Raw genomic sequence first — 288,358 nt, 5'->3', positions numbered from 1 at the left:
TTCTTCCCAGGCATGCAACACTTACCACACATTAGGCCTCAAATTACTCATATACCGTATCCCAAAGTGCTTAACTCAAGGCACTTTATTTCTGTGTGACACTTCTTCTTGGCACTGGGTAATGGTCTCCAATGGAGGCCTGATTCTGAGAGTGACAGAATCCTGCTTAAGCGATATATCAGCAAAAAAAACAAACTGTCAACCTGCGATAAAGCACAAATTTGCCAGAGGCTACATTCACTGCTTTTGGCAGCGTTGTGTTGATTCAGTGAATAAAGAAATAAATTAGGGGCAGTCAACATGACCCTGATATGACCTTGGTGCTATCTTTGTCTTATGTTGGTCACATAACCAGAGTGCAGACTGTACTCTGCTGCTTGTTAAATTGGTTCTGTAATCTGCAAGTTTGCCTCCAAATCATATGCCAGCCTGTGTTGCCATTTCTTACCTGTTGCTGGTTCAAAATCCTGGAATGCCCCCTCTAGCAGCACTGTGTGTATCAACACCACACGGACTGTAGCAATTCAAGAAGTCGACTCACCACCTCCTAAATAAATGCAGACCTTGTCAGCAGGCCCACATCCCATGAATGTTTATCTGACATTAGGATTGGAGGAGCAGAAATTTTCTCCAATTAAACATTGGGAAGGTTGAAACCATTGTTTTTAGTCCTCGCTCCAAACCCTGTTCCCTAGCATCCAACTCTATCCCTCTCTCTAGCATCAATCTGAGATTAGGTCAGTCTGTTCACAACCTTGGTGCCACATTTTATCACAGAATCACAGAATGTTACAGTGCAGAAGAAGGCCATTTGGCCCATCATGTCTGCATTGGCTCTCCGAATGAGCATTATGACTTAGCGCCACTCTCCTGCCTTTTCCCCATATTCTTGCACAATGCCCTCTTAAATGCCTCAATTGAACCTACCTCCATCACACTTCCAGGCACTACATTCCAGACTCGAATCACTTGTTTGAAAATGTTTTTTCTCACATCACATTTGCTTCTTTCGCAAATCACTTTAAATCTGTGCCCTCTTACTCCTTCTATGAGCAGGAACAGTTTCTCCCTATCTACTCTATCCAGCTCCCTCATGATTTTGAACACCTCTGTAAATCTCCTTTTAGCCTTCTCCTCTCCAAGGAGAACAGTCCCGACCTCTCCAATCTATCTTCATGACTGAAGTTTCTCATCCTCGGAATCATTCTTGTAAACATCTTCTGCACGGTCTCCAATGTGTTCACATCTTTCTAATAGTGAGGCACCCAGAACTGTACACAATACTCCAGCTGAGTTCTAACTATTGCCTTATATAAGCTTAGCATGATCTCCCTGCTCTTGTACTTTATGCCCCTATTACTAAAGCCCAGGATACTATCTGCTCTTTCCACCTTCAGTGATCTATGCACATATACACCCAGGTCCCTTTGCTCTTGCACCCCCTTAAGAATTATACCCCTTATTTCTTATTGTCTCTCCATGTTCTTCTTACCAAAATTCATCACCTCACACTTCTCCGCATTGAACTTCATCCGCCACCTATCTGCCCACTCCACAAACTTGTCTACATCCTTTTGAAGTTCTACACGGTCTTCCTCACAATTTACAATGCTTCTAAGTTTTGCATCATCTGCAAACTTTGAAATTGTCCCCTGCACACCAAGATCTAGATCATTAATAAATATCAGAAAAAGCAAGGGCCCCAATACTGACCCCTGGGGACCTCCACTACAAACCTTCCTCCAGCCTGAAAAATATCCATTGACCATTACCCCCTGTTTCCTATTACTCAGCCAATTTTGTATCCACGTTTCCACTGTTCCTTTTATTACATGAGCAACAACTTTTCTCACAAGTCTGTTGTGTGGCACTGTATCAAATGCCTTTTGAAAATCCATGTACACCACATCAAACAGCATTACCCTCATCAATCCTCTTACCACTTCAAAAAACTCCACCAAATTAGTTAAACACGATTTCCCCTTTAGAAATCCATGCTGGCTCTTCTAAAAAAATCCACATTTTTTCATGTGACCATTAATTCTATCCCAAATGATTGTTTCAAGAACATACCCCACCACTGAAGTTAAACTGACTGGTCTGTTCCTGAGATGAGCTGATCCCATTTGTGCCAACACCAAGACCCCTATTTTTACCTCTAACGTCATTTGGCTGTGCCCGTCTCAGCTCATCTGCTGCAGAACCCCTCATTCATGCTGTCTTTCCCTCTAGACATGACTATTTCAATGCAATCCTGGAAGGTCTCCTACATCCTATCCTCTGTAAACTTGAGATAATCTAAAACACTGCTGGCCTGTGACTTAACTCGCTCACCAACATCCCTGTGCTTGCTGACCTACGTTGGTTCCCGGTCAAGCAATGTCGTGATTTTAAAATTCTCATCCTGGTTTTCAAATGCCGCCATGGCCTAATCCCTCCCCATCTCTGTAATCTCCTCCGACCCCATATCATTATATCGGCATGCCTCTAATTCTAGCTTTGGAATTCCCTCCCTCCACCTCTCCACTTTTATCCTTTAAGACACTCCTTGAAACCTGCCTCTTTCACCAAGATTTTGGTCATCTTACCTAATAAGAGGGGAGATTCACTCAATTGATACCTGGGATGGGGTGGGCAGGGGTTACCTAACAAGAAAAGGTTGGGTCTGTATCCATTGGAGTTTAAAAGAACGAGAGGTGATCTTTTTGAAAATTATAAGATCTTGGGGAAATTTGACAGGGTGGGTGCTGAAAGGATATTCCCCTGGTGGGAGAGACTAGAACTAGGGGACACAGTTTAAAAATAAAGGTCTCCCATTTAAGACGGAGATGAGAAAGAATTTTTTCTCTCAAGAGGGTCATGAATGTTTGGAACCCTTCCCAAAGACTGATGGAGTCAAGGCCAATGAATATTTTTAAGGCAGAGGTAGACAGATTCTTGACTAACAAGGGAGTCAAAGGTTATTGGGGGTAGACAATAATCTGGAATTGAGGCCACAATCAGATCAGCCACGATCTTATTGAATGGCGGAGCAATCTCCCAAAACTCAAAATCCTTCCCGTTAATTCTGGAAGGGGTCAACGATGGAGGTGGTGATTTCCAAGAGGGAGATGAGGGCATGGTTGAGAATCTATAAAGTGACATGGTGTTTCTCCAAGGGAAGTGTGGCTGAGGGAAGAGAGCACAGGGAACAAGTGGCAGAGACCTTGGAGCAGATGGTCTAGAGCTTTGAAACATGAGCTTCTCTCATTTGGTGTTGTAAGAAATGGCTGTCTAGTAACCTTATAAAGTCTTTTTTAAGAATTGAATATTGTGAAAACAGCTCTTCCTCAATTAAGAAAAATCCTACAACAGATGGCCAGGCTGACAAACACAGGACAGCATAGGCCTGTCACCTCTGCCAAAAACATGACTCTAGCACAGGCTCTGATAAGAAATTTCTAAAGCCTGGTAAGGTGGGATCTCTTGACTCATATGTAAACCAATTGTTTGAGTAAAGGTTAAACAAGATCTCCCAGCAAGTGATAAGCCACATGGTGACTTTTTTAAAAATTCATTCACAGGATGTGGGTGTTGCTGGCTAGGCCAGCATTTATTGCCCATCCCTAATTGCCCTTGAGAAGGTGGTGATAAGCTGCCTTCTTGAACTGCTGCAGTCCATGTGGTGTAGGTACACCCACAGTGCTGTTAAGAAGGGAGTTCCAGGATTTTGACCCAGTGACAGTGAAGGAACAGTGATATATTTCCAAGTCAGGATGGTAAGTGACTTGGAGGGGAACTTCCAGGTGATGCTTTCCCATGTGTCTGCTGCCCTTGTCTTTCTAGATGGCAGGGGTTGTGGGTTTTGAAGGTGCTGTCGAAGGAGGCTTAGTGAGTTCCTGACGTGCATCTTGTAGATGGTACACACTGCTGTCAATGTGCATCGGCAGTGGAGAGAGTGAATGTTTGTGGATGTGGTGCCAATCAAGCAGGCTGCTTTGTCAGTGGATGGTGTCAGGCTTCTTGAGTGTTAATGGAGCTGCTCTCATCCAGACAAGTGGCGAGAACTCCATCAAACTCCTGACTTGTGCCTTGTAGATGGTGAGACAAGCCTTGGGGAGTCAGCTGATGAGTTACTCATCGCAGGCTTCCTGGCCTGTTGTATGCAAAGTATTTATATGGCGAGTCCAGTTCAGTTTCTGGTCAATGGTAATTCCCAGGATGTTGATAGTAGGAGATTCAGCGATGGTAATGCCATTGAATCGTCAAGGGGCGATGGTTAGATTCTCTCTTTTGGAGATGGTCATTGCCTGGCACTTGTGTGGGGCAAATATTACTTGTCAGCCCAAGACTGGATGTTGTCCAGCTCTTGCAGCATTTGGGCTCTTTCTTGTGCTTCGGACTGCAGGTAGGAGATTGTCGAGGTGGATCCCAGCCTAACACCTTGGCTAGCTCAAGACGACCGAGAGCAGAAGTGACAGCTGTTGTGATATTGCTTTGTAGTATAGTTTGTAATAATGTAATTTAACATACTGATTAACATATTGCTGAATATGGAAATGTTTTTGTATACATTATCACAGGAAGTGATGCAAAATTGTATCTGCTATAGTAGTTGGAGCAATATTGATCAGCAGATAACAAGTATGAAGAACTCTCCTTTCTTTAGATTCAATCATTGTTATTGTGTTTGGTTGTGTTAAGAGCCAATAGCCCAACAACTGACACTTCAAGCTATGAAATCAGCTTCCGTTTGTCTTACCTGGAACCAGTTAAACCATTCTGAGAAATGCCAACCAGCCATGGAGATTTGTAACCTTCACCACCCGTTTGACCAATCCAGGACTGGCAAATCATTCTCATCTTTTACGGGTTGCATGTATTTTCTGTCAAATAACTTATGTATTATATCTAAGCTGGTGCTTCTTAATAAGCTGCTTTAAAACCACCTCTGACTTCGATCAAATTTTTAGGTAATCTGTGACTCACGAATCAAATCAAGGTGAAGGTGGGATATCAGTGGAACAGAAACTGCCTCAGCACTAATTTTTGGACAAGGGTTGTATTGGACAAAGTTTGACACCAAGCCGCAGAGAGAGATATTAAGATGGAGCATTACTAGAGAAGAGAGGGGTAGAAAGGCAGAGAGGTTTAGGAAGGGAGTTCCAGAGCTTAGGGCCCAGGCAGCAGTAGGCATGGCTGCTAGTGGTGGAGGGATGGAAATCAGGGACGTAAGACACCATAATTGGAATTGAGGTTTGGGAGGGTTGCGTGGCTGAAGGAGGTTACAGAGATAGGGGAGGGTTGATACCAAGGAACAATTTGAAAATTGAGATATTGCTGGAATGGGGCCCAATGTAGGTCAATAACGGAGGTATTGGCCTGAATTTTTTGCTCATCAGGCATCCGGGAACGGACAGAAAACGGGTCCCTGACCATGATCGGCCCCAGACCGCAATTTCACTCTGGTTGGCCAATTAACGGCCAGCCAGCGTGAAACGCGCACTGAGAAAGGCTCAGCACTGCCGGTGGGGGCTGATGCCGATGTCACCGCCAGTGCTGGGTGAGCGCATCCATTGAGCTCCCTGAAGGCAGACAGCTGTCTCAGGGAGCTGCAGACCTCCACAGAATAAACAAAACAAAGAAAATGCCGCAAAATATGTCCAAGCAGTACAATCAAGCAGCTGAAAGCACACCTCAAAAAAGTCCCCAGAGATCTCTATTTTATTTCCCCAATGGAGACTTCATCCTGCCCTGGATTGATGTTTCAGCAAAAAATGTAAAAGCTGCCTGGCCCATCCGCCAACCTTGAAAGTGGATAGGCCACAAAAAAAAAAATCACTTTCAATTGCCTCCTTAATGAGCTTAATTGTCGTCGGGTGCACTTCCTATTGCCGCGCGCGCCTGACATCATCTCACGCTATTTCGCAGCCAGACGGGTAAAATTCTGGCCATCGAGTACAAAAGCAGGGAGGTAATTCTGAATAAAGCTCTGGCAAGGCCACAATTAGAGCATTGCATCCAGTTCTGGTCACCACACTTTAGGGACGATGTGAGGATCCTTGAGAAGGTACAGAGGAGAATTACCAGAATGGTTCCAGGGATGAGCAATTTTAGCTACTAAGTTAGCTTGGAGAAGCTGGGGTTTTTCTCCTTGGAGCAAAGGCGATTGAGGGGAGGTTTGATAGAGATGTACAAGGTTATCAAAGGTTTAGATAGAGTGAACAGAGAAAAGGTGTTCCCATTAGTTGATGGTGCAAGGACTAGGGGGCACGGATTTAAGGATTTGGGCAAGAGATGAAGGGGGGATGGAAGGAAGAACTTTTTTAAGCAGCGAGCAGTAATGAACTGGAACTTGCAACCTTACAAGGGTGGTGAATGAGGAGATGATCAACATTTTTAGAACAGAGGAGGAGAAATTACTTCACTCAAAGGGTTGTGGATCTTTGGAATTCTCTGCCCCAGAGGGTTGTGGAGACTCCATTGTTGAAAACATTTAAAACTGGGATAGATAGATTTTTGGTCTCTCAAGGAATCTAGGGATATGGGGAACAGGCAGAAAAGTGGAGTTGAAGCCCAAGATCGGCCATAATCATACCAAATGGTGGGTCAGGCCCGCCAGGCCTTATGGTCTGGCCCTGCTCCTACATCTTGTGTTTTCAGAAAGAAATTGGATGGGCACTTGAGGGAAACAAACTTGCAGGGTTAACCAGAACAGAGTAGGGGGATAGGACTGACTGGATTGCTCAACGGAGAGCCAGCATGGACTCTATGAGCCAAATGGCCTCCCTCTGTGCCTCAACGATGCTATGACAAGCACAGGGTTGATGGGTGATTAGGACTTAGTGCAAACTGGGATAAGAACAGCAGAGTTTTGGGATGAGTTTACAGAGGGTGGTGGGAAGCTGCCCAGAAAAGCATTGGAGTTGTCGAGTCTGGAAGTGACAAAGACATGGGCGAGATAAAATATCTGCCTCAAGAGGCAGTTTTATGATTAACATGCATACGAATGTACGAATTCGGAGCGGGGTAGGCCACTTGGCCCTTCAAGCCTTCTCCGCCATTCAATGAGATCATGGGTGATCTGATTTTAACCTCAACTTCACATTCCCGCCTATCCCCGATAACCTTTTAACCCTTGCTTATATTTATATGGATGTTTGACATATAAGGAAACAATGCTTCACTGTCCACGATGTTTCAGCTCTGTTTGAGGTCCTTTCAACTTATGCTGTCGTTGAGACTTGTCGAATAGATACATGGTAGGAGTCTCCAACCAGAAGCACATTAAAAGGAGGCTCACAGAAAATGAAGTAAGTTACCATAGTGAATGCATGCACTGTTAGCTGCACTCTGCACAGTAAATAATGGGTAGCCATTCCTTTTTGTGGTCAGCCAATACATTAAAAATGTTGAGTTGCTAATGCTATAAATATAGCATATCTGGCATTTCTTAAAGGAAAAAAAAACATAGGTGAATGACACTTATGTCAATTTATACCACTTAAAATGGATTTTCCTGTTATGACTTATTGAGCACTTTCAGTATGTGGCCTTCATGAAACATTACAATCCTTATGGTGATGGGGTTTCATGATGGTAATGATGATGTTGATAACAATGTTGATGGTGTTCCCATGATCATAGAAAGATATAGAACAGAAGTTAGCCATTTGGTCCATCGAAAGAGATATCTAATAGTTCCACCTCTTTCCCCATAACTCTGCAAATGCTTTCACTTCAAGTATTTATTCAATTCCCATTTAAAAGTTCAGCTTTAATGACTGATACTATCCTAATAAGTCACTACCTACTTTTTTTCCTCGGCACCTGTTTCTTTTGCTGATTCCTTTAAACCTGTGTCCTTTGCCTACCAACCCTTCTGCCAGTAGAAACAGTTTATCCTTATTTACTCCATACAAACCCTTCATAAAAAGTTATCACAACTTCCCTTAACCTTCTGTGCTCTAAGGAGAATAATCCCATCTTCCCTAATCTCTCCACTTGACTAAAGACCCAGGACCCCTGGTACCACTCTAGTAAGCCTCTTCTGCACCCTCTCGATATCATTCCTAAATGCGCTGGCAGAATTGGAGACAATTCTCCAACTGGGTGTAACCAGTGTATGATGATGGTGATGTCGACAATGTCTATTGACGTTGAAGGTGCTGCAATGATGGTGATGGCACTCATACAAAAGCTTGATTTGTGTGGCTTTAAGGTTTGAGTTACCATTATTGTACTGCTGATGGTAACTCCTTCAAAATACATTGGGGGATGAATTACCACTAGCCAGAAAGTAATGGTGATGGGAAAACCTAGCCCATAAATCATGTCACTATTGATCAGGACATAACAGATATAATATATTTTCATAACTCACTCCCGTGTCACTAAATTTAATTTTGATTCACTGAAAGTCCTGTAAGGTCCCTCTGACCTCAATTTTCTGTGCTCCCGGGCTAGAGAAACTTGCCAGTTAATTCACCAATTATCCCAATCCTTTAAGCTTTTCTAGTTTGTTTCTTTAGGGTTTCTGTGGCATTTTGTTATGCTCACTATTTGGATACTTGGGTGATATAAGTGGTCTCTTTACTGATGAATGTTGTGACAGCAATGTCATCCGAAATGTAGTACTTGCTAAGCCGTCATGTTAGACACTGTCTTACTGCGGACTGCAAGTGGGCTGCACAGTGCTGCTGAGAAATGTAAATTAAGAGTCATCAGGGCTGTGCCAGGATGCAAATATAAAGCCCTGCTTTCAATCCCCGATTATATTTTGCAAATATGTTAAATAGGCAGCATAGAGGGCTGAGTGCGATGGAGTTGAGTGGTATTGATAATAGTCCATTGGGAAAATTGTCAATCAGCTTCTGGAGGATGTCATAATAAGCTAACACATTTTCTCTTGTAAATGTATCCTATCTAGGAGTAAAGCAGTTTCTAGTTACTAGCTCCTGTGAATAGTTCTTCACACTTGATTCAGTTGCTTTTGCTAATACAATCAAAGTGACAGATCGCCATAATCTCAACAAATATGCTGCTTCATATAATTGTCTAGGTTGTTCGTATTTTAACTCGTGGTCCGTCAGCCCATCATTTTTTTATGGCTCGAGTCATCCATAAAAACCCAACTTCAAATGTTCAAACGATACAGGAAAATGAAATTGGATGGTGCAGCACATTCTAGCACCAGGACTCTGGGTAGAGTGCTCAGATGCTGCTTCATACTTACAATTCCCTTTTGACCACTTTCAAAGCTTCGGTGTCCAAGAAGTCATGTCATTCCCTCTTGGCAATTCCTCTCCGGTGAGGGAAGGGTTACTCTGGCAACTCTAATCCACATCCAAGCAGACAGTTTCCCCCAAAACATTGGTTCAGGTCTGGCAGATGTTCACCTGCCACATTCTCATGTCCTGAATAACATTGTGAGGTGTGGGAGAACATGAAGGAAGCAAGGAAAGTACATGCAGTTATATAGCAGCTTCACACTTTCAGGATGTCCTGGAGTTTTTACAGATGAGTACATACCTTGGAAGTAAAGTCTAGTCACTGTTAAAATGTAGATTGCATTAGCACTTGTGAAGAAGGGCAGGAGAGTTCACCCGATGTCCTGGCCAACAGTTATTCTGCAACTAATGCATGAAGCGGATTACCTGGTTATTATCTCACTGCTGTTAGTGGGAGCTTGCTGTGAAAATTGGTTGCTGCCTTTCTTACATTACAAGAGGTTTTACAATTCAAAACTACTTCATTAGCTGTGAAGTAGTTTGGGGACGTCCTGAGGTCTTTTCCTCTGGTGCTAGTGGTTAATGGTCACATTTTGTTAAGAACACTGGGAGATCTCCGCTGCTCTTCTTCAAATGGTGCTATGGGAGCTTTTATATCCTGCAATGAGGCTGAAGCCATAACCTGCTAACTTTGAGGCAAGAGTGCCAAGATGACACTAAAAGGATGCTGGGCTATTTAATTGCCCAGTACTCACTTAATTAGTTTTTCGTTTCCAACAGCTATATTTATCTATCAAAACAGAATCATGTGAAGGTTATGGGAAAGAAAGAAAGACTTACATTTATGTAGCGCTTTTCGCGACCACCGGACATCTCAAAGCACTTTTTGGAAATGTAGTGACTGCTGTAATGCAGGAAATGCAGCAAGCAATTTGCAGTCAGCAAACTCCCACAAACAGCAATGTGATAATGACCAGATACTTTGTCACGTTGATGAGGGATTTCTATCAGCCACAGCACCAGGGATAAGTCCCCTGGTCTTCTCCAAAATAGTGCCATGGGATCTTTTATATCCACCCGAGTAGGCATGGGGCCTTAGTTTCACACCTGAGCTGAAAGGTGGCACCTCCGGTATTGTGGTGCTCCCTCAGTATTGCACTGGAGTGTCAGCCTGGATTTTTGTGCTCAAGCCCTGGAGTGAATATAATAGCGATTTCTCCCTTTTTGCTGGTGTAACGTCATTGGAAACAAGGTCTACACATGTCGCCAGGATTTTTGCTAACATGCTGACAAATTTAGGATAGCAGAGCGGGATCCCTGAAGATGTTTATCCCCCTTGTCTCTTGGTACAACTGCTGAGTGATGGCAGATAAACATCTGCAGTGCGCGGGCCGGTGGGAGGGAGTGGGTAAAGTTTCCACTATGAATGCAATCGGTGATTACAAAGAAAATTTCGTTAGGTTTGAAAAGTGATCCCTCCCCTGTCTCCTGATGGAAACTATTTTGAATATTGCCAAATGCAAAATCACCCTTCAACCAGTGTCATTAGCCCAAAATGTTAAAATAAAAGCAAAATACTGAGATGCTGGAAATCTGAAATAAAAACAGAAAATCCTGGAAAACTCAGTAGGCCTGGCAGCATCTGCGAAGAGTGAAATAGAGTTAATATTTTGACTCCAAAATGACTTCTTCAGAAGCGAAGAGATGGCCTGAAACATTAAGTCTTTTCCTCTCTTCACAGGTGCTGACTGACCTGATGGGTATTTCCAGCATTTTCTATTTTGATCACTTTGAAATTCAATGGAAATGATGTCCTCCAGACTTGTGCTGCCCATCATTTCTGGGCGGATTGAGGGACATTGGATGACAAAATTTACACAAAATTGCACAAGAATCACCAAAAATGAAGGCTGACACTCTCTAATACTAAGGAGCATTTCTCTGTCAGATGTACCGTCTTTCGGATGTGACGTCAAGCCAAGGCCCCATCTGCCCTTGTCCAGGTGGATATAAAAGATCCCATGGCAGTATTTCGAAGAAGAGCAAAGGTGTTATCCCTGGCATCCTGGCCAGTATTTATCCCTCAAATTGACGTTACTAAAAACGGGATTATCTGGTCATTATCACAATCCTGTTTGCGGAAGTTTGCAAGTGCAAATTAGATCTCTCATTTCCTCACATTACCACAGTGGCTACACTTCAAAAAGTGCTACATTGGCTGTAAAGCACTGGAGACATCTGGTGGTTATGGAAAGCACTATGTGAAAGCATTTTTTTCCAAGCTTTTTCTGAGCTCTAAAACTCGTGGAGGACCCTTATTTATTTAGGTTCCCACTTGTCCCGAAATCTAGACACACTCGAAATTTCATGTCGAGCGGGCCAAAATTTGTCAAAAAATCTTTTATTTAAGATTTAAGCTCTGTTCACACTGAAAATAGGGCGATCAAAGATTGGTCCCAATTTGTCATTAAGTATTCACCGTAAAAGCTATGGACAAATTCCAGATTGAATTAATTTGGCTATAACATTTCTATTTCCTATAAAGGTCAAGATAAGAAAAAACTGTGGAACTCAAAGTATCAACTGCCTACTTAGAATCTTAAAATTATAGAATGATCACAGCACAGAAAGAGGCCATTCAACCCACCAAGCCCTTGCCGGCCCTATGCAAAAGCAATTTATCTAGACCCAATGCCCTGCCCATTTCTCATAACCCTGTAATTTTTTTTCCCTCAGTCACTTATCCAGTTCCCTTTTGAAAGCCGTGGATTAAATCTTCATCCACCACCCTTTCTGGCAGCGCATTATGGATGGTAACCACTGGCCAGGCAAAAAAAAATGTTCTCACGTCACTTACTTTTGCCAAGCACTTTAAACCTGCCTCCTCTGATTCTGGACACTTCCTCCAATGGGAACACACTCTCAATTTACTCTTATCTAGACTCCTCATGCTTTTGAAAACCTCTATCAAATCCCCTTTCAACCTCTTTCCTGAGGAGAGCACCCCCCCAGCTTCTCCAATCTATTCACGTAACTAATGTCTCTCATTCCTGGCACCATTCCCAAATCTTTTCTGCACCCCCTCTAAAGCCTTCACATCCTTCCTAAAGTGTGGTGCCCTGAACTGGGGACAATACTCCACTTGAAGCCAAACCAGTGTTTTATAACGGTTCATCATAACTTAATTGCTTTTTCACCTATGCACCTATTTATGAAGCCCAGGATCCTTACATGCCTTTTAAGCAACTTTCTCAACCTACCTGCCACCTTCAACAACTTATGCATATCTACACCTCTAGGTACGGTACATCAATGAGAGGAATTGCACCCACCAACCTTCGCCAAAATTTCTGGGGTTCAAGTTGACATTTTAGCTCTATTAGGAAAGAAAAAGAATGAGAAAGAGATTGCATTTATTTAATGTCTGTTATACTCCTACATATTTACAACTAATGGTTTAACTTTGAATTTCAATCCCCGTTGTTAGGTAGGTAGTTGCAGCAGCCAATTTGTGCAGAGCACAATTCCACAAAAGCAGTAATCGAAATGACTAAACAGTTGAATTAGGAACATAGGAACAGGAGAAGTCCATTCAGCCCGTCGAGCCTGTTCCACCATTCAATACGATCATGGCTGATGGAACACTTAAATGCCTTTTACCCACACAACCCCCATAACCCTTTACATTATTGTTAATCATAAATCTATTGATCTCTACCTTAAACATACTCAATGACTGAGCTTCCACAGCCTCTGGGGTAGAGAATTCCAAAGGTTTACAACCCTCTGAGTAAAGAAATTTCCCCTCATCTCAGTCCTAAGTGGCTTCCCCCTTATTTTGAAGTTGTGTTCCCTGGTTCTAGACTCCCCAACCAGGGGAAACATCTTACCTGCATCTACTTTGTCTGTTCCTTTAAGTATCTTGTAGGTTTCAATGAGATCACCTCATTCTTCGAACTCTAGAGAATAAAGGCCCAGTTTGCCCAATCTCTCTTCATAAGACAGTCCTGCCATCCCCAGATCCCCAGAACAAGTCTAGTGAACCTTCATTGCACTCCCTCTATGACAATAATATCCTTTCTGAGGTAAGGGGACCAAAACTGTACCAAGCTTCTTTACAATTGAAGCAATATTTCACTACTCCTGTACTCAAATCCTCTTGCAATAAAGGCTAACATTCCATTAGCCTTTGTAATTGCCTGCTGCACCTGCATGTTAGCTTTTAGTGACTTAAGTACAAGGACATCCAGGTTCCTTTGTACATCCACATTTTCTAATCTCTTATCATTTAGGAAATACTCTGCACATCAGTTCCTTCTGCCAAAGTGGGTAACCTCACATTTTTCCACATTATATTCCATCTGCCACGTTCTTGCCCGCTCACCAAGTCTCCCCAAATCCTCCAGCAGCCGCTTTACATCTTCCTCACAACATATATTCCCACCTAGCTTTATATTATCTACAGACTTGGGAAATGTTACATTTGGTCCCCACATCCAAATCATTGATATATATTGTGAACAGCAGGGGCCCAAGTGCTGATCCTTGCAGTACTCCACTAGTCACAGCCTGCCAACATGAGAATGACCCATTTATTCCCACTCTGTTTTCTGCCTGCTAGCCAATCCTTAATCTTTGCCAGTATATTGCCTCCTACCTCGTGTGCTTTTGTTTTGCTAACCAACCTCCTGTGGTGGACTTTATCAAAAGCATTCTGAAAATCTAAGTATATTAATGTCCATTGACTCTCCTTTGTCAATTTTGTTAGTAACATCCTCAGATAGTCCAACAAGTTCATCAAACATGATTTTCCCATTCGCAAATCCATGCTGACTGTGCCCAAACAGATCATGATTATCCAATTATCCATTTATCACATCCTTCATAATAGATTCTAGCATTTCCCTACTCCTGATGTAAGGCTAACAGGTCTGTAGTTCCCCGTTTTCTCTCTCCCTCCCTTCTTAAATAGTGGGGTGACATTTGCTACCTTCTAATCTTCAGGAGCCATCCCAGAATCGATAGATCTTTGGAAAATGATCATCAATGCATCCACTATCTCTATAGCGACCTCTTTCAACACTCTGGAATGCAGAATATCAGGTCCCAGGGATTTACCAAATTTCAGTTCCATTAATTTCTTCAATACAACATTCTTACTCACACTAATTTCCTTCAACTCTTCATTCTCCCTAGTCCCTTGGATCTCTAAATCTGGGAGATGGTGTGATTCAGAGACAATGGGCCATAACCTCCGACTAGCGTCAGAAAGTGCTGGCCGCAGAAATTAGAAGAAATAAATACCTACTTACCTGGTCTCGAAAATAACGTTGAGACCTGCATTGAAGGAATCCAAGGTCGGCAGTCCTTTTCTTCCTTTCGCTTCCAGTTGTGCAGACAGGCTGAGCCTAACATAATTCTCTTGATGCTGTCGGCAAAGATTACATGCTTCAATCAATAAATTTCCAACTATCTGAGGCAGAGAAAATACCTATCAATTGAGCAAAGCTGACAATGTATGAGGCTGCACCCAATCAACTGGAAAGGGTGGTACTTCCAATCCTTTATAATCAAGTAAAATCCAAGGATTAAAAACCAATTGTACTAACATCAGAAAAGTGAAGATTCATTTTATGGGACATCATCAGTAATCACCTAAAAAGTTTAGACTTTACAAAAGGTATTTATCATAGTTTTGGAAGCAATAAGTCTCAGCTCACAAAATTCCTCTGTTCGGGCTGTTGAATTACTCAGTAAATTTAATACACTCACAGCCTTTGATAAGGTTCTGCATCTGAGACTTTTAAAGAAGGTAAAGTATATTGAATTAATAGCAAATTAGTTAGCTAAATTGAAAATCCACTTGACAATAGCAACCACAAGGTGATGATAAATGGGAAAGGCAATGAGTGAGCACAGTGATTAGTGGAGTTCAGTAGTAGTCAGGCCAGCATTGGGGAGATTGATCACATTCAAAGGAATCTGGACACATTAAGTAGATGGGCTAAGAAAGGGAAGATGAAATTTAATCTGGAAAATGTAAAGTAATACACCTAGTTATTTCACTTGAACTGTGATTGCAGGACTGGAGGACGTAAGCATGAAATTAGTAGTCCTCAAACAAGACTGGAATAGATTGCCATTAAAAATCATTAATGCAGTGTCCATGAATTCCTTTTAAAATGATCATTATTAAAGGGGATAAAGGTCATAGGAATAAATATAACTGTTGGTAATTAAATGCTTAATAGAACATTTGGATTCTGCTCACATTGGGCCAATGGGGATTTCAGATGTGAAATGCAAATGCTAGTCTTGAACAGTGTAGATTGAAGATTTTCATTCACTTAGCTTTGGGCGGGGGGTCAAGGATGAATTTCATAGAATTTCATCTGCTTCAAAGTTTTACTTCTGGTTACTCATGTCTAAATAGCACAAGTTATACAGAGTCTATGATGCTGTAAATTGATATAGCTGTTAGAAGGAGTGGGCCTGAGGTGCCAAATGATGTTTTTTATATTCTATACTTCATGGTAACTTATGCTTCATTATTTCCATATCTTGGACTAAGAAAATATTGCTCTTTTTTACTACAGCTGAATTATACAAAGCCCTATTGTGAATAAAGCCAACACCTTAATGAGGTTAAAAAAAAATAGCAAAATAGGGCAGATGCTAGAAATCTGAAATAAAAATGGAAAATACTGGAAATAGTTAACAGGCCTGGCAGCATTTGGAGAGAGAAATAACGTGCATGAGTGCATGAGCTGATACTTCAAATATGGGTAGGGGGGCAGGAACGAGTGCAGGCGGGAGTTGCAAATTGTGTTGGCGGGGGGGGGGTGGCGCTGAATCCCGTTGCCTCCAGGGAAGTTTGCGATTCTCAAAGGGCCGGTGGGGAAGATGGAAGGGGAGACCCGCTCGCTACTAATTAACGACCCATTAAACTCATTTCGAAGCTTGTTATGGGGGCCTATCTGAAATAGAATGGAATTTTCAAATGCCTCTCCCTGAGAGTCTGAACCATCTTGTACACCTTTGTAGACAGCTGGCGGCTTTGCTGCGGGGACCTGGTAAATTACTTTGCCACACTTCGTAAGTTTAGCCTGTGGGTCCAACTCGTTCCAGCACGAGCCCCGCACCAAAATTTGTTGTCTCATGGCCGCTGTTGACACCCTGACCTTCTGAGGAGCTGCCTGCTCTAATCCGCACGGGTAGCTTCTACCTCTTGGGGGCACTAGGCACCAAGGTTGCCTTCTGTCCACGTAGCCCATTTAACTTTAAAAGTAACATTTCGAGAGTCTGATGCAGCTCGGACGTGGGGTCAGGAACCCAAATTCATCCAGGTGTCGGGTTCCCAACCCCTTTTTGAAAATCCCACCCAATGTTTCAGGTCTGTGACCTTTAAGAGAACTGTCCTGACGGAAGGTTACAGACCTGAAACATTAACTTTGTTTCTCTCTCCACAGATGCTGCCAGAACTGCCGAGTACTTTTTGTTTTTATTGCTGTATTTCCAAACCTATGACCACTGCCATCTAGAAGGACAAGGGCAGCAAATAGATGGGAAAGCCACCTGGAAGTTCCCCTCCAAGTCACTCACCATCCTGACTTGGAAATATATCGCCGTTTCTTCACTGTCGCTGGGTCAAAATCCTGGAACTCTCTTCCTAACAGCACTGTGGATGTACTTACACCAAATGGACTGTTTGTGAAGGCAGCTCACCACCACCTTCTCAAGGGTAACTAGGGGTGGGCAATAAATGTTGGCCCAGCCAGCGAAGCCCACATCCCACGAATGAGTAAAAAAAAGGTAAGGGTTAACATACATAGACAGTCACATTCCCAATCAAGTATGGAAGGCCAGTCAGGATTAATGGCTAACAGCATTAAATTGTTTAATCGCATTCGGTTCAATTTAGTAACTTTTAAGATCTCGAAGAGAAATTCATTTAATGTTCAATGTTTTTGCCAAAGCTAGTTTATTTGGTGAGTGCAATTGATTGCAGCAAAGATCATTGAGCAATGCATTTTTAAAAGTCAAAATAAATGAAAGGACACCATTGTAAAATATTTCTATTTGTATTTCTTAGTGGTGTTAAATTTCCCATTGATTTCCAGAAGATATATGGCTGAAAGAATGAGATGATGACATAGATCAATGTGGCATAGTTTGGCTGTTTATTATTTGTCTATAGGCCAAATGTTATTTTGTTCAAAAGTGTCTTTAAATAAAATGAAAGGAATTCAGCCCATTTCCTTGAGAATGAGTTGACAGCATGATACTGTCTATAATTTGGTGAAAACTGGCACTTTTATTCAGGAAGACTACAAAGATAGCCTAAATGAAAGAGGAGATACCATGTTGGTGCAATGGATAGTTATCTTCTAGGGAAGGTTAAGGAATACTTTTGAGGAAAATTAGATGCAAACGTAAGAACATTGTCACGACTGGGGGTAGTGCGCTGTAATATCAAGCCCCACTATTCCCTGAGCCACGAAAAATGTGAAAAAGTTTGATCAAACCATCAGATTGCCCCAATTCTACCCTACTGTTTAATTTAGGCTAACAGAATACAAGCACCAGGCTTGTAAACTTAATAGGTAAATAGCTTTCATTCAACAAATTGTCTTTAACTAGTGGTAAGAGAAAGAAATATGAACTGCTAATTTCTAACACTATAACTTAAACTCTACCCCTTTCTTAAATCCCTTTATACACACACACACACACACACACACGGCACATAAGATACACAAAACATGGATTTTAAGGGTGGGATAAAACCGTTCAATAGCACCAACCTGGAGTAAAGGATTCGATAGGTTGATTTTGATCAATGTCTTCCACATTCCTTGCAGTTCTTGTTGATGACACAAGGTGGTCTTCCAGCACTTTCAGTATTTAGTTCACTGGTTGAGAATTTGCTTTTCAATGTCTCTAACAGTGATTTTCCCCTTTGCCTCTTGACATGGGTTTTCAGAGAGAGAGCAGGTATAGAGATATGAGGGGAAAAGCCAGCTAGCTATTATTGTGGAATTACTGGAACCTTTCACACATAGGAGAAAAACGTTTTGGGTCTTGTTCCTTTCAGGCTATGAGCTATTTGGCTACACTGCTCTTCACACAAAACCCTGGTCACCTGGTCAGGAGCCAATTAAAATGGTTGTGTCAGACAGCTCCCTTGGTCCAGGACCCCTTTCTGGTACCATCCTGACTTTCATGGCACACTCTGTTCCAGGACTGCAACATTTTATATATCCCTCATCCTGTCCAAGTGGACATGTCTCTCAAACTGCAGCCATTGCAATCCTAATCCACAATCCAACAGAAAATAAAACGATATGTTATTTACAACAGTCTAATAGAAATAAAACTATATCTTCCAAACAACAAGGATTAGGAACAGGAGTAGGCCATTCAGCCCTTTGAGCTTGTTCCACCATTCAATATGATTATGGCAGTTCTTCGAGCTCAATTCCATCTTTACTCACTGTAAATGGTTAACTCGAATAAGAGCATACTGAGCATGTGCAAAAAAAGCAATGGCACAGTGATATCACTCACTGAATGAGGATGGTGAGTAGCATTTCTGAGGGCAGCTTTGGCTATATGTTAGTCGTATTAATTTGGTAGCCACAGAACTTCAGTATTGCTGAAAAAAGAGACATGTTTAAGCGTTTCATCTTACACTCATCCGGACACCTCACAAGAATACCAATGTAAGGGGAGAACGACAATATATATTGTATGAGGAGAGGGTGCTGTTTGGTTGGCAAGTAGATTCTGATTGGTAGAGGCATTGCCATGAAGAATGCACCAATTTATGGTGACTGGCAGTTAACCACCAAGAATCGTTTGAAATTTAGCCAGGCAGCTTGACTCTGATTGGTCAAGGCATTGCCCTGACAAATGAGTCAGCAAATGGCTGTCACTTATTTTGTTTAGCTGAAACAGGCGCAATGTCTGTACATGTTCTTTCTGTCTGCAAAGAACAGGGCCCTGTGTATTATTATATGTAGCTTCCAGTACATGCAAATGCGCCACACTGCGAACCCAACTGACAATCTTAAATTGGTTGTCAGCGTAATTTTTAGCACACTGAGTATTATTTAGCAAATGTTGTTCAATCATGGAATCACATTTAATGTTGGACATGGTGTTTTGAGTTTTGCAGTGACGGCCTGGCTGGGTATGGTCTGTACCCTGTCCATTGCAAACAGCAGCTGGGACATGCTGTTGGATATGATCCATGAGTCTTTGGGATGTATGGCCTACATACCTAGCATCACACCGGCACTGAAATTCATACATCACATTACTCATTTGTGTGATAGGCAGAACATCGTTCTGGCTTGATGGCAGCATCCTGTTAGTGGTGAATACCACTCGTGTTGCTACTGCATGGTAACAGCGTGAAACAGTTAACTTCACCTGTTGCTCAACTTTTTGAGATACCTTGTCCTTCCAGGGTAATCTGAGATAGACTGGGCACTTTTCAGGGCTGAAAATGATGGTCTTAGGCCCGTTCATGAGTTTGCGTGATGTACAGTGCAAAATGATCTGATCAGGGTAGCCCTTATCCTGCAGGATGCCTTTGATGCCCCTATTTTAGCATCAAGCTTGCATGTTGAGCAAATGGCTCGGACCCTATTTTTAAAGTTGCCGATAAGACCAATCTTGTAGCGTGTGGTCTGTAAGAATCCCAGCTCATATATTGACATGTGAAGGTAGGCTTGCGGTAGAGGGTGGTAGAGAACCACCCTGGAAGATTTCCCAACTAGTACATCAAGGAAGGGAAGTTAATTTCACTGCTCAATTTCAAAGGTGAATTTGAGCACCGGATGGAGCCCATTAAAATATGTAAAGAAATTATTACATGCAGCTGCGGATATAAATATAGCGAATGTTTCATCCGCATATTGGAAATATGCAAGGGGTAGGAGGTTAAATGTCATTCCATCAAAGACATATTTCTCATAGAATCCAACAAAGATGTTAGTGAGAGCTGGGCCTAGAGGGGATCCCATGGCAACACCATCTATTTGGGCATACATGGTGTCATTAAAATTGAATCCAACTACGCGAGTTGTCAAGTTCATAAGTTCAATGCATACTGATTCACACAATGGTGGCAGGTCTTCTCATGCAGTACAAATTGTTGTTTTCCTCTTATATTGATACTCTTATGAAGTGTCCTGATGAGTGCAAGACAAAAATCTTCGACATGTCTCGTTTTTCAGCAATATATGTTAGTTCTGTTTAAACCTTTGTAAATAGTTAGCATATTAATTAATGTTTTTTGTACTAAGACTTTTGTAGTGTAAGGATCTGGTGCATAAAAGATTAATGTGGGATTGAGTACACTACTGACAACACAGGAATGTAAGAGAACACATGACCTGCACCTAGGGGTTAGTGTAGTGTTGGACAGAGCTTGTGTGAAGCCTGGAGACAGCTCCTAGCTTGAATCTTTACTGTACCTATATTTATTGTTTCTAGTAGTTAATAAATACTTACTGCTGAACTACCAAAGACTACACATTCCTGAATAAGACCTACTGAACTATGCCCGACACCATACAACATGGTGGCAGCGAATGAAACAACTCAAAACCTTGCAGAGACCGCAGAAGAAAATTAAAATCCTGGAAAACCAAAGGAAAAATCAAAAAAGAATTCTGACCTGAAGAAAAGCTCAAGAAGCAAAGCCACAGAAGGAAATTGGCAGATAAAACCTCCAAGAAAGGTTTGGAAGCTGAAGGCAGAAGTTAAATTCCTCACTGCAGCAGAAGACTCTTTTGAACCCCATAGAAGTTCTGCTTTAATACCCAGGATGTGCAAGGTCAGCAGACCTAGCAGTGGTGAGCTAAAAATTTGGAATTCCTGGACAACACAAGCCCTGAAAAAAAGTTAAATGTTGCAGTGATCAGAAATTGCCGTCTAAATCACAGTCCGAGGAACCTGATTCCCGAGCTGGCGCCTGAGCACATGGCAGCTAAACTTACCCTGAGCAAAGAGAGAAAAAAACAATAATTAATTGAACATTAATCGCGACTGAGTTGGCAGCTTTAAAAACTCAGAAAATCTGGGATTCGATGCTTCCAAGACCTGCAGTCAAGCAGGGAAGACTCTAACCAGCCAATCCAGGCAGCCATTGTTGAAAGAATGTTAAATGTTGAGATTGCAAATGCTATTACTGCAGGAGCCTGCCAAAACTGGTAAGCGCTGGAAACCCTTTGTGCAGAAATGTAGAGTGGCACCAGCTTTGATTTTTGGAAACCTCTTAAAGCTGAACATTCCATTTAAGCAGTTTAACCATGGATCAGAAATCCATTCTTCCAGATCAGTTTGGTTTCATCCAAGGGCCAATCCTGACCCAAAATTGGGCCTCCTGAAGTAGAAAATTATTAATTTACCAGAGTACATCAGGTCTAAGTAGGAAATCAGAAGTCCAGATTAATACATTTTTATACTGATTCGGTGAATTGGCTGACAAAGTAATCTTAATGCAATGTATTGATGAAACCTCAGCCAGCTTCAATGAAATATTAAAAGCCTTTGACAAATACTTTAACCTTCAAGTTGTGGAGCACACAGAGCTTAAAAAGAGAGATAGCAAACCTCCCGTAAAACCAGAAAAGGGAAAAAGACACAACCCAAGCAAACAACCACACAAGGGCACCAGAGAGACAGGGAAACTTTCAGAAGTCTTAAAGATAAATCTTTTTGAAAATGCCAACAAATTTTCTCAGCTGCAACAGCAGGTGGCAGTGCTGAACCAGCTGACTATGGTGAGGGGAAAGCTGTGGACCGGAATGGTGGACGTGGAATACGCTATGAGCAGATAATAGAGACACGTGCAACACCATTACAGAACTAGAGCAAATGAAGACTTCACTGGAGGCCGACCTGGCTGACACCGAAACCAAAGTGAACGACAAGGATAAAGCTCTGTGGCAGGCGGAGAAAGAAAAGGCAGGATTAAGGTCATGAGTTCTGAAGAAGAGTCATATGGACGCGAAACATTAACTCTGTCTTTCTCTCCACAGATGCTGTCAGACCTGCTGAGTTTTTCCAGCAATTTTTGTTTTTAAGATCATAAAATGTTCGTATCAAAGCTGAACTTGAAAATTTGAAGTACAAGATTCATGCTGACTATGTACCTTTGGAAACGTAAGATAAACTATGGTCTTCAGTGAACCAAACTGTTCAAGATCTGAACAAACAAATTTCTGAGGCGTCACAAAGACACAAGGAGGCTTTGGAAGAAGCAGAAAGGTTGAAGATTGTGAAAGAATTGCTGATGCATCAGAACAGTTGCTTGAAAGCAAAATTAACAATCAAAACTGATGAAATTCTTGAAGTTCAATCAAATCAGAACAAGGTGCAGGGTGAGATACGCAATATGGAAGAGCAAATTCAGACTTTAAAAGCAGACAAGGAAAATTCTTAAGAAACAGATTGAAGATCTAACAAATGAATTGAAACAGTCTGAGGAGCAGACTGTTTCAGTGATCATTGAAGAAAGATTCCAAAAGGAACTGAATGCCCAGGAGAGGTTGTTAAACTTATATAAGAGATCCACAGATAACCCTGAAACAGAAACCAATCACCTTTAACAGGGTAGTTGCAGAACTGAATGGAAAGACTCGTAAGCTCGAGAAACAACTAGAAAATAAGATAGTAATCAAAGATTTGGGTACAATCGTGAAACAGATGGGAATGAAGGTTCCGTTTTTGAAAGGTCAATCCCAACATGCATCGCACCGAGCCTCATGAAGGAAGAAAAAGAAAACACACTATATAGCCGAGCTGAGAGATCATTCTCCCCATAAAGAATGGGATAAGCCAACGGCCATCCGTAACAAAAAATGGGGAATCGACCAAAGAGCGATTCAATGCCAAGGAATGGAAAAAGATGAAAAGACACCCAGATGTTACAACAACGTCCGATTGAACAAAGTTTACCTGCAGTGACAGAGCCTTCCACTCCTCCGACAGTAGTGAGGACAAGATATGGAAGGGCTATAAGGCCTGAAGACCGCCTGAACCCATGAACTCAGACTTGAGGGGGGAAGATTGGGTGGTAGTAATGATGTAAATGCGCAGAGTAAACTGGGATAACTTGTAAATACGTTGGAGGGAGGCGTATTGTAAAGGTCTAGCACATAAAGGGTTAACATGGGACTGAATATAGTACCTCCCACACAGTGATGTAAGAGAACAGAAGACCCATACCTTGTGGTCAATGTAGTGTTGGACAGAGCTTGTGTAGAAGCAAACATGGAGACAGCTCCTAGCTTGGACCTTTAATGTACCTATGTATATAGTTTCTAGCCACGAATAAATACTGTTGAACTACCTAAGACTACAAATACCTTTTGATAGGACCTACTGCCCAACACCTCACAACAATCTTTCCCTCCAGCATGACCTCTTATAGAATAAGAAGCTAATGGATGTTGGGATAAAACCCAGGATTACAGACCCACCATCCCATATCCTTTGATTTTGTTCGCATCCAAAAAAAAAATATGGATCTCTGTTTTGAATATACTGAATAACTACAGCCTCTGGGGTAGAGAATTCAAATGTTTCACAATCCTTTGAGTGAAGAAATTTTTCACCGGTGAAATTTAATGCCTTCCCCTTAAGGTTAATTCAGACATGGGGAGGGGTTGTGTGATCAGGTGGGAGGTTGTGGGATAGAAATCTCACTACCTCCGTCCAATTAAGTCTGCAGCTGAAAAGTTGGCTGGTGGTTTTAGCTCCTGGAGGCCAATTGAAGCCCTTAAGTGGCCACTTAAGGGCCTCATCCCCTGCCTGTACTATTCAACCGGTGGTGGGTAGATTTGCCTCTGGCCTTACGGTGGGAGGGCCTGTTCATCTCAGGCACTCTGTACCCCACTGAGGGATCTGGCATCGGGAATCAGGGAGACTGCAGGAATCTAGACTCCTGCCTGTGATGTCGCCCCCTCCTCTCAGCCAGTGACCCCCTCCCTGCCACCCCATCCTCTCCCACTTACCTGTCTTCAGAGGATCCATTGCCGATCCCCTGGGTAGGCCCCAGTGCAATACCAGCAATGGCCACTACTCCCAGTGGTGCTGCTGGTACAGCAGAGCTTCTGGACTCTGGCTGGTCAGCAGCTCTCAGGGGCAGGATGTCAAGACACGTCAATGCAGCACTTAAATGATCTCAGGGGAGTCAAGGGCCCCGGAGGCAGGGTTCTCGCTGCCAATCCGGAACTTTGCTTCATTGGGGCTCCAGGAGATTGGGTTGGCGGGGGTCACCAGGTTTCTTAGTGGATAACATGCCCCCTGTTGCCCACATTAAATTCCATCCGTCTCAGTCCTAAATGGCTGACCTATATTCTGAGACTGTGACCCCTAGTTCTAGACTCTCCAGACAGGGAAAACATCCTTCCAGCATATACCCTAAGAATTTTATATATTCTAATGAAATCACCCCTCATTCTTCCAAATTCCAGACTCAACAGAAGAGTCATACAGACTCGAAACATTAACTGTGTTCCTCTCCGCAGATGCTGCCAGACGTGCTGAGTTTTTCCAGGTATTTTTATTTTTGTTTTGGATTTCCAGCATCCGCAGTTTTTTGCTTTTATATTACATATCAGGAATTGAGCATTGCTTCCATGAAAAAACTTAAGGCCAGGGAGAAATCTAATGTAATATTGGGTTTTATGGCAAGGATTATAAAACATTAAATTTGAGACGTAATAGTGAATCAATATAAAATCTTAGTAAGACCACACTTGGAATATTGTGTGCAGATTAGGCTCCATCACCATAGGAAGGAAGGATGTTAATGCAAATAAAGATCGAAAGGGTATAAGAAAGGGTATAGTGCAGATTCATTACAACAACAGCTTGCATTTACATAGCATATTTAACAAAGTAAACCATCAAAAGGCACTTCAAACGAGTGTTATCAAACAAAGTTTGGCACCAAGCCACATAAGAAGGCAGGTGATCAAAAGCTCAGTCTCCTGTGAAGCATATTGGGACTATGTGTTACCATGTTATAGGTGCTAGATAAGTGCAAGTTGTTGTTATTCCTGTGCTGTAGTTTTCATGTAACTTTTTTGAAGAAGCTTGTTGGGATCGACATGGCCAAATTTCTCAAGTGCACTCCTGATACAAAAAGCCAGGAGCGCTAAAAGATAAAAACGTACTTGATAATAAAAAGGATCTGTATTAAAAAGGCCACTCCTGTGCAGATGATTTAATTAGGGACCTGACAATATGGAATATTGAGGTACATTTTCCAACTGGTGTGCTGATCCTTTGCAAACACTTTTAATGCGTGTTAACACCATGTTAAAATGCACACAGATGGATTTGGTACAAGTGCACATGTGTAGCACAAGGTTGGCAAATATACTGCTTACTTTGTTTTTATTTAGCCACATGATTTGTGAAATATTACGCTGTGGCTCTCCACTTTTATTTTTCCATATAACAAAAGATGAACGGACCATGAGTCCATGTAACAGCGCTAGTATAATTAAGAGACTGATAGACAGGCACCTGGGGAACATTAAGCACCATTACAGCTAATAGTGTCAAATAGCTGCAATATAAGTCAAACACATGCTTTGCTAATTGATCAACTAAATGCAATGAGTTCCAGTCAATTTTTTAGGCTATGTAGTTTTTGTGAAGCTTTGTGCAGATACAAAGAGATATTGAGCAATAGCGTGTCCACTGTGTGCTGTGAGTTATTAGGGTTCATATATGGTTGCATTTTTGTTTGAGGACATTAGTAAAACTATAATTTAAAGCAGACATTTGCAGTCTTCTAGAGTAAGGCCTGCTGCCAAGTGGATTAACAGTGGCTCTCAAAGTTACCACCATCCTCAGCCTCTTTGCCCCTGGATCCTTCCAGGTATCTGCCAGAGACATTTGCATGATGTTGGAGTCGGTGGTTCACCAATGCATGAGACCGGTGGCTGATGGCTTGTTTTCCAGGACAGGTCATTATTCCTATTTTGTCAGTCAAAGTGAGCGGGCACTCAGGTTTGTGGCTCTGGCTGGCTTCCTACAGGCAGAGTACATCATTAACTGCATGCATGTGGCGAATAAGGCACCCCAGGAGTTTTCGTCAACTGCAAGGTCTTCCGTTCCATCAATGTGTAGCTGTTGTGCCACCACATTAGGATTTCTATGCAAGATTCCTGGCAGCTCTCAGTCCACACTCCCTAATCTCTTCACACCTCAAAGCAGACTTACTAGCTTACAGTTCGCCATCAAGAACGAACATATTTGATGACACCTGTGAGGAACACAACCAGCGAGACCTGGAGGGAGATGCAATGAGCGTCACCTTGCAAACAGATGTGTCATTCAGAAAACCATCAACATGCTGAAGATGCACTTCAGGTGCCTGGACAAATTTGGAGGCCCCTTCTTAATATACCAGCCAGAGGGTCCGGAATGGTTGCTTTTTGCTGCGCTCTACTCAACATCGCCTAGTAGTGAGGCTTGGACCTGCAGGAGGATCAAGGCGTAGAGTATAGATCCTCTTCAGACAATTTCAAGAAGGAAGGAGGAGGAACGTGATGTGGTTAAGACATTGGCAGCAGTGCACGTTGCATGCAATGTCCAGGATGCCCTCGTTATTGCAAGGTTCCACCAGTTGTTCCAGCTGTAAGGCACCACAGTCCTGCTGCTCACCTCCTGAGCAATCTCTAACCATATCTTCTTTGTTTCACTGGCAGGCTACTTTTCTCCCATCAGTATTTCCCTGTGGACACTTACAACCCCCAACATCACATCCAGGAAGGTGTCACTATAGCAAGACACAGCTTTTCCTGGATTCCATTCTGTCAATTCATTCTGTTCTGCTCCCAAGTCCAGGATCCATTGAATTAAATGTTTAGAATATCCCTTTAAATACTGGAGTTGAAATTGATACATGTCGGTCATCATCACTCCTGCTCAAGCTAATTGTTCAGGAAGCCCGGAAATAATGCAGTAGTGCGGTGTGAGTTGAAAAGCCACTGGCGTTATACGCTGCAACTACTTCTGGATTTCCTGCACACAACTGGACCTTCCCTCCAGCTCCTAGTGCATCGTAAACATAAAAAGCAGGCCTATATGTGCAGCAGCACATATAAAACCCAAAAACATGACTAAAATGGGGATCTTTCCTATTAATACCCTTACACTTGTATTAATTCATATGGCGATAAAATATGTTAAAGAGAATAATACTCTTAGAAATACAGAGAACTTTTAATGAGAGTAAATATAATCCTGCTTTAGGATATAGAAAAGTTGAAAGCATCAATGGGACCACATCAAAGTGCAAATGCGTTAAAGGAGCAAATTGAATTCAAACCTTTCTCTGATCCTTAACTTTAAATTTAGACACAGCTGGAGATAAGGGGATTAATATGGAAAGGTTAGTATATTCCATACAGCCTTTGTTGCCTTTGAGATTTTTTTCACAGGGCTCAGATATATCTCACCTCCATGAAGAATGATAAAGCCTTAATTACATTGAAAAAATGGATTTACATTGTAAGAACAGGCTTTACACATCAATCAGACCAACAAACATTCAGTGATAACAATAAGCTGTTGCTAATACTTTTGAGGTAACTAATTCCTTTTCTCAAGCAGTTTTTCACTCCAACTAAAATAGGGCATAATTTGTAGAATCGATCAATCTTCTTGACCTACCTTGCACACTGGAGTTCTGGGGACAATCACACTTTAAAAGAAATATGCCATATATTTTTGACTGAATCTTTCTTTCCTGAAGTGTTTACATTACACACAGCAAACTGAAAGCAATGCAGGTGTTTCCTTGTTTCCGTGCAGGACAACCCCAAGGTTGAAAGTAGCAAAGAAAATGATAAACAAATCAGGAAACACCCATTGATTGTTGCCAATCGAGAGTTTATTTATAATTCTGCACTGGTGGAAGGTGAGATACCTCTCTGCTGATGTGCACCTGAGTAATGTTGTTCAATCGGTTAAAGAGGAGAACGATGCAATACTCTCCACTTGGCTGGATGAGTGCAGCTCCAACAACACTCAAAAAGCTCAAAACCATCCAGGACGAAGCAGCCGGGGAAGTAGCGGATGGCATGGTGGTATTGTTGCTGGACCTGGGTTCGAATCCCGCCATGGCAGATGGTGGAATTGAATTCAAAGGAATTAGAAGTCTAATGGTGACCATGGGACCATGGTTGATTGCTCTAAAAACCCATCTGGAACTCTGCCGTCCTTACCTGGTCTGGCCTACACATGACTCCAGGCCCACAGCTATGTGGTTGGCTTTTAAATGCCATCTAGCAAGCCACTCAGCAGTTACAAACTGCTACAAAGTCAAAAAAAAGGAATGAAACCAGACACACCACCTGGCAATGACCTAGGCGCTAGAAACGACAATGGCAATCTCAGCCCTGTCGACTCTGCAAAGTCCTCCTTACTAACATCGGGAGGCTAGTGCCAAAATTGGGAGAGCTGTTTCACAGACTAGTCAAGCAACAACCTGATATAGTCATCCTCATGGAATCATACCTTACAGATAATGTCCCAGACACCACCATCACCATTCCTGGGTATGTCCTGTCCCACCAGCAAGACAGGCCCAGCAGAGGTGGTGGCGGAGTGGTATACAGTCAGGAGGGATTTGTCCTGGGGGTCTTCAACATTGACTGCAGACCCCATGACATCTCATGGCATTAGGTCAAACATGGGCAAGGAAACCTCCTGCTGAATACCACGTACTGCCCTCCATCAGCTGATGAATCAGTGCTGCTCCATGTTGAACACCACTTGGAGGAAGCACTGAGGGTGGCAAAGGTGCAGAATGTACTCTGGGTGGATGTCCATCACCAAGAGTGGCTCGGTAGCACCACTACTGACCGAGCTGGCCGAGTCCTAAATGACATAGCTGCTAGACTGGGTCTGAAGCAGGTGGTGAGGAAACCAACGAGAGGGAAAACATACTTGACCTCATCCTCACCAACCTGCCTGCCACAGATGCATCTTTCCATGACAACATTGGTAGGAATGACAACCACACAGCCGTTGTGGAGATGAAGTCCCAACTTCACATTGAGGATGCCCTCCATCGTGTTGTGTGGCACTACCACCATGCTAAATGGGATAGATTTCAGACAGACCTAGCAACCCAAGGCTGGGCATCCATGAGGCACTGTGGGGCATCAGCAGCAGCAGAATTGTACTCCAACACAATCTGTAACCTCATGGCCTGGCATATCCCCCTTACTCTACCATTACCATCAAGCCAGGGGGTCAATACTGGTTCAATGAAGAGTGCAGGAGGGCATGCCAGGAGCAGCACCAGGCATACCTAAAAATGAGGTGTCAAGCTGGTAAAGCAAAAACACAGGACTACTTGTGTGCCAAACAGCATAAGCAGCAAGTCATAGACAGAGCTAAGTGATTCCACAACCAACAGATCAGGTATAAGCTCTGCAACGCTGCCACATCCAATCATGAATGGTGGTGGACTATTAAACAACTCACTGGAGGAAGAGGCTCCACAAATATCCCCATCATCAATGATGGAGGAGCCCAGCACATCAGTGCAAAAGGTAAGGCTGAAGCATTTGCTACAATCTTCAGCCAGAAGTGCCGAGTGGATTATCCATCTCGGCCTCCTCTGGAGGTCCCCAGCATTACAGATGCCAGTTTTCAGCCAATTCGATTCTCTCCATGTGATATCAAGAAATGGCTGAAGGCTCTGGATACTGCAAAGGCTATGGGCCCTGACAATATTCCGGCAATAGTTCTGAAGACTTGTGCTCCAGAACTTGATGCGCCCCTAGCCAATTTGTTCCAGTACAGCTACAATACTGGCATTTACCTGGCTATATGGAAAATTGCCCAGGTATGAAAAAGCAGGACAAATCCAACCCGGTCAATTACCGCCCCATCAGTCCACTCTCCATCATCAGTAATGGAAGGGGTCATCAACAATGCTATCAAGTGGCATTTGCTTAGCAATAACCTGCTCACTGACGCCCATTTTGGGTTCCACTAGAGACACTCAGCTCCTGACTTCATTACAGCCTTGGTTCAAACATGGACAAAAGAGCTGAACTCCCGGGTTGAGGTGAGAGTGACTGCCCTTGACATCAAGGCAGCATTTGACTGAGTGTGGCATCGAGGAGCCCTAGCAAAACTGGAGTCAATGGGAATCAGAGGGAAAACTCTCCGCTGGATGGAGTCATATCTAGCACAAAGGAAGGTGGTTATGGTTGTTGGAGGTCAGTCATCTCAGCTCCAGGACATCACTGCAGGAGTTCCTCAGGGTAATGTTCTCGGTCCAACCACCTTCAGCTGCTTCATCAATGACTTTCCTTCCATCATAAAGTCGGGAGTGGGGATGTTCGCTGATGATTGCACAATGTTCAGCACCATTCGTGACTCCTCAGATACTGAAGTAGTCCATGTTCAAATGCAGCAAGACCTGGACAATATCCAGGCTTGGGCTGACAAATGGCAAGTAACAGTCGTGCCACACAAGTGACAGGCAATGACCATCTCCAACAAGAGAGAATCTAACCATCGTCCCTTGATGTTCAATGGCATTACCACCACTGAATCCCCCACTATCAACATCCTGGAGGTTACCATTGACCAGAAACTGAACTGGACTAGCCATATAAACACTGTGGCTATAAGACCAGGTCAGAGACTAGGAATCGTGCGATGAGTAACTCACCTCCTAACTCCCCAAAGCCTGTCCACCATCTACAAGGCACAGTCAGGAGTGTGATGGAATACTCCCCACTTGCCTGAATGAGTGCAGCTCCTACAACACTCAAGAAGCTTGACACCGTCCAGGACAAAGCAGCCTACTTGATTGGCACCACATCCACAAACGGTCACTCCCTCCACCACCAACACACAGTAGCAGTAGTATGTACCATATACAAGATGCACTGCAAGAATTCACCAAGGCTCCTTCAACAGCACCTTCCAAACCCATGATCATTACCACCTAGAAGGACAAGGGCAGCAGATAGATGGGAACACCACCACCTGGAAGTTCCCCGCCAAATCACTCACCATCCTGACCTGGAAATATATCGCCGTTCCTTCACTGGCTCTGGGTCAAAATCCTGGAACTCCCTTCCTAACAGTACTGTGAGTGAACCTACAGCACAAGGACTGCAGCGGTTCAAGAAGGCAGCTCACCACCACCTTCTCAAGGGCAACTAGGGATGGGCAATAAATGCTGGCCCAGCCAGCGAAGCCCACATCCCATGAATGAATAAAAAAAAGCCTGCTTAATTGGTTCCCATTCACCAGCTTACACATTCACTCCCTCTATCACTGGCATTCTGGAGTTGCAGTGCGTAGCATTGACACCCCATTTACCACCTTATGCATTGCTGCAACTGACCAAGGCATCTTTGACAGCACCATAGGAGGACAAGGACAGCAGACACATGGGAACACCGCCACCTCCAAGTTCCTCTTAAAGTCACACATCATCCTGACTTGGAGGTACAATACTGCTCCTTCAGTGTCATCAGGTCAAAATTCTGGGATGACTTACATTACAGCACAGTGGAAATACCATCATCACGCAGACAACAGTAGTTCAAAAAGGCAGACCACCACCACCTTCTGAAGGGCAATTAGCGATGGACAATAAACAGTTGCATCCTGTGAATGAATAAATAAATAATAATGTCATGGGGAAGCCCACTAATAAACAGAAAGTAAATAATAACAAAACAAAAACAGAATTACCTGGAAAAACTCAGCAGGTCTGGCAGCATCGGCGGAGAAGAAAAGAGTTGACGTTTCGAGTCCTCATGACCCTTCAACAGAACTGAGTAATATTAGGAGAGGGGTGAAATATAAGCTGGTTTAAGGTGGGGGGGTGGGGGTGGGGGGGGGGCGGTGGAGAGAGAAGTTGGGGGGAGGCGGTGTGGTTGTAGGGACAAGCAAGCAGTGATAGGAGCAGATAATCAAAAGATGTCGAAGACAAAAGAACAAAGAGGTGTTGAAGGTGGTGATATTATCTAAACAAATGTGCTAATTAAGAATAGATGGCAGGACACTCAAGGTACAGCTCTAATGGGTGGGGCGGGGGTGGAAAGACTAACAGGGCATAAAAGGTATAGATTTAAAAATAATGGAAATAGGTGGGAAAAGAAAAATCTATATAAATTATTGGAAAAAACAAAAGGAAGGGGGAAGAAACGGAAAGGGGGTGGGGATGGAGGAGGGAGTTCAAGATCTAAAGTTGTTGAATTCAATATTCAGTCCAGAAGGCTATAAAGTGCCTAGTCTGAAGATGAGGTGCTGTTCCTCCAGTTTGCGTTGGGCTTCACTGGAACAATGCAGCAAGCCAAGGACAGACATGTGGGCAAGAGAGCAGGGTGGAGTGTTAAAATGGCAAGCGACAGGGAGGTTTGGGTCTTTCTTGCGGACAGACCGCAGGTGTTCTGCAAAGCGGTCGCCCAGTAAACAAAGTAAATAATCATCACTTTGAATGCATGCTGATGCATCTGAAGAAGTTGGAGGCATCCCTGCAAGAAAAGATGTAAAACCTAAAGAAAAGTGATCAAACTGGGAGGCTGTGAAGACTGTGAAATGTATTCTGTGAATACTCTTACATAATATGGCAGCCTTCAATATTGGTATCAGCCATTGCTCAGCAAGTAACAAGTTTCCAAGTTCAAATCCCACTCCAGGGCTTGAGCACAAAAATTAAGGCTTAATCTCCACTGGAGTACTGAGGAAGCTCTGCACTGTCAGAGGCGCTGTCTTACAGCAGAGTCATTAAACAGAAATCCAATCTCCCTGTTTGGAAAAGATCACATGGTACTATTTTTCAAAGAAGAGAAGAGTAGTTATCCTTGTGTCCTGGCCAATATTTATCCCTCAACCCACATCACAAAAACAGGTTATTATTATTAGCACATTGCTGTTTGTGGGATCATGTTGTGGGCAACTTGGCTACTGTGTTTCCTACATTACAACAGTGACTACACATCAAAATTATTTCATTGGTTGTAAAGCACTTTGAGGTGTCTGGTGGTAGTGAAAAGCACTATATAAATGCAAGTCATGCCTTCATATGCATCGGACCGATCAGCAAATTCAAATTTACCACACCTCCCTGGAGTTTGGGAAATTTGAAGCCACTGATACTGTGGGGAATATGGACAAGCCATGAAATAACTCAGATGATCATCTTTGCGGCTGCCTTAGTTGTCTAATAGCCTAGGTCTTATTGAGTAGTGCTTTTTATTGCCTAACTCAAACACACTGCTACACTGTCAAGAATCCAGACTAAACTAAAACCCTCACGACTTTGTGAAAGGCATATTTCTTTTGTAAATCCCATGATTCCTCAAATTAGCTACCATTTTCATATTGTACTACAACACAATTGCATGTCAAATATTCTGTTTTACCTGTGATTTTCTATGCAAATGAAACCATATGATATTTGATTACAAGTCAAAGCCCCAAAGTATAACATTTTAAGGGATTCTAAACTCATTATATTAGCAATTTGCATTAAATCTATAATTCCTGGGGACTAAAATTTAGCCAGTACATTTTAGAATTAATTTTTGAATGCTAGAAGGATAGCATGAGCGGAGTGATTACTTGCTTTACATATGGGAATCACAAAGCAGTATTAAAAGAATCATGCCACTCATCCAATAAAAATCTCAAACTAACATTAATCCTTTAACCTATGCCATCTAAACAAATTATCAGGTCAATTTATCTCATTACTGTTTGTGGGACCTTACTGTATGCTAATTGGTTACATTACATTTGTTACATAACATCAGTAACTGCACTTCATAATGAATTCACTGGCAGGTTGGGATGTCCTGAGCACATGAAAGGTATTATGTAAATACAAGTTATTTTGTTTTGTTCAACTGAAATCTTTAATTCAACTATTCCAAGTGGAGGATTCATGTATGGAGTAATGAAACGTTCAATGAAACATTTCCAATCGGAAACATTAGTTAATAATTAATAACACTCGAAATAAAAGTGGAAAATGTTATCACATGCACCTTCCTTCAGGCTTAGGTAAGCCAAGAGCCATGTTCCTTAAGTGAGAAGGTGAGTTTGTTTCTACTTGGCAATGTCCACATGCCATCACCATACATACCCCTATCAATGCAGGCATTCATCCTCTTGATTGAAGACACAAGGTACTCCCTATGTTAATACTAGGGCAAGCATGTCTCCCCTTAAGTTGTCTCCAATTGTTGAGTAGTCTACTTGACCTTATTGTCCCGCCTCATATATGAAGAATGATCATGGAAGGGATACAGCATCCAAAATGTAGTCCTGCATAATTTAGCACCCACATGAATGTGAAACGTCATGAGATTTCAAATACATGCTCAATACAAGAATTTAAATGATATAGATTATTGAACATGCAATTTCCCAGCCTGTCATACCATGTAACTAGATACATTGGGAGGGCAGTACTGTGGTGCACCTGTTGTCCCTGCTTGAAGTCAGGGACCAGCATATGACACCCAAGCTGAAAGCATCCATCTTGTGGTCAACCTCTTGGGTTGATACTTTTTCAAACCCACCAATTGAAATCACAACGTAAGGCCAATGTTACTGAAACTTGCTTTTTGTTGGCTCTTTTGAGCTTCATAATTTACCATGTGCTGATTGTAAGTTGCATTGAGAGCAGCTGGGCTGCATTTTCTGCCTATTTAGAGTGAATGACAGAAAATCTAGCTGTAAAGTTCAGTGTAGGAGAATGCTTTTAGTAATATTGTCCTATCATCAAAATAAGCAGACCACCGTATCAGTTCTTACGATGATATGTAAACAGGACAGTTTGTATGAATAAAAACAAATATTCAATTCATAGCAACCCAAGTATAATACTTTTAGTTTACTTGTTTCCAATCAGACAATATTCGGTCTCTGCATCAAAGTACAGCAGTGCTACAACAGGCTATCAAGTTTCTGTATTTTGAAATCCCAGCACTTGAATGTTTCTTCCATTATCAATAATTCATGTTTGCATTTGTCTCTATATTACTGTGGCTGTACAATATTACAATAAAATCCTTAAGCTCCTGCTTTCTTGTTCAAGAAGCAAGTATCAATCCAGATGTTGGAGCTATGTTCTGCCATGTTACTGTATATTAAAAATAATTTGCAATTTTAAGTGATGCACCACAGATTATACAAGGGAATTCAAAGGTCACATTTTTTAAAAGCACGTTAATTGAATCCATTTAGTTGAGTGGCTGCGTCCTCACTATTTTACCCTATCGTAAAGCCTTCAACCTGCATTTTCAGTGTGCTTAATACCAATGTTTTCTACGACGGACTGCTACCCAGGCCAAGCTTATCTATTATCGTGATGAATTGTAGAGCATTTCTTTAACCTACTCTCAAAGTCGTGAGCATTTCAACCAATCCATAATGTTATGTCTCACAGTTCCCATGTGGGGGCGGGGTAGTGGTGGTGGAAATGGCAGATTGGCCACTGAGCTCCTTTTGGATTGTTATGCCATCTATCTTATGCTGAAAATCAATTCTCAGAGTGCTTGAAAGAGCCTCCTGAAAAAAGGGAGGATCATACAAGGAGTGTCACTTTTGATGATACAGGAATCTCATTTTTATCCTCTCACATTTTCAAATCATCATTCAGCTCTGATACTAATAACGTGATAAATTTAATGAAAACAGGCCATTTTGTTCATGAATCTCTTTAAGTACCAAGATATGTGTATACCCTGACTCCAGGCTAAGTGAAATAGTTAATAAGAATATATTTCCATCTCAGTAGAAAATTGAGTACGAGTCCTATGAATGGTAAAACTTGGCGATATTCATAGTGGGAGAGGATGGATATCAGTAAGACATCAGTTATTCATGTGCACCTAATGAGGTCTTAAGAAAAAAAAATGGCCTTGCTATTTTAGTACTTCCTCTGGCAGCTTGATACCACTCGTACAGGAGGTGCAAAACAGCAGGATGAATGGGCTGCAGTTTGCCAGCTTTCTTAGGATTTATTTTGGCACACGGCCTAAAACTGCTGGTGTTATGATTATCATCCCACTGGAATCTTAGCCAAGTGAATCACCAAGTGACCAGAGCGGCTAATAATATTCACCATATCGGCAAAAATTGAAGGACGCTCGATCTTCTTTCCACTCTGTATTGGGTAACAAGAGGACACTACGATGCAGTAGGCTTCTATTTTGGAAGTTTCTTGCGGAGCCTGAATTAGCAATAATTCTAAGCCCCGAGTATCTTGGATAAAGGAGGTATTGATGAAGTAGAGGACACATATATATGTCTAGCTCTTGTCCCTAACTAATCAGTTCAATGCGGAATTAGTACTACCAGGTACCTTCATATGAAAATAGTTTAGACATGATGGTGTTAACTTTACAAGGGTTTCTTTCAAGAGCCCGCTGTAACCTCAGCAGAAGATCCATAGAAACCCTGAGGAAATGGTACAATCACTGTTTATGCCTTCTGTCTGCAGTAACTGTTGATCTTCAGCCAAAGTTATGGTAAATCATTAGGAGAATTCACCCCCACCCTTTCCCCAGAAACTCTATCCTAATGATTCCGTGCAACCCCATCCAGAAATATAACAAAATAGAGTTGCTTTGGGAGCAGCTTTAAACGTGTTCTGATGATGTTTGTTGTAATATGCCTTTAAGGGATAGCAGCATGGCAACACTTTAAGGGAAGTGTGTCATGTGGTCCAGTCTCAGTTTCACTTCGGCCTGGAACAGAATGCAGACACTGCAGATCTGATGCCCTCCAACTTTATATCCATGTATGTACGTTCACATGTGCCTAGAATCAATAAATGAAACCGAAACACATTTGCACAATCCTTTAAGAGTGATTGGTGCCTTTATATCATCATCCACATCCACAAACATGCACTCTCTCTACCACCAATGCACAAAGCAGTAGTATGTACCAACTACAAGGTGCATTGCAGGAATTCACCAAGGCTCCTTCGACAACACTTCCAAACCCATAACCACTACCACCAAGATGGACAAGGGCAGCAGATAGATGGGAACACCACCACCTGGAAGTTCCCCTCCAAGTCACTCACAATCCTGGCTTGGAAATATATCGCCGTTCCTTCACTGTCGATGGGTCAAAATCCTGGAACTCCCTTCCTAACAGCACTGTTGGTGTACCTACACCACATGGACTGCAGTGGTTCAAGAAGGCAGCTCACCACCACCTTCTCAAGGGCAACTAGGGATGGGCAATAAATGCTAGCCCAGCCAGCGAAGCCTACATTTTTTTAAAAAGCATCACAACACAGATGACAGTTCATAGCCACTGTCTTTATTTCCCTGATAAGACAGCAAGTGTTAAAAAGTAAACCACAAAGTGCAGACTAAAATTACTTGAGGGCCAGATCAGGCAAAAGTGTTGGTTCACTTCACTGAAACCTTTTCTTGCCAATTTTCTCTTACAGAGTTATGCTATAAACAACCAGGTTTATTAGCATAACTCCTACACTATCATATCCACAGAGGCAATAGATGAACATGATGTACACATTTCTTACAGAAGTTTGCATTTCCTTTAATATTATACATTGGCCAAGAGAATTTTCTCTTTATATTGCCTCTCCCAGGAGATTACATGGAGTTTGAGGTGGTGGGACAGGATGGAGGGGGGGGCGGGGTGTTTGTAGGTGTATGGGGAGTGAGAGTGGGGAGGGTTAGATATGGAAGTTTCTAGTTATGATGCTTTAGTCATCATGGTGTGGGGTGGGCATGGTGGACCAGTTGGTATTCTCCTGCTTGTTAAATTTGCAAGTTTGTTTGTATATTTTCTGGGATGTATCTCTAATAGAATGTGATAAATGGCAGAAAATATGCCAGTGTTTTTCTTTAGATATGAATAAGTGTGAAGTTATCCACTTTAATAGAAAAAAAACAGAAAAGGCAGAGTATTTCTTAAATGGTGGGAGGTTGGGAAGTGTTGATGTCCAAAGGGACCTGGGTGTCCTTGATCATGAGTCACTAAAAGCTAGCATGCAGGTCCAGCAAGTAAGTAGGAGGGCAGATGGTGTGTTGGCCTTCATTGCAAGGAAGTTTAAGTACAAGAGTAAAGATGTCTTGCTGCAGTTGTATAGAGCCTGGTGAGACCACACCTGGAATATTATGCACAGTTTTGGTCTCCTTATCTAAGGAGGGATTTACTTGTCATAGAAGGAGTGCAATGGAGATTCGCCAGACTAACCCCTGGGACGGTGGGATTGTTTCACGAGGAGAGATTGAGGAAATTGGGCCTGTATTCTCTAGAGTTTTGAAGATTGTGAGGCGATCTCATTGAAACTTACAAAATTCCTACAGGGCTTGACAGGGTAGATGTAGATAGGATGTTTCACCTGGCTGGTGAGTCTAGAGCCAGAGGACACAGTCTCAGAACAAGGGGAAGGCCATTTAGGACTGTGATGAGGAGGAATTTCTTCACTCAGAGGTTGGTGAATCTTTGGAATTCTCTACCCCAGAGGGCCATGGAAACTCAATCATTGAGCATGTTCAAGAGAGAAATCGACTGATTTCTGGATACTAATGACATCAAGGGATACGGGGATAGCGCAGGAAAGTGGTCTTGAGGAAGATGATTAGCCGTGATCTAATTGAATGGCAAAGCAGGCTCTACTCCTGCTCCTATGTTCCTACATGCAGTGAAAGACTAATTGATTCCATTCAAAATTTTCAACAAAATGTATTTCACAACTGTTGGACTTGTAGAAAGTAATGGCGTGTAGCTTTCTTTCTACCCATGAGCACATAATATAGACTGACAGTCAGCACTGTACCGAAGGTGCACCATCAGAGGTGCTGTGTTCCAGAAGAGATATGAAACCAAAAATCCATTTGCTTGTTCAGATGATCTTAAGAGATTCATAGCATTTTCGCAAAGAGGCAGCAGGACAGTTTCCTTGTTGTCCTTCCTTCCTTCTCTCTCCTTGTGCTGGAGCGGGACTTGAACCCATAACCTCCTGATTCAGAGGCAAATGCAATGGCACAGGGCAAAGGCTATCCCTGAGTCTTCTTGAACAGAACTGCTGAATAGCGCAATATAAGCCTCAGCATGCTCGATGGAGTCAAATGAATACAGTTTGTAGAAGAAATGGACTTGATCAGTTGAATAACGATTTCTCATTCCATCCTTTCTTATATTCTTAATTTCCTTCCAATTATAGATTGAGGCCAACAACATTGAGATGGCTGATACTTCCATTCACTGAAGAAGGAGCCACAGTGACCCCCATGGAATTATTTTAATATTAACATTTTGTCCAGAAGTCACACACACAATCTTATGTGGGGCCATCACTTTCACTCATTTCAGTATCTATGCACGGGAGGCTTGTTTCTTGACACTAGCTTGGTCTCCACCCATGTAGCCATACTGCTCGATGCCAGGACTTCATTACTTTTAGAAATAACATTTTGTTATCCAGCACTTTAATATCGGTGGTTGGCTGAAAAAAGGTTGTATGTTTTGTTTCTGATAATGGAAAATAGGACATTGCCTCCAACTGAGTGGCCTGATGCCTTAAGTTGAATTGTGGAACAACATTGATTGATTGTTGTATCCCTTTTATCTTCTATTTTGTACAGATGCCTATAAATTCTAGTTTAGTTTAAATTATGACAAAACGCATCCAAACATTCAGCAAGGTTTACACCATTAAAGATGCAATTGGTCTGGAAACAGATTTTGGACTTGATAGATGTTGAAATTATATACGTGTTTCTGGTCATATGGGGCAGAAAGTGAGATGAACGAGGAAAACAGCAAGTCCTTAAATCTGTCTGCTCCCTGTTGATTTTGAGCAGCAGGAAAATTACTGAGCTGGTTACCTGAAGCTTTTCATTGTGTAAGAGTTTGCAAGCGGTGGTGAGAATGACACAGAGCACTGTGAGGTGCTTACTTGCTTGGAGCCATTGGCTGTGCAGGCAGCTGGCTCTTGCAGGCTTACAATTAGAGAAGAGGAACTTTTGTGAGGATGCCGGATCCAAACAGAGCTTGCTTTGCAATGTTGCTGCGTTCTGAGATTGTGTGTTTGCTCTTCTGTCAGTGAGTGAATAAGGGACAAGACGCATCAACAGCAGGATGTCACTACCTCTGGGGTAAGCATCTGCTTCATCTTTCCCTAGATTCAAAGTACCTCAGGCAAAAAATAACCAAGACACATTCTCCACTCAAGTCAACAGTTTGTTATTTCTAGATCCTCTTCCACTTTGAGACTAATTTTTTTTATTAGCACGTCCCATAATGTCTTCCAAGAAGAGAAGTGCATATATAGAAACAAATGAGAAACAGGAGTAGGCCATTCAGGTCTTGAGATTTTGTGGGCCCAGAATTCTTGGCCCTGGGAGGATGCTGCAGAAACATAGGGTGGAGCCATCCCAGATTTGCACTAAGTGCAGCATTGCCAGTGGTGGGGGAATTGATGATTTACCCGCCGGCCACAATGGCGGCTTCTCACGCCATCTCGTCCAAACCCGCTGCATTAATTATGCCTTCCCGGAAACATGTCGTTTCCATGGCGGGCGGCCTCTCATTCGCCCGTCACGCCATCACCTAGCTGCTTCATCACACCCGGCACCATATTTAAAGTGTAGCCTCATGCACACCTCTCAGTCTTCCACATCAGGGTTGCTGCATGGAAGACATGGCCCCAAAAGGCAAAAAGACTGCAGCCCCCAGGTTTAATGGCACGGCTCTCGAGCGCAGTTTGGACACTGGAGGCCAGGCGTGATGTACTCTACCCCCACTCTGGCCGCAGCATGGGCAGCAACATCACCAATCAGCTTGGGAGGCGGTGGCAATGGTGGTCAGCGCCAACACACTGCAAAAATGGAAAGCCACCCAGGGCCGCAAGAGGATGAGTGACCTCCTCTGTTCTGTCAGATAAGTCACTCTTCTCATCACTCTCAACTCACACACTCTCAAACTCATCGCACGTCCACAGGGCCCTCACTCACTGCCGGTTCAAGGGACATCACCATTCACTCTCTCACACACACCTTCATTGTCCTCACCCGTCCATGGGACCACTCACCACCCACACATGCCCAGTATATTCATCATCTGGCCTGGCAGGGGTCCTGCTTATACTCTCTCCATCCCTATTTATGCAGGACAAGCTGGCACACAACAAGCGGGATAGGTCGCAGACTGGTGGACGAATGCCTGAAATAAAGGTCCTCATAGAGCCATCCAGCTGGCGAGGATCTGGACCATTCCTGTGCTGACAGTGAAGTCAACAGTGATCTCCCTAGTGATGATCCATCAGACAACCATGCAGTGAGTGATGTGTCCTGTTTCACAGGTCACTGCCATGCACTAATTATCTCTCCCTGCTTTCGCAGGCACATCTGGGAAACAGCCGATGGACTCCACAACCCAGGGCCTCTAAAGCTAGGTTCCACTGAGGTGTGTGTCTCTGCGGTAGTGGAGGGTGAGGGAGAGCGCTGTGACGGCCCTTCAGGGGGAGAGCCTTCAGATTCCTCTTCAGTGGTTTCTTTGGGACTTGGTTAGAGTAGCCCCGGGATCGCAATCTGGTGAGCACATCACACTGTCTGATCCACAGCAGGCAGAGGCAGGGACTTCCCAGGTTTCTGGCACTCGGAGGACTGCTGGAGGCCAGAGGTTTGCTGAGCCCGTGTCAGATGATGAGCCTCTGGACTCGGTCACGTCACAGCTGCTGGAGCTGCAAAGCAAGCTCAGGAACCTCAGGAAGGGATCCCCACTGCACTCCTCTGATTGCAAGGTGTGATGGAGGAGTCCGTCCGCCTTCATGGTGAGGTGATACTGCCGGCATGCCAACGTACCGAGGTTGACATTGTTAGGGTGGTGGCCGCCATGGAGACCTTGGTCCAGGACGTCACTCCTGTACTGCTGTGTGGGCTTAACCCCATCGCTGATGCCATAGTTGGCCTCCAACAATGTGTATACGAGAGGGGTGTGGGCAGCTCAACCTCACTCCAGCTTCCATTCTCCTCAAGGAGTCAGCCAGCGGGTATTGGGCATCCTTAGGGAGGAGGATCAGCAGGTGTACACCCTGGGGCGATCTACTCAGCTGACTCTGGGAGTGTCCAACCCATCGGATTCTCCTTTTCCTGTGACCCCAGCAGTTCCAGCTCCACAGGCCAAGGAGGGTGCCACTGCCACACAGCAGGACCCTGATAGCAGGCCGGGGCCCTCCATGTCTCAGCCCTCCAAAGGATGCCTGTCAAGGTAATCGCAGTCAGCAGGCTGCCTTCACCTCCGCTGTGGATGTCCGGGGAGCACCAAGATGTAGCGGCAGGGTTAGGAGGGTTAAGAAGATGTAGTTGCACAGCTCTTGGGTACTGGTGTTAACCGCTTGTACATAATGTTCACTACTGAAAATAAACTTTCAACAATGCCTTCCCTGCCTATGGCTCCTTGTTCTGATCAACAGTGTCCATGTCGCTCAGATGTGAAACCTTTTTGCACAAGATAAAGGCAGGTGTCTCAGTCCAGGGCCTTTTCCCTGTGCTTTGTGCAGCCTTCAGACCCAAGTGAAGGTTCGGCCTCACACTCCCTGGACGTATTACTAATGCCTGCACCTCGATGGTGCTCATCATTGCTGCCAGAATGTTGTGGGCAGGCATCACCGAGTTTGGTCATTCTCTCTGTGTGCTCCCAGCACCTTTGAGGTAGGGCTGACTCCCATCTCATCAGCACCTGTGACACTGTGATCCTGAAGGGGCCAGTTGCTGAAGGCTGACAATATGTCAGGTGTTTCTAAAGTTTCACTGCTGCATCTCTATGGTATGACCTTGATCACAGAATGCAAGTGACCTGCCCTTGGACAGGCAGGGGTCAGACATTCTCAGAGGCTATGTGAAGATCTATGGAGTGTCGTCACTGCATATCGTCATCATCCTCCTGCAATCGAGTGACTATTAGGGCTTCCACTGCATCTCCATGACAGGAGCATTCTCACAGAGGGTATGTACGCTGCCATAAGCCAGGCTGGAGTTAAACGTTCATATTTGCATTGTGAGGATCTATGGTGGTCTTCACTGCATGTCACCACCATCCTACACAAATCCAGCAGCTATGAGGGCCTCCTGAGTGCACCTGCCTCATCTGGCCAGTGCAAAGGCCTCATTGCTGTTATCGTTGTTGCCGAGGACTTCCTCACCCTCATCACCATCGATGCCCTCCTCGTCGGAGAAGACCTTCAGCTCCTCCATCACTTGCTCAGCCAGATCCTCTCCCCATTGCAGCGCCAGGTTGTATTGGGCGCAGCAGGCAACGATGATGTGTCACACCCTCTGTGGACTATATTGCAGGGCTCCACCAGACCGGTCCAGGCACTGGAACCTCATTTTCGACATTCCAATGGTTTGCTTCACCAAGGTGCGAGTTGCAGCATGAGCCTCATTATACCTTCGCTCTGCTACAGTCTGAGGCTGCTACACATGTGTCATCAGCCACATCCTCTGCGGGTAGCCCTTGTCCCCAAAGAGCCAACCCTGCAGCTTTTGTGGACCCTGAAAGACGTCAGGGACCTGTGACTGACTGAAAATGTAGGAATCTTGGGCACTCCGTGGAAACCGTGTGCAGACCTGCAGGATGTGTTTGTGGTGGTCGCACACCAGCTGCACATTCAGCCAATGGAAGCCCTTGAGGTTGATATAGTTGACCGCTTGTTGCGACGGAGATCTGAGCGTGATGTGAGTGCAGTCGATCACACCCTGCACCTGTGGGAAACCAGAGATCTGGGCAAATCCAATCGCTCTTACATCCTGGCTTTTCTGGTCCTGGGCAAAATGCACAAAAGTTGTGTGTCCTCGCGAAGATGACATCCGTGACCTCTTGGGTGCATTTGTGGGTGGAGGCTGATGGTATCCCACAGAGGTCACCTGTGGAGCTCTGAAAGGAGCCACTGGTATAAAATTTGAGGGCCGCAGTCACTTTCACGGCCACTGGCAGTGAATGCCCTCCATGTCCACTTGGTGCCAAATCCTGCAGTAACTTACAGAAATGACCAACTAGGTCCCTGAGCAGTCTTCAGCGATACTGGTTCTTGGTCATCTGCAGGAATGAAAGGCAGCACTTATAGACCCTGGGTCTAACAAGGCACCAACCAGCAATGGCACACTGTGGTTCTTCAGTGGCACGTGCAGGAGCCACAGCTGCCCCTTCTTTCTGAGGATGCTGCCCCTCCCTCTGCCTAGCCAAGTGCCTCCACCCCTCTCTTCTCTGTCGTCTTCGCTCTCTAGATGCCATGATGCATACAGCTAGGTTGCCAGGCTCCATGCTCCTAACGTGCCCCTTCTGCAGGGTGAAAGACAGAGATGCATGGATTAGCTTGGGTGTTCTAAGAACCTCTCTTAGTTAAGTCTGAAGGCCCCTTAACGCATCCCAGCAAGTGCTGGCCACCACTTGGATAGCCAGAGTTTAGCGTGCTGTATGGATGCCCGAAATCTCACCACTTCCACCCCAGTCCACCCGACCGATTGGCAGCATCTTTGCCCATTGGGCTGCAGTACTCTCAGCTCAGGCAGGGGCTGTTAGGAAATAAAGACAATTTACGTAAGTTATATTTGTATTTGTGGGTGTTAGGAATGAGCTTTAGCTTTAAAGTTTAACTTTGATTTGTATTTCTGTATCTGTGTGTTAAGAGAGGTCAAATTGAGTTTTAGTTTTTCTTTAAAAAGGTGCCTGCATTCCCAGTGAGAGTTTACGACTTAAGAAGTTAAGCAAACACAAGGGTAGAATAATTGGGCTGTTGCCTAGCAACCGGGACCCAGAGAGACAGGTCCCTCCCACAGACACAAACAGAAAAACTAAAGAAACGACAGTTTTAAGTTCAGTTTGAAGCCAGGACCCCAGAGACACTCGACACTAGGAGAAAGAGCTGCAGATTTCACCAAAGAACCAAAGACACCAAGACCAAAGGAGTGAGACAGAAACAGGGGAAAGTCTAAAGCAGACCTTCTAGTCAAAGGAAGGACAGGAACCTGGAAAAGGTCCTGTTGAGTGAAGTTAAGAATGAGGGGCAGAGAGAAAGCCTCCAAGTTTCAAATTTAAAGAGGCACAAGCTACAGAAAGCAGATTTAAATCTAGAACAGCTTGCAAGAGGCCAGAAGGTCCAAAGAGACAACTGAAGGTCTGTAACTCTTGCTATGGGCATGTGAAACAGTGGTGTACTGTAAACACTGAGTCAGTGAGAGACAGTGCGTGGTAGACAGCTTGAATGCATGTGGTGACCCAAGGAAGAAGAACACTGGAAGGAGAGTTTGAAACCCTGGAGGTGAACCCTTGTAGAAGTCACCTGAGAGAAAGCATCGGTTTGGGAGAAGATTCCAAGGCGAACTCTTGGAGAATGGAGATTGGAAACCCTTATGTGAAAGATGGAGTTCAGTGAGACCGGTTGGCTCATGATGTGACAAGTGCCTGGGGGGAGTTGAGGAGAGATCCTAGCATCTGGTTGAGGTGGCATCTGTCACTTGGTTTCAGAGTGTGGGGTGTCTGACCACAGGGTGCCATAGGTTTACATGGACTGTGTACTTACTGTGAGCATTAGAGTATAAGAAAGCTTTTGTAACTTGCGTTATCCTTACAAATCTGTATATATCCGTAAAGGTATAGTTGTGGAGTATTGTAATATAGTTCATTTCTTGTTTCATATATGTTTTGTTTTGTTAAAAGTTCATCAGCTGACTCCTGTAACTGTTCAGTAGCTACTCTCCACGTATCTAAATAAACAAATTAAAAGTTAGGATCTATCAAGCTGAGTTCCACTCTGGAATCAGACTTATCCAGGGGTAACCTCTCATCTGGGGATCATAACAAGGCATTCTCCTAACCCATGCTGTATGGCTGCACTGTTAGCTTGAACCATGGGGGAGACTGGTCCAAACCGGGATGATGACATTCCAAGGGGCTGTGAATACCTCCACCAGTGACTGCTCCACAGCCAGGTTTAGCAAGGAGATTGTACAACTTGCCCAGCCATCCAACTGTTCCGCAGTCCACTAAAATGCTCATTAGTTTTCAGTCTGTACCTGATGGGTGAAAAGCTCTGGAGCACTTGGTGGCACTTTCATGCCACTGCATTGCTTGAGTGGGCAGATATGTTAGACACCTGGCTCCACATATGTCAATGTGGCTGCATCTGAACTGTCTCAGCTGCAGGGGAATGATCACTTTATACAAGGTTTGCCTAATATGTGGCCGCTTCCTTCCTCTCAACCCGCATGTGCTTGTACACCACCTTCAACCACAGGGCAGCCCTTTCACACTGCCTCCCCCCACAATGTGCCTCAATCACAAGGCAGTCCTTGCCCCCGCCCCACCAATGCGCCTCAGCCTTGAAGTCTAACAGGCAACACACAGGAGCTGCACAATGTTACTGTGCACCCACCTCCGAGTTCCCCGCAAAGTGCAGCCCGCCAAGTGCACGCCTTATACATGCTGTTGTGAAACACATCGGCATGCGATCACGCCAACGTGAACTGACAATCCAGTGTGGGGGGTGGGGGGTGATTCTGGTGGGCTGGCTGTATAATAATATGCAGATGAATTACAGATCAGGTTCCCGATGTCCAATGGTGGGAAACACGGCCTGCCATTGGCTGGCTGAGCGGAGGATCACAAATTGGTTTTAGGACGTCGCGAAACTGATTTCTGGCCTTCTCACCATACTGTCCACTCACGCCGCCGAGCACGCCCAACTCCAGAGGGCACGACCAATTCCACTCATAAGTCCAGCAGGGGGCATAAATTTAGAGCATGGCTATGTCATTCCAACATAAATGCCACTTTATTTGATAATGTCAGGGCAAACTGGCATCGTTGAAAGAGGCGGGATTGGTGGGGTGATGCCAGTTGTCCTAAACCCCACCAGTTCTGCCCTGGTTGCTCCCAGAACACTATTCGATTGGTAGAAATGGAGCCCAGCAACTTTTGAAATGTTGGTTTTTTCATGGTGAATACAAATTCTGACCTTTCAGCCATTTTACATCAGCCAGCTCTGTCTGGTAAGCTGCAGCAGGACGCCACAGTGAAGTTCCTCCCCCAGGTTGGGATGAGGACTTTATTTTAAGTAGAATGACACAATCATCCACTAGGCATGATAGACTTGAGCCTGGGTTTTTGGAGCGAATCAGGGATGTAGGTAGTACAGAGACAGGAGTTTCACTCCTCTCTACAGCCATGCCCTCAAAACTTCCCCAGAAACATCTAACCCTGCAGAGGTTGAAAAGGACTCACCTTGGCCAATCTGCAGCATTGAACGTGTATCACGTGGCTCAGGTATACTTGTTGTGCAGGAGAACTTGTCATGTGAAAGTCCTCTAAGTTTTAAAAAAAAGTCAGAAACAACAACTTGCGTTTATATAGTGCCCTTTAATGTAATATAATGCCTCTCGGTGCTTCACAGGAGCATGATCAAACAAAACTTGACATTCAAGCCACATAAGGAAACATTAGGGCAAGTGACCAAAAGTTTGATTAAAGAGGTAGGTTTCAAGTAGTGTCTTAAAGGAGGAGAGAGATGTCGAGCAGTGGAGAGGTTTAGGGATGAAATTGTAGGACTTAGGACCAAAGAAGTTGAAAGTACACCCATTAATGACAGAGCAACAAAAATCAAGGTTGTGCAAATGGCCAGAATTGGAGGAGCGCAGAGATCTTGGAGGATTGTAGAGGGTTGTTGGACCAACAGAAAGTGCTGAAATGTTACAGAGACTTGGTTGAAGGATGGACAGGATTGGCAGAAACGTTCCAGGATTTAGATGTTTCAGGCAGGATAGAGAGGGATGTAGAAGAGGTGGGGGAGTTGCACTGCTGGTTAAGGGGAATATCACAGCTGTACGACAGGAGGACACCTCGGTGGGCTCATGCAGCGAGGCAATATGGGTAGAGCTCCAGAATAGGAAGGGTGCAGCCACAGTGTTGGGAGTTTACTATAGGCCTCCCAATTGCCGGCGGGAAATTGAGGAACAGTTATGTAGGCAGATTTTGGAAAGATGTAAAAGCAATAGGGTTGTTGTGGTGGGTGATTTTAACTTGCCCTATATTGACTGGGAATCACTTAGTGCTAGGGGTTTGGATGGTGCAGAATTTGTAAGGTGCATCCAGGAGGGCTTCCTGAGACAATATGTAGATAGTCCAACTAGGGAAGGGGCAATACTGGATCTGGTATTAGGGAATGAACCCGGCCAGGTGGTCGAAGTTTCAGTATGGGAGCATTTCGGGAAAAGTGACCATAATTCAGTAAGTTTCAAGGTACTGGTGGATAAGGATAACAGGAGTCCTCAGGTTAAGGTGCTTAATTGGGGGAAGGCTAATTATAACAATATTAGGCAGGAACTGAGGAATATAGACTGGAGGTGGATATTTGAGGGCAAATCAACAACTGACATGTGGGAGGCTTTCAAACGTCAGTTGATAAGAATTCAGGACCGGCATGTTCCTGCTAGGATGAAGGATAAGTATGGCAAGTTTCAGGAACCTTGGATAACGAAGGATATTGTGAGATTAGTCAAAAAGAAAAGGGAAGCATTCGTAAGGGCTAGAAGGCTGGGAACAAATGAAGCCCATGGAGAATATAAAGGAAGTAGGAAGAAACTTAAGCAAGGAGTCAGGAGGGCTAAAAGGGGTCATGAATAGTCACTGGCAACCAGGATTAAGGAAAATCCCAAGGCCTTTTATACATATGTAAAAAGCAAGAGGGTAGCCAGGGAAAGGGTAGGCCCACTCAGGGACAGAGGTGGGAATCTGTGTGTGGAGCCAGAAGAAATGGGAGAGATACTAAATGAATACTTCTCATCAGTATTCAACAAAGAGAAGGACTTAGCGGTCGATTTGTCTAGGGAAGAGTGTGTAGATAGCCTGGATCATGTTGAGATCAAAAAAGAAGAGGTGTTAGGCATCTTGAAGAATATTAAGGTGGATAAGTCCCCAGGGCCAGATGGGATCTACCCCAGAGTACTGAGGGAGGCAAGGGAGGAGATTGCTGGGGCCTTGACAGAAATCTTTGTATCCTCACTGGCTATGGGTGAGGTCCCAGAGGACTGGAGAATGGCCAATGTTGTTCCATTGTTTAAGAAGGGTAGCAGGGATAATCCAGGAAATTACAGGCCGGTGAGCCTTACGTCAGTGGTAGGGAAATTATTGGAAAGATTCTTCGTGACATGATTTACTACCATTTGGAAGCAAATGGGCGTATTAGTGAAAGGTAACATGGTTTTGTGAAGGGGTGGTCATGTCTCACTAACTTGATCGAGTTTTTCGAGGAAGTGACAAAGATGATCGATGATGGAAGGGCAGTGGATGTTATATATATGGATTTCAATAAGGCCTTTGACAAGGTCCCTCATGGCAGACTGGTACAGAAGGTAAAGTCGCACGGGATCAGAGGTGAGCTGGCATATGGATACAGAATTGGCTTGGTCATAGAAGACAGAGGGTAGCAGTGGAAGGGTGTTTTTCTGAATGGAGAGCTGTGACTAGTGGAGTTCCGCAGGGATCAGTGCTAGGACCTTTGCTGTTTGTGGTATACATAAATGATTTGGAGGAAAATGTAACTGGGCTAATTAGTAAGTTTGCAGATGACACTAAGGTTGGAGGAGTTGCAGATAGTGAAGAGGATTGTCAAAGGTTACAACGAGATATAGATCGGTTGGAGACTTGGGCGGAGAAATGGCAGATGGAGTTTAATCCGGACAAATGCGAGGTAATGCATTTTGGAAGGTCCAATACAGGCAGGAATTATACAGTAAATGGCAGAACCCTTAAGTGCATTGACGGGCAGAGGGATCTGGGTGTACAGGTCCACAGGTCACTGAAAGTGGCAACGCAGGTGGATAAGGTAGTCAGGAAGGCATATGGCATGCTTGCCTTCATTGGCAGGGGTATTGAGTATAAAAGCTGGGAAGTCATGCTACAGCTGTATAGAACCTTGTTTAGGCCACACAGAATATTGCGTGCAATTCTGGTCACCACATTACCAGAAGGATATGGAGGCATTGGAGAGGGTGTAGAGGAGGTTTACCAGGGTGCTGCCTGGTCTGGAGGTTATTAGCTATGAGGAGAGGTTAGAGAAACTCGGATTGTTCTCACTAGAGTGACAGAGATTGAGGGGCGACTTGATAGAAGTTTACAAAATTATGAGTGGCATGGACAGAGTAGATAGTCAGAAGCTTTTTCCCAGGGTGGAAGAGTCAATTACTAGGGGACATAGATTTAAGGTGAGAGGAGAAAACTATAGAGGAGATGTGCGGGGCAAGTTTTTTACGCAGAGGGTAGTGAGTGACGGGAATTCGCTGCCAGAGGAGGTGGTGGAAGCAGGTACGATAGTGGTGTTTAAGAGGCAGCTTGACAAATACATGAATAGGATGGGAATAGAGGGATACGGACCCCGGAAGTGCAAAATGTTTTAGTTGACAGGCAATATGATCGGCACAGGCTTGGAGGGCCGAAGGGCCTATTCCTGTGCTGTACTTTTCTTTTCTTTGTTATCCTTTATGCATTGGTCCATTTTGCTGAGCATATTCTGATGTCTTGCTATATAAAATAAATGAATGTGTGAGCCTTCTGTTATGTAAATAGGAAATATGGAGCTGGGATGACCCAATACTCGGGATCCCCAACACAGAAAGTGCCTCTGGCCCAATTTTCTAAAGGAATGGGAAAGGCTTTCCCAGAGACTTTTTTTTAACCTGTCATATAAATGACTGGGATTTAGAAAATCCAATGAAGCAGCAGCTGTTACAGCGTTGCGGCAGATGCCCGTTAAGTTGCAGTGGAAAGAGAAAAGTGCAGCAAGGTGGCACAGAAGTCCTGTGGGGAACTCTGCTCACTTTCTAGCTGAAGAGTTGGAAGTCCTGCTTCAAGGGTGCGAATGGTGAGTAGCCCAATGAAGACCACAGCAGTAAAAGCACAATGCTTGAGCTTCATTTGAGGAAGTCCCTGCTGTCATTGAGGTCCCTTGCAGCAAATAAGGAGAAGGTTTGTGGGTATCAGAAGCAAGGTACTGGGAAGCATGCTGCTCATTGTTACAGTTGTTTTGAGGCTTTATCAAAATGCCACATACTTGAAATGTGAGCTTCTATATCTCCAAAGAGGTACCATTTCAAACATGTTTACACTTTGTTACAGTCTCTTTCATTATCCTAAAGCGTATGGCACACTTCTTTTGCTAGTAGTGGTGGTGGATTTGGGACAGCAGCTAGGTTGCTAAGGTTTTAAGCCCACGGTCCTCCTCCATTGTTAGGACTTTTCTTAGTGCGATCATCAGCCATGGACATGTAGATTAATTATAGAGACTTAGTCATAGGGTCCTCATGGCACAGAATGAGACCATTCAACCCATCAAGTCTCTGGTGTCCTAAGGTATGTTTCTTTGCCAATGGGCCTTCCGCATCCAAACAGACAGTCACAATAGATAACATCATGGCCTTTTTCTGAATGGTAGTCATTGATATACATATTGATATTTCTGCAGCTATATACCACCTGATTAATAACAGAAATCTACAAAATACTTAAAGGGATAGACAGGGTAGATGCAGATAAGATGTTTCCCATGGCTGGAGAGTCTAGAACCAGGGGACACAATTTCAAAATAAGGGGGAAGCCCACTTAGGACCAAGATGAGGAGAATTTTTTTTTACTCAGAGGGTTGTGAATCTTTGGAATTCTCTACCCTAGAGGGCCGTGGAAGCTCAGTCATTGAGTATGGCTAAAGTAGAGATTGTCAGATTTCTAAATGCCAATATATGGGGATAGCGTGGGGAAAAAGGCATTGAAGCGGATGATCAGCTATGATCATATTGAATGCTGGAGCAGGTTTGATGGGCTGAATGGCCTACTCCTGCGCCTATGTTCCTACGGAATACAAATCCTTTCTTTGCGTGTAGACCTTAGGGTTGACAAGAGGATTTACCATCTACCGAACTTTGCACACAAATGAGTCATACCAGTTTGTGAATTTTAGTTGATGCTTCCTTTGTACAGAAGGAGCAAAGAAGGTTTCGCCCTGTCATTTGCTTGATGCAGACATAAACTGTCAATTGCCTGATACAGCAACATAGGCAAGCCCAGGTTACTCAATGTGCCTATAAGCAAGTGGCATCTAGTGGTCTATCCCTCAGTTGCGGTTGGGAATTAAGATGAAGGATATAACTTAAATAAATATCTCATTTTAAATGAGGCATTACTAGCTCACCTTCACTTAACCTTATAATTGCCTAACAGAAAGTAACACATGGCTGATTATCCACGAATTCCTGAGAGGCTCTGAACCTCTGTCCCTATAATGTTTCCCTGCCTTTTTCAGAAGGAAAGGCTATTTTAGAGGCACCACGAGCTACTTCTCAGTAATTGGGCAATTCCTGGAAGATTCATCTTCATATGTCTTTATATTTTTCATCTTAAACTTGTCTGAGAATACCAGTTTTAATTTACATGGGAATATGTCCTGCAGTTCCACTGCTACTTTTAAACACTAAAGTAAGAAGGAAACATTGTGCTTATCAGCAAGTAGGCTGCCCACTTCATTTGCCAGTCTTACGTCTGACTGCAAAGACAGATCACACTGTTAACTGGATTTGGTCCAATTTGGAAGCATTTCCCTCTGGATATTCTTACTCACATTGAAATATGAGCAGATCACCTCGGCCCCTTATAACACAGATATATTTGGAAATTTCAAAAAGATCACGAGTATGGAGAATATTTAGTGAAGGGAAGAAAGTGTCCAGATGCCGAGTGACCTTTTTTCATTGCACACTGGTTCTACTAAGAAGATTAAATAAGCATTTGCAGTTTATAAACATTGACTTGCTGGAGTAAGTAGAAAGCAGGGTGAAGCTATCAACACATGAAGTCCAGAAATAGCACAAGCTCATGTTGTTTGATCTTTGGACGACGCTTCACTTAAGGAGAGAACCATATAGAAGCCCTTTAAACCGTTTAACATTTTATTAACCTTTGAAAATGTATTCATTGTGGTGATATTTTTGCATCAAAGATGGAGCTAATGAGAATAATTGACTTCTTCTGCTCGTTAGTACTTCAATTGATAATTGCTTCAGCTGCTATGACACAATTGGATGGTAATAATGTGAAACTCTGGTGTCATTTCCAATGATCTTTCCTGGCGTTCTTGTAACAAGAATGGGACTTGCAGCCAAGTAGGATGGTTGGAACCCTGCCTGCCTTTCACAGTGACCACTGTCGAAGATAGCCAAGTGAGGTTTTCCTCCATGCCTCACTTCCACTTGGAAAATGTCTTTTTCTGGAGCATTACATGCAGATAGCCCGAGAAATGGAAAAAGCTCACTGTGACCATTCTAGGATATGAAACGCTAACATACTGCCCGATTCATGCCAGAATTCTGCTATAACCAGAGTCACTGAAAATCACAGAGAGGTACATATTTTATGTTGTTTTTAGTCACACTTGATTTAATTGTGCCCACCTTTTATCTTTGCAAACTTCAAGCGCAGTTTCTGATGCTAAAATTGCATTCTCTATTCTTCATAGCCTCACAGAGAGCCATGATTAGTCCTTACGATGTGGTTGGCATCAGCAAATATTATCCGCATGTCATTTTGAAATGCTGCCAATGCAGTGCAGAGCAGTTTTCATTTGCTGAGTGGAAGTAGATCACTCAAGTATTCAAACAAGGGAAAAGGTACGTGAACTTTCAATTTGTTCCTTTTTTGCAAATAGATAACCAAGATTGTTTTCATGATAAAAACAGAAACAGAAATACCTGGAAAAACTCAGCAGGTCTGGCAGCATCGGCGGAGAAGAGCACAGTTGACGTTTCGAGTCCTCATGACCCTTCAACAGAACTAAGTAAAAATAGAAAAGGAGTGAAATATAAGTTGGTTTAAGGGGGGAGGCGTTGTTGGGACAAGCAGGCAGTAATAGGTGGAGATAACCAAAAGATGTCACAGACAAAAGGCCAAAGAGGTGTTGAAGGTGGTGATATTATCTAAAGGAATGTGCTAATTAAGAGTAGAAAGCAGGACAGACAAGGTACAGATAGCTCTAGTGGGGGTGGGGTGAAGGAATACTAAAAGGGCTAAAAGGTAGAGATAAACAATGGGTGGAAATACATTTAAAAATAATGGAAATAGGTGGGGAAGGAAAAATCTATATAAATTATTGGAAAAAACAAAAAGGAGGGGAAGAAACGGAAAGGGGGTGGGGGTGGAGGAGAGAGTTCAAGATCTAAAATTGTTGAACTTAATATTCAGCCCGGAAGGCTGTAAAGTGCCAAGTCGGAAGATGAGGCGCTGTTCCTCCAGTTTGTATTGAGCTTCACTGGAACAATGCAGCAAGCCAAGGACAGATATGTGGGCATGAGAGCAGGGTGGAGTGTTGAAATGGCAAGCGACAGGGAGGTCTGGGTAATGCTTGCAGACAAACCGAAGGTGTTCTGCAAAGCGATCATCCAGTCTGCGTTTGGTTTCTCCAATGTAGAGGAAACCTCATTGGGAGCAACGAATGCAGTAGACTAAGTTGAGGGAAGTGCAAGTGAAATGCTGCTTCACTTGAAAGGAGTGTTTGGGCCCTTGGACGGTGAGGAGAGGGGAAGTGAAGGGGCAGGTGTTGCATCTTCTGCGGTTGCATGGGAAGGTGCCGTGGGAGGGGGTTGAGGAGTAGGGGGTGATGGAGGAGTGGACCAGGGTGTCACGGAGGGAACGATCCCTATGGAATGCCGCCAGTGGGGGTGAAGGGAAGATGTGTTTGGTGGTGGCATCATGCTGGAGTTGGCGGAAATGGCGGAGGATGATCCTTTGAATGTGGAGGCTGGTGGGGTGATAAGTGAGGACAAGGGGGACCCTATCATGTTTCTGGGAGGGAGGAGAAGGCGTGAGGGCGGATGCGCGGGAGATGGGCCGGACACGGTTGAGGGCCCTGTCAACCACCGTGGGTGGAAAACCTCAGTTAAGGAAGAAGGAGGATATGTCAAAGGAATTGTTTTTAAAAGTGGCATCATCAGAACAGATGCGACAGAGGCGAAGGAACTGAGAGAATGGGATGGAGTCCATACAGGTAGCGGGGTGTGAGAAGCTGTAGTCGAGGTAGCTGTGGGAGTCGGTAGGCTTGTAATGGATATTGGTGGACAGTCTATCACCAGAAATTGAGACAGAGAGGTCAAGGAAGGGAAGGGAAGTGTCAGAGATGGACCATGTGAAAATGGAGGGGTGGAAATTGGAAGCAAAATTAATAAATTTTTCCAGATCCCGACGAGAGCATGAAGCAGCACCGAATTAATCATCATCTGGCAGCATTCCGTAGGGATTGTTCCCTCCATGGCACCCTGGTCCACTCCTCCATCACCCTCTACTCCTCAACCCCCTCCCACGGCACCTTCCCATGCAACCGCAGAAGATGCAACACCTGCCCTTTCACTTCCTCTCTCTTCACTGTCCAAGGGCCCAAACACTCCGTTCAAGTGAAGCAGCATTTCACTTGCACTTCCCTCAACTTAGTCTACTGCATTCGTTGCTCCCAATGCGGTTTCCTCTACATTGGAGAGACCAAACGCAGACTGGGTGACCGCTTTGCAGAACACCTTCGGTCTGTCTGCAAGCATTACCCAGACCTCCCTGTCGCTTGCCATTTCAACACTCCACCCTGCTCTCATGCCCACATATCTGTCCTTGGCTTGCTGCATTGTTTCAGTGAAGCTCAACGCAAACTGGAGGAACAGCACCTCATCTTCCACCTAGGTACTTTACAGCCTTCCGGACTGAATATTAAAGTTCAACAATTTTAGATCTTGAACTCTCTCCTCCATCCACCCCCTTTCCGTTTCTTCCCCCTCCTTTTTGTTTTTTTCCAATAATTTATATAGATTTTTCTTTTCCCACCTATTTCCATTATTTTTAAATGTATTTCCACCCATTGTTTATCTCTACCTTTTAGCCCTTTTAGTATTCCTTCACCCCACTCTCACTAGAGCTATCTGTACCTTGTCTGTCCTGCTTTCTACTCTTAATTAGCACATTCCTTTAGATAATATCACCACCTTCAACACCTCTTTGGCCTTTTGTCTATGACATCTTTTGATTATCTCCACCTATTACTGGCTGCTTGTCCCAACAAACCGCCCCACCCCGCCCCCAAACCAGCTTTTATTTCACCCCTTTCCTATTTTTACTTAGTTCTGTTGAAGGGTCATGAGGACTTGAAACGTCAACTGTGCTCTTCTCCGCCGATGCTGCCAGACCTGCTGAGTTTTTCCAGGTGGTTCTGTTTCTGTTTTTGTTTTGGATTTCCAGCATCCGCAGTTTTTTGCTTTTATCTCATTGTTTTCATGATATTTTTCATAGCAGGGTGTGGGGGGATACTTGAACTTCTGAAATATTGTACTATAAAATTGATACCTTCACTGTAAAATAAATCTCATAATGTAAAGAGATAATGATGCAGAAATCAATGGGAAGAGACAGCAAGCTGTAGCATAAGCCTGCATAACAAGGGTCACAAAATGTAGTGAGATAATGACCATGTAATGTGTTTATAAGGGCAATTGATCATTGGGAGATACCCTTTGCTCTTCTTCAGATAACATCATGCGATCTTTTATATTCACCTGAGAGGGCAGGTGGTGCCCTAGTTTTAATCTAAATTATGCCCCCAACTCTCTAAAGTTGGTTTATGAACCCACAGACACCTGACTTAGAGGCAAGAGTGTCATCACTAAGTAAAGGCTGGGAGGCAGAATGCTGACCCAATTGTACTGCATTGTATGTGAGGCAGATAAATATTAGGTCATTCTATTATTTATTTATGATTTTTGTTAAGACTTTTCATAGTTTTAGAAGCTACGAAAATGTAGTGCTGGATCCTTTGGAAGGTTTATCTGCAGTTTTCTTTGTGAGTCTTTTTAATTGACAATAAGTTTTATAACTGTAACAAGAGTGTTCGCATTTTTAATGTTTCATCTATATTTTAGTTTGGTTGTACTTGAAACATTCTATTAACATATTCTGAGACTAATCGTCTATTATGCAACCCTTAAGGGGAAGTAGAACAATTAAAATTGGTTCCTACATGTGTAAATTTTTTAAAGCTTTAATTTCCTCTTGGTAGTGCACAGGTTAATACATTTATATTAAATTCCTTTGTGCACTATTACAACAATGCTAACAGAACAAGTGAAAATAAATTTTCCTGCTCTACTTCCAATAATGCCATGTGATCTTTTGCATTTACCGGAGGGTGCAGGAGGGACATTGATTTAACATTTCATCTGAAAGACAGTTCCTCTGACAGTGCAGCATTCCCTCACTCCAGGTCTGGATGTTGTGCAGAAATGACAGCGAAACTGTCAGCGCTCACTGTAATTACTCTTTTGAAACTGACAGCAACTTCTAGAATCTGCACATGCACAGAACAACTTAGAAATCCAGAAGCTGCTGCCAATGATTCTATGGTTCCCTATAGGGGAAGCTGTTGAAGTCACCTCAGATGGTAGTCAAACAGAAATCACTGAACTGTTGAAAATTTGCCCTTTGATATTATTAGTCTTGCTGTGAAAACTCATGAAAAAGTTATCACTTGTTGATTGAGCTCTAACTGAATTTTTAATGGGATACTAACTTCATAATTGCTGCTGGAAAACCTCACTGGCCCTGGTAAAAAAAGTTTATATTTGAGAATGTGAAATTCCTCCATTATGGTTTAAAAAAAACTTCATACAATATTTTTCATTGTTATTTTAAACAGTTTTGTTTATGATATTTCAGATTCTACCTTAATTCTATGTGTAAGGCACAATCGTTTTCCCACTCTGTAAAATTTAATTAAAAGTGAAGGACCCAGTGCATTTTACTTCCTGGTTTGCTGTCTGTGAGAATACTTCAGTATGATTGCCTGCTTACCCTGCTTCATGACATTACTGTTTCTGTATGTCTGGAAACCCCCCCATGCACACACCAGCCCCCACTTACCCCCTCAACTTGGCGCGAGATTTAAAGTGTTGTCAGTGAAGGGAAAATCCACTCCATGGAGATTGGTCGAGTTTTGAGGGTGGCTTCCTTTGAGGCCAATGAAGTCCAGGCCTGAAGCGAGGCAACTTTCTGACTCATAGGCCAGGATTTTACAGCCCCTCCCACCCAGCAGGATACTACGGTCCCGCCGAACTGAATGGAGATTTAAATTGCTCACTGCCTCTGCCGGTGGGGGAAGACACATGCCATGGCAGGGCTGTAAAATCCTGGCCATAATGTTTTTTGACATGCTCATATCCTCTCTCTAAAGGATATTGCCCTTTATAAACATCTCGTAATCATTTGGGTAGATGGCTTTTAAGATCTGGAACGCATTGCCAAGAGGAATGGTGGAAGCAGCGTTCAAAAGGCAATTGGGCACGTACTTGCAGGGGATAAGTTTGCAGCTTTATTAAGCAAAAGACGGGATATGGAATTAAACTAGACAGCAACTTTCAAAGTGCTGGCATTGACTGAATAGGCTGAATGGCCTCCTATTGTGCTGTAAGATTTTATGAGAAGAATTTTACGGTTGCGAGCGGGGGTGGGGCCCGCTCGCCAACGCGTAAAATGACGCATGGTGATGTCGGGCGGGTGTCCCAATGTCACCGCGCTCGTTTAGATTGTCATTAAGGCCATTACCAAAGTAATTAAAGTTGTTAAGAATGCTGCCCATCCAACCTTAAGGTTGGCGGGCAGGCGAAGAGCCCAGGCGGCCTCCGCATTTTTCATGAAACCTCATCCATAGGTGAGATGAGGTTTCATGAAGAGTTTATTAATTAAATAAAATATTTTGAAAAAATTAATGGACATGTCCCAGCTCATGTGACAGTTTCACATGAGGGGACATGCCCTTAAAAGTTTTTTTCACCTTTATTAAAGTTTACAGAACTTAAAACTAATCTCCTTGAGACACCTCGGTGAGGGGTGTTTCCAGATGCATACCAGCAACCTGGATCTTGATAAGGCGTGAAGACATCCCTGTGGGAGGCCATAGTCTGTAAGAGTTGTTGTAGACAGAGTGCCTAGGTGCAATTAGTCTGGGCCATCACCTTAATGACATGTGCTGACATGTCTGTAGATGTGTATGTGTGTCCCTGTTCAGTTGAACTGTCCTTATTTTTAAAATGTCCAAATGAACCTCAGTGATGATGTCATCGGTCAGAATTCTTCTCCCTTTGTCTTGATGTCTTCCTCACTCCATGATCCTTCCACCCGGTGAGCTCCACACACTGTTCCGCACCACAACTGGCTTACACTTTACTTACAAAAAATATATAAGGGATATTAAAACTGCCTTACAGCATCCACCCTTAAGTGTATAATTTCACCTATGAGCATTACTACACTTGCAGATCTAATCCACTCACCTTATTCCATCCCTTTGGTAATATTCACCTGTGCATGAGCACAAACATTTGATCATACCCATGTGCCCAGTCTAACAAGTCAAGCTGGGATTAAACAAAATGTTCCATCCTAGATAGGGCATGATGAGACCCTCGTACTGGTATACCCAGTGTATGTTTGTAACACAATATTCCCCCTTTCCTTTATATGCCACATGTGTTAGGAACTCCTTCCCCCTGGTCACCATGACTGTGTAATTGGGTCCTTCCTGTTCCCCTTCAATGAACCCACAGGTTGGTGCTGCATTTTCATTTACATCATGTGGGCAAATTAAAGTACCCCCTATCCGAGAGCACCCAGACAAATCCGGAGCTACCCAAGTGATCTCATGCCACATAGCTAGGGCATTGGTCATAATGTGACACATGACCCTGATTCTTCTACAACGTTTTCAACTCTAAAAAGATCATTGGGCTTCTCCACTTCCTTTAGGAGAGCATAATACAAAACCAATCCTAGCATGTCCATGCCACTATTCCCCAGATGGCACTCATGTTTCACCAGGTATGCCTGCATGAGTCGTCGGATTTTACAGACATTAAGTAGTCGTTTGGTAAGTGGACATAGTCCTAAGGTGTTTATCAGTATCCCATGAGGGCAACCTCCCTTCCACAGTCCTCTGGAGGTTCTCACCGGCCTGTTCCACCAACCAAGAACCCAACTAAAAGGCTGCTGAGCCTTCACAGAGGCATTTTTATCCCCTCTTATAATTTCATTTATGTGGTGGCCATATTCCCCACCACACCTTGTGAATGAATGGCCATAATTTGATCTTCATCTAATTCATTCTGTTCCACATCATTCACTTCACTTAATACTTTCCTGAACCTATGTCTAACAGTTTTTACCAATTTGTCTAAAATAGCTAAATGTACTATTTATGAGTGATATCCCGGTGTTAAATATAGCTGCTGCGTCATTAATCGAGCTACATCATATACGCCCCTGAGACTGAGATTTATTTGATTCCCTGAACCCTCATACAGACAAGTGCATTCATCCTCATCTGTTGCAGTGCTGGTTCATTCCCAGATTTCCCTCAAAGCTCGATGCAGCATCCAATTCTGCAATGCTCGTGTTTAATGTTTAGACCGTGGGAGTAGTACCGTGTGCGCTAAATTAATCATTGCTACAGTACCTCGTGGTATACATCGTGATATAGTACCACACGTGTGGGTATAACAACCAATCAATTCTTTGGGCCTGGAGTGTGTCTGGGGCATCTCGCATTACTATTTGCCAAGGAAAGGCTGGAGGTTCCTAGGCAGTGTCACCTGGATGTCCCACATTCTGCTAATCCAGCTACTTAAGCAGCATAGCTCCTGAGCTTTATCCTCGCAAACATTGATGCCTACCACTTGAGCTGCAAATCGCTTCCAACAAGACTTTTTGTTGTCTCCCCTGGTGTTGCCAACAGTGCCCACACTTTCACAATCTCGTCTCCAAACCCAACATTAGACGTGATTCCGCAATTGGACAACAGTTGCTAAATAATCCTCAATGTGCTAAAAATTACACTGACAACCACTTTAAGGTTATCAGTCAGGTTCACAGTGTGGTGCATTTACATGTACTGGAAGCTAGATATATAATACACAGGGCCCTGTTCATTGCCGACAGAAAGAACATGTACACACATTGTGCCTGTTTCAGCTAAACAAAATAAGCGATAGCCATTCACTGCTTCATTCCTCAGGAAACTGCCTTGACCAATCAGAGTCAAGCTGCCTGGTTTAAAATTTCAAACAATGCTTGGCAGTTAACTGTCAGTCACCATTAACTGGTGCATTCTCCATGGCAATGCCTCTACCAACCAGAGCCAACCATGATTACTCACAGCCCTGGGGACATTTTTCCTTCCCCAGAATATTACCTCAGGCCTAAACCTTTCTTCAGTATATGGGGAACACTGTTTGCAAGATGGTTTTCCCCATCACACCTCAATGTCGATTAGGCTCAAAAACGCATTCTTAGGGCAATTTTTTATTATTGCCCTCTGACCTGCAACCCTCAAGGCCGTCACTTGGGATTCTCCCTTCCCCTTTTCCTCCTGTATGAGAAAGATAACTTTTGCCTAACGGACCGGGAGTTGTGGGTTTCAACCCTTACTCGCACGCTGCCCCCCACCCCCCCCACTTCAATGGTTGGCGTGCTGGCTCCCCCTCCACTGGTTGCTCTGGCTACCCCTTTGCCGCCTTAGTCCACAAGGGACCCGTTTGTCAGCGACTTAGGGAATTAACATATGACCTCCCACTGAGGGCAAGTAAGTCTCAGATTGGTGGGTTTAGGATTGTCACATGTGCAACAGGGGAGCAACTGAAGCCAAATAATCAGGCACCATGGGATGTCATTACTGGGGGTTTGTAATGATCCCTCTGATCACAACACCATATTCTGTTATGGTTCGATATCCTTCACCTCCTTCTCCAAACACAGCTATCGTTAAGATTAACTACCCCCATTTCTTGTAAAACATTGAACAAAACAAAATTTTGCTCTGTGAGCAGATTTGGTCACAGGCATATTATAGTTACTTGTTACTTCATACAGTTTCAGTTTTATATATACATATATAAAATATATAAATATGCTATATATATATATATATATATACATTTATATATATACATAACAAAAACAGAATTACCTGGAAAAACTCAGCAAGTCTGGCAGCATCGGCGGAGAAGAAATCAGTTAACGTTTCGAGCCTTCATGGCCCTTCAGCAGAACTGGAGCATAGTTAGAAGAAGGGAGAAATATCAATGAAGGTGAGCAGGGCAGAAAAGAGAGTCGGAAATCCTGTCGGAGGACAGAACCATACTTCTTCAAAGAGGGCATTTTTTGAAGAGAGGTGGCAGTCAATCAAACACAAAGATAAAAACAAAAGCTAAAAGCTACTGCGGATGCTGGAAATCCAAAACAAAAACAGAATTACCTGGAAACACTCAGCAAGTCTGGCAGCATCGGCGGAGAAGAAATCAGTTAACGTTTCGAGCCTTCATGGCCCTTCGGCAGAACTGGAGCATAGTTAGAAGAAGGGAGAAATATCAATGAAGTTGAGCAGGGCAGAAGAGACAGTCGGAAATCCTGTCGGAGGACAGAACCATACATATTTGAGCTTCCTTGCTGATTTTCTTTGTACTTTCACACTCCTCTCTCTGGCAGATCTCCAGAGTGGAAATCACAACCAGAAGCTCTCAGGGTCTAATTCCTCCAGATCCTTCCCTTCTTGTTCACCTGTACTGCTGGGATTTCACAGGTGGTAGCGGGTTTGCATTTGCATCATTGACGCCGTCACCACTGTTATCTTCATCACTCCCCACAACACCCACCTTCCCTACCCCGGTTGTGAGATTTGTAGGGGCTCCTCACAATCTCACGCTATGGGGATGGTTTGACCCACCATGCACATAACAGTTACCTGTAGGCGAGGTGCCATGGTTTGGGACATTGCTGGCTAATGTGGAACCATTTTACCCGCTTGGGAAACTGTACCATATACGCCATAGGGTTAGCCTTGTCCACTATGCTATAGGGTCCCTTGTGTACGGGTTCAAACATACCCGCCCTGGCCTAGTTTTACACCATCACCCAGCCCCCATGCACCATTCTTGCCCCTTTGAAACAGGGTGTGACAAAAGTCCTTATATGGTCTCATGATGTTTTCACCACTCCCACTTTTGTGAAAGTAAAGCAGAACAAAGACAACGCCATGTGCTGTGGGCTTGAGTTTGAACTGGGGCATTTTTCTAACAAAGAAAATACCTGAATCTCTCCCTTTAGATTCTTTTTGGTTTCTAACTCTTGTGATTTCTTTTTTCCCTACAACTTTCTCAGATTCCAGGACATTCTGCTCAGTATTTTAAATCACTCTTTCAAACCTTTCCCTTTTCTCCGCCAAGTCGCTCTTCTTTTTGAAATCAAGAAACAAACGCATCCCACGAATGCTGTCAAACCAGTTCAACCTGTTTTCTTCTGAATGAAGAAAGGCTTTTTAAACTTTTACTGAATTCCTTTCCTCAGCTCTTTCAGAGCAAGAACTCCAGTGGTTCCCCAAAAAAAAGGACCTTTTAAACTTTGTCAAAAGTCTCTAACCCTCATTCCAATTTATACAATCAGGCATCAAAAACCACCCCGTTCTCTCATGTGTGAATTCGTATCCAGATTAAAACTCTCACACATTTACCAAGACCCCTGGAATCATGATTCTGGCTAGTAACCATGACTCCAGGTTCATAACTTGAACAATTTACTTGATTAGTTACACTTCCCTGTTGTTAGCTTTTAAACTTGAAGTGCTGGAACTACTGTCACAAATCACTATTTTGGAAATAAAACACTGAAGCTTGAAGCACACAAACATTATCCACACAAAAAAATCAGTTTATTCCACACACAAGCAGTGAGAAATAGCATGCCCCGAAGTGCCTGCAATTAAAACTCAAAACAAAGTTAATTCCCAAGAAAAAAATGCAGTCTATTTAGCCCAAAACAGAAGGAAGTCAGTAAGAACAGAGCAATCAGTGCTTTGTCTTTGCAGCTCGTAAGATCTCAAACAGCAATCTCTGCAGTCACAGCCTCTTAAAGAGACAGAACACTACAACTTAGTTTACAAACAGTCGTTTGGTAGTACAGAACTTCAGTATTGCTGAAAGAAGACGTTTTGTCAAAGCTTTTTGTCTCGCACTCATCAGGACAATTGCAAGAATACCAATATCATGGGAAGCAACAACTTTATACTGTATGAGAAAAGAGCGCTGGTTGGTTGGCAAGTGGACTCTGATTGGTAGAGGCATTGCCATGGAGAATGCACCAGTTAATGGTGACTGGCAGTTAACTGCCAAGCATTGTTTGAAATTTTAAACCAGGCAGCTTGACTCTGATTGATCGCTGCAATTTCGAACCAGCGAATGGCTATCACTTATTTTGTTTAGCTGAAACAGGCACAATGTGTGTACATGTTCTTTCTGTCGGCAATGAACAGGGCCCTGTGTATTAATATATGTAGCTTCCAGCACATGTAACTGCGCCACACTGCGAACCCGACTGATAATCTTAAACTGGTTGTCAGTGTAATTCTTAGCACATTGAGGATTATTTAGCAACTGTTGTCCAACTGCGGAATCACGTCTAATGTTGGGCACTGTGTATTGAGCTTTGCAAGCAGAAGCTGGTTGGGTACGGCCTGTGCCTTGTTCATTGCAAACAGTGTCTAGGACATGCTGTTTGATTCGATCTGCCAGTCTATGGGATGTGTGGCCCACATACCTAGCACTGAAATTCATATCCCACATTACTCATTTCTGTGATAGGCAGATCATCTTTTTTTAGTTTACATCTCCCCGCATTTCCTCTTTTATCTGGGAGAGCTGTAAGAGCACGATAAAATCCCAACCCTCCCAGGGATCCACAACTTAACTTTACATAATATTAAATTGACACAGGCACAGTCAATAATCACATCCACGCTTTCATATTCCCACGCACACTAGACATGTGATCTATAATCAGTTATGAACTCAAAGTGCCAAAGAAAACATTAAAACTTACACACATACATTATTATCAGAAGCTTCCTTTGCATTCTCCATTCTTGGCACATTTGTCTTAACATCTTAAAACTTAAGGCAGAACTCAAAATAGAAGCAATGAAGATAAATAAATTATGTTAGCGATTTCAATTCAACTGCTTTTAGTCTTTTTATACACAGCAACCTTGACCCTCCTTTCTAGGGTTTCCCTATCCTGTCTGGTATGTATCCTGCCTCACAGGCACTACAGGTGGGGGAAGACGCCCTTAGTCCTTACTGTTCGGGGGTTCCAGGGGTGACCCCACGCACGTACTATTCCCCTCTGCAATTGCACCTGATACTGACTGTTAACACACTGACTCTCCAGAGACTGGGGCTGGGATTTTCCGGCCCCGTTGCGGGTGGGACCCGTTGTGGGTGAGCCGGCACTGCAGCCAGAAGTCCATTGACTTGCAGCGAGACCGGAAGATCCCGGGGGAGGGCGGGTGCGGAAAACCCTGCCCTGAATTAACCCCCCCCCCCCCGTTCCCTTTCCAGCTCAAATCTTTCACTGCCCTGTTTCATTAACCCCTTCATAAATGTCTCACAATCACTGAGCTCCTTATCTCTCCCCTCCAGCTCCTGCCTGAGTTTTACTGCCTCAGCCTCATACTTCCTACCCTGCTGCTGATATGCCATCAGCCAAACTGCTACTCCTAAGGCTGGCCTACAAGGGAATCACTGTGTCCACTGTGCAGCCCTGTCTACTGGTTCATTCCCCTTCAGGATAACCTGTACCCAGCTCTGTTTTAGAGGCAATCTCCCTGCCACTCGTTTTGAGACAAATCCATCCAAAGTTCATTTTGCCATTTCTTTAACTTTTGGGATCCCTGTTCATGGTCGCCAGAAACCTGTACGACTCTTAGACAGGAGGTCTCAATTTCCTCTAAGGTCCAAACCCGGTTAATAAGTATCAATGACACGAAACAACTTTGGATACAATTTTCACTTTATGTGGAAAACCTTTATTAAGCTTAACCACTAAGCATTATAATATACTTACAACACCGGTTGCTAAACTCAGGGCAGAATTTTCTGCCTGGTGGGCGGGCGGGCCCAACCCAAACTCCGACGGGTGGGGAGACGATCCCCACCGGAGAAGCAGGCCCCGCCACCATTTTACGTGAGCGAGCCAATTAAGGCCCTCCCAGCGTGACGTCCAGCGGGAAGCGCTATGCGCTCCCTGTGCGGGCGGGGGTGGGGGGGATTCCCCAAAAGCGAGATTGTGCTCTTTCATGCATGCACATGAAAGAGCGCACATCTCCCTGAGGCTAAGTGCTGCCTCAGGGAGATCGCTGACAGTTTTAAAAATATTAAAAATAGACAAATAGAAAAAAAAAATTCCCTAACATATCCCCCTCATGTGACAATGTCACATGAGATAGGGCATGTTCATAATTTGCATAATAACTTTATTGAAATGTTTAAAACCCTACATGAAACCCCATCCCGCCGCTGGATGAGGTTTCATGTTTCCTCTATTTGCTGCCGGGGCTCCTGGCCTCCCCGCCAACCTTAAGGTTGGACGGGCAGGTCCTTTAATTGTTTAAATGACCCTGTCAATGGCCTCAATTGGCCATTGATAGGTTGGCGGGCGCACAGCTGATTTTGCTGCGCTCCCACCTTCCTGAAAATTTAAATGGGGCAGGGTGACATTGTGGGTTCTGCCCGACACCATCCCGCGCCATTTTACGTGTCTGCGAGTGGGCCCCGCCCCCTGCTCACCGATGGCAAAATTCTGCCCTCAGACCCATTTGCAGGAATTCATCCCAGATGCTCGGTCCTGTGAACAAATTCTTCTGCACAAGTTCCTGTGACTGACTAAGTCAAGCTCTGCTGGCTTCAGCAACAATGTCCTTGTGATCTGTAGCTTTATACCCCTTTCTGACCCTGGTCCCTTGTAGTGCCTTGAATCAAGTCATTTAATTGGGTTTCAGTGCCCTATCAATCCCACTATGGTTATGCAAGACCATATGGTCATTTCCTGCTCTCAGCAGGGGCGGTAGGGGCGTGGTGTTTCCAGGTGCATACCACAAACCTGCATCTTGATGAGGCATGAAGAAAGGTATTTACACATATCCAGGAGGCCATAGTCTATGAGAATTGTTGTAGGCAGAGCATCTGGCTGCAATTCGTCTGGACCACCACCTTAATGACACATCCTGACATGATGAGTGCCACTCGCTGTTCCAAACACAACTGGGTTACATTTTACTTACAAACAGAAATACTAAGGGTGTTAAAAATGCCTTACAGTATAATAGAAATACAAGAGATATCAAAATGCCTTACAGATGGAGTACAAACACAATCCTCGATGGGTCGATTCACTTCTGTGTTTTCTTTTATTCACAATTTCAATTGTCTTTCCCATTAAAGAGAGGCTTCAGAGAACATTCAGAATATCAAATAAAAACTAAATTTGAGCCTTGTCAATGTTTGGTCAGTTTGGTGAGAATGTTCCATTTTTGGGCTGAAGGAAAGAAAAGGGATAAAATGTTGGGTTCTTGTTTGAAATTAAAGTAATCACGAATGTGACTCCCCCAACTTATGTTTGCTTGGACAGAGATATTCCTGAAAAATCATCAGCTTGTACAAGTATTGTGAAGGAATCTAAGCACTGTTGACCCATCACTATCACTAAACCCCCCTGCTTTATAAAAAGCTCTGGCCTGTGTCTGACCTGTGGGCCTAAATTTTACCCTGAATGTTGGATTCCAACATCACAGTGAAAAGTGTGTCCTGAGCCTGCGCTCACTGGTAGTGGGACCCACTTGGCAGTTTTACCACAGGCAGCCTCTTAATGGGCCCAAATAAGGATGGAGGGGGCTGGTGGTCGGGGGGGGTGGGGGGGGGGGGGGGGGGGGGGGCAGACCCCTGATGTGACCAGCTCAGTCAGATTGCCGGCAGTCTGAAGCCTCAACAGTGCCACCAGGAGAGGTGGTCACTGCTGAGGTAGGCAAGGAGGCCTTGTGAGCTGGGGCCAGGTATGTTCAAAAAAAATCTTTTAAAAATCAGGGGGCCAAATGAGCTTTCTTCCCTGCCTGCAGCCCCTCTTTGGGCCATCAAGCATTTGGCCCCTATGCCCCCCTCCACACTCCCCCCCACCAACAACCTTGGCTACCAAAGGGAGTACACCTCCATTTAGCTGGCAGCCTCCGGACGCTGTGGGGAACTGCCCTGCCATTGACAAAATGCTGACAGCCCCATAGAATGGCCCCTAAGTGGGCCTTTACTTATATTAATTGGCTGCCTGCTCATTGGTGTGGGCAGCCTCTCCATATTCAGTCCTGCCACTGGTAAAATGCCCAGCGCGGCTCCATGGAATTTTATGGCCCTCTCTGCTTCCTAGCCTGCCTCCCGGAGCCTGACTCTGGTAATCTGATGTGTAATATACCTTTAAGAAGAATGTTATAATGGAAGATCACATGGTCTTAGTATCCAATGGAAGAGTGGTGCGGGCTACCTCAGTAGAGGTAGGGCATTAGAGGTAGTAGAGTAGAGGACATGAGGAGGTTGCAGATGGATACAGATAGGATGAGTGAGTGAGCAAAGATCTGGCAAATGGAGTTTAATGTGGGAAAATGTGAAGTTGTTCACTTTGACAGGGAGAACAAAAAAGCAGAGTATTACTTAAATGGAGAATGGCTGCATAATTCTGCAGAGGGATCTATGTGTTCTACTACATGAGTCACATAAAGTTAATTTGCAGGTACAGCAAGTAACTAAGAAGGCTAATGGAATGCTATCCTTTATTACAAGAGGGATTGAATGTAAAAGTGAGGATGTTATATTTCAGCTATACAGGGCATTGGTGAGACCGCACCTCGAATACTGTGTGCAGTTTTGGTCCCTTTATTTGAGGAAGGATGGAAATGTATTGAAGGCGGTTCAGAGGAGCTTTACTAGATTGATACCTGGAATGAGTGGATTGTCCTATGAGGAAAGGTTGGACAGACTTGGCTTGTTTCCACTGGAGTTTAGGAGAGTGAGGGGCGATTTGATTGATCCTGAATGGCCTTGACAAGGTGGATGTGGAAAGGATGTTCCCTCTTGTGGATGAGTCCGGAACTAGGGGGCACTGTTTTAAAATTAGCGTTTGCCCTTTTAGGACAGAGCTGAGGAGAAATTTTTTCTCTCAGAGGGTTGGAATTTTCTACCTCAGAAGGTGGTGGAGACAGGGCCATTGAATATTTTTAAAGCAGAGGTAGATAGATTCTTGCTAGGCAAGGGAATCAAAGGTTATCGGGGTTAGGTGGGAATGTGGAAACCGAAACACAAGAAGATCAGCCATGATCTTATTGAATAGCAGAGCAGGCTCGAGGGGCTGTATGGTCTATTCTTGTTCCTATTTCTTATGTTCTTATATTCTTATGTAGTCAGTAGTCTATAGTTAGAGCCTGTAGTGTAGAGGCAGGGTTTGAGTTGAAAGCACACAAGTATAGCTGCTGAATACCTTTGTAAATAAACAGAATGCGTTCCACCTAAGAATTATCTACTGACCTACTCTGTCTATTGTACTAATCTGGCCAACCCAAAACAAGTGTGCAACCCAATCCATAAGTCCCAACAGAACTGGTGACCAGGATTCAACAAACCGACGTCAAGGAAAAAGCAAGAAAAAAGCGCGGATAAAGCGAAGATACAATAAACTGGCTTTGAGAATAAAACAAGTTAATGAAAGAAATCAAGAGAAACAAAATTGGGCTGTACCTCACACGGTAATTGTAAGTAGAGTTTCTGCCCTAATTGCCGTAGCAATCCCCTCACGGAATGCCGTGATCCTTTTGATCCAGCCATGGATGATTGGTTTAATTCTATTGAATGCCTCATGTTCTTTTTCCAAGCAAACGACATTGGGGGGGGAAGAGAAGAGGTGAGTGATCCTCTTATCCATGTGTGGGAGTAAAACCTATGGATTGATTTGAAGTCAGATGGCACCCGGTGTCCCTGATTCAAAAAGCTTTGAGGAACTGGTGGACCTCGCAAAACCAGCCAAGGCCCTCGCTAAAGATGCAACGGTTCAAATTTAACTCAAGAAATAGAGCCCCGGGGCAAACAGTTGCTTATTGTGTGGCAAGGTTGAAACAATTAACAGAACATTGCGAGTTTGGTGTGTCTTTAAATGACATGCTCTAAGGTCTTTTAGTGTGCGGTGTAAATGAGGACATGATTCAGAAGAGATTACTGTCTGAACAAATTAGGATTTTAAGAAGGTGCTAAAGATAGCACTGGCCATGGAAAGTGCAGTAAAGGATTCGGAAGCCATACAGGGAGTGCAAAATGGCACCGTCCTCCACATTGGGCAGGAAGCCCCAGCCCAAAAGGGTGCTAAAATGCAACTCTGTCAAGAAGCAGGAAACAGCCACCACTAGAAGACAAATAAAAAGAAGTGACTTAGCAGCAAAAACATGGAATAATGATAACAGAGGCGAAACAAACAACCTTATAATGATTGGCAGTTTAAAAAATTGAATGTTTTTATTGTCATCGAAATGGACACCTAATGAGACGGTGCAAGGAAAGAATCAGGCAGACTTTCAAACAAAAGAAAAAAACCCTGTGAGATCTACAGTGTAGAAGAACCTGAAGTAACAGATTCAGATATTTATTTCAAATAAAAATACCTGGAAAAACTCAGCAGGTCTGACAGCATCTGCGGAGAGGGATACAGTTGACGTTTCGAGTCCGTATGACCCTTCATCAGAGCTAAGGAAATAGAGGAATGGGGTGAAATAAAAGCTGGTAGAGGGGGGTGGGACAGGTGGAGCTCGATAGGGGGCCAGTGATAGGTGGAGGCAAAGAAGAGATTGCCAAAGATGTCATAGACAAAAGGACAAAGGGGTGTTGACGGTGGTGAAATTACCTAAGGAATGTGCTAATGGGGACATAAAGGGTAGCAAGCAGGACAAGCTAGTGGCAGATGGCCCTCGTGGGGGTGGGGTGCGGGGACAGGGGGAAGGGATCGAAATGGGCTAAAAGGTGGAGATAAAACAATAGATCGAAATAAATTTAAAAATAGGCAGGAAAAGACAAATATATCTTTTATAATATCTTTTTAAAATATATCTATTTTTAAATTTATTTCAATCTATTGTTTTATCTCCACCATCTGCCATTAGCTTGTCCTGCTTGCTACCCTTAATGTCACCATTAGCACATTCCTTAGATAATATCACCACCGTCAACACCCCTTTGTCCTTTTGTCTATGACATCTTTGGCAATCTCTTCTTTGCCTTCACCTTTCACTGGCCCCCTATCGAGCTCTACCTGTCCCACCCCCTCTACCAGCTTATATTTCACCCCATTTCACTATTTCCTTACTTCTGATGAAGGGTCATACGGACTCGAAATGTCAACTGTGTTCCTCTCCGCAGATGCTGTCAGACCTGCTGAGTTTTTCCAGGTATTTTTGTTTTTATTCTAGATTTCCAGCATCCGCCGTATTTTGCTTTTATCTCAGATATTTATTTGTTGTATGAAGGTTGGGAGAACAGAACCAATCTATGCAATAGTGAGAGTGAACGATAGGCCTGTTAGAATGGGAGTGGACACAGGAGCTTCCACTCCAGTGATTGGTGAACACATCTTCAAATATCTGAATTATGGTGAACATAAATTAAATTTGGAAGAAACAGATGACAAATTACGAACTTACACAGGAGAAGACATCCAAGCCAAAGTCATAAGCAGAGTTACTGTTCATTATGGAAGCCAATCGGTAAAACTTACCCTTGATGGTGGTAGCAGGTGAGGGGCCAAGCCTCCTTGGATGAAACTGGCTAAACGAGATTAAGTTAGAATGGGCCGAAATTTTCCAACCCAGAGCAAGTGGGTTACCAGTGCTACTACAAACATACACCTCCGTCTTCAAGGACGAACTTGGGAAGATCCTGGGCCTGCAAGCAAAAATTCATGTGGACCCAGAGGCAACCCACCGATTCATGAAGGCAAGACCAGTACCTTATGCATTGCAGGAAAAGGTTGATACCAAACTGGACAGATTAGAGAAATTGGGAGTTATACAACCTGTGCAGTTCTCAGAATGAGCAGCACCAATAGACCCCGTTCTTAAACCCAACCAAAGTATTCGAATTTGTGGAGACTACAAGTTGACAGTTAATAAAGTGGCCAAGCTGGACAGATACCCCATACCAAAAACTGAAGACATTTATGCTAAGCTGGCAGGTGGAACCCCCTACACAAAGCTTGATATGAGTCATGCTTATCAACAATTAGAGTTAGAGAAGGGCTCCCGGCAATTTGTCACAATTAATACACACAAAGGGTTGCACCAATATACCCATTTGCCTTTCAGCATCTCCTCATCTTGCGCTACATTCCAGAGAACAGTGGAAAGTTTACTACAGGGACTGCCCCATGTTGCAGTTCTTTTGATGACGTTCTGGTGACAGGGACTCACTGAAAAGGAGAATTTGGCAAACTTGGAAGAAGTCTTAAAACTTTTCATGCAGGTTGGAGTGCGTTTTTAAAAAGTGCACGTTCCAAACGAAGGAGGTAATCTATTTGGGTCACAGGGTAGATTCACAGGGCCCTCCACCCGGTTGAGGAAAAAGTGAGAGCCATAAGAGAGGCACCTGCGCCAAAGAACCCCTTCAGGCTCAAATTGTTCTTAGGGATGATCAATTACTATGGGCGTTTCTTACCTAATTTGTCAACAGAACTGGCACCTCTGTATTATCAACTCAAGAGAAACCAACATTGTTCTTGGCAAACACCATAAAGATAAAAAAAAATGTTGCAGTCATCCAATCTATTAGTACATTACGACCAGAGGAAAGAATTGGTGTCGGGATGTGATGCACCTCCCTCTGGAGTGGGAGCAGTGCTCTCCCATTGAATGGATAATGGCACGGAAAGGCCTATAGGGTATGTATCATGAACACTCGCTGCAGCAGAAAAGGGTTACTCACAGGTAGGAAGAGAAGGCCTGTCAATCTTTGGTGTCAAGAAATTTCACCAGAACTTACACGGCTGTCATTTTACTATCGTTTCAGACCACAAGCCATTGTTAGGATTGTTCAGCAAGGACAAGGCTATACCACCAATAGCCTCAGCAAGAATACAAAGATGGATGCTGATCCTGGTAGCGTATGAGTACACTGTCACCCATGGGCCTGGAAGTCAAATTGCAAATCTTGATGCACTTAGTCATTTGCCTTTACAAAAAATTATTGAGGATGTCCCAGTCCCTCAAGAACTTGCTTTATTGTTGAACTTCTTAGGTTCATCACCCGTATGTGCTAGGCAGATCAGAGAATGGACAAGTTGAGACCCAGTTTTATCCAAAGTACGAGAACAGGTTCTTTATGGTTGGTCACAAGAGCAGGTATCTGATGAAATGAAACCGTATTTTAACAGAAGACATGAAATAACCAGCCAGGATGGTATCTTATTGTGGGGAACATGAGTGACTGTTCCTTCAAAAGGAAGAAAGCTATTGTTAATTGAACTACACAGTGCACATCCAGGAATTTCCCGAATGAAGACCAGAGTACGCAGCTACCTATGGTGGCCTGGGATGAATGGAGAAATAGAGAGCTTAGTGAAGAATTGTATGAAGTGTCAGAAAATGCATAACTTACCTTCAACAGCCCCGTTACACCCTTGGGAGTGGCCAGGAAGGCCGTGGGTGCGATTACACATTGACTATGTGGGACCTTTCATGGGAACAATATTTCTGCTTATTGTTGATGCCCACTCAAAATGGATGGACGTCTATGAGGCAAAGTCACCAACGTCTTCTGCTACAATTGAGAAGCTACGTTAAAGTTTTGCCATTCACGGACTACCAGAAGTGGTCATATCTGATAATAGCCTGGCATTTACGAGTGCTGAGATTCAACGGTTTATCAGCCTCAATTGTAACACTCATGAAAAAACTTCACCATACCATCCTTCATCAAATGTTCTGGCCAAAAAGGTGATTCAAATGTTGAAGTTTGGCATGAAGAAATTAACTGGAGATTCCATAGCAACCAAGCTGGCACACTTTCTTTTCCATTATAGGACCACCCTTCACACAACAGGTGTCACACCTGCGGAATTATTGATGAAACGCTGTCTCAGGACGAGATTGAGCTTAATAATGCCCAATTTAGAGGGGAAGGTGGAAAGGAGTCAGGGAAGTCAAAAAACTAGATATGACTGGCATAGTCATGACAGAAAGTTTACCATAGGCGAGACAGTATATATGAAGAGTTTTGGAGGACCAAAGTGGTTATCGGGTGAAATAAGTGCAGTGACTGGACCTCTTTCTTACCATGTGGAGGTGGAAGACTGAGGCATACAGAGACATGTGGATCATATAAGGAGGAGAGAAACCATTCAACAAGAAATGGTTCCACCAGTGTTCATGACCGAGTCAACGTTTCCTGTTTAGAGAACTCAACAAAGTACAGTTGTGCCTGAAGGGTTGGCCGTACTTGCACGAGTTAAGGAAACAGATTTGCAAAATAACCTGGTGTTCAGAAAACTGCAGGAAAGGAGATTCCTGACAAAGCATCTGAAGCTGTAGAGCTAAGATGTTTTAAATGCATAAGGAAAGCCCAAGAAAGACTGATTTTGTAAATTACTTATCTGTGTAAATGATTTGACATTTTGAGAAAATTGTAATTGTAACTGTAAAATGTATTTCTGGGTAAAGGGGGCGGGATGTGGTAATCTGGTGTGTCATATACCTTTAAGAATAATATTATAATGGAAGATCACATGATCTTAGTATCCAATAGAAGAGCAGTGTGGGCTACCTCAATAGTCAATAATTTATAGTTAGTCTGTGGTGTAGAGGCAGGATTTGAGTTGAAAGCACACAAGTGTAGCTGCTGAATACCTTTGTAAATAAACGGAACATGTTCCATTTAAGAACTGTCTACTGACCTACTCTGTCTATTATACCAGCTTGGCCATCCCAAAACAAGCGTGCAACCCAGATCCATTAGTCCCAACAGAACTGGTGACCAGGATCCAACACTGACCATCGTGTCAGCTGTGGTTCAGTGATAGCACTCTTGCTCTGAGGTCATAAGGTCATAGGTTCAAGTTCCACCCCAGACGCTTGGGCACAAAGCCTAGGCTAACACTTCAGTGCAGTACTGAGGGGGTGCTGCACTGTCGGAGGTGCTGTCTTTCAAGTGAGATATTAAAGTGAGGCCCCATATTCCCTCTCAAATGACTGTAAATCATTCCAGAGTACTACTCAAAGAAGAGCAGGAAAGTTCTCCCTGGTATCCAGGCCAATATTTACCCTTCATTACCAACATCACTTAAAACAGATTACCTCATCGTTACTCCATTGCTATTTGCGGGAACTTGGCGTGTGCAATTTGGCTGCTGTGATTCCTACATTATAACGATAAATACACTTTAATAAGACTTCATTGGCTATATGTTCTGAGGCTGTAAAAGACACTGTATAAATGCAAGTCTTTCTTTATTTTTACTTGGGTCAGCCTTCAAGAAAGAACAGAAACATCTTTTTTGCTTGGCATTTAAAAGTTGAAGTTCCAAGTGCCTGCTGAGAGTTTGTGGAGATTGTCTCATTGCAACATAAACAGCTTACACTCATGAGTCACTGTAATATCACAACAATGTAGCGAAACCTAACATGATATGTCGTAATGTTACGAAAATGTTTCTTTTGTGACTTTTTCAATGGCAGCACAGTATAGACTGTATGCTCTCTTACTTGGCTTTTTGAAGCTATATGGTAGGAACAGGCCCATTTCTAAATTGTACATAACTGTACAGTACTGTCAAGGTCAACGCACTAGGAACAATGACATACCTTGTGTAAAACAGTGACAGATTGCAAATACTTTGAAATTAATTGAACTGGGGGTTGAATGAGTTCCATGAGACCCATAACTATGTCTTTACAAAATGTATGAATAGAACTCCAATTTGAATGATAATAATAATGTATGCAAGAATGTTTTCAAAAAGATCTCCTTTCACATTGGTTGTATTCAAAGTGTTCTTTGTTTGCTGTGGACACAGGGTTAGTCCTGTGAATATTAAAGATCGATTGGGAGCTAAGTTGCTTAGTGCCTCGAGCGGTGCACGATTTTGGCTGGGTGCACCAATGACACAGGGAAATGGAGAGGTCTGAGTTTCGAAGTAAGTTTGTCCTTGGGTTCCATCAAAATAACTCAAAGCTGCTGGTACTAATCTGAAGCCATGACGCTGCTCCTGGAACTTCAGAATTTCAGCCCTTATTAGGCAGGAGAGGAGCTTGGGAAGGTGGGATGGGGGATGGAGGATAGGGCAGGGAGGTGGGTGTGGTGGGGTGGGGGGGGCGATGTTGGGGAATACGAGGGTCAGCCAGTAGCGTGCCACAGTTATTTTGTAAAGTTAAGGGGAGCATGCCTGTACCTCCTGACCCCATAAAAAAAAACCCAACATATTGGGAGTTTTGCAGCATTTTTGGTTAGGCTGCTTTTATGAATATGCCAGTCGGAGCTTGTACAACATAAGGCCTGATGACAACAACTCCCATTTTTAAGGTGCTATTAACATTGTAAAATGTTTACGGCTAAACAAATTTAAGAGTCCAGGTCTGAAAAGAGAGAACGTGCAAGGTTATGGGGATAAGGGAGGGGAGTGGGACTAGGTGGAATGCTCTTTCAGAGAGCCAGTGCAGACCCAATGGGCCGAATGGCCTCCTTCTGCGCTGTAAAGATACTGTGATACTGTGACATGAGCGCAAGTGTTGCGAGGGCTACCTAAAAAGAAAGATCCCGACCAATGGAGCAATGGTCCGAATTTCCATGCAAATTGAACATGGCTCTCTATACTACTGAACTGGCTATTGTTCCACCCATTTTAGGCCTAAAAATTAAAGGTCCCGTTCCCTTTTCTTGCAACTGACTTTCCATTACTTTGCGGCACAGGCTTCATAAAAAGTCATCCCAAAAGTCTGGGCTTAACTGATGAGTTAAAATTGAAAGCACAATGCTCTAACACATCACAGCAACTTGCCCCCAAATGAAATGCTCACTTCAGTTTGTTAGACTAGAGGTGAAATTTTCCCAAATCCCAACCCATCAATAGAGCGCTAATGCATCTGCCACGTTTCAGTGAGATGTCTATGGTGTGCAAAGCCGTGAGGGGGCTTTTCATAAATTCCACCCAACTACTCAGGGATCTGTCAATCTCAATCAACCAACTCATGATAAATCCAAACCTCATTAAAGCAAATTTATTCAAGTAACAAATTCTATGGTTTTACTAGTTTGATTATAAATTCATTTTATCAAGCTTTGACCTCCAGTGATATTGATGGAAGGTTTGCAATAAAGGCATTGGTTACAATACAGAATGGCTACATAATGAAAGGTTAGTACAATTTCATGTTAAAATGATTCACAGTCCTATATATACATCGATTTTTACGTAGGTTTTGCATTGGCAGAACACTTCATAGTTTATTATAGTGACTTGATGCTAAAGTTGATGAAGCAAAATTACATGCAGAGGTCTTTGTGGTTTAGGGTAATTATCGAGTTGTAAGAAAAAAATGATTCATTCACTTTATTTGTTTCCTGTCCTTCTCCTGTTTCCTCACATTATTTTCTGCCTTTCACTCTGAAGTATGGAAATCTGGCTACAAATTTACATCCAAGCATTTCAAGCACTGCTTGTGAGTTTCTTTGGGATGTATATAATAATGGTCCTTTCTGCTTTTCCTTCCTTTACATGATGTAGAAAGCACTGCTACTCAACGTTTTCCATTCATGTAAAAGAAGTAGTTGCATGTTGGGTATTAGCAAATGTTATACTGATATGCATTATGTTTGCAGACACTCAGCTTGTATTGCAAAGTATCGGTCAATGGGGGCGCAGATCAAAGACAGTCTAGGATCTACCTCTGAAGAAGAGTCAAACGGACTCGAAACATTAACTTTGTTTCCCTCTCCACAGATGCTGCCAGACCTACTGAGTTTTTCCAGCATTTTCTGTTTTTAATTATCCTCTAGGATAGGGCAGCCTGCTTGATTGGCACCCCATCCACTACCTTAAACATTCGCTTCCTCCACCACCGATGCACAGTGACTGCAGTGTATACCATCTACAAAATGTACTGCAGCAACTTGCCAAGGTTCCTTTGACAACGTCTTCCAAACTCGGGACCTCTACCACCTAGGAGGGCAAGGGCAGCAGGCAAGTGGGAACACCACCACCTGCAAGTGCTCCTGCAAGTCACACTCCATTCTGACTTGGAACTATATCGCCGTTCCTTCACTGTCACAGGGTCAAAATCCTGGAATTCCCTTCCTAACAGCACTGTGGGTGTACCTACAGCAGATAGTCTGCAGCGATTCAAGGTGGCGGGTCACACCTTCTCAAGGCCAATTAGGGATGGGCAACAAATGCTGGGCTAGCCAGTGACACCCACATCCCATGAGGCAATTAAAAAAAATAATTGGGCATGGAGTCCAGCAGGCCCAATTTGCAGTGTACTGGATTTCTGGGTCATTTAACTAAATGATAGCAAAATTGCCATTGCAAATTGCATTCTGACTTCCACAGCTCAGCCTTCAATCTGTACTCCTGTTGAATGGAAATCTGTGCTAAGAAAGAGTCTCTGAAAATTCAGTTCTATGTGCCTGTTAACCTAATATCCATGGCTGGAAATAATTGCTCTGAAGCATTTGGAAAGTTACTGTCATACGGCAATGTTAGTCATGGTTCAGTTGGTAACATTCTTGCCTGGGTCGAAAGGTTGTGGGCTTAAGACCTACCCCAGAGTCTGTAGCACAAAAACTAGGCTGCCACCCCAGGGTTGTACTGAGGGAGTGCTGCACTCTTGAGGTGCCATCTTTTAGGGGAAGCCCTTTCTGCCCTCTCTGGTGGGTGCAAAAGATGCCATGGCACTCTTTGATGAAGAATGGGGGAGATCTTCCCGGTGTCCTGGCCAATATTTGCCCATCAACCAATATCACTAAAACAGATTATCTGACCGTTATTACATTACTATCTTAGGGAGCTTGACAAGTGCAAATTGGCTGTTGCAATGCTTAAATTGCATCAGTGACTACATTTCAAAAAGAATCATTTTGTCAATAAAGTGCCTTGGGATGTCTGAGGCCATGAAGGGTGCTGTGTCAATGCAAATCTTTCTTACGAGTATTTGTCAAAAGACTAGAGACTGAAGGAGTGATCAGTCTGCCACACAAATTCTACTTCAATTGCATGCAACCAAATTAGTGAGCATGAACATTATTGAAAAGAGGGACACATTGTCAAATCTTTTTATCTTACACTCATCAGGACAGATGCAAGAATGCCAAATTTCAAACAATCACAGAAATTTATACTATAGCAGAAAAGGGTGCTGATTGGTTGGCAAGTAACTCGCCATGGCAATTGAATTGTTATCTGAAGAGGAAGAATGTGAAAGGCTACAGGGAGAAGGCAGGGCAGTGGCACTAGGTGAATGGCTCCTATGGAGAGCCAGCACGGATACAACAGGCCGAATGGTCTCCTTCTGTACTGTAACCATTCTGTGATCACTAGGCTCAGCAATGAGTGTTAAAAGGCTGGTAACATTAAGCTCAATGAAGAAGCAGATGGTTTTAGAATCATCTGATAGTTTATATTGTGGAAAAAGTAGAGAATGTAGAATGATGAAAAAAAATGAAATGTGTCAAAATGAAAGGGTGTGTCTATTACCAAAGGAATGAAAGGATCTGTCCATGACTATTAACCTTTTACTGATAGTTCCCAGTGAAACTGTTCTAACCAAGGCTCATCATCTGAGCATCTCAAGGGCATATGATTAGAAGTTAAACCAAATAGTTCTTGGCTTGTATAGATTTTTGTTGTGAATCTAATTGGAATGAGAAGGTGGATTCTGTACTCCCTTGCTCTCAGCAGGGAAGGGTATGGAAAGGTGCCTGAGGGCTCTTTCACTATGAAGATTTGCAAATTCTCCCTTCCTCCCCTCCACCACTGAGGAAAAAAAAAAGCATAAATGGCCATTTTTCGTCATTAACGTCATCTTCTAATAAAGATAATCCAAGAGATCAGGAGAAACCCCAAGGGAATTCAGGTCCAAGAGAGCAAATTGTACAATCCTGATTGCACAGCCTATGATCTTCCACCCACGCCTTTCAAGTGAGGGAAACCACAAAATCATCAATTTGCCTCGGAGTGATAGAGGCAGCAGACCCGCGAGGAACCAGCCCGGAGCGGGAGGATATAAATCAGGTCCGAGGCTCGAGGCCTACAACTACCCGGGAGTTGGAGAGGCAAGCCAGCCAGGTGCTGAAAACTAGTCCGCACTGAGTTCAAAAGAAGAGTGGGGAAAAAAAAACAAACAGTGACATCGCAGCAAAGATGCAATTTAATCAGTTGGTGAGTATCTGCTTCAAGGGTCTGTTCGCAAATAGCTAGATTAATTCATTACTTTTAGGAAAATCATGTAAATAGCTGGATTACAGAAAAATGTAGAAGTTTTACATAACTCTTAAGTACCTAATTTACAGGAACAAGAAAAGGAGCTGATTGGTGAGTAAGTCTGCTTTACTTTCTAGTCTCCATTTTATAGTAAATAGTCAAAAACTAAGCTTAAGGTTTGGCAGGGTGACTCAACCATGCAGAATGCCCATCCTGTGGTATGTGGGGAGTTGTGGACACTTCATGTGGCCTAGACAAACACATGCGCAGGAGGCATCACCAGCTGCAGAAACTTGAATTTTGGGTTTTGGAACTCGGGCGCTGGCTGGAGTCACTGTGGTGCATCTGCAACACTGAGGACTATGTAGATAGGGGCATGGTCACACCACTGGTTAGTAGCGTGCAGGCAGTGAGGGAATGGGTGACAACCAGAAAGTCTAGGAGGATCAGACAGATAGAGTCAGACTACTCCTGCATTATCTCGCTCAAGAACTGGTTTTTCATTTTGGACACTGGTGAGGGCGATGGTTCCTCGGAGGAGTGCAGCAAGAGCCAAGTTTGGGGCACCACAGGTGGCTCAGCTGCATGGGTGGGAAGGAAGTAGAGTGGAAGAGGAATAGTGGCGCGGGATTCGATAGTTAGGGGATCAGACAGGCATTTCTGCAGTTCTAGATGTGACTCTAGGATGGTATGTTGTCTCCTTGATGCCAGCATCAAGAATATCACAGAGTGGCTGCAGAACATTCTTAAGGGGGAGGATGAACAGCCAGAGGTTGTGGTTCACATTGGCACCAATGGCATAGGTAGAAAGAGGCATGAGGTCCTGAAAGCAGATGTTAGGGAGTTAGGTAAGACATTAAGAAGCAGGAACTTAGAGGTAATAATCTCTGCATTACCACCAATGCCACATGCTAGTGAGCATAGAAATAGGGGGTTAGAGCTGAAGAATGAGTGGCTGGAGAGATAGTGTAGGAGGAATGGATTCAGATTCCTGGGGCATTACAACTGGTTCTGGAGGGGGTGGGATTTGTCCATGCGGGATGGTTGAAACCTTAATGGGGCCGGGACCAATATTCTTGCTGGGAGGTTTGCGAGTGCTGCTGGGGAGGGTTTAAATTAGTTTGGTAGGGGGGTGGGAACCTAAGGATGGGGTAAAATCAGAAATGGTAATGGAAGGCAGAACATCAGTGAGTGAGTCTGGAAGACATAGGAAACAAAAGATAGAAAATAAAAAAGAGAGTTTGGCAGTGCTCAAGCGTATATACTTCAATGCAAGGAGTCTAGCAAATAAAGCAGATGAGCTGAGGGCACAGGTAGAAACATGGCAGTATGATATCATAGCTATTACAGAAACATAGCTTAAAGAGGGACAGGAATGGCAGCTCAACATTCCTGGTTACAGGGTTTTCAGGCGAGATGGGGGGGGGATAAAACAGGAGGGGTAGTTACAGCTGTGAGGAGGGATGATATATTAGAGATTTGAAATTGAGACCACATGGATTAAGCTTAGGAACAGAAAAGGGGCACGGCAGTGAGTGTACTATTGACTCTCAAACAGTCAGAGGGAGATAGAAGAGCAAATATGTTGACAAATCTTTAAGAAGTTCAAAAGCAGTAGGGCAGTAATAGTAGGCGATTTTACCCCAATATGAACTGGGATAGGAATGGAGGGAACAGAATTCTTAAGGTGCATTCAGGTGAACTTTTTTGGCTGGTATGTAGCAAGTCCAACAAGAGAGGGCACGGTTCTGGACTTACTTTCCAGAAGTGAAGCTGGGCAGGTGGAAAGAGTGACAGCGGGAAAGCATTTTAGTAATTCAGTTAGTTTTAACATAATTATGGAAAAAGACAAAGATAGAACAGAAGTTAAAGTTCTAAATTGGGGCAAGGCCAAGTTTACAAAACTGAGGAGTGATTTCGCAAAAGTGGAAAGGTAAACCTGAAGGTAAATCAATGTCAAGAACATGGGGAGGCATTCAAAGGGAGACTCAAGTGACCCAGAGTAAACATGTGCCCACAAAGAAAAAGAGTGGGAGCCCCCTATATGTCAAAGAGTTACAGGGTAAGATAAGGCAAAAAAGGAAAGCTTATGTCAGACATCAATACTACAGAAAGCCAAGAGGAGTATAGAAAGAGGAGGGGTGAAATCATAAAGCAAATTAAGAAAGCAGAAAGAGGGTATGAATGAAGATCAGCAGGCAAGGAGAACCCAAAGATGTTTTATCAATAAGTTAAGAATAAGAGGGTAACTTAGGAACAAGTAGTGTGCATAAAAGACGAAAAAGTTAACCTGTGCGTGGAGGTAAGGATGTGGGTAAGGTTCTTGATGAATACTTTGCGTCGGTCTTCACAAAAGAGAGGGACAATGCAGACATTGTAGTTAAGGAGGAGGAGAGTGAAGTATTGGATGTGATAAACATAGGGAGGGGGGAAGTATTAATTCGATTAGCATCCTTGAAAGTGGATAAATCACCAGGAGCGGATGAAATGTACCCCAGGGTGTCAAAAGATGCCAGGGAGGAAATAGCGGAGGGTCTGACCATCATTTTCCAAACCTCACTGGAGACATGTGAGATGCTGGAGAATTGGAGGTCTGGGAACTTTGTATCTTTGTGTAAAAAGGGAGCAAGGGTTAGGCCGAACAGTTACAGGCCAGTCAGTCTGACCTCCGTGGTGGGAAAATTATGGAATCAATTCTGATGGACAGGATAAACTGTCACTTAGAAAGGCACGGGAAGACATGGTTTAATCAAGGACAGTCATTATGGAGTTGTTAAGGGAAGGTCATTTCTGACTAATTTGATTGAATTTTTTGAGGAAGTAACAAGGAGGATTGATGATTAGTGCAGTTGATGGATTTTAGCAAGGCTCTTGACAAGTTCCCACATGGGGAAAAAAAAATAAAAGCCCGTGAGATCCAGGAGAATATAGCAAGCTGGATATGAAATTGGCTCAATGGCAGAAAACAAAGGATAATTGTTGATGGATTTGCAACTGGAAGTCTGTTTCTGGAAGTGGGGTTCCACAGGGCTCAGTACTATGTCCCCTGCTTTTTGTAGTACATATTAATGATTTGGACGTAAATGTACGGGGAATGATCAAGAAGTTTGCAAACAACACAAAAATTGATAACTTGGAAGATTGCTGTAGACTGCAGGAAGATACCAGTGGACTGGTCAGGTGAGCAACACGGTGACAAATGGAATTCAACCCAGAGAAGAGCGAAGTGATGCATTTGAGGAGGTCAAACAAGGCAAAGGAATACTCAATCAATGGGAGAATACTGAGAGCTGTAGAGGAAGTGAGGGACCTTGGAGTGAATGTCCACAGATCCCTGAAGGTAGTAGGACAGGTCAATAAGGTGGTTAAGAAGGCACATGGGATCCTTTCATTTAACAGCTGAGGCATAGAATATAAGAGCAGGGAAGTTATGCTGGAACTGTATAAATCATTAGTTAGGCCACAATTTGAGTACCGTGTGCAGTCCTGGTCGCCTCATTGCAGAAAGGATGTAATTACATTAGAGAGAGTACAGAGGGGATTTACGAGGATGTTTCCAGGACTGGAAAATTACAGCTATGAGGAGAGATTGGATAGGCTGGGGTTGTTCTCCTTGGAAGAGAGGAGGCTGTGGAGAGATTTGATTGAGATGTACGAAAGTGTGAGGGGCCTGGATGGAGTGGATGTGAATGACCTATTTACTTTAGGAGAGAGCTCAGTGACTAGTGGGCATAGATCTAAAGTGCTTGGTAGAAAGATTAAAGGGAGATGAGGAAAAAGAAATCACCCAGAGGGTTGTAGGGGTCTGGAACTCACTGCCTGAAAGGGTGGTAGAGGCAGAAACCTTCAACTCATTTAAACAGTGTCTGGATAGGCACCTCAAGTGCCATAACCTGCAGGGCTATGGGCCAAATGCTGGAAAGTACGATTAGGCTGGGTGGCTCATTTTTTGGCTGGCGCAGGCACGATGGGCCAAGTGGCCTCTTTCTGTGCCATAAACGTTCTACGATTCCATGAGGTTTACACCCCAATTTCCTCTATTGTACAACCTGCCAGTGCTGCCCCACACCGGGGGCAGAATTTTGCGGCCCCGTTGGAGCAGGGGTGGGGCCAAAAAACGAGGCAAGCCATTCAAAACTCCACTGACGCCAGTGGAACCGGAAGATCCCAGCGGGGGTGGGGGCCATAAAACTCTGCCCCGAGTCTCTGTCAATTTTGTAAAAGTAGATGGAGGAAAACTAGCAGCAGGGAAGCTATCACTGGAAACAGGCCATGTTGTTAAAATTATGGCTGTGTGATATCAATTCCGACATTCACTCTAATTCCTGATATTCTGGTGTGCATTAGGCCTAGTAGTTTTTGTGGCCATTTATATTTGGCATGCTGTGTTGCTAGACATTGAGCTGCAAATAGATTTTATTCTATAACCGTTATACATCAAGGCACAGTGCGAGAACAGATCAATGCTCAAGATCCAAAGTGCCTCTATAAAAATAGTGAAACATGCAGAAACATAAGTGTGCATTGGCCCTGGGAGATTGAACAAAGCCTGTTCAGCATCGCTGTGAACAGCAGAATATAGTAGAAACCAGTCAGATCCAATAGTTCACCTGGGTCTCTGCCATTCAGGGAATTAGAGGGGAAAACTTTACAGGGCTATGGGGGGGACAGAGTCAGAGAGCCGAGTTTTTGGAGCGTGATGGAAGGGGGCACAGAGGCGGGTGCATGTGGGGAGTGGGGTGGGGGGGGGGTAGGGGGGGTGGGGTGCGGTGCGGTGGGGGATGGTGGTCGGGGTTCCCCTTCATGCCCGATTCCTCTAACCCTTTTGGTTTTCTTATATACCTCTATTGTGGCCGGCAACCAGGGATCGAGGAACTCCTCGTGCCCCCCTGCATACTTAAGTAGCTTCCGCTTCTGGGACTGCTGGACAGCCTCCTATTGGTCCCCCCAGTGTTCGGAGCCTGCCCACTGTCCTGAATTAGACAGGACACTCGGAGGTGGTCACTTAATTGGCTCCTTCATCCAAAATCGCACCCTGGGTATCGCTGCTGGCATTTGTGGGTTCTGACCTGACCTATTCCAAAAGAGATGAAAAAAAGATACTGAAGCGTCTCCAGGTAAGTCATCAAGGAATTGAGACCAGTCTGCGGAAGGCAAGAGAAGTGCTCTACTTGCCAAACATGAGCAAAAGGACCACATCAGCCAGTGCAGTGCTTTTAATGAACATCAAGTAAGCAAGATAAAGAGTTGCTCATGGTTCATGACACCCCAGACAAACCATGGATGAAGCTTGGAGTAGACCTCTTTGCTCTCACTGAAGCTGATTATCTCGTCACAGTCGACTACAATCCCGACTACTGAGGGTTAGACCAGCGGACACCAACAATTACCATGAGATTGTAGAATGCTGGAAAGCTCACTCGAGTTGTCATGGCATTCCTGACATTGTGATGAGCAACAATGACCCTCAATTCATGAGTGAAGAACTCAGGCATTTTGTGAATGATTGGGAAATTCAGCACTACGCATCATCTCCACACTATCCCCGGTCAAATGGAAAGGATGAAGATGAGGAAAATGCCAAAGGGATCATCAGAAAATTAATTAGATCCGACACAAATGTCATCCAAGGTAATCTTAGAGTGGAGAAACATACCGACAGAAGGCATGGAAAGTAGTCCAGCCCAACAACTAATATCACACTGTACCCAGACTACTCTCCCAACAGCTAAAAAAACTACTGAGCCAGAAGTAGTAACAGGAGTGAGTGACAAGATCAAAATGAAACAATAGGAAGATAAATTCCACTTTGATAAAGCTGCCAAATTGTTGCCAGATTGAATGAGAAACAGCAGCACGACATGCTCTGGAAGTCATCAACCCAGCAGAGACACTGAATTTGACAGACAAGCGTCTTGCTTAGATCAAGCAAACTGAGAGTTGGAGACCTGGTAAGAGTGCAAACATTCACCGCACTCAACAATAGTCAGCCGACATGACAACTTGAGACCTCCGTCAAGGTTGTCACCTCGATTGCACACTTTGAAAGTGAACGACCAGACATATTGCCACAATCGCAGATGTATACATGCAATCAGAGAAGATGCTCCTTCACAGCAGACAGCTGATGATGCAGATTTGATATCGCCAACTGAACAAGGAACAGAATGATCATCAGTCCCAGAAGTCAACCGTTCGCCAACAAATGCAATGGAGCAGCAGCAACAATTACCACAGCGGCAACACTTGCCTGGGCAACAACATTCCTCAGAGAGGCAAACATCAACCCAGGAACCCACAGGCACCTGACGAACAGACAACAACAACTCACATGCATATCATTAGAAGCCTTGACTGCTTTAAAGATTATGGGCAGAATTTTGCCCTCGTTGGGCAGGCGCAGTGTGCGGGCCCGGGAGCGGTCGGGAAGCCGACCTCCATCCACGATCAGGTCCCAACTAGGATTTCATGCTGGCTGGCCAATTAACAGCCAGCCAGCGTGAAATGTGTGCTTCAGCGCTGCTGGGGTGGGGGCAGGAGTAGCGCAAGCACTGAAGTTCGCACATGCGTGGGAATGCGCGCAGTAAAAGCTCCCTGAGACTCTGTCACATGAGCAGGAATGTGTTAAATATAAGTGCAAAAAGTTTTTTTCAAATCACTGGTCGAAACCTCATCCTGCCCGTGGATGAGGCTTCGCCAAAAATGCAAAGGCCGCTTGGCCTTGTTGCCTGCCTGCCAACTGAACAGCTGGACAGGCAGTGAAAAATTGTACTTAAATTAATTGATTAAGTGCCTTAATAGGCCGCTTAATTGTCAGCAGGCGCTCTGCCGACTCCCGCGCGTTCCCACCTGACCGGGATGCTCGCCCAATGTCATCGTGCGTCATTTTACGCTCGAGTGTGTCGGGCACACACCCACACGCTGAGCAAAAATTTCTGGCCTATGTGTGCATAGGGGCAGATGATATTGGAACAGGACTAGAAAGAACAAATGGTTTCTCGTTCGTGTGTGATAATTTCCTTTATGGCCAGACGTGTGTCAAGTAACTTGCAAATAATAGGACATGCATTTTTTTTTAATGAAAATAGGGATATTTTAATAAATACCTTTGTACAATGTGACTTGTCATACTCATTTAACCTCTGGTGTCATTTTATGTAAGTAAAGGTTTAGGGCCATAGCCATTTTGCACACCACATGAAACATCAGCCACACAGAAATGCAGCTGCATTAAAGTAGCTGTAGGAAGGAAAACTAGCAAAAGGCGCACTGTTTGGAATTTAATTCCCATTCTGTTGGTAATGGGAGCAGGAGGTTGGGAGTTAAAATTCCTCCCATTATATCTTCAACTTAGCTTTTGATTACTTCTCTTTTCCTGGCTCAGTAGTAACTTGTTTTTAGGAGTTTTGAAGCTCCAGGAACGCTTATTGCATTAACATTTGTTATGGAAATAAAGGAGGCTGTTATATAACAACATTGAGGAGGTGTCTTCTGAGGGCAGAAAATGGCATTTCTGATTAGTTCGTACTACCAGGAGTATTTGTAGCATTCCTTACAGAATAGTTTTGATGCAGAGGTTCAATGAAGGTAGTAAAAGTGGTTATTAAAGTTAAAATAAAATCTTAATGTGGAGAAAAATGAAAAAAAGACGTATTATAGTGCATTTCCTGAAGTACTGACCTGCTCTTAACTTGTGCGATTATGCAGGTGATTCGTTGTTGCATTTTGCAAGGCTTGTGCAAGTATCAACCACATGGTTCTTATTTTCTTGTCCTAACTTTATTAGACTTTTTTCATGTTGATATGATCCAACTGGAAAAGGTTGGGAGTTGCAAATGAGATGTTAAAGAGCTTCATGTGGCTCTGGAACTGCAGGCTGCAACTAAGTCTAGGGCCACGAGCTTGTCTCAATGTCACTTGATGGTCAGTGGGACACCTGTCCTGCGAGGTTGGACAGTTCAATTCACTTATGACCTTTACCTCCAGCAGAAAGAGAGAGGAAAATTTTAACCCATCACACTGGGCTTAATTCAAACCTAAGTCAAGCAAGTAAATGATAAGTCAAGCAACTTAATTAATAAAACACAATTTGCAAGATGCAGATAACGTACATGCACTTTTTACACAAAACACACGCTTAATCGTTTGCCAGGCATAAAACGTATCACTTTACAGTTGTAGTAACTGAAGGTATAGCCTCTCCTGCTGTCTATCAGGGGGTCACATGATGTTCTGGGAGGCTGTGACCACAGCCCTAAGCTCAGGCAATCCTGGGGAGGTGCGTGGGGCTTCCTGATGAGAGTCCTGATTGAGCATGTAGCGTCATGTAGCATCATGATTACGGGGAGAAGGCAGGAGAATGGGGTTGAGAAACTTATCAGCCATGATTGAATGGCGGAGCAGACTCGATGAGCTGAATGGCTTAATTTCTGCTCCTGTGTCTTATGGTCTTATGGTCTTATCTGTAAAGCACTCCTGTAAACAGTTTATCTGTTTCTTGTTGAAACCTGTCCGCTCCATCGAGTCATTACAACAGTATATTGTAGCACCCCTAACAACCTTACATTATGAGATTCTCCAGCCAGGCAAATAGCTTTCTATGAATAACTTTGCCAAATACTATTAATTTCAATATTGGATACCTCTCTTAGGAAGTGTAATGATACAATGACATACAAATGTCAGCTCTTCCCTTTTAAATCTTCAATGGTTTATTTTATTATCGACATTAAACCAAATATTTGTTGTGCCATGTTTGCCTACAGTGGCCATAGGTCAAAAATAACTCATTGCTAGTGAAATATTTTGTGATGCCTTGAGAGCCTGTGAGAGGGGATGAACCAGCTCCCCTCTATTCAACCTCATCGGTTGGACACAACAAAGGTTAAAGTTTCTTTTTCACGAGGACATGCCTTTTGCGAATCCAAACGTAGTGAGCTGTTTAAGCTACGAGCAAATAAGGAGCCAATCAAACAAGGTTTCCTTGAGCCAAAGAAAGAGCAAATTTATTAACCACAGAGCCCAAGGGAAAAAAGTAATAAAAATGCAACGTCGCACATACAGGTATCAGAAATAAGGGATGTTAGAGCCCAGTTAAAAAGAGTTAAAAGAATATACGGTTAAATGTCCTTTGGTTGTCCTTGTGTAGATTTTTAAATGTTGTGGCTGATTTGGGTTAGCTGGTTTCGTGGATGCGGTCAGCTGTAGAAGATGTTGTAATTATTATGAGATCTCAGTTCTCTGATTTCTAGTAAAGTTGGCTTCCGAACCGGGCAATACATATGTTCCAAAGGAGATAGAGAGAGAGAGAGAGAGAGAGAGAGAGAGCCCAGCTTTCAGCCTGTTTCCTCTGCTGAAAGCTTCCTTGCTAGCTCTTTCTGCAGTGGCTGCAGACTGGCCTGAAATACTTCACCCGTTGTGTATTTCCAAAGGGTTTTGCTTGGGTCTGTTTGTGGAAGCCATTGTACCAATATCCAGCACTTTGCATTTGAATGTTTCTTCCTGAGACAGTGACAGGTTTCGATGGCTCTCTCGATTATAGGAAATGCCTCTCTCTTTTGCACTCCCCTGAGGGTGATGTATTTGTTCTTCACCTTCAACTGGAAGGTGGCCTTGCATTTTTAGTTTGTCCTGTCTCATTTCAAATTGCAAAATTTCCAATCAGTCGAAAGTTTGAAAATCATATTATCAAAATTAAAGGGGCGTAGCTTTGTGACACATGATACAAAGACATACAATGCCAGTTCGTTGCTTCTAAATCTTCAATTATTTATTTTATTATTTACTTGATTATTGCTGGTATAAACATAGGAAGGTAGGTCATGTTTAATTCATTAATACCAAGCTATACCTGTCCACCAAACCCCCATGACCCCTCAAAACCTCCAAGCCAACTATGCCTGTCCATCAACCCCCATGGCCCCTCATATCCCACACGCCAAGCTATGTCACTTTCATGCCCATTCGCCCACTATACACTCTGTACAGAACCAATGAACTCTATAGTGACAATAGGAATATGTTATTAAAGCTTAAAAACAGTAATTCATTCACAAACAGTGCTACAACCCAATAACAATGTCAATTACCCAGACCCTTTAAAGTATAAATAGCAGATTCTGCAAGTACTTATAGGCTTTTTATCTTGTGTAAATAAACATTATGAAATTGACAGAATAGATCAGAGAATGAGAACTATCAATCAAGCAATGTTTTTCCTGAGGTGCAGCTGTTTCAACATTCTAATGGATGTCTGGGTTCTCAGTCAAGCCCCATTATGCATGCTTGGCATGGAGGCTATGAGAGGGCATGCAGGTGGTTGGGGAGCATAGCTTGGCATGGATGGGGCATGGCAAGGCATGGATAAGACCATTTGAACTTACCTTTCAAAAGGTTCCCTCACCTGACTATGGTTTGTGGCACTTCTGAGGTGCCGTGAACTATGAGTCCTTTGAAAGCTGGCCTGACTCCATGAAAATTGTGGAGGCCTAGACAATGCCTATTACCGCAATGGAGCCGGCCAGGTTGGGAGTGCAGGGTGCGGGTTCGCAACCTGAACTAGCCCTACTCTGGAACAGCATTGTGAAAATCCGAAACCCTGGGAATGGGGCCATGAATCCCAGAATCGAGTCCTGGCCAGCATTTTCACACCTCCACGGAACTTCCCTGACTCCATTAAAATCCAGCCCTTTGACCCTTTAGTGAGGCAGCCTGTACTGTCGGAAGTGCCGTCTTTAGGATAAGACATTAAACCGAGGCCCCATCTGCCTGCTAAGGCAAATGTATAAGATCCCATGGCACTATTTTGAAGAAAAGCAGGGCAATTATTTCCAGTGACAAGGCCAACATTTGTCCCTTCAATCAACATCACAAAACAGATTATCTGGTCATTACCATGGTCATTATTTCAAGTTTAAAGAATGGAGAATGTAAGCACCTTCAGATCATGACACTTAAACAAACCTTATTCACCCTTCATAAGCAATTATGTCTACTCCATCAATTTGTGACTACCACACTTTGGTTAAGGCCTCTGCCACAGCCAAAATGGGGTCTGTTTGAATTCAGCACTGAGTTCAAATGGCCCTACTGAGTTCGAATTTCCCTCCTGCGTGAATCACACCCTTCTCCCTGCCAGAAAAAAAGTGGATCTATTGAAAATGGAGGCAGGATGTCTGGTACTGAGTCTAGCCCGCTGTTTATAAAGGTTCGGCCCTAGCAGTCTACTCAAAGTCATCACAGATGCTCTTGTAATTGTCCACAGGTGTGAACATCTTGCACCTTCTTTCCAGTAAATCAACCCACCCCTGCACCACCCTCCCCTCTGCAGAGCCCCATCCTTTAACGTTTAACAACCAAGCCACCCAAACTTGTTGTCAGGCAGAATTCAGAACAGGGCACGCAATCCCCTTCATTCCTCCATTTTGCCCTAAATTAAAATTCCACAACATAATAATATTGCAAACTTCATACTTGTAACAAGCATCCTTTACTCAATGGGCAATCATTTTACTGTATTACTTGATAGGCCCCTCAACCATGTCCATACCATTTGTCTCACTTATGCCCTGAACCTTTCTTCTCCCTCTCAGAATCACGATCGGGCCACCTTTGTCCTCACCTTTCACCCCACCAGCCTCCGTGTACAATGGTCATCCATTTCTGCCACCTCCAGCACAATGCCATGATCAAATACATCTCCCCATTCCCTCCCTTCCCCTTTCAGCATTCAGAGGAATCTTTCCCTTCAAAACAACCTGGTGAACTCTTCAATCACTCCCTACGCCGGCTCCCCTTCCCAAAGCATCTTTTTATGCAAGTGCAGGAGATGCGATACCTTTCTTTTCAGCTTCTCCCTTCTCACCATCCAAGGTCCCAGGTACCTTTGAGATGAAATGGCAATTTCCTTGTACGTTTTTCAATTTAATGTTTAATATACTGCATTCGCAGCTCCTGACCGATCTCCTCTACGCTGGGGAGACCAAATGCAGGTTGGGTGGCCGTTTTGCTGAATACCTCTGTTTAGCCCCCAAGCACGACCCTGACTTGCTTGCCATTTTAATTCTCCGCCCCACTCTCACTCTGATCCCTTTGTCCTTGACCTCCTACACTGTCCCAATGAAGCTCAACAGAAGCTCGAGGAACAGCACATCATGTTTGATGGGTCAACTTTCTGATCTCAACATTGAGTTCAACAATTTCAGATCATAACCTCTGCCCTCCTTTTTTTGAGACAGTAAGTGCTGGTGCTGATTCTGCTATTGCTTTTTACAGCGTTTCTAGGTCCGTTTTCTGCTCCTATACTTGTCCTGTTACCACCCCCTTTTGCCTTGCACCATTGTCCCTTCCCTCTTTCCAACCTATCATGGTCCCAGAATCTTCTTATTTGCTCTTTCCCGCTCTCCTCCCCTCTTCCCCTTCCCATGCCTCTGTGCTTGCTTAAAACCTGTTACATCTTTAGTTTGTTCCAGTTCTGCTGAAAGCTCATCGAACTGAAATGTTAACACTGTTTCTCTCTTCACAGATGCTGCCTGACCTGCTGAGTATATTCAGCATTTTCTCTTTTTATTTCAGATTTTCAACATGCACGGCACTTTCCTTTTGTTAGACTATTCACAATGTAATATTTATTCCACTACTGGATTTATCGAGAGCTACAAAGAGCACCAATGAAAAAATTAATTGGTAAACCATCCTTAGTACTTGTTTGAAACAAAAGGACAAATAAGTTGAGTTGTGTTGAAATGCATTATTGTATCATTTGTGGTGCACAGCACTCTTAAAAGCAACAAATGAAATTTAAAGGCTGTTTTTTTTCTCTCTTCATTTCATTCTAGAAATACCAGTCCGAGCTGCCTCTGCTTTCCACACGAGCTCATCCACATTAAATTAAAAAGACACTTTATTGCACAAAAGTATCAGAACAGACGGTTTCTCAACTGAGTTGAATCCAGACTAATTAGACCTCTGACAACATGAAGAAAGTCGCTCCAGTAAGTACCCAATTCCACTTTCTTTGGGGAAAAAATAGTTGGGGCATGTTGTGCAAGGAACATAAGAAAAGCCAATTTACAAGGAAGGGGCATTCCCTCTAATAAATTAGGGACTATTATCTTGACCTGTGCTCTCGGGATTGTCCCCTTCCTGGGCACAAAGGGCATGAAAAGCGCAGAGAACTATTTCTTTAAGGAAGCACCCCTTTTTTGCCTTGATCTGGGAGAAACAAAGCTTTTCTGGTGGAGCAACGATGGGCCTGAGTCTGTCCTAGGCACAAGCTTCACAATGCCATGTCACTGGACTTGTGGCCTAGAGGTCCAGGCCAATGCTCTGGAGACATGGGTTCAGGTCCCACCATGGCACTAGATGGAATTTAAATTCAATTAATAAAATCTGGAATATCGATGTAATGGGAACCATGACAACTATCATGGGTTGTTGCGAAAACCCACCTGGTTCACTAATGTCGTTTAGGGAAGGAAATCTGCCATCCTTACCTGGCCTGGCCTGGCCTACCCGTGACTCCAGACACACAGAAATGTGGTTGGCTCTTAACTGCCCTCGGGAATGTCCGAGCAAGCTACTCAGTTCAAGGGCAATTAGGGATGGGCAACAAACGCTGGCCTTGCCAGCGACACCCAGATCCCATAGAAGAATTTTTAAAAGGGAGCATGCACAGCCTCCTCAATTTATTTTCTTGCTGTTACAGGGCAGAGTGACCTGGCTTCAGAGGCTTTCCTAGGGACCCAGGACAGCAGGTGTTCCTTCTTTAGCGGTTTTTAAAGCGCTCCCCCATACGCCACTACCCCCCATGCCTGCCACCCCTGCTCTGAGGAAAACGACTCATCTGTTCACCTTTAACAGCAAGACATTGATCTTACAGGCCCAAAGTGCAGCTGAATTGCTTACCTACACCTTCTGCGTGTGCTAGATCTTACTGTGGGCCTAGGGATCCAGGACGGGAAGTACTGGGCCCCAGGCCTCGGACAGAAGCAGTGTATTTTGAGTGTACTCTTCTTGTCAGCGCTGGGATGGGATGGGATGGGTAGATGAATGGGAGTGGGGGCGGGGGATGTGGGGGGAGGGGGGTAGTAAAACTGTCCTATTAATTCCACCCTCATGTCACATGTAACGTGAGATTCAAGCACACACTGTGCACCAAGATTATAAAACCGGGGTTCTTTATTCCACTGGCATTAAATCTTTATGAACAGCAATGGAAAAGCTTAAATTAGTGAAATGAACTAGTTACAATGGGTATTCATGGCTGATGCTCCAGATCCACCAGAAGACCATTGAGAACTTAACTCCTGAACTTTAACCAGCCAGGTAGCAGAGGAGCTCCAACTGCTAATTTCCCATGACCACATGATCCAGATTGCCTTGTCTCCCAGACACCAAGGGGATCTCCATCTCCTTGTGGCCTCTCGGACTCAGGGGTTGCTGTCCAGGGAGTCACCTAGATCTCCAGCAGCTGTTCACCCACTCCTTTGCCACTCCCCAGCTCTCCAGCCACGGTCAGAGGCCTCGGTCTGCCCCATTAGTGGCCTCAGCTCAGTGCAGGAATTCATCAGTCTTGAGCTGCTGCTCCAGTTCCTGGTTGCAGTCCTGCTCTCTCTCTCCCTCTCTCTCTCTCTCGCTCTCTCTCGCTCTTGCCAAGGCTTACGATCCCCCCTTCTCTTCCAGCCCCTGCTCCCTTTTGTATGTTGTATATTCAGTAGGTCTCTCATGAAGAAGTTTTGAGGTTGGTAAGGTTGAATGTTAACTATTCATTGATAACAATTAACTATATACATATATACAGGGTATAGTCCAAGCTATGAGATAACTCCATGTTTAATTCTACACAGGTTCCTGTCCAGTCTACAACTTTGTCTAGTCTCAGGCCATGTGTCTCTTTACATCACACTAGTCCCACATTAACCCTTGCTATGCCAGATACCCTTATACTATACTCCCAGCTCAAGCCCCGCCCCCAGTTCTTTTCAGCCCATGCTCTAGGCTCAGGCTCCACCCCCAGCTTGCTCAGAACTTTGGCTCTTGTCCTGAGGTCCGACCAGCTCCCCCGCCTGGTTCTCTCCTGGGCAGACAACCTCTTTTGGCAGGGACCCAGTAACCCGCAGGGAATGCCCTGCAGTGGGCAGGGCCCGGCTCCAGCCTTCTTCTGAAATCGGAAACTGGAAGTTGGGACACCGAGAGCCCACTCACCTCCCCCGCTACACACATCATAATATTTTCTATAACTCCATTATTCTTTTTTGGTAGGCTAGGACTGACTTTCAGAATGCGCGCTCCTGCTATAGAGCCTTGTCAGAAATATAACTGGGAAATGATGGCACACTCACTAAATGCAATGCCCCAATTGTGGTGTGAGATTCTCAGATATGTTTGGCCAGATTTAAATGGTCAGGTGATCCATGCTAGCCTCTCAATAGCTTTTTAAATTACTTCATCATGTTGTCTAAGCATTCAAAGTCATGTGTCTTACATTACATCCAACAGTAGATGCTCAATGAATAATTTTTAATCAATAGATTATTGCTTGCCAATGATATCAAGGGATAGCCAAGGAGGGTGGATGGAGTTAGGATAAAGAACAGCCATAATCTCATTGATGGGTGCAATAATCTCAAGGGTGGAACAGGTCTACTCTTGTTGCAATGCTCCTGTTTTCAGGTTCTTCCTATGCAAATGCAGTTCCATTAATTGTACATTTTTGCCCCATACGTTTTCAATCTAAGTATAACATTTATAAGTTATCTCTGTTAAATTCTATTGGGCATATGCTTGTACTTCATAATATTATCTCTATATTGATAATATGCTATTTTAATATCTGTATCGTTTAATCAGCTTCCTTTTTTTGCTCAAGTTTAATTTTTCTTTCATTTTGCACCAATATCATTCTGTCCCTATACTTTTATTCTGCCTGCATTCATTTAAAACATCAGCGATAGGTCCAAATGAATCCTTGCCAGAAAGAGACAGCTAGGGTTAAAATTAGATCAGATTCTGCAATTAAGTTTGTTGGAATAAATCTCGTCATTTTCATGAAACACTGGTGGGAAGTCTAGATTGTCAGCATGCCCTATTTAATTATGTTTGTTCAACAGACAAGATTTTGGCCTAAAGAAATGTGAGGGTAAATTTGAATGGGTGAGTACATTTCACCTTCTGGGAGTGAGGGATGGACCTTATGTTACTCTCCAAGCATTAGTTTATTAAAATAATTGTTCTGTGGGAATGCCCTAGCGTAGCAGCAGCTTTTAAAGAGTTGTTACAGGAATTTTGAGGCAATTGTAGAAGTTGACAGCAAGCAGCATTGAATTAATTGAGTTACGAAACACTGGTGAGGAAGGAGAACATTTACTGAAATGAAAATTCCATTTAGTGGAAGCAGTCCAGACCGAAGTGCTGAGGGAGAATCTCACCACCAATACCCCTCATTGTGATGAACTCAAATCTTGTCCAAACAAATCCTAGAAACACAGTTGTTTCTGGTTGAAATTTCCTCTTGTCTCTGTTCATTGGCTTGACAATGTGCAAAATAGATTGAGTTGCGTAATGTACGAAAATAAAAGTCATATTCTGAAGATTAGATGAATAGTTGGTGATCCATTTTGAGATATCAGCATTTTGAAAATCATGTAAGTTGACATGGTTGGCTAATTTGTGATCTACCTTCGCTGTGTCTTTAAATGTAATTGGCAAAAGAAGCAAAAGCGAGATGAGAAAAAACATTTTCACACTGCAAGTGGTTAGGGCCTGGAATGCACTGCCTAGGAGTGTGGAGGAGGCAGGCTCAATCAGGATATTCAAGAGGGAATTAGATAACTATTTGAAAAGAAACAATCTGCAGGGTTACAGGGAGAAGGCAGGAGAATGGTACTAGGTGAAATGCTCATTCGGAAAGCCAGTGCAGACACGAGGGGCCGAATGGATACCTTCTGCGCTATAATGATTCTGTGATGATGTTTTAAAGCTATAATATGGAGGGCTCCCGATGGCTCTGTTGGTAAAGTGTGTAAAGCTTATTGTCTTTTTTTGTGCTTGATAATCAAATGTCCCCTGGGTGGAGCATGTGGGGGAACATTGGGGTGGAAGGATTTCACCTCTGTAACAAACACCATTCAATTCATTACTTTAACTTGGGTGGACTTTGTAATGGGCATGTGGTCATTCTTGCCCGATTTTCCTCCATACTCTCCACCTAACTCTAAACTTTGCTCTGAAGTGCTAAAGAGAAAATTCTGCCACAACGTGTAATTGAGAAATATAGAGCAGAAGGTGCTTGGTTTCATTATCAATCTGTTTTGAATTAGTTGATCCAGTAGGGTAACAGTTGGGGTACCTCTGAGTCCTCTTCTGCAAACAGGCTTTCCACTTTTCTTTTTATTCATTCATAGGGTGTGAGTGTCGTTGGCTAAGCCACCATTTATTGCCCATCCCTAGTTGTCCTCGAGAAGGTGGTGGTGAGCTGATGTTTGATATCTCAAGCTGGAAGACACACATTAGCGGATAGGATCAGGTGCAGCTGCAATTTATCCATGGTGGGAAAGCCTACTAGCACTCAAAGGCTCACAAAGTAAAAATGACCATTTGGGCAAAATATCACAACTCCCCCAGTCAGAGTAGAACTGAACTGCCATAGAATTCACACCCAGAAAAGGAGGGTGGGAGAACATAGACAAAGGAAATGCAATTGACAAAATGTGTGCTGATTCAAAAGTTAAATCTTCCTTGTTTCTACATTCATTTCCACAAGTTGCACAGTATGTTGGAAGGCAAAACATTTCGTTATGAAAATCTTATGAAAAATGCATTCATGAATTAATGACTTGTAACAAAGCTTGAAGTTTAAACTATTTGCCACTGAAGCAAATAGAGAATAACCTGGAATGAAGGAGATAAAAATTAAATTTGGTGAAATAGTTTATTATGTATTTCATTTTACATTAGTAAATATGGTTGAATTGGCATTTCGGTCGTTGAGTGGCCACATTTTGAATTTTTTTTTTGAAGGGAATGTGATTTTCCTCTACATTCCTGAACCCACGCCATTTTCAACTGGTACCTGCCTCTGCTAAAGTCGGGTACCCCCATTTTAATTAGGGTACAAATATCAGATTTCCTCCCGCACACCTTTTTCATCTGGTGGTACAGGGTTTTGGAAGCTCTTTACAGGCACACCACGTTTGAGAGCTTGTGAAGAAAATGGAAAGCCTGCTGAGGAGTCGGGAACATTCTGAAAGGTAAGTTTAAAATGTTTTGGCATCTTAAAATGTCACTATTAGGTGTTATATGTTAATGTAGATGTGTTTTTTAATGCATTGATTCATCATAGCCATCTGCCCTGGAAAGACCCTTACATTGACCAGCATCATTCAATTGTTCACATGCATTACAGTACTTTTCCAATGGAGAAAGTACCATAATGTATTAAAGAAAAGTAAGGGACACACAAAGAGACAGCGGGCTATGCCTGAGGGAGACGTAAATGGAATGTGGAGTTGGGAATTTGGTGCATGGTGGGAATTTGGTGCTCAAGGCAAAAGAGTGCTACATCTGGTACCATATTTATCAGTCTTCAGTAGTTGGAACAAGAGAAGGAATTGACTGGTGAGTAAGTCTATTTTACTTTCTCATCTCCACTTTATAGCAAATAGTCCAAAAGTAAGGTTAAGGTATGGCAGGGCTGCTCGGCCGCACAGGATGCCAATCCTGTGGCACGTGGGGAGTTGTGGACAGTTCACATGGTATAGATGAGCACATGTACAGGAAGTGTCACCAGCTGCAGAAACTTGAGCTCCGGGTTTCAGAATTCGAGTGGCGGCTGGAGTCACTGTGGCTCGCCTGTGACACTGAGGACTACATGGCTAGCACATTTAGGGGAATTGGTCACACCACAGATTAGGAGTGTGAAGGCAGAGAGGGAATGGGTGGACCAGAGATTTTAGGAGGGCCAGGTATGTAGTACAATAGTCCTCTGAGTCTATCTCACTCACAAAAATCAGTTTTGCTTCCCTGATACCAGGGTCAAGGATATCACAATTACAGATTTGAGGGGAATGATATGTTAGAAGAATCATCAGCTGAGGCCATATGGTTTTAGCTTATGAACAAAAAAGGGGCAGTCACACTACTGGGAGTATACTAAGGGGATTAGCATCCTTGAAAGTGGATAAATCACTAGGTTTGGATAACATGTACCCCAGGCTGTTAAAAGAAGCCAGGGAGGAAATAGTGGAGGGTCTGACCATCATTTTCCAATCCTCACTGGATATAAGTGAGGTGCTAGAGGATTGGCAACCTGGTAACGTTGTATGTTTGTTTAAAAATGAAACGAGGGATAGACCAAATAATTATAGGCCAGCTAGCCTGACCTCTGTGGTGGGCAAAGTATTAGAGAGAGATAGAAGAGCAAATATGTAGACAAATTCTAGGGGTTCAGAGTAAACATGGCCCCACAAAGAAAAAGGGTGGGATGGCCAAATCTAGAGCCCCCCGAATGTCAAGGAGCTTACAGAGTAAGCTAAAGCAGAAAAGGAAAGCTTATGTCAGACACTGAGAATACAGAAAGCCAAGAGGAGTATAGAAAGAGGAGGGGTGGAATCAAAAAGGAAATTAGAAAAGCAAAAAGAGGGCATGAAGGAATATTGGCAAGCAAAATCAAGGAGAATTCAAAGATGTTTTCTCAAAACATTAAGAGTAAGAGGACAACTAAGGAAAGAGTAAGGCCCATAAAAGACCAAAAAGGTAACCTATGTGTGGAGGTGGAGGATGTGAGTATTGTTCTTAATGAATAATTTGTGTCTGCCTTCACAAAAGAGAGGGACAATGCAGACATTGTAGTTAAGGAGGAGGAGCGTGAAGTATACACTGATAAACATAGGGAGAGAGGAAGTATTAAGGGTATTAGCATCCTTGAAAGTGGATAAATCATGAGGGTTGGATGAAATGTACCCCAGTTTGCTAAAAGAAACCAGGGAGGAAATAGCAGAGGGTCTGACTTTCACTTTCCAATCCTCACTGGATATAGGTGAGGTGCCGGAGAATTGGAGGTCCAGTAATGCTGTACCTTTGTTTAAAAATGGAACCAGGGAGAGGTTGAATAATTATAGGCCAGTTAGTCTGACCTCTGTGATGAGCAAATTTTTAGAATCAATTCTGAGGGACGGGATAAACTGTCTGAGAAAGTCATGAATTAATCAAGGACAGTCACCATGGACTTGTGAAGGGAAGGTCATGTCTGGCCAATTTGATTGCATTTTTTGAGGAAGTAGCAAGGAGGATTGATGAGGGTAGTGGAGTTGATGAGGTCTACATGGATTTTAGCGATGCTCTTGACAAGTTCCCACATGGCAGGCTGGTTAAAAAAATAAAAGCCCATGGGATCCAGGGGACTGTAGCAAGCTGAATACGAAATTGGCTCAGTGGCATGAAACAAAGATTGATGGATGTTTTTGTGATGGGAAGGTTGTTTTCAGAGGGGCTCTATGGGACTCTGTAATAGGTCCCCTGCTTTTTGCAATATTTATCAATGATTTGGATGTAAATGTAGGGGGAATGATCGAGAAGTTTGCAGAAAACACAAAAGTTGACCATGCAGTAGATAGTGAGAAGGATTGCTGTAGACTGCAGGAAGATACCAATGGACTGGTCAGTGGGCAGAAAAGTGGTAAATGGAATTCAACCCAGAGAAGTGTGAGGTGATGCATTTGGGGAGGTCAAACAAGGCAAAGGAATACACAAGAAATGGGTGGATACTGAGAGGTGTAGAGGAAGTGAGCAACCCTAGATTAAATGTCCACAGATCACTGAAGATAACAGGACAGGTTGATAAAGTGGTTAAGAAGACCTATGGAATCCTTTCATTTATTAGCTGAGAAATAGAAGATAAGAGCAGGGAGGTTAAACTGGAACTTTATAAAACATTAGTTAGGCCACAACTTGAGTGCTGTGTGTAGTTCTGGTCACCTCACTACAGAAAGGATGTAATTGCATTGGAGAAAGTACAGAGGAGATTTACGAGGATGTTTCCAGGACTGGAAAATTACAGCTATGAGGAGAGATTGGATATGCTGGGGTTGTTCTCCTTGGAAGAGAGGAGGCTGTGGGGAGATTTGATTGAGATGTACAAAATTGTGAGGGGCCTGGATAGAGTGGATGGGTAGAGCCTATTTACTTTAGCAGAGAGGCCAGGGACTGGGGGGCATAGATTTAAAGTGATTGGTAGAAATGTTAGAGGGGAGATGAGGAAAAGGTTTTTCACTCAGAGGATTGTGGGGTTCTGGAACTCACTGCCTGGAAGGGTAGCAAAGACAGAAACCCTCAACTCCTTTAAAAGGTATCAGGATATGTACTTCAAGTGCCGTAACCTGCAGGCAATGGACCAAATGCTGGAAAGTGGGATTAGGCTGGGTGGCTTGTTTTTCAGCCGGGGCAGACACGATGGGCCAAATGGCCTCTTTCTGTGATTCTTTGACAATGTCTCTGCTGTCAAGTTTTTGTGCTCTGATTTAATTGGATTGCTGTTTTTTTAAAAAAGCACCAGTTTCTGAATGTAGAAAGAATGGTCTGCATCTGTTCCTCTTCCATTGATTGACAGGCACTTTGCTTTGAAATGAATGTGCGTAGTTCCATCAATGGAGCTGGAGGCTTTTTTTATGACAGCTGTTCCATTGTGAAAGCTTGGCTGAAGCTCAAAAGCTTCAGCTCAGCAGGTAGTTTTATTGATCCAAGGACTATTGAAATGTTTACGAGCCTATAATGAAATAGCACGTGTGATGTTTCTTGTTTATTTACAAACTTAATTAGGCACTTAAGGAAGTGGCATGGCATAACATGAGATCATAAAGTGGCATGGGGGGATATGAGGGGGCATGAAGTGGCATGGGGAAAGTGAGGTAGCATGGGGTAGTGTGGTGGGGGTGGGAGGGATGAGGTTTAGGAGCCTTCAAATGATGTTGGGAGCTGGGCTGCTGTGTTGGAGAACTGAGCTTGGCCTTCTAACTGGCCCGATTCTGTGTCCACACTCCTCATGCATTCCATCATGGCTCGCAATGCAAACCCAACCCCTGTGTGAAAAGACAAAAACCCCGGACGAAGTCACACATGGGTCAGATGTGCATTTTGAAAGCCATGAAAACGCGCAGGTCTTGGGTTTTCCTAAGCCCAGACGAAAATTCTGCCCATAGTGTCACTTCAGTGTTTTTTGCGAAATTTCATTTAGAATCTTAGGTACACTTTATTTCAATTCATGTCTAGGTTCTTATGCATTTACCTCCAACAAAAATGTTGCCAGGAGGTGATATTTTTACAACTTTCTGCTCTTGATTGGTCTCGTATCAGAAATTCAGTTGCTCTCTACGCTCGAGTGTCTAAGCAACATGGTGCACGCACAAATTTTCAAAGTGCAAACCTTCCAGGCAAGGCTCCCTGTGGAGAGCACAAAGTCAAAAAATTACCACTATACCACTGTCATCATGTCATAGGAACAGCTTGAGTGTTAATAACGGATTTCGGTATGGAAATCAAATGAGCTCCAAGGGTTGTCTCACAAGTTCTAGCTTTTACTTCAAGTATCGAGCATTAGAACATGTTTTTTGATGGGAATCTGTGGTTCCAATTTCACCCAGTGCTTGTAAGTGAAGGAGCGTTTTCTGTGCATAATTTTAGTACAATTCACCTCTATAATTACCAACTAGCATCACAGATTCAACTTATCATGTGACACATTCTCAGGAATTTTGCAATGTTCACACATATGTCTGTAGCGAGGAATGTGAGGTATAACAAACATGGGATAATGATATAAATTAAATTGAAAGACATCATTGCCTCACTTAATTATCACATTATCACGATAAAATAAACAGTTCTTCAACCCTTCGAAATAGCATTCTTTCTATTAGGATAGTGTTTTGTTTAAATGTATGGCTTTTACATTACAGTGAAAGGCAATGTTTACAAGGATCTGTCCCAGTGTGAAGCTTCACTCATTGGGAGTGCAGATCAGACAACTGGGCATTTCTGATAAAAGGTGCACCTGATTTTCCAGCCATTAAAATTAATCCCATGGGAGGGATCACACGAGTGGATCCCTTTGGAGTCAAAACTCTAACAGGACACAGCAGTTAATACAAATAAGCAGCCAAATCAATCTGATACCTGAATCAGACAGCTCTGCAGGACTCCAAGGACTTACTGCTGACAAATAACCAGTCAGCCTAACTCACTAGTGGACATAAGAAGGGTAAGTCCATCGCTGGGGCCTAAGGTTCTTTCCACTCTAATTTCCTTCAGGGGAGGAAATCTGCTGTCCTTACGTGGTCTGGCCTTCATGTGACCCCAGACCCACAGCAATGTGGTTGACTCTTAACTGCCCTCTGTAATGGCCTAGCAAGCCATTCAGTTCAAGAGCAATTAGGTGTGGACAATAAATGCTGGCCTTAAAGTGACACTCACATCCCAAAAACATATCTTAAAAATCTCTGTTGCAAACCAAAGCGTTGGGCAGGACAATCCTAGTTGGATAAGCAACAGGAAGATTATCGGTGACTTGCTCTGGCAAGATGCATAGCTTTAGTTTGTTAAATGCAACAAAACTTGGGTACATGCTTTGGGAGCCCTAAAGCTACCTACAAGTCAGTTCTCCGAATTTGAGTGAATAATATGTTCTCCGACAGGGAGAATATGCTGCGTTTCTGATTGGGAAAGCAGTAACTCTACAGGCAGGTGTTGAATTATTCACCGTTTTCTTATTAGATTATCTTGTAATTTATTTCATTGTTGGTAACAGCTTGCTGTGTACAAATTGGCTGCCTTGTTTCCTACATTACAACAGTGTCTATGCTTCAAAGGCTGTAAAGTGCTTTGGAACATCCTGATTTCATGAAAGTTGCTATACAAATGCAAGTTTTTCTTTTGCCTTTCTTTTCAAGATGAAATGTTTAGCTTTCTTTTCCTGTCTTAAAAGATTTTTGTAATATATATATGTAACAAAAGATGACATTTGGAGTGTGGCATTTGCAGTGTGACAGAGGCAAGCTAGACTTGAGACTTTTATACAGTTACATGGGCTGGACATTTATGTAATGTATCTTTCAAAAAGTAATTTTATGTACTTGGAGGGTGTTTAAAATTGGTTGAAGGTAAAGGAGTCAAAAAAAGCAACAAGTTAATTTTGAAGCTGATCATGCCACTTTGGGTTAACTGACCATGTAATGAAATTTACTTTGAGACCTGCATCTCAAAGTGAAACTATTTATCCAATTTATTATTTGACTTAAGATAAATTATTTAGCCACGAGACTTAAAATTAAATAGAATTTCACCCCAACATGCACATTTTAATCCAATCAGTGGGATTTGGAACAAAATATAATCTATTAATATGTTTTTCTATTTAGTCCTGAGTCACAATAATCAAGAAAGTAAAATCAAACTCCATAAGTCAAGCTGAGACCAAGAAATTAAGCATTGATGTGCAGATCCTATATTGAATCAGTAAAAATAAATTGCTTCCACAGTTGATTGATTACCTTAAATTATTCATTTATTAATCCATATTTATCTAGATTATACTGATTTAGGATAGGTGACCTTTACTTATTGAGTCATGCTTACGGTTCATAACTTTAATTGGTCCCAGTATTTAAATTGTTATGAAAATAGCCACAAACTTCTTTGAATTTAGAGGATGGTTACTGAAAGCCTATAATGAAATAATCTGCATTTGGCCTAGGGTAAGAATTCTTAAAATAAGCTCATTGCTGTGCTTCATTTTACATCCTGGATAAATACCACCATAAATGAACAGATAACATAGTGATTGAACATATTCATGTTAAATATTTGTGAAATAAGACAATGTGAAGTTGCATCAAAAACATAACGTTGAATTCTTTTTTTCTAAAATGAGAGTTACCTAATGGGATCGAATAATTAAAATTTGGAGTGTGATTTAAAAAGGAGTGCACGGTTGATTTTTTGCAATTGTGTGATCTTTTCTGTAGGTAGACCAGGGACCAACGCCTGGGTTAGTAATGCACCCCTGACTTGCTAAAATTTTAAATCTACTTTAATGATTAATATTCCAGAACTAACTGGTCCATTCTCAATTGGCAGGAATGAATGTGTGGTGGGAAGTGAGTTTAGTGGAACAATCAATCATACCAACAAGATGACAGCAGGACAATTTGACCAAGAAAATGGCTACAATAAGTTATTTTCCCTATGTGCATGAGGCTATTTTATAAACAGATGAGAAGTGTACATAGGACAGTAGGAAGTGAATATGTCTTTCTCGATATCTTTCCAGGTATCTTAGTTACTTTTTGAGGCAAAGACCAGCATGAGAAAAAGACAAAGCTAGGATAAGTATTCTTATCCTTGCTATCCCTATTTTAAACTTTTGGTTACTGTCTTCTTGATTAGGACCTTCAGAATTACTTACTTCCAACTATATAAAAACAAGTTCTTTCTTTCTTTTATAATATGAAACATTTTATTTTATTTTATAAACGGCTGAATAGCTTTTCCTTGTTTCTGTTTTCTTTTGTTTTACATTTGTTACCCTGAAAGCTATGAACGTGAGATGAAGACAGCAAAGTGACCAAAATGTCATAATGTTGGTTCTCGTTTGTTTGATATCCACGGTGAACTCTTATTTTGAACATTTTCTCTTAAAACTTGCTGTTGCAATGTAAGGGTGAGAACTTTGCGTAAGTGCATTTTCTAATTGAGAAAATAGATTAATAATATGTGAGGTGCAAATGAGGGAGTTGCGCTGACATCAGAATGTGCCAAAAGGTCCATGCCTTATTCCAGAAATACAAATGGAATTAGTTTAACTTCTGTGTTTTCATAGAATTACTTCTTCATTTGAACCAGTAACAAAATATACAATTTAATTCAGGCTATAGGAAATACACAGATAGAAGGGAACAGCAGATTGTAAATGGAAGACAGTGGCAATTAGGCCTTTGAAGAAAATATTATGGAAAACTGACCTTCATAGAAAAGAAGGATAAGAATTTCTGGACAAAAAAAGACCTAAATCAATCTAGGTTGCCTTCTACCATCCTGGATCATTCAACAGTAATGGAGTTGTTGACTCATCATACCAGTAAACCTCTTATCAGTTAGCTTGCGAAGGATCCAGATTTGACGTGAGGAAAATCCTGGTGGTGGAGAACTTTGGGAATCGTGGAGCTGAAATTGGCCTACGACAAGAGTGAAACAGGCTCATTGTGTTTCAGCAGCTGATCTTTCATCAGGCCAGTGTTTATTTTCCCTTTGGGCTGGAAAACATTGACCAGCTTTTTAATTTCAACCAAATAAAAGTGGCAGTGAAACGAGAAAATGAGTCTCCAAAAAGTTTGAAATATCGTCCTATGAACTTCAGTGAAAGGAAGATCAGGCGCAGTGAGAAGTCAGCTGCCTATTCGCTTTGAGCCTGTTTTTCACTGCTGGCATAGACCAGTTTCATCTCCGTGTCTTCAAAGTTGCCCGTTCCTCTGAAACGTGAAATATACAGAACCTCAAAACATTACTTTCTGAAAGAAAACACAGTGGGCTTTTTTTTTATAAAAAGGCACACTGTGAAAGTTTTGGATATTAAAGGAAAAGCAAGAAAAGAATGGTGTCATTGAAAAGTGTCAGAAAGATATAATAATGCTCATAATGTTATTGGAATTTATTGTAAAATAGAGCCTGGTTTATGTGTCTATATGTGTGTGTGTGTGTGAGAGAGAGACTTGAATTACAGGCAGCTAGTCTGTGTGCTTTGATGTAAGAAGAGAAGTTAGGTTTGAAATGTTAATTAGGTAAACATGGGTAAGTTTTAGAGTGTGAAGTGTAAAGGGGGAAATTTGCATTTTTAAACAAACTAGTGTGGCTTGAATTCAAAAGTAGGGTTGTAATGTATACTTAGCCAGCGGAAGTAATAAGAAATAGTGTGTTTATTTATTTTTCTCAATGATTACTGGTGGAATTTGTACTATGATAAATTTTTTATTCATAGAGAGGTAAAGTTCAAAAGACATAGAGAAACAATAGGAATTTGCATTCAAAGAGGAAAATATGTATAAAGGAGAGAATGCTGTTTGTAAGGGAGACAATTTAAGATCCAACAAGTGTGAAAAACCAAAAGCCTGTATGTAACAAACTGCTGCCTCCAAGGACTGAAGTTAAGAGAATTCAATTTGAATCCAACTATTTAGGGCATCGTTTACGTTGCCTTGGTCTTTTAAAATCTGTTTCCTACTGTTGCCTTAACAAAAGTGTAACTGGGAGTTAAATTAATTAGGGGATTTAGAAGCTATTATAGTAGTAATTTGTAGACATATTTATGTGCTTACAATCTTTTTTATTAATAAATGTTTAATTTTGTTTTATAAAAACCTCGTAAGACTTGGTGGTCTTATTACTGAATTCAAAGCCCGCATCTCAAAACATACAAATTGAAAATTAGTTGTGACAGCTGTTTCAAGTTTCCCTCTGGGATTTGAACAGTTCAGCATTTACCATCTGCTGTGTCATAACAAAAGGAAAATGAAAAGGAAGGAGGAAGAAAAAATGCATGTATATAGTGTCTTTCTACCTCAGGACATCCCAAAGCACTTTACATCCAATCAAGTACTTTTGAATAATCACTGATATGGTGTAGTAACATGGGAGCCAATTTATGCATCGCAAAGCCCAACAAACATCAATATGATAATAACAAAAAACTAAAAAACTAAAAACAATATGATAATGATTGATTTATGTGTTGCTTGAAAATTAACTATTGGCCAGGACATTGGAAGATCTTTACATTGACTAGTGCTTTAGGATCTTTTACGCCCACCTGAGAGAGTGGTTGAGGTCTCTGTTTAAGGGCTCATCCAAAAAACACTACATTGCAGAAGTCCCTCAATAATGCAGTGCAGTGGCAACCTATATTACATGCTTAGGTTCCTGGAGTGGGACCTGAACCCATAGTCTCCTGACTTGGAGGCAAGAGTGCTACCCCTAAGCCAAATCCGACTCCTTAGGAATTGAGTCACTAAAAAAATACGGCAAGAGGCAGTGGGCAGCTAACCTAGTCATGGGTGCAAAATGGCGTCACTTCAGGAAAACCAGAAGTTGGGAGAGCAACTGAGAAAGGCAAAATGCGTGGTGGGAAATTGGCATTCTGAGCCATGGGCAGCAAATGATCAATTGGCAGGCAGCCAGAACCTCAAACTTGGGGAAAAGCGAGTGAACTAGTGAAAAGAAAAAAAATCAGAAAGCAACATTTATTTGCATAATTATACATCTATTTAAATATGGTTGCCAACCACCACAGGGAGGCTTGAATCGAAGTTTGGATGTGGACAGACAGGGAAGAACTTGGTAAAACCTTCTCTTTTGTGCTCCTGGCACATATTGTGAAATTGTGCCCTCTAAGCCTGTGTTTGTCCATTAAAGAAGTACAGAAGCCAAATTTTCATCCCATGCTTATGTAGGCAGTATAGACCAATGAGGAGTGAAGATTTTACAGAGATTGCAAAAGTGATTGACCAATAGTGTGAGAAGATACTATTGACACAACCGTGACTCAAAATTATGATCTAGGAAAATAAATGTGAAATGGACAAAATGTACCTGCTGTACACAAAGCTTTTAATGTATAACATGAATGAAGAACTTACACTTATATAATGCCTTTCATTCCCAATGAGATTCACAGCCAATGAATCGCCTTTGATTATATAGCCACTGTTGTTATATGGGCAAATGTAGCAGCTAAATTGCTCATATCAAGGTCACAACAAACAACAATGAGATAAATTACCAGATAATCCATTTTGATACTTTTTGAGGGATAGATATTGGCCAAGACACCTCCCCTGCTCCTCAAATAATGTGATGGGCATTTTTCCTTCTACCTGAACTGGTAGAAAGGGGTTTCATTTAACGTCAGATATGAAAGAGAACAACTCTGCCATTTCACTGCTTCTGCAGTGCTCAACTGAAGTAACAGCGTAGATCACATGCTTAAATCCTAGCGTGAGATTTGAACCTATGACCATCAGTCAGGAGTGAAAGCACAACTTTCAAGTCAAACTTACAGACCTAAGATAAAACTGTATCAATTTGGCTTGGATTTAAGATTAAAATGATAAGATCTTAAGAAATATGGGGAGTAGGCAATTTGGCTTCTTGAGCCTGCTCTGCCATTCAATAAGATCATGGCTGATCTGATTGTGGCCTCCACTTCAATTTCCTACCTGTCCCCCATGACCCTTGGCTCTCTTGTCAGTCAAAAATCCATCTCACTCAGTCTTGAATACATTCAATGACCCAGCCTCCACTGCTTTCTGTGGAAGATAATTCGAAAGAATAATGACACTCTGCGAGAAGAAATTCTTCTTCATCTCTGTCTTAAGTGGGAGACCCCTTCTCTTTAAACTGTGCCCCCTAGTTCTAGATTCCCCCAAATAAGAAACATCCTCTCAGCATCCATCCTATCAAGCCCCTTCAGAATCTTATGTTTCAACAAGATCACCTCTCATTCTTCTAAACTCCAATGAGTATAGGCCCAACCTGCTCAACCTCTCCTCATAAGACTAACCTTCCATCCTAGGAATTATACCAGGGATGAGGGACTTTAGTACCTCCCCGCAACATAAATAGAAAAGCAAGGATTGTTCTTGGAGCAGAGACGGTGGGGAATTGTTCAACATGATAAAGACATTTGATTGAATAAATAATGTTGAACTGTTTTCACTGGTGTGAGGGTTGGTAACCAGAGGACCCAATTTAAAATAATTGGCAAAAGAACCAGAACGGAGATGAGATTTGAAATCCACTTCCTGAAATGGTGATGGGAAAAGATTCAATAGTAATGTTCAGAAGGGAATTGGGTATATACTGGAAAATTAAAATATTTGCAGAGCTATGGGTAAGGAGCAAGGATGTGCGGCTTATTGGACAGCTCTTTCCAAGAGCTAGTACAAGCATGATGGACCGAATTACTTCCTTCTGTGCTGCTAATCTTCTGTAAACTACAGGCCATGAGGACATACCATTGGCTCTTGGTGGAATTAGGGAAGACAGTGACATGGTGGTAATGTCACTGGGCTAGTAATCCAGAAACCTGGGCTAATGTTCTGGGGATACAGGTTCAAATCATGGCCATTGGTGGAATTTAAATTCAATTAATTAATTCATTCTGGAATTGAAAGCTAGGTTCAGTAATGGTGACCATGAAACTGTCATCAATTGTCATTAAAAACCCATCTTGCTCTCAAATACTCTTTGGGGAAGGAAATCTGCCACCCTTACCTGGTTTGGCTTACCTATGACTTCAGACCCACAGCAGTGTGGCTGACTTTTGGGGGGTCAAGAGGTATAGAGGATAGACAGGAGCTGAGGCCACACTCAGATCCGCCATGGGTCTTGTCAGGAGTAGACTCGAGGGGTTGAATGGCTTCCTCCTAATTCATATGGCAGGGCAATTAGGGATGGGCAACACATGCTGGCCTCAACAGTGACCAGCCCACGTCCCAGAAAAGAATAACATTTTAAAAACTCTTGCTCTGTTGATCTACATAACTCGGAGAGTAATTACTTGAATGTGAATAGGTGTCTTGAGGAAATAAGGCTCTAATCATCAGCAACCTCTAATATGTTTGAGCATATATCTATGTATATACACACACAAATGAATCTTTTTTGGAATAAATGAATGTTTGTCATTGATGGGTTTTATTGCACAGAGCTGCTTTGTTTGGGAAGGCTGGGCGATATTTGCGTGCTCTGCTGGATATAAGACACTCTTATACTTAAAGCATTGGAGGGGCAGATCCCAGAAAAGGGGGGAGGAGTTGGGGGATGATAAGGGGGGGGGTGGGGGGTTGGGGGGTGGGGGGTTGGGGGGAGGGAGACACAATTGAGGGGAAAAAAAAGTGCCGGGTTGCCGAGGCAGCCATCATCCTAGCGTCATAGTTTCTCGAAGCACTGATCAAATCAATCAGGATAGAGGGAAAAGGGACACGGCGGCACACACATCACCCGTCATCATCCTTACGGGGCACAGGTAAGGGCTGGGAATCCCTAGCAGGCTCGGGTAGCACCTGATACAGGGATGGGGAGAGAGAGAGAGGAGGAGGAGGTGATAATGCTGCTCAATTCTGCCTGTCTGGATTCTGCTCTTTCGGGTCACCGGTCTGGAGGATGTAAATTTCATCACCCTCTCCTTGTAATATCACTGAAGGTCAAAGGGACAGCGTCAATGCAGTGAGAGAGAGACCTGGGGTTCGGCGGGAGGCGGTGCTCTCTCTGTGAGCTTTAGCAAATATATTTGATCCCCGGGAGAAGTTGCCTGACGCTACTTGCCGACGGGACAGCATTTACACCCCCCACCCCCCCAGTTGTCAGTGATATAGCACCAATGGTTCGGTCTATGTTCGGACAAAGGGACCTTGACTTGAAACTATCTTATTCTGCTCCGGTTTAATTCTTAAGTGTGGGGTGATGTGCACAGTGTTTATTCCATTGGGTCGGCTGTGAGAGAGTTCAGGTTTTATAATATGTATAACAAGGAAAAGCCCTCACCCCCCCTCCTCCTTCCTTGTCATGTGATACATTTGAACATGCTACATTTTTATTCCCAGCCGATGTATATATATATATATGTGTGTGTGTGTGTGTGTGTTGGGGGGTGTGTTTGGGAATGAATGGACGGGGTGGAGCCTTACTGTATACAAGTGTCTATTATTGCTGGCTGACTTCTCCCAGCTAGAGCGTCAGAGTGGGAAGGGCCGGAGCCCAGAGATCTGGTTCGTTGGTCCTGGATGAGATCATGTGGCTCTATTTCCCCCCCTCGTCTGGTGTTCCATCCTCTCAGCTCACAGACACAAACCTGTTCAGATGCTTCGCTGTTTTCTCATGGGGGAGGGAGGGAGGGAGATATTTGCGGAGCTTTACAAAACTATTTTGTGGAATATAAACAGAGCAGTCAGCAGTGTAAAAAAAACGCATCTCCTCTAGAAAGGATAACTTGCGTATGGTGTCTTATTATAAATGAGCTGTCCCCTAGTGTCATTTTAATCCCACTTTTGATTGTTAATTCTATCCCTTGCGTTCTCCCTCTGACCCAGTTGCTTTATCAATGATGACATTGTTGTCCTTTTCTCATCTTTCTTTGCTTGCTAATTGCAATACAACGGAACTGCTGTGTGCCTGTTTAAACCACTTCGGTTTAACAGTTTTGACACATGGTATTTTTAGACGCTGGAACACCATTTCCCTGGAACACTATTTTTACACGAATGATTGAAAGAGTTTGTAGCTCAGCTATTTTGATATAAAGTTTATTTTACTTAAAAACTTTCTTTTCCCGAACATAATTCTGCTCCATGCAAAATATTTGATCAAATTGTGCCTATTAACAGTAGCGAGCAAAAAAAGTTTGCTTGCTGGCTGGTGTTTGATTTTTCTGTGTGTCTCTTTGATTTGCACTTATCCAGAGTAAAATTTTTCAGATCATTAAATAAAAGGGTTGTGTCTGTGTTTTTTTCTTAAATCCTATAATGATGCTTTAAATCAGGTAGGTTGGAAGGCTATAAAAACAAAAAAACTGCAGATGCTGGAAATCCAAAACAAAAATAGAAACAGAAATACCTGGAAAAACTCAGCAGGTCTGGCAGCATCGGCGGAGAAGAGCACAGTTGACGTTTCGAGTCCTCATGACCCTTCAACAGAACTGGTCATGAGGACTTGAAAAGTCAACTGTGCTCTTCTCCGCCGATGCTGCCAGACCTGCTGAGTTTTTCCAGGTATTTCTGTTTCTGTTTAGGTTGGAAAGCTACTTGCTCTGATCCCCACTAAGTGCGACCGTGATTTGGGTGGTGTTTAGTAGAATGCACTGTTCTGTGGGCAGGGTGAGCCCACTAGTTGTTAATTTAATTTAGGAATGTTTGCTGTCAATAACATAGCTGACAAAAATACAGCTGTTTAGAACATTAGCAGAGAATAATACAAACAATGTTCAGGGGATTCAGGGGAAATAGTGGCGTTTTGATAATGTCACTGGACTAGTGATCCAGAGGCCCGGGCTAACAGTATGGGGACATAGGTTAAAATCCCACCACGGCGTTTGGAAATTGGGGAATAATCTGGAATTGAAAGCTAATCTCCTGAATGGTGACCATTGGTTGCTGTTTCAAAAAAAAGCCCCAGTTTGGTTCACTAATGTCCCTTAAGGAAGGGAATCTGCTGTCATTACCTGGTCTGGCCTACATGTGACTCCAGATCCACAGCAACGTGGTTGACTCTCAACTGCCCTCTGAAATGGCCAAGCAAGCCACTCGGTTCAAGGCAATTAGGGATGGGCAGCAAATGCTGGCCTTGCCAGTGATGCCCACATCCCTTGAAAGAATAAATACAAAGCCCTATCTGTAAGTAATAAAGTAAGGACTTGCATTTATATAGCAACTTTCACAATCACCGAAAATCCCAAAGCACTTTTTAGCCTGTGTTTTGAAGCGTAGTTCCTGTTGCAATGTAGGAGACAAGGCAGCAAATTTATGCACAGCAAGGTCCCACAAATAGCAATGTGATAATGACCAAATAATATGTTACAGTAAAGTTGATTGAAGGATCCATATTGGTTAAGTAGGTATTAATCAGCTGAAGGCAGGGCCATCAGTAGTGGGGTGGAGGACATGAGGGATGAAAAAGTGATCAGAGTTGGAAGAACGCAGAGTCCTCAGAGGGATGTAGGGCTGGATGAGGTTACTGAGATAGAGAGGGGTGGACAGATTGGAGTAGGAGGATGAGAATATTAAAATCAATATGTTGGTGGATCTAAAGTATTGTTACTAGCTGTTGTGGAACAGTGCATTTTCCCAACGGACATCATGCATGTTTAAGCACAAGGGAAAGTTTGAGTTGAGGAGCAGATTATGTACGTCATAATTATCCCCTCTACGGTTTGAATCATGTGGGTTTTTTGTGGGGGTTGCCTTGGTTGCCAAGGCACTGGTCATGGAAAGAGTTCCTCTTGATATTTCAGTTACAGTTTCTGTCTGTGGAGGCCCAAGGCTAAATTGTGGAGGCAGAAAATGAAAACTTGAAATCCATATAATGAAAGACCATGTTTATATAGCCACAGACCACTACCATCTAGAAGGACAAGGGCAGCAGACACTTGGGAACACCACCACCTGGAAGCTCCCCTCCAAGTCACTCACCACCCTGACCTGGAAATATATCGCCGTTCCTTCACTGTCACTGGGTCAAAATCCTGGAACTCCCTCCCTAACAGCACTGTGGATGTACCTACACCACAGGGATTGCAGCGGTTCAAGAAGGCAGCTCACCACCACCTTCAAGGGCAATTAGGGATGGGCAGTAAATTCTGGCCTAGCCAGTGCTGCTCACATCCCGCAAATGAATATTAAATAAAAAGTAACTTCTAGAGACTAGATTAGAAAACAGACATATACAATATCTTCACAGTTATAAAGTTTACAAAGTACTTACTGCAAGGAAACAGCCTTTTTGGTCCAATGGTTCTTGCCAATGTTTGTGCTCCAGACAAGCCTCCTCCCACCCCACTTCACCTAACCCCATCAATATATCCTTCCTGCATATTGAGGTTCCCCTTGAATGCTTCTATGCCATTTGTTTCAACTACTCACTGTGGCAGAGAAATCCTCATTCTAAGCACTGTGTAAAGTAGTTTCTCTTGAATTCCTGGTTGTATCAATCATTGACCATCTTTTATTTATACCCTCTAGTTCTTGCCTCGCTTACAAGTGCAACCATTTTCTCCAAGACAAATCAATCAGACCCTTTCATAACCTTAAAGATCTCTTTCTGGACACCCCTTAATACCCTCTTTTCTGGAGGGAAGAACCCCTGCTTCAATCTCCCCCGATAGGTATGGTCTCTTTATTCTTCCCATCAAAATGTATAACCTCTCACTTATTTATAAGGAAGTTCATTTGCCAATTACACGTCCATTCTATAATATTTTTAATGTCTTCTCCTATTTTGGTCACAGTCGTCCTCTGTATTTTGATATCGTCTGCAAATTTTGAAACTGTACTTCCAATTCCTGAGCCCAAATCATTTATGTAAATGGTGAACAGTGGGCCCTAGCACTGATCCTTGTGGAGCATCGCTCCCCACCAATTGTCAAACTTAGTAAATCATTGCTTTGATGTTTTGGCGCCAGCTTGCTATCCATTCTCCTACTTGCCTCCTGACTCCATGTGTTCAGGCCTTAATCATTAATCTACTATGCAGTACCTTATCAAAGGCTTTTTGGAAAGCCAATTATACTGTTTACTCTATACACCTCTTTGTCACTTCTTCAAAGTATTCAATAAGGTTGAATTTGGAACCGAGAGCGATTACTCTAATTTGTTTGAAGATTTTCATTGTAAGAGTAAGATGATTTTACAGTTATGTGGTAACATGAGCTCTGGAAAGAGCAGTTGTGACCTTGAAAGAGTTCCCTAGAAGAACTGTAGACCTCAACATTCCAAGCAGCATACTCTGCCTGTCATCTTAAGAAATGGCTGGAACAGGTGAAAGAGGTAGTTATATATAGTGGAGGCTGAGGAAATGGGCAGGATCTTACTGCTGATTGGTTAGGCTCTTATGTTTGTAATAGGTTAGTGCATGTTAACATTCTTGCTGCTGATTGGTCAACTGTATAGAATGGGTGGCAATGTGTTTCTTGGGTAACAGTAGCCAGCTGTCGCTGATAAGAAGGCTGCTGTCTTATTTTCAGTGTCTCGATTTCCTCCCACCACCAACGTTGAAGTAATTGATCTATATCTCGCTGACCACATTATCTGTCTACCAGTTCTCTTTTTATATATGTAAGTACATGCATCTTTCAATGTGTATGGATGCAATCAATCTGAACCAGGGGTTTTATCCTCTCTAAGTTTGATTAATTTATCAATTATCTCCCTCCTTTCTACTTAAAATTTATTTTTACCTTTTTTGATGGCTTGTTCTAATGTAATGTCCACCATGTCCATTTCCTTTGTAAATCCTGAGGTAAAATAATGACTTAATATTTCTGCCATTTTGCTGTCATTATTTATGAGTTTGTTGTGTCCTCCTCAGTGGTTCTAGCCCTATCCTGATTTTTCTTTTGTTATTTATGCGTCTGTGGAATATTTCCTGGGAGTCAGAGGAGACCTGCAGAGCTGAAGAGCACCTATAAATAAAGCCCGGGGTTTGGAGTGCGAACTACCTTCCAGGGAGTTGGAGTGGACCTACCTTCCAGGGAGTTGGAGTGGACCTTTGGGAGGCAGTCGGGAGCTGAGGAGTGCCTATAAATAAAGCCCAGGGATTCGAGTGCAGCCTACCTTCCAAGGAGTCCGAGCAGACCAACGGGAGGCAGTCAGGAGCTGAGGAGCACCTTTGAATAAAGCCCAGGGATTCGAATGTGGCCTACCTTCCTAAGAGTAGGAGCAGACCTGCAGGAGACAGTCGGGAGCTGAGGAACACACCATTTCGGCTGCTGTGAGCTGGAAGCCAAACTGCAGACACTGTGCAACATCAGGGAGGGGGAGAAATACTGGGGCACTTTTTTTCAAGAAGACGGTCACACCTCTTAGAATGGGGTCATCTGTTTTGGTCAGCAGCGAGGGATAGGAGGATGTGACTGAGTGATGCAGGTAAAGGGACTGAGCAGATAGTAGAGGAGGAGCCTCAGACTTTCAATTGTCAAACATTGCTTGAGGTGCTCACAACCTGTGTGGACAAAAGTGAGGTCTGCAAGGTGGATGAGCAGGCTGGCCATGGCACCAAGGTACAGGAAGCCATTCAAGTCAGGGGAGAAAACAGGAAGGTAGTCAAAGTAGGGAACAGTATATTGAAGGGGATTGACACTGTTCTCTGCAAAGATCGAGAGTCCAGATAGCTTTGTTGCCTGCCCGGTGCCAGTGTTTGTGAAATCTGCTCAGGGCTGGAGAGGAACTTGAAGTGGGAGGGGGAGGATCCAATTGTCATGGTCCATGTAGGCACAACGACATAGGCAGAGCAAGGAAAGAGGTTCTGCATAATCAGAATGAGGAGCTAGGCGGCAAATTAGGAAGCAGAACTCTGGATTATTACCTGAGGCACTTCAACATTGGCGGCAGAAGAAAATCAAGACACTGAAAATAAGACAGCGGCCTTCTCATCAGTGACAGCTAGCTACTGATACTTAAGAAATACATTGCCATCCATTCTGTACAGTTGACCAATCAGCAGCAAGAATGTTAACATATACTAATGTTGACATGTGCAAATTGGCAAAGGGCAAATAAGATTAGAGAGATTAATGCATGGCTCAAAAGCTGGTGTGGGTGAAATGGGTTCTGGTTCATCGGCACTGGCGCTAGTATTGGGGAAAGTGGGGGCTGTACCGTTGGGACAGTATACACCTGAACCGTGCTGGGACATGTGTTCTTGCAAATCACATAACTAGGGAAATAGAAAGGGTTTTAAACTAAATAGTGGGGGGAAGGGATAAAATGTGGGAAGATGTGGTATATCAAAGAGAAGAGACAAGGTAAGAGAGGAAGTTATTAACATGGGAAACGATGAACGGGTCATGACAGGAAGGGAAAGAGAGTACAAGTCTAAGAGTAAACCAACAGATAAGGCTTGAGGTTACAAAAATAATAAAAGGACACAACTTAAGGCTCTGTATCTGAATGCACGTAGCATTCGAAACAAAACAGATGAACACATAGATTGTACCTATTTATCTCTCGTTGTCACTGTTTTAAAATAAGGTGTCGCCCATTTAGGACAGAGGTGAGGATATTTTTTTTCTCTGAGGGTTGTGAAACTTTGGAATTCTCTTACTCAAAAGGTAGTTGAGGCAGAGTTCTTGAATATCTTTAAGGCAGAGGAAGGTAGATTCCAGATAAGCAAGGGGGTGAAACACTAACAGGGTTAGGCAGGAATATGAAGTTGAGATTAAAATCAGATCAGCCATGATCTTATTAAATAGCAGAGCAGGCTCAAGGGATCAAGTAGCCTACTCCTACTCCTAATTTGTATGTTCATATGTACTTTACTATTTCTTTTAATATTCCTTAACAGAATTAGCATTGCTGTCAAAAAAGTTCAGCTATCAACCTAGTCAGATTTCTGCTTCATTCCTTCCAGGTATTACTGAGTCTTGAGGTGTGAATCTCCATTGGGAGATTCACACTACACTCAGTCTAGTGATTAAATCTAAGATGCTCCCAGACGCTTTTCCTGAAGTCATTAAATCACGCTCTATCAGGTTCCTTTAGTGCAGAACATCATGTTCAATTGTTCACACACCTGCTGTGAAGTTACTAAAGAAAGGCTCTGCACTCCAATAAGACTTAATAGCAAACAAAATGGAAGTCTTCTCCTTAGGATCCCCTTCTGTCCCTTGAATATTGTGTCCATGGATTCCTGTATACATTCATTAATTTCTACCATGTTATGCAAGTTTGTGGTTTGTTGCATTGCTTAAATCAGATGTAAGACTGTAAAGATATTTATGAATAAGAAAATGCCAAAATGTGAATGGAGTTCTTTATTCCTAGATTGAGCCACCTGCCGACCCTTTCACTATATCTCTCAATGTCTTCCCTTGGTGAAAGTGATGCAGATGAATATTTCCCTATTATTTAAGTGTTGCATTCTACATTTTTGATTCATTGATCACTAGTCAGAAATCAAGTTTAAGTTAGCTGATGTCACAATCTAATCATGAGTCCCTTTGGTTAAGGAATGCTCTATAGTTTACTATTTGCCACCAGAACTAGTTGGATCTAATAAAACACTATCAGGCCGGTCTTGTCTGCCAAAACTGCGCACTATTCCAGGAACGTATGGGAAGGAATGATAAACTCTGGCATACTTCCTCCACTGCAAACCATCTTCTTAAATCCCTCTCCCCTGTCTCGTCTACTCTCACCTCCATCAACAAGTGGGAGGATCTCGTGGACTTTGTTAATAAGATTGAAACTACCTGAGCAGCTGCCTCTACCGCGTCTCTCCCTTCCCCTAACACACCGGCCCAAACTTTTTCTGAAGCATCTTTTGCCTTAGTCCTGAACTTGCATCTTTCTCTAGTGTCTCTCCTATCTCCCCTCAAGCCCTCTCTGAGCTCATCTTGTCCACAAGACCCTCATCCTGCCCCCTCCTTCGTATTCCCAATAAACTGCTGACCTCCTGACTCCCCTTCCTGGCTCCTATATGATCTTTTGATGATTTTCTCTCTTCAGGTACTGTCTTCCGCTCCTTCAAGTCTGCCACCATTTCAGCTCTTCTCAAAAAAACGAACCATTGACCCCACCATCCTTGCGATACTGAACATGTTGTCACCTCCCCAGACATGTCTATCTTTTCCTGAACTCCATGTTTGAATTCCTCCAATCAGATTTCCTCCCTGCCACTGTAGCAAACTGTCTCTTATCAAAGTCACAAATGACATCCTATGTGGCTATGACAAATGTAAACCAACCCTCTTCACCCTTCTTGATCTGTCAATAAGAACATAAGAAATAGGAACAGAAGTAGACGATTCAGCCCCTCGAGCCTGCTCCACCATTCAATAAGATCATGGCTGATCATCTTGCGTTTTGATTTCCACATTCCCTTCTAACCCTGATAACCTTTGATTCCCTAGCCTAACAAGAATCTATCTAACTCTGCCTTAAAAATATTCAGTGACCCTGCCTCCTCCATGTTCTGAGGCAGAGAATCCCAAAGTCGCGCAGCCCTCTGAGAGAAAACATTTCTCCTCATCTCTGTCAGCAGCCCGTGTCATGGTTGACCACACTATCTTTTTCCACTACTTCTCCATATCCATCTGGAAGGGGGCTGCATTCACTTGGTTCCATTCTTACCTACCTAAACACAACTAAGAGAATCACCTGCAATGGCATCGCTCCTCACTCCCACACCCATTGCTTTTGACCCCAAGGATCTATCCTTGGCCCCCTCCTATTTCGCATCTACATGCTGCCCCTTGGTGACATCATCTGAAAGCAGTATCAAGTTTCCAGATGTATGCTGATGACACCCAGTTCTACCTCACCACCACCTCTTTTGACTCTTTCACTGTCTCTAAATCATCAGATGGCTTGTGTGACATCCAGTACTGAACAAGCAGAAATTTTCTCCAATTAATAATTAAGAAGAGCTGTCTTCAGTCCTGACTACAAACTCTGTTCCCTAGCACAGACACCATCCCTCTCCATGCAACTGTCTGAGGCTGAACCGGACTGTTCGCAATCCTGAGATGAGCTACCAACCACATATTCACGCCATCAATAAGACTGCCTATTTCCACCTTGATAACGCCACCCCACTCCTGAGTTGCTGACCTGCTGAAACTTTCATTCATGTCTTTGTTAGCTCGAGACTTGACTATTCCAACACGCTCCTGGTTGGCCTCCCATGTTTTGCCCTCTGTAAATTTGAGGTCATCCAAAACTCTGCTGCCCATGTCCTAACTCACATCAAGTCCCCTTCACCCATCACCCTTATGCTCACTGACCTAATTTGGCTCCGTGTTTCTCAACACATGGATCTTAAAATTTTCAGCCTTGTTTTCAAATGCATCCACAGTCTCACCCCTCCCTATCTTCATAATCTCATCCAGCTTTAAAACCCTCAAAGGTGTGTGTTCCTCCAATTCTAGCCTCTTTAGCATCCATGATTTTAATTGTTTTTTCAGTTGCCAAAGCCCTAAGTTTTTTCTCCCTTCTCTTAACCTCTCCACCTCTCTATCTCTCTTTCCTCCTTTTGATCAATTTGCTCTACTATCACCCCATGTAGCTCGGTGTCAAATTTTGCTTTACAACTCTCCTGTGAAACATCTTGAAACATTTTATTACGTTAAAAGCACAATATAAATGCAAGCTGCTTTGTTATACCCATGGTAGATGATTCAAAATCAGTTCAGCAAGTTTGATATAGATTGCCAAACAGCATCGTTTGACTGGCTAAGCATATTCATAGTAAAGGTTCTAATTGCAGCATAGATATGTTTTACAGGTGATGTGCTTTGTAAACATACAGCACAAGTGATTTGTGTTAAGTGGGACTAAATTGAATTATAAATGTCTAAAATATTTTACATTGCAAAACAGTAAGTGATTCAATTGTGTTTTTAAAGGCTCTTATCAACTGCTGTACGCTTGATTAAACAGAAGCATTGTTTGCAAATAAGTAGAATAGGAATGTTACAACTAGGCTGATACTAAACAAACACAGTTTACAGTTTACAGTTGGTAGATTAGGCATTTCAGCCTCTTCCTGTACCACTGAACTGATTTCTTCCTGCCTCAACTCTATTTTTTCTCTGTCCTTATCCCACCCACATCCATGACTCTTCTGATCCCCTCTGTCACTTTAACAGTTTCCTGGCCCTCACCATTTCCTTTTCATCATTGGTGTTCGATCTCTCTACACTTCCATCCTCCACTAAGATGGTATCGGGGTTCTCCCTTGCCATTTCAACACTCCACCCTGCTCTCATGCCCACATGTCCGTCCTTGGCCTGCTGCATTGTCCCAGTGAAGCTCAACGCAGACTGGAGGAACAGCACCTCATCTTCCGACTAGGCACTTTACAGTCTTCCGGACTGAATATTGAGTTCAACAATTTTAGATCATGAATTCTCTCCTCCATTCCCACCCCCTTTCCGATCCCCCCCTTTTTTTTCCAATATTTTATATAGATTTTTCTTTTCCCACCTATTTCCATTATTTTTAAATGTATTTCCATCCATTGTTTTATCTCTACCTTTTAGCCTATTTTGATTCCTTCCCTTCACCTCACTAGGGCTATCTGTACCTTGCTCGTCCTGCTTTCTACCCTTAATTAGCACATTCCTTAGATAATATCAGCACCTTCAACATATCTTTGTCCTTTTGTCTGTGACATCTTTTGATTATCTCCACCTATCACTGGCCCTCTATCCAGCTCTACCTGTCCCACCTTCCTCCCCTCCCCCTTAAACCAGCTTACATTTCACCTCTTTTCTATTTTTACTTAGTTCTGTTGAAGAGTCATACGGACTCGAAATGTTAACTGTGTTCCTCTCCGCAGATGCTGCCAGACCTGCTGAGTTTTTCCAGGTATTTTTATTTTTGTTTTGGATTTCCAGCATCTGCAGTTTTTTGCTTTTATCAGTGTTCTCCCGCTGCTTCCTTGATCAAAGGCCCAAGCAAACACCATCCTCTCCCACCTGACTGAACTTGATCTCACATTGAACAATTCTCCTTTAACTCTACTCACTTCCTCCAAATGAAAGGTGTTGCTATGGATACCCGCATGGGGCCCAGCTATGCCTGCCTTTTTGAGGGATATGTGGACCATTCTTTGTTCCAGTCCTACTCAGGTCCCCTTCCTCACTCTTTTGTTTAGGTACATTCATGCTGTTTCCTGCTCCCACCCTGAACTGGAAAATTTTATTGACTTTGTTCCGAATTTCCACCTTTTTCTAGCCTCCCTGTGGTATATCTCTGACTCTTCCATTTCCTTCCTGGACTTCTCTGTCTCCAATTATGGGTATAGGTTATTAACCAATTCTTCTGAGATGGTCCTTCTGTCAATGGACTCTAGATGTGGTACTTGCTTACTAGGCAGACTATAGTCCTACTCTGGTATCTGCTTAACACTTGCTTAATAGTACTCCATCTAAACAGGTTACAGAGTGGGCACGTTGCTCTCTCTCTCTCTCTTTCTCTCTCTCTCTCTCTCAAATCTAACGCATCACTGACTGATGTCAGTGCTACATCATCATCTATGCCATGCATAGCATATCCCATCTGTTAATCGTTTATACTACACCAATTTTCAATATAAGTCTTTGACCCCCACAGCTACATTGATTACAGTTTTTTACACCCTAATTCCTGTAGGGATTCCATTCCATTCTTTCAGATTCTCCATCTCCATCACATCTGCTCTGATGATGCAACCTTCCATACTAGCGCATCCAATATATCTTCCTTTTACCTCAGTCAAGGACTCCCCCATGTGATTGACAGGGCCCTGTGTTTGTTCTGTTTCACGTGCTTCTGTTCTCATCCTGCCCTCCCAGCGTCATGATAGTGTTCCCTTTGCCCTCACTCTCTACCCACCAATGGAGCACCCTCCGCCATTTCTGTCACCTCCAACATGACACCATCACCAAGCACATCTTCTACTGCTCTCCTATCTCAGCATTCCAAAGGGACTGTTCGCTGCTCCACTCTTCAGACATCCCTCTCTTCCCTACATCACCTTTCTATGGAAGTGCAGGAGATGCAGTACCTGCCCTTTTACCAAATGCCTTCTAAATGTCCTAGGTTCCAAATACTCCTTCCAGGTACACCTCAATTTACCTGTACTTCTTTCAATTTAGTATATTGTATTCACAGCTCACAATGTGATCTACTCCATGTTTTTTTGCAGAACATCCCATTCAGCTTGCAAGCATGATCCCAAGCATGGTCAATTCAAATCCACCTTTCTGTCCTTGGTATGCTACAGTGTTCCAGTAAAGCTCAACCCAAGCTTGAGGAACAGCATCTAATCTTTCGACTGGAAACTTTACAGCCTTCCAATCTCAACACTGAGTTCAATCATTTTTATATCGTAACCACAGCCTCCATGTTTTTGTTTGTCTGTGATGGTTTGGTTTCTTCTCTTCTTCAGTTATTTTCCCTCTTTTTTTGCTTTCGGACAACAGCTATTCAGGATCCTGCCATTCACACCTCCTCTACACTTGCCTTTTATATCTTTACCTGTCCCATCATCACTCCATTTGACCTTTCGTCAATAAATGACAAAAGGTTTCATCTTGCTTGCCCTCGACCCTATCACATACCTTCCCTTTTGTTGTTTCTTTTTCCACCCTCCCTCCTTTCATTTGCACAAAACCTACTACATTTATCCAGTTCTGATGAAACGTCACTGACCTGAAACGTTAACTCTGTTTCTCTCTCCTCAGATGCTGCCCAACCTGCTGACTCTTTCCATCATTTTCTGTTTCTATTTTAGGTTTCCAATGTCTGCAGTATTTTGCTTTAGTCAACATGGTTCTATGTTGTTTTACACACAATTGCCGAGGAACGGGTGCTGGAATGGTTATTGGCCGTCACACAATTGTAAAACCTTGGTATAGTCTCCAAAGCACTGGCTACATTTTTCATCCTGTAAATACTGTATAGAATTCTATAAAGGAAAAAGTTGAATTTATATTAGCAAGTTCAGGATGTCCCAAAGGACTTCACAGCCAATGAAGTACCTTTGCAGTGCAGTCACTACTGTAATGTAGGAAAATGCGATGATTAGTTTTCACACAGCAAGACACCATTAAAAACAGTGAAATAAATGACCTGATGATCTGGTCATGTTTTTTTGTTATGCTTTTGTTGCCCATCCCTAATTGCCTTTTTACTGAATGGCTTGTAAGGCCATTTCAGAGTGAACCACATTGCTGTGAGTCTGGAGTTACATGTCGACCAGACAAGGCACGGACGGCAAATTTTCTTCCCTTAAAGTACATTAGTGAACCAGATGAATTTTTACAACAGTTGATGATAATTGTTATGGTCATGGACTAACTTTATATAATTTAATTCTATGGTGCGATTAGAACCTATGTCCCAGTGCATTAGTTGGACCTTTAGGTTACTAGTGCAGTGATATTACCTCTCTGTCACCATCTCCCTATGCATTTTGAAGGATGCATATTGGCCAGAACACAGGTGCAAGCCCCTTTAAATAATGCCCTCGGACCTTTTATGTGCACCTTACAGATTAGACAAGAATGCTGGTTTAAGGTTTTGCCTGAAAGACTGCTCCTCAGTACAGCACTGAAGTGTTAACCTGGATTGTGTGCTCAAGTCTCTAGGCCTGAATCTGTGACCTTTGACCTTGGAGACAAGAGTGTTATTATTGAGCCAAGGCCAACAGCTGATAGAGTAAATGTACTGATCCCACACTTGTAGTGGTACACTACGTATGGAGTGTAGGTTATGCAATCAGTGTTTCTGAAAGGCGTTCCCTTCAAATATATCTAGCTTACTGGCGGCACAGAATTGGTGAATTTACCCTTCTGTATTTACTATGGTGCAAGCTTTGATATGTGAGTTTACAGGAAGATTGTGGACAAGTTATTTGTTAATGGATGGGGAGTATCAGAGTTAAGATAAATCCTTTTGGCACATATTCCAGCAGGGACACTGGCTAACCTCCCTTCGTCTGAGGCCAGTTTTAATGCCAACACTACTGACCTAGCACAGAATATAACTTGAGGTCAGAACCATCTGGGTCTGGAGGACACAGTATCACACTGAATACATTTACGCATGGAATAAATGGGGAAGTGCTTTCCTCTAACATTGGGCAGTGATATTTTTTACATTATATGAACTTGGATCCTATCAACATCCTTTAGCCCCACTTTTGATATACTCCCCCTTTCTATTATGAGGGTTCCAGTTAACAGAACCAAAACCATGTTAAGAAAAAGAAGAGAGATTTACATTTATACGAACCTTATATGACCTCAGGACATGCCAAAGTACCTTACAGCTAACAAAGTCCTTTTAAAGTGTAGGCATCATTGCAATGTAGCAATTGTGGCAGAAAATAAGTGCACAGGAAGATCCAACAAACAGCAACATGATAAAGACCAGATAACCTATTATAGTGATGTTGGTCGAGGGGGGAATATTGGATATCAGGGAGAACTTCACTGCTGTTCTTCAAATAGTGCCGTGGGATCTTAAACATTCACCTGAGAGGCATCCCATCCAATAGGCACCTCAAAAGGTGCAGCACTCCCTCAGTGCTTAAGTCTCTGGAGTGAGACTTGAACCAGCAATTAACTGGTTGCTGGTCAACATCACCAGAATTAGTGGAAGATACACTTAAGGTTCTGGCTAAAGTTATAAACATTATAATCCATATCTAATTAGTAATAAATGCTGGTGCTCTTTAACTTCTGAAAAAAACATTATGACTCACTAATGGCTTCACCTTTGAGAATGTTACTCCTTAAAGGGTCTGTCGCAATACTTTATTGGTGGAAAACTATGTATGGCAGATCGGGAATCTATCTTGGTCTGATTCTTAAAAGGCTGTGGGCTGAAAATTCTGGGTGTAAGTATGATGCAATTGTTTCCAGGGGTCTCTACTTCTGATCCCGCTGAAGTGTCTATGTTCAGCTTGAGGTCATACCATTGTTTGGATTTGATTGGCACAGCACCTGCAGCACTCTGGGTGCCTTTTGAGCACTCACAGAGACTGGAAGCTTTGAAAATCCAGGATTAGGTGTCCATGTAGAGTGGCTGTTGGATGACCCCGACTATAAATACAGGCAACGAGCTTCACAGCTCCCTGACAGGAGGGCCAATCCAGGCAATTACACACGTGATTCCTGCGGTGGTACAGGTCACAATCTTGACCTGGCTGCTGCAGTGGCCTCATTTATGGCATTGATAGTCATTTGGTAGCAGGGAGGCCAGGATCAAGAAATTGCTGGAATGGAAATTATCCCTCAATTTTATTCCTTACAACACAGTGGCCAATTGTTTAGGCCAGATGGGCCAACATAAAGGGGAATCCCAAAGTTTTTTACAGGCACGTAAATAGTAAAAGGGTGATAAAAGGAGGGGTAGTACTGATTAGGGACCAAAAAGAGGATTTACACATGGAGGCAGGGGGCATGCTGGAGGTATTAAATGAATACTTCACCAAGGAAGCAGATGCTACCCAGGCCATGGTGACAGAGGAGGAAACTCTGCCACTAGAAGGGTTCAAAATTGATAAGGAGGAAGTGTTGGACAAACTGTTGGTACTTAAAGTTGACAAGGCACCGGGGCATGATATGATGCATCCAAGGATATTGAAGGAAGTGAGAGTGGAAATTGCAGGAGCACTGGCCATAATCTTTCAGTCTTCCCTAGACTCAGGGGAGGTGCCAGAGAACTGGAGAATTGCAAGCATTACACCCTTGTTCCAAAAAGATTATAAGGATAAGCCCAGCAATTACAAACCAGTCAGTGTAACTTCAGTGGTGGGGAAGCTGCCAGAAAGAATTATTTGGGATAGAATTAGTAGTCACATGGAAAATTATAGGTTAATTAGGGAGAACCAGCATGGACTTCTAAAGGGGAAATCGTATTTAACTAACTTGCTGGAGTTTTTTGAAGAGGTAATGGAAAGGGTTGATGAGGGTAATGCTGTTGATGTGGTGTACGCCTTTCAAAAGACATTCGTTGCAGTACCACACAACAGACGTGAGAAAATTTATAGCTCATGGAATGAAAGGGACAGTAGCAACGTGGATACAAAATTGGCTGAGTAATAGGAAACAGAGAGTAATGGTCAATGGATATTTTTTGGGCTGGAGGGAGGTTTGTAGTGCAGTTCCCCAGGGGTCAGCATTGGGACCCTTGCTTTTCCTGATATATATTAATGATCTAGATCTTGGTGTGCAGGGGCCAATTCCAAAGTTTGTGGATGATACAAGAGTTGGAAGTATTGTAATTTGTGAAGAGGATAGTGTAGAACTTCAAAAGGACATAGACAAGTTGATGGAGTGGGCAGATAGGTGGCAAATGAAGTTCAATGCAGAGAAATGCGAAATGTTTCATTTTGTTAGGAAGAGCATTGAGAGACTATAACATACAGGTGTGCAGGAACAGAGGGACCTGAGTGTATATGTGCATAGATCATTTAAGTTGGCAGGACAGGTGGAGAGAGCAGTTAATAGAGCATATCGTATCCTGGGCTTTATTAATAGGGGCATAGAATACATGAGCAAGGAGGCTATGCTGAGCTTATATAAGATACTAGTTAGAACTCAGCTGGAGTATTGTGTACAGTTCTGGGTGCCACACCATAGGAAGGGAAGACAGTGCAGAAGAGGTTTACAAGAATGGTTCCAGGGATGAGAAACTTCAGCTACTAAGATAGATTGGAGAGGATGGGGCTGCTCTCCTTGCCGAGGAGATTTGATAGAGGTGTTCAAAATCATGAAGGGGCTGGATAGAGTAGATAGGTAGAAACTGTTCCTGCACGTGAAAGGATCGAGACTGAGAGGGCACAGATTTAAAGTGATTTGCGAAAGAAGCAAATCTTTTCCACACACTGTTGGATCGTATGGATCCACGTTGCGCGCTTATTGTGAATGGTGACCGAGTTGGTACTGTTGATAGAGTTGATCAACAGACACTTCTTAGGTAGAAACTCTTACTTTATTTACAAAGGTACTCAGCAGCAATTAAACATATGCTTACCCTTCAAATTCTGTCTCTACACTACTAACTACTGAGTTAGCCCGTGCTACTCTACTGTTGGATACTAAGATCATGTGATCTTCCTTTATAATATTCTCCTTAAAGGTATATTACACATCGGATAAAACCATTATTACCACGTCCCTCCCCCTTTACTCAGAAATACATTTTATATTTACAATTACAATTTCCTCAAAATAGCAAAATATTTACACTGATAATTAATTTACAAATTCAGTCTTTCTGACCCGGTCATGAATACTGGTGGAATCATTTCTTGCTGCATTGTTTCTCTCTTCCTTAGATGATCACATGTCTCTGTATGACTGGGCCTTCCACCTCCACGTGGTAAGGTAGAGGTCCAGTCACTGCAATTATTTCACCCGGTAACCACTTTGGTCCTCCTCCAAAGTTCTTCGCATTCACTGTTTCTCCCATGGTAAATTTCCTCTCGTGACTATACCATTCGTGTCTAGTTTTCTGACTTCCACCTTCACCTGATAAATTAGGTATAATTAAGCTCAATCTCATCCTGAGACGGCATTTCATCAATAACTCCGCAGGTGTGACACCTGTTGTTGTGTGAGTGGTGGCCCTATAATGGAAAAGAAAACATGCCAGTTTGGTTGCTAAGGAATCTCCAGCTAGCTTCTTCATGCCTGCCTTGAATGTTTGAACCGCCCTTTCGGCTGGTCCGTTTGAGGAAGGGTGGTACGTTGAAGTTTTTACAAGAGTGATTCCATTGAGGCTGATAAACCGTTGAAACTCAGCACTTGTAAATGTTGTGCCATTATCAGAAATGATTCCTTCTGGTAGTCCGTTAATGGCAAGACTTTAAGGTAATTTCTCAATTGTAGCAGAAGATGTTGGTGACTTCACCTCATATATGTCCATCCATTTTGAGTGGGCATCAACATTGTTCCCATGAAATGTCCAATGTAGTCAATGTGTAACCGCACCCATGGTCTTCCTGGCTATTCCCAAGGGTGTAATGGAGCTATTGAAGGTAACTTTTGCAGTTGCTGACATTGCACACAATTCTTTACTAAATTTTCTATTTCACCATCCATCCCAGGCCACCATAGGTAGCTCCGAACTATGGTCTTCATTCGGGATATTCCTGGATGTGCACTATGTAGTTCAGTTGGCAATGGCTCTCTTCCCTTTGGAGGTACTATCGCTCGTGCTCCCAACAATAAGATGCCATCTTGGCTGGTTATTTCATGTCGTCTGTTGAAGTACGGTTCCATTTCGTCAGACACAGGGTCTTGTGACCAATCACGAAGCACTTGTTCTCGTACTTGAGATGGGACTGGGTCCTTACTTGTCCAGTGTCTGATCTGTCAAGCACATACCAGCGAGGAATCTAAGAAATTTACCAATGAAGCAAGTTGCTATGGAACTGGGACTTCCTCGTCATTTTCTTGAAAGGGCAAATGACTAAATGCTTTGGCCTTTGCGATTTGACTGCCAGGCCTATGTACGAAAGCGTATTTGTATGCTGCCAGGAATAAAGCCCATTGTTGTGTTCTTGCCAAGGCTAAGCATGGGAGAGCCTGGTCCTCGCTGAATAATCCTAGCGATGGCTTTTGGCCTGAAATGATAGTAAAATAGTGGCCGTGTACAAACCAGTGAAATCTCTTGACCCCAAAGATGATTAACAGGTCGTCTTTTTCTATCTACCAGTAACCCTTTTCCGCCGTGGTGAGCATTCTTGATACGCATCTTATAGACCATTCTGTGCCATTGTCCATCCAATGGGAGAGCACTGCTCCCACTCCATAGGGGGTTGCATCATAAGTCAACGCCAATTCTTTTCTCTGGTAATAACGTAATAATAGGTTGGACGAGTGCAGCAATTGCTTGATCTTTATGAAAGCTTCTTCCTGGCGTGCCTCCCAAGACCAACGTTGGCTCTTTTTGAGTAGATAATGTAAGGGTGCCAGTTCTATAGACAAATTGGATGAGAACCACCCATAATAATTGATCATTCCTAGGAATGATTTGAGTTCTGAGGTGTTCTTTGATACAGGTGCCTCTCTTATGGTTCTCACTTTCTCCTCAACCGGTTGGAGGCTACCCGGTGTGAATCTACCCGGCGACCCATGTAGATTACCTCCCTCACTTGGAACGAGCACTTTTATTTTTTTAAACGCACTCCAGCCTGCAAGAAATGTTTTAAGACTCCTTCTAAGTTTGCCAAATGCTCTTTTTCAATGAATTCTCTCACCAACACATCATCTAAATAGACTACAGTCTGGGGCAATCCCTGCAGTAAACTTTCCATTGTGGACGTGCAAGCTGAAGAGATGCTGAAAGACAAGTGTATTGGAACAACCCTTTGTGGGTCTTAATTGTGACAAATTCCCAGGAGGCAATATCTAACTCTAATTGTTGATAAACATGACTCATATCAAGCTTTGTGTAGGTGGTTTCAACTGCCAGCTTGGCATAAAGGCCTTCGATTTTTGATATGGGGTGTCTGTCTAGCTTATTTATTAACTGTTAATTTGTAGTCTCCACAAATGTGGATGCTTTGGCCAGGTTTAAGAATGGGGATTATGGGCACTGCCCATTCTGAGAACTGCATAGGTTGTATAATGCCCAGTTCTTCTAGTCTGTCCAGTTCATTGTCGACCTTTTCTCGCAGTGTGTAAGGTACTGGTCTCACCTTCATGAATTGGGGGGTTGCCTCTGGATCCACATGAATTTTTGCCTGCAGCCCCTGAATCTTCCCAAGTTCGTCCTTGAAGACTGTGGCGTGCTTTCGTAGTAGCTCTGGTAACTCACTTGCTCTTAACTGGAAAATTTCAGCCCATTCTAACTTAATCTCCTTTAGCCAGTTTCGCCCCAGAGGCTTGCTACCAGCATCAAGGATAGCTTTACCGATTGGTTTCCATAATGGACAGTTACGTTACTTATGCCTTTGACTTGGATGTCTTCACCCCTGTATGTTTTTAATTGGGCAGTTGTTTCTTCTAAATTTAATTGATGTTCCCCATTATTCAGACATCAGAAGGTGAATTCCCCAATTATTGTAGTGGAAGCTCCTGTGTCCACTTCCATTCCAACTGGTCTGCCATTCATTTTCACTGTTACATATATTGGTTCTGCCTTTCCGACCTTCACATTAAATAATGAACATATATCTGAATTTGTTGCTTCAGGCTCTTCTACACTGTAGATCCCACTGGGTTTTTTCTTTTATTTAAAAGTCTGCTTGACTCTTGCACTGTCTCATTATGTGTCCATTTCTATGATGAAAAAAATTCTGTTTTTTTTAAACTGCCAACCGTTAAAAGGCTGCTTGTTTCCACCTCTATTGAAATTGCTCCTTGTTTTCACTGCTAAGTCATTTTGTTTTTCATTTTCCTGCTAGCCTGTTTCCCGCCTCTCGGCAGAGTCTTGCATTTTCGCGCCCTTTTTGGCGGGGATTTCCTGCTCGGTGTGGAGGCTGGCGCCATCTTGCGCGCCCTGTATTGCTTTTGAATCTCTTACCACACTTTCCATTGCCAGTGCTATCTCCTAGCGCCTCCCTGAAATTCAAATTTGTTCCGGATAACAATCGTTTCTGAATTGTGCCCTCATTCACACCGCATACTAAACGATCTTTAAGCATGTCGTTTAGGGATGTACCGTACTCACAATGTTCCATTAACTGCTTCAGACTTGCCGCATAGCATGCAATTGTCTACCCCGGGGCTCTATTTCTCGAGTTAAACTTGAACCTTTGCATCGTTACTGAGGGCTTTGGTTGATAATGGCCCTTCACAAGGTCCACTAGTTCATCAAAAGCATTCGAATCTGGGGCACTGGGTGCCGTCAAACCTCGAATCAAGCCATAGGTTTCATTCCCGCGTGTACTTAAGAGGATTCCCCACCTCTTCTCTTCCCCCCATCATCTCGTTCGCTTGGAAAAAGAACGTGAGACGTTCAATGTAGCGAGACCAATCATCTGTTGCTGGATTGAAAGGATCAATTCTTCTGAATTGCGGCATTCTGTGAGGGATTAACTTTGACGATTTGAACGGAACTTCTACTCACGATTACTGTGTGAGGTACGGTGCCGATTTTGTTTCACTTGATTTCTTCTATTAAACTTGTTTTATCCTCGTCGCCAGTTTGTTGAATCGTGTGGATCCTCGTCGCATGCTTGTTGTGAGTGGTGACCTCAGCAGCAACTAAACATGTGCTTACACTTCAAACTCTACACCACTAACTACTAACTACTGAGGTAACTCACGCTACTCTACTATTGGATACTAAGATCATGTAATCTTCCTTTATAACATCCTTCTTAAAGGTATACTACACATCAGATAAAACCATAGCTACCGCACACCGTGAGTGGTTTGAGTCTGGAATGCACTGCCTGGAAGTATGGTGGAGGCAGGTTCAATCAAGGCATTCAAGAGGGCATTAGATGATTATTTATATAGAAACAATGTGCAAGGGTATGGGGGAAAAGGCAGGAGAATGGTATCAAGTCATAATGCTCATTTGAAGAGCCAGTGCAGACATGAAGGGCCAAATGACCGCCTTCTGCACTGAAACAATTCTATGATTCTGAGATAGAGGCTTGGCCTTCCTTAGACCCCCTTTGAGAATTGGCTGCCAAGTGGAGATCGAGCGAGAAACTTACAGCAATGATTTTATCTTTGGGGCTGAAGATACTGGGGTCCCTGCATTTCTTTGAGAGTTTACTGAAACTACAGGTTAGAGGGAAGCAATTCAGCCTCTGTGCCCCTGCCAGTCAGTGTTGTGGTTTGTATTGTGATTGGCTCATTTTGATTACTTGGAAACCACATGCCTGTTTATACATGTGAAACCCATTATCTGCCAGATATGCTGAAGGTACTTCAAAGGGCAGGCAAATTGCCTTCCAGAAATTGAATCACTGAACGGGTGTTGGATGCAGGTTTACCCAGGAGCTGGAAATGACTGATCTGACCATTGCCTTTGCAATGAGAATGCTGCAAAAACTCAGCCAGCATTGCTGGACAGGAAAACAGAGTTCATGCTTTAGATTGGTGAACTTTTGTTAGTGATGTAACAGTTTTAAGCAAGTAGGAAAAGAGTACACAGACACCAGGGGTGGCGGGGGGAGAGAACTAGGATCGAGATTCAGAGCGCACGGATTTAAGGTTATTGGGGGAAGAGGCAATGGTGACATAGAAAAACTTTTTCATGCAGTGAGTGGTTAGGACCTGGAATGCAGCACTTGAGAATGTGGTGGAGGAAGGTACAATTGAGGCATTCAAGAGGGAATTGGATAATTATCTGAAAAAGAAAAAAAAAATGCAGGGCTACAGGGAAAAGGCAAAGGAGAGTGGCACTGGTGAATTGCTCCTCCAGAGAGCCAGCATAGACACGATGGGCCGAATGGCCTCCTTCTGTGATGTAACCATTCTGTGATTCCATGATTCTACAGAGGGAGAGGAGTAAGAAACAAAAGGGAAGGTCTGTGATAAGGTCAGTGTGCCTAAACAGCAACAGGGCTGATTGTCCAAGGTAAAAAGGGATGGGGTTGGTTATGGCTATTGCAACAGGCATTTGCAATTGTCCAATCAGGAGTCCTCAGCTTTGGACTATAATTGTCCTATCACTGAGGAGTCAGTATTAGGACCTCTGCTTTTTTTGATAATTGATAATGACCTGAACTTTGGCATACAAGGTCAAAGTTTGCAGATAATATAGTGTTCAGAAGTCAGATGACAGAATATTCAGAAATGGCTGAATAAATGGCTGGGATTTCTGTTTTGGTTTCAAGTGGTGATGCCACTGAGTGCTGTGATGAGGCTTGTTGACTTTATGGAATAGCAGTAACAAAGCGAAAGAGGCACATAAGTCAATGTAGGTGGTTAGGAGCAAGGAACAGGAGTTGGCCATTCAGCCCCTTGAACCATTCATTTACATCATGGTTGATCTATATCTCAATTTCATTTACCCACCTTGGTTCACTATTCCTCAGTAGCCTTACCTAACAAAAATCCATCAATTTCCATTTTGAAATTGACCTGGTCTCAACATCTTTTTGGGGGAGATTTTTTTTTTTCCATTTTTCTTCCATGTGAAGAACTGCTTCCTGATGTCACACCTGAACAGCCTAGCTAAAATCTAAGGCCCCCTTGTTCTGGACTCTCCTAACGGAGGAAATAATTTCTATCTACCCTATCAAATCCTTCAATCACCTTAAACAACTCTTTAGGCACATTATTGCTGCATAGGCAATGTTTATGCAGTGTGCCTGCAGGACCACCTTTGTGCAGAGAAGATATATAATGTGAATGCAGGTTTATACAGGAAACAGAATTCATGACCGAAACTGAAAGTTTCCGAATAAAACCAGGAATATTTTTCCAACAGCAGCTTCCAAACCCACAACCACTACCATCTAGAAGGACGAGGACAGCAGATACATGGGAACACCACCACCTGGAAGATCCCCTCCAAGCCACTCACCATCCTGATTTGGAAGTATATCGCCGTTCCTTCACTGTCTTTGGGCCAAAATTCTGGAACTCCCTCCCTAACAGCACTGCGGACACTGTGCCTACACCACAGGGCCTGCAGTGGTTCAAGAAGGCAGCTCGCCACAACCGTCAAGGGCAATTAGGGATGGGCAATAAATGCTGGCCCAGCCAGCGACGCCCACATCCCGCAAATGAATAATATAAAAAAAATTGCACTAAGTGGAGGATAATTACATAGCACAAATTGCACATAAAATCAAACCCAGTAGCTTGGAGCGTTGTGGGCTCTGGATATGATTGAGTAATTCTGTTAATCATCTCCATGCTGGCTGGGACTTGTGTTACTATATGGAGCCGATTCCACAAACAATTGCTTGAAACCCCGAAATAGTGAGCTTAGGCGCAGTTTTTCGTAGCTGCCAGAAAAGAGAGTATTCATACAGTGTTTGTTTAACAAGTGAAAACTCGGTGCTGCAATGTTCAAGGTTTAAGAGAGTGCACTTTGGGTTGTTAACTATTATTGTAGTGAGATCCTGTGCTTAGAAGCAAAATATCGACAGCCACAAGCACCAACATATCCTGAGGCAAAATCTGTCATGAGATTTCAATAAAGAAACTTTGCAGGCTGTAATATTTAATTACAAGATCACAAGATATTTTGTACAAAGACGGAAGGGCCCAGCTGATCTCAACCTTTCACATTACCAACTCTATCATCTCCCTATTACAGCTTCAAGCTGTTTTTCAAAAGGGCCCCATATGCTGGTTTCAACTCTAGCCAATCAACATCTTTGTAAAAGAAAAACTCATTATACTTGTCTTAAGCTCAATCTTCACAACAGTGAAGTTGTGTACTCTTATCCTGATGCCTTTTGCAATATCATATGATCATAAGAAATAGGAGCAGGAGTAGGCCATTCGGCCCATCAAGCCTGCTCTCCCATTCAATAAGATCATGGCCGATCTAATTGTGGCCTTAACTCCGCTTTCCTGCCTGCTCCCTATATCGCGTGACTCCCTTGTTGATCAAAAGTTTGTCTAAATCAGCCTTGAATATATTCAATGACCCAGCCTCCACAGCTCCCTGGGGAAGAGAATTCCAAAGATTAATGACCCTAGAGATTCCTCCTCAACTCCATCATAAATGGCAGTGCCCTTATTTTTAAACTGTATCTAGATTCCACACAATAGGAAGCATCTATTCTGTCAAGAATCCACAGAACTTTGTATGTTTCAATCAGATCACTTCAGGTTCTTCTTAATTCCAATGAGTATAGGCCCAAATTGCTCAACCTTTCCTCGTAAGGCCACCTCTTCATCCCAAGAATCAGCCTAGTGAGCCTTCTTTGAACTGCTTCCAATGCAAGTATATTTCCCTAAATTAGACTAAAACTTTACACAGTATTCTGGATGCCCTGTACAGCTATAGCACGACTTCCCGACTTTTCTATTTGTCTTCACAAATACTTGTACCCACGTGCTAACTTTTTGTGATTGATATACAAGGACACCTAGGTCTCCCTGTACCACCACATTCTGCAGTGTTGCTCCATTTAAATAATACTCTGCTTTTCTATTCTCCCTGCCAAAGTACACAACCTCTCATTTTCCCACATTACACTCCGTCTACCAATTTTTTTCCCACTCAGATAGGCTAACTATATCGTTTTGCAAAAATACCTGGAAAAACTCAGCAGGTCTGAAAGCATCTGCGGAGAGGAACACAGGTAACGTTTCGAGTCGTATGACTCTTCAACAGAACTAAGGAAAATTAGAAAAGAGGTGAAATATAAGCTGGTTTAAGTGGGGGTGGGACAGGTAGAGCTGGATAGAGGGCCAGTGATAGGTGGAGATCACCACTGTCAACACCTCTTTTGTCCTTTTGTCTATGACATCTTTTGGCATCTCCACCTATCCCTGGCCCTTTATCCAGCTCTACCTGTCCCACCCCCCATTAAACCAGCTTATATTTCACCTCTTTTCTATTTTTCCTTAGTTCTGGTGAAGAGTCACACGACTCGAAACATTAACTGTGTTCCTCTCTGCAGATGCTGTCAGACCTGCTGAGTTTTTCCAGGTATTTTTCTTTTTGTTTCGGATTTCCAGCATCCGCAGTTTTTTGCTTTTATTATATCGTTTTGCAGACTCTTTGTATGCTCCCAGTTGTCAGAGCTTAACTCCTTCAAAAGGTCTGACAGTATGTTGTAAATCTTGTTTGTCTGCCCCCATAGCATGGGGTATAGTTAATCCACCCTTGGGAATTAATTGACCATCAGGACGAGAAGTTAACTGGCACATCTGCCAGTTCTGGATCACAGGGCCTATGTTTACCATGGACTGGTACATTGTTAATATAATTTATTTCCTCTACTTGAGTTTTTTAAAATTTGTTCTTGGGATGCGGGCATCGCTGGCTAGGCCAGCATTGATTGCCCATCTGAAATTGCCCTTGTTCAGAGGGCATTTAAGAGTCAACCACATTTCTGTGGGTCTGGAGTCACAGATAGACCAGACCAGGTAAGGACAGCAGATTTCCTTCCCTAAAGGATATTAATGAACAAGATGGATTTTGATGACAGTGGTTTCAGGGTCATCATCAGACTTTTAATTCCGGATTTTTATTGTATTCAAATTGCACCATCTGCCGTGGTGAAATTCGAACCGGGTCCCCAGAGCATTACCCTGGGTCTCAGGAGTACTGGCCCAGGATAATAGTGATAATATCATTATGTCACCGCCTCCCCTAACTTAATTCTATTCTGAAAATAATGAACCCCTACCAGAGTGCTCAGTTATATGTACCAGGTGCTCTCTGGTTAGGGTTGCCAACTGTGATTAAATGTATTTGTGGAGGTTTCATCACATGACTTGCCCATTTGCTCCAGCCATTAGTCAGCAACACATCCATTCTTGTGACGCATTGCAAATTGGAAAGAAAAAGATTCTTTACCCAATTGGATGATGCTTGACTGTCAGCCAAATAGTCTTCCCCCCGCCCACCAATACCCCCACCATCCTACCACCCACCCACCCACCCCCCCCACCCCCCTGCCATTTTGCATATTTCCATATCTGGTACAGAGAAATGTTCAAAGATTTTTTTTAAATCTATATTTTTCTAATGCCCTGACTTTTCTCCAGGGTTGCACACAGCAGTGTCCTGAAGATTGATCTTCAATTTCTGGGGCAGAATTCTCCACTCGTCAGGCGGGCACGTGCCCGACCCGAACAAGTGTAAAATGACGTGCGATAATGTCGAGCGAGCTTCCCAACATCATCGTGCACTCGCCTGGTATTTCAGTCAGCGCGAGTACACGGGTTTGGAGCCGCGTCTGTCATTAATTAAGAGGCCAGTTAAGGGCCTTGACAACCCAATTGATGGCGATTTAATGTTGCCAGTGCGATTTTTTTATTTTTATTTATTTTTTGCTCGTCGCACAGGCAAAACTGGCAGGTGGGCAGCCCACAATTGGCAAAACCTCATCCACGGGCAGGATGAAAGGATCAGCAGCATTACCAGTGTGAGTAGTGAAGGGTTTTGGAGATAGTTTGCTGCTGGTTGCTTATTGGCACTTGGCAGCTTAATCTCTGATCAGGGCTTCATTCTTAGCATTTCCACGCGTAATTTCAGGACCCATTGTTCTCTCCAAGGCCCCCCTGAGGATTCGGACTGTGTGGACCTTTTTATATCTTGGGTAAACGAGCTCGTTGGCCAACCAAACTCTTAACTGCACGCCTTCCTATGTTATCATCAATGCTGCTTGCAATCAATAATGGGGAGAGACTGATGTAAGAATAAACAGTGATGGTTTATTGAGACATAGGGCAGAGCACCAGATCATACATGCTCACTCAGATATCTCCAGAGCTAGACTTACAGTTCCCAGTTACCGGTGCTGTACAGTGATTTGTCAGTGCTGTCACATGATCAGTACACTTGCATTCTCTTAAGGGGACAGGGTAGCTCACTTTACCACATCCCTCCCCCTTTACTTAAAAGTGCAGCTAACAAGTTTAAAACACATTAACTATTTTCTTTGACGTGTTGAGTGTCGTAGCCCAACCACCTGGGCTGGTGTTTCCGAGACCTCATTTTCAGGGGCAGTTGCCCACTATGACCCTCCGCGAATGATTTCACTATCTTCCGGTATCAGTCATGCTCACTCCTGCTGCCCCTCCCCTCCAAGCTGAAACAGATAAAGGGCAACAAACACAAAGCAATACAGCGAGGAGCTACATGATATGTGAGGGGGAAAAAGGAAAAAGAAAATTCTTTTTGTTTTTTTTTCCGAGGACTGTCAATGATTTCTCTTTCTCTTCCTGCATGTCCTTTCCTTGGTAGCACTGACCCGTGTCTCTGTCTTCTCTTTAATTTCACTGTTGGCTGGACTAGACTCAGACACGAGCTGAACGTGAATGAGTTCAGTAGTTGGGTTTTCCGACAGCTCTTCTGAGAATTCAGGGCCTTCTAGCTTTAAAATTCCAGGGCTTTTACGCAGCTGCAGCTTCAGCTTTTCCTATTCTTTCCTAATAGTTTCCTGGAGGATTACATATCATTGCCCCTTCTCAGCTAATTCGTTCCTTAACTCGGCCGGAGACAGGCTTAACTCGTCCTTTTCTTCTTCATATCGTTTTCGTGGCACAATTTGGGGGCTGATTGAATTTTGTAACGCACGAAAGTCCTTTAATAGATTTTCCATTTCCTTTCGAAGGATGCTGACTTCAGCTTGAATTCTGTCCTGGTGTGACGCTTCCACGGGCTTCTCCCGCTGGGACTTTGTGTACTCATTTTTCTTGCATCAACACTTCTGGTTTCGAATTGGGAACTTAGCGGGCCCTCGAGATTTATCTCTCCCAGCCAGTTCTTTCCGAGGACGCTCGGTCCCCTGCCTGGCATCACAAATAGGGGTAATTTTGCAGACTGTTCCTCATACAGCACCTTGACTTGACATACCCCTTTCACATTTATTTCTTCATCCATGTATGCCCTCAGTTTTGTGCCTAAAACTTCTAACTTCAAAGGATGGGTTCCTTTACTCCGATATCTAAATATATGCTCTCCAATGATTTACATTGATGCTGCTCCCATATCAACTTCCATCTTAATGGGTTTTCCGTTAACTGTAATGACTACTTGGATTGGCTTGGTTCTACCCACTTTGAGGTTATATGACAAGTGGACGTCTGTTTCTATTTCTTCTGGCTCTTCCATGAGGCATATTTCACGATTGTTCCCTCTGCCTTTATAATGTTGTTTTAGCCTTTCTCTGCAGTGCCGCCTTATGTGGTCATAGCAGTGGCAGAAAAAGCACTCGACTCGTTTGAATTGTCGTTTGCTTACTGGAGGCCTGGATGTATTTTTCTCAACCATGTTGTGGGTTTTCACTGCAGTACCGTTGTCTTTCAATGGTCTGGAGCTAGACAGCCTTTCCCGCCTTTCCATGGAATCCGAAGTTTTCATGTCTTTTGTTGCCAGATTGTCCCCCTCAACCAGATGGACGGTGCCATTTTATGTATCTTTTATAACTTTGGAATTCCCATCAGCACTCTCCATCGCGGTAGCTGATTTTATTGAAGTCCAGACTAGATTCGGCTAGCAAACACTTTTGGATAGTATCATCTCCAATCCCGCATCTCAGCCGGTCTCTCAACATATCACTAATGGATGTTCTGAATTCGCAATGCTCAGTTAATGCCTTTAAAGTGGCCACATAGTCAGCTATTGTCTCCTCCGGAAGCCTGTTCCTTGAATTGAACTTGAAGCGCTGCGTAGTAACTGAAGGCTTTGGTCTCAGGTGGCTCTGTATAATTTTTATTAACACGTTGAAAGTCTTCGAGTCTGGGGCGCTAGGTGATGTGAGGCTGCGGATCAGCCCGTACGATTTGCTCCCTCATGAGGACAAAAGAATTGCCCTCCTCTTCTCCTTCTCCATGATATCCTTAGCGGTAAAAAAGAAAGCTAGGCGTTCGACATACTGAGACCAGTCATCTGAAATGGGGTCGAATGTATCAACATGCCTGAACCGAGGCATCGTGAACGACTGCAAGGGGACATAATTCCGATAAACTTTCCAGGTAATGACTTATTTAGGTGTTTGGCTTACCGCCGAGTTGCTCTCTCTCTCTGGGGTCTCTTATAATTCTCTGTCCGAAGCCAATTTTCATGTATTTATCCTTTTAAATGTATTGCCGCTTCAAGATCAGTCACTGTTTTTTATTTAACTCTGTCTCTGCTTTTCTGTACTGGGTTTCGCACTCTTTTCGAGTTTTGGTGGGATCACCGCAATTGCGATTCTGCAGGGCTTTTTAAAAATTTTAAACTGCAGCACTGCTTTCTGCTCTGATTGCCGGCTGTCGCCTATTTTACAAGTATAGATGCTCTTTCCAATGCTTTACTCAACCACCTTGAAATTTATTTTCTTTTGTTCTTTATACTCGGCGCCACTTTTATGTCTTTGGTAAATGAGCTTGTTGGCCAACCGAACTCTAACTGCACGCCTTCCTATGTTCTCATCAATTGCTGCTTGCAATCAATAATGGGGAGAGACTGATGTACGAATAAACAGTGATGGTTTATTGAGACATAGGGCAGAGCACCAGATCATACGTTCTCATGCAGAAACCTCCAGAACTAGACTTACAGTTCCCAGTTGTCCATGCTGTACAGTGATTCATCAATGTTGTCACATGGTCAGTACACTTGCATTCTTTTAAAAGTACAGGGCCCCTCACTTTACCACAGGTATCAGACAGCTTTCTGTTACCCTGGTAATGGGGATTGTGGTCTCCACTGGAGGCACCTCCTCTCAGGAGGAAGAGAGGGGCAGAAGGGAGAGGGGGCCAGGTGTCCCAATGCAGCTTCCAGGGGAGGGACCTGCGGGAGGAGAGGTGCAGGCACAAGGGGCGCAGGGCCAGCAGGAAGTCCAACTCTGACGCGGGCAGCCTCCCTGCGACTGCCTGCACCGTTTTTGAACCAGCTGCTGGGTCACCATTGCACCCGGTGTCCAACAGGTTCCAACCCCTTCTTGGACGCTCGGCAGCCGGCGTTCATGCTGGGCGGGCCTTAATTGGCCCGCCAGTGTGAAATCGCAGCCGCGGCCCGATCGTGGGCGGCGATCGGCTTCCCGATCCTGCTCCTGCTCGCTGCCGCCGAGCCCACCCGACGTGGGCAAAATTCTGCCCCTGGAGACTCCAGGCCAATCCTGGAGGGTTGGGAACCCTCCCTCTGGTACATGGCCTTGGCCATTATTCATATAGGATTTTGTTAAATTTATTCTTCCATAGGACATGGGCAATGCCAACAAGGCCAGTATTTGATGCCCATCCCTAATTGCCCTTGAACTGAGTGGTTTTCTCAGACATTTCAGAGGGCAATTAAGACTTAGCCATATTGCTGTGGACAGGCCAGACTAGGTAAGATGGCAGATTTCCATCTCCAAAGGGCATTAGAGAACCAGTTAGGCTTTCATGAAAATCAATGGTAGTTTCATGATCACCATTACTGAGACTAGCTTTATAATCCAGGTTTATTCATGAATTTAAATTTCACCAGCTGCCGTGGTGGGATTTGAGCCCATATCCTCAGAACAATAGCCTCAGCTGCTTGATTACTAGTCCAGTGACATTACCACCATGTTACCACCCGTCTGATTCAGCAGATTCTAAGAGGGCTTTGGAACAGAACAGCAACGTGTAACACATCATGAGTTTATAAACTGATAGGTGTATCAAGGTATTCAAAAGGGAATTGGATTGCTACCTGAAAAGAATTAATGTGCAAGGTTATGGGGATAAGGCAGGGGAGTGGGATGGTGGAACGCTCTTTCAGAGAGCAGTGCAGACTTGATGGGCCAAATGGCCTCCTTCTGCACGGTAAAGATTCAGTGATTCTGTGATATTTGTCAATACGAGTTAGGTTCATCTGGTGCGGGATTACCTATTTCAATGTTTATAGTGTCATTTTTGCCAAACTGATGTATGATGAATTTGAATTCTTTTAAAATGGGATGATTAGGTCAGGTTTGAGAGTTGAGGATTCCGTACAGAATGAGCACCAGCTTCTAACTAAAAGTGCGTTTTTTAAACAGAGAATTCAAATGGTAAGGGTTTAACAAGCACAATATATACTTTTTTTTGTACATAGTGACTATAGAGGGAGGTCCTATGGCACAGTGGTAGTGTCCCTACCTCTGGGCCAGAAGCTCCAGGTTCAAGTCCCACTTCAGAGCTTTATGACCATGGTAGGTGCCAAATGTGGCCAAACAGATTGATTATCAGCCTGTAAATCCTTCCAATACACTTGTTGGCAGGTGCTAAGAGTGGGAGAGTTTCCTGGTCAGCCATACTGCAGAATGAAATGGCTAACCAAAAATAATCATGGACCAACTCTTCCAATAGAAGTCCATGGTCACCAATTCCTCTCTGGGGCATGGTACCTGAAGGAGGATTGACTAAAGCCCTTACAGAATAGAGTCCAATATAAGTATTTGCTATTATGTATAAGTGATATTCTAACACCACCCATTTCTTGGAAAGCCAAAGTCACAGATATAATCCTGCTGCTTCCCTGAATATTTAAGACGTAAGCAGAAATGAAAAATGACATTTTCCTTTGTGGACTAATCCTGATGTTTTCCATTAATGTGAAGGTACAACTTTATTATTGGCTAGTTACTGAATACCTGGTGCTATTTTATTATAAAATGTAACAAGTAGACCAGAACCACCTGATGGCAGTTTAATTGCATGGTGCCACCTCTGTGTAAAGGGCTATTGAAGGTTAGGAATGAATGACTGTGTTAGTGCATGTGACTGTACGAGAGTTGCCAAGTGCAAGAATATAATATCACCGAGATTAGAAGCCAACGTCAGCCAGGAAAACCCCACCCCTCGCTCTTCTAAAATGTCAAGAAGTCAGGTGTTCGCTTTTTGTTTAAATACTTCCTCTGGGGCAATGCAATAACATTTCAGAGATTCCTCAGAGCTACACGATATAAAATTTAGCCACATTGTATGGTGAAGCAGAAAGTTAGTGCATTAATTAGCAGATCCGGAAAAGGCTTCAGAAAATGCAAGGGAGACGCAGCAAATTCATCATCTGAAAATAAGGAGACAGGTTAATGTTTTGGATGTGGGCCTTTCAACACCCGAAAACTTAAACTGTTTATGTTTTCCTTTTCCAGATGCTGACAAACCTGTTACACAGTCCCCAATTTTCCTGTCTTCATTACAAATTCTCAGCATTAGCAGTTTATCTTTAGGTGAGCTTCTAGCTGTTGTCAGTGGAAATTGCTCAAGTAAATCATCAAGCCTCTGTGACGTATGCTATCATACTACTTAATTGAAATAATTTTCATGTCTGTTGCTTAATTGTAATTAAATATATGTGTACATTTGATATCATATAAACCTTTAACGAATAGTGATTCTTAAAACCAGCATTTACTGGAAGGCATTTTCAATTTCCGGAAGGTGATCCTATATCTGATGTTGTGATTATTATTGGGGTTGTGACCATCTACGATGTGACCTGCCTTGGTGTTGTTCCAGTTCTGTGGAACTGGCTGTCGCTGGCACACTTTGTCTATTGCATGCTGCCAAAGCAATGAGAATCAGTCATGAGAATCAATTATCTACCCATGTCAAATTGGTGACATTGAGAGAACTATGAAGTAATCTTTTAGAAAACGGCAGAAAAATACATTTACTTAAGGACTCTCTGTCCTTGGTAAGTCATTCCAACTTAAAGTTATTAAAATAAACCTGGCAGTATTTAATGGATCTACGTTCCTTCTAGGTATCTGTGGTCCTGACAGTAACGCTAATTCCATTGGCTGTTTTAACCCCTTCCTAATGGTTTTGCATCCTACATCAGTTTAAGTGTTAACAATGCACCAAGCCGTTCTGGGTCCATGCATGGGCTAGTGCCTATGATTTGTTCTGCATGGCATATTTCCAATCCCCACTGATAATCGGGTGGCAGTGGGGGAGCAAGACAGGCGTGTCTTCCCACTTGAAAGGGAGGGAAAATTGGAGAACAAGCCATACTTTCCTGGTTGAGTAGTACTGTCTGGAGGCCAGGAATGGATTAAGTACTGCTATGGCGCGGCAGATGATGTGTGCCAGGCAGTTCAAATCCACGAGGGAAATTTGATCATGTAGTCACAACTGTTTTGCAGTTTGTATTTATTTTGAGATGTATGCACCGAATTCAGAAGTAATAAGTCCACCAGAACTTTTATAGAAATTTTTTTAAAAACTAAATTAAAACATTTATTAACAAAATAAAGTATTTCAAGCACATACACATAGGACTACAAATTACCAGTATAATAACTCCTAAAATTCCTAATTAATCTGACTCCCAGTTACACCCCTTTTAAGGCAATGATTCAAACATAGATTTTAAACAGATCCAGCAAATTAACACAATACCCTGGACAGTGGAATTCCAAATCACTTTCCTCCAGCTTCAGTTTTGGTAGACAGCAGACTTCTGCACAAACACTGGAGGCTTCATTAAGGCCATTTCATACACTTCAGTTAGATCTCACAATGCTTTTTCCTGACACACAGCCTCATTCTCCTTTATATGTGTTTTTCTTTTTTAATATGCAAATCCTATTGTTTTACATGTCTTTGAAACTGTATCCTCTCCACAATATAAAAACTTTCATGTTGTTACTATTTATTGTCAATAAACTTTGGGAAAAATAAACACATTCCTTAGCCTTGCTTATCTGGCTAATTTGTAAACAGACTGAGATCCCTTTGAAATCCAAATCTCTCTTCATCTATTTAAAATTGCAATTTGCCTTCACACTTTATAGGCTAAGCCAACATCCATGTCTAACCATTAGCATATCAAACACCTAGCTTCTTTTGATGAGTCAAAGTCTGCAGCCTATTTGACTCCAAATGTAATTACATCACACACAGACAGACCTAACTATACTGACCCCCATAAGCCTACTTTACAATAAACTAGAAAAATATTATGAAAATTATTATACAATAAGACAATATCTAACGTCTTAGCCAAGATATCATTAGAATCATATTGCACAGATCAGCCCCTGTGATGAGAGGACTGTCCTATGATGAGGGGATGAGTAAATTGTGTCTTTATTCTCTGGATGAGAGATGATCTTATTGAGAGGTACAAGTTTCTGATGGAGATTGTCAGGGTTGATACTGAGAGATTGTTTCTGCTGGTTGAGGAAAATCATGGGAACACAATCTCAGGCTAAGAGGCTGATTAAGTAGGACTGAGATGAGGAGAAATTTCTTCATAGAACCATAGAAAGGTTAGAGCACAGAAAGAGGCCATTCAGCCCATCATGTCTGTGCCAGCTGAACTGAAAAAATAGAAAACTAGCTGCCCATTTTGAAACCACCTTCCAGCACCTGGTCCATAGCTGTGCAGGTTACAGCTCTTTAGGTGCATATCCAGATGCCTTTTAAATGAGTTGAGGGTTTCTGCCTCCACCATCAAACCAGGTAGCAAATTCCAAACACCCACCACCCTCTAGGTGAAGAAGTTTTTCCTCATGTCCCCTCTAATCCCTTTACCAATCACCTTAAATCTGTGCCCCCTGGTAATTGACCTCTCTGCTAGGGGAAACAGGCCTTTCCTGTCTACTCTATCTAGGCCCCTCATAATTCTGTACACCTCAATCAGGTCACTCCTCAGCCTCCTCAGTTCCAAGGAAAACAACGCTAGCCTATCCAATCTTTCCTCATAGCTGAAATTTTCAAGCCCTGGCAAGATTCTTGTAAGCCTCCTCTGTACTCTCTCCAGAGCAATTATATCCTTCCTGTATTGTGGTGACCAGAACTATGCACAAAATTCCAGCTGTAGCCTAACTAGTGTTTTGTACAATTCCATCATTACATCCCTGCTTTTACATTCTATACCTCGTCCAATAAAAGAAAACATTCCATAAGCTTTCTTTACCACCTTATTCACCTGTTCTGTCACCCTCAGGGACCTGTGGACATGCACTCCAAGGTCTCTCACTTCCTCTTATCCCTCCCAATATCTTCCCATTTATTGTGTATTCCCTTGCTTTGTTTGCCCTCCCCAAATGCCTTACCTCACGCTTCTCTGGATTGAATTCCATCTGCCACTTTTCCGCCCACTCGACCATCGATATCATTCTGGAGACACCAGCTATCCTTTACACTTTCAACTACACGGCCAATTTTGTGTCATCTGCAAATTTCCCAGTCATGCCTCCCACATTTAAGTCCCAATCGTTAATATATGCAACAAACAGTAGGGGACCAACACCGAGCCCCGTGGAACACCACTGGAAAACGTTTTCCATTTGCAAAAACATTCATCAACCATTACCCCTTGTTTCCTGTCACTCAGCCAATTTTGAATCCAACCTGCCATCTTCCCCTGTATCCCATGGGCTTTTACTTTCGTGACCAGTCTGCCATGTGGGACCTTGTCAAATGCCTTACTAAAATCCATGTAGACAACATCCACTGCACTACCCTCATCAATCCTCCTTGTTACTTCCTCAAAAAATTCAGTTAAATTAGTAAGATACGATCTTCCCCTAACAAAACCATGCCGACTATCCCTGATTAATCCGTTCCTTTCTAAGTGACAGTTTATCCTGTCTCTCAGAATTGATTGTAATAGTTTGCCCACCACAGACTGACCGGCCTATAATTTTCTGGCCTATCCCTCGCACCCTTTTTAAATAATGGTACATTATTTTGCAGCCCTCCAATGTTCTGGTACCCTGCCTGTATCTAGTGAGGATTGGAAAATGATCTTCAGAGCACCCGCCTATTTCCTCCCTGGCTTCTTTTACCAGCCTGCGATATAATCCATCCGGTCCTGGTGACTTAGCTACCTTCAAGGATGTCCGTCCCTCCAGTATATCCTTATATTTATTGTATCTAATATTTCACACTCCTCGTCAAAGGGTTCACTCAAAAGGTTATGAATCTTTGGAATTCTCTACCTCAAGAGGGTTGTGAATGCTCCATTATTGAAAATATTTAAGCCTGAGATAATCAGATTTTTGATCTATCAGGAAATCGGGGGATATGGTTTGAGGGCAGGAAAGTGGAATTGAAGCTGAAGGTGAGCCATGATCATATTGAATGATGGAGCAGGCTCAAGGGGCTATATGGTCTATTCCTTCTCCTGTTTCTTATGTTCTAATGTTTTTATATTCACAGAAGGCGGCCCTACCACTCATCATGTCTGTGCTGATATAGTGCAAGTAGAGAGGGAACTGAAGAAGGGAGAGTTAATAATGAAAAAGCAAGGAGTGAAAAAAATGACTGATATAGAGGACTAATTAATAATTTGCTAATACCAATAAATGACATTAGTAAAGTCTTTCAGGAAGTTAGCTACCATTTTCATGAACTGAAACAATTACAGAAATAAGTTGCTCATTTGAAAAAGACTAATCTGAAATTACTATTTTAAAAATTCTTAATAACCTGAGAGTGCTTTTCTTACTGATTTGTTTTATGTCTCCATAAACAAGTGAAGCTAAAAAGATTTGTGTTAACGTTACTGATCTAAAGGACTTTTGGCCTTGTGAAAAAATCTTTATTTACAGATGCACATGACCTGATGGCGCACATTGTGTTGAAATCTATAAATATCACTTGTTCATGTTGCTACTGTGATGAAAAAGATTCTCTCCTCAAATCCTATTTCCCTCCCAAATAAAATGTATACTAAAGATCTTTAATGGATCAGTGCTCCTTATCACTGGGAAAGCCCTGAAGCTTCATTGTTACCCGAATGTGCCCAGAAAGAATGGGGTGTGTTCAGTCAAGCTGCCCCAGTTACACCTCACTTGATTTTCCGCTCCTTTAAACTCAATGGAGCCATAAATTTGAGTGGGACGTAAATCAGCATTCTGACCCAAAGGCGTCCATTCCCATTGGTTGTGTCAGGTTAAAATCAAGGCTTTATATGATTCCTGAGAGGAGTCTTTGATTAGAGATTATGGAACACTCAGCAGAAATGAGAAGCTGTCTTCTTGTGACCCAAATCCTGAGCAGCGCACACCCACCCACATGAGTCATGGCTTAAACACACCCATGATGATAATTGTCATATTTCATTGACTATGAAGCATTCAGTTTATGCATCCATACTACTTAATTAAAATAGCTTTTATTCTGCTACAATTGTGGAATTGTATTCCTTTTAAGGCTTGCGTCTGGTTTGTGTTCAATAAACAGGGGCTTCATCCAATGCAAATTTTACTGGTTGTTAGGTTAGGGAACTTTGCAGATTGACATGCACTTGGCTGTTTTAGGCTGCAGTTCTGAAGTTGCCAGCATTTTAAGATTGAAGCATAGCTGACAGGAAAAGCTTATTAAACATGTTGTTTTTATAAAGAACAGAGGTATACTAAATTTAATGATGAGGGTATCACACCCCAGATATGATTCTGTATTGCACACAAATTTGTTTGTGACAATTTTTTGAAGAAAGTATTCTAAAAGTTAAGCTAATCTAACTGACTTTTTTATTCATTCACGGGATGTGGGCATCACTGGCTAGTCCAGCGTTTATTGCCCATCCCTAATTGCCCTTGAGAAGGTGGTGGTGAGCTGCCTGCCATGTGTTGTAGGTACAGCCACAGTGCTGTTAGGGAGGGAGTTCCAGAATTTTGACCCAGCGACAGTGAAGGAATGGCGATATATCTCCAAGTCAGGATGGTGATTGACTTGGAGGGGAACTTCCAGGTGGTGGAGTTCTCATGCATTTGCTGCCCTTGCCCTTCTAGATAGCAGCAATCGTGGATTTGGAAGGTGCTGTCAAAGGAGCCTTGGTGAGTTCCTGCAGTGCATCTTGTAAATGGTACACACTGCTACTGTGCGTCGGTGATGGAGAGAGTGAATGTTTGTGGATGGGATGCCAATCAAGTGGGTTGCTTTGACCTAGATAGTGTCGAGCTTCTTGAGTGTTATTGGAGCTGCACTCATCCAGGCAAGTGGAGAGTATTCCATCACACTCCTGACTTGTGTTTTGTAGATGGTGGACAGGCCTTGGGGAGTCAGGAGGTGAGTTACTTGCTGCAGGATTCCTAGCTCCTGACCTGCTCTTGTAGCCACAGTGTTTATATGGTTAGTCCATTCAGTTTCTGGCCAATGGTAACCCCCAGGATGTTGATAGTGGGGCATTCAGTGATGGTAATGCCATTGAATGTCAAGGGGAAATGGTTAGTTTCCCTCTTGTTGAAGTTGGTCATTGCCTGGCACTTGGTGGCGTGAATGTTACTTGCCACTTGTCGGCTCAAGCCTGGATATTGTCCAGGTCTTGCTGCCTTTGTACCTGGACTGCTTCAGTATCTGAGGAGTCACGAATGATGCTAAAAATTGTGCAATCATCAAAAACATCCCCACTTCTGGCCTGATGTTGGATGGGAGGTCATTGATGAAGCAGCTGATGACGGTTGGGCTGAGGACATAACCCTGAGGAATTCCTGCAGTGATGTCCTGGAACAGAGATGATTGACCTTCAACAACAACCACAACCAGATAATCTGCATTGCTGATGTTGGTTGGGAGATGGATATTGGCCAAGATACCAAGGATAACTCCTCCATTCTCCTTCGAAAAAGAGCTGTGGGACGTTTTACATCTACATGAGGGGCAGATGTGGTCTCGATTTAACGTCTCATCTGAAGGACGACACCTTGCTTTGTGCTAGGTATGACTCCAAACAGCAGTGAGTTTTCCCCCTGATTCCCATTAACTCCAGTTTTGCTAGGGCTCCATGATGCCACACTCTGACGAATGAGGCCTTGATGTCAAGGACAGTCACTTTCACCTCACCTGTTAATTAACCTGAAGATCCATTAAGATCAATTAGCCGCCAGTCGGCCTAAGAAAACCATATGCCCTGCAGTCATTAATACAGCTTTTTACATACAGTTGCATTTTAGCATTGTACATTAGATGGTCTAATGCACTTGATCTTATTAACCCTGTGCACTCTGCTCTACTTCCCTCTGAGTCAGAAGTTTTTGATTCAAGTCCCACTCCAGGACTTGAATGCAAAAATCAAAGCTGACACTCCAGTGCAGCAATGAGAGAGTGCTGCACTGTCGAAGGTGTCGTCCTTCAGATGAGACGTTAAATCGAGACCACATCTGCCCCTCCATGTAGATGTAAAACGTCCCACAGCTCTTTTTCGAAGAAGAATGGAGGAGTTATCCTTGGTATCCTGGCCAATATCCATCTCCCAACCAACATCAGCAATGCAGATTATCTGGTCATTATCACATTGCTGTTTATGGGAGCTTGCTGTGCACAAATTGGCTGCTGCAATTTCTTACATTGCAACAGTGACTATACTTCAAAAGTACATCATTGACTGTAAGGTGCCTTGGGACATCCTCTGGTTGTGGAAGGTGCTATATAAAAGCAAACTTTTTGTAACCCTGAACTGCACCATTGGAGATCTGCCAGACCAGTGTAGCACAAAAAGGAAGTCATCTGCAATGAGCATTTGGTGTCTGAGACCTGCCAAGCTCCATATTATTTTCAATTTCTTTAGTGCGTTAACCAATTCTTCTCCGCACCTTTTCAATATCTTTTAGTCTGTTGTCATTAATTAATGTTGGCTTTGGGTACTCAAAGTGATGTCTGTGATTTTTTAATACTTTTCAGCTTTGTGCACTTTGAAACACGCGACAATGAACCCATGTTACACAGTAAATCTTACAACGAGGGCTTGAATTGTTGTTGCTATTAAATGTTCCCCCTCCCCCCCATCACATGTAATCAGAATGACAAATGGAGCCAGTCATGCTGTAAATGGCTAGCTATACAGTGCAGAAAATGAAAATGAAATTGCAGGTGGAAAAGTAGATGAGAAATGGGAATAAAAGTTGTCAAAGTATAGGTTTGTTTATCTGTGTGTGTGTGTTTGTGAAGGCCATATCCTATCCTGGTAATCCATGGGATCTGAACTGGTGTTCTTGAGGGGATGCTGAGGGACTGTGAGACCATCAGATTTTTGTTCATGTGGGACCAAGTATTTTTCAGCATTAGTCGACATCTGAGCACATTCTGCCTGCTGTAAACTAATATACAATGAAATTATGGTTTTCCTATGGGTAACTGATGCGTCTTTAAGAAGTTAGAACCTGAGAATGTGTCAATGTTTGCCAGGATTCACCCACTCAGCACAAAGTCTTCAAATGTGGATTATTGGATAACATGATGAAAGGACCATGTCCTTTCTTGGTAATCAAGTATTGATCATCACTTGAGTGTTTATGCTCCAATTCTAAACCATTTACATTAGTTACCTCCAATAGTAAAAAATGAAAATAACCTTATATTGATTAATGCATCAAATAGAGTTCAAAATCATATATGACCTGTCATGTTTTAAAAACATCATGTCATATGTAGATTCAGGACAATCATTATAGATATTTTTATTACTTTCTTGTAATCTTGCTTCAATATCTATGATTTTCCATGTTGCACATATTCCTCAATACTGTGTAAAATTGCCAGTGGAACATTTTGACTCTGTACTTTATATTGCCTTCAGTTCCCCAACAGTGTGACCAGATGCAGCACCTCTCCAGACCCTCATTATGTATAAGCATTTCTGCATGCTGTGTTTCATTGTAAATGCATTGATAAATTATTGTTGCTAAATAAGCTATGAAGGTTCCTTCATTGTACGATTGCCGAAGGGTCCGATAACTTGAGAAAGAAAATTGGATTTCCTAGTGACTGGTTGACGGGATCAAATGACAAGGTTTCAAGTTTTAAGATGTTTACTGCAACAAACAGATTAAAAGCAACATTGACTAGCTTTTATTTAGTAGACAACTTATGCTTTAAACTACAGAATTGATCCTCCATGTGACTTTTTATCACAGCTGACATTTCCCAATTACATGGTTATACTTTATGCTGTCCCGCAAGTGGACACTTGCCTCTCCTGGAACCAGTCCAAAGCTATTCTCCTCTCCTGATGGTTTGGTTCTTTTCCCAGCCAGCGAGGTTCTAACCCCAGGACTGACTTGCACTTTGAGAGTTACTCTGGAGATTCCTCCCTCTAGCCAAAGTATTCTGGACAATATCCAAGTTTGCACTGACAAGCGGCAGTAAAGCTTATGCCACACAAGTGCCAGGCAATGATCATTGCCAACAAGAGAGAATCTAACCATCACCCCTTGACATTCAATGGCATTACCATCGCTGAATCCCCCACCATCAACATCCTGAGGGTTACCATTGACCAGAAACTGAACTGGACTAGCCATAGAAATACTGTGGCTACAAGAGCAGATCAGAGGCCAGGAATCCTGCAGTGAGTAGCTCACCTCCTGACTCCCCAAAGCCTGTCCACCATCTACAAGGCATAAGTCAGGACTATAATGGAATACTCCCCACTTGCCTGGATGAGTGCAGCTCCCACAACACTCAAGAAGCTTGACACCATTCAGGACAAAGCAGCCCACTTGATTGGCACCCCATCCGCAAACATTCACTTCCTCCACCACCAACGCACAGTAGCAACAGTGTGTACCATTTACAAGATGCACTGCAGGAACTCACCAAGGCTCCTTAGACAGCACTTCTAAACCCACCTAGAAGGACAAGGATAGCAGGTACTTGGGAACACCATCACCTGGAAGTTCCCCTCCAAGCCACACACCATCCTGACTTGTAAATATATTGCCGTTCCTTCACTGTTGCTGGGTCAAAATCATGGAACTCCCTCCCTAACAGCACTGTGGGTGCACATACATGGGCTGCAGCGGTTCAAGAAGGCAGCTCACTATCAGCTTCTCAAGTGAAATTAGGGATGGGCAATAAATGCTGGCCTAGCCAACGATGTCCACATCACATAAAGGAATAAATAAAACTTTCCCAATTTTGGCACTGGCCCCCAGATGTTAGTAAGGAGGACTTTGCAGGGTCGACAGGGCTGAGTTTTCTTTTGTCGTTTCTGGTGCCTAAGTCAATGCCATGTTGTCTGCCCTGTTTCATTCCTTATAGACTTCATAGCAGTTTGATACAACTGAGTGGCTTACGAGGGCATTTCAGAAGGCATTTAAGAGTCAACTGCATTCCTGTAGGGCTGGGGTCACATGTAGGGCAGACCAGTTAAGGACAGCAGATTTCCTTCCCTAAAGGGCATTGGAGAACCAAATGGGTTCTTATGACAATCGACAATGGTATCATGGTCATCATTGGACTTTTAATTTCTGATTTTTATTGAATTCAAATGCCACCATCTGCTGTGGTCACCAGAGCATTAGCCTGGTTCTCTGGATTACTAGTTCAGTGAAAAATATCACTACGCCACAGCCTCCCCGGTTAACCTGCACATGTTCAGAGTTTGAAGCTAGAAGGAGCCTCATCTCTTCTCTTTAAAGGAATCAGCAGCTATTCTCTACTGCCTCTTGTTGCAATTGTAGAAATGTTTGGTGACTTCAGGAGCAGTTAAAAGTTGCCAAAGACTACAGGGAGTGGTTGGTCATGTCCTGTCTTCGAGTATTCTTCCAAAATCACTTGTTCCCAGGCATGGCTGCAATAGACTGCATCCGGTTCGGCCTACAACATGAGCAGAAGCGACACAGAGGAGCACAAGGTGCTGGAAGAGGAAGGAGGGGGAGGAAGAGCTTTCAGCAGGAGGCCATATCCATCCAGGATGTTCACTTGCCTACCTGAAGCTCAGTAAAGAACAGTGGGCAGAATTCTCCCACCCTGCCCGCAGTGGGTATTGTCCCAGGTGGGAACGAAGAATCTAGCGGGAGCCGAGAAATCAGAAACCCGTTGGCGTAAAAATAGTTTGCAATTCTCCCGATGGCGGGTCGGGTATCCCACTGACGAGCGGCGTGAATGCCATTTGCATTTATTACCCCCTCGTGAATGCTCTTTAACAGCTGCTCACTGGAATCACGTGCTGCCTTCCAATCCTGTGCCACAACAGCGAGAAATCATGTCGGTCTGAACCTCATTTGAGAAAGAGTGACGTGCACAAGTCAGACCTCACTTTGCTCACAACTTCAAGGTGACTGCAACATATGTAGCCTACCTGCCACAGTGCTGCACCAGTCCTGTTGTGATGCCAGTGGAACGCCACACTAGTGGGGGTGCAAGGCTGGTCTCTTCCTGGCGTTGGTCTAGTAACCACACAGACACCACTGTGCAGCGGTACTCATACAGGGCTGAACATTCAGAGTCCTGCATTTTGACAAGGGTGGGTGTTGGGGGATTAGGGAAGGGGAATACACACAAGGGGCAAAGGGGAAGGAAGGCTTTCCAAGGGTTTGGGAGAAAGGGGAACACATGGGAGGGTGTGGTACAAAGGAGAAGGAAGGCTTTGCAAGGGTTTTTTTTATTCATTCACGGGATGTGGACATCTTTGGCTAGGCCAGCATTTATTGCCCTTCCCTAATTGCTCTTGTTCATCCCTTATTGCCCTTGTTCAAAGGGCGTTTAAGAGTCAACCACATTGCTGTGGGTTTGGAGTTACATGTAGGCCAGACCAGACATTAGTGAACTTTAGTGAACCAGATGGGTTGAAGGGGAAAGAGGGCACGATGGATGGAAGAGGGCCAGGAAGACTTTGCAAGCAGTTGGAGGAGGAGGAGGAATGTTGCAAGGTGGAGGGGAGACTGAGGGGCAGGAAGCTGGAGCCCGACATACTGAAACACTGACAAACAAGGGGGTGATTGGGAAACATGTGCATGAATGGGTGGAGATGCATGAAGACTCTGGAATAGGAAAGGGAGGAGGTTGTTGTTAGTGTGGCACAAGAAGAATGGGTTACATGGAGACTCATAATGGGGGGGCATTAAGGAGGGAGACAAAGTAGCCTTGAGGGCAATGGGCAACTCTAAAAGTTAAAGTCCTTGGCCCGGCACTTGCAATCAGGAGTCAGAGAGTAGAGATAGTAGAGGGGTACAGCGGGCCATGCTGCAGGAGTAATCATTGGGAGCATGGAGTACTCCAGCTCCAGGGAGAGGCAAGGGCTGTGTGCTCAGGAATAATGCACAGCTCAGTGTGCGGGGCTGTTTCACAGTCACTGTCCATGGGCTTGTCTGTCTCTGTACTGGGTACAGGTGGAATAGTTATTCCAGTTATAAGAGACACAGTTATGGGAGACATCTGCAACCTGTATTTGGGGAATGCATAATAAATTAGGGGGTATGTGAAACCTTCTTGGAGGGCAGATTCCTCTTCAGTCGGTGACTGTGCAGACAGCCTCTAAATGGGGAGGGTAGAGGTCCACTTGGGGCATGGGCACAACAGTAGTGATAGGCTCAGGGGGGAGTGTAGGAATCTGGACCATAATAACTAAGGCATCCAGTATTACTGGGGGAGGCTGGAGAATAACAGGAGGGAGCTCTACCTTCACATTGTGATGTTCCAGGTAGATTTTGTGGATGTGGACAGTGAGAAAGGGAGCGTTGAAGCTTGTTTCACTCCCAAGTGCCTCAGATTTTCGAAGGACCTGAACATCTGCAGGGGTGGCTGGGGAGAAGGGGTACCCACCGAAATGCTAGCTGATGACACCTGTGCGTTGCCCTCAGAGTGGTTCGGAGGAGAGGTACAATGCTGCTCACAGCTCCACATGGTCCCTTATCGAGCAGACCATTGGGATTCTGATGATGTGCTTCAGATGTTTGGACCACTCAGGTGGCTCACTACAGTGCACTCCCGATAGGGTTTCACACATCATTGCTCTGTGTTGCACCCTTCACAGCCTTGTACTGCAAAGAAAGTGATCCCTTGCTGGAGGGCGAAATGGAGGAGGATGAGAGCTCTTCAGAGGATGAAGATCAGGAGGACCAGGAACCTCAAGAGGGTGATGAGGGTCAGTTTGAATGCAATGACTCCATAGGGGAAGCAAGACGTGGGAGACATGTCCGTGACATTTTAATTGCTTCCAGATTCCAGGAGGAGTAAAGTAAAGGGAAGGGGAGATAGCCACATTTCTGCTGGCTCTGAATGCCTTTCCATTGCATTGAAAGGCAAGTCCAAGCAGTCACTTCGAGAGCTAGTTCAGTTTTCACATTTGTACCTTCTGGTCTCATGATTTTCCAGGCCATGATCTCCAAGCAGTTCCCTCTGTGCTTGATCTGGGAAGTGAGAGTCCACTCAACAATGAGAATGTTGCAAAACTCACTTGAAGCAGTCCTCGCCACATAAATGAGAAACTACAGCAGTGAGTGAGATGAGGACCTGGCTGGGGAACTGCTCCTCCTGTCCATGTCTTGTCCTTTGGCACCACCATTGAGGAGACACAAATGCCACTAATCCCTCAGGGCTGCTGAGCTGTGTTTACACAATGGTGCGTCGTGAGGAAGGAGGATTACAAGTGCTTTAATTACACACTTTCAATAAAGATTTTAACATAGCTCTGTGACATCACACAAGGGCACGGAAACTATCTTCAATGAGGTTGACATCACAAGAATGTGAATCGCACAGAGGGAGACTATCACTGAGTGGGTTGACCCCTGTCCTCCCCAGCGATCTCCTGGCATCCCCCTCGAATTCCGTGAGGGCAACTATGTCGGCCATCCCTCCCCTGGCCTGTGCTCTTTCACGCCTGTTGTGGGTAAGCTTGCCCTGGATGAAGACAGGATAACAGCATCTGATGAGAAGGGATGGAGCTGAGGTCGGGAAAGATGCATGTCCCACGTGTGTGTGGTGAGCCCTCCCCAGAAGAGGCTGAGGATGGAGAATGAAGAGCATGATAGATGGTGATGGGGGTGATGTGAAAGTTTCCGTGAGACAATCAGTGGTGATATGTGCACCCGGCTAATGTTTGTATGAGGTCCCTGAAGAGAGTAGATCTTTGGGGACATGATGCCATGATGAGAGTTTGATATTGGAGGGAGTTGAAAGATGACTTACCCTGGCGGACTGGATGAGATCAATCACCCTTTTCCTACACTGGATGGTGTCTTGGGTGCAGGGGCTAGCCACGCTAACATCCTTTGCGATGGCCTCCCATGCTGGCGAGGTGAGGCTGGTGTGCCTTCTGCAGCCATCCCTGGGATATAGGACATCCCTACGCACGTGCTCTGCCCTTATCAAGGTTTGGAGGGCATCGTGGCTGATGCGGGGTGCTGCCGCCGCCTTCTGGGTGAAAGATATCTCTGTTAAGTCTCCTGGAGGCAGGTGGGCTGGAGAGAGAGAGAGAGAAGTGTGTACATGGCCGGCATTTAAATATGGCACCCAGACCTTTGACCCTGCCAGGTAACGACAGAGCGGGTGAATTAGCTCCCGACCTGCCAGGTGAATCAGTGAGATACTCGCCTGTGCATAATTAATGAGCTCACAAGCACAGAATCGGGTTCGATTTCCCTCCATTCCGAGCAGCGGGACACATGCTGTGGAACCTAGCCCGCCATCAAGTTTCAAAAGTGAAACATTCCTCCCGGCGTATCAGACGGTTAAGGATGTCCTCAATGAAATTTACTACCAGCTGCAGCCAAAACTGCAGCGTCAGACCAGGACAAAGATGGCATTGCCAGTGACTGTGAAGTTAACCGTGGCCATGAGTTTTTATGCATCTTGTTCCTTCCAGGCTGCGGCTGCCAATGTTTGCAACATCTTCCAGACTGCAGCCACTGTTGAATTCGGGAACTCACTGAGGCACTGCATTCCATGACAGCTGAATACATTTGATTCTCTCCTGCCAGAGGGAAGCAGGCGAAATGAGCACCTGACTTCACGAGGCTCCCCCAGGGTGCCAGCGATTGCGCACACACCGTCTTGCAGGTGCCACCAGTCAGCTCGGAGATTGACGCAAGTCAAAGGACGTCCACTCCATCAACATCCAGCTGGTGTGCAACCATACACAGCGTATTATGCAGCCCAATGCCCTGTACTCTGGCAGCAGTTATAATGCCTTCATTCTGTGGCAGTTCTCTGTGCCATCTACATTTCAGACACCATGGCAAAACAGAAGGTGGCTACTAGGTGACACTGGCTAACCGCTGGCTGATTGGCTGATGATTCTGGTACCCAACCCTTGCACACGTGCACAGTATGCACATAATGAAAGCCATGTTGCTACATGAAATGCGATAGCAGATCATTGGCTTAAGTAAAGGCTTCCACTGCCCGGACGACACTTTTTGGAGGAGTCCTGCAGCACGCGACAGAGCACGTGTTGACACTCGTGGTGGTCTCCCTGTGCCACCAGCTTTATAGCAGCAACCAGCTGAGGAAGAGGAGGAGGAGGGAGAGAAGTGGAAACCAATACAAGCCCCTTTCTAACTGGCCTGTCTGTGATCGACTCACCTGACTGCGATACCAGTGAACATAACCCCAATTGCCCATTCAACAATTTCCCTCTGTTACTGACCATCACAGCGCCCATTGGCCACAACGGAAAAGTAAAAGCCAACACAGAATAAACATTCTTCCGTGTGCCTTTGCCTGTCCTCATGTTCCTACGCAGCGCTACTCCAGTGGCTGCAGCAGAGCTAGTGGAAGGCTGCTGATTTTCAGTGCAGGAGACTGCAGGTGGCCTTGGACCTTTAGCAGCTCTGGGCCTAGAAGTCCTGACTGTGGTGTGCAGCATCGCATCATGGTGGCAGCGGTATGGGCTAACTGACAGGCGGCAGCAAACGCACTGGACGAGTGGCAATAAGGCAGGACGAAGGCTGTCATCCTGAGAGAGAGGACAGCAGATCTGCGCTCCACTGCCACTCCCTCAGAGAGGGTGCCTCAGCAATCCTAGTAATATGTTGGAGGACAGATTGCTGGACCATTGTGACACCCTGCAAGACTCCATGAACACTGGTACCCACAACTATGGTGACAGCAGTTCTGAGCTTGCAAGCTGAGCTTGAATGACTTCAGTCTGAGCTTTTACTGCATCACCCGAAAATTGGGAGGCTTCAAATTGTGTTGCAAGGGAAACTGAGATACTGGATACTGCATCATGATTTTTTGCTAATATAGACCTAAATAGAAATTGGGTGATTGCTCTTGGCAAGGCTTCAATCCAAATTACAAAAGACTACTTGTGATGCCATTTTCTGACTTCACGCTGGTGGCTTCAGGGGTTCTGGCCAAACCACTCGTGCATGTAACTTTAATTAAAAAATAACTCCAGCAGGAAATCAGCAGAACCCCTGAAGAAATTTTACTCGGATGTGTTTCATGTTGGTGTAAAGTAGTTTCAGCTTCACAACGGTGCTGTACCTGTGCAATATAACTTGGGTGTGAAGGACTGAACTGACTCTGAATCAAGCTGAGCTCTCCTGGGACTATAAGAAATGTCCTTACACTTAGTCAGTCCAGGACTGGTAAAGATCAGTGAAGTGTGGTGAGAAAATTAGTGCGTTTGTCTGGAATCATGCTTCTGGAAGCACAGACTTTTACTTTTATTTAATGGAAGCCTTCCTTTAACTCTGACATACATATTCTTAGCCAATGCAGCGATGGGTATTTGGTAATGTAGGAAACTCCAAGGACTTTGGGGAATGCGATGCAAAGGAATCAACTCTTATTTGGTCCACAGCAGCAGTTGTCGAAAGAACATTGCGAATCTACTGTAGTTTAATATCCAGCAGTAACTTGAAGACTTTGATACTATTGAGCAACTTTATTGGGTTTGGCAAGGGCTCTAAGATAAGGGCAATTATTGCATTCTTCAGTGTGGAAGTATGACTTCTGAGCCTTCTCAGGCAAGTTAGAGGGGATTTACTTGCTGACTGTAAATCTCTGAAAGCTGTATGTGCTTGATTATTATAGAACTTGGGAAATGCCAGATGATCTTCAAGACACAGCTGTGACAGAACTGCCTTTACTTATCCTTTGTAATCTTCGCTACAAAACAATGGTGAATATTTACGCTGGCAGGAACATAAAGAGTGGGTGCAGCAAATTAACATTTCACTCTCAAAAGTTTCAAACAGAATAACAGTTCAGCACTGATTGATCGCGCAGCACTGCCTCCTACTGGGGCCCAACTGTCAATCATCAGGGACCAGACACACTTGGATCTCTGAAACCAACTGCCCTTGTTCAAGGAGCTATGCAACATGTTGAAATAAAATATGTAGTGAAACTCCAGTGCATGTTGATCAAATCAGGCCTCACTATCTTGCATGACATGAGGCTGAAATTGATGTATAGCAAATGATCCTGGAGTGCTCTGTAAACAGTGAAATTTTATCTGCTAATGTTCAGACATTAATGAGAAGAGATCTTGTATGTGTATGCTTGTACAAGGAGAGGGAGGCCTGTTATCCCTCATAGCATAGTGTCAGCAGTATATCTTGTGTGTGCTACCTCTACATTGTTCTAAGCAAGTATCTGGTGTCAAATAGCACCTGTAGTAATTCACTGGGCAGTGAAGTACTCAGGATAAGAATTTCTGTCTTGGGTCTCCCTGTGGCTGAACAAGCTGATTCTCGACCCACAGATCTTTGAGCACACGGGGCAAGACATCCCACAAGGTAGTGGGATCCAGAGTGCAGGATTTGCTTCCTTTTCTTTCCTTTTCTGCTACTTTGCCTCATCATTAAGGTGTTCGGACTCAAAAGCGTGATGCAGCTTGATGGACAAGTTGTCGTCATTTTGAATGATTGGTAGCAAGCTCCTCCTAGTCATTAATATCAATGCTGCGGTGCTCCAAAGAGAGCTTCAGACTGTCTATGAAGCATTTTTTTTTTGTCTTCCCCTGAAATTCTGGCAATTTGAGAGTTGGGAAAACAAGACCTGGTGAGGATGCTGCTTTTCAGCCATTCAGGGACACTGTCCAGTCCATCGAAGTTGATTTTGCAGGAAGATTTTGCCTGGATACTTGTGGAGCTGGCTCCAACAAGGTCACTAGTCTTGGTTCGACGGTCCTTCCCTTGAATCTGGAGGATGTGGCGAAGGCATTGCTGATGGAATTTCGCCAGCGGTCTCGTGTAGCTCTTACAGTCCAGGTCTCACTGCACTGCAGGAGTGTGGCAATGACAACTGCACTGTCCTCTAGGACTTCTGTTGACTTGAGGGGGTCTTTGTTGTCAAACACTCACTGCTGTAGTTTGTAGAAAGCTGAGTTAGCACAGGTGATCCGCTGTTTGATCTCCTCGTCAATGGTTGCCTTTTGAGAGCGGTGGCTGCCAAGGTATTGGAAGTGCTGAACATACTCCTCCGGCGTATATGGGAGGTGGAATATTTGGCTGACCAGGTGTGGGTTGACATGAGTTTTGTTTTGGCAACATTCAAGGACAGGCTGAGTTTCTTATATGCAGAATTGAAGAGATCGAGAGTGGCGTATATATGCATATATACATAAATATATATACAAATGCACAGATACATGCGTAAATACAAAGTACGTGCCAGTGCACTACTACAAACTACAATACATCCTGCAATTGATAATACAAAACTGCTGGTGCACAGAAGAATAATATTGGGCTCCCAAAAGGTGCAGCACTGTTATTTTTGACCTTGAAATAACTTTTCACCACATCTTTGCATTGAATTGGAGGTCACATTTATTGGTAAATGTTATCTCGGTCTTCTTATAATCACATATATTTGATATCTCTTAATCTAGTTTTTGTAATTAACTTTGGGTTTAGTTATTACAGCATCATGCTATGCTCTTTGTGTCAGCCAATACAAAACAATTGCTTACCTGCCAGGTAGTTTTCATTGGTGAATGAAGCTACACCCCCTGCAGTTTTGCCTCTTCAGTCTTAAACTCAAATGACTTATCTAATTATTGCTTTCAAGATAGACTTATCGTATTTTTACAAAACTGACTGGCATGTTTTCTGATAATTAAATTGAATGCCCCTCCGGTAGCAAGAGACAGATCTGAACAGATTTGTGGGCAATAACTGCCTTCTCAAATTTTAGGTGACTACAGCATTCCTTCTGATTCTGCTTATCTTTGCTGTGCATATAAAGATAAGACCATCCCTGTGTAATAAACTGTAATCTAATCTGTGATCACATTCTACCGCAGTTACAGCATTGATTTATAAAGGAATTATCTCTCCACTGTACTTCCTTCCTACTTCAGTCTCAAAATCTTTGTCAAAAGCTACTACTGAGTTTCTACCTTTGATTCCCTGCCGCTATTACTGCCTCCTGCCACTGTTTAATGCCTGTCTATCTTTGTGAATTGCATTGAGACATTTATGACATTGAGACATGTTATGGCTGCGAGAAACTGGAGTGTAACAAACCAGGACCCAGAGTAGTTGGAATCAGCAGGTTTTCAAGGAGAAAGTCAGACTGTTCAGATAATGAGAGTTTCTTTATGCTGCACTATGTCATGACTTGGATTGTACATATATTTGTAAACTCTTTTTTCACAATATGCACCTTGTGTGCAGGGTTAAAAAGCACAGGATATGTTCTATGTTACAATTTAGGTATTTGGTAGTGAACTGCACTAGGTGGCCACTTGTCACCATTGTGTGAACATGGCAAACTCTCATGCTATCTGTTTCATAACTCAAAAAAAGCCCACCTTGCTAAATGGGGCAAATAATGGCAATTGATAACGATTACCTTGTATATTTCTGTCTACAAACATAAGTTTGGTGCTGAGGTAGCTTATTTACTAACTGCAGCATATAATGGTGTGTATACTAAGCCACAAAAACCAGCCAAGTTCCAGACTGGATCCCCACTTAGTGGTGGATCTCAGCAGAGATGGTGATGGGAGAGCTATAGTGGTCGTCAGTCTTTTCTGGGCTGGGAGTGGGTATATTTAGAGGAAAAGAATACAAGGGGCTAGAAGTTATGCTACAGTTATACAAAGCCCTAGTTGGACCACAGCTGGAGTACTGTGAATAGTTCTGGAAAGCACATCTAACAATGGATATATTGGTCTTCAAGGGACTGCAGCATAGATTTGCCAGAACAATGCCTGGGCTCCAAGGGTTAAATTACAAGGTGATATTATGCAAACTAGGATTTTACTCCCTGGAATTTAGAAGGGGAATAGAGAATAAATTGAGAGACATTCACAGAAACAAGATGACGCTGAATTCTTCCTCCTAAAATTGTAGATTGCTAGGGATGTTGGTAATGAGGAGAGAGAAGACTATACTGAAAATTCTCTGCACAGCGCTTTTAATAAAGAATTAGTGCTGTGGAAGTGGTAGACAGATACCAATTGAATGCACTGGTTGGCAAATTTAGGGCAAGGGGCATATAGCCTAAAGATTAGAGCCAGACTTTTCAGGAATGAAGTTAGGGAGTACTCTTACACACAAAGGGTGGTAGAAGTCTGGAACGTATGCCAATGGCAGTTCACAGTATCACAGTGCCTTTACAGTGCAGAAGGAGGCCATCCAGCCCATCGAGTCTGCACTGATGTTATAGAATTGATTTTCTAGGGCAACTTTTCTTAGTGGACACGTTTAACTTCATTTACAAGACAGTAGCAGCCACTAGACGTGTGCATCAAACTCTATGGGCAGAATTTTCCCATTGGTGTGTGGGGGCGGGCCCCGCACACACGCGTATAAAATGACATGCGGTGATGTTGGGTGAGCGTCCCGACATCACCATGTGTCATCGTAATATTTCGTTGGGCGAGCGCGTGATGATCTCCGATGCGTGCCCGCCATTAATTAATGGGCCACTTAAGGCGCCAATCGACCATGATATTTCGGCGCCGATATTTCGTGCGATCTTCAGGTTAACGGGCAGGCGGGTAGGCCACAATTGTATAAACCTCATCCACGGGCGGGATAAGAGGGCTCAGTGGGGTTGCGAGTGCGCTCTGCCAAATATCGATGTTTCAAAGTTACTGATACTTGAATGTGTGATCTGCAATACTTCAAAACGCATATCAGCTGCTGGGTTTGGGCTCACAACCTTCAGATCAGTACTTTGCAGTGAGGAATCTTTTTTGGGCCTGCATTTTTCAGGAAGCCTTCCCTTAGCCTGGGAATGGGAACTGAACTCTCCACTGGAGGCACTTCCTCCTCTGAGGAGGAAGAGAGAGCTCGAAGGGGGAGGAGGCCAGGAGTGCACATTCAGCCTCCAGGGGAGCCACCTTTGGGAGGTCAGACGCAGGCACAAGGGGTGCAGGGCCAAGAGGAAGTCCAAGGTGGAAGGGGCCGCAGAAGGTGCCACTATCCTGCTGTCAGGGTATACAGGCGGCAAATCAGCAACCTCAATATGTCTGAGGTGCAGTGCCGAAGGAGGCTCTGTCTCTCAACTATATCTGTCAGACGATTGGGCCTGAGATCTCTGCGAACTGTGTGGGTGGACACCTCATGCCAGTGGCTCTAAAGGTCACAGCTGCCCTCAACTTCTATGCCTCTGGGTCCTTCCAGGGCTCGGTGGGTGATCTTTGCGGTGTCTCCCAATCAGCTGTCCACACTTGTGTCAAGCAGATTACAGATGTCCTGTTCAGGCATGCATTGACCTTCACCCTCTACCGTTGGGACCAAGCAAGCCAGACCCAGCGAGCCAGAGGCTTCGTGGCCATTGCTGGCTTCCGCCGTGTCCAGGGTGCTATAGACTGTACACATGTGGCCAGCAAGGCACCAGCAGGTGAGCCCGGTGCCTTCATCAACAGGAAGGGCTTCCACTCCATGAACGTGCAGATAGTGTGTGATCACAGGATGCTGATTCTACAAGTCTGTGCAAGGTACCCAGGCAGCTCCCATGACGCCTACATCCTCAGACACTCCCAGGTGCCAGGGCTCTTCAGTGCTCCAGCCCAGCTGGATGGTTGGCTGGTGGGTGACAAGGGCTATCCCCTCAGAAGGTGGCTCATGACGCTTCTCCGCCATCCAAGAACAGAAGCTGAGCAGCGGTACAATAGGAGCCACGGCACCACAAGGGTGGAGAGAACCATCGGTCTTCTCAAGATGCGCTTCTGATGCCTGGACCGCTCAAGGCCCGCACTCTAGTAGCCCCACATTGTGTGTAGGTGGTAGTGGTTGCATGCTGCGCTCTCCACAATCTTGCGCTGGAAAGGGGGGATGCTGTGGACGATGAAGATGTAGATGCAGTGTCTGCGGCTGCACACTGAGAGCCCAGCAGTGAGTCCGAGGATGAGCACACACAGGGAAATGCTGAGGGGGTAGACACTGACCCGAGCAAACTCCAGGGAGGCAGGGACGCCCGGGAGGCTTTAATCCAATGAACCTTCAGCTAGCACAGCACAGATGGTCCATCAGGACAAGCCTGGGCTGTAGGCTCCATACTCGATACCTAAAAGCAAAATCTGCCTGGTTAGGAACATTAACAAAAGTCCTTGTTAATAAAGCTGAATGTCCCACAAACACTCGTTACATTACTGGAAACCATCCTCCTGCAGAACAAAAGAGGCAACCTCAGCCATGGTGACATGTCTGAATTTAATATTGCAATCAAAGAAACTTAATGAAACAAAATGAAAAAGGTGTTAAAAATCACGCCAACTCATAAAGATTTCATTGCGGGGCAACACAGAAGCACCAGTAATAAACCCGTGGTGTGCCTAAAGTGCTTTATATTTCCGGGTGCTACGTCTTGGAGCTGACCCCTCGCTGGGAGTGGCATCTGAGCCATCCTGCTGACTCTGCTGTCCTGTTGGCCTCGATGACCTTGGCGGTCGTCCTCTGCCCCATTGAGCCTGTGCTGGCCCCGCCTGGGAGGGAGCTGCCAGTTCCACAGCTGGCATCTCCCCAGTCGTCACAGCCTCACCGGATGCAACGGTCACTGAGAGAGGGGCGGAGGAGCTGCCGCCCTCATCCGGAGTGCCCTGAGAGGTGCCCGCAGAGATGACAGGCAGCTGCTGTGCCGACATGAGGTCGCTTCAGACCTCCCTGCTCACCGTGGATGGTTGGGCACCGAGCTGGGAAGTCTGGTGCCCAGACCATCTCCCACACTGGCACTGATCAGCTGAGGTCAATGCCGATGTGAGGGATTGTTGGTCAGAGCGCATCCCCAGGAAACCCTGATGGGCCTACTGGAGTAGGCTCTCCACGAGAGTCACCACTCCCTCCATAGAGGACGCATGGCGCTCGGACATGAGGCTCATTGTTTCGGCGATAGTCCGCATAGACTCCTCTACCATGGACACCAAGCAGAGCATTGCCTCATGTATCTCCCCCAGATGCTCCCGCACACCCGACCGCATTTCCTGTGCTTTCTGCGTTGCGGACGGCTCCAGAGGCACATCATCAGCCACCGACTGAGCATGTGCCTGGTCCCCTGCAGTCCTCCGACTGTCCCTCTGTCTCTGCCAGCTCCTCTGATTGTGAAGTGCCCTCACCGCTGTGCCCTGGGGCACTAGCCAATGTTCTAATTCCCACCGAGTTGCTAGTATCTGCGCTGGTGCCTGCCTGGCAGAGATGGTGTGACTCTGGTGAGACTTAAAGACCCTCAGGTGTGAGAGGGGGCCCCTGCTGCTCCTCCTCCCTGTCCTGCTCCGCTGATGCTGAAAGGAAGAACAAGGACAGTGGATCAGTTAACGTGGAAACAGTATCAATGTGCATCCCTGTCCCCTGGATCATTATGCACTCATGCTTCCATTAGCAATGGTCGAGCCATGTTGCAAACTTCAATCACTGAACGTTCAGCACTGCTATGGCTGCTGGGAGAACAATGGTGACCTCACTGCTGGGCAAACGTACCTGCCCGTGGCACCCCAGCCTCACTAGCACCGGTGGACCTGAGCGTATGGCGTCTCTCCAGATCTAGGGCCTCCTGCTCAGGCTGGCTAAGCATCGCTACCTGGGCCAGCCCTTCACCAGCTCGCACCAGCTTGGTGGCATTATGAGCATTCTTCTCCTGAAAAGGAGAGAAGAGCATTGATTAGTGCTACTTGTACCTGGACTCTCTTTGTGGCTGGTCCACCCCAACCATAGTGGGACATTGCAGGGCTCCAGTGCCTACTCACCTCACTGCTGCTGAACATTCACACAAAGATGCCAGGCCTGTCAACCACCCCCCACCCCCTTGGCCAAATGCTGCCTACATCACATTAGGCACCACACAGTCTAACCTTCCATAGCAAGGAGGCGCAAGCACAAGGAGTGTAGAGGGCAGCAGATCGATCGGTGCCACACGACCTAGAAGCTCCCCTCCCAGCATGTCATCACCCTGACTTGGACATGTTCTGGAGTTCCAGCACTGTGCCAGGGTGCAGCTCCTCCAGGTTGCCCCCAAACCAAGAATGTGGGTCTCAGTGCACCACGTACTGCGGGTGCAGAGCCCATCTCTTCACCACCCTCTCAGGGTGATCTCGGCATGGGCAATATCTGCTGGCCCACCCAGCGAACGGCACATGGCGTCAATGATTCAATGTAGTCACTACACTCAGACTTGGGGTGGGCGGCAGGGGGGGAAGCCGACCTGCTGGGTTAGGTGACCAGTGCCAACATTGTCCTCACCCTTCCTGAGCACAAGTTGTTGAAGCGTTTGTGACACTGGACCCAGATGCGCCGCACCACGTCGCAGCAGCTCACCACCTCCGCCACCTTCTCCCAGGCACATTTGGCCATGTGGAGGGGTCTCCTCCTTCCGTCCAGGGTATGAGCACCTCCCGCTGTGCCGCCAGCTCCTGGAGGAGGGCAGCAAGGCAATCACTGGAAAAACGAGGGGCACAGTGTCCCCCTGCCCTACCCTCCTGCCTGCCCTGCTCACCAGCAGCGCCCTGGGGAGCTTTTCCACTGGCCGTGATTCGCAGCCTTTGAAAGGCTGCAGCAACCTTTTAAAACAGGCGGCCGGGTCACCATTGGACCCGACGATCATTGCAGTCCCGCCACCGCCCGCCCACTCCCGCTGTCCTCAGGAGACATGATTCACGCTGGGCGGGCCTTTATGGGTCCACCCACGTAAAATGGTGGCGCTGACCCGATCGCGGGCAGCGTCGCTCAGCTCCACATTCCCCTCCAAATTGGGAAGCATTAGTCTTTGAATTGTCCAAAGTCAGTGCCTCGTCAGTAATTCTGCATCCTCTTTCTACATGTCATCTTCGTTTTACCACAGGGTTTAGTCTCGGCCTTCTTTTTGACCTCACTGTTGGCCAAACTTCTCTCAGGAGAAATCTCACCTTGTCTTAGTTCGGTAGTTGAGCTACCCAGGACTTCATTATCTGCTCGCATCATTTAAAGTTCTATGACTTTTGCTTTCAAAGCCTCTTTAGCTTCATTTAGCTGATTCTTCAGCTCTTCTGTCTCCTTCTTATTTCTGTTGGCTTCCTCCTGGAAACTTGAACATTGCCGCGTCTTCTCTGCCAACTGGTTCCTCAGTTTGTTCATAGATGTTAAATTTTTCTTGTTTTTCTTCGTAATTTTCCAGAGGTACAAACCTTGACGTGAGGGATTCTTGTCGTGTGTGAAGGTCTTTCAACAGATTTTCCTTTTCTTTACGAAGCTCACCCACTTCATCTGGAATTCTGTCATTCAGCAGAGTCTCCTTGAGTTTCTTCTGCTGTTCTTCCATGTTGTTGTTTAAGACAGTCTTCATTTCTTCAGGCTGCTGAGTGCTTACACACTCCTTTTTCATCCTGATGCGGTCCTTGGACTTTCCAGGCTCTTTCTGAAGTACCTTGCCTTGTTCCTTTTTCAACTCAGGAACTCTTTCTGCTATTTTTTTTTTGGAAATCTCACTGGCCAATCAAGGTTAATTTCCCTCAACAAATTTCGACCTAGGAGGCTTGGTCCTCTGCCTTCTAACACCATCATCGGTAGCTGTGCCGATTGGTGTTTATACTGAACATTACTCTGTTGATATCTTTTACCTGGATTTCTTTGCCTGTGTACATTTTCAACTTGGCAGATGTTTGTTCAAAATTTAATTTTTGATCACCTTTATTGAGATGTCTGAAAGTGTGTTCTCCTATTACATGGTAGAAGCACCCGTGTCTACTTCCATTTTAAGGGTTTACCATTCACTTGCACTGTGACAATAATTGGCTCAGTCTTCCCAACTTTCATGCCGAATAATGAATAAATGTCAGAATTGGTTGTTTCTGGCTCTTCTACACTATAGGCTTCATTGGGCTTTGATTGGTGCCTGGAAGCCTTTTTAAATCTCGCTTTGCAATGTTTCATTACCCTTGTCCACTTCTGGGGCAAAACTAAAACTCTGCCTTTTCACATTGCCAATCATGAGGAGTATGATCATTTCCACGTATATAAAAATTAGTTTTTGACTCTGCTGGAAGCTGTTTCATCTAAGTTTTCGGTTAGCGGGGGGTATTTTCCGCTTCGTGGCAGAGTCCCGGCTTTTCGTGCTGCTTTCAGCTGACTGTTCCCGCCCAACCAGGGGAACGGGGCCATTCTCCACCCCTTCCATGAATCGCTTGTGAATCCCTTACAGCGTTTTCCATTGCAAGCGCTATTTCTAACGCTTTCTTAAAATCAAGATTCACTTCAGTCAGCAATCTTTGCTGAATAGCATCCTCCTGCATGCCACATACCAAACGATCCCTAAGCATGCACAAAAGATTAATACACAAGATAATACACAAGAGTTAGGGGTAATATATTAGCTTGGACAGAGGATTGGCTAACCAGCAGAAAGCAGAGAGTTGGAATAAATGGGTCTTTTTCTGGATGGCAAGCTGTAACTAGTGGGGGGCCACAGGGTTTGGTCCTTGGGCCCCAACTATTTACAATCTATATTAATGACTTGGATTCCGGGCTAGAAGGTACTATAGCTAAATTTGCAGATGACACCAAAATAGGTGGGAAAGTAAGTTGCAATGAAGAAATAAGAAATTTACAAATGGGTATGGACAGTTTAGGTGAATGGGCCAAAATTTGGCAGGTGGAGTTTAACATGGATAAGTGTGAGTTTATCCATTTTGGTCGGAAGAATAAAAAGGCGACTTATTATTTAAATGGAAAGAAACTTCAGAATGCTTCAGTGCAGAGGGATCTGGGTGTCCTCGTGCATGAATCTCTGAAAGCTAGTATGCAGGTACAGCAGGTAATAAGGAAGGCAAATGGAATTTTGGCATTTATTGCTAAAGGAATAGAATATAAAAATAGGGAAGTGTTGTTGCAACTGTACAAGGCATTGGTGAGACCGCACCTGGAGTACTGTGCACAGTTTTGGTCCCCTTGAGGAAGGATGTAGTTGCATTGGAGGCGGTTCAGAGGAGGTTCACTAGATTGATCCCAGAGATGCAGGGCTTGTCTTATGAGGAGAGATTGAGCAGTTTAGACCTACACTCGCTAGAGTTTAGAAGGATGAGAGGAGATCTAATTGAGGTATATAAGGTGCTAAAGGGGATAGTGTATAAGATGCTAAAGGGGATAGACAAAGTAGATGTGGAGTGGATGTTTCCCCTTGTGGGGCATTCTAGAACGAGAGGCCATAGTTTTAGGCTAAGGGGTGGTAGATTTAAATCAGAGATGAGGAGGAATTACTTTTCTCAAAGGGTCGTGAATCTGTGGAATTCACTACCTCAGAGTGCAATGGATGCCGGGACGCTGAATAAATTTAAGGAGGAGGTAGACAGATTTTTAATTAGTAATGGGTTGAAAGGTTATGGGGAGAGGACAGGAAATTGGAGTTGAGGCCGAAATGAGATCAGCCATAATCGTATTGAATGGCGGGGCAGGCTCGAGGGGCTGAATTGCCTACTCCTGCTCCTAGTTCTTATGTCATTCAGGATTTCACCAAAATCACAATATCCCACTGGTTGTTTTAATTTCACCACATAGGTAGCAATGGTCTTCCCTGGGGCTTTATTCTGTGAATTGAACCTGCATTGTGACTGAAGCTTAGGTTGAAAATGTCTCTTAATGAGGTCTACTAATTCACTGAAAGCCTTCAAATCTGGGGCGCTGGGGGCCGTCAAGCTCCGAGTTAAACTGTAGGTCTTGCTCCCACAAAGACTCAGGAGGATCACTCGCCTCTTTTCCTCCCCCGTGATTTTGTTGGCTTGAAAGCAGAACGCAAGACTTTCTACATACTGAGACCAGTCATCCGTGGCTAGTTCAAAGGGATCGATTCTGCCAAACTGTGGCATCTTGGATGAGCATATCTTCCTTTTATTTTTAATGAACTTAGATACTCTCAATCGCTGGGTGAGGGACAGTACCGGAGCTGATTTATCCTCGTCGCCAGTTTGTTATAAGGGTTGATTTTCCAGACAACTTTTTTTGGTGAACACATTTAACTTTATTTACAAGTCAGCAGCAGCAACTACACGTGTGTATCAAACTCTATAACTAAAGAAGAACTCCCCTCAGCGGTTCCCTGCACTGCTAACCCATTGGTTTACACAGATCATGTGACCTTACAACACAGAGTTATTCTTAAAGCTACAGTCCTACGTTTATCAAAACTATCATTACTACAACTCTGAAAGAGTATTCCACCTAGTCCCACTGCCCTGCCTTATTCCCGTAACCTTGCTATGTCAACTGATAATTTTAAATTGGGTGGATTTTTGTTCACCAAAGCTATTACGGTGTATTGTGCAAAGACTAGTTATGTCACAGATCAGCCAATATCTCATTGAATGCAGGGACTAACTGGCTTACTCCTGTTCCAATAGTGTATAAATCAAGTAGTTCAGGCTTCTGTCCCTGATTACCATCCATTAAGCCCATTAGAATAAATTAGATAGATACATGGATGGGAGAGGTCTGGAGGGTTATGGACTAAGTACAGGTCAATGGGACTAGCGGAATAATATTTCGGCACAGACTAGAAGGGCCGAATGGCCTGTTTTCTGTGCTGTAGTGTTCTATGGTTCTATGGAAAAATACGCCACGTAATGCAGCTGTTGATACCTCCCTTTCATTTGGGCTCGCACATGAAAATTTGAATGAGAGGGCATCTGTGGGGAGAGAAGTCATGACCTTCAGAAAAAAGGAGAAAAATCAAACACCGTTTATTTGTGTTGCCAAAACCGACGACCATCTTTAAAGCTTTGAGCGCAGCGATGGTTTGAGCCAAACAATATAAGTTTGTCAAGTCCGTGCGACTCCCAAGGTGAATCCTAGCTCCTGTAGGATTGGCGGAGAACAAACTGCAGCGAGACCTTGAAACATTACTGAGGAAGGTCACCTCTAGCAGGCCTTGATATCATTTGGCAAGATGTAATTTTGTTAATGAGCATGGGCAGACAGCTGGTGACTGCAGAATATTCATAAGTTGTGTGTGTGGGGTAATGGGATCAGCCAGAGCTGTATTGATTGGAGCCTTTGGAAATGAATGTGCAATTGCATTAAAACAATTTTTTTTTTTCTTTACCAGGCTTCCTCTCTGGCTGACCTTGCGACTAAGTTACAGTTCTGTTCTATTGAATATAAGGTCAGGGTTTATATTGAAACTCCAGCACTTCTCACTCGGCTATATTTCTTTACTTAACTTTGAAGTGAAAATCACACATGTCTAAAGATTTCGTCTCAAGCTTTACTATTCTAATTTACCTGGAATTAAAAGGAGAGATTAAATTGTTTGCCCTAAGCACTGATTAATGCAGGGCTGGTTTAAATTGGCTGGCATTGCAGTTTTTCTTCCCGCTGGATTTTCTCTGTTCCATCTCCTAAAGTTGTGGTCGCACTTTAATTTGCAGCAGTGATTTCCTGAATGGGCCAAGTTGTTGAGAATGCAATTACTTCGGTGATTTAAGTCACGACATGTGCAGTGAGATAATCCTTTGACTGACGTTGTATGTCTCCTCCTACTCTGTGTGTATTTATATTGAACTATGCCAAGCAGAAAATACCAGTCTGCTTTTTATGTTATTATTATACTCCCTGCATTTAAACAGCCTCAAATCAGGTGTACTGTTAATAACGCTTCACAAGAAAGCTACCCCTGAAAAGGCTATCTCAAGGAAGCCTTTTGAACATCTAGACGTCCACACAGGTTTGACTAATAGGCAAGGTAAAGAAGATTTGGCTTAACATTTTGTTTAATCACATCTTTCTAAAATGACTTGTCTTTGCTTCTTCCAGTTAACCAAGAACAAGGAGAAGTCTAAGATGCCACCACCAGCGCCAGCCCAGGAATATATTCCCCCAGATGGTGACTGGGGATGGGCTGTGGTCCTTGGAGCTTTTATTTCGATTGGATTTTCCTATGCATTTCCCAAAGCCATAACTGTGTTCTTTAAGGAGATTCAGGATATCTTTGACAGCTCATACAGCGAGATTGCATGGATCTCTTCAACGACACTAGCTGTTATGTATGCTGGAGGTAGGTTGATAAACCTTTACTACATTGAACGTGGCAACCAGCTTACACCAAGTGTTTCTAACGTGAAAGGGAGCACAATTGATATAAGTTTGCTGAAATGCATTCGTTCAAATTCTGAAATTCTAGGAAGGAAGCATATTCAACAACAACAGCTTGCATTTATATAGCACCTTTGACATTCAGAAAGAAAAAAAAAATAATGTTGTGCATTTGAACAAAGATACTTCAATTATAATGCCCATCTTTGATGTGGATACGATACACATACAAGGCGATATATTGTGCTGCTCCCGTGAGCGGGAAGCAAGGCGGGTGGGGAAACGTAATTGAATGGGAGACTTCCCAACAGGGGGATGAACTTTTGCAACTAAATCCAGGGAAGTTTGAAGGCGGGAGGAGCTTCCTGGCGGCGGGCATCAGGAAGCGCATTTGTATGCATCTGCATGACATGCATGTTGATTAAAAGGCCAGCTCGCCAGAATTATGTTCCCCTTCCTAATTAAGTTATGGCCGAGCAAGAAATATGTGCCTTCAGTTCTATGACTGCATAGAAGCGGCGTGCAGCAGGCGAGGTAGTCAACTTTCTGGACTTGGAGTGAGCAGGGACTATTTTTTTTTTCTCTTTGGGGAGAGTTGCTCAATGAGGCGTTGATCGGGTGGTGGCATCCCAAGGGAAAGCAGGGGTTAGCTGCCCCGGGGTTGTGGGAGGTTGGTGGTGACAAAGTGCTGATTAGGAACCTCGTAGATCCCAGGTAAATGGTCATGGCTGATAATGGGTTCGGCGGTACGTCTATAATGGCAAGGCAAGGGTCTCTTGAATGTGTTTCGAGGGTAATGGAAGGAAACCCAATAGGATCTGAGTGAGGGCGCGCGGACATGGTTTTCATTACCTGGTCAATGCTGCTGCCTCCATGCACGTAATGTATGAATGAGAAGAGAACTCACCTGTGGTCGTCCAGGATGGGTGTCGCTATGGTGGGGTGGTGGGGAGGCCAGGGCTATACTGATGCTAGCTACAAGGCTTCCCATTGGCTCAAATGCTCAGGGCCAAAGGGACAGCATAAAAGAATATGCTGGTTAGATGGATCACTGCAATTTGTGCACAGATCTCTTGAGACATACATGGCGGCACAAAACAACACTGCCCTTCTTCTGGCTGTGGTCCAACTAAAGAGGAGGCAGCGGGTGTGTCAACATCCTGCCCAACCCTGCAGCGGGATTCGCCGTGCTCCTTGCACATGCATATCTAATGAGCTGACCAGCACGAGATGCCATGTGACCAGCCGTCCCGCCCCTGAGCGGAGATCATGCTCGCTTTCGTTCCCACCTCCCAACATGTACCCCAGACCATGAAGATTCTGCCCATAGTACATGTAGTTTCAAAGTAATTTCACATTTTGAGAACATTTAACATTGAGGATTGTGGAATGCTACTCCTGTGAGGTCGGTCTTGTCCGCCCTTCATATATAATCAGAATCCATTTGAAATTGTGGCTTGTAAGGCGAGATTGAGGGTAGGTGTGGGCTCCTCAAGAGTTTCGTTGATTGTCTGAGTCATGTTGATGCTTTCTGAATCAAGAGTTGGTACGGTCAAATTATATAGTGCGCATATTTTTGTGTTCTTAACTCCAGTAACGAATAACAATGATAATGTTGCTCTCTTTGCATTTGACCTGATTCACCTGGCATTAATCCCCCTTTTGCTTTTACCGCATTGGCACCATTGGCAGCCTGGACTGTGGTGAGAGCACCATTTGGTGAGTAAAGCAGAATGGAGAACTATCTCAGGAACTGACATTTATCCTGGTTACTGATAGCGACAAAGCTGGAGCTGTCATCCCCAACAGCTTGTCCCGCTCACTGGCTTTCCCCAGCGTCTTTCCCACTGGGCATCACCAATGCCTTGTCGCACTGGGCATCATTTTTCCCAGCCCACAGCCCGGATGAGTCCTCATCCCAATGATATAGGTGTGTTTTAGAATTTTCACATTTCTGGCCTGCGTAGATCTTTTTCGAACAACGGAATAAGTTGGCAGAAGTTGCCAGAATTGTGCATTACCACTTGGCCATGCACATTGCCGTTTTCAGAATCTATCCATTGGTAGGGCACATGCTTCAATATATACTATCTATCTAACCACACCTCGGACATTGATTCCATTTAACCTACAACTGAAGAACTATCTTGATGGTAAAGGCTATGGTATCTTACACCAGTCTTTTCCCCAAGACCTATTTACTGTGCCACCATTATGTTTAGCTGCTCAGTGCAAAGAAGTTCTTATTTTTCAGGCATGGATGGACTTAAGGAGAAGCTAGAAGAACGCATGAGGGAGAAAGGAATAGAAAATTATGCTGCTAGGGGGTAGATAAAGAGAGCTGGGAGGAGAATCAAATGGAGCCTAAGCACCAGCATGGATCGGATGGGCCGAATGTTTCTGTGCTGAACATTCTATGTAATTAATTGCTAATCAATTAATTGTTAATTGCATTCCATGTAATTAATTGCTTTCAACAAGATAACAAGGAATTTCTGTTGGCTATCCATTATATATTACCAATGTTACGATTGGGAGGTTTATGAGTTTTCAGGCCCTGCCCGCCGCTGGGATCTTCCAGTCCCGCTGAAAGTCAATGGACTTTTTGCTTGGCCCAACACATGCCCTTCAGCGGGTCCCATTTTGGTGGGGCTGGAAATTCCTGGCCTATGTCTTTTGGTGTATAAAAGTGTTAATGCTTGGGACTGTATCTTTAAATTCATGGTAAATGAAAGGAATCATGTGACCTGCGTTGGAGCCTGCTTGACAGTGAGCCTGGGTGGTTTAATTGTTAGAGATCAAAAGAGACTCAGGTTGTTTTATTTAGAGGGAGATGCAAGGTATTTCCACTTCAAGACAATGACAGCGGTTTCTACACCCATAATGAGGACTCCCCAAAGGACCCAGAAAGGTTGTGTTGTGAACTATTCCTTTAGATATAAGATGGAAGCAGGTTGGGAATAAAATTAATTGGTTAGCATTTCTACTTAGATACAAAACTAATGAGTTTCCTGTTGCCATGGAGAAGAGGATAGAGGGAGCCGTTTTGAGATTGGGTCGCAGGCTTCCCTATAAACCCAGAAATATCACAAATTGGACAGCAGGTTTGGAGTTGGAGTATTGCCTTGTGGGGCCTGCAGCCAACTGGGAGGTGGAAAGCAAAATAAATAGTCAGCCAGGCCTGAGCCTTAAACAGAGAAAATGCTGACCCTATTGTTTGCCACGCAGAATGAAGGTGGGAGCTCACAATCAGTTGACGACCATGTTTGCGAGGAGTCGGAACAAGGTTGGAGAGTTCACCCAACTGGAGCTAGAAGGAGAATCTCCAGGAAAACTCTTATTGTGAAAGATAGTACTGGGAAAGGGAAAAAAAAAGCTGAAGTCAAACCTTTGGGAGCTGTGAATCACAATGTGGATTGGTTTCGGGAGGATTGGATGTCTAATTAAGAGACCAAGTAATATAACAAAATTGGGGTTTTCAGTTGTCATTAAAAGTAGAAAGGGGCAAATTCTGTTTGTTATTTTAAAGTATAAATTGCCAACGAAAAGAAAGTAGTATTTAGCCAATAGTGTTTTTAGTCATTTTATACAGTAAAGTGTTTTCAAAATGTGGAATCTTGTCATGTATTTTTTTAGAGTCATAGAGGCCTACAGCACAGAAAAAGGCCCTTCAGCCCATCGAAACTGTGCTGTCAAACCAAGTACCTAACTATTCTAATCCCATTTTCCAGCACTAGGCCCATAGCCTTGTATGCCATGGCATCCCATGGATTTCGTAACTAATAGCTGGAAGTTTGAATTCCTCTGTCGTACTTATCTGTCTCTACAGAGATCATAGCATTAGAAAAGATTAAATTGGTAAATGATTATCCAGTGTTATCTGATGTAAGTTGGTGGTTTATTTGATATAATGGTTACACTTTAACTTGGATAACGTGTTTGGTAATTTCATTCTTAAATTATCTATTGTGTTCAACTTTACCTGGCCAGCTTTAAATTGTTCACATGCCAGCATCTACTGGCTCAATTTTGGGCAGGACGCCCTTCTGTCTTCGATCAGGGTCAAATAATAGCAGATGTATAATTAAATTAGTTTAATTTGGAGCAAAGTATTTAAATTCACCATTGCAGTTTGAGAGGACAGATTGGGTATGGAGCAGTATGATTTCTTTTACATATTACACAGGCAGGAAAAGGGGCTTCTTTTGTGAGGTAAACCAGCCTTCAGCTGTTGCTACAACATTTATATTGCGTAATGCATTTCCCCATGGGTTAATTCCATTGCTATTTGTTCTTTATTACAATACTTCTATCAAATGAAAACAAGGAGATAGATGCTACCCAGGTCATAGTGACAGACGAGGAAACTGTCACTGGAAGGGTTCAAAATTGATAAGGAGGAAGTGTTGAATAGACTGTCGGCACATAAAGTTGACAAGGCACCGGGACTGGATGAGATGCATCCAAGGATATTGAAGAAAGCGACAGTGCAGGGGCACTGGCCATAATCGTTCAGTCTTCCCTAGACTCCGTGGTGATGCCAGAGGACTGGAGAATAGCAAACATGACACCCTTGTCCAAAAAAGGTTGTAAGGATAAGCCCAGCAATTACAGACCAGTCAGTTTAACTTCAGTGGTGGGCAAGATTCTAGAAACAATTATTTGGGATAGAATTAGTCATCACATGGAAGAATATGGTTTGATAGGGAAGAGCCAGCATGGATTTCTAAAGGGGAAATTGTGTTTAACTAACTTGCTGGAGTGTTTTGAAGTGGTAACAGAAAAGGTCGATGAGGGTAATGCTGTTGATGTGGTGTACATGGACTTTGAAAAGGCATTTGACACTGTGCTACATAACTGACTTGTGAGAAAAGTTATTGCTCATGGAATAAAAGGGACAGCAGCAATGTGGATACAAAATTGGCTGAAAAGTAGGAAGCAAAGAGTAATGGTCAATGGATATTTTTCAGGCTGGAGGAAGGTTTGTAGTGGAGTTCCCCAGGGGTCAGTATTGGGGCCCTTGCTTTTCCTGATATATATTAATAATCTAGATCTTGGTGGGCAGGTGACAATTTAAAAGTTTGTGGATGATACGAAGCTTGGGAGTGTTGTAAACTGCGAGGAGGACGATGTGGAACTTCAGGAGGATATAAACAAGTTGGTGGAGTGGGCAGATAGGAGACAGATGAAGTTCAATGTGGAGAAGTGTGAGGTGATGCATTTTGGTAGGGAGAACATGGACAGGCAATATAAAATAAGGGGTGAAATTTTGAAGGGGGTGCAGGAGCAGAAAGATTTGGGTGTATATGTGCATAGATCATTGAAGGTGACAGAACAGGTGGAGAGAACAGTTAATAAAGCGTATAGTATCCTGGGCTTTGCTAATAGGGGCATAGAGTACAAGAGCAGGGAGGTTATGCTGAATTTGTATAAGACACTCGTTAGGCCTCAGGTGGAATATTGTGTACAGTTCTGGGCACCATGTTGTAGGAAGGATGTGAACACATTGGAGAGAGTGCAGAAGAGGTTTACAGGAATGGTACCAGAAACTTCAGCTATGAGTATAGATTGGAGAGGTTTTTTTTTCATTCATTCACGGGATGTGAGCTTCGTTGGCTGGGTCATCATTTATTGCCCACCCCTAGTTGCCCTTGAGAAGGTGGTGGTGAGCTGCTTTCTTGAACCGCTGCAGTCCATGTGGTGTAGGTACACCCACAGTGCTGTTAGGAAGGGAGTTCCAGGATTTTGACCCAGCGACAGTGAAGGAATGGCGATATATTTCCAAGTCAGGATGGTGGGTGACTTGGAGGGGAACTTCCAGGTGGTGGTGTTCCCATCTATCTGCTGCCCTTGTCCTTCAAGGTGGTAGTGGTCGTGGGTTTGGAATGCTTTCCTTAGAGAGAAGAAGGCTGAGAGGAGATTTGATGTTCAAAATCATGAGGGGGCTGGACAGAGTAGAAAGGGAGAAGCTGTTCCCACTCGTAAATGGATCAAGAACGAGAGGGCACAGAACTAAAGTGATTTGCAAAAGAAGCAAGTGTGATGTGAGAAAAAAACTTTTTCACACGAGTGGTTCGGGCCTGGAATGCGTTGCCTGGAAGTGTGGTGGAGGCAGGTTCAATCGAGGCATTCAAGAGGACATTGTTTTTATTCAAATAATTATCTAATGTGCAAGGGTACGAGGAAAGGGCAGGGCAATGGCACGAGGTCATAATGCTCATTTGGAGAGCCAGTGCAGACATGATGGGCTGAATGGCCTCCTTCTCTGCCATTAAGATTCTGTGAAGCTAGCTGATGGAATTAAAACCAGAGGACTCAATTTCTGCATGGTTTCTTCAATCTCCAACACTAACTTGAGTGGAAGGCTGATGAAACCCTTGTAAAACTGGCCTAAACTCTTCAAGTCACTCCTCTAGCACTTGTGTCAGTCCTCCAATGAAGTTAAGGTGAAACCTGCAGATAGCCCTGTGGAATGGCAGAGCCAAGGACTTTGGGATGTATGTGGGACTGAGAAATCCCTAATTATCCAGAGAAAGTGTATCAGCAAAGGTTGATTCTTTTTAAAAAAATTGTTCATGGGATGTGAGTATCACTGGCAAGGCCAACATTTGGTGCCCATCCCAAATTGCCCTTGAGAAGGTGATGATGAACCACTTCCTCGTTCCATTGCAGTCCACATGATGTATGTACACCCAGTGCTGTTAGGAAGGGAGTTCCAGGACTTTGACCCAGCAACAGCGAATTAACGCGCAATGTATTTCCAAGTCAGGATGATGTGTGGCATGATGGGGAACTTGCAGGTGGTTGTGTTCCCATGCTTCTGCTACCTTTGTTCTTCTAGGTAATGGAAGGCAATGACGATCTCCAGCAAGAGAGAATCTTAACCATCCCCCCTTGATGTTCAATGGTATTACCATCGCTGAATCTCCAACCATCAATCTTCGTTGGCCAGAAACTGAACTGGACCAGCTATGTAAATACTGTGACTAAAAAAGCAAGTTAGAGGCTGGGGGTTCTACAGTGTAACTCATCTCCTGGCTCCCTAAAGCCTGAACACCATCTACAAGGCACAACTCTGGAATGTGATGGAATACTCTCTATTTGTTTGGATGAATGTAGCTCCAACAAAATTCAAGAAGCTCGACACACAATCCAGGACAAAGGAATTGATCAGCAGTTCATCGACCATCTTAAACATTTAGTCCCTCCACCACTTGCGCACAGTGGCAGCAGTATGTACCATCTACAAGATGCACTGCAGCAACTCACCAAACCTCCATTGACAGCACCTTCCAAACCAGGGACCTCCACCACCTAGAAGAACAAAGGCAGCAGTAGAACACCACTACCTGTCGATGGGTCAAAACCCTGGACCCGTCTCCCATAATGGATTTACCTACACTGCATGGACTACAGCAGTTCAAGAAGGCAGCTCACCACTACCTTCTCAAGAGCAATTAGGGATGGGCAACAAATGCTGGTCTTGCTAATGATGCTGAATTAAAAGAAAAGATGTGACAGGAAAGCAGTTAACGAAAGATATTAAGTGTGAAATGTAAGTTAGTGCTCTTTATAGCAGTTTGGTTCTCGCCGATATTTTACATCACACCTACAGAACTTGATATACATTTTTAGGACTTTCCCGCAGGAGATGTTCAGCTCACCGCCCAGGGATGGAAATGAAAAGTGGATTGTTCTTACAATGGGTGGCTGATCTGCCAGGGCAGCCCCTTATACAGCTGTGGGGGGGCAGTTGAAAATCTACCCCAAAGTATATTTTCCTTGGTATGTTTTGAAGATACCTGTATCTGAGCTATGTAGCTTTGATTCTGTGGGCTGCATTTTCTTTGCTTTCTGTATTTGCGCACTATAACAACAGGCCTTTTCTGTTTCTCTTTTAGGAGTTGATTTTGATCCTTTTCAAGTTGTATACTAATGATATTGTAAGGAATTCAAGATTTCAGTGCAGAATTTTCTGCTGCAGTTGTCTCCCCACAGAACTTTAAAAAGAGAAGACCATTTCCAATAAGTGCTACAAAATACAAAATAGGCTTAACATATGAGGAACGTTTGAGGACTCTGGGTCTATACTCGATGGAGTTTAGAAGGATGAGGGGGGATCTGATTGAAACTTACAGAATACTGAAAGGCCTGGATAGAGTGGACATGGGGAAGATGTTTCCATTAGTAGGAGAGACTAGGACCCGAGGGCACAGCCTCAGAGTAAAGGGAAGACCTTTCAGAACAGAGATGAGGAGAAACTTCTTTGGCCAGAGAGTGGTGAATCTATGGAATTCATTGCCACAGAAGGCTGTGGAGGCCAGGTCATTGAGTGTATTTAAGACCGAGATAGATAGGTTCTTGATTGGTAAGGGGATAAAAGGTTACGGGGAGAAGGCGGGAGAATGGGGTTGAGAAACTTATCAGCCATGATTGAATGGCGGAGCAGACTCGATGGGCCGAATGGCCTAATTTCTGCTCCTCTGTCTTATGGTCTTATGGTCTTACAAACGCTATGAACTGTTTCTATTGAACTTTGCAGATTGCTTTTTATCAGTTCATGTTCCAGAGAGCAATTGCAAAAGCAATAATGATGTGAAGTTCTGCGTAAAGCAAATGCAGGGTGAGTAGTAAGCTACAGCATTCAATCTGTCAAGCACACATTAATCTGCAGGCATTTGCCATCTTAAAAATATAGGCAGCTGACCAGGAACTGAGAGTTCTACACAATCGTATGGTTTTCCAATGTGTTGCAGATCAATACTGAAAAAGAGAACGTGAGCTTATACTCGTGCAGCACCTTTCATGAGCTGAGGATGTCACAAAGTGCTTTACAGCCAATTAATTACTTTTGAAGTGTAGGCTCTGTTGTAATGTAGGAAATGGAGCAACCAATTTGTGCAGAGCAATGCCCCAGAAAACAGTGATAATGTGATAATGGCCACGTTTTAGTGGTGTTGGTTAAGAGATAAATATCGGCCAGGACACTAAGGAGAACTCCTCCGCTGTTCCTCGAAATTGTGCCACGGGAACTTGCATGCCCATCTCAAGAGGGCAGTTGGGCCCTCAGTTTAACATCGAACCTAAAAGGGAGCACCCCTGACAGGGCAGCACTCCCTCGGCACTTCACTGAAGTGTTAGCTGAGAATTTGTGCTCAAGACTCTGAAGTGTGGCTTGATCCACAACTTTCTGTTCCAAGAAGGGAAAATGCTACCATTGAACCAGAGCTGCCTCTTGCTACAGGATTTTGCTCACGGGCTTCAGGACCCTTCATCAGGCTCAAATGGGGCCCACACTGCGTGGGGAATAGTTACTCATTGTGATTTTCCCCAAATTGGCCAATTACTGGACAGACGGTGGGCTTGGCATCCAATTCAGGATGGAGACTGGGCTCTCAAAGCTGGAGTGCCAATTTGGAGGCTCTGAAATTTGGAAGCAGCAACAGGATGTCATGGTGGGTAAGTGAGCGAGAGGGCGCATCAGGATGGCAGGGAGGGCTTCGAAACCTGTAGTTGCAATGCCCACTGCTGCCTTAGCAGACCTGGAGGCCGCAAATTCCAGTCCATCTCTGACAATATGCCTCAATAGGCCCTTAACAGGCCCTTAACAGCCACTACCGCTTGCTGGCAGATAGCCCTGCCAGGACCCCCATTTCACTTCTGAGAAAATGGCCTGGGGGTGGGATGGAGCCAAGAAACAGGCAGGTTGGCTGGCAGTGTGAAATTCCGAAGATGCCCACCTCTAATTGGGGTTAAAGATTCAGCCCCTGGATGTGGAGTGCTGTGAATATTGCAAACTGATAACAAAACTTGAAAGTCTGTTTGGAATTGCCTGGTTGTCTACAAGGGGTCAAAGCGAAATTTAGGACACAGAGTTCCTGAACTGACAACATGTCTCATTATTTTCATTCATTACTTCCAGTGGGAGTGGACAGATAGCTAAATGAGCATGAGTCCAGCCAAAAGATATGTTGAGCAAGTGATGACCTTTACTTATCTTAGGACGATAACATGATAGTCTGGTTATACTTGGCTTGAAATAGACAAACCCATTCTGCAACTGTTGGGAGTACTTGGTATCAAAGCATGGGGAGAATTATCCAATGCAATGGTGTGTGATACCCCCTCATTTAAAAACACTATTAAACTGCAGTGTTTGCATTCACTGCTGTTTTATCGTTTCTAAGTTCATGGAAGGATTGATGGACAAGGATTGCTGGCTGTTTGCGTGTGCACCTTAGCCTTGTCATTGAGTCAATCAGTTGTCGGCAGAAGAACCGATCAGGAGAAGGAAAGTGTCAGGGGATGGGACTTTGAACAAAACCCCTGCATCTGACTGATAGCTTCATCTGCTCAGGGCTATTTTTTGACCGATTGATGTATTTCCTGCAGGTTTAATTTCACCCCTGCCATTCCTCATGTTGTCTCTCGTCTTCTCCAGCAGGGGCTCCGCTCTCATCACAGCGGAATCCCCAGCCCAAGCATTTTAAAACCTCGGGTCGCAGGGTTGTTTACTGCATTTGAAAAGTAATGAACAAACCTCAAGTTTCAGGGGCATTGAAATGGCTGGAAGAGGATCAGCCGCCTGTTATCCACCTCACCAGATTTTTCTTTTTTATTAAAGTCAGTGGAATTAGAGTTAGGCTATTGAGGAGTAGTTTCTCACATAGGCGAGTGGAAGTCTGGACTTCTCTCACTCCAAGGTGTCACTGCAGCCGTGCCAACTGAAATTTTCAAGGGTGAGATTGACAGATTTTTATTAGGTAAAGGTATTCGGGGATAAAGAGCTAAGGTCTGTAAATGGAGTTGAGTTACCGGTTTGCAGTGATCTTTTTGAATGACACAGCAGTCTAGAGGGGCTGAAGGACCTTCTCTTTCTCCTATGTTGCCTGCTATTCCATTCCACCATGCATTCATTCAACATTCTGAATTCCATCTCCTGTTGCTTGGTTCACTCCCTACCAGATTGAGTGATTGAGACCATGGTCCATATTTTGCTGCAGCAGTGCAGCTAACGCCTTACTTACCTAATATTTTTTCCTTAATATGATGGCCGCTGTTGGGAATGGGTTCAGGAACCAGCACACCAGCTGGCCTCATTATTTTCGGGCCTAGTCTGCCTCCGTTCCTGATCTCGGCGGGGCCTGAAAATTCTGCCCAATATTTCAAATGTGCTCAAATGGCTGCAAACCACCTCGGGATCTCCAGAGGTCATGAAAGGCACTATATAAATGCAAGTCTTTCTTTCTTTTTAAACCTGCAAAATTAAAGGAAAAAAACCTTTAGAAGAGCCATGATCAGGGTGTGGGAATTAGGTAGCTCTTTCACACAGCTGGCATAGGCATGATGGGCCAAATGGCCTCATTTTCTGCTGTATGATTCAATCCTGGAGATCTTGAGGACATAATCTCATTTTGCTGTTTGTGAGATCTTGTAATGTTGACCTACATGACAAAGGTGAAAAGTAATTAATGGGATGTGAAAGTGCTATGCAGTGTCTGGAAGATGTGACAGGATCCTGCAGGATATCCAAATATTTTCTTTATCAAGTATATACTGAATTCCATTTTGGAAGCTGCCATTGATATTCAGAGGAAAGAGAATTTTATTAACTTGCCAAAGCCATGCCTGTCTTCCTCCAAGTGTAGAGCTGCTTTTCAGTTTGATATCCTTAGAATAAATTGTCTCCAGTGCTCCTAGAGAGGCCTATACTCTCTGGACGTGTACATTGGAAAGTCAGATCTCTCCCTTCAAGATGTCATATCCATTGAATTTAATTGAATTAAATCGAATGCACATCACAGAAACAGGCCATTTGGTCGAACTAGTCCATTCCAGTGCTTATGCTGCTCCTACCTTACTTCAGCTAAATCTATCAACGTGTCCAACTTGTTGAAATAAGCTCACAGGACATGAAACCCAGGCTAGGAAAACCAATGGTGAAAACGTATCTTGGATTTGGTCCACTCTGTCTGCTCCCTGCTCACAATTCAAGACTTCCTGTCAGGTCCAGTGGCAGGGTACAAAAGAGAGTTTTATGCTTCTCTCAAGGGCAGAAGAGCAGGACGAATGGAGAAATTGGAGAGGACAGAGGGTGGTAGCAAGTTAGGAACTGGGTACTTGCTGCAATTTATCGTGAAAAGCTACAAAGATTGAAGAATCTCTTAACTTGTCACCTTCTCGGCTATCTATAGAACTAATTGTTTTTCTGCTGTAACATTGCAAATTTAGAAGCAAACTTTGAAATCTGGGAGCCCTGATTGGCAGTTAATTGAAGCTGTTGCAACAATCCTCATCGACAGTGAGTAATGCAATGGGTATAAAAACAGGAAATGCTGGAAATACTCAGCAGGTCAGGCAGCATCTATTGGGGGAGAAGCAGAGTTAATGTTTCAGGTCTGTGACCGTTCCTCAGAACTCTGAACTCCTGGTGAAAGGTCACATAGCTGTAAAATCGACTCGGTTTCTCCACAGACGCTGCAGAGTATTTCCAGCATTTCCTGTTTTTTTTTTATTTCAGATTTCCAGCATCTGCAATGATTTGCTTTTGGGAAGAAACATGTTGGGAAGAATTAAAAGGTCAACATTGTGTCAAGATTATTCAAAGCTGGTTCTGTTTTCCACAGTCCAGCTGTTGTAGCTATTAAAAGGATACAGAAGAGATTGAGAGGATGGAGGAATTGGATTATGAGGAACAATTACATATTGGGTATTTTTCACTGGGAAAGTGAAGGTTAAGATATGATTTGATTGCTCCTTTTAGGATTCTATAGCATTTTGGTAATGTTAGCTATGGCAACCTATTTCACCTTGCTGAGCACAGTAGAACCAGAGGAATAGTGTGCATTTGAAGGGGATAAATTCAAAACTTAATCTGTGGAAGCAATATTTCAGTGAATGACTGTTCAGTCTTTGAAATAAGATCCTAAAGAAGATGATGACAGCAGTTAATATTAATTCATTCAAATGCCATTTGGATGGACATCTTTCTGATAACATTTTGGGATACAATATATGAAAAACTTGAGCTGTGATATTCTCGGTTGAAAAAAGATGATTTTGGACCTATGGTTCCCAAAGTTCTGCACTAAGGTTTTCTGTCTCATGTTTGGGTGTGTTGTGAACCAATTGACAGCGATTACTATGCTTAATCAACAACTCAATTAGCGTTGCATCATGGAGCTACTAGGGTGGTAGGTGGCAAACTCAATGGACCTTCGTCTTTTTTTGTCTAGTATCCTTGTCGCACCAGTGTTATTCATGCACAAGTGTAAAGCAAATCAATTGGGTATTAACACATGTTAATTTGTATAAATGAGGGGGTAAAACACAAGGCAACATAAGGTGAGCTTAGCCACCATTTCACGACTGTCTAAATGATTGCTACGGTTAATATACCATTTCAATATCCACTAGTCTGTATTCACCCACCTGGAGCACAAACCATTCCATGGGAAGGGTGTTGTAATGCATTTCCCCCCTTCTTCCTAAACTATTACACTTGGGAAAGCAATTGGGAATAGAATGCAAGAACATGGCAGTTGCTCATGGCATCACCTTTCCTTTGGCTTATCTGGTCGGGCAAGTGAGGCCTGCAGGTGTGGGGTTGTGATGGGGCCGTCCCTGTTGGCAGCAGACCGGGGCCTTAGTGGAGCAATACGGAGGTGAGCGGAGGGGTTGTGTTGACTCAGAGCCAGAATTGAAGGCTGGAGGGAGAGAGAGAGATAGAGAGAGAGAGAGAGGTCTGGGGTGTGAGTTTGGCAGGAGAGAAGTGTACAGTACAGATAACAATGTGTACAATTTAGCTTTATCACAACGATCATTGGCTCTCTCTCTACTCAGCTGTTCACTGATCCACCTCATCCTCTTTTTTTGACAAGTGGACAAGTAAGTAAAACACACGGCATATGTGCGAAAGGCTGGTTGCCATGGTAACACTAGTTTTGTTAGATAAATAGCTGTGCCTCACCTGTCGAAAAGGTCACCAGCCACCACTACTTTCAGTATTTCCACATTCCTATGTTGGTAGGGTCTCAATCATTTGACATTTGGAGCAGGAGGAAGAAATAATACTGCAGCCAGAGGTTAATAAAAACGTTCCATTGACAGAAGGAGTAGACCTCATTCACTAGGACATAAACAACTTGCACAAACTTTCTAAATTACACTGGACAGATACAGTATTGCTTTTGCTTCACTTTTGCATTGGTCTTACTTCTCCCAATGTTATCATTGTCCAAACAATGAGTTATTCACATGCAGCGAGGCCGTGGGAGGGAGAAAATACAGCAAACGGCCGCATTATTGACACATTTCTATTTCATGCTCTCAAGCAACCTTGTTCACCGAAGTACTGAAGTTTTGTGCCAGAAATCGCTGAAATTTATCGAGGTTGCACTGTCCAGATTCACTTGTGTGGTTTGACTTATCAAGGCCCTTTTGTTATCTATGTGCTGGGGCCTGCATTAAAATCACAGTTTGTATTTTCTTCCCCCTTGTCTTAAAAGCATTTAGGTGACTGTCAGACTGAGTTGGGTTTTCTAGGTCACGCAATCTCTATGGATGTGCTCACTTGCAATAATTTATATTTTACAAGCTCGCTTGATCTCTTTTTTTGGGGATCCTGGTTGAAATTATTGTGCTCCTAGTTTAAAAGTACTCCCATGTCTGCATGAGAAGCCCGATTTTTATCTCCTCCGTGCCCGCCGGATGGATTCAGCAAATTTACGCTTTGTGTTTTTTTTCATCTGGCGATGTAAGCTGAATTTTTAAAGAGGAAATGTCTTCATGCAAAAAAATGTCCTTTTCTTCGTATGGTGAGTGAGAAGAGCCAGATAAATGGAGCATCGTTTAAATCATCACATTGTACAGCCTTGGCTCAGTTGGTAGCACTCTGTCCTCTAAAGTGATAAAATTTATGGGTTCCATTCCCACTCCACAGACTTGAACACACAACCCAGGCTGATACTCTAGTGTAGTACTGAGGGAGTGCTGTACCATTGATGGTGCTGTCTTTTAAGTGAGACGTTAAACCGAGGCCCTGTCTTCCCACCCAGGTAAGCTCAAAAGATCCCATGGCACTCCTCAAAGAAGGGTAGACGAACATTCTCACTATCAATAGAGCAATATGAAAAAGACCATGGCTTTGTGTAACATGAAGTTCTCCTTGCTGCTGGAATCTGCACAGCTATACCCTAATGACGCTGTGCACGCATGAATCCTATGCTTGTGCAGTTGACATATGCCGGTGTCTTTAGGGCCAGAATTTTCTCATCGGCGTGCGGGGGCGGGCCTCGCACGCCAACATGTAAAATGACGCGCGGTGACGTCGGGCGAGTGTCCCGACATCACCGCGCGCCATCGTGATATTTCGGTGGGCGGGCGCGTGATGACCTCTGATGCGCGCTTGCTATTGATTAACGAGCCACTTAAAGCCCTTGAGGCAGCAATTGTTGGAGATTTTTCGGGGCCTGTGTAATCTTCAGGTTGTCGCATGGGTGCAACAGGCAGGTGGGTAGGCCACATTTTTATAAACCTCACCCACGGGCGGGATAAGAGGGGTGAGTGGGATCGCGAGTGTTATTTGTCAGACATTGAATGCTTAAAGTTACTGATACTTGCCTGTGTGAGCAGGAATACTTCAAAACTCTTCACAGCTACTTGGACAGGAGTAACAGGCTTCAGGTCAGGACTCTGGGTAAACATCATTTCTGGGGCCCTGCTGGTTTCAGGAAGCCTTCCCTTAGCCTGGGCATGGGAGTTGTGCTCTCCACTGGAGACACCTCCTCCTCTGAGGAAGGGAGAGCCAGAAGGGGGAGGAAGCCAAGAGTTCACATTCAGCCTCCGGGGGAGCCACCTTTGGGAGGACAGGCGCAGGCACAAGGGACGTAGGGCCAACAAGAAGTCCAAAATAGAAGGGGCCGCAGAAGACGCCATTATCCTGCTGCCAGGGTTTACAGGCGGTGAATCAGCTACCTCAATGTGTCTGAGGTGCAGAGCCGAAGGAGGCTCCGTCTCTCAAGGGAGACAGTGACCTCCGTTTGTCAGATGATAGGCCCTGAGATCAGCACCAACTGTGTGGGTGGGCACCCAATGCCAATGGCATTGAAGGTCACGGCTACCCTCAACTTATAGATCTCCGGCTCTTTCCAGGGGTCGGTGGTTGATCTTTGCGGAGTCTCCCAATCAGCTGTCCACACTTGTGTCAAGCTGGTGACAGATGCTCTGTTCAGGCATTAGCTTTCAGGTGCATTAGCTTTCATCCACTACCGTTGGGACCAGGCCAACCAAACAGAGTGAGCCAGAGGCCTCACAGTGATTACTGGCTTCCCCCATGTCTAGGGTGCAATCGACTGCACATATGTGGCCATCAAGGCACCAGCAGGTGAGTCCGGTGCCTTCACCAACAGGAAGGGCTTCCACTCCATGAACGTGCAGATAGTGTGTGATCACAGGATGCAGATTCTACAAGCCTGTGCAAGGTACCCAGGCAGCTCCCATGACACCTACATCCTCAGACACTCCCAGGTGCTGGTGCTCTTCAGTGCTCCAGCCCAGCTTGATGGTTGGCTGCTGGGTGACAAGGGCTATCCCCTCAGAAGGTGGCTCATGACGCCTCTCCGCCATCTAAGAACAGAGGCCGAGCATTGGTACAATAGGAGCCACGCCTCCACAAGGAGTGTGGTAGAGAGAACCATCGGTCTTCTCAAGATGCATTTCCGATGCCTGGACCGCTCAGGGGGCGCACTCCAGTACTCCCCAGGTCATGTGTTGCTGATAGTGGTTGCAGGCTGCGCTCTCCACAATCTGGTGCTGGAAAGGGGGGACACAGTGGAGGAAGAAGATGTAGACGCAGTTGCTCTAGCTGCACGTAGTGAGTCCGAGGATGAGCACACACAGGAGAACGCTGAGGGGGCAGACGCTGACCTGGGCATCCTCCAGGGAGGCAGGGAGACCTGGGAGGCTTTAATCCAATGAACCTTCAGCTAGAACACCACAGATGGACCTCCAACACAAGCCAGGGCTGCAGACTCCATACTTGATACCTGAGAGCAAAATCTGCCTGGTTAGGAACATTAACTAAGGGCCTTGTCAATAAAGCTCAATGACAAACAAGTCACTCATAACATCATGGGTTCCCGTCCACCTGCAGAAGTAAGGAATCACCCTGAGCCATGCTCACATATCAAAATTTAATGGTTTAACAAAATGAAGCAGAAAATAAACTGAATGCAAAGGTGTTACGCATCACACCAACTTGTCATCAACTCATAGTGGGGCAAAATAAAACCACCAGTGAGAAACCTGTGGTGTGCCTAAGGTGCCTTAAGTTTACTTATCTGGGTGCTACGTCTAGGTGCTCCCACCTGGCTGGCACTGGCATCTGAGACAGCCTGCTCACTGCTGTGTTAAGTGACCTCTGCCAACATGGTACTCACCCTTCCCAAGCGCAAGAGGTCATTGAATCGCTTGCGGCACTGGACCCACGTGTGTCGCGCCACGTTATGGGAGCTGACTCTCTCGGCCACCTCCTCCCAGGCACGTTTGGTCAGGTGGGGGGAGCCTCCGCCTCCCATCCCTCAAAACGAGGACCTCCCGCTGCGTTGCCACCTCCTCCAGGAGGGCAGCTAGGCAATCGTCGGAAAACCGAGGGGGCGCAAGGCCTCATTGCCCTACATTCCTGCCTGGCTTGCTCTCTGGCAGTGCTCTGGGGAACCCTTCTGTTGGCCATGATGAACAGCCTTTGCAAGGCTGCCTGCGCTCTATTTAAACAGGCTGCCGGGTCCCATGGTGACCCGGCGGGCATTGCATTTCCCGCTGCCGCCCGCCCACTCCCTCTATCCTCGGGAGCCACGCTTCACGCTGGGTGGGCCTTAATTGGCTCGCCCACATAAAATGGCGGCGCGGAGCCGATTGCCGGTGGTGATTGGCTCTGCACCCGCTCCTGAGCGGCCCGCCTGACAGGTGGAATATTCTCCCCCGGGTTTGACATGTCAAATCGCTGACTATCCCTGATGCCTGGGAAAAGCCTTTGCAGGCCAACAACCTTGAGATTGTTGATCTGTGTGCTCTGTTTGTGGGCAACTTTTAAAATGGTCATCCCTATTTTGCCATCAAGTGCCCCCGTGGTCAGAAGGACCCTAGGACACTGGGTGGAATTTTCCGGTTTTGAAACCAGGGGCTATGGCGGGTGGGTTCCGCGGCGTGTGTCCCGCTGGTCGCAATGGCGGGAAATCAGGACCGATCCCTCGCTGGGAAGCTCATTAATTATGCACAGGCGCATATCTCTTCGAATCCCCTGGTGGGTCGGGGACTGATTCATCCGCCTGCTGTTACCAGGCGGGTGGAAGGTGCCATATTTAAATGCTACCCGAGCGCACACATCTCACTCTCTCCAGTCCAGCTGTCCCAGACCCCACCCACACACACCCACACACACACTCTCACACACGCACACATGTGTGGAAACCAGAAGAAGCCTACGAGCCAGAAAAAGAAGGCTGTGCCCTGCTTCTGCCCCGACATCCTCAAGGCCTTGATCCAAGGAGTGCAGCAGTATAGGGATGTGCTTAATCCCAGGGACGGCTGCAGAAAGGATACCAGCCCCACCTCTCCAGCCGGGGAGGCCATAGCAGAGGGCATCAGTGTGACTGGCTACCGTACCCGCAACACCACCCAGTGCAGGAAGAGGATGGATGATCTCATCTGCTCTACCAGGGTAAGTCATCCTTCAACTCCCTCCAGTATCAAACTCTCATCATGGCATCACCTCCTCACAGGGTTATCCTCTTCAGGGATCTAACGGAACCACTAGTGGGGGGCACTTATCACCATTGACTTGCTGATGGAAACTTTCACATCACCTCCACCCCATCCATCATGCTGCTCACGCTGCATCCTCAGCCCCTTCTGGGGAGGGCTCATCACACACGGGGAACATGCATCTTTCTTTCCCAACCTTGGCTCCATCCCTCCTCATCGCATCCCTTTCTTTTGTCTTCATCCAGGGCAAGCTGGCCCACAACACACGGGAAAGATCCCAGACTGGGGGAAGGATGGCCGACATCGTTCCCCTCACCCAGTGTGAGGAGAATGCCACCAGTCTGGCTGGGGAGGACGGGGGGGTTGCCCCTGTGGGGAAGGGGAGATCGGCCTCTCCCACCAACCTAGTATGGATCAAAGCTCCATCATTTCATCAAATCCTGACATTCCCAGTGAGTCACATGCAATCTTGTATTCTGCTTGCTCATGAGCTAAAACTCTCTTCTTTCTACTATAGGCACCAGCAGATCTAGAGAAACAAGGAGGGCCAATGTAAGCCCCAGCCCCAGCCCCAGCCCCAGACCCCCTCGGATGAGGTAGCTGAGGAAGCCACTGAGGAAGCACTGTCACTGCGCTCACCAGTATCCTCCACCAGCACAGAGACACTTACCTCGATGGGTCATAGCTCTAGATTAGGCTGGGGCTCACCTGCTGGAGAGCACCTCATTGACACCTCCCCGCAGCAGTCGGAGGCAGGGACAGTCCAGGTCTTTATTTGGAGGGCTGCTGAAGGCCAGCCGCCCGCTGTATCCGAGCCAGATAATGAGCCTCTGTGAGCGGCCGCCAACACAATGCCGCAGATTCAATGACAGGCAGCGGAACATCAGCCACTCAGCAGACTGGAGCAATTGATGGAGGAGCCTGTCCATGCTCTGCCTGATGTGCCTCCGACATGCCAGTGACTCAAGGTCACCATGGGAAGGTTGACAACCACCATGGGCACCTTGGTCCAGTAGGCTTTGCTGGATTTGTGCTTGACCCTGGACTCCATGGCCACACACTGGTGGGCACCATCGATGTCTGGGTGTGGGGGGGAAGGGGGCCAGGCACGTTGACTTCCTTCCCAGGTGCCCCTACTCTGCTGAGTTAGGTCGGGGCTCTCGGGCACCCACAGGGACGATGAGCGCCAGTCAGTCACCCCGGGGCCTCCGCTCAGGACACTCCATGGGTGTCCAGCTGCTCCGAATTCCCACTGCCTGTGACCCATCCACTCCAGCTTCTCAGGCCGCTGTGGGCACTTTTGCCCCTGAGCAGGAGACCCTTATCAGGCCTGGGGCCCTCCAGGCTTCTTCGGGCCTCCAGAGGTGGTCCGCCAAGGTCACCACAGACATCCGGAAGTCACAGTCAGCAGGCTGCCACCACCTCTGCTGCGGGTGCTGGGGCTGCACCCAGTCAATAGTGGTAGCGTTAGGAAAATGAAGAAATATTGAAATCACTTTTGGGTCACGGGTGCGCAACCACTGTAAAAATATTGCACTTTTGTTAATACATTTGATGTTTCTGTGAATGGCTTGGTCAACTGAAGGCGTTGTGATTACGTACATTTAAATCTTCCTATTTTGAGGTTTAGCCATTAACCCAGTCAGCGACAGTGTCCCCCTGTGAGACTCACATGCATGTGATGTGAACCTCACTGAAGATAGTTTCTGCACCCTAGTGTGATGTCAGGGAAATGTGTTAAAATCTTTATTGGAAGCGTGTGCTTAATGTGTTTGGAACCCTTTTTCCTCATGACACATCACTGTGTGGACACAGCTCAGCAGCCCTGAGGGATTAGTGGCAGTTGTGTCTCCTTGGTGGTAGTGCCAAAGGACAAGGATTGTACGGGCGGATGGTACCCCCAGCCATGTCCTCATCTCACTGGCTGCTGTAGTTTCTCATTAATAGGGCGATGACTGCATTAAGTAGCCTCAGCGTTCTTGCTGCTGCTCCAACTTTCACTTCCCAGAGCGAGTGCAGAAAAGGTGCACCGCTGACCTCCCTCGCGATCACGGCGCGGTGAATTATGAGGCTGGAAGGCGCAAGTCTGAATGCTATACCTGCTGCTCATGTGACTTGCCTTTCAATGCAATGGAATGGCAATAAGGGCCGGGAGAAATGTCGCTGCCTTCACTTTACTCCTCTTGGGATCTGGCAATTAAAGTGGCACGGACATGTCTTCCACATCATGCTCCCTTGATGGCAACATCCCGTGGAAGCTGACTCTTATCATCCTCTTCAGGCTCCTGGCCCTCCTGCTCTTCTTCATCCGAGAAGCTCTCATCCTCCTCCATTTCTCCCTCAGGCAAGGGATCCTTTGCAGCATCGGGTTGTGAAGGACGCAACACACAACGATGATGGGGGATACCCTATCTGGAGTGTACTGCAGTGCTCCACCTGCATGGTCCAAACATCGGAACCGCATCTTCAGGATGTCTATGGTCTGCTCGATTAGGGACAATGTGGAGCCATGACCTGCATTGTACCTCTTTTGAAGCGCTCTGAGTCCAAAGCACCGGTGTCATGAGCTAGCATTTCAGTGGGGTACCCCTAATGTCCAAGCAGCCATCAATGTAGACGCTCAGGCCCTTCAAAAACCTGAGGCACCTGGGAGTGACTCAGGATGCATGATTCATGGTAACTCCCAGGATACCTGACACAAACGTGGTATTACGTGCTTTCAATGATTTCATACCAGTTGAACATTGATGGAATGAAAGCCTTTACGGGTTATAAACATTAATGGCTGCTGCCATGGAGCCCTTAAGGCCACATGGATATAATCTATTGCACCCTTAACGTTTGGGAAGCCTGAGATGGCTGCGAAGCCATTGAATCTCACAGCCTGGCCTTCTTCATCGAGTGTAGACCCCACAGGGTGATGTGCCTAGCTATAGAGGGCATCTGTGACCTTCTTGATACATCCAAGTGTGGCGGACTGTGAGATGCCACACAGGCCCCATGTGGATCCCTGGAACGATCTGCAGGCAAAGAAATTAAGCACGGTGGTGACCTTCAAGGCTACTAGCAGAGGAATAGCCCCCAACTCCACAGGGCATTAGGTCCTCCTGAAAAATGTAGCAGATGTGATCCACCAGAACTTGGGACAAGTGTAGACGTGTGCGGCATTGTCTCTCACTCAGTTGTGAATAGGATAGTCTTCTTCAGCAGGCTACAATGCAGCTCACAGCTCCACACTGTCCCACTGTCTAGTGAGTCACCTCTGTGGTCTGGGTCTATCCTCCCAATCCTCATATTCTTGCTGTGGCTCCCCGGGCCTGAGGCAGGCCTCCTCCTGGAGCTGTGCTCGGTGTTGTCTGTCCCTTCTTCTCTTTCTCCATTGTATTAGAACTCTCAAAAAAGCAACACTGAGCCTTGGATTCATAACCGTTTTGACCTTCTCTCTGAAATGATAGATTGAATAGATTAATGAATAGATTAATGCGTAACGTTTGAAAACAGTGGAGCTCACAATCTTGAATCAAAAGCAACTGTAATGGTCTACATTGGCTTCTGCCCCACTAGCCTTGTCGCTGAAGCAGTTTTGTATCTGAGGCACTCACATGCACATCGAGGTGGCCAAGGTTCCATCCCTGAGACGTTACATCTGAATCCCACAGAGGTAGAAGGAGGTTTGCATGACCCGCGTGACCTGACCTAGCTCAGCGCTCCAATCTCATTGGCATGCTCAGTGACAATAAGTTGCTCATGATTCATGACTGGATGCCCTATGGCCCGTTATTAATGCCAATTCTGGAAATCACCTGAAAGACTTTCATTGATGGGATGTCATAAATGCAGCAGCTATGCCTGCTTAACGATTGCCTGCATTCCCAAATTTGACATTCCTGTGTGTTAATGTCGAAATGGAGCGACTGTGATGTTAAGCCAGTGACCACATGGGGCACGGGCAATGGGTAGCTTCTCAATGAGGTGTTCCTCCTTTTCTCTAAGCTCTGACTCCATTTGAATGTTGTGGCACCAACAAATTAGAGGGCACCCCAGAAAGGGCCCCTTAGTCCACCCACATCACCTCGGACACATCTCGTCCTCAGATTCGCTTCCACTTTTGATTTGTAACTGCGCCATTATTCAAAAGTTCAAGATGGTGGTTCTCCACTATTACTTCAAGACCAGATTTGACACTTCTCTCTCTCTGTCCACATCCCAGATATTTACCTGGAACCTCATGATGTGAAGGTAGAGCTTCCTCCTGTTATTCTCCAGTCTCCCCCAGTAATACTGGATTCTACTGATGTTGTGGTCAACATTCCCACCCTCCCCCTTGAGCCCATCACTGTTGATGTGCCCACGCCCAATGTGGACCTCTACCCTCGTCATCTAGAGCCTATGTCCTTGGTCACCTACAGAGGAGACACCCCGACCCTCAAATGTAGGCTGCAGATGCCTCCCATAACCATTACCATCCCATCTGCGGACCAGTACATAGCCAGACAATCACTGTACACAGACAGTGATAATGCCTTGCACATCAAGCTGTGCATTATTCCAAACAATAACAGAAAATGCTGGAAAAACTCAGCCGGCCTGACAGCATCTGTGGAGAGAGAAACAGAGTTGACATTTCGAGTCCGAATGACCCTACTTCAGAGCTACAGAGAAGTAGAAATGTGATGAAATTTGTACTGTTTAAGGGGGAGTGGAGCAGGTGAAGCTGGATAGCGATAGGTGAGGGCAAAGGAGAGATTGCCAGAGATGTCATGAACAAAAGGACAAAGGGAGTGTTTATGGTAGTGGTAAGGGCTAAAAAAGGATCAAAAATGGGATAAGTAGGGGGAGATAAAAAGGGATAAAACAATGAATAAATGAATGAAAATAAAAATAAGCGGATAACAAATAAAAATGAATTTTGAAAGAAAGGATAAAAAGGGGGTTAAGATAGAGGAGAGAGTTCATGGTCTGAAGTTGTTAAACTCAATGTGTCGTACAGAAGGCTGTAAAGTGCCTAGTCGGAAGATGAGTTGCTGTTCCTCCAGTTGGCGTTGGGCTTCACTGGAACAATGCAGCAGGCCAAGGACGGACATGTGGGCATGAGAGCAGGGTGGAGTGTTGAAATGGCAAGCGACAGGGAGGTCTGGGTCATGCTTGCGGACTGACCGAAGGTGTTCCGCAAAGTGGTCACGCAGCCTGCTTCACTTGAAAGGAGTGTTTGGGCCCTTGGACAGTGAGGAGGGAGGAGGTAAAGGGGCAGGTGTTACACCTTCTGCAATTGCATGGGAAGGTGCCGTGGGAAGGGGATGAGGTGTTGGGGGTGATGGTGGAGTGGACCAGGGTGTCCCGGAGGGAATGGTCCCTACAGGATGCCGACAGGCAGGGGGAAGGGAAGATGTATTTGGTGGTGGTATCATGCTGGAGTTGGCAGAAATGGCGGAAGATGATCCTTTGAATGCATAGGCTGGTGGGGTGATAAGTGAGGACAAGGGGGACCCTATCATGGCTCTGGGAGGGAGAGGAAGGTGTGAGGGTGGATGCGTGGGAGATGGGTCGGACACGGTTGAGGGCCCTGTCAACCACCGTGGGTGGGAAACCTCGGTTAAGGAAGAAGGAAGACCTGTCAGAAGTGCCGTTTTGGAAAGTGGCATCATTGGAACAGATGCGATGAAGGCGAAGGAACTGAGAGAATGGGATGGAGCCCTTACAGGAAGCAGGGTGTGAGGAGCTGTAGTGGAGGTAGCTGTGGGGGTCAGTGGGTTGTAATGAATTGGTGGACAGTCTATCACCAGAAATGGAGGCAGAGAGGTCAAGGAAAGGAAGGGAAGTGTCAGAGATGGACCATGTGAAGATGATAGAGGGTGGAAATTGGAAGCAAAATTGATAAATTTTTCCAGGTCCAGATGAGAGCATGAAGTGGCACAAAAACAGTCATTGATGTACCAAAGAAAGAATTGTGGGAGGGAGCCTGAGTAGGACTGGAACAAAGAATGTTCCACATACCCCATAAAGAGACAGGCATAACTGGGGTCCATGTGGGTACCCATAGCCACACCTTTTATTTGGAGGAAGTGAGTCCCAATAATTCACTGTGCATTATCCCATATGAGCACACAGCCTTTGCCCTTCCCTGGAGCAGGAGTCCAATGTGTGTGCCATGTCTAGCCCTGTAACATTGCCCACTGCAGCCCAGGACTACCTCTTCTCTATCACCCTTGACGGTGAGGTCCACAGAGCCCAAGGATAGTTTGTACTCTCTCACTCATGACTGTGAGCCCAAGGAGTGTCTCTACTCTCTGACTCTGACCTGCTGGTCCCAGACCAAGGACTTTGACTTTCAAAGAGTTCACCATTGCACTCATGACTGACAATTACATTGCCCACGCCGCCCCCCCCCCCCGCGCCCCCCAACCCCCCCAACCTCACCCAGCCTTCATGAGGCTGAGTGCGACCCATCCCTCGTGTGCCACACTATCATACACCCTGCCACCACCCTATCCTATTCCGAAGCTCATTCATACTTGTGGTGTTCCATCCATTCCCTTGTTGGTCAGCATCTCAGTTTCCCTTGCCGGGCTCCAGCTTCCCATACTTCAGTTTCCCCTCTGTCCGTCCTCGCTCCCGCTCCTCCTCCATCCCCTTGCAAAGCCTTCCTTCCCCGCTGCCTTCCATCATTCCCCCTCCTCCCCAACCCCTTTCAATGCCTTCCCGCCCCTTTGCCCATGTGTTCCCCCCCCCCCCAAACCCCTTTCAATGCCTACCTGTCCTTTTGCCCACCCCGTGTGTCCGTTATCCTTCCCCTGCCCCCACACCCTGGTCAAAATGCTGGTTTCTGTCTGAATGCTTGGCCCTGCCTGCGCACAGTGCTGTCCTTCTTCACTATGGAGCAGACCAACCCCAGCAGTGTGGTGTTCCACTGGCATCGCAATGAATGCAGCTCTCAGCTTGAAGTCACGCGCGAAGTGAGGTCAGACTGCTGCAAGCCACCCTTTTTCAAACGTGATTCAGATGGCACGATTGGAAGGTGGCACACGATTCTGGCGAGCAGCAGCTTTCACGAGTGTTCATGAGGCGGCAATGAATTCAAATTATTTTCACGCTACTAGTCAGCGGGATATCCGACCTGCCATTAACCCGCCGTTGGGAGAATTGCGAACTGTTCCGATTCCGATTTTATGGCTCCTGCTAGGTTCTCCACTCCTGCCTGCCACAAAACCCACTGCGGGCAGGATGGGAAAACTCTGCCCACTATCTCAAGGGGACTTCTGACAGCATTGGCCTGGCAACATGTAGAGTAGCCTCTGCTGGACCAAAATGAGATTGCCAGCGAATTGTCAAGGCATTTTCTACTTGTCTTCACAATGCTACAAGTCCGCATCGCTAAAAATAATAGCAACAAAATAACGTGTCAGCTGTAGCTACACATTTTGGTGAATTTAAATGGATCTCAGTTTTCACTGGAGTATTTATAAGTAACTTTTTAGATAGCAAACAATACCGTTAGAGACTAACAAGATATTCATTATGGACCCTTCTGAATACATAGTTCCCTTAATCCTCAGTAGCCTAATTGGTTTTGAGAGTTTGGATATTGAACAAAATCTTGCAATATCTGCTATTTATTAATGTTGTTGCTGTTGCACTGAATCTGATTGGACCAGAACTATTTCATATAAAACTTTTGAGCACAACATGCGCTAGAGGAGAAATACTTCTACTCCCTTTCTGGATACAATAATGACCCAGATTTTCCTGCAATGGTGAAATTTAGGTTTTGATTTTGACTGTAAGAATAGCCATCTAGTGCGCCAAGTGCAGCACATAGTGCAGCACATAGTGGACGACTTGGAGAATCTGTATGGGAAAAGCCTTGCCAATCTGCATTGTTGCTATTGTAGCTGCATCGCTGAAGAGCAATGAATTTATCCATTCATTGTGGTGCCATCAGTTATTTCATTTCAATGTTAACATAATGAATTTTCTTCCTATATGATTAAGACTGTGACAGCACTAAATCTGACATATTTCAGTAAATAGGGGCATTAACTAGGTCATGTAAACATGGGAAATACCAGTGCAAACTGTTGAGTGATTCTGCTCTGAAGCTGGGGTTTACACCACCACCTGGATGTTCCCCTCCAAGCCACTCACCATCCTGACTTCGAAATGTTCCTTCACTGTCGCTGGGTCAAAATCCTGGAACTCGCTCCCTAACAGCATTGTGGGTATACCCTACGCCACATAGACTGCAGCAGTTCAAGAAGGCAGCTCACCACCATCTTCTCAAGGGTAATTTGGGATAGGCAATAAATTCTGGCCTAACCAGCGACACCTGCACCCCATTAATGAATAAAAACAAACTAGGGAACTCCTTGTCCTTTGTTTACTCAGTGTGTAGTTGGCCAGCGATTGCTTGATCTTGTTATTCCATGCAGAGGGAAAAAAATGTTCCTTTTCTTCATTTCCATTCCACTTCACCGTGCGTATCCAAAAGCATATCAATGCGTCAAGTTGTTTCGATAATGAAATGTGACGTTTATCAGATCAGTAACCAAATGTGACAATCATGTCTGGTCACCAGACTAAAAAGATCATTAATAATACCATTCATTTGAGATGTGGGTTTGAATTTTCACCTCTAGGGCAGGAAGTAGGAGACGGGGCTGTCTCTGAACCCGAATCTGCCCCTCAGGGTAAATAATTACTGGTTGGAGTTTTTGAGCAGTGCTCCCCTTAACTGGCAGAGAGAGAGAGGTTCCCTGTGCAATTGGGGGTGCAAAGCAGACTCCTAGCTGGAAGGCCAATCAGAGGCCTTCCAGCCTGAGAGGAGCGACCAGTTGCAGTAAAGGGTTAGAGCAGGGCCAGGGAGCGAAATCATGGGCCCTGTTGCTTCTCTTGTTTCCAGGCCCCTTATTCCACCTCCCCCCCCACCCCGTCCACCTCTTCACCCTCCCCCTCAATCGTGCATGAAACCTTTTCCCCTTTCAAGATTCACCAATCATTTCGCCAAATGGTCCCACAGAAAGGTCCTAAAAAAATGATAATGCCCATTGCTGGCACCTGGTTACAAATAACGTTTGATATATACGCATTATGGGTCATTAATATTATGAGCAGCAATGATATAATGCAGTGTTATTTTGTGTGCGCCCTATAGGTGATCCCACCATGACTATTAAACAAACCAGAGCACAAAGTTTACTTTAACAGCGTTGTGCAATATTGTTAATTTGACAGGAAAATATCCCATTAGTTATTTATAACACTGTACAGACAATAACACTGATTTTGGTGACTGCCTCAACCCTCATTAACATGTTCTGCACATTGTATCACATGGACGTGGTGAAAGTAAATCCATATTTGGGGGAAAGATTCAATACTTGCAACGCAGATAAACTGCACAAGATCTTTTCCATTCTATAGGAACATAGAAGACTTTTTCCTGCCTGGGTCCATGATATTATTCAGTATAATTACTTCATTCAAGGGGTGTAATTGGATTCCATTTCATAAGTTATCTCACAGGGTTGAAAGGTAAAATGACTCCTGAGCAACCAAGTGGAATGATTGAACAACACAGGTATTCACTGTCAGTGAGAAACATTGGAGCCCTCAGGTATCTCTGTGTGACAACTTTTAAGAGGGCAGAGGACAAAGACTAAATGGTTTATAATTGTCTCTATGTTTCATAATTGTATCTATGTTTTCTTGATCAAGTTTGAAGACTCTGCTGATTGCTGTTTCACGCTAAATATATTTTCAATATCTACTATGCTACAAAACTTTATCACAATATTTCAATATCTTAAAAAATTCCTAAAAGCACCTAGAGTGGGATAATAGGTAAGCAGACAAAGGGACAAGATTGAAGTCAATGGAAAAGACTCTTGAGAATCATGTGCGGTGTAAAACAGGTTTGCTGATTCACTATGAACCCATTATACAGTCCTGCCCTGGCAATTTTACCCCATAAAGCCTGCTCACAGTAAACTTCCATTAGCAGTAAAAATATCAGAATTCCAGCTATGGTTCCACCCTTTGTTCACAAAATAATTATGGAGAACAAAGGCCTTCTAGCCCAGCTTATCTCATCCATCCAGAATGACGTACAAACATATGCATTAGGAGCAGGAACAGGTCATTTGGCCCCTCCAGCCATTTGGTAACATTTCCTATGCGATAGCAGTGACTACAACTCAAAAGCACTTAATTTGCTGTAAAGAGATTTGGGACATTGTGAAAGGTGCTGTATGAATGTAGGTTCTGCCTTTCATTCATTACACCTGCATACATTAGGCAGAGTAACTGGAGCAATGGTGAAACCAGAGGCCCAATGCTGATTCTCTCTAAGGATAATTAATCACAGCTATGATGTTAGGAAAGTGGCTACAAAGGAATCACTGCATTTACAAAGCAATTTGGCACTGTAGCTCATACAACCTTACGATTCTTACTTCTCTGGCGCCAACCCACAATATATCCTAAATGGCTTCTGCCTTTTAACGCTAATGACACTACCCCCAGAATTTGTCAATCAGACATGTACCAGCAGCTCAGGAAGAATGCAGATTGAATTGTTGATCTAAATTTTTCAGAGAAGAATGATACATGGTACAAAAAATCAGTATGGCTTTAACTCAAGATTGTTGGATTGTTTCCCCTTCCACCAGATATGAATTGTGTTGTACACTGTGAATTTACAGCCTATCCCCCAGGTTCCATATGATGTTGCAGTAAATTTGTACCAAATAAGTGTGCAAATAGTATTTTTTTTTAAATCTACTTGCTGTTGAGGTGTGAGAGAAACAGGCAAATTAAGTGGAAAAATGTAATTGATAAATAAGAAACTCCAACAGCAAAATAGAGTGTGACAGCAAAATTCTGAGAGATATCATTTCTGTAAGCACTTAAGTTATAGGATTGGGTTCTATAAAGGCCGTTTATGGTAAAAGCCCTTTTTGCCGTTCCCTGGAATTTCAATGGATTGTTTTGCCAAAGTTATAATGGATGATCGGGAATCCTGCCCCTGGAAAAATTTAAGTTCCACAGTGTGATCACCTTCTGCTAGATTTTAAACAAGATGGTGCATGGTGGGGTGAACCCAGGATGGAGTAGAGATTTGTAAAATCTTTCTTTAAGCAATCTCTTAGTGACAAATAGAGATTTCATTCCCGGACTTGGAAGGTTAATAAAACAGGCGATAATGAGTCAACATTCTGTTTTTCATCACTCCCAGTTTTTAGTTTCTAACATCAATTTTGATGAGGCCTAAGATTCTCAAGCCTCTGGTACATCAGCACGACAAGTCGTCAGAACTGTGTCTACTTTAGGGCGTAATGAAATTTTGGACTGCTATTTACACGGCTGGTTTAAATTCAAAAGAGAATTTTGAGAAATGTAACAAGTGTTTAATTTTGTGCTTCTAAACCGAAAAATTCACAGCCACCCCCCTCACCCCCTCCTAACATCCAATCGACTCCAAGATGATTCCAGGGATTTAGGAAGATTTCACTTACCATTTTACAACCAGATTTTGAACAAAGAGCACTCTTGTGACAGTTCCTGCTACTGATGACCTTTGGGCAGCTTTGAAGTTTTCTTGGTGGGCTTTTTAAAAAAAATAAAATCGGAACCACGAAGCTGCCGAAAGTTCGGAGGAAGCATCGTAGCAACTGTCAGTGAAAATGACCTGAAAGACCAGCTTTAAAAAAAAATCCGCACTGTCAGAGGCTGACAGTTCTGATTGGTTTTTTTTTGAAGCTGGTCTTTCAGGCCTGTAGCTCTGGTTGCTCAGCCTGGACGATGAGAGTTCCATTTACAACATTGAGCCCGGGTGCCCCTTGCCTACAGACCTGGTGGTTTGCACTGTATGCGCCCCCCCTCTCTTGGACCCTGACTGGGAAGCACCACAACATGAAGGTACTCTTTTCAGCCGCTTCTAAATTTAAAAATACAGAAAGCAGTCAGACCACCACTGTTGGTGGGTGGGCCTGGGGGTGGGGGGTTGGGGGTGAGCGAGGTGATGAGGTAAACCCTTTACATAAGGTTCCCTTTGACCTTACCTCCCACCCGGTCAGGCAAGATGGGCTTGGAGGCCTGCCTGGGGCTCTAGAAACCTGGCCGGCAGCTGGGTTCCCCCCCCACCCCGTCCAGGCAGTTAATTGGCCTCCCCGTCACATCAGGAAACTGGAGACTGACTAAAAATTCAAGTCAGCCTTCTTCATCTCTGGTTAACAAGGCAACAGGAATGGGGTCAAGAATATCAGCACTCCAGTTGACCTTGTAATTTTTGGACCCCTTCCGCCTCTGTCCCCTGCCTTGGCGAGACCCAAAAATTCAGCCCATGATGTTAAAGCAAATTCCATACTGAATATCTTTCGCCTGGCTTCCTTTAGTTAGCAGATTCTCGAGGGCAGTTAGGGATGGGTAATAAATGTTGGCCTAACTAACGACGCCTACATCCCATGAACGAATTTTTAAAAAAAGTTATATCATAGAACGCCAGAATGTGGGAGGCCTAAGAGGCTTCTTTTAAAGTTTAGGATTGTGTGTCAATTCATTTTGTCGCAATTCCTTTTGAATTTTTGAGGAAGGAACAAAGTCTGAGTTGTCAAAGCACTTGCTCACCAATAGCTTCACAATTGTGCTGTCAGCGTTGGGTCAATGTGTAGCACCTCACGCCTCTGCACCCAAAGGTTGTGGATTCAAGTCCCATTGCAGCTATTTAAGCACAGAAAGAGGCAAACACTCTGTTGCAGCACTGCGGGGTGAGTTATAGAGTTGGTGTTGTCTTTTGAATGAGACATTAAATCGTAGCCTTGTCTGCACTCTTAAATTGGGAAAAAAAAATCCTTAAGCAGATTACCTGGTCATTATCTCATTGTTGTTTATGGGAGCTTGCTGTACACAATTGACTGCCATGTTACAGCAGTGACTATGCTGCAAAAAGCACTTCATTGGCTGTAAAGTGCTTTGGTACATCCTGAGGTTATGAAAGACGTTCATAAAAATGCAAGTCCTTTTTTAATCCCATTAGCTGCATTTTTTAAAGACCCCTCGCAGAAAGTTGCCTCAGCAACTGGTGTATTTGTGCCTCCGGATATATTAATAAGTACTTCATGCAGCTAAGTTCTAACTTTTAATTTCCATAACTGCAACGCCTCCATCCAATAGGTACCAGCATGAACTGTAATTGACCTCAAATAATGCACATTGTTTTAAATTGCTTGTACAAATTAGGGATGGCCTTTTTATTTTTACAATGAGTCAACTTCACTTTTGAAACTGCAGTTGCTTAATATCTTGCAAGTTTAATAAAACTGCTTCACTATTTACTGGCTTTTGGATTCTGATGTTTATAGTGCACAGAACAATGGTTGCTTCTGGCGTTGTCGTCACAATTTATCTTTAATTGTATTGCACTTAACTCCTCTTTCCATTTTACGACAAAATTCACTTGACAAAATATGTAGTAATATGGCTCTGTAATTCCTTTTGTTTCCAGTCAATTTTATTTGGTAACAGGAAGTGAAGAGTACTGTTCTTTCTCGATTGTATTGAAGTGCATTGTAAGTGCACACACACACACACACACAGGATCCTAACTATTATATATTGAAATGTACCTATGCCTAATCAGCTGGCTTTCTTCCTCGAGTCGGTGTTTATTAATAAATAGGGCTGCTATTATTGGCGTCCACTATGTTCCGCCCATTAAATAGATCACTTTTCAGAACTCTGCTACCTCCAAGCTTTGCCAAATAACGCACTCTCCCCATGGCGGCTATTTCAAAAACTTGGCTGGGATAGTGGAAAAACCAGCAGGTGTTAACTCTAAGTATAACTGGCAGTACCTGTTTAGTTTATTGTCACTGGGACACTTTTGTCAGAGGCATCCAGTGAAACTCCTATAAATCAATGGACTGAATTTGTATTTTTCAGAGTTTAGGTCTCGCAAAAAACCCACTTAAATCCTAAAGAGTATGTGTGATTTTGGCACTAGAGGGAGCTCCGATCCTTGCATACTGTACCCCAAAAGGGCACCAGAAGCCACTGGTGGGCTGCAGTATTACAACACCATTCATGTTGGTTCTTGAAGGGCGGTTTGTGAAAATTGCTAGGAACTTTAGAGTTCTGAATGGGCTGGTGTATCACACACGCGTTTCACTGATTAAAAGCGGGAAATGCTACGAATACTCAGCAGGTCAGACAGCATCCGTAGAGACAGGAACAGAGTTAACATTTCAGGCCTGTGACCTTTCTTCAGAAACTCAGGCTTCTGAAGAAAGGTCACAGCCCTGAAATGTTCATTCCTTTTCTCTCTCTACAGATGCTACCTGACCTGTTGCGCATTTCCAACATTTTCTGTTTTTATTTCAGATCTCCAGCGTCCACAATGTTTTTGTTTTGTACTTTTTGATTGGGTTCTTCATTTCATCCCAACGCTCAATCTTAATCACTGACATTGCGATGAAGACCTTACTCGCCAGCTTCATGTTGTGTGGTTGAAACAATGGGGCCAACTTTAATTATAGTTATCTGGAGCCTAAGTCTGTAGTGCTATCAAAGTGTTTGCAGTCCCTTTGCAAAATATGTGGAGCAATTTTATTATCTTAAGAGGGACAGAATTTTGCACTGACAGTAATAAATAGCTAGATTCACTCAAGGGTGAAGTAGGATATATCTTTCTTGTGGTTGCAATGAAATTGGGAATAAAGCAAAGCCTGTGTGAGGCTGTGCTCATTTATGGACATTTTAGAAGGAGAATTCTTTTGACATATATGGCGCTCACTCAGTGCAAAAGGGTAACTAAAGCCCACATTGCCTATGCATAATATGGTCTGAGGGCAGCCCCATATGTATTAATTGCCTATTGTTCTGATCTTGTCTCTGGGACGTTGTATGCTTTAGTTCATATTTTAACTTGCGTGAAGTATTATTACAGGCAACTGTAAAAATATCACTGAAATGATCCTTTGTAGTATGTGATTCCTGAATTCCAGTAGTTAAGTCAGAATGCAAGGATGTGTAAGATTTAGCAGAGTTCTGGCAACAATCTACTAAAACTTTAAATATTAGTGTCACGGTATGATGTGCCCTCGTTCATCTCTTATTTATGGAAACAAACTCATGTTCATAGGCACAGTGCTAACATTGGAACCATGATAAGTTGGAGCAGGGTTGCCAACTATGCAGAACTAGGACAGACTGCTACATATCGTCAACTGACTATCACAAGACTTGTTTTTCCTACTTTATGTTGCAGCAAATGCTGACTCTCGTTAACTTAAATTAGAATGCCCTTGAAGCAGAGTTCAAGCTGATGTAACCATTCCTAAAAACAAATCAACAATAGGCCAGTGACACTGTATTGTTCAGTACTCCTTAGGACTAACTCTATTTCCAATTGTTTGTTTGTGTTTTGAAAATTAATGCAGTCGTTTTAATAAAACTGTATATATTTCTTACATACTTGAATTTTAAAATAATGCAGACATCTAAAAGAATTATCATATATGTATGTATATATATTTATATATATATATATATATATATTCGGCCTGATGTAGTGGTGTCTAATTAGATGTTCTGCTGTCTTGGAATTTTCCAAAGCAAAGCTTATACATAGACTGAAGGTACACAAAATCTGAATCAAGGAGATGGAATTATTTGTATATGTCAATCTTAAAAATTAGGGGTCCTTCTGACATTGCTTGAAGGGAAGGATAAGTGGGTTACAAAATCGCCGAATTTAGTAGGGTAGAAGAAAGACTTACATTTATACAGCATCTTTCATAAACTTCAAGGCCTCCCAAAGCATTTTGTAGCCAAGGAAGTCCTTTTGAAGTGTATTCACTCTTGTGTTATAGAAAGCATGGCAGTCAATTCGTGTGCAGCAAGGCAAAAACAGAAATACCTGGAAAAACTCAGCAGGTCTGGCAGCATCGGCGGAGAAGAGCAAAGTTGATGTTTCGAGTCCTCATGACCCTTCAACAGAACAGTTCTGTTGAAGGGTCATGAGGACTCGAAACATCAACTTTGCTCTTCTCCGCCGATGCTGCCAGACCTGCTGAGTTTTTCCAGGTATTTCTGTTTTTGTTTTGGATTTCCAGCATCCGCACTTTTTTTTGTTTTTACCTCTGTGTACAGCAAGGTCCTGTTTTCGGACACCCTTGCTAGGCCGAACGGCACTGAATGGAGCACAATCCAGTCTGCTCCTCGTACGATTCTTCAGTTTCAGCGGTCAATGCAGCTTCAACAGCAAAAAAGGGAAGTACTTTTTTTTTTAAGTTTGACCGGGAGCCACCGAGGTGCATGAGTGCTTGTCCCAGCTCCCCACCCGCGATCAGCCCACATTGTCCCAGTACAGCAACAGGGCTGACATCGATCCCCTTGACATGCTGCTGCTTCAGGCACAGCGGGCTCCGTCAGCTCACCCAAGTCATTGAAATGAGGCCCAATTGAGAGTGAGCCTCCGGCCCCTCCCTCCAGGTCATGTTGTTTGCCATCCAGGCCGTAACCAGTTCTCGCCCCTGTCTCCAGAGCAAACTATCTGTATTTCTCAAAAGGTTAGAGCCTTTTAAACGCAATGATGAGTTTTTGTGCACGTTCTTGATTTCCGAAGGAAGCAAAGTGGAATTCGGGAAGCGAGTGGCAGCAGTTACAAGAGGAAGAGAGGCTGGTGAAGGACCAAGAAGGTAGTGGAGAAGTGAGAAGTAGGATATAGGAATAAACTGACAACCTGTGAAATAAGAACCTGTAAGGAGTCTTGGGTATTAACTGCACAATGGGCTCAACAACACACATGAACATGGTTGGACAGTACGGAGATGTATATCATGGAGGCAGCTTAGGTATCTGAGCTCTGAATTCTTGTTAGGGGGTGTGTATGGTGTGTTGCAATTTAGGTGGCGGCTGGTGACTAATTTGGAGCATATCCTATTGGGCATGTACGTATGCACGATGACGTTAGCAGATCTGAGAGATTTTTGGCATGTCCCTCTTGGCCCTCTTGTCTCTGAGTTACAAGGTTCCAGGTTCAAGTCCCACCCCAGGATTTGAAGCACAAAAATCAAAGCTGACATTTCAATGTAGTGGAGGGAGCACTGCACTCTCAGAGGTACTGTCCTTTGGACGAGTTCAAGGCCCCCATCTGCCTGCTCAGGTGAATGTAAAAGATCCCATGACACTACATCAAGGAAGAGGAGGGGAGTTATCATCCCTGGTGTCCTGGTCAATATTTATCCCTCAATCAACATCAAAAAGGAAACAGATTAAATCTTTACACTGAATAACCTTTAAATTGGCACTATAGTTGCCTCTGCTGAGATCCAACAAGATTCTTTGACCCATTTTAAGATATTTATCAAAAGGTTGGTGAAAAGAACAAAGAAGGTTGATCTCTTGGAGTCATAGAACTTTACCAATCAAAAAGAGGCCTTTTAGCAAATTGTGCCTGTGACGACTCTTAGAAATAGCTAACCACTTAGTCCCATCCCCCTGCCTTTTTTTCCATATCCTTTACTCTTTGTTTTTGGAACGTTTATCTCACTTTCCTTCAAAAAGCTATGAGAGATTCTGCTTTGACCACAACCTAATAGCCATTGTGAATTCTCTAATCATTCATTCTTTGATTGACAATTGTAAATTTAAGCTCTCCACTTGCCGGTTCACTGGCTGATGGAAATTCTGACTAATTTATCAAAATTCCTGATTTTGAAAATCTCCATTGAATCTCCTCTTCACCTTTGTTCCAATGAGTTTGTCCCATCGGATATAATATAAAATAGTGGGCGTATCTTGAACAATATTTGCTAAGCACATTGCTTACTTCCTCTCTCTATGGAGCTAATGAGAGTGGAGTTCATCCTCATGTTGAGTAATCACTTTTTTGGATCACTTACATTGCGTTCTATTGCTGGGGACTAGAATGACCTATTCTCTCATACCTGGGAGTGGCCACCTGAAGATAAGCTTCACTTGCATTTTCAGGGCACTCTGCAAGACCCAAGGAAACAAGAAGAACAGAAGAAGAAGAATTAGAAAAGAATTATAGTTGCATTTCAGTAACTCCAATTGTTGAATTGTTAGGCACCACATTACAACAATCCTAAGTACACTTGAATTTTCATAGGAAATGATCAGGGAAATATAGCAGTTATGAAATGTTCTCTTGTGACTGGTTCCCGTGGAACAGTTATGGCTAACCGATTTGATTGAGCAGGTTGCATCTATGCTGTTTCATAGGTCCTTACCTGTGCAGGTATGTGTTCTGTGGCCGCCAATGGGACTAACAATGAGATGCACTTCTCTTTATAGATGTCACTCCTTGCTTAGCTTTCATGTTTTGAATTGTGTTAACTCAGAACTTTGAGAATGGGCCATAGCCTACGACACTTTATGTAACCAGGCCATGCTGTTCCCTGAACCTACACAACTAGTTTCCTAGTAATCTTATTAATCCAAAGGAATTTACACAATCCACAATTGTTACAGCTTTGTTTTCCATATTTTTATATGTTCCACAATTTTCTTCATTATAAAGAATTGCCCTCTAAGTTTAATAATATTTCAGCGGACACCAGAAAATCCTAGAAATACTCAGCAGGTATGGTAATATCTGTGGAGAGAGTAAGGTTTCAGGTCTGTGACTTTTGCTCAGCCTGTGTTGTGCGCTGTTGTATGATGTGTTTTGTTCCACAAGTCAGGTGCTTCTCCATGAGCACTAAGCCTCATGTCTTTGAATCTAGGCTCAGTGGTATGGGATGCGGGAGCCAGTGAATTTAATCATTTAGTTTTGGTTTCATTATCTTGATAACTTGCTGTATATTGTATAAAGCAGTGTTGTCCAATGAACTTGCCACTCACCAAATGTGGCAAATTGGCCACAGGCCTGTGGTGAATTGATACTGTTCATTTTTTAGAACCACACAATACTGAATTGTGTTCCATTTTCAATGGTGGGTATGTGTATGGGTGGCACTTGCTAGACTGGTATTTGTCCTCCGTCCCTAAATGAAAAGGAAGAATCAAAACATGTTGTTGTTAGACAGGAGTCATGTATTGGCTGAATCGTGACTATGTTGATCAGAATATAGTTCAGTTATTAGGTTTCTAGTGACCTGGAAGCTGAAGCACCACTTGTTCAATGAAACAAGAAAAATAGTCTGCCATATGTTACCTTCTCTGTCCCTGTTCTCTCTGGATGCCCCTAAATGACGATACATTTAGATCTGCAGGAGCATTCTGTGCAGTGCTGTAATAGCAGGGGCCAGCCTTTGGAAGGACAGCGATCCGATTGCTCTCAAAGTTTTCTTGAGGAATCTAGTGACACAGTGGGTGCTAACTGAAGAGCTTGGTTTTGTTAAGCTAGCAGTTGGCAGCTATCGCAAAACAGTTGAGGTGTGTGAGCAACTGACAGAGCTCCTTGGCTGCCAGTGAGAGTTGAAATGTGCAATTGTGGTAACCTGGGATAGTGCAGCAAAATCCAAATGTTCAGCCTTCATCTTAATAGGTATGTTCAAATAAGAGATTGGAAGGAATGGGTTGCTTTTGGTGTAAAAGGAGGGGGTAAAATGACTGGAGGAGGTTGGCTATGAGCCAAAGGTCTATTAAATATCCAGATGCCATGTTTGGAAATGGCAGGTGATGGGGCATCAGTAGAGCAAGAGTGAGAGCGGAGAAGTCAATACGTAGAGATTTGTTGATTCTTTTTCCTTCCTGAATCTCAAATGTTGCCAATTCTGACAAAATAGAGACAATTTACTCTTGAAGAAATATGTTCCTATGAAATAAGCTGGAGCACACTGTCAGAAACAGAATATTTCAGTTAACAGGTTGTCACCAGCCTTTGAGAGCGTAAACAGTAGGTTTGTTTTGTGGAAGAATCGGATTGCAAACCCTTTTTGAAGCTGTGTTGTGTATCTGTCCTGAAAGCCGATGGTTTAAAACCTCAAACTTATTTTCAAAAGATTGTGCATTTGTTTTATGTTTTGTACACGCCAAATCTGGTGACCTGATGGCCCGAGTTTGGCGAGCATCAAAATCCTATTGGACAACACTGGTATAATGGCATAAATTGTATGAAAACTTTAGAAGTTATTGATATCATTTATGTTATTTCTTGAATCAGTGGCAGTTACTTGTGGAATTTAATCAGGCACGGGAGGGTCTCAGGTAGGGACCTCACCACTGAACCGATTAATTCTGTGGCAGGAAGTCCCGTGGATGGCCTTTCTCTGCCCTGCCACCAATTTTAAAGCCCATTTAAGGGCCTCATCTCACCGTTGCTGAGGGGGTGGGGAATTCGCGTGTGGGAAGCCCCTTGTTGGGGCAGCTTGCAGGCTTCCAGGGCAGGTCCCCCGTTCAAAGGCACCCGTCCGACCTCATTGCCTCCGCAGTGGCGACGCTGGGCAACGAAGAGCTGTCGGCCTCTGATTGGCCGGCAGCTCTCAGCGGGCAGGAGCGCTGCCCCTCAGAGTCCTTGATCCCGGGGAAGGCCCATCACTTGACACCGAATTCGACTCCATTCCCGAAAAGAGGCGATGCGGCGCTCTCGTCGGCTTCCAGCTGGCGGGCGAGACGCTCATCGCCTCCGTTAAATACTGACGTTGGTATTTCTCACTGTGCCTGACACTGTCAAAACATCATGGAATTGGTTTTATTTACACATTACTTATCCCTAAATCTTTCTATTCATGTGGGCACTTCAATTTAAAATTGTTATTCATCCCTTTTATGAAACAAAAAGTCAAATATTTTATTTGGGACTTGGTGATGCTAAGTCAATTTATAAGCAACGACATTTTCAAACAGCAGGCAGGCCCCTTTAAGTTGCTTCAAGGTCGTTTAAGAAGTTGAAAGGGGCTGTGCACTTCAGCAAAAATATTAGTGTGTACATTGTTTTAGATCTGATAGTGATGTCAATCTCAGCCAATTGAGCCTGCAAACATTCACATTCTAAGCTTATATACAAATGCTGGGCCACTGGATAAGGTTTCAGAGGTCAGCTGGTACTCATGAAACCACACTTAATCACTGCTGCCAAGAGAGGAAGAAAGACTGTCGGAAATATATTTAAGTAGGGCGGGGTGGGTGGGTAAAGAAACGCAACTTAATGATCGGCCAAGCAGGCACAAGGTCTCTTAAATGTTCCCTCTCCCACTGTCAGATACATTCAACAATATTTTATTGAAATGTTTTTGTCTGGTTAAAAAAAGGAACTTATTCACAAGCAGCTGAAAGAGTGCCCTGCCTGACTGGGCTCATTTCCACCAGCAGACTGGGGCCTGTCTGTAGGAGCCCACAATCCTTTTATGTGCCATCATTAACAAACTTCCAGAGGCTCAGATACCTGAATTAGTCAAGACGTTCATTCCTTTGGTACACTGTAAGCTTCTAACTCTTTGATCAGTATTGTGCAGTATCAATAGCTGCATTGATCAAACTTGACTGGGACTGAAATCACTCATCTATTCACTTGTCCACCCCAACATTGCTTGCATGTTGCAATTTTTGAGTAATCTTGCATCTCCTTTTCCCTTACCTCGCTGCAAGTGCAGTGTTTTGGACTCAGTTCAGATTTTCCATAATCCATCATGATCCAACCTGATTCACTGTACAAGTAACAAAAACATGATAAAAGGTTTTCCTCTATGTGCTCGGCTCTCCCAGGGAACACCTGGAGCCTCTCAGCAATCATGCAGCTTGGCTTGTGTGTGAATAGATAGCTGACAGCTAATCACACTGCCACTGAATCAAACTTGTGCCCAAAATAATGGAAGTATTTTTCCTAAGGTCATACAAGGTGCTGCATAAATACAAGTCCTTTTTATCTCCCCAGGCTCCTCCAGCCCCACAATCTCCTCTCCCCTTGAACTCACTATTCCTCTGACACCTGAATCTCCTTCACCCCAGCGTGGGCTGTCGTGCCTTTTTAGGTCCCACCGTCTGGAATTCTCTTTCTAACTCCTCTTCTTCCCCTCCTTTAATAACAACCTTAAGACCCATTTCTTTGACCAAAGTTTTAATCACCATTTGTAAACTATTTTTCCTTTGACTCGGTCTCTGTGAAGTACCTTGGTATGCTTTTCTGTGTCAAACATGAAAATATATAACTCTTGAGTTATTGTATGATTGTCAGACAAAGGAAAAGCAGTGGTTGCTGAAACCAGTTGTTGATTCACTATGAACCCATTTTTCATTATTGGCCTAGACCAGTTTCATTCCAGGCCTGGATTTCCATCTGGGCACAGGAAAGCCTGACATACGCACATTTGCACCTTCTGAAATGCACACCCCATCTATGCTTGACCTTGCCTTGGATTTTTGACCTTTCACACAGGGTTATAAGGCCCAGCTCAGTTCTCCAACACAGCAGCCCAGCTCCCAACATACTTTAAAGTCTCCTAAACCTCACCCCTCACCCCCTCCACCCATGTCAGCCCCAGCCCCATCATCCTCATGCTCCCTCAGATCTCCATGCCCACTCAGATCCCTCATACCACCCATTGCCCCCTCCATGTATCCTCCAAGGTCACTCACCCAGTATCCACCATGTACAGTGCTCAGAAATTATTTTAAAAACATTGGAAAAAAATAAACTCTGGCAATCTAATAAAACCCTGAATTCAAACACACTATCATTGATGCTGGAAAAAAAACACTCTGATGTAAAAAAAAATTGTAATCCTTTAAATGGCAATTAGGTTTGTAAACAAACAAGAAACCACATCAAAGACATATTCTGATAATATAGTCTCTTAAAGCTGTCAATTATTCTTGGACCAATAGACCACCTGCTGTGCTAAAGCCATTAACAGTTTTTGAAACCCAGCTAAGCATTCATAATGGTTAGAGCTACATTACCTGAATCTGACAGAACAGATGGTGTCCCATTTCTATTTCAAAGCAAAGTGCCTGTCAATCAAGGGAGGGAGCAGGCTCTGAGATTTTGTTTAACGTTCAAAGGAGGGTTTTTTTTTAAACGGCTAGAGTTGGCAGTTGATTTAAATCACAGTGCAAAACATGACAGCAGAGGCTGCTAGGACGTTTTTCCCCCCATTTTATAATGCATTGCGGCACTTCTGACAATTGTAAAAATACTGTAATGCATGACAACAATTACACAATGCTAGCCAATGTAATAGTAAACTTACTTTTGTAGGATAAATCCCATCGTTAAAAACACATCGACATAACAATACAGTATCTAAGAGTGACATTTGAAGGTGTCAAAACATTTTGCACTTACTTGTCAGAATGTTCCCAACTCCTCACAACCTTTCCAAGGAGCCTTTCTTAGGGCTTTCAAAACCCCGCACCACCACATGAAAATGGTTTGCGGGAGGAAATGCAATTTTCTTGTGGCCTTCGAAATGGGGACTCTGACCTTAGGAGAGGTGTGTGTGTGTGTGTTTTGCACACAAGGCCTTCATCACTCTCTCAAATGCTGCGCAAAAATAGCACGTGGTCAGGAAGGCAGAGGAAAATTATTTTTCCTCTGAGCAAACATTAAGTGCAGTGTCTTGCACCCCAATTTCTGCCCCCATTTGGAGACAAAATTCTGGCCCCTTATGTCCGGAACTGGTGTTGATTCAATCTCCTCCCCAAGGTCAGGCATCAAGATGGAGACTTGGGACGAGTTGCCCTATGTGTCACAGCAATCTGTCAAGGGAGATGGTGGCAAGGTGGTAATGTCACTGGACAGGTGATCCAGAGGCTAATCCTCTCAGGACACAGGTTCAAATCCCACCACAGCAGCTGGTGGAATTTAAATTCCGTTAATAAGATCTGGAATGTAAAGCTAGCCTTAGTAAAAGTGACCATGGAGACATCATTGATTGTCGTAAAAACTCATCTGTCCCTTTAGGAAAGGAAGTCTGGCCTACATGTGACTCCTGGCCTACATGTGACTTCAGCCCCAACCCAACATGGTTGACTCTTAACCACTCTCTGAAATGGCCTAGGAAGCCACTCAGGCAATAAGAGATAGGTGACAAATGCTGACCTTGCCAGTAACGCCCACATCCCATGAAAGAATAAAAAAAATCTCTGCAATTAAACAGATGTGCCCAAGGTCAAGAAACAACTTAATGATGCAATGAAGACAGGAAAGTTACATTCAACTGTAAACTAGTGGACAGGTGCTAGGCAAAGGTGGAAAACTCCGGAAATATTTGAGTAAGTCTTTTCATTTTCTACAATCTGAGGATTTTGTGCACTTCTCTCCATAGATTAATGTAGACAATGCAGAGTTGTATTATGTCCTGAAACACATGCATGGAACAAAAATGAGTGCCTTTGGCCCATGCTGGCCCAAGCTCAGTGATGCATAATTCCAGTGTTCAGTTCCAAACCATAAAAACGTTGAGATGAAACATTTTACTAGGCTTGGTCTGAGAAGGGCCGGATTTTTTGTGGTAGAGGTGGGAATCGGGAGGCGTGTTCATTTCCTGGTCATGAACCTGCCCACGAGGGGAAGAGGTGGGTCACTGGAAATGCAGGCCAGGTCCTGAATCGCTTCAGGAGCCATTTGCTGTTTGCACGACAAAATGGAAAGTTCCGGCTTTTCACATTTTGGAGGGCAGCTGGAGACGTGGAACCAGCCATTGGGCAGGAACTTGAGAATTTATTAAAATGTTTTAATCTTATCCTGTGGTGGGTCAGAGCCCCCACCCCCTACTCCACTAAGCCTCTTCGCTGCCACTTATAAGTTGATCAGCATTCAGAATGCAGCCGACCCTGCTCTCTCCGCCTGTGAGCTAGTCTGCAGTAGGCCACCCGCCCCTGGGCAAAGTTTGAAAGATTCAAAGGCGAGTCCTAAATGAGCTCCTGAAGTGCCTTAATGGGCCTGGTCATTCCTGCAGGCGAGTTTGCTGGCCCGCCCTCACCCAAACGCTCACAGAAATTCCTGATGTCACGTCCAGAAGCGGGAATTCTTCGCGTATGTCGTGGGTGCCATTTTTTTTGACCACCTGCCTCTGCCCCGACCTGATTCGCCCACGGGAATTCTGCCCAAACATTTTGCCAAATGACAGAATGGATGAGACCACACTTGGTGTAGAGTGAACAGATCCGGTCCCCATATCATAATAAAAGATATAGAAGCATTGGAGAAGGGCAAAAATAAAAGATTTGTTAGAGTAATACCAGAACTGAAAGGTGGTTCTTATCAGGAAAGATTGAGCAGGCCCTGGCTCTTTTTTTCTGGAAAACAGAAGACTGAAGGGTGACCTGATGGAGGTTTTGAAGACTATGAAAAATTTGACAGGGTGGACTTAGAGAAGATGTTTCCAGTTTTGGAAGAGACTGGAACTCTGGGTCATAAATATGTAATAGTCACTAATAAATCCAATGGAGAATTCAGGAGAAATTTCTTACCCAGAGAGTCATTAGAATGCGGAACTAGCCACCAAAAAGAATAGATGAGGTGAGTAGTGTAGGTGCATTTGAGGGAAAGCTAGGTTAATGCATAAAGGAAAAAAGAATAGAAAGAGATGTTGATGGGGTTAGATGAGAACGGATGGGAAGAGTTGATATGGAGCAAAATCACTGGCATAGATGTGTCGGGCTGAATGGCCTGTTTCTGTGCTGTAAATACCAACAGCTGTATTCAAGCCCATCACACAGGGGCTGCCAATCCAAAAGTGGTTGCAGGAGAAATGCACAACACATTGCGAATCACAGAATCACAGGGTAGAAGAGGTCCTTCGGCCCATCGAGTCTGCTCCGACACGTGAGACACACCTGACCTAGCTACCTAATCCCATTTACCAGCACTTGGCCCATAGCCTTGAATGTTCTGACGTGCCAAGTGCTCACCCAGGTACTTTTTAAAGGATGTGAGGCAACCCACCTCCACCACCCTCCCAGGCAGTGCATTCCAGACCGTCACCACCCTCTGGGTAAAAAGGTTTTTCCTCACATCCCCCCTAAACCTCCTGCCCCTCACCTTGAACTTATGCCCCCTTGTGACTGACCCTCTAACTAAGGGGAACAGCTGTCCCCTATCCACTCTGTCCATGCCCCTCATAATCTTGTACACCTCGATCAGGTCGCCCCTCAGTCTTCTCTGCTCCAACGAAAACAACCCAAGTCTATCCAACCTCTCTTCATAACTTAAATGTTTCATCCCAGGCAACATCCTGGTGAATCTCCTCTGCACCCCCTCCAGTGCAATCACATCCTTCCTGTAATGCGGCGACCAGAACTGCACACAGTACTCCAGCTGTGGCCTCAACAAGGTTCTATACCACTCCAATATGACCTCCCTACTTTTGTAACCTATGCCTCGATTGATAAAGGCAAGTGTCCTATATGCCTTTTTCACCACCCCACTAACATGCCCCTCTGCCTTCAGAGATCTATGGACACACACGCCAAGGTCCCTTTGTTCCTCCGAACCTCCTGGTGTCATGCCATTCATTGAATACTTCCTTGTCAAATTACTCCTTCCAAAGTGTATCACCTCACACTTTTCAGGGTTAAATTCCATCTGCCACTTATCTGCCCATTTGACCATCCCGTCTATATCTTCCTGTAGCCCAAGACACTCAACTTCACTGTTAACCACCCAGCCAATCTTTGTGTCATCTGCAAACTTACTAATCCTACCCCCTACATAGTCATCTATGTCGTTTATATAAATGACAAATAATAGGGGACCGTGCACAGATCCCTGTGGTATGCCACTGGACACTGGCTTCCTTCCTAAAGCATCCTTCTGTCACCACCCTCTGCCTCCTACAACTAAGCCAATTTTGAATCCACCTTACCAAATTACCCTGTATCCCATGTGCCTTTGCCTTCTTTAAAAGTCTCCCATGTGGGACCTTGTCAAAGGCTTTGCTGAAATCCATATAAACTACATCAATTTCACTATCCTCATCTACACACCTGGTCACCTCCTCAAAAAATTCAATCAAATTTGTTAGGCATGACCTCCCTCTGACAAAGCCATGCTGACTATCCCTGATCAAACCTTGCCTCTCCAAGTGGAGATTAGATTCTCTCCTTCAGAATTTTCTCCAATAGCTTCCCTACCACTGACGTGAGACTCACTGGCCTGTAGTTCCCTGGCTTATCTCTACAACCCTTCTTAAATAGCGGAACCACATTAGCTGTTCTCCAGTCCTCTGGCACCTCCCCCGCGGCCATAGAGGAATTAAAAATATTCAGCATTGCAGGGGATAGAACTGCATTGTGGGATTGGATGAGGGGTCAGTTCAGGACTGATAGATAATAGGGAGCAAAGCACCCCCCACAGCGCTTCACAGGAGTATTACCAACAAAATAAGGGAATGTTTGGTGAAGGTGAGGAATTTTATTCAGTGTGATCCAAGGCAGCGTAAAGATAGCATTCAGGATTTGCAAAGCAAAATGATGCAAATTCTGTGAAATTTGGGGTGTTTGCTGTATTCTTAGTAAACTATATTGCCACATAATGGTTGTCTCCATGGACTATTCCCCCATTCCAGTTTTCTGCTCAAGTTATTCTTTTTGCCTGCCGCTAATTCTTCCATCATAACCGTGTACCAATCTGTACAAGCACTTACGCATGTCGACACTTCTATAAGTATCACTGCTACTGCAGGAAAATCATGATGCGTAATCGTTTTGAAAGAAAAACAGAAGGGATTTGCATTTATATAGCCCCTTCAGGACCTGAGGTTGTTCTTTAAGTGCTTTTCAGCCACTGAAGTACATTTGAAGTTTAGTCAACTCTTGTAATGTAGGAAACACAGCAACCAATTTGTGCACAGCAAGCTCCCACATACAACAATGAGATAATAACCAGATAATCTGGGCTGGATTTTCTGGTTGAACGGCGATCTCGACTTTGGCCTCAATTCCAAAGGCAGACAATTAAGAAGCCACCTCCAGGATTCCCGTATAATGTAGGATGACGGGCAGGCCAGGAAAGCAGGAGGGCCAATAGGAGTGCCAAAAGGAAAGATGGGCATTTCTGGGGCAAGTAGGAAAGCACAAGAGCGCATCAGCATGGATGTGGTCTCCGACAGCTGCTGAAAATGTTAGTTTGAAGAGGCCCAGAACAGCTGGGACCATCGGTGCGGGAGGGCAATCCCTCTGTCGGACTGGTTTGGTCCATGATCGTGGTCTTTTTTCTTGGCAGCACCTTAACTGGGGCATGGAGCCTCCCTTCCTAGAGAGCTGGTGGGCTCTGCATACAGTTGGACATCACTTGGGCAGTAGGAAGATCCTGCCTACATCAGAAAACGGTCCTTATCTGGGGCCTTGCGTGGCAAAATTGGCGGCCTGCCTCGTTGGAACGAGCCACCGATTTTCTCCTCGGCCTGTCCCTGTGAAGCTCCCCTGAAGACGGGAATGTGTTAGGGAGCAATCCCCTCACGGTTGCCCTCCCCCGCCATTTGCCTGGCATTCACCACATGGACTGCTGCAGTTCAAGGAGAAGGTCCAGCACCACTTTCTCAAAGGCAACAAAGACGTGCAATAAATGCTGGGATTGCTAAAATCCCAGTCTAAATCCAAACAATGAACATGCTAAAAAAAAAATGATATGATGGTGTAAGTTGAAGGATCGCCCTGCCAGGCAAGCCTCCACCCCAGCCCACCCTGTGTGAACACTAGTCCCTCCCGCACAGTAAAACATCCTAAGACGCTTCATAGGAGTGTCATCAAACAAAACTTGACAGAGCCATATAAAGAGATATTAGGTCAGATGATCAAACGCTTGACCAAAAGAGGTAGGTTTTAAAGAAACAAAAAGAAAAATAGCTGGAAAAAAACTCAGCAAGTCTGGCAGCATCTGCGGAGAGGAACATAGTTAACGTTTCGAGTCCGTATGACTCTTCATCTGATGACGGGCTCGAAACGTTAACTGTGCTCCTCTCCGCAGATGCTGTCCGACCTGCTGAGTTTTTCCAGCTATTTTTTTATTTTTATTTCAGATTTCCAGCATCCGCAGTGTTTTGCTTTTATCTTAGGTTTTAAGGAATGTCTTAAAGGGGAAGAGAGAGGCTGAGAAGGAAATTCCAGAGTTTAGGGCCTTGACAGCTGAAGGCACGGCCACCAATGGTGGAGCAATTAAAACTGGGGGGGGGGTGCTCAAGAGGCCTGAATTAAAGGAGCGCTGATATTTTGGAGGGGTATGGGGCTGGAGGAGATTACAGAGATAGGGAAAGGTGAGCCACGAGGGATTTGGAAGCAAGGAAGTGTATTTTAAAATCAAGCTATTCTTTAACCAGCGGGGTCAATCCAGGTCAGTGAGCACAGGGTCGTTGACTGAATAGGGCTTGGTATAAGTTTGGATACAGGCAGCAGAGTTTTGGAATTATGGGATGGTTGCCAGGAGTCTCTATTCGTTGGCATTTGCTCAGTGTTAATGAGTTCAAATTCTTTCCACAGACACATACGCATGTTGCTGAGATCCTATGAGCTCACAGCCTGCAGATACTTGCTGTTGAAAGCACTAAATCACAGGCTTGCTGGAAACAATTTGTTTTCCCAGAATCACCCCACTTTTAAATTGGATTCAAAACTTGTGCGGTCCTCGGCTGTAAGTCAGGAGAGAGGGTATATAGCATGAAAGCACTTCACCATTAACCTTTCATCACATTGCTAAGTGTTTCCATTCTGCCTTTGAAGTAGCTGTGTGGATTAATGGATAAAGTATCTGACTGTGGCGCTGATAGTGAGGTTATCAGAAGATTGCAGGTTCAGGTCCTGCTGTGGTCATTTAGAATTTTCAGCCATGATCTTATTAAATGGTGGAGAAGGCTCATGGGGCATTGTAGCCTGCTCCTGCTTTCATTTCCTCTGTTCAGTAAAAAAAAATAAGAAATCGGACGCAAAATAAAACTCAGAATCTATTTTTTTTTATGATCCACGGTATATATTTGGTGTATCTCAGTATTAGCATTAATAGAAATAATCATCTGCTGATATCAGATAATTTGAAAATACCTGCAGCCTGAATCTGCAAAAGAGAATAAATATGTAGAGTTATGGGAACCTCAATGCCACATTACCATGATGCAATTTACATTGACATAGTGCCTTTAACATAGTAAAATGCCCCAAGGTCCTTCTCAGGAGCATTATCAGGCATAATTTGACACTGAGCTATGTAAGGCGATATTAGGACAGGTGATCAGAAGCTTGGTCAAAGTGGTGGGTTTTAAAAAATGTCCTAAACGGGGAGAGAGAGGTAGAGAGGCAAAGAGACTTGGAAAGAAATCCCAGAACTTAGAGCCTAGACTGCTGCAGGCATGGGTGTCAATGGCGAAGTGATTAAAATTAGGGGATGAGTAAGAGGCAAGAAAGGTAGGAACACAGAGTGTTGTAGGGCTGGAGGAGATTACAGGGATAAGGAGGGGTGAGACTTTGGAGGGATTTGAACACAAGTTTGAACATTTTATAATCGAGGCATTGCAAGGTAGGGAGCCAGCATAGGTCAGCAAGCGCAGGACTTGGTGCGAGCTAGTATAAGGCAGTTTTGTGTTTTCCATCCTAAATGCTGTAGTTTCTTAGACTGCAAAAGTTACCTGAGTTCTCAGCATCTTTGAATAACACCTATTGTCACTCTTTTAAATTATAGAATAGGAAAAGAATGAATTACTTTTTTTGTTAAGAATTGAAATCTTCCTTCAGACTATTCCATTTTTGCAAGAGAGTGATACAATATTTGTACATAGGGAAGGATTGGTAGTTGATTTTGCCAGGTCTGTGGCAGTTAATGACTTGATGCGCTTTTTATACACACTCATGCCTACTTTTAACAATTCCAAAAGGCACCTTACCTCCCCCAAAGGTGTCCTAAGACCATACCCAAGGGGGACCTTAACTCCCTGAAGGGGGTACCTTGGCTATACAAAGAAATGCACAAAGTTCAGACCTGCTCATACCAGATCTACACTTCGGCTTACAGAGACCTAGATTACCAAAATCTGATTTGAGCGGAAGGAGCTGATGATTTAAGTAGCCATTTGCCCCAAAGAAAGACCTTCCTTTGGGTTTAGAATAAAGTTCTAACTGTCTATGGTAGAATTCACAATAATGAAACAACTCATTCATAAAAACCCATTTATTACGTTTATATTCCTTCAACTACATAAGTGTCAAGAGGATGTGTCAAGTGGAACTGTCAAAAGCAACTGTCAAAGGGAGCTGTCAATCTGGTACAGGATTTAAAAATCTTGCCCTTTAAATTGTTGAAAAAAAAATGTCCAGAATGTTTTTAAAAAATCATTGCTTGCTATTTCACTGTCTGTTGACATAAGCCTGAGGATTTTCATTACTGGATTAATGCTGATTTCACAACCATCCATTATCACAGAAAGGTGCCTGCCTTTTCACAGTTTGATTGACAGCTACAAGTAGTTATATACTCTTTGAAGTGGGGTTATGAATTCCAATGCTAGTTGTTATAAAGGATTGTGCACTTGAATAAAATGTTTTATTCAAATGTTTTATTTACTACGTTTATATTCCTTCAATTACATAATGTGTAGTTGAGGGAATATAAACCTAGTAAATGGGTTTTTATGAATGAGTTTTTTCATTATAGTGAATTCTGCAATAGACACTTAGGACAGAATTTAGCCCTTGGCTGGCGGGCGGGCCCCACCGGCTCGGCGGTGGGCGGACAGCCGACCCCCTCCACTGAAACGGGGCCCACCGCCATTTTGAGTGTCAATGTCACACGAGATGGGACATGTTAATAAGAAACACATAAAGTTTATTAAATTTTTAAAAAACGGACATGAAACTTCATCCCGCCAGTGGATGAAGTTTCATGAATAATCTGGAGCCCGTTGGGGCTCCTGGCCTGTCCGCCAGCCTGAAGCTTGGCCGGGCAGGTCTTTAGTTATCTTAATTAGCCTGTCAATGGCCTCAATTGGCCATTGACAGGTCGGCGGATGGACAGCTGATTTCGCTGTCCGCCCACCTTCCTAAAAATTTAAAGGGACCGGGATGACATCGGGTGGAGGGGGTTCCTCCCAACGTCATCTCGCATCATTTTCCCCCCGGTGAGCGGGCTCTGCCCCCAAATCGCCGAGGGGAAAATCCTGGCCTTCGAACTTTATTTGACAGAACTATATAGTATTCCATCTCTGCATGGGTCCTGAGGCCTGGCCATGGTGGAAACTAGATGAGTTGGTATGGTAGATGTAAGGATGGAGGGTGGAGGGTATGGGTTGGCATGAGTTGGCACTAAGATTGCATAGGGGCTATAAAGGGCCATGGGGTTGGGTACAGAAGCATTGAATGGTATTGAGGGTATGGGATCATGGGGGCTGGGTACAGGGGCATAGACATGCATGGAGGGTATCAGGGGTTATGGGAGGTAGGTACAGGGCATGAGATGGCAGGGGTTGACATGGATGGGGCATGGGGAGTGTGTGGACGGTGAGGAGTGAGGGTTAGAGGGATGTTTTACATTTTATTATTTTTTTAAAAAAATGTGGATGCTGGGCCAGAACCTTAAGGCAGGCCTTACGCCTAGCCTGCCACCACACCCAGCATCCTCCTCACTACTCCCAGGGTCGTCTGTCCTGACTTCTAATCTAGCCTGCTCCCAGACCCAAAACCTGATGCCTGGTTTTAAAAGTTGGGTTCGCTGAGCCGGGAATTCTCTCGACTCTATGGTCATTGTTTAAACCATGGTCCACAAAAATTACATCATGCAACAAAATGATGTCCGAGGAAATATCTTCATGGAATTATAGAAACTTATAGCACAGTGCTGGCCCTTTGAAAGAGCAATTGTGCTTAGACCCACACTGCTGCTTTTTGGCGGTAATCCTGTGAGTTATTCATAACTGTCCAACTTACTTTTAAAATTATCTAAGGAATGAGTTTCTGCCACTTTTTCAGATAAATTCAGACCCTGGTAAATCTCTGAGTGAAGAAATTTTCACCTCCGATCTAGATCTTCCACCAATCTGTGACTTCTAGTTATTGATCCGCACACCAGTGGAAATAGTTTTTCTCTATCTACTCTTATTAAACTTCTCATCATTGGAAAACTTCTATTAAGTCACTTTTTAAGTTCTCCTCAAGGGAGAAAGAGCCTAACTTTTCCAATCGCTCTTCGTAACTGAAGTCCCTCACCCCTGGTAACATCCCGATAAACCTCTCTGCACCCTTTTGAAAGGGCTTCGCATCTTTTAGGAAGTGTGGTGTGCAGAACTGTTCACAATACTCCAGCTGAGGTCGTAAGAGTAAATTATAAAGTTCTAGTATGATTTCTTTGTTCTTATATTCCATTATTCCTCTATTTATAATCTTTAAGTGAGCCCATATTCATTTTTGCCCAGGGGAAGATGGTGGCTTAGTGGTAATGTCACTGGGCTAGTAATCCAGGGGCCCAGGCTAATTCTCTGGGGACACGAGTTCAAATACCACCATGACAGCTGGTGGAATTTAAATTCAATTAATAAAATCTGGAATTGAAAGCTAGTCTCAGTGCTGGTGTCCATGAAACTATCATCGATTGTTGTTTAAAAAAATGGAAATCTACTGTCCTTATCCGATCTGGCCTACATGTGACTCCAGACCCACAGCAATGTGTTTGACTCTTAACCACCCTCTGAAATGTCCCTAGCAACCCACTCCATTCAAGGGGTAATTAGGGATGGGCAACAAATGCTGGCCTTGCCAGTGATGCCCACATCCCCATAAAATAATTTTAAAGAATTATCAACTTGCTCTACCACCTTTAAGGGTTTGTGTATACACACAAGGGATCTCTCTGATGGTCTACATTTTTCAGAACCATGCCACTTACAGTATTCTGTCTTTCTATTTTAGTTCTCCCAAAGTGCACCCCTTCCCAATTTTCTGCATTACATCAAACTCCCATCTCCCATGCTTCTGTCTATTTCACCATCCTGTCTGTGTAATCCTAAAGCCTATAAGTATTCCCCTCTCCATCTACTACTTTACCTGAGACTTTATAATGTTTGGTCTCTATACCTGAGGCGAGGTCATTTGTCAAAATCAAAATAAGTAATGGACCCAAACCTGACCCTTGGGGAACACTGCAAACCTCCTCCCAATATGAAAAACATGCATCCGCCACCCACCTTTGCTTCCTGTCACTGAGCTAATTTGTATCCAAACTACGACTTTTCCTTTAATTTTGTGGGCTTCCATTTTCTTAGCAGGCCTCCTATGTAGCACTTTATTGAGTGTGTTTCGAATGTCCACATATACAACAGCTACTGCAGTGCTTTAATCAGGCTTCCCTGTTTCGTCATCAATGAACTCAATCAAGTTAGTCAGACATGACATTGTCTTTATCAAATCTATGCTGGCTCTCCTTGATTGGCCCATGCCTTTCCAAATGAAAATTTATTTTGTCTCTGATAATAGTTTCTAATAACTTACCCACTGCTGCTATTGGACTGGCCTGCAATTTATCCCTTTCCCATTTCTTGTATAGTGGTATAACATTAGCACCTCTCCAGCCCTCTGGAACTCCTCCAGTATCCAAGGAAAGATTGTGACCAGTGGCTCTGTTATTTCTACCTTTGCTTCTTTCAACAGACTAGGATACATTTTACCTGGACCAGGTGACTTACCAACTTTCAGTAATGATAATCTCTTTACTGCATCTCTGTCAATTATTATCCTGCCCGTAATTTGCCTTTCCTTTTTAGTGTAACCTTGATATCATTCACTTGCAGATGCAAGATACTCACTTAATATTCTATTCATGTCCTCAGCCTCTACATGAAGATTTCCTTTGAGGTCATTAATCGGCCCAACTTTTTCCCTAGCTAACCGCTTACACTTTATATGTTTATAAAATGTATTGGGCTTCAATTTAATATTGCCTGCTAATCTTTTCTTGTAAGCTCTCTTTTCCTCCTGTATTTTTTTAATATCCTTCCGTGCTTTCCATAATCATCCTGATTATTAACTGAACCTTGTTCCTGACATTCATAATAAGCCTCTGTTTGCTGTTTTATTTTAACTTTTATTATCTATTGCATCCAGGGTGTTAACTTTGGATGCGCTACCTGTTCTATTCAAAGGAATATGTGACCCTGCAATTGCCTCCTCCAACCTACTTCCTAAATCAATTAAATTAGCTGTTCCCGTGTTTACCTTTGATATCTTCTTGTCTCTATCCATAATTACTTTAAATCAAATTATGATGTGGTTACTGCTAGCTAGATGATCTCCTCCTGTAGCACACTCCACTTGCACGACCTCATGTGCCCAGAACCAAATCCAAGACTGCCTCCTTCCTTGTTGGACTGGAGACATATTGATCAAGAGAATATTCCTGTCCATATTTCCAAATTTCCTCTCCTTTCCTACCCTCCACGTTGTTGTTTTCTCAGTATAGATTTGGAAAAATTAAAGTGTCCAAATATCACTGCTCTATTTTTATTATAACCTTTGACATTTGTCAACAAATCTGCTCATCTATCTATCTATCTCATTTTTCGGAAGTATATGAAAAATTTCAAACAATGCAACAGCTCCCTTTCTTCTCCTCCATTTAAGCCAAACATATTCAGCCCTAGCATATCCTTTTTATTTAGAACTGTCACATCATCCTCAATCAATACTGATCCTTTTCTTCTCGATCATTCCTGAATTCTTGGTAACTATATTAAGAACCCATTGATAAGCCAGGTCTCTGATAGTACAATCACGTCATATCCCATGTAGCAACTTGTGCCTTCAGTCCATCAACAATATTAATTAAACTACGGACATTGACATTAATAATGCCTTTGTTATTTTTGCTAGTTTCCTCAATCTAGAAGATTTAGACTAACCGATGATAGCAGCCTCTGGTCTGCAGTGTTTCTTTTTCACTGCTTTGAAACATTTAGAAGAAAAGTATTTTCTGATCTGTCAAAAAATAAACCCATGGCTTAGTAAGATAGAACAATGGATTTGAATATTCCTGAAAGACATGTTGCCAAAGCTTTCCATCTTGCACTCATCAGGACAAATGCAAGAATGCCAAATTTCAAATAATCACAACAATTTATACTATAGGGAAATAGGTTTCTGATTGGTTGGCAAGTCAATTCTGATTAGCCAAGGCATTGCCAAGGAGAAAGCCACAAGGAACTATAGGCTCTCCAAGCTCTCAGGTAATTCATAAAAGCACAAAACTTGAATATATTCCTTTTCTTTGCAAAGAATAGGTATGAATGTATGAAGCTTATAGCCAGCCTAAATGAGTTGTGTTACAAGCTTGACTGATCATCTTAAGTTGGTTTTTAGTATAGTTATCAGCACGCTCAGGATTGTTCAGCAAGTGCTGCCCAATCACAGAATCACATCTAACAGTAGCTGTTTTGTTTTGGGCTTTGCGAGCGCAGGCTGGTTGAGTATGGTGTGTATTCTGCCTATTATGAACTACAGCAGGACCACTTCTCTGCAGACAAAAGATATATGTTCAAACGTTGCACCTTTTTTGAATTACCTAGGATCTTGGGGAGCCGATAGTACCCCGTTGCTTTCTCCATGGCAACACCTTGGCCAATCAGAATTGACTTGCCAACCAATCAGCAGCTTTGTCCCGTGTAGTACAAATTTTTGTGATTGTTTGAAATTTGGCATTCTTACATTTCTCCTGATAAGTACAAGACAAAAAGCTTTGGCAACATGTCTCTGTTTTCAGCACTATTCAAGTTCTGCACTGCCAAGTAAACAGACTCTCTGACAAAATGGTACAATTTTATTTTGTTTTATTTTACTTTGAAATGTTTTTCACTCCTCTTACTGGCCATTCAAGAGTTGTGTACAGGAGGGAAAAAAAGTTATTGCTAGCCAAATGGTTAAAGGCTACATTTATCACATTGCATCCATCACCCAGAAATGTTTGGACATGGTCCTAGAGGTAGACATAAATCTAGAGTGACTACTTAAATACGGAGATAAGGCAGAAGAACTCCTTCTCAAATTACAAAGGATTTGAGTCTGATGCTTCCCTTTGCTAACAACGAGAAACCAGTTGGTTGCATTCCGTCCACATTTGATTGCTTTATTGAAGTTTTCAAAAATGGAGGCCAGAATTTTCCCTTCGGGGACTAAGTCCTGTGGCGGAGGGTGGCGCAGGAATGGGGATTCTTTCCCGCCGCAGGGGCTGGTGGGAATTTGTGGCGAATCGCGCGATGCCGGCCTTGTTGATTATGCAGTTGGAGGTTTCCCGACGTCTTGCGGGGCGAGCTGGATGACTTGCACCCCATCATCATATCTGGGCGCCATACTGAACAGGCGCCCGGACATCAACTGACTCACCGTTGAAGAAAGAGGATCCACCCCTCTGGAAGGTCCTGAAGAAAGAGAGTGGACCTCCGGGAAGGCCCTGAGGTTAGAAGATCCACATCGTGGATGCTCCACTCACCCACTGCTGCCTGGGGTGTTCCAGGGTCCGGTCGCTGGAGGCCTCCATCTTCTCTTCCAATCTTCGCGAGCTGCCCTAGGCCTTTTTGCAGATAAGCCTGACATTTGGATGCCATGTTGGTCAAGGCACGTTCTGGACCGGTGTGGAAACCCGCGGGTGGCACGGATGATTGGGCACAGTGGATTGGGGGGGGGAGGTGATTCCGGCCGGGCCTTCATCTCCATCCCATTAATGGGACGCAAAACGGTTTCACGCCAGCCTCTGGTGGAAATGGCAACCCGCCATGACGCACGTTCCCCCCCTCATTTTACACCGGCCGGAAAACGACTTTACTGCTCCCACCGCATTGTTCCCTGCGCCCCCAACACTCGCCATTAAACCCACTGCAGAGAGAAGGGAAAATCCCGCCGCAGAAGTGAAAGATTATAGTCTCAGTAATCCTGGAAGCTGGAAGCGATGTACCTATGGAACACAACTGGTGTTCATTGCTTGCTTCCAGGATCGATCCATCGAACACCTGGATCTGTGACACGCTGGGATAATTACTTATTTTCTCTGCTCTTATGCCAGATGAAAGAAATGATCAACAATTAAGAACTTCACTATAATTTATTTTTTAACAACATTTCAACCCAGGTTCTCAATTTTATCCTGGATGGTTATAACGTTAAAGGTTGCCCAGTTGTGACAACTGACGAAGGGATGTGTCCATTTTCGTGTGGTCTGTTCTTGTGCAGCCATTGTAACCTTATTGACCGCATTGATCGCAATTGGGCCACCAAATGATCCACACCCACTCCGTTGAAATCCCTGTCACCTCCTGTCATCATGTCCCAGCTGAGTGGGCAGTCTAGCTTGCTAGGCCGTGAGGTAATCAACAGTTTACATGAAGTTACAGATGACGAGAGTGAGGTTGAGGTGGTTTCTATGCACAAAATACACATATATATATGTATTACATATATAATTATATATAATATATATGTATTAAGCCTATGTGTGTATGATGTGTGTGCATATGTGTGTGTATAAATAATATATAATTGCAGAATGATGTAGAATAGAAGGAGGCTATTTGGCCCATTGTACCTGTGCCAGCTCTTTGATTGAGCTTCTAATTAATCCCGATCCCTAACCCTGTCCTGATGGCTTGATTGGGTTTGATTTTGTGTGGGCTCTAAACAGTTGTGTTGGCTCCATGCCATTAGGACAGTGATTTCACTGGGAGAGTTATAATATCCCACACGAATATTATCAAATTTGGCATAAGGAACCCGAAAATATCAGAAAATAACCTGCACCTGATTACTGTTAAATGTAAAATCCTGCATTTCTGAGATAATATGAACCATGCAATTGTTTTATGAATGACGACCTCTTAAAGGACTACCAACTTCCGTTGCAAAAAGAAGCATTTGGGAGTTTTATTTGTTTGCAAACCCACATAATCTTAATACATGTTCATGTACCAAAGCTGTTACTTCAATGTAGTGAGAAAAATTATGTATAAGTCTCCTGGCTACTTCTCCAAACATGAAGAAAAATTGACCAATATTCTCTCTCCTTCATAGTCCCGCATCTGCTTCAAATATTTATCCAGTTTTCTCTTAAAGGATGTAATAATTTCTGCCTCCACCGTGCCCTGTGCATTTTCAACCTCTCGTAACCTGACACTTTTCCATCATTTTTTTTTATTATTTCTATTTTTTATTTATAATTATTATGGTGTCGTTACATTGCACATACAGGCTTCAGCCCAATAACTACTTGGAGCGAACTCTCTATCACTCTCTGGCCAGACAATGGGAGCTGCTTCAACCACTGATTCCCAAATACAGGTTCTATTTTAATCTTAGCTAAGAGCTGACCGGGTGGTTGTCCTTTGACCAATACTAAAGGGGCTAAAAGTGAAGTTTGAGAGGTGTCATGGTTCACTTTTGAGCCACTGAAAGTGGATCTTGTGCCGGTTATAATGATGCCTACGCGACTGTACAATAAATGATCACACAGGCAAGGTTGCAAATAGCACCAGATATAATTTTATTCAACTGACAGCAAAGAACCTCTGCCCCCGTGAGGTCAGGATTCTTTCTTGGCAGCTGTTGTAACACAGGAGAGGGGTGAGTTTTCCCAATCAACTTGTCAAAGTGGCAGGAACGAGAGTACGCCTGACCTCGTGCCTGCCACTTTAATGGCACAAGAGTTGTACACAATTTCCTGTGGTCAGCTTAGCTAATTTAGGAGGCTGTGATCGCAGCCAATATTAGGCCTGGCAATGAGCTTGCTGGGTCCAGATGGAGAAGTCCATTCTTATCCTGTGGGAAAACTAAATGGCTTAACACCAAGTGGCTGTGCATTTGAAGCGTAAATTGGATAAGCTTTAAAACGTCAGTCATACTGCCGGTTTTAGCACAAATCTTTCTAACAGCTGCATCGGGAAACGCATTGTGACCAACGTGTGCGGAAGGAAAGAGCTTGCATTTATATAGCGCCTTACATGACCTCAGTACATCCCAAAGTCCTTTGCTGCCAGTGAAGTACTTTTGGAAGTGTAGTCACTGTTGTACTGCAGGAAATGTGGCTACCAATTTGCGCACAGCAAGCTTCCATTTGCTTAAAATGAAGTTTGTTGACGCACCGCGATATTATTTAGTGATGTTTTGCTATGCTCTAGCTAAGGTTTGAGTAACCAAAGTGAAGAATAAACAGTCCTAATATTCCTGTTTCATCTAGAACACTGATCCATTGCCAGGATACTGAGTCAAATCTGACCACCTACCTGCGACTCAACCTGCGATGAGTATTCAGTTTAGTGCAATAGCATCGACCCTGCTTCAGTTTGAAAATTTAGCACTGAAATTGAACCTGAACGCCAGGAAAATGTGATCCACTTTCAGAACAAGTAGAAAACATCGGACTGGATTTAGCAGGGGTGGGGCAGAGAGGGGAATACCGTTTGCCCTCCCCAGGAAGGAGATGAAAGGCTGCCCTGCTGTGATAACATGCTGTGGCTGGCTTTAGCAAGCTGCACCTTACTGTGTGGAAGGAAGTCCCGCCCTTGAGAGCTGCCAGCTAATCTGATTGGCCGGCAGCTCTTGCAGTACCAGCAGCGCCCAGAACTCAGTAGTGGATGCCGCTGTGCAGGCAGCCCCACAAAGAAGTGTCATGGATGCCAGAAACAAGTGGGCTCTGGGATTTTTGGGTGGGGAGGGATCAGGCACCCTGGGGAAGAGGGGTGAGGGGGGTCCGGGTTGGGGGGGTCCAGTTTTGGGGGCACATGGAGGTGGTGGTATGATCTTGGGTGGGTGATGCACACAGGGCATCAACCCCCCTCCCCCCTCCAAAAGAATACTCCTTACCACCTTTTCACTAACTTGTGTGAGAAAATGGCCTTACTACCCTCGCTCGCCTTCCACTGCCCAGCATATTATGGCAGTCGAGGCGAATTGAGGGTCTTAATCAGATCTTAATAGATCTAAGAATAGGCAGGCTATTGGGTGCCTTACCTACCCCATATGTTATGGGGACTGGGTTGGGAGTGGGCGTGAAGGCAGTGGGTTAGCCACCCGACATATTTTACCTGCCCCCGCCCACGCTGAAAACATGGCTGCCAGTGGTGGGGGAGGGGCTAAAATCCAGCCCATCATTGCGAAGAAGAAAGACATTTGTAAATCAGGATTGCACTGGGATCAGGAATTCTCTAATAGCTCATTTACAAATCTTTGTACTCCAGCCTTGTTCAGCTGACTGTTAAAAATGGTAAATGTCAAGGATTAAATTTGTTTGGATGAAATTCTGTCAGATTGTCCCTCACCCCTGGAATCAGAAATGTAATGATTTGCAAAGTGGAAGGAGGCTATTTGGCTCATTATGCCTGTGTCTGCCACAGCAATCCAAAACTAATTCCACTGCTCTCCTCTCTCCTCCATAGTCCCACATCTGCTTCAAATGTTTATCCAGTTTTCTCTTGAAGGACATAATAATTTCTGCCTCAACTGTGCCCTGTGCATTTCATGCAGTAGCACCCTGAAAATAGTGTGGACAAACTCGCCGCCCCATTGCTGTGGTCATCTATATTTTGCTGAGGTCTTCCAAATAGGCGGCTGAGATGGTCACTTGAGGACAGCAAGAAGATAATTGGGATTATATTGGAGTTAGATAGATGGGTCTTTTTCTTGATGGCAAGCTGTAACTAGTGGGGGGCCACAGGGTTCGGTCCTTGAGCCCCAACCATTTACAATCTATATTAATGACTTGGATTCCGGGATAGTAGGTACTATAACTAAATTTGCAGATGACATCAAAATAGGTGGGAAAGTAAGTTGCAATGAAGAAATAAGAAATTTGCAAATGGATATGGACAGGTTAGGTGAATGGACCAAAATTTGGCAGATGGAGTTTAACGTGGGTAAGTCTGAGACTATCCATTTTGGTCGGAAGAATAAAAAGGCGACTTATTATTTAAATGGAGAGAAACTTCAGAATGCTTCAGTGTAGAGGGATCTGGGTGTCCTCGTGCATGAATCGCTGAAAGCTAGTATGCAGGTAATAAGGAAGGCAAATGGAATTTTGGCATTTATTGCTAAAGGAATAGAGTATAAAAATAGGGAAGTGTTGTTACAACTGTACAAGGCATTGGTGAGACCACACCCGGAGTGCACAGTTTTGGTCCCCTTACTTGAGGAAGGATGTCGTTGCATTGGAGGCAGCTCAGAGGAGGTTCACTAGATTGATTCCAGAGATGTGGGGCATGTCTTATGAGGAAGGATTGAGCAGTTTAGGTCTACACTCATTAGAGTTTAGAAGGATGAGAGGAGATCTAATAAGATGCCAAAGGAGATAGACAAAGTAGACGTGGAGCGGATGTTTCCCCTTGTGGGGCATTCTAGAACGAGAGGCCATAGGCTAAGTGGTGGTAGATATAAATCAGAGATGAGGAGGAATTACTTTTCTCAAAGGGTCGTGAATCTGTGGAATTCACTACCTCAGAGTGCAGTGGATGCTGGGACGCTGAATAAATTTAAGGAGATAGACAGATTTTTAATTAGTAATGGGTTGAAAGGTTATGGGGAGAGGGCGGGAAATTGGAGTTGAGGCCAAAATGAGATCAGCTATGATCATATTGAATGGCGGGGCAGGCTCGAGGGGTCGAATTGCCTACTCCTGCTCCTAGTTCTTATGTTCTTATGTTCTTATTTCTAAATGGAGGCAGCTTGTGACATAAATAGGTTCTAAATGCCATTTTAGGGCTGAGGTGTATGGAGATGGCTCTATGCACCCTGTGTATTAGCATCCTGATGGTTACGAGACCCAGTCCTCCTATTGGAGTAGGATTATCAGTCTGCCTCCTGGCACATTCTATCAGCCAACCACCTTATGTCCACTCCACTGTCTCTTCATGGATAGAAGTAATACCCTTGTCACAAGGTTTCCGGTTAAAGAACCGATCCAGAGACTTGGACACATGAGCTAGTTTCACATGCAGCGCTGAGGGAACGTCGCACTGTTGGAGATACCATCGTTCAAATGGAATTTTAAACTGAGATCATGCCTGTAAAAGATCCCATGGTACTGTGTGAAGAAGTGCGGAAGAGTATTTCTTGGTGTGCTGGCCAATGCTTCAGTGAACAACAGGAAGATAGATCACCTGTGTTTCTTTTGTTAAGTTATGGAGTGTAGTTGTCAGAGGCAATGCCAGCATTTGTTGCCCATCGCTGATTGTTCTTGATGGCGGTGAACCGCCTTCTTGAACCGGTCCATGTGGTGAAGGTACTCAGTACAGCGCTGTTAAGGAGGGAGTTTCAGGATTTTGTCCCAACAACGTTGAAAGAACAGCGATACATTTCCAAATTAGGGCAGTGTTCTAATTGTGTCTGCTGCCCTAGTTCTTTTCAAGGTGTTAGAGGTCATGGGCAGGATTTTTAGCTCGGTGGGTGGGCATGCACCTGACCCGATCGAGCGTGAAATGATGCGCGTTCCCATTGGCCGAGCGTGCCGATATCAACGCGCGCTCTCACGATAGTTCGGCCGGCGGCCGTACACCAGAGATGGCAGCGTGCCCGCTGACAATTAAAAGGCCTGTTAAGGCCATTAAGCTATCAACTGTTCATAATTTTTCACTGCTCTGTGCCTCAGGGAGGTTATTCAGCGCTCTTTCGCGCGCATGCGTGATGTGCGCACTAGGCCTGCTCGCCGCCCTCCCCCTGCCACCACAGGCAGTGCGCAGCGCTGCCGCTCGCATATCACGCTGGGCGGGCCTTAATTGGCCCACCCGTGTAAAATCGCAGCGCGCTGTGGATCGGGGCAGCAGTCGGCTTCCAGACCCCCTCCGTCCGCCCCCGCCGGTCCCGCACGCCGAGGGCAAAATTCTGCCCCATGTGTTTGGAAGGTGCTGTAAAAGGATCCTTGGTGAGTTCAAAACAAAAAATGCTGGAAAAGCTCAGCAGGTCTGGTAGCACCTGTGGAGAGAGAAACAGGGTTAACGTTTCGAGTCCACGTGACTCTTCTTCAGAGCTCTGAAGAAGTCATACAGACTCAGAACGTTAACTCTGTTTCTCTCTCCACAGGTGCTGCCAGACCTGCTGAGTATTTCCAGCATTTTTTGTTTTTATTTCAGATTTCCAGCATCCGCAGTATTTTATTTTTATCCTTGGTGAGTTGTTGCACTGTATCTTGTAGATGGTGCACATTGCTGCCAAGGTGCAGTAGTGGTGAGGAAGTGAATTTTTAAGGGAGTGGATGGGGTGTCCATCAAGTGGACATCTAAGTCCTGGACGGTGATGAGCTCCTTGAGTGTTGGAGCATTGAAAGTAAGACACTATCCTGTTCATCATTACATTGCTGTCAATTGGATCTTTCTGTGCACAAACTGCATCTATATTTCCTAAATTATCAAGTAATACACTTGAAAAGTACTCAGTTTGGGCTTTGGGACTTCCTGAGGTTGTGAAAAGCTCTATATTTATGCAAGTTTTTTTCATTTGATCAGATAAGCATTTATACGGAGTCAACTCTGGTGATTGGCAAAGCTCTAACTCAAAAAGTCAATTTTTAAAACACAATTTTTCCAATAACAGGAGGGAGCAAGAGATCTTACTGTTTCATTGTTCTGGACAAAACATTCACAGATTGGATACCAGAGGTTATGTAGAATTATAAATTACATCAAATTACGTAGAATATACAGCAAGGAAACAGGCCAAACAGTGCAACTGGTCTTTGCCAGCATTTATGCCCCACACAAACCTTCCCCCGGCCTCTTTTCATCTAACCCTATCAACACCACATTCGAATCATTTCCCGCTCGCGTGTTTATCTGGCTTCCCCTTAAATGCTGTTTGTGCTGTTCGTCTCAAACTGCCCACGTGGTAGCGAGTTCCACATCTAACCTCTCTCAGGGAGAAGAGTTTTCGAACCAACGTGTGATGCCTCAATCTGACCTAATTGGATGGAAAAACGTTTGGGACACTTTAAGTTCCGAGTTAGCCTCCGGGCAATTTGAGGCATTGTGCCTGAAATCTAACTGATGAAGCCTGACGTGCAGCCACTTGTTGCAAGATCCGGTGAAAATGAGATGATACAGCTTTGTGATGGTGTAAGCAAGACCACAAATCCTAATGGCCTGCATCCCACAAGTTTCACAAATAACCGGACTGTGTTCCCTGCATCCGGGTTGATATGTTCAGAGTTCAGAGTGTTTAGTAGGTGTGTGTCATGCATGCAGGGCACATTTTTAAAAACTGGTGACTGAACAGTTTCCTTTATTTAAAAGGGCATTGCCAGCCAATTCAGTGTCATTTAGTCCTTTAACTGTTAGCTTGGAATTGATCTTAAGGCATTTGTAATGAGGCCGATGGTTTTGTGGTAATACTTACTGGGCTAGTTATCAAGTGTATGAGCTGAATTATCCACACAAAGTGAGTTCAAATCCCACCATGGACAGAGCGAAACTTCATTTAAAAAAAAAATCTGGAAATAAAACCTGTTACCATAAAAGTGACCATGAAGCTGTCATAAAATCCCAACTGGTTCCGTAATGCCCTTTAGGCCGTCCGTAACCTGTCGGGCCTACACGTGGCTCCTATCCCACGGCAAAATCATTACCCTTTAAAGGGGCCTAGCAAGCCTCTCAGTTGTATTAAACTATTACCCAGTGGTCCAAGAAGGCTCACTACTACCTTGTCATGGGCAGCAAAGGCTGGCCTCACCAGCAGTGCCTACATCACAAGAACGAATTCTTAAAAATGCAATCGTCAGCATGATGACTTCAACATGCACCAACCATACTGCTACATTTTACTAGGCGTGGCATCAGGCAGGACATCACCTGGTAAAATGCAACAGTATGATGCATAAAGCCCCCCCCCCACTCTTCCCTAGAATTGTCATACAATGTACCATCCTCCAACTATTCTCCTGTATCGAAGAAACAGACCAGGAACATGGGAAGGCTTTAAATGGGACGGCTTTATTTTTTTCCCTGCTTCAAATTCAATTAAGGGAAGAAGAATCCAAAATAGAGAACCTGAGGGAAAGCTATTTTCAGCCTTGATTCTAGCAATTGATGAATGGTCATAGTCTCGTCATCAAAAAGATGTTTTCTTTTGTATTTCCACACATCAGCTAAAATAACACTTTAATGTTCATTAGTATTCGAATTGCCTCAGCATAAGTCATTAGCTTTGAATGTAGTGACAGTACTGAACACTCCTGAGACAGTGATGGTATGCAGGTCACCACACTGCTAGATTTCAATTTGAAATAATGCAACTTGACTTTCATCCATAACATGAGAGAGGGGAGTGCAAAATCTCATTCTTTCCTGAACAGCCATAGTGTGTGCAGAGTTGTGTACCGCTGCAGCCCTGATACAGGGAAGTCCCTGCTACTGTGATGATGCACCCAAATGGCTTCCAGTCTTATTGCCCACAAAGAAAAATGAACACTCGAGTTGGATTTTCCTCCTCACTGGCACGAAAGCACTTAAACTCACCAGGGTTATGGCCATCCAATTTTCCTCCATACTTCTTTGAGTAAGGGCATCCAGCAATGTGAAGCATGGGCCTGTAAATAGAGCTGAGATACAGATCAGCCAAAACGGCTCGACAGGTTGAATGGCCTACTCCTTTTCCTATGTACTGTAGCTCCCAGGTGGGTGGCCTGGACATCCCGGTCAGCATTTTGCTTAGGGATTAAAATGGACCCTGCAGTAACACCTTTCTGTTCTTCCTGTTCAGCAGAACAAATGGTTATACAATGAAAACGACAGCAACAACAACTTATATTTACATAACACCTTTAAGATAATAAAGCACCCTAATGCGGCGCTTCACAAAAGCCTTACAAAGCAAACTTAGGCAGCAAACCACGTAACGCGATATTAAGGCAGAAAGTGCCAAGTGATAGATTTTAAGGTGTATCTGAAAGGAAGAAAGAGAAGTAGAGAATTGGAGAGGTTGAGGGAGAGAATTTCAGAGTTTGGTTCCTAGGCAGCTGAAGGTATGACTATCAATGGTGGAGCAATGAAATCGGGAATGCTCAAGGACATAAGAACATAAGAAATAGGAGCAGGGATAGGCCATTTGGCCCTCAAGCCTGCCCCGCCATTCAATAAGATCATGGCTGATCTGCCCCAGGCCTCAACTCCTCTTTCATGCCAGCTCCTCATAGCCCTCAACTTCCCGGTATTTTAAAAATCTATCTACCTCCTCCTTAAATACTTAGTGACTTTGCCTCCAGAACTCTTTGAGATAGAGAATTCCAGACATTCACTACCCTCTGAGAGAAGACATTCCTTCACATCTCAGTTTTAAATGAGTGCCCCTTATTCTGTAACTATGTCCCCTAGTTTGAGAATCCCCCACTAGTGGGAACATCTTCTCAACATCTACCCCATCAAGCCCCCTCAGAATCTTGTACGTTTCAATAAGATCACCCCTTATTCTTCTAAACTCCAATGAAAATGGAGGCTAGAATTAGACAAGTGCTGGTATCTCAGAGGGTTGTGGGGCTGGCGGAGATTACTGAACAGATATAGGGAGAGGTGAGGCCATGGACAGACTTGAAAACAAAGATGAGAATTTCAAAATCAAGACGTTGTTTGACTGGAAGCCTATGTGGGTCAGTGAGCTCCAGGATGAGAGGAGAATGGTACTTGGTGCAAGTTAAGACACGAGCAGCAGTGCTCTGGGTGACCTCGAGTTTACACAGAGTAAGAATGTGGGAGAACAACTAGGACTGCCTTGGAATAGTCGAGACTAGAGGTAACAGAGGCACGAATGATGGTTTCAGCAGCAGATGAGCTGAGGCAGCAGCAAAGTTGGGTGATGTCACAGAAGTGGAAATAGGGGATCTTAGTGATGGCATGGATATGTGGTCAGACGCTCATCTTGGGGTCAAATATGACAGCATAGTTCTTACCACCCTGTTCCAATTGACGTTGAGATATCTGGCATTTTGGGGGTGGCTTTGAAATGGTTGGCATAGACACCTGCTGGAAACAGGTGGGAGCCACACTAGACTATTGCATTAATGTCAACAGGATTCCAATGTAATTATTAAGTGCCAAAGGGAAGAATGTGCACCTGAGGTGTCAGCTGTGGCTCAGTTCATAGCACCCTCGCCTTTGAATCAGAGGGTTGTGGGTTCATGTCCCGCTCCCGGAAACCAAGAACTGTGATTGTACTCAAAAGAGTTGCAATCTGTGACTGTTGATAACTCGAAAGAGTTTCCTCATTGGTACTTGACATTGACCAGTAGTTTCCTAAAGGGATGTCTGCAAGCCACTCTTAATATCATTATATTAATGATAATTTACATTATCATTGAAAATTGTATTCAAATGATACTCGTGAGACCAGGAGGAGCGTGACAGGGCTGTGACCCATTACCACAGTCAATCTCAATCAGCACCCTTATCTTACCAGCAGGGACTGGGCTCTTCGATGGAGGTGCCAAGATTTCCTGTCCCAGCCAACAGGTGAACAACGTACAGAAGGCCCAGGTAGCCTGCAGATAGAATGCAAATGAGACCCAACCATGAAAATTCAGCTCTCTGACCACTTCCATCAGGGGGTGTGTGTGTGTGTGTGTGGTTGTGAGGGAGGGGTTGTGGCTTACTCTGCCTATGCCAGCCCAATGGAAAGATGGTTACTTGATAATCAACCATGTAAGCTTTAATATGCAATGGATATGAATGCAAAAGTACACCAAAAATGCAATAAAATGCAGTAAGGGCTAAGGGGTTGAGTTGATTCTAGTGGTGTAATTCTCCAGTTGATACGATAGGAAGTGCAATTGCTTCCTTCAGAAAATAACATTATAGACATCTCATGTTGGGACAAAATGGGAAACTCTTTTTGGAAGTTGCTTAACCACGCCAATATTACTGAAGAACCGGATGAAAAACTAATTGAAGGTATTTGTTATGCTGTCCATTTGTACGTTTTCTTGAGGTTTCAAGCCTTTTTGTACAGGCTTTGGAAAGCGATATAACCCATATTGTAATGGAATATGACAACCTTTCCCTTTCATTTTATTCCTTGTAGGGCCTTTAAGCAGTGTTTTGGTAAACAAGTACGGATGCCGTCCAGTGATGATGTGCGGAGGCCTGCTATGTTCAATTGGAATGATAGCTGCTTCCTTTTGCAACAGTATCATTGGACTTTTTCTTTGCGTAGGCTGCATTGGAGGTGAGTATTATGCCCAGCAGCATTAGGTAGAAGATGTGCCATGTGCGTCGCTGTCTCCCCAACCTGCTTGCACTGACAATAGATTGGGACTTACAATCTTGACTTGGAGCCTTGAGTATGAATTGCAGCCTTCAGATCATCCCCAGGATGGAGGGCAAGGAAGTCTGCTGAGATTCCTCTGCCTATACCAAAGCATAACTCTTAACAAGTTGTTTGGGCATCATTGATGACAGATATGCAGTAGGCATGGATTAAGTGGAGCTGCTTTTCCAAGCAATGGATATTGCAGTTGGAGAGAGTTAAATTAGCGGGTGGAATCTGAAGAGAATAGGGAAAAGAAGGGATAATTTAATGAAACAATTAAGTACAAATGTACTGGAATTTATTTCAACACTGTACTTAGTAACTTTAGAACATAAATATTAGGAGTGGGAGTGGGTCTCACGGTCTCTTGAGGCTGCTCTGCCATTCAGTAAAACCATGGCTGAACTTTGGTATCAACTCCGGTCCTGCTCTATCCCCATATCCTTTGAATACCTTTGTGCCCAACATTACTCATCAAGAAATGTTGAGGTGCCTGTTTTTAGTTCATAGATGTACCTTGCTGTGAATGAAAACGCCACAGCGTCATTCTGACTGATAGCCAATGCAGGAGGAAGATTCACATTGGTGTGCAATGAGGCATCACGGCGCCGAGGTTGGGGACTAAAGCACGGGGCAGAATTTTGAGGTCGTCGGGTGGGCACGGTGGGCAGGGCCTGGGAGCAGCTGGGAAATAGCTCGCCGCCCGCGATTGGCTCCCGACCGCGATTTCACGCTGGCTGGCCAGTTAACGGCAAGCCGTTGTGAAAGGCGCGTTGAAAGGCTCAGCGCTGCCGGGGTGGGGGTGGGAGGAGGGCGAGCGCTGAAGTCAGCGCGGGCGCGGGGGGAGGGGAGCGCGCAATGAAAGCTCCCTGAAGACGGAGAGCTGCCTCAGGGAGCTGAAGAATTTGAAACCATCAAATAAAGATTTTAAATTGCGCAAAAAGTGTCCACACATCAGACTCACCTAAACATTTAGACTATAAAAATTCCGCCCAAACATTTTTATTTTTTTAAATTAATATCGGAAAGCTCATCTCACCCTCGGATGAGGTTTCCTCAAAAATCCAAAGGTCGCCTGGCCGATTCGCCCACCCGCCAACCCTAACGTTAGACGGGCTGTGAGAAATCCAGGTTAAATAATACATTGATGGCCTGAATAGGCCTCTTAATTATCGGCAAGCACGCTGCTGACTCTCGCATGCGCCCCGCTGACCGAAATGTCGCGCGAGTGCGCGATGATGTCGGGAAGCTTGCCCAACGTCATCCCGCGCTTTTTTACACTCAGGCGTATCGGGCACGCGCCTGACATGCCGCGTGAAAAATCCTGCCCCATGATGTTTGGGCTGTGTACATGTCACTGTGCCCGACCTGCGATGTGATGCTGACACCAAGTACGGGAAACGGACCAAACATTTAATTCTACAAAACACACACCCTTCCCCTTGACGAATGAAGAATTTCACCCCTAAAGATTCTAGATGTAGAGGTACAAGCGGTAAAATGTTACAGGGTATGATGTGACAGCAGCAGTGGAACTCCCCATTTGGTAATTCTTCCAAACATGCCATGTGCAGCGACAGCACAATTCTCCCCATTGTAATGCATTCTGGAGGTTTACAATGGGAGGATTGTTAATGGTTGAAAAGATCCAGCATTCGAATACTTCATAATTAATTTATCACTATTTTTAAACAATTTAGTTACAAAAGTGAGCCAAAGTGATATTAGGTGTGCACGTGAAGTGAAATATCACAAATCAATTAGTATGTGGAATATTTGTAATGATTTATGGAATAAACACAGCAATTCCTGATGTCCTATTTATACCTGTGTGCATTTTCAGTACCAACCTATTCCCTTATTGCTTACTCCATAAATATTTTATTAATCCTTATTCCCAATGTACATATTGATAAATGTAATGTTCTCTTTATTTTTTTTTCAGGACTGGGACTGGCTTTCAACCTGCAACCATCCTTAACTATGATTGGAAAATACTTTTACAAGAAGCGCCCCATTGCCAATGGGCTGGCTATGGCTGGTAGCCCAGTGTTCTTGAGTACTCTGGCACCTCTGAATCAGTACTTAGTTAATGTATTTGGTTGGAGAGGCAGTTTCTTTATCCTAGGAGCAATACTGTTGAACTGCTGTGTGGCAGGATCCTTGATGAGGCCGCTACAACCCACAAAACCCATTGCCACAAAAGATGCACAGTTTTCCACTATAAAGAAAGATGAGAGCAAAGATGTGGGGGATGGCCTGTTGCAGAAAAAGAAGAAGAGATTAAGAGTCTTTGAAGTACTTAATAACCATCTAGATCTCAGCCTCTTCAAACATCGGGGATTTCTGATCTACTTGTCAGGAAACGTCATTATGTTTTTTGGCTTCTTTGCCCCGATTGTGTTTTTGGCTCCTTATGCCAAGCACATGGGCATAGATGAATATTCCGCAGCGTTCCTGCTCTCCATTCTAGCTTTTATAGATATGTTTGCAAGACCCAGCATGGGGCTCCTTGCAAACTCTAGATGGGTGAGGCCAAAGATCCAGTATTTCTTTAGCTTTGCTGTCTTCTACAATGGCTTCTGTCACGTTATGTGCCCATTGGCAAGCAGCTTTACAGGCCTGGTGGTCTATACCGTCTTCTTCGGCTTTGCCTTTGGAATGGTGAGTGCTGTTCTCTTCGAAACGCTGATGGACCTGGTTGGCGCCAAGAGGTTCTCCAGTGCAGTGGGACTCGTCACCATCGTAGAGTGTTGCCCAGTCCTTGTGGGGCCACCACTGGCAGGTAAGAATCATGTACTCTGAAGCCTTCACGTAGTGCCGTGCTCGCAACTCAAATCTGCTGAGCTTGTCCAATATTTTCAGCAAGAGAAAAATGTTTATTCTTAGCGTTAGGCATTTTAGGACGTATGAAACTGAAGGGGTCTAGGAAGAAATGAAAAACTGGATACTACAAATAGAAGAAGGTACATAAGTAAAGGGAGATCAATTATAGGGAAATGGCCAGCAGAAATGCTAGGATGAAAGGAAAATAGATCTAGGGATTAAAAGAAGACAGAGGAAGGAAGCTGGAAAATGGGAAGAAATGGATACAATAGCCTTTTGCGACTCAATTAAGTCAAGATGTTATGTGTTTTTCCAAGGCTGCCTGGGTGATTTGATTGCAGCCATACATAATCAGGTAGAGAAGGAAGAAGATGATGCGCGGAGACAAGCCTTTCCATTTACTTTCAATTGCCTAGCTCATTCTGATGTCTGTCGCTGAAATATTTAATGATACTTTGAGTCATTTTCACTGGCTTGTCATTTACAGTTTCAAATTGTGAAAACATATCCCACAAGCATTGGAATGTGGCAGAACGGCAGAGTTTGAATACGCTTAATATCTCTTTCATATTTTAAGTTGATTATGGTTTCAAATTCAGGTCCTATGGCAACAACACTGCCTGTAAGTTACAGTCTATTCCTGTTGTCTGAGATGCAGCCTCAATCACTGATCCAGAATGATCTGTGTTTGTGAAACCCATTGCATTTTTTAAAAATTGCATTGGTCTGGTACAATGAAATAATGTCCCCTTGGAACATAAACTGCATGGTTTGGATATAAAGGGGCAATAGTTTCATAAAATAACATTTTCTTTAATAAATACTTGATGTAGGATAAGTATAATCAAATTTAGGGAAGGCAATGGCGTAATGGTATTGTCACTGAACTAGTATTCCAGAGACCCAGGGTAATGCTCTGGGGACCTGGGTTACAATCCCACCACGGCAGATAGTGGAATTTGAATTTGATTTTTAAAAATCTGGATAAAAGTCTGATGATGACCATGAAACCATTATCGATTGTTGTAAAAAAACCCACCTGGTTGACTAATGCCTTTAGGGAATGAAATCTGCTGTCCTTACCTGGTCTGGCCAACATGTGACTCCCAACTCACAGAGCAATGTGGTTTACTCTTAAATGCCCTCTGAACAAGGGCAATTTGGGATGGGCAATAAATGCCGGCCTAGCCAGTGATGCCCACATCCCATGAACAAATAAATTTAAAAATATATTGCTTACGTAGGATATTATGGTTCCGATAACTGCATAGCTGTCCTCCCTCAATGAATAGAAACTGTTTGATGGCAGGTTTTTCATGAAGTCGGCACAGCTTCAACAAGTCCTGAGAAACATTTTAATATTTTTTGAGTTTCACTCCAGCTCCACTCCGCACCCTCAGATCCTGAGATTCCTGTTGCAAAGGTACCTGCTTCAGCTGTCATGAGCAATCACTTTGCTTTTCACCTGCTTGGGTGGAATAACATAGGAAATTTCAGTGCAGTGAACATGACTGTTTGTGCAACAAAGCTTTTGTATCTTTGCACAGCAATGTTCTGAAGGTTACCTTCAGTTCAACATCTGACTGTTTCCATCGCAGCGATGTCTCTGATCCTGGCTGTCCACTGTGCAGCCACTTTTCCCCAGTGAAATTGAGTGGACCCAGGTTTTGGCTGTCAGTTTTGAATGACAGTTGTCACAGCTTAACACTTACACGCTCCAAGTGCTAACACAAGCTGCTAAATGTTATCAAGTTGAGCGCTGCGTATGGAACAGTCAATTTATAAAATGCAAGATGGCCACCGATATCTGTCTGTGTAAGGACACTTGACCGCTTATACGCAGAATCCTATGTCCTCACTTGCAGGTGGGAAGCGGTTCACCCAGTTTCTGAGCCCTGTGGCGGGAGAGCACTCAGGGCACGGCCTCCCCACAGTTTCCGGGCATCGGGATGGGGAGAGAGGGGGGAGGCTCCTGATCCACCCGGTGACAGCCGCAGTTCCGTTTGCAACTCCAGGCTTTCGTTCTCCCAGTGCAGCACACTTAAGCAGGGCAGGCAGATGATGGAATACAGGCTTGATTACACACCATCCCTGCCGCATCACTGAGATACACTGCCTTGGTTTATTGGAAGAAAGGCACCTTCCCAAAAGAATAGGGGAAAAAAAGGCAAGAAAAATGTTAAGGGAATCATATGGGATAAAGAAAACTGTGCAACCCCTGAGAGATTCGGCTACCGATGCTGTAATATTTGCAATTCCAGGGCTAGTGATCGCCGAGCATGTGCCCTGCTGCACACTTCCCCCTATAAAGATGGTGGCTGCACATACAACTGTGCCTGCACAGTGTTGGCAGCAAATGCAGCCTAATGTTTCTGGAGGAACAGCACCTCATCTTCCGACTGGGCACTTTACCATCTTCCGGACTTAATATTGAGTTCAACAATTGCAGATCATGAACTCTCTCCTCCATCCCCACCCCCTTTCCGATCCCCCTTTTTCCAATAATTTATCATTTTTTTACAGCTATATTTTTTCCCCTCCTATCTTTAAATTTATTTCGATCTATTGTTTTATCTCCACCTTTTAGCCCATTTCGATCCCTTCCCCCCTTCCCCCCACCCCACCCCCACTAGGGCCATCTGCCACTAGCTTGTCCTGCTTGTCACCCTTAATGTCCCCATTAGCACATCCTTTAGATAATATCACCACCGTCATCACCCCTTAGTCCTTTTGTCTATGACATCTTTGGCAGTCTCTTCTTGGCCTCCACCTATCACTGGCACCCTATCGAGCTCTCCTGTCCCACCCCCTTCTACCAGCTTATATTTCATCTCATTTCTATACGTCTTAGTTCTGATGAAGAGTCATACGGACTTGAAATGTCACCTGTATCCCTCTCCGCAGATGCTGTCAGACCTGCTGAGTTTTTCCAGGTGTTTTTGTTTTTGTTCTAATATTTTTTGTGTATGTTTACAGTCTTGTAGTTCATACACTTGTAATGATAAGGTTCCCTACTTTATGGGTCAACATCATCACCCCACAGCAAACATCCATGCCGATGCTGCCTCTCTCCCTATTCAGCACATACTGCTAGGAATGGTCAAGCTGATGAGACATTCACCAGCTTCTTCTCAAACTGAAACCCTAGCTACTGATTTTAATTATTCGATCCAGCATTTATATTTAGTTTGCATAAAGGATAAATCTTTTTTTTAAAGAAAGGCACTTTTGAAAAAAAATGTAGCTTTTCTTCCAATAATTCTTTTCCCCATCTCCAAGCCAGATAGTCTTTGTGCCTCTGCTGTGGAGAGGTAGGTGGGCAGTGGTTCCCTCAGCTAAGGCCAGCCCCAGTGCAACTCCTGCCCTTTTGATTTTTCCTTCCTCCTCCATGGGAATGCTTTAGCTTCTCCTTGGCCAAACTGTGCCTAGATCAAGAGGCTGACAAAACAGGGCTTGACTCTAAGGCCTGAACTTTTCCTGCGTCGGGTGGGCTCGGCGGGAGTGGTCGCAGAGCTGACCACCGCCCTCGATCGGCTCGGCACCGCGATTTCACACAGGCGGGTCAATTAAGGCCCGCCCAGCGTGGATCGCGAGCGGTGGTCTACCTGTGCAGGCGGGGGGGTGGGGGAAAAGGGAGAGTCGGGTCCAGCGTTCTTTTGTGCATGTGCACGAAAGAGCGCTTCAATCTCCCTGAGGCACGGAGCTGTCTCAGGGAGATTGAAGCACTTTTTAAAGAAATGATTAATAACATAAAAAATTTAATAAAACATGTTCCCTCATGCGACTGTGTCACATGAGATGGGACATGTTTTTATCTTTCAAATAAAGTTTTCATTCAACTTGTAAAAGCTTTAGGAAACCTCAACCCACCCGTGGATGAGGTTTCCTAAAAAAACGTAAAGGCCACTTGGCCTTTTCGCCTGCCCGCCAACCGTTAGGTTGGACGGGCAGTGTAAATTCAGAGTTAATTAGTACGTTAATGGCCTTAATAGGCCTTTTAATTATCGGCGGGCACGCAGCCAACTCCGGCATACGCCCACTGAACAAAATATGGCGGGACAGTGTGATGACGTCGGGATGCATGCCTGTCGTCATTTTATGTTCCAGCATGTTGGGCCCTCTCCCGCACGCTGAATGTAAAATCCTGGCCTATGTTCATTCTACTGTGTGGGTTTCCGAATGGTAGAATTCAGATGCTCAGCATCATGTAGAGTTAAGCCATCTACCAAATGAAAACACTATAAATGTCAAAAATGCATTTCAGCACATCAGTGTCATAGTGAAGTATTGTGTTGGCAGTGCCTTAAATTTAACTTTTTGTCACCGTTATATTTTACCAGTATCACCTCCCCAAGATAGATCTACCTAATCATAATGCAAATCCTTTTTTTATACACACTGCTTTGTAACATAATACATTCCATTTGCAAACTGAGGACAGCCAGCAAGTGGCCACTTCTTCATTCGTGTCCTGGGAGGTCTGGCCGCCTGTGCAATATGAGGAGGTGTTGGGGCAGGGATTTTATCTTCGTATTGTTGTGCTAGACATGCGCATACCAGACGTGTTAAACGAAAGACTTTAATTTATCCAGCTCCTTTCGTGGTCTTAGGACACCCAAAAGCGTTTTCAAGCCAGTGGATTATTTTTGAACTGTAGTTACTGTTGTAATATAGGCAGCCAGGCAGCCAACCTGCGCACAGCAAGCTCCCACAGACAAGAAGGAGATAATGGGCCATAACGTCCGAAGAATGGCAATCGCCGTCGGATTGCTACTCCACCCCTAGTTGCTTATACTGAAATGCAGCCACACCTTACTTGCCAGACCTTCGGACTTAGGCCCAGGGAGGGGCTGTTGGTGGGGGCTGGTCCGTTAGGGGAGAGGGGGAGTTGGAATCGGGTGTGGGAGACAGCCACTGGGCTGAGGTCAGGTGGGCAGTGGGATGGTGGCCGGCGGGGTTTTGGAAGGGTATGCTGGGGGGGCGGGGAGGGTAGTCGGTGTGGAGGTATAGTTGGGTGGTTGGGAGTGTAGTCGGGGTTGGGGGGTAGTCGGGTGGGAGGGGATAGTCAGGGTTGGGGTTGTGGATGGGTAGTCGGTGGGGTGGGATGGGTAGTTGAGGGGAGTGGTCAGTCAGGAGTGTGGGTAGGGCAGTTGGAGAGGTGGGGATGTAGCTAGGGAGGTGGGGAGAGTAGTAGGGGAGTCCTGTTGGGGGTTGGGGGGGTAGTCAGGCAGTTGGAGGCGTTAGTAGACCGGTTGTGGGGTAGGTAATCAGGGTGTTCCATGGAGGGCCGGGGGTTGGGTTCAGTACCATAGTTACCCAAGAGCTGGAAGCGGCCTTAATTCTTCTAACTTTTTCTGGGTAACTATTGCTGTAAGACAGTCGGAACCATCCGAAGTTTGCAATTTAAATCGTACTTTTGGATGGTTCCCAATGAAGGCCAATTGCCCATCGGAAGTTTGAACTTCCCACGCAATTGCCGTGCAATCTTCACATGGGGATTTCCCAGTGGGGCGGGAGGGGTGGATGTGTCCCCCAGCACATCTTTGGGTTACCACCCGGGTACTACACCCCAGAGCTTGGAAGTTATGGGTCAATGAACAGTTAATCTTACTATTTTTTTTGGAGGCCATTAGTTGGGGGAGAAACATTGGCCAAGACGTTGGGGTGAACACTCCTGCTCTTCTCACCCATGGGATCTTTCATGCACACCCAAGAAATGGACAGGTCCTCGATTTAACATCTCATTCCAACGGCGCAGTGCTCCCTCAGTACTCCACGGATGAGTCACGCGCTTGAGGCTCTGGGTAATGCTGAATAAGACAAACCACTAACAAATACATGACATCATTTCCATTTTCCCCGTTCCCTCCCACTATGGTAAAGTGCTTAAGCTTTCAAATGTTGCCTGCCCTGGAACCTAGAATTTACTACATGTAGAAACGGTGACAGTGAACTGGCCTGGCAATACCACCACTGTATGGGATGATGAATTGAAACTCCAACACACAGTGTCACCTTTTGAAACTGTCAAATATGAGCAGAGGCCAGCCCTCCTTACATTCAAACATGTGACCTATTTTGCCCACTCCTTGGCAGTAAAGGTATTCTTTTACTCTGCAGTACTTTGTCCCTCTGGTCATTAATCTCTTGTGCCAGGGCAAAGTCCATGCACTTCAGCAATGCTGAATGTGCCAGCTTGCCAAATTGCTCCCCTGACCTACCTATTGCCAGTGTCAATGATGTATTTGTTTGACACTCTTTGAGCCAAAGTCATGAATCCTCTTTGACTGTGACCATAATTGACTATTCCTCTTTGTGCTCCTCGAACCCTCTGCAGAATTGTATGTGGTTAATTATGCCATTGTTTGCCATTGCCACTCCTTTGATCTCTGGCTCCACGGACTGTCATTTAGCGCTTCTACTCCTATCGCTGCCTCTGCAGCAACAGATTTTATTGCTGCTCACACAGCATAACCTCCAGAATGCACCAAGAGCCCACCTTTGCCTCCACTCCCCTCCCAACCCTTTCCTTGTCTACATGCTACCTCTCAATGACATCTCATTCAGACACGGGCCCACTTACCATGGTGACAACACCCAGCTCCGTCTATCCAACATCTACCTCCTGTGACCACTCCTGGGCTATCAGACTGTTGGTTCTGCTGCCTGTACTACTTCACTAAGTCAAAAGGTCCAACAATTGTACTTCAGAAAGATCAAAGCTATTGCTTTTGGTCCCACCATATACGTCCATCTCATGTTACTGATTCTCTCCATCTTTCTGGTCACTTGTTTGAACTATGTGAAATCTTCGCATCTTGTGCAACTCAAACCTGAGCTCCAAATTACCATTTTATCCTTTCTCAAAGCCGTTTGTTTTTATTGCTGCACTTTTTACTGCTTCTGCCCCAATCTCAGCCCTTGAACTGCTGAAAAACTTAACCATGCTTCTGTCACCTCTGAACATATTCTCCCCAGTGTCCTATTTGTTGACCTTCCACATTCCGTCCTCCAAAAGATGCAGATTTCCCAAATCTAAGTCGCCGAAATTCTGTCTCAATTGCCCATTCTGGCCGGCCGACATTGACTCCGTGTAGTGAAACACGCTAAATTATCCTCACCTTCAAATACCCCGGCAGCCTTGCACCATCCTCTGTCCGCAACATTCTCTACATTTCCTCTAAATGTGACCTTCCACCCTTTTCCTTCACTCCATCATTCAAGCTGTTTTCACCCTGGGCTGTGGAACTCCCTTTCCAGGCCTCTGCCTTCCATCACACCCCAACTTTTAAAACAAATCTCTTCTGAAATCCCATCTCTTTAACTAAGCTTCTGGTCACCCCTCCTAGTCTCTTCCTCCATGGCTCAGCAGCTGTTCCCATACTCTTTGCAAAGTGTCTAGGGATGTTTTATGTATTAAAGGCACTATTTCTCCTTATCTAGCAGCCTCATTGTCTGAGGATTACTGTCATGGCCTATGCCATGATGTCACTATGAAGCAAGGCAAGGAGATAGACCCCAAGAAATACCTCCGCTGTTGTGGGGATTGATCCTGCATCATTGATGTTATTCTACCTCACACTCTAGCTTTCTTGCCAACTGAGATAACTGATCTCCTAAACTGTAACTGCAATTTGTTCTTCTTATCATCATCATCGCTACTGATGATAGTTTTGGTTGTCACCATTTCCAGCAAAATCTTGGGTTGCTTATACTACACGGCTGCTGTGCTTTTGACAGTGGAGACAGCAAACTAATAGAGAAATTAGGCACAGAGGTTGGTCAGGAAAGGGATAGAAAAGCACATATGTGGCAGTGCAGCACTGCCCCCAGAACTGAAGTGGAATGTCAGCATGGATTTTTATGCACAGGTTCTGGAGTGGGACTTGAACCCAGAGCCTTGTGACTCAACAGCAAGAGTACTACCAACTGAGCCACAACTGGCGTGAGGCCAAAGAGAGAGAAAAGTGTCTGAAATCTTACTGAATGGATGCCATTGCAGATGGCATCTTATGTACTTCCTGGCTGCGTCCACGTTTTCACCCAGTTGTGTATTATGGACTGAACTGGTCAGAACCTGTCATTTTGACACAGCCATAGGTTAAAGTGTTGGTTTATTCAAACTTTGCACCAGTTGGGTAAGCCACAATTTAGGCAGACATGGTCTGATTTAGCGCTCAAAACAATTTACTGAAAAACCAGCCTTCGTGCCCCTAAGAATTCCAATAATTTATCCTGGACGTATGTATTCATCTGTGCGTTTTATTAAATTAAGTAACAAATGGGCCACTCTTAGGCCTGCATTCACAGGCTTGTGCATCCAAAAGCATTAAGCCCCAGGTTAGGCAATCTTCAAATCCATGCTATCACATCACACTTGTAAAGTTGGGCAAAAACTTCAATTGCTCATACCAGGAATGATCTCCTGCATATGTTACTTGTGGCAAAATTGTACAAGGTAAAGAACATATTTCTAACATCACGACAGATAGAGCAGAGGAGACACTTCCCTAGGTACAAAGCTAAAATGTGTTTGAGTAAATGTCACATGGGTTGTAAGAATGCCATCTTGTGGTAATATTATATGTTCTTTTCCACCCTGAAAACTTCCCCTCTAAATTTTAAATGAGTTATTTCCCCAATTTCAACTAGGAAATCAGTTTGAGCCTGCAGAAAGAAGGAACTATATAATTATAAATGATGATTGGAACTACATAATATATATAATGATATAACTACAGTTGAAACTATATAATATGTTTGTAAATAGTCATTTGGTAGTACAGAACTTGATTATTGCTTAAAAAGGACATGTTGTTGAAGCTTTTCATCTTGGACTCATCAGGACAATTTGCAAGAATACCAAATATAAAGGGAACAATTGTTGTTCTTGTGAATTGCCCTGATAAGTACAAGACGAAAAGCTTTGAAAATGTGTATTTTTTCAGCAATATATGTTATTTTAACAAATATTATGGATTAAAACTATGACTATTTAGCTAAATGTGCTACCAGTATTGAGGTATCACTTTTAGCTGATATTGATGCTCTTTCTCCAAAACACTGCATCATCTCAGTAACAGTGTTATAACAGTAGGTGTTACCAACGGAACAAATCCTCTTCTAACTGTGATATGCGTTATTATATAAAATAACAAACACTGAAGGGAAAAATTCTGATCTTCCTGCAGGAAGAAAATGAACCAAATCTCCCAGAAATACAAAATATTGTTGTCTTTGGTGTATCATGTTATTTGCATCTCAATTTTAAAATTCTCACCCTTGCGTTCAAATTCTTCCATGGCCTCACCCCTCCCTTATCTCTGTCATCCTCTCCATCCTTACAACTGTCTAGGGTATTTGCATTCCTCCAATTCTCATCTCTTGACCATCTCTGATTTTCATTGCTCTATGATTGGGGGACCATATCTTTCAGCTGCTGAGGCCTTAAGCTCTGGAATCCCTTTCCTAAACCTCCCTACCTCTTTCTCACTTTATTTAAGATAAAAAAGGGAAATTATACGCATCTATATAATGCTGTGCATGATCACCAGACATCTCAAAGCACTTTACAGCCACTGAGGTACTTTTTGAAGTGTAATCACTGTTGTAAATGTTGTAATGCAGATGTTCCTTAAAACTGACCTCCACCTGTCCTAATATCTCCTTATGTAGCTTGGTGTCACATTTTGATTAATAACGCTCCTGCAAAGTGCCTTGGGATGTTTTACTATGTTAAAGGCACTGTATAAATGCACATTGTTGGCGTTGTTGAGACCTGTTCTCGCTATTATCTTTCACAGGCATCCCTAGTATCTTTCCAGACAAATTATCCCATTAATCAAAATGGTACACATCATAGGAAGAGGAGAGACAGTTAGAGGTATGATTATCACAGTGGCAGGGCTCAGACAGTGTATAATGTACAAATCACATAAATTTACCTTTTCTGTTTTAAGGTACCCCCTAAACCCTTCACTCACTCTACCTTCTGTATCTTATGTTTCTTGGACTTGTGATAATTTTGAAGGACAATTGAGTTGGGCCAAATGGAGTTGCTGTCTTAACTATTTAAGGGCTCTGACTTTTTTGTTGTGCACTGGCTGTCGGTCCAAGTTGTCACATTGCTCCTGAAGTTGATTTGAAGTACAAAAGCTAATAGGTGGGAGGGTAAGCTGTGAGGAGGACACAGAGATCTAAATAGGCTAAGTGAGTGGGCAACCAAGTGGCAGATGGAGTATATGACACTTGTAAATGTTGATGTTCAAAGGAACTTGGGTGTACTCATACAAGGAGCACAGAAAGTTAACACACAGGTGCAGCAAGCAGTTAGGAAGGCAAATGGCATATTGACCTTTACTGCAAGAGGATTAAGGAAGTCTTGCTACACTTGTACAATTGTCAGACTACATCTGGAGTACTCTGTGTAGATGTGGTCTTCATACCTACGGAAGGATATATTTGACTTGAGGGCAGTAGAGCAAAGGTTCAGTAGATTAGTTCCTGAGATGAGAGGGTTGTCCAATGATGAGAGGATGAGTAAATTGGGCAGTTACTCTCTGGAATTTAATGAATGAAAGGTGATCTTATTGAAACACACAAAATTCTGAAGGGGCACTGAGAGATTATTTCCTTTAGAACATCTAAGCCCATAACCAACAGATAGATCTAAGCTCTGCAGTGGTGCCATATCCAGTCATGAATGGTTAAATAACTAACTGGAGGGGGAGGCTCCACATATATCCCCATCTTCATTGATGAGGAAGTCGAGCACATCAGTGAAAAAGACAAGGTTGAAGCATTCGCAATCTTCAGCCAGATGTGCCAAATGAATGATCCATCTTGGCCTCCTCCTGAGGTCCCCAGCATCACAGATGCCAGTCTTCAGCCAATTCGATTCAATCCACACCACGTGATATCAAGAAATGGCTGGAGGCACTGGGTACTGCAAAGGCTATGGGTCCTGACAAGATTCCAGTAATAGCACTGAAGACTTGTGCGCCAGAACTAACTGTTCCCTTAGCGAAGCTGTTCCAGTACAGCTACAAGACTGGCATCTACCTGGCAATGTGAAAAATTGCCCAGGTATGTCCTGTCCACAAAAAGCAGGAAAAATCTAAGCCGGCCAATTACTGCCCCAATCAGTCTACTCTTGATTGTCAGCAATGTGATTGAAGGGGTCGTCGACAGTGCTATCAAGCGGCACTTACTTAACATTCAGGCATGTGCTGATAAATGGCAAGTAACATTCTTGCTACACAAGTGCCAGGCAATGACCATCTCCAACAAGAGAGAATCCAAACATCTCCCCTTGATATTCAACATCATTACCATTGCTGAATCCTCCACTATCAACTTCCTGGAGGTTACCATTGACCAGCCATATAAATACTGTAGCTACAAGAGCAGATCAGAGGCTAAGAATCCTGTGACGAGTAACTGACCTCCTGACTCCCCAAAGGCTGTCCACCACCTGCAAGGCACAAGTCAGGAGTGTGATGGAATACTGACCACTTGCCTGGATGAGTGCAGATCCAACAACACTCAAGAAGCTTTGTCTAGGACAAAGCAGCCTGCTTGATTGACACCCAATCCACAAACATTCACTCCCTCTACCACTGACGCTCAGTGGCAGCAGTGTGTACCATCTACAAGGTGCACTGCAGGAATTCACCTAGGCTCCTTCAACAGCACTTTCCAAACCTGCGACCTCTACCATCTCAAAGGACAAGGGCAGCAGATGCATGGGAACACCACCACCTGGAAGTTCCTCTTCAAGTCACTCACCATCCTGACTTGGAACTATATCGCCGTCCCTTCACTGTCACTGGGTCAAAACCCTGGAACTCCCTCCCTAACAGCACTGTGGGTGTATCTACACCATCTGGAATCCTCATCGCAGGATTCTTAGCCTCTGACCCGCTCTTGTAGCCACAGAATTTATATGGCTTGAGTAGCTTTTTGGTCCACTCCTGCCCCTTTGGGTTCTTATTTCTTAGGTAGACAGAGCACCAGCTGTAAGTGCCTGAGTGTTGGTGGAGTTTAACCATTTAAACCCACGTCACCTCTCAGACAGGCTATTAGTAAGCTGCTTGTCCAATTATGATCATCCTACCCACTATAGGGCTTTTGCTTACAGGGTTATCCAGAACTGAGCTGGAAGAATCCTGGTCACCCATCCCACAATGATAGCCTGCAGATTTTTAATAAGAACCTAATCGCTTCACTTAAGTCATTCAAGAAAGAGAACCTGGCACCTTTACTGAGTTGGACCTACACATTGGTCAACTTATTGTGCTCAGGAGTAGACAATATATGCCAGCATCTTCCATATCCTGGGAACTAATTTAAAACTAGGTGGCAGGATGTGACATCAGCCCTTTTGTCTATAAGATATCTCAAGGAAGGGCAAAGGACAATCCTGGGCAAGCTGCTTCTGCACTGGATGACCAAAATGGAATGAACCACAATCTTAGAACTTTACAGCACAGAAAGAGGCCATGTGGCCCATCGCTTTGACAGAGCTATCAAATCAGTCTGACCCCCATATTCCTTCCCCATTGCCCTGCCAATTATTTTCCCCCAGGCACTTCCCAGATAGAAGCCTTTGACCAATGATTAGGGGCAGTCATCAGTACCAGCATTGAGCGACCTAAAAAGGGAACAGAACAAAAATATGAACACACAGGAAGGAAGACATTTCCTAAGCAGAATGAAAGTTTGAATGGTTGAACTTTTAATTCCCAAGTATGCTTGGGCATTTTACTGCCCTAGTTATTGATATCGTAGCTGCTGCTGGTGCACTTATTTTCCTGAATGTCTGATGCAGGTAATGGGATTCACACTGTAACACGAGAAGTCCGAGCAAATCCTTTCAGATACAGTTGCTTCATTTACTTTGGCAGGGTATTACACGCCCAGTCACAACGCCGTATTACATGTTTGAGGAGCTCTTTTGCTTACGGCGTTTAAGTATGACTGCCATTTCAGCATGTGAGGGCACTTGCCAATCTCTTTTGGACTTAGATGAAGCACTCAAGTGTCAGGCAATGACCTTGGGGTGACTAAGCACTTGTATTGTCACGAGAGGAGGGGTTATAATTTCACAGGTTGTCAGCAGCTCTCATTGCTTACCAGGGTTATTAGGTTTTTGACCTTCACTTCCAGAGATAGCCATGCTGCCTGTTGGCACCGCTTTTATCCTCTATATTAAGCATTTTATTTGTGCCCAGTGCGAAAGGCGCATCTTTTTTTTTAAGCAGGAATTTTATGTTCAACAAGGTAAGGGACACTACTGCTAGGCAATGGAATTTTAGGCATCCAGTTTCACTATCAAGTACCCCTAGGTCAAGTATATAACAAGCCATTTCAGAGCAATGTTCCATCTACTCTGTCTGAACAATTTAGTGATTTAGCGACAGTTTTGTGCTATGTGCTCATACCTACAGAGAAGTGGAATTAAGAGCAACCAAGCTCATCACATACAGGAGGTGTCAGCGGTAGCTCAGTGGTAGCACTCTCTCTTCTGAGTTAGAAGGTTCAAGTCCCACTGCAGAGGCTCAAACACAAAGATCTAGACTGATTCTCCAGTGTAGTATTGAGGGGGAGCTACACGGTCAGAGGTGCTGCTTTCTGAGTGAGTTCCCCCTCTGCCCTCAGGTGGACATTAAAGATCATATGGCACTATTTTGGGGAACCTTGCTGTGTGTAAATTGGCTGTCACATTTGCTACATTACAACAGTAATTGCAATTACAAAAAATATTATGGGCTGTATAGTGTGTTATGACCAGGTGAGGAGGGGTTGAATGGCTCCCCTCTTTGCCCTCTCCTTGTTTGACTGCAACAGGTTTCTTTTTTCTGCAAAGGACACGCTTGCCAATTCAGTGAGTATTTAACTATTTACACACTGGCCAGAATTTTACATTCCGCGGGTGGGCGGGTGCCCAACCCGAACCGGGGTGAAATTGCGCGAGATGATGTCGGGCGAGTGTAATAGGAAATTTACAAATGGATATGGACAGGTTAGGTGAATGGGCCAAAATTTGGCAGATGGAGTTTAACGTGGATAAGTGTGAGGTTATCCATTTTGGTTGGAAGAATAAAAAGGCGACTTATTATTTAAATGGAGAGAAACTTCAGAATGCTTCAGTGCAAAGGGATCTGGGTGTCCTCGTGCATGAATCGCTGAAAGCCAGTATGCAGGTACAGCAGCCAATAAGGAAGGCAAATGGAATTTTGGCATTTATTGCTAAAGGAGCAGAGGGGAAGTGTTGTTGCAACTGTACAAGGCATTGGTGAGGCCGCACCTGGAGTACTGTGCACAGTTTTGGTCCCCTTACTTGAGGAAGGATGTAGTTGCATTGGAGGCGGTTCAGAGGAGGTTCACTAGGCTGATTCCAGAGATGCGGGGCTTGTCTTATGAGGAGAGATTGAGCAGTTTAGGCCTATACTCGCTAGAGTTTAGAAGGATGAGAGGAGATCTAATTGAGGTATATAAGATGCTAAAGGGGATAGACAAAGTAGATGTGGAGCAGATGTTTCCCCTTGTGGGGCATTCTAGAACGAGGGGCCATAGCTTTAGGCTAAGGGGTGGTAGATTTAAATCAGAGATGAGGAGGAATTACTTTTCTCAAAGGATCGTGAATCTGTGGAATTCACTACCTCAGAGTGCAGTGGATGCCGGGACGCTGAATAAATTTAAGATGGAGATGGATTTTTAATTAGTAATGGGTTGAAATTGGAGTTGAGGCCGAAATGAGATCAGCCATGATCGTATTGAATGGCGGGGCAGGCTCGGGGGGCTGAATTGCCTACTCCTGCTCCTAGTTCTTATGTTCTTATGAGTACCCCAACGTCATCGAACACTCGCAGGATGTTGTGTTCAGCGGACGCATGCAAAAGTCGGAAGATTGCCCGCTGACAATTAAGAGGGCAATTAAGCCCATTAACGGCCCAATTGTCAGCAATTTGTCATGGCCCATCCAACCTTACAGTTGGCAGGCGGGTCAGTCGGCCAGGCAGGCTTTACATTTTTGATTAAACTTCACCCAAGGGCGGGATGAAATCTCCGTTAAGATTTAAAATTAAAATAAACATCTGGGGACCTTTTTTATGAGGGATGCTTTCAGGTGCTTGATTGTACTGCATGGGCATTTTTTGCAGCATATTTGTAGTTTTGTTTATTCTGTGGAGGCCTGCAGCTCCCTGAGGCAGCTGCCTCTGTCTGCCTTCAGGGAGCTCAGCGGAAGTGCTCACCCAGCACTCGCGATGATGTCGGCGCCCACCCTCCTCCCGCCCCCCACCGGCAGTGCTGAACCTTTCTCTGGGCGCATTTGACAAGATCGCAGGCGGGGGCCGGTTGCAGGCAGAAGCGAAGTTCGCATGCACTTCCGGGCCCACCGACCGCACGCACTCGACAAGCGCAAAATTCAGGCCACTTTGATCATAAAAGAACCAATAGGAGAGGTTCTCTTAACAAAGAAAGAGGTTAACTTTATTATAAGAAATCTTTATTATAACCAATCTAAGCAAAATAATAAAAATATGCTCTGACTTTCACACATACGCACGCACATGAAGTACACATACATACATACACACACACACATATATATATATATATATATATATATATATATACATACATACAGAGTGAGGATGGATAGGTTGGCCAAATTGGAGTTCCTTAAATAAAAGTAAAAGAGTACACAGTCTGTACTTTGGTGACTTGGCTGGCTTCATGCTGAATCCGATGGCCTCAATGCTTCCGATTTTAAAGATGTAGACGACTGAGTTGGTTGTTCTTTGGGAAACAGTAGTGCTGTGTTGGATTCTTTTAGAAAATCTCTGTCTGCAACACAGCATCCCTGGGTGTTCACAGCCAGCAAACAGGGCTCAAAGCTTACTGGGTGGTTGGAGAAAAAGGGGAGGCAGGAGGGACCCCACTTAGGTCTCCTCCCTTAGCTGTTTGCCCTCTGTTCTGCTGAGAAAAGATGTGCTTAAAACAGTCAATGAGTTGTCATGTGACCTTCCTTCTCCACCTGCCAGGGGAATTGAGAAAAGGAGATTTTGTCTGTGAATTTCAAAGGTGACTTGATTAGCTCATGACCGGAAGCTAACTTAGTCGAGATCCCATTGTCCAATCAATTAGTCCTGTCTCCAATAGTTGAATACCTCAAGTGATTGCCATAGATGCCTTGCTAACGAGACAGGAGGTGTAAACCCTTCACACTCTCTGACGTCATTGTCTTTGACGGGTTTTGCAAACAGCCTGACTTTACGCCAATGAATTGGAATGTGGAATGTATAGTAATGCATATTGGGGTTAGCCATCTTGGGCTATGAGTTTAAGTCACTTTAGCCTTTGGGTTTTTAAGATGTCTGTTTTTTAAAAGTTCAATTCAGATTTCCAGCTGGTGGATTAAAAATCATTATTTGGCATAAAGCACATCTCCATGACAAGTGCTTTGGGATGTCCTAAAGTAATGCAAGGTTTGTTTTGTTTCTTTCTTCCATCCCTCCTTCCCACTAAAGAAAGACATTGTACAGTTTCACCGCATGAAGAGCAGAAAGGGAATCTCCAAACAAGCTATGCTTTATTCAGTGGTGAAGGGTGGGGGGGGCGGGCGGTGGCAGCAGGGTGGGGGTGTGGTAGCAATGTGCTTGGGAATAATGGTATTTCAGGGATTGTTGTGTTGAGATAGCTCCTGCATTGTAATGAAACTGCAGTATCAGCTTTAAATTGCTCTCATGTGGAACTATGAACCAGCTACTACTGTTTCAAAGAGCATGTTAGATGACAGCTTCTGGGATTGATTGGCAGCTTCGAGATGACAAGAGATAGTAACTCTTCACTCAGCCGTTTGCAGTGAGATGTTCTAGGACCAGCTAAGATCAAGAGTAGGAGAGAATCTATTGGGTTAACCTTGCATAGTGAGCTACCTGGAAAATAGGACCAAACTCCATCTGAGTACGAACACCCAGAATGTTCACAACATGTTCAGTGAGGCAATGATCATTTTTTTATTTTTCAGCTTGAAAATTGTTTTAAATATATGATTAGGCAACTGGGAGTCTTTGCATTTATTAGTTGTTTTGCATTGTTCACTTTTTCAATCATCCTTTCATATTGCAAGTGATATATAGATTGGTTTATGCACCTGCTAGTCACAGAAAGAAAGAAACATTCGCATTTACATAGTGCCTTTCACATTCTTGGGATGAATCAATGTACTTCATAACCAATGAGGTAATTTGAAATGTAGTCACTGTTGTAATTTAGGCAAACACAGCAGGTTAGTTGCACACAGCAGGTCCTACATTCAACATTTAAGGTGAACAATGTTAGCTGATGCATAAATATTGCCCCTGCTCCTCTTTGAAATAGTGATATCCGATCTTTAGCCTCCAAATGAGTCCATTGTCTCATCTGAAAAGTGAAACTTCACCTGTGCTGCACTAAAGTGTCAGCCTCACATTTATGTACCTCCTTGTGTGCCCTCAACACCCCAAAATTCTTCAATTCTTATAAATGACTTTTTGAACGGTGGGAATTTTCATTTTGTTGGGGTCTAAGGGCTGACAATTTGCAGATACGAACATATGAACAGACGAATTAGGAGCAGGATAAGGCCACTTGGCCCCTCAAGCCCGCTCTGTCATTCAATGAGACCATGGCTGATCTGAATGTAACCTCAACCCCACATTCCTGCCTACCCCCGATAACCTTTCACCGCCTTGTTAATCAAGAATCTATCTAGCTCTGCCTTAAAAATATTCAAAGACTCTGCGTCCACCACCTTTAGAGCAAGAGAGTTCCAAAGACTCACAACCCTCTGAGAGAAAACATTTCTCCTCATCTCTGTCTTAAACGAGCAACCCCTTATTTTTAAACAGTGACCCCTAGTTTTAGATTCTCCCACAAGAAGACATCAAGACAACATCCTCTCCACATCCACCCTGTCAAGACCCCTCAGGATCTCAAAGGTTTCAATTAAGTCACCGCTTACTCTTATGAATTCCAGTGGATAGAAGCCTAACCTGTCCAGTCTTTCCTCATAAGACAACCCGCCCATTCCTGGTATTAATCTAGTAAACCTTCTCTGAACTGCTTCTAACGCATTTACATCTTTCTTTAAATAAGGAGACCAGTACTGTACACAGTACTGCAGATGTGGCCTCACCAGTGCCCTGTATAACTGAAACATAACCTCCCTACTTTTGTAATCAATTCCCCTCAAAATAAATGATAACCTACTGCTTTCCTGATTACCTGCTGTACCTGCATACTAACCTTTGTGATTCATGCACTCGGACACCCAGATCCCTCTGAATCTCAGAGCTCTACAGTCTCTCACCATTTTGATCATAAGCGTCCTTTTTATTCTTCCTGCCAAAATGAACATTTCACTTTGTAGCCTCCTTACATCCTCTTCATAGTTTACTTTCCTATCTTTGTGTCATCAACAAATTTAGCCACCATTCCTTCGGTCCCTTCATCCAAGTCGTTTATATCAATTGTAAAAAGTTGAGGCCCCAGCACTGATCCCTGTGGTGCACCACTCATCACATCCAGCCAACCAGAAAAAGTACATTTATTCCAACTCTCTGCTTTCTGTTAGCTAACCAATCTTCTATCCATGCCAATATGTTACCCCCTACACCATGAGCTTTTATTTTCTGATGTGGCACTTTATCAAATGCCTTCCAGGAATCTAAGTATAGTACATCCACCTTTATCCCCTTTATCCACAGCACATGTGACTCCTTCAGAAAACTCAAATAAGTTGGTTAAACATGATTTCCCTTTCACTAAACCGTGTTGAGTCTGCCTCAATGCCTTGAATTTTTCTAATTGCCCTGCTATAACATTTTTAATAATAGTTTCTAACATTTTCCCTATGACAGACATTAGACTAACTGACCTATAGTTTCCTGCTTTCTGTCTCTCTCCTTTTTTGAATGAAGGAGTTATATTTGCTATTTTCCAATCTAATGGCACCTTTCCCGAATCTAGGGAATTTTGGAAAATTAAAACCAACGCATCAACTAATTTACGAGCCACTTCTTCAAATGGTGAAGCCCATCTGGACCTGGGGATTTGTCAGCCCGTAGCCCCAACAATTTGCCCAATACCACTCCCCTGGTGATTGTAATTTTCCCCAAGTTCCTCCCCCCTTCCATTTTCTGATCTACAGCTATTTCCGGGATGTTATTTGTGTCCTCTATAGTGAAGACTGAAGATAAATACCTGTTTAATTCATCTGCCATCTCCCTACTTTCCATTATCAATTCCCCAGGCGCACTCTCTATAGGACCAATGCTCACTTTGTCAACTTTTCTAATTAAGAACCTATAGAAACTCTTGCTATCCGTCTTTAGATTACTAGCTAGCTTTCTCTCATACTCTAATTTTTCCTTTCTCATTAATCTTTTTATCATTCTTTGCTGTTCTTTATATTCTTTCCAATCTTCTGACCTGCTACCCATCTTTGCGTAATGATATGCTTTTTCTTTAAGTTTGATACTGTCTTTAATCTTTTTAATTAACCACGCATTGTGGGCCCTCCCCTTGGAACTTTTCTTTCTCATTGGAAAGTATGTACTCTGTGCATTCTGAAATATCTCTTTAAATGTCTGCCACTGATCTTCTAATGACACATTCCTTAACCTCATTTGCCAGTTCACTTTAGCTAGCTCTGCTTTCATGCCCTCATAATTGCCCTTATTTAAGTTTAAAACATTAGTCTTGGACACACTCGTTTCTCCCTCAAAATGAATATAAAATTAAATTATATTATGATCGCTGCTACCTAGGGTTGCCTTCACTAGGAGGTTATCAATTAATCCTATCTTGTTGCTCAATAGCAGGTCTAATCTAGCCTGCTCCCTGGTTGGCTCCAGAATGTGTTGTTCTGAGAAACTACTCCGGAAACATTCTATGAACTCTTCATCTATGCTACCTTTGCCCTTCTGGTTCTTCCAGTCTATAGCAAGGTTCCACAATGAGTGAATGGCCAGTTAATCTGTTTTAACAATGTTGGTTGGGGGATTGCATCTTTCATGTCCACCTGAACAGACAGATGAGGCCTCAGTTTAATTCTTCATCTGAAAGATGGCTCCTCCTATACTCCCTTCACACGACACCAACATCGCAGCTTGGATTATGTGCTGAAATTCTGGAGTGGGTTTGAACCCAGAACCTTCTGATTGAGGTGAAAGATCTGTCACTGAACAAAACTAATACGAAGTGGGAGTTTTGAAAAACACTGTGCTTGGCATTAGCTTTATGTTTCTAAGCTACGATATCCTCTTACCAATATTTGCATTTCCTTCCTGTTAAAGTGTCACGGGCATATTTCAATAAATTAGCAAATGACCTTCTCCCATGTTTCAGAATTTCCATGTTACTCAAAATGTAATAATGTCATGTAGATCCATTCAGTGATACAGAGTCAAGACTGCACAGTAATAGAGCTCTGTTACTTTTTCTGCTCAGGAAAGAGAGAGAGAGAGTTATTCACCGAGGGGTTAGAGGTTCACATGAAATTGGCCAAACCAGTGCAAAAAAAAATCAAGAAATTTCAGGCACAAGTTATGTCCAGGACAAATGGATCTCCTGCAATCCTTTGTGCCAGTTTAAAAAATATTTCACAGTGAGCTGGCCCCACCCACAAAATGGCCACTCCCTTGATTGAATTAATCACTCTGATGAGTTTCGTTAATTGTGCCTGTTTGATGGCCACTGAGGAAAGTACTGAATTTGAGCTCTTTTTTAAGTGCACGGATACGAAAAGGCAACTTGTAAATATTAGAAATCAATCTACACAAGGAACTGACGACTGTAGACCAGTGAACCGACTAAATGCTTCTCTAAAGTTTTAAAGTAATTTTCAATTCTATAAAATCAGGTCACTGGTAGGTATTGGACTAAACACGGTGATTAAAGATTTTCAAGCGTGATAATAAAAGACCACCGACTACCACGCAGGAGATCCAATTAGGTCTCTCTAAATGGTATTTCACTGACTTTTCAATTTAATTCCTCCAGCAAGGCTTTGAGTTGAGAACAGCTGGATGCAACAGGTAAAGGTCCTTCCAGGCTTGCTTGTAGGCCAAGAGCAGCAGGAGCCCTTCCTCACCTCGCCCCACCCCAGACCCCCAGGCTTACCATTAAGCAACCCCTTGATCCATTCCTTTCAATCGCCTGACAGCTAACGCACCCCCAGGTCCATGATCAGACTATTGATGAGCAACAGCGGGAGGTGCTGGTAAAGTGGCACTGTCACTGGACTAGTAATAAAAATCAGGAATGAAACCATTGCCGATTGTCGTAAAAACCCATCTGGCTCACTAATGTCCTTTAGGGAAGGAACTCTGCTGTCCTTACCTGGTCATGTTACTCCAGACCTACAGCAATGTGGTTGACTCTTAACTGCCCCCTGAACAAGGGCAATTAGGGATGGGCAATAAATACATGCCCACCCATGAATAAATTTTTAAAAACTCTCCCTGAACCTTGATAAAATCCAATGTCCCACTCAACTCCTGACCTTGGGGTAGATGGTGGCGTAGTCACTGAACTAGTCATCTAGAGGCCCAGGCCCTGGGGACAAGGGTTCAAATCCTACTATGGTAGCTGATGGAATTTAAATTCAATTAATAAATCTAGGATATAAAGCTAGTCTCATTAATGGTTGTAGAAACTCAACTCCTGATCTCCCATTGCTCTCATGTGTGACTCACCTGACCAACAATATCCAACGCCACCCCCCCCAGCCTCTGATGTCCAGTTCACCTCCGATGACTCACTTCCCACCCGACTTCCAATGTCCAACTCTCCCCCTGACCTGCCACCCCGCCTTGTGTGACTCACCTCCACTCCACTCCCATCTTGTGACCTTCAATGTCCAATTAAACCCCGACATCACCGTGCCATGCCTGACTCACCTCTGCCCTGCGCCGCCTTACAGCATGATAGCCTTTCAGCCTGGCTGGCTGTCACTGGGAAAACAATGCGAAAAATATAAAATCACGTTGAAATAGGATCTCCGGGAAACCCATACTTCCAAGTTTGCAGGTTGCTAAATCTGGTCCCTTCTCGTTTACCACCTTCCAGTTTTTGTCAGGGTCTATGTCTCCATGTGAGAGGGATGGGATGATGGCACATTCTTTCTCTTTGGATAAAACTAAAAAAGCCGGAGGAGCTCGGTGGCAGTTTGATCCTCCCGATACTCTTTTAAAATACTTAAGTCAACAGACCACCTTAAGTGAGTCAGCATTAATGTTAAATATATCGCCAACCAGAAAGTTCAGGCCTGGCTTTGTAAATTGGCTTTCTAATCAGTTTCCTCATCAGTGCTCCTTTAATCAATTCGATTGCTCATAGCCTTGTTTTGGATGCTTTGAAGCACTGACAATTCATCTATTAAACGCAAGAATGTCGTTATTGTCTTTCAGGATTGCTGGTGGACATAACTCAAGATTACAGGTACATGTACATTGTGTGTGGAAGCATTGTGATACTAGCCAGTATCTATTTGTTCATTGCAAATGCAATCAACTACCGGCTCCTGGAGAAGGAGAAGAGAATGGAAGAGGCCAACATGAAGGCACCACCACATGATGCAGAACTAAATGATATCTGTGATAATGGCACTGATGATGTTGAAGTTAATCCCCAGATGCTGTTGGGAATTTCTTCTGAGAAGGAAACTGATATTTAACACCACATGCTGCCCTGATTTTGTTCCCAGTATGCACTTGGAATTGAGCGCCAGAGTTTTAATTTCACTTCAGAATATAGATATGTCAAACCCCAGATAGATATCCAGTTTTCCAACAGGGGTAAGTATTTTCAGCTGCATAAGCATGGTGTCATACATTAAACCTTGTGTTCCTAAGGGGTAACCCTTTGAGTATCACTTGTTACCCTAGTTTATAATTCTTCTGGGAGAAGTCACAGATGATTCTGCTTTTGTCCTGCATTGTTAATTAAATATATCCTTATTTAGCAGGAAAAGAGAAGAATGATGAATTCATAATGATTAAAATGCAGAACATAGTCCTTCAACTTTTTCTGTCCCAAATGTTCACCTCTGTAACCTGCCATAATGCAGACATGTTAAATCCAGATCTTAATAGTTGCCACTAAACATTTTTAATAGTATGCCAGCAAAACAAATGAAGCCTGTAATTTGTTCCTGATTGACCACAATTTTTTTTACCATGTACAACTTTTAAAAAATGTTACAGTCTAAGATACCTGTGCTAAGAACTACCTTAATTAAAATATTAAGGCACTGTTACAGCAGAATCAAGACTGCATGCAAAAGAATCAGTAATTATAAACTTTGTTCAGAAGAGGGCACTAGACTAAGAATAATTGAAGATGAGCTCCTGTTCTTCCTCATGAAGAAATAACCCTTCCTAATAAAGTCTCGATAGACTTGAACCCACCCTTTCATTAAGTTTGACTTTCAAGAAACCTAATGAAGAGTGAAAAGGCCTTGCCTTTACTGTTCTTTTGTTTTGCGATTAAATAGATTAAAGCCTGGTAAACGAGCTAAATTAAGCTCTGCCACTCAAAAAGATTTTAACTAGATATAAGAGAGAGCTTGAGGGACAGGGGCCCTTAAGCCTAGATTTTCTAATCAATGTTGTTTTAACACTGGCGGTAACCTCTCTAATTTTAAAATAATGCCAATCAGAAAATCTAGGCTCGAGTATTCATCTGAAAATGAAATCAATGTTGAAATACTCTAGAGTTTAAAGCTCTGAAGTGAAATGAAGTTTGGCCAATTCTTAGTGACAGAAGCCCACAGCATCACACTGCCTCATGTTTTGTCACCCATTGACACTGTCAAACTTTGTTCGATAATTGCTCCTGTGAAGCACCTTGAGGTGTTTTTCTACATTAAAGGGGCTATATAAATGCAAGTTGTTGGTGTTATAAATTGGCAGTCTCACTCAAACTACAGGATGGCTAGTATCAAATAGATAAGTAGCATTGGCACATTCTTGGAAGAGATTGGCACATTATTCGCTGTTTGGTGCTGGGGCATTTAATTGGGGCAGAGTGAAGTGAGCTTTAAAATCCAATTACCTGCACCATTTCTGATCTGGAGGTGCTAATTGAAGGCACTGGGTGCCTGAGTGTTAAAATATTCCATTACCTTGCACCAAAGCTTCTCTTTACCTTCAGCATTATGTCACTCAGGAAAAGCCTTAGTGTTTTCTTGAAGACATTTTGTGCAACAATTCTATTAAATCAGGTCGGTGCCATAAGTTTTGATTTTAACTAAGCTTTTTAATTTGTATTTAAATGGTTCTATTATATTTTCAAGATACAGGACAGAATTTTATGGTGCAACTGTTTTTACTTTTCTAATAAAAATCTATCGTATAATAAAGTCCGCATTCTAAGCAAGTAAATGGAGTAAGTGAAAGGCCTCAGCATCGAGTAAACTCAGCTCATATCACGTTGGCTTAAAGAATTGCAAGTGAGCAACTTGGTACAACTCTGTTGATTTTCGCTGCTTCTCAGTGGGGAAGTGTCTATCATTCCCAGCCTCTCCTTACAGCAATACAAATGGAACTGACAACTTGGAGATAAGCGGGCGCTGTCACGCCCCACTGTGCCACGCTTACTTCAGTTATGAATCTTATGCACTGATCCATGGTCACAGTGAGATTAGGGCTGGGGTGACCTTTAGATACTTCCCAAAGTTAGCACTACCTCTTTACTTCTTAGCAACAGTATAATTAGTGACCAGGAAAATTCTAAAAGTACCTGCAGTATTTGGTATTTAATATAAATGTGGGCCATCAATTTTTCAGTTTCAAACACAACATCATGGCACAATATACGAGGCAATTTAAAGCTAACTAGCTGGAGGGGAAACCCATGGGATTGGCTGGAATGTTGGTTTTACAGTGCGTGCACTATCACTTCTCATTGACTTCAAAAGTCAACAAGCTGTAAAACCAGTTTTGCACCTAGACCCTGTCAGTTTTCAACTGGGCTAGTTAGGTTACAGTTGCCCCCAGAATGTGTACTGTGGATTTACTTTTCCAACCTCAACATGCTTTTCAAATACAAGCGCTATCTTAATAATTGAAGATATGATGGAAATAGAGAAGCAATGATAGCCCCGTCATATCACCTAGAAAATAATATTGCAGCCCAAAACAACATTCTTGATATATTGTGGCTCGTGACCCTGACTGCTCTACTTGGGCAATCCAGTCAATACTATTTGATTACAGAAAGAAATAATTCATGGAGGGAAGTCTAACGAATGGTCAACATTTTGCTTAAAGAAACATTCCTACGTGACTGTTCAGTGGAGTCCAGAGTGTTCTCTATTTTTCAGTAACCGAAAGCAACCTAAATGAGTGGGAGCCACCAGGAGAAGCTCCACTTCCTGGTGGCTGGTGATTGTGACTTTTGGCTTTGCTCTCCCACAAATAGGGAATCAGTTTTAATTCCCCTCAACCTCTGGTGAGGTTTTACTGATACATAATAAAAACATGTTGAAGACTGAGGAGTGAGAACCATTGACCAAAATCAATGGACCATTTTGGCAGAATTCCAGTGCATGTGCTTCAAAACAAACAACATATTGGACATCACTTCTCCGCCTTTTAAATCAGATTTTTTTGGTGTGAAAACAGCCATTTGCAGCATACCAAAGGACTCATTTCTTTCATGGTACTTATTCTTGGCTTCATCTTTCTTCAAACAGGATTTATCTACTAGTTAAATCTTCCAGTAATGTGTGGTCAACGAAGGCTTAATCACTCGAGTTTTGTAGGAATGGGTTGCTTTGAATTGCATGAATGTGTCATTATTTAGAGACACCCCAATTGCAGAACAGAAAAAGAGGTAGCTTTCATACATTCTTAAAAGTCTCCACCACTGTGGCAACTTATTGAACCCAGTAAACAGCAGCAGAGCTGAATGTTCCCTGCATTCAAAATGTTTCATACGGACGGACCAATATATTAACCTCCTTTGTAGGTACACCCTTAGACTTACAAGTTAATAGGCTGCTCCCTGAACGTATTAATTTCTGCTTGAATAGTTAGCTTCATTTGGATTTGAAGCAACATCAGTTACAGCTGGCCTCCCTTTTTGGAATGAAATAAATGCAACTTATTCGCAGGAGTAATATTATTTTTCCCCCATCCTTTATTAATAATTATGAGACAAATGCTGAGTTTACTATAAGCAGAGCTGAATGTGATTGGTTGGCTATAATGGTTGACACATCATTCACCAATGGAACTTAGAGGCAGGTACAATGGCATCAAAGAGCTGAGAAAATGTGTCACAAGCCTTCAAGTGCTAGCAATTTAAAGGGATTTACACAGACGTGATGCACAGTCATGATGTTAGTGTTGTAATATATTCAATAGCTATTCCAAAAGTTCAAATTAAAATAGAAATACTCTTTTAACATTAACATGAATTGTTATCTATTATTTTAATTGTTGAAATGTGCAAAATGTTCATTTGCCACAAATGGGCATAAGGATATGAACAGGCAAAGCTTTCAGATAGAAGGTATAAATGTACAATTTATTGTCAACTCCATGATAAAGTGCAGAGGCTGCATGGTGTGTCTGTTGTGTATTATTTAGATCTGTATTGGATGAAAGGAACCCTGTCTCTTTACTCGGAGAGTAAGGCATAGAACTAGCAAAGGCGGATCTAATGATCAGCTCTAATAAAACAAATTTTTTTCCTGTGCAAATGTATTTCGATTTCCTGAAAAGAATAACATTACCATTGCTTTAAAATCAAATTAAGTCTAAGTCTACCATTTTAGTCTCTGGTGGAGTTGTCCACCATAGTAGCTAATCGAGGCTTGCTCCCATGTCACGCCTTCCAGCTGCCAGTATGGGACAACACTGAGCCCATTCTAAGTCCCGCCGCCAGAGGCATTAGTGTAAAGGTACACAGCTGCACTGCTTACAGCAATCTCTTGATGTTTACCTTGCTGGAAGGAGACCAAGGATATTGGAGCAGACCTTTTAAACAATGAAAACAATGGTGGGCTTTCAAATACCTGCTGACTATAAATTTGTCACTTCCTTGGCGATGATCTAACGCTCTGGGATTGAATAGTTGTTAGTGAAACAGTATTGCAGCCATTATATTAACATGGGATGGCAGAGGAGGCACAATAAGATCTCTTGTTTTCGTGTCTGAATTTGCAAACGATTGTTCATCACCCTGTTGTAGAACTATGGGTGGAACATTCAGCTTCAGTGGGGAGTATAACAGTCAATCCAGTGCTACCCCTCCTCAAACCCAAACCCCCCCCCTCCAAACCACCCCACCCACCATCCTCCACGCCCATCAAGGCTCAAAGTTTCAGTGCAAACTTCTGCAAGATCAAGCTTTGCTCAGGATGGACTCAGATAAATGGCCTGTTAATGTGTTTGTATCGAAGGTTCTCACCTGTGAGTCTTCCTGCAGTGAATCCCCAACTGCTCTGGGTTAACTGGTTATGCTAAGTAGAGGCAAACTACTTTCCCTAAGTGAAAGTGGAAGACATCTGGAATGAGAGGACAGGGATATGTGATTAAATAGAAGAGATTTGGGATTTAGAGCAGGAGAAACCTCTTTTGCCCAGAGGCTGTGGAATGCACTACTGGAGTTAATGATTAAAGCAGAGACCAGATCAACATTTGAGGATAGATTTGTCAGATGGCTGAAGGAAAAGTGAATAAAGGAATCTGGACAACAGGGTGGGCACATGGGACTAGGAATACTGGTCATGTGCAGGATAAACACCAATATGAACTGGGTTGGCTTGTTTCTTTATTGTGATTTCTATGCAATTCTAAAGGTGACTCACAGCAGCTTGTCTTCCATACTTCTAGCAGCCATTTTAGAGGGTCATTGGCCTCAAAGGAGAGCTTCAGGCTGCCCAAATAACAAAAAGAAAAGTGATTTTTTTTTAAGCCCTCTCGCTTTGTCAAAATGTTGAAGGTCTATTACCAACTTCTCAGGGTGTTTAGCAATGAGGAATAAATGCAGACTAGTCTGCAATTCCCGCTTCCCAAGTACAATTCTTCTTTAAATGACCATGGTATTATAATTCTAATTATTTATTCTCCACCAGTAGCATCTCTTTGGAAGTGAAATCTTAACGACAGCCAGCAGAACAATGTCTGTGAGGTGGATAACAGTGCCCTAAACCTCTATAGAAAGCTACAGTGCTGCACTGTGTACATTGTGGATTGGTAGAGGCAATTTGTTTGATAACTACCTTTCCAAATATCAAAATGAACTGTTTTTTTTTAAGTGAAAATACTGACATTTTGTGTTTCTTTTTTGTAGAAAATGAAAAGCTGCTGAAAAGCAATCTTTGTAAATATCGCTGTGGCTTTGAGGAGTTATTGCAATATTTGTAATACTTCCTTCCAAAGACACTTCAAACAGACCTGTCAGTGTGTTAAAACTACACAATTTTCTGTGCACTTTCATTTCTAAACACAAAAGACCATGGAGTGTTATTTTTTATGAGTCTCGCTTTCTATCCGCAACCAAGTATATAAAGTTTTTCCTACTAAGCTTTTTGAATGTGACTGCCTAGGATGACTCTTTCAAAGTGTTTCTAGTTCCTTGTTTAGCGTAAGGACGCTCGTGAGTTTAGTGTATGAATTTATGACACATTCCACCGCTGCATTCTTAAGATTAAACACCTCATGCACCAGAGGAAGCACCAACAATTGTTTTGAGAGTAACCTACCTTTAAAGAGTTAGACGAATTGGAATTCTTTTGGCCATTTTGTGATTGCTGGCAAGAACAACGTTCCCATTTTACTTTCTGGTCACTCAGGCGCTCAACTCAGGCTGGAGTGAGCCTCAATCCACAGATCAAAGGACATAATAATTAGACTTAAATAGATTACCAGGCCCCAGCTATAGGAATCCCCATCAGAATAACCAAGTGTAAATTCCAGCCGTTAAACTGTACATGTAAATCCTTCAGGATAAACTGGATACAGGAAATGGAGGCATTATGGTGATGCAGTTGATCATGCTATTGTTAGGTTAGGATTTATTTCCATTGTCAGGGTAACGCATAGGAAAATAAGGGGTTTTGCTGCTTCTGCTGTGCTTGAGAATGTTGGGCGTTGGTATTGGGCCTAATGTAGGGGAAACCAATCAATTCCCAGTATTATTGTCCCTCGCGTTGTGATCAAATGAACAAGACATTACAAAGATTGACATTACTCCATTTACTTGGTCTGTATATTTCGGTACTGCTAAAAAAATAGTTTTTTTGTTGAAACTTTTAACCTTGCACTCATCAGGGCAATTCGCAAGAAAATACCAATGTCAGGGAAAACAACATATTTATACTGCATGAGAAGAGAGTGCTGATTGGTTGGCAAGTGGACTTTGATTGGTAGAGGCATTGCCATGGATAATGCACAGTTGATTGTGACTGACAGTTAACTGCCAAGCATTGTTTGAAATTTAAACCAGGCAGCTTGACTCTGATTGATCAAGACATTGCGCTGGGGAATGAACCAGCGAATGTCTGTCACTGTGACATTCACTGGTTCATTCTCCAGGGCAATGTCTTGATCAATCAGAAAGGTTGGGACTGTTCTCCTTGGGGAGAAGAAGGCTAAGAGATGATTTGACAGAGATGTTCAAAATCTTGAGGGGGCTGGACGGAGTAGGCAGGGAGAAGCTGTTCCTACTCGTAAAAGAATCAAGAACGAGAGGGCACAGAACTGAAGTGATTTGCAAAAGAAGCAAACGTGACGTGAGGAAAAACTTTTCATACAGCGCGCAGTTCAGGCCTGGAATGCACTGCCTGACAGTGTGGTGGAGGCAGCTTTAATCGAGGCATTCATGAGGGTTTTAGATTATTATTTGAATAGATACATTGTGCCGAGGCATGGGGGATAAAGCAGGGCAATGGCACGAGGTCATAATGCTCATTTGGAGAACCGGTGCAGACACGATGGACTGAATGGCCTCCTTCTGTGCCATTAAAATTCTGTGATTCTGAGGGTCAAGCTGCCTGGTTTAAATTGCAAACAATAAAAAAAAAGTCTCTCTTTTCAGCAATACTCAAGCTCTGCACTTGTATATTTAATTCTACTTATAAAAACCAACGTTAAACATTTCCAGATCGTGGAGTTGGATATAAGATACAGAAGATTCGTGCACTTTTCAAAGAGAGAATGGAATATCCAGAACTGGAAGGGCTACTGTTGTTTATTGAAAATTATTGATATTAATGTTTAGTTTAATAAAATTATTGGTCTGGAATAAATTTCTTGTTCTTGTGGCAAATTGAGGCCTGACATTGTAATTGCTGTTTTGCATGTATACATTTGCTCAGTGCATCACATAAAAACACAAATATCTTTTATCGTTATTGTTGCAGCAACAGTAAATATGGGATACTGAAGCTTTTTTTTCTTGTGGCTATACTAGGAAAGAATGTGTCGTGAAACGTGTCAATAAATCCAGAAGCCATTCCTGTTCCTGGTGTCTTTATATGTATATATCTATTCATAGTTTGTATAGATTTAGTTAGAATTAAAAATTCCTTCTATTACTTTTTATTCTAAATGCAATAATTTGATGGTGTAGCACTGTGAATGGGTTGCGAAACAGTAGGGAGAATTTCTCCATCGGTGGGCGGGAGTGGGCGGAGGAGGGCACAGAGTCGAGCGCCGCTATTTTACGCGGGCGGGCCAATTAACGCGCGGCCGACAGTGTTCAGCACTTTCTGTGTGGACAGGGGAGGAGGCAGAGTCGGGGCCTGCGCAAACCAGCACAGGGATCTCCCTGAGGCACAGAGCTGCCTCAGGGAGATTAAGTAGATAATAAAAGTTTTTAAATAATAAAGTAAAAAATGATTTAAACATGTCCCCTCACGTGACAGTGTCACATGAGCTGGGACACGTTTGTGAAGTTTGCAAAAATTCATTTCGTATTTTATAAAACCTTCGGAAACCTCACCCCACCCTTGGGTGAGGTTTCCTGAAAAACGCGAAGGCCGCTTGGGCTCCTCGCCTGCCCGCCTGCCTTCAGGTTGGACGGGCAGCGTTGTTCATAAGTTAAATTACTCTTTTGATGGCCTTGATAGGTTGCTGACAGTTTGGCGGGCGCGCAGCCGCCGACCGAAATATCGAAATTACACGCGATGATGTCGGGACGCACGCCCGACGTCATCGTGTGTCATTTTACGCGTCGGCGTATCAGGCCCGCCCCCACACGCCGACCGGAAGATTCAGCCCCGTGTTTTCGTGCCAAAGGTGGCAAAGCCGCATACAGGTATAAACTGAAACCCAAGTATTGCTAGTTAAAACTGCACTTGATTAGTGATCAGTCTTTATATAGCAACCACCATTTCTGTGGGACCAGTCTTGTATGTACTTACGTAGTGTAGAGTCTACAAAATAGATGAGAGCTGATAAACCAAGATCTTTTTGAGCCAAATGAACACAATTGACAGTAATTTCCATGGGAGTTGTTCCCATCACCTGCTATCAGCTCGGAAGCTTGGTGGAAACCCAAGAGATGTAGGCGTAAAGGGCCATTTACACCCTTTCTCTTAGCCACCCTCTGCCAAAGCTGGGGGAGGAGATTGTGAGAACCCCCATGGAAATTCTATCCCGAGATGCACTACTTGCAGGAGCGGGAGAAAAAAACTGGGAGACCTGGACCTTGTCTTGCTGCTGCTGGATCACAGAGCAAAATTGACCCAGCCATGCAGTCTGCTACCCATCTTCCCAACTGGTGCTAATCTATCTGCTGGTATTAGGAATGTTGTGACATGTAGTTCTTTATTAAAGCTAGTAGTGAACTCTTATTTATTTTATTGATTAGTCTAGGGTACCTAAACTCGTCTTGATAGGAGTTAGACACCCAACGTGTGTTACCAAAGGTCCAATGGCAATGTTCAAAGTAAGTCTGTGTAACATTTTTGATATCAAAGGGATAACTTTCTGACTTCCAGTCACCGGCAGCAGGTAATGGAAATGGAGCTAAGTTTTTTGGACAGAAAATTGTGTGCACCGCGTTTTTAAAGTGGGCAGTTATTGAGAGATCAAGAATGAGGGGGCCATAGACACAAAATTAAATGGAAGTGATTTTGAATGAAAGACAGCGAAAACCTCTTCACCCAAGTGAGATGTGAGACTGTGGAATTCACTTCCAAGATTAGTTCGTCAAGGCAGAAACCATGGCAACCTTCCAAGATCAGGTTGGCTTTAGGAAAAGCGGGTGAAGGAATATGGTAACAGGCTGAGTAAATGTTTCTATGGTCAGGTAAGCATGGCTTGTTTCCATACTGTAACGTTGTATCTGTATGACTTCCCCTGACAGAACTGAGAAGTCAGGAAATTACCCCCAAGCTGTAGATATAAACCTGTTAAGAAAATTTTTAGCTATTAAAGATATCAAGGGGGATATAGGGATAATGCAGGAAAATAACATGATGTAGAAGAACAGCCATGATCTAGTTGAATGGCGGAGCAGGCTCGAGGGGCCGAATGGCCTACTCCTGCTCCTAATTCCTATGCACCTATGTAAAAAGAGATAATGGTAGCTGTGCAGTAAAATTAGAGTTCAGACATATATTTGTGCACTTAGTTTCATTAGACAGAGAACATATCTCAATGAAGTAATTTATAGATTATGCTGAAATAAAGCACATTACCAAAATGTATATTATTCTGTAAAATAATAAGTGTGATGATAAAACCTTCCTTGCCACGTACTGCAGTCTGCAAATGGAGTGATAGGAGAGGCAGGCTGTGTGTTACCAAGAAACCCAAGCCCATGGATAGTCTGGTTGTGCAAGCAGTAAAGTCCCTGCCTCCCTGAAGTTCGAGCCCCTTGCCCCCCCCAGAACTGGCACTTGACGTGGACGCGCTCGATTTGCGGGGAGTTCAGTCCATTCTCCGTGGGTCACCTGTGTGGGGAGGAAAAATCGCTAAGTGCTCTGCACAAGCATGTTCATGTTGCCAGATTTGTAAGTGAGAGTGATGGTAATTCAGGAGAAACCTGCTGCCCTAGTCTGTTTGCGTGGTGGTAAAATGGGCAGCAATGGCTGGTGAGGAAGGAAACTTTAAAAGCCATAATGACATTTATTTGTGAAATAATTTTGTTTTCTTTTGTCTACTGTATTATTAATGCAGCGCCTGTGCCTCAAAGCGACCAGCCTGCACTGCGTGGCCAGATAAACCAGATATTATATTACAAGGCTGTGCAGACCACTTCATGCTTGATAATTTGACATCAAAATGACTTCTGTCTGCAAATGTATAATGCCCAGACATGAGGCCATTTCTGGCTCAAGCTTTTTATTCCCTGATTTGTTTCCGACTTTGTGTTATGCCATTTTAAACATTTTGTATTCCCTTTCAGTGATCTTGTATTTAGCAATACTCCTACGTACGAATTATGCACCAGATCTTGAGAAGAACTGAAAATGTATTTTAATAAAGTGGGCAAAACTGTGCGCTCACAAAAATGAACTGATCTGTATTGCTTTATGATTTTCAATGTTTTATGTAACATTTATATTACTGTAAGTGTTTATCATTATACTTAGTTTTTGCGCATTGAGTGAAACATTATTTGGTTTCCTGTGTTAAAACAACATCATCCATTGTCTTTCAGTTATAAATCATCTTAGCTCAGGGGTGTCTTGAACAACATGAAAGAATATTCCTGTTATTTGCAAAATCCAATATTTTAATAAATATTTTGATTTTCTGATTATCTTGTGCTATGACTTTGTTTCCAATGATAAGAGGAAGAACTATTATTCAAATAGTTTATTTCATAACCACGGGATATCCAAAGGTGCTTCACAGCGATGACTGCTGCTGAAGTGCAGTCACTCGTCGTTGACTTGGCAAAAATGAAGTTGTGACTAAGATGAGGGAAAACCTGGGAAAGCTGGAAATCTAATATAAAACTGGAATGCTTCACGGCAAGAGAGTGAGCATGTAAAAGATTGAGCTGTAAAATGCTGAATCTATAGAAAGTCCTCATAAGACTGCATTTGGAGTATTGTGTGTAGTATTGGGTTCTACACAAGGATGGCGTGGCAATAGAGAGGGCACTGCACAGGTTCACTAGATGCTGTCTGTTATGAGAAGATACAAGCACGTTTCTGGCTATGACCCATTTTACGGTGTGTCTCACTGAAAACTATGGCCCGAATTTTGCCCTTGGTGGGCGGGCGCAACCAGTGGGCCCGCAACCGGTCGGGAAATGGACCGCCACCCGCGATCGGCCCCCGACCGCAATCTGATGCTGCCTGGCCAACAAAGGCCAGCCCAGCTTGAAACATGCCCCCCCCTCCCCCAATGGTCGGGAACGGGTGGGCAGGGGCGGGTGCCTGTCTGCTGCTGGGTCCAATGGTGACCCGGTGGCCAGTTTAAAAACGGCACAGGCAGCTCCTTGAAGGCTGCCAGGGAAGAAAGTATCTTCTGTGTTGTGAACGCTGAAGTTGTGGCATCAAGTGCGGCTGGAGACGTCAGGTGGGAGGGCACTCAGCCCCCCCCAGTTTTCGGACGAGCACCTTGCGTTCCTCCTGGAGGAGGTGGCTGCCAGGACAAACGCCCTCGACCTCAGAGATAGAAGGAGGAGGTCACCGCGCCTAATGAAAAGAGCTTGAGAGGTGGTGGCAGCACAAGTCAGCAGCCACATGGGTGCAATGCCGCAAAAGGTTTAACAACCTGCTGCGCATGGGAAGAGTAAGTACCCTGTTACATAGAAACCAGGAGCAGGAGTAGGCAATTCAGCCCTTCGAGCCTCCTCCACTATTCAGTATGATCATAGCTGATCCTCTATCTCAACGACATATTCCCGCTTTCTCTCCATACCCCTTGATGCCCCTAATATCCAAAAAATTATTAATTTCTTTTTTGATTATGCTTAGTGACCCAGCCTCCACAGTCTTCTGTGGTAGAGAATTCCACAGGTTAACCACCCTCTGAGTGAAGACGTTTTTCCTCTTCTCAGTCCCAAATGGCTTGTCCCGTATCCTGAGACAGTGGCCCCTGGTTCTAGACTCCCCAACTCCCCAACCAGGGGAAACATTCTCCCTACATCTAGTCTGTCTAGCCTTGTTAGAATTTTATATATTTCAATCACACCCCCTCTCATTCTTCTAAACCCTAGTAAATACAGGACCAGTCGAACCAATCTCCCCTCATACGACAGGCCTGCCATCCCCGGTATCAGCCTGGTGAACCTTCGCTGCATTCCCTCTATGGCAAGTATATCCTTTCTTAGGTAGGGAGACCAAAACTGCACACAATATTCCAGGTTTGGTCTCACCAAGGCCCTGTATAACTATAGCAAGACATCCCTACTTCCAAACTCAAATCCTCTTGCAATGAAGGTCAACATACCATTTGCCCTCCTAACTGCTGCTGCACCTACCTGTTTACTTTCATTGACTGGTGTACGAGGGCACCCAGATCCCTTTGCACATCCACATTTCCCAATATATCAACATTTAAATAATACTCTGCCTTCCTGTTTTTCACACCGAAGTGTATAACTTCACATTTGTCCATATTATACAGCTTCTGCCACGTGTTTGCCCACACACACAACTTGTCTGAATTGCTCTGAAGCCTTCTTGCATCCTCCTCACAACTCACAGTGCTGCCCAGTTTTGTGTCATCAGCAAACTTGGAAATATTGCATTTGGTTTCATCATCCAAGTCATTTATATGTATTGTAAAGAGCTGGGGCCCAAGCACTGACCACTAGTCACCGCCTGCCAACCAGAAAAAAGACCCATTTATTCCCATTCTTTGTTTCTGGCCTGTCAACCAATTTTCAATCCATGCCACTATATTACCTCCAATCCCATGTGCTTTAATTTTGCCCACTAGCCTCTTATGTGGGACCTTATCAAAAGCCTTCTTGAAATCCAAATACACCACATCCACTGGTTCTCCCTTATCTATTCTACTAGTTACATCCTCAAAAAACCCCAGTAGATTAGTTAAGCATGATTTTCCTTTCATAAACCCATGCTGACTTTGTCTAATCCCATTAATGCTTTCCAAGTGTTCTGTTACTATGTCTTTTATAATAGACTCTAGCATTTTCCCCTCTATTGATGTTAGGCTAACTGGTCTAGTCTGTAATTCTCTGTTTTTTCTCTCCCTCCTTTTTTAAAAGTGGGGTTACATTTGCCACCCTCCAATCTGTAGGAACTGCTTCAGAATCCATAGAATTTTGGAAGATGACCACCAATGCATTCAACATTTCCAGGGCCACTTCCTTTAGTACTCTGGGGTGTAGATTATCAGACCCTGGGGATTTTCAGCCTTTAACCCCATTAATTTCTCTAGCACCACTTTTTTTTTTACAAATACTGATTTTCTTCAATTCTTCCCTCTCACTAGACCCTTGGTTCCCTAACATTTTTGGGAAATTATTTGTGTTCTTTTTTGTGAAGACAGAACCAAAATACATGTTTAATTCTTCTTTTTCTTTATTCATTCACGGGATGTGGGCTTCGTTGGCTGGGCCAGCACTTATTGCCCATCCCTAGTTGCCCTTGAGAAGGTGGTGGTGAGCTGCCTTCTTGAACCGCTGCAGTCCATGTGGTGTAGGTACACCCACAGTGCTGTTAGGAAGGGAGTTCCAGGATTTTGACCCAGCAACAGTGAAGGAACGGCGATATATTTCCAAGTCAGGATGGTGAGTGGCTTGGAGGGGAACTTCCAGGTGGTGGTGTACCCTTGTCCGTCTAGGTGGTAGTAGTCATGGGTTTGGAAGGTGCCGTCTAAGGAGCCTTGGTGAATTCCTGAGGTGCATCTTGTAGATGGTACGCACTGCTGCTACTGTGTGTCGGTGGTGGAGGGAGTGAATGTTTGTGGACGTGGTGCCAATCAAGTGGGCTGCTTTGTCCTGGACGGTGTCCAGCATCTTCAGTGTTGTAGAAGCTGCATTCATCCAGGGAAGTGGGGAGTCTGACTTGTACCTTGTAGATGATGGACAGGCTTTGAGGATTCAGGAAGTGGGTTAGTCGTTGCACGATTCCTAGCCTCTGACCTGCCTTTGTACTTATATGGCTAGTCCAGTTCAGTTCCTGGTCAATGGTAACCCTCAGGATGTTGATAGTGGGGGATTCAGTGATGGTAATGTCATTGAACATCAAGGGACGATGGTTGGATTCTCTCTTGTTGGAGATGGTCATTGCCTGACACTTGTGTGGCGCGAATGTTACTTGCTACTTGTCAGCCCAAGCCTCGATATTGTGCAGATCTTGCTGCATTTGGACATGGACTGCTTCAGTATCAGAGGAGTCGCAAATGGTGCTGAACATTGTGCAATCATCAGCGAACATCCTCACTTCTGACCTTATGATGGAAGGAAGGCCATTGATGAAGCAGCTGAAGATAGTTGGGCCTAGGAGCACTACCCTGAGGAACTCCTGCAGTGATGTCCTGGAGCTGAGATGACTGACCTCCAACAATCACAACCACAAGATATGACTCCAACCAGCGGAGAGTTTTCCCCCTGATACCCATTGACTCCAGTTTTGCTAGGGCTCCTTGATGCCACACTTTGTCAAATGCTGCCTTGATGTCAAGGGCAGTCACTCTCACCTCGGGAGTTCAGCTGTTTTGTCCATGCTTGAACCAAGACTGTAACGAGGTCAGGAGTGAGTGGTCCTGGTGGAACCGAAACTGGGCATCAGTGAGCAGATTATTGCTAAGAAAGTGCCACTTGATAGCACTGTTGATGACCCCTTCCATTACTTTACTGATGACGGAGAGTAGACTGATGGGGCGGTAATTGGCTGGTTTGGAGTTGTCCTGCTTTGTGTATACAGGACATACCTGGGCAATTTTCCTCATAGCCAGGTAGATGCCAGTGTTGTAGCTGTACTGGGACAGCTTGGCTAGGGGCGCGGCAAGTTCTGGAGCACATCTTCAGTACTATTGCCGGAACATTGTCAGGCCCATAGCCTTTGCACTATCCAGTGCCTTCAGCCATTTCTTGATATCATGTGGAGTGAATCGAATTGGCTGAAGATTGGTACCTGTGATGTTGAGGACCTCCGGAACAGGTCAAGATAGATAATCCACTCGGTATTTCTGGCTGAAGATTGTTGCGAATGCTTCAGCCTTATCTTTTGCACTGATGTGCTGGGCTCCTCCATCATTGAGGATGGGGATATTTGTGGAGCCTCCTCCTCCAGTGAGTTGTTTGAATGTCATATAGGGCTTGGCCAGCTCAGTAGTGGTGCTACCAAGCCACTCTTGGTGATGGACATAGAAATCCCCCATCCAGAGTACATTCTGTGACCTTGCCACCCTGAGTGCTTCCTCCAAATGATGTTCAACATGGAGGAGCACTGATTCATCAGCTGAGAGGGGGGGGGCGGTAGGCAGTAATCAGCAGGAGATTTCCTTGCCCATGTTTGACCTGATGCCATGAGACTTCATGGGGTCCAGAGTCGATGTTGAGGACTCCCAGGGTAACTCCCTCCCGACTGTATACCACTGTGCCACCACCTCTGCTGGGTCTGTCCTGCTGGTGGGACGGGACACATCCAGGGATGGTAATGGTGGAGCCTGGGACATTTAAGGTATGATTCCATGAGGATGACTATGTCAGGTTGTTGCTTGACTAGTTTGTGAGACAGTTCTCCCAATTTTGGCACTAGCCCCCAGTTGTTAGTGAGGAGGACTTTGCAGGGTCAGCAGGGCTGCGATTGCCATTGTCATTTCCAGTGCCTAGGTCAATGCCAGGTGTTGTGTCTGGTTTCATTCCTTTTTTTTTGTGACTTTGTAGCAGTTTGTTACAACTGAGTGGCTTGCTAGATGGCATTTAAGCATCACCCACATTGCTGTGGGTCTGGAGTCACATGTAGGCCAGACCAGGTAAGGAGGACAGATTTCCTTCCCTAAAGGGCATTAGTGAACCAGATGGGTTTTTACAACAATGGTTTCATGGTCATCATTAGACTTTTAATTCCAGATTTTTTATTGAATTCAAATTCCACTGTCTGCCATGGCAGGATTCACACCTAGGCCCCCAGAGCATTACCCTGGGTCCCTGGATTATTAGCCCAGCAACAATATCACTATGCCACCACCTCCCCGTTTCTTTGTTCCCCATTATAATTTCCCCTTTATTTAGATTCAGGACCCTAGTTTCAGATTCAACTTCTTCACTCTCCATCCAAATGAACAATTCCATCATTTTAGGGTCACTCTTCCCCAAGGGACCCCGCACAATGAGATTGTTAATTAACTCTTTCTTATTGTACAATACCTAGTCTAGGTTGGCATGGAGCAGTGTGTTAAAGTGTTAAGGCCTGGCCATCCCTCCTTGGAGCTCAGGGGTGTTAGAGTCTGAGTGTGAACTGTCAATGATGCCGGAGCTATAATAGCCATTGCCTACCCACAATACCACTGCACCATCGCCTCCCCATTTCTTTGTTCTCCATTATAATTTCCCCTGTAAGGGACCTACATTTGTCTTTGCTAATCTTTTTCTCCTCACATATTTATAAAAGCTTTTACAGTCAGTTTTTATGTTCCTTGTAAGTTGACTCTCATATTCCATTTTCCCCTTCTTGATCAATCTTTTTATCCACTTTTGTGATTTCTAAACTGGTCTCAATCCTCAGGCTTGCTGCTTTTTCTGGCAATTTTATATGTCTTCTCTTTGGGCCTAATACTATCCCTAATTTCTTTTGTAAGCCATGGTTGAGCCACCTTTCCTGTTTTATTTTTGCACCAGACAGGAATAAATAATTGTCGTAATTCATGCATACGTTCCTTAAATATTGGTCATTGCCTATCCACTGTCAACCCTTTTAATAAGGTTCCCCAATCAATCCATCATTGGCAACTCACACCTCATACCCTCGCAGTTCCCTTTATTTAGATTCAGGACCCTAGTTTCAGATTCAACTTCTTCACTCTCCATCCTAATGAACAATTCTATCATTTTATGGTCGCTCTCCCCAAGGGACAATAAGATTGTTTATTAATCCTTTCTCATTGCAAAATACCTAGTCTAGGTTGGCATGGAGCAGTGTGTTAAAGTGTTAAGGCCTGGCCGCCCCCACCGTGGAGCTCAGGAGTGTTAGAGCCTGAGTGTGAACTCTTGATGCCGGAGCTGGCCAAGGGGGTGAGCCCTGGCTTCTTGGACTGAGTGCCTTGTGGCTCGAAGGCCATGTCTCAGGTGTGCCCTGCAAGTCGTTTCTCAGGTGGGGTTGGCCAGGCTGCAATGGCGCTGCAGGTAGAGGGTGGACAAATCAATGATCCTCTGTCCTTTCAGAAGAAGATGACCCATAACAATATTGAAAGGCCGCGGACAGGTAGGGGCTCCCAAACTTCCTAATCCTATCCCGATTCGAGCAGGACCCTTGGAGCTAGAGAGGTGTCATGTACCTCAGTCAACCGGCTGCGGAGAGGCTGGGGTGTCAGACGAAGGTAGGGGTGCAGTGTACAGAGCTGAGACTTTCAGATGGTGCAAACATTCTTCTGTAGTCTTATCATTGGTGGGAGCCTCAAAACTGGATTCCCCATTGATCATTGAAAGAGGATGGCACCATGATGCAGATCTCCATGGTTCCACCAGGATGCCTGGCATGCACAGTGACAGTGTGATGACTTAAACTAATGACATGTTGTTATTCTCCCTTAGATTCTCCAGCACGCACTCAATCGCAGGTCCCCCGAAGAGCCACCCCTGATGCCAGAGGACCGCCAGGCTTCACATGCACCTGTGACACACTCGCTCTCTGAACCAGGCACCAGCACAGATACCAGCATCTCGGTAGGTGTTAGATCCACAGCTAGAATGTCGGAGCACTGCGGTGAGGGCGCTTCACACTCGCTTGAGGAGCAGGAAGAGGCAGAGAGTACCCAGGGCGCCGGCAGTCAGAGAACTGCTGGAGACCAGGATGATGCTGAGTCGAGGGCAGATGATCAGCCTCTGGAGTCATCTATTAGGCAGCAGATGCTGGTTGTCCAGCTGGATGTGTGGGAGGATCTGGCGGAGATCCATGACAATATGCGTGTCATGGTCTCTATTGTGGAGGAGTCCATGCCAGAGCATGAGCACTGCGGTGACCCTCATGGCCGTGCACATGGCCTCCTCCATTGAGAGAGTGGTGACTCTCATGGAGAGGCAGCTGCAAGAACAGAATCAAAGTTCCCGAGGTTGCGCTCGGACCTGCAAGCCCTCACACAGGCACTGACCTCAGGTGGTCAGTGCCAGTGTGGGAGATGGATGAGGCACCGAGTATCCCAGGTAGGTGCCCGTCCATCAATGGCGAGGGAGGTCCACAGTGACCTCATATTGGCACAAGAGCTGCTTGTTGTCTCTGCGGGCTCCTCTCAGGGCGCTCTGGATGATGGCAGCAGCTCCTCCACCCCTCCGCCAGTGACCATGGCATCTGATGAGGCTGCGGTGACTGGGGAGATGCCAGCCGTGGCACTGGCCGCTCCCTCCCAGGTAGGGCCAGCACAGACTCCATTGGTCAGAGGATGACTGCCAAAGTCTTCAAGGCCAACAAGATACCAGAGTCAGCAGGCTGTCTCCAATGCCGCTGCCAGCGAGCCAGGGGTAGGGGGTAGGCACCGAGATGTAGCACTCGTAAACGTAAGTTTAAGGCACCACGAGCACAAGAGGGACTGTTCACGGGTGATTTTCTGTTGTGTAATGTTTTGTTAATATGTTTACTGGTCTGGGAATTAAGACCAGAGAAGGTGATGTTAATTTGTTTCAGCTGTGAAAATGAGATCAATTTTGTTTTTGTTGTAATGGCCTGAGTATGCTTCACCTTTTTATTTTTTTGGTGCAGGGTACGCCAGTGTGTAATGCTGGACACAAGTGGCTCTAAACTTTATTGCACAGGCACTGAGTGGACTTTGGGTTCAAATGAAAGGGTAATTTGAGGCATCTGGGATGGAGGCAGCAGTCCTGGCATGAGGTGGAAGAAGATTTTTGGTAGCCTAACTGAAGGAGCGTTGGTCCAAGGTGTCCCTGCCTCCCTGAAGGATACAGAGGTCTGCCTCCATTCCCTCAGCATTCTCCTCACAATGCTCCTCTTCTGACTCACTACTGGATTGGCCTGTGGAGCTGTGTCAAGACCCTCTTCCTCCAGTGGGTCTCCCCCTTGCCAGTGCCAGATTGTGGAGAGCGCAGCATGTAACCACCATCAGTGACACCCACTCTGGGGGTATTGTGGTGCTCTCCCTGAACGGTCCTGGCATCGGGAGCGCATCTTCAGAAGATCTATGGTCCTCTCTATCACCGCCCTTGTGGAGGCATGACTCCTATTATAACTCTGCTCTGCCTCTGTTCTCAGGTGGAGGAGAGGTGTCATAAGCCACCTTTTCAATGGATAGCCTTTGTCACCCAGCAGCCATCCATCCAGTTGGGTCGGAGCACTGAATAGCCTTGGCACTTGGGAGTGTCTCAGGGTATATGCATCATGGGAGCTGCCTGGGTATCATGCACAGACTTGCAGAATCTGCAACCTGTGGGCACAAACTGTCTGTATTTTCATCAAGTGTAAGCTCTTCCTGTTGACGAAAGCACCCGGCTGACCCACTGGCGCCTTGAGGGCCACACGTGTGCAGTCGATTGCACCCTAGATGTGGGGGAACCCAGCAATCGCTGCAAAGCCTCTGTCTCACTTGGCCTGGCTGGCCTCATCCATACAGAAATGAATAAATGTCAGTACCCGCCTGAACAGAGCTTCTGTCATCAGCTTGATGCAACTGTGGACAGCTGATTGGGACACTCCACAAAGATCCCCCACTGACCCCTGGAAAGAGCCGGGGGCATAAAAGTTGAGGGCCACTGTGACCTTCAGAACCACTGGCATGGAGTGTCCACCCACACAATGGGAGGTGATCTCAGGCCCAATCACCTGACAAATGGAGGTCACGATCTCCCTGAAGAGGCGGAGCCTCCTTCGGCATTGCACCTCAGACATATTGAGGTAGCTTGTAAACCCTGGCAGGAGGTGTCCCGACCACCCTCACTCGCCCCCGCCGAGCCTGCCC

At 43.9% G+C, this 288,358-nt stretch overlaps 1 protein-coding gene across 3 annotated transcripts; it reads left to right on the top strand.

Annotated features, from left to right (window-relative positions):
* The first annotated feature begins 111,623 nt into the window (after nucleotides 1–111,623).
* LOC144696487 (monocarboxylate transporter 2-like) lies at nucleotides 111,624–269,883 on the top strand. 3 transcript variants are annotated; one of them, XM_078567839.1, is made up of 6 exons: nucleotides 111,624–111,723; nucleotides 173,590–173,646; nucleotides 174,297–174,537; nucleotides 242,238–242,381; nucleotides 244,411–245,250; nucleotides 267,752–269,883. In XM_078567839.1, exons 3-6 carry the CDS (start codon nucleotides 174,324–174,326, stop codon nucleotides 268,015–268,017), a joined length of 1,464 nt encoding a protein of 487 aa, XP_078423965.1. In that variant the 5' UTR covers nucleotides 111,624–111,723; nucleotides 173,590–173,646; nucleotides 174,297–174,323; the 3' UTR covers nucleotides 268,018–269,883. The 3 variants fall into 3 exon arrangements, with proteins under 3 accessions (XP_078423965.1, XP_078423963.1, XP_078423964.1); XM_078567837.1 differs by lacking the exon at nucleotides 111,624–111,723 and having other exon boundaries at nucleotides 173,535–173,646; XM_078567838.1 differs by lacking the exons at nucleotides 111,624–111,723; nucleotides 173,590–173,646 and adding an exon at nucleotides 174,070–174,207.
* The last annotated feature ends 18,475 nt before the right edge of the window (nucleotides 269,884–288,358 follow it).

Source organism: Cetorhinus maximus, chromosome 22, assembly GCF_964194155.1.
Source record: "Cetorhinus maximus chromosome 22, sCetMax3.hap1.1, whole genome shotgun sequence".
NCBI lineage: Eukaryota > Metazoa > Chordata > Chondrichthyes > Lamniformes > Cetorhinidae > Cetorhinus > Cetorhinus maximus.
Note: the sequence above shows the minus strand (reverse complement) of the source record. Positions and strands in the feature narration are given on the sequence as shown.

What these genes read in the sequence shown, in the direction of transcription:
- LOC144696487 (XM_078567837.1), top strand. Translation starts at nt 173,548, where the DNA reads ATGTGCAATTGCATTAAAACAATTTTTTTTTTTCTTTACCAGGCTTCC. An exon ending in AGCTGTTATGTATGCTGGAG is followed by an intron (nt 174,538 to 242,237) that starts GTAGGTTGATAA and finishes TATTCCTTGTAG; the next exon opens with GGCCTTTAAGCAGTGTTTTG. An exon ending in TGTGGGGCCACCACTGGCAG is followed by an intron (nt 245,251 to 267,751) that starts GTAAGAATCATG and finishes ATTGTCTTTCAG; the next exon opens with GATTGCTGGTGGACATAACT.